The following is a 228,718-nucleotide window of genomic DNA, read 5'->3' on the forward strand; positions in this document are numbered from 1 at the left end:
CAAATTGGCAAACCTCAAACTTTCGCTGGATACTTATCTATGTTCATATGATAAATACATATACTTTGAACAGGTTACTTTTCTGTGTATGTATACGTATGCAGACATTTCTACAAAATTGGAGTCTATGTTTTAATTGAAGTCAACAAGATAAAATATACATTTCCAGCAAAGAGTAACTTACAAGAACTGTTCCCTTTAGCTTGTAGATTTTAGATAACGAGGCAGCAATTTTACTACTTCAACCTTTAGTATTTGATTATTCATAAATAACTTGAAAAAATTAATAACTTACAAATTGTGAATTTTCTATAATCTGCTATAAATTATTTTTCATAATCGCAGGAATTATGCTATATTATTTTATAATATTAATACCATACTAATTGAGTGTTCAAAACAAAATTATAATGAATCACCAGTCCCTACACAGTATCGATATACAAAACTCTAAACACCAGCATCTTAAACCCAGAAAGAAGTCCATAAAAGAAACATGATTTATTGCATTTTGTCATTTAAAATCACAGGTATACTGCAGCAATCATCGATATCACTCCATACCATCGATCACGTCTGACAATAACAAAAGAACCGCCTATCGGCTCGAAAAAATCGACCAGTCCTAGAAACCTCAAAATTCTCAAGTATCATGTGTGATCACTGCAGGTATACTTTTCCCTCGATCACCTAATTAAAAAATAATCCTAACATGCGTACACGTTTTCAGAACGTACAAACCACTGCTGGAAGGGTCGGTTCCATCGGTTCCGCCGATTTCGCCAGTTCCGTATGGTTTGCACGCCAGTTACGAGAGGGACAGGCCCAGAATCCCCGAGCAATCGTGAGGCACTTTTTACGATTACTTTGGATAAGCTCCCCTTGCGGGGAGGTTTATGGGGCAGTCATGAAAATTCGGCCGTTTCACGAGACATCAGCTCGTTGACAACGAAGCGTTTACAATTTACAGAAGACCAACCAGTGATGGAGGTTGCTGCTCCTGGAGGCAAAGTTGCTGCAATGGAGGCTGCTGCAGCACTCAAAACTGCTGCGGGATTGAGACGGATGTCTCGAGTCAACAGTACCAAAAACCACCGCCTCCTAGTTATGGCTACGGTTATGGCTCCCATGGAATGATGGGATTCCCACCCATCAGCATGGGTAAGCAGCTCATTTGCAACAAATTTCATCAACCTGGACGCTGATACGCGACCCTCGACGCCAAATGGGGGATTCACGAAAGTTATCCCTGGGACCTTATTTCCACGGATAGGAAGCTGTGAAGCTTCCAACCCTCTTCTAATTACTTCCCACGCTTTGTTCTGAGCCATTACATTTACTATCTTCAAGGAGGGAATTGTGCTTTTTTCGTTTATCGGCTGCTTGGGGACATTCTATACGAGTTAGTGATCAAATTTTCGTCTTGGATAATACTTACTTTGTTAACTATATAATATTTTATGCTGTTTGGAATATTGTTTCCAAGTTTTCTAGAATTTTTATCGATACAATTTTCATTGAAGTTTGCATAGTTCTCCTGCAAATGAACAAGCACTATAGTTTAAGGGCACTAGTGACAATTAGGAATTAGGTGGAGTTAAGCCAGTGATAAGAAGATCCCCAGAAACTCCTTATGAATTTCTTCCCCTCCCTTCTTCCTCTTCTACAGTCCCCAATTCTACTTAGCACTTAATCAGTCCTCCTAGTCTCTAATCTACCATTTCTAATCCTCATTCTCTTACTCTCTAATCCAAATTCACAGTATATCATTCAGATATATAATTTCAATAGTTACTATTCCCAACAGAATTAAGCGCGTCCTAATATTTCTACCAAAAACACACTTCTCCTCCATATCAGTTTACAAAAATATATCGAAATCCAAGTATCACAAGTTAGTTATTCCCGCTTTCAGTGTTACCTTAACACTATTCTCTGTCTATGAATTCTCAAAAAGTATCGAAAGATTGTTTAGAACACCCTCTAAACCTAAGTGTACCGCCAAGTTTAAATTCCCCTAGGCACGAGCGCTGGATAAGAAAAATAAATGAATCCGCGAAAAGTGAGTATTACGGTTAGCCTGGGGTGGTCGCCATGGTCGCGCATAGATGTTCATCTAAATGAGCTTTTAGACAACCCCTTCGCACGTTATCCAGGATAACGAGATCCCGCCAATTACCGCGACACGCGTCTGGTCTGGTCAAAAATTGTGTCCCCCCGTTAAGAGTGGTAAATCGATTTATAATTTTGGGTCGATCGAGCCAACTAAAACCTATTAAAGCCGATAATCGATTATTCGGTCTACCGTAGTTGATCCTATTAGTTAAACCGTACCGATAACCGCGTGATCGTAGGTCGACGCGTGAACTTTTTTCCCCGCGACTTGCTCAATAATATCGGCGCTCGGGAGAAAAGGGCGATAAAGTATTTATAGCGGGTGACACCGGTCGAAAAGCAGCACGAGCTTTGCGGAAGTTGCACACGCCTTTGAACTTTTCTATTATCAGACTCTACGATGCCAGATAGAGTGCCATGTACACGCCAGCCAGAAAAGAAGCTACCTATGTGTTTCGGGGGTGACTGCAAGGAGTCCTCCGTAGATCTGAACGAAAAGAACGGCACGAAATGCGAGAACGATGTAAGCGAGTCGATGCCGAGGCAATCAGAGCGATAGGGGATCCATAGAGATGGAGGCGACCGATGGAAAGTGCTCGAACGCGTTCGTACGGAGACAGAGGTTCCAAAACAGTCGCCGATACTGTCAAACTTTGGGGGAAGTGCAGCTGGTTGCCTCGATGCGAGACGATGAATAAAAAAAAGGATCGATATGTATTTTACTCAGAGCGATGGAAGTAACAAATAAAGAAATTGTTTTGGCTGATCTATTTGGAGGCGTGTGATTATTTATGAAGGATAAGAGGGTATTTTCTTATTGTTCCTGAGTGCATATGAGTATTGCCAATCGCAAGTGCAGTAGTTTTTCAAATGTGAGTTTATCGACTGTCTACAGTTTCAGATAGTTAATTTTTTAAATATTCGAATATTCAAATACTCAAATTTGAATTTAATATACTGCACCTTTGCTTCAAATATGACACCACTAAAAAAAGAACGCTTACGAATATTTGCTTTATATTAAACTGCTTTTATGATCGTAATTTATAAAACACGTTTCTTGAATTGTGTCACTTTTGAAGCGAAGGTGCGATATATTTTTCAAAGCAGTAAGGACATAAATCAACCTAAATCTTAAAATTTCATAAGCTGTTGGCCTCTAAAAGTAGATATTGACATATGTGTCTTGACGAATTCTACAAACTGGCAGACTCTCATTAAAAACTAACTATCACACTCGTGAAGCTTCCTCCATAAGTAATAGTGCCTCCATTTATTATTCAATATTAAACATTACTTCCCATTTAACGTTTACCAAGTACTATAGCAATACTTAGAATGTACATAGCAATTACTTCACCTAGACAAAAAAGCCGTATCACTCGACCTCCCTCATTCAACCCATCACATTCACATGCACGAGCCCCATAAAAATTTACAGACCATCCTCAACTACATCGTCCGATACGCGTAACAGCAAACTTCACTACCGAGAAATTTTTAATGACGCAAATATTCTTGTAAAGGATAACGACGATGTAAAACTGCCACACCGTACGGTTATCGTAAACCAGTAAGCGGGTGGTAAGGGTACGTTAGAGGTTAAAGAACGCGAGCGAAAGGGGAAAAGGAAATGGTCGAACTTTTCTGGCCAGCAGAAAAAGAACGAAGATATCCGCGAGGTAATCGCGTCTTCAGACAGCGGGACGCAAGAAGCCACGAGATACGGGTTCCTCGTTAACGAATCCAGAATTAATCATGGCGCAGTGTCATTTATTTAGACCCTCTCGGAGCAAGTTGAGGGGCAATTCATACAGGAGGCTATTCATCAAGCCGAAAGATCCTCCTATCGAGTTGGAGGTAAATTGAAACTGGGCCGAACTACATCGGGCGCTGGTACAACGTCTACCAAGAGCCTTCTGAATGCAAGTGGTCCCTCTTCAACCGTCCTCGGTTCCCATCTACTCGCATAAAGAGCGGGGTACAAAAACCAGCGAGGAATCGTGTCCAAGCCCGAAACAGGCTTAATACGTCGGCGTAAGACCGCGTTTAGTGGGTAGACGCAGGCAAGGAGGAGTGCGTGAGCGTTGGAAGGGTCGCGGTGAGGGTGGCGTTGAATGCGGAGCGCACGCGCTACGGGAACAGCGGTTTCGGGCCACGCGGCGGCACCAGTCGCTCCTCTCAAACCGCGAAACACGTCCCGGCGCCCTCCAGGCCGACGATCGTCAGTGCAGCTCTCTCTTTTCTCTCTTCCCTTTTTTACTCTTCCTGTGTCTACGACGTGTCAGCTGGATGATCAGCTGAATACAGTAAGTGCGTAAGAACCTGAAGAAGCCCACCTCAACCCTCTGGGTACCAGGATCCCTTTCTACTCTTTGGACACCCCAGCGAAGGATCGTAGAGCAAGGAGGATAAGAACAAAGACTCTGATCCTGACGATCCTGACGTTCCTGACCTGTTTGGCAAGATTCAGCGAGCCTTCATGAAACTGCTCTACAGCTAAAAGACTGAAAAAGAGCATGCTGCCAGCGGATGTGCCAAGGTTTCCTCTAGATATATTCCTCGATCGAGAGATTCTCGTGGAGAACGATCCTCGGTTCGACTTCTTCGTCTTCTGAAGCACTCGTCTTCCGTGGAGCTTGATGGAAGTTGAAGTTGCTTGCGAACGGTTTCCGGCGAAACGTGGAGCCTGGCCCGCGAGAGGAAGTGGCGAGAAGGTCGTTAGAGAAAGGTTCCTCTCACGCTTCGATTAAGTGCCGCGATGGATTAAGTGCTGTTAGCTCTTCCGAGTGAACCGAGTAACCTTGAGTAATCGAAGCCTCCGCGACAGGCGGTTAGTATCCTCCCGTTAATTACGGGCAAATTGAACGGCATCGAGATTGCGCTACTTAGCGACGATCTTAAGGTTGGCCAGCCTTCGGCCGTTTTAAATATCTTCGTTCGTTAATTCGGCTGCGGTGAGATTAGCTCGAAGGCAGGAGTTCGCGTTATCTCGGAGGATAAACGATTCTGGAAAGCGCGCACGTTTGTTCGTTAAGGATTAATCGCTAACGAGCTGGCACGACTGTCTTCCAGCTGCTGCTGTTGGTTCCACCTCGAATAAATCCAACTTTAGAACAACCTTAGAACAAATCTTCTAGTTTCTTAATCGTTCTTCTGAAGTAATTCTTCTGAAATCCAACGGCACTCGAATCTTTGTCGCTTCGAACGAACGTCGACAGCCTATGTCCCGTTGTTAAAAGTTTTCCACTCACCCTGCGATCCTCGCTCGTTACGGTCGCTTCCGTCCCGGGGCATAGCGTTTGTCCCGGAGGGGAAACCGATAAATGGATTAAAGGTTCTTCGATTGCCGGAACTCCCTTCGGAACGTCCCGTCAGCGAGGTCGAATTCAAGTTCGCCGATTTCGATCGACCGAGATCGATACGAATCGTTTGTTGACAGAAGGTCCAGGCTCCCTCGCGACGGTCCAGGTCGTCGAGGGAGGAGGAATCAGCTTCCTCCAACCCCGAGAGGGTAAACGTTGCCATCGTATCCGGGGATCCTATTTACCCCGAGGAATCCCGAGTGCGCGGCTAAAATTGCTTCCCCAGGAGCTTTACGTCAATTATGCCTCGAAGTCTGGTGGCGTGGAAAAGCGCGCAAAAGCGTCGCTCGAGAGGAGCTCTCGCGGGCACTCGGTCGAAAGCCGACACGAGCGTTTCGAGTTTCCAGGCTGAATCTTGTCGACGGATAATCCTCTGGACTTCCCTCTGTCGTTTCCGCTAACCAACCCAGCGATTCCTCAGACGTCTTTCCATCCCCTTCGATCGTCGGCTCGAGAGCGCGCCCGTATCGTGATGTTCGACGTTGTTCAGGGTCGGGGGAGGGGGTGAACGCTCGCGACGCGTCAGGGGAGGAACAGGAAGAGGGCAACTCGCCGGAGGAGACTGTGAAAGAAGCGAGGGGAACGGAAGAGACTGTCGAGAGGAAAGTTCGCGGCGAGAATCGATTTTGAGGAAAGTTGCTCCTCGCATCCCGCAGGAACAGTGGATTTCTACGGTCGTTCGTGAACACAGTGCACACGACTCGACTCCTGGTGTCATCTCGCGCGGGTTACGTGCCGGGAGCAAAGCATGGTCCGCCGTGGACTTCGCGCGTTAACCGAGGACCATTCGACGCAGGTGACTACAGTGCAACGTGTTCTCGGTGCTAAGTAAATACCTCCCTAAATTGGACGCAAGGGCTGCTGGGCGCAGACTAGCCTCAGGACTGAATTATTTTCGGGCTTAATGGCGCGGCCTTAATTGAACCCCGCGATGCGATAAATCTGACGCGGAAGTAGCTCTGGAGACAAACGGAGCTCGAGTGGGGAACAGTGGCCACGGGATTTGGATGCCAGGTAACGTTTAACGAGTTTCTTTCTTTTTCATGCCCTTCCCCTCCGTTCTCTGGCGAGGATTTTTATTCGCGACGCGTACTCGACTGTTCGTGCAATCGGTTCAGCTGCCTCGCGTGATTATTGTCGCTTAGAGGATCACGCGAATAATCCAGGGGAGCTTTCAACTACTCGCGTGTCGTTAGCTCTGCAGCCGTGGCAATGCCAAGCGATTGCCTTTGAATGGTTTGAGCTTCTTTTTTTTTTTAGACAATAGATAGGGGCGCTGTAGCAATCGCGCTGAAGTATTCGGCGCAGTCTTCTGTAATGGTGAAGCTGAAGTATGTGGAGTGTTTTGTCGCTACGAGCTTATTGCTCCCTTTACCGGTTTCTGGAATTTATTTGGAGCTGGAGTTTCCCTGGCGTGTACCAGCGTGGTTGCCTTTGAGGGAAAAGTGAACTATTCGCGTGGGAATTGACCTCGGGAAGATATGGAGATTAGATATCGAAGCAGTATTTGCGCTGCGTTTAGTTGATGAGTATTTAATACGCTGCACGGAATTGGGAATCTTTAGAAATCGTCTGATTAAATTTTCAAGCTGATTGAGTATTTATCTACGATTCTGATATAACCTGTACTCACAGTGGTACAAGCAGCAGTTATATTATGTAAAATATTTAAACTTTGATGTTGTTTGATATATGAAAGTCACATAAATCCGTCAAAATTTTGAAGGATTTCAATTTTTTATTTTATGTAGGTATTATCTCTAATGATTGAGAGTAATCACCTCTCTTGTTAATCATTGATACAGTGCAGTGCCGGCTATGTTGTTCATACGTATTTACTAATAATGTGTAATGGAGTACGTACGAAGAATGAGAACACGAGGTGAAGTGAAAAAGTACCATTAATAATTTTTTGTTAGCGCAATAAATACAAATAGGAATGAAGTCTCTTAATCACCCTTGCAACAGACACGTCATCAGGTTAAATGCAAATACAACATATCAGAGCATAAAATATCTGTAATATGACCATTTATTACGTAACCGTGATCCTTCATCGCAATATTAACTTTTGTGCATATCCAGATCAAATTAACTCTAAGTTGAATTTGAATCTTTTCTGTTCTATCATAACAGTTTAAGTTACATACAATTTCTTAATTTTTAGTAGTAGTACTCAAAATACAATTCTTCTACAAAAATGTATCGTACAGTGCTTTATACAATGCATTGAATCATACTTAAAAGCTTCATAAAATTAAAAACTCTTCCTATAAATTTCTCACATTCTGTAAGTTCTGTAAACTGTAAACTAATAAACTAAGAACCTGTACTAACAAAACTCTCTACTATAGACTATTAACGAGTCTTCTCTTCATATACAAAGCAAATCACGTACCACAGAAACTCCCTCAAAACTGAAAAGTCATCGTTAATTCATACCTCGTGCTTCCATCATTCACCTGACCATTCTTTTTCCTATGTTTCCTCCAAAAAAAGGATGTAGTGTGACCCATGTATCAAAAATCGTGTTGCTTGCAACGAAACTGACTATGACGTCAAAGGTTGTCAACGTCTCGCCACGTACTTGTCACGAGTCAAAATTATTCTGGTGGGAAAAATTCTGCGCATGATTCAATCTCCCCTGTGTTCCACGTTGCATTATGGACTGAATAGCTGGTTCCTATCGATGTTAGGGCACGAAGACGAAATTGAACACCAGCGTTATAAATTGGGCGCGAGTGCAACGCGAAGTCGAACAAGAGACCGAATAGGGGTTGTCTCTTGCGTTCCAAACCTGCGAGTACTCTCAAGTACTTTCACGATGATGGCATCGATAACGAAGCAGTGGAGAAAAACGTTTTCGTGGTTCCATTAAAAAGGGGATCGGGTTAATATCCTGAGAGCACGACCAATCGGGTTAAGTGTGTCTCGAGCCCCGTCAAAAGTTTTCGTTCGACAACGTATTAAGGCTCGTACAAAACAAACGAAATCGTGGGTATAACTGCTTTTATTCGTAGTATTAGTCCAATTAGAATTAGTGAGACCGATCGTGCAAAAAATCTTTCTGGATTAATTATTATTGCGTGTTTTGGATGGAGATGTTTTAGAGTGTAACAGGATCGAGCGTCTACTTTAAAAAAAATACTTTGCGCAGATTACTCCCTGTAAGTCAATGAAGAATTTTTGTCGTCCCTGCTTTTACTTCCTAGAGTAATAAAAAATGAGGTCCCTTGAGGACAGACTTGATCTTTGAGACGAGAAAATCACGGGGAGCCAGGTTTGACGAATATGAAGGATGCTTAATCACGACAGTGTTCTTTTTCGGCTAAAAATCACTTCGCAGATAAAATGCAGGGATTTTTTATCGAAAAAATTTGGTAAAAAATCTCGTTCAAACATACACTTGTGTATCGACATATAAGCGGTATAAAGTTAATATTAATATGTGTAGATATGTACATGTGTTAAATCTATCTACCTGTGATTTTTTTTTAATTTACGAGACCGAGTTCATGATAAAGCAATTTTACTTCTCGTCAATGGAAGACTTGAGTTAGATCATAGAAACTAATTTCATTCTATATCAGAAGAAAACTATTTTGAGGGTAATAGCATAATCCATTGTGCTATATTAATATTGTGTAACGTTTTCATGTGAAGTCTCACGCGTGCTCGTATGTTATTAGAAACTCACGATAAATTTCTGTCAGAACGTAATTCTCGAACTCACAAACAGATACTCGAAAGCTCTCAGCATCTCCTGGCCGAGAAATTTTCAATCGGACGCAGGCAAGATTAGCTGGTGCCGATGTTTCGTCGTCCCGTAGATCCAAAGCTTATGTGTACAAGGTTCTCGTGGCCTGTTCGACGACCGATAAACCATAATGCGTGCGTCTACGGGCCACAATACAGCTATATCGTCAAGAGGGAATAGAAATTTCGCTCGTGGGAAATTTATATTACTTGGAGAGTAGTCGCTTCGCCCGTTTAATAATCTAGTGGCAGATTCGAGAGCTTCTCCTAAGAGTTTCCTATTAAAATACTCTTAACACTTTGACTGTCATACTAAATTCATTAAAAATACGAGACCGAGCGCCATAATTCGAATTTTAAATACACTTGCTTTTCTTCTTGCCTTGGAGGTCCTCCTTTATTATAAATTAAAAGGACTGTAGTTGGGAGGCAAGACAACATAAGTTATAACTATATTTTTATTTTTGTGGTATTGATAGTTAACATTCCGAATTTTAGTTCTTCAGTGTGGACTTAAGTTGTATTATATTCTCACTGTTTTCGAAAAAAGTAAAAAAAATGAATTCTAATAGGTATTGCCTTTTTGTTGTCATAGTCCCTTCAAATCTCATTAACATCATTTATGATCCTATGAATTATACTATAATACTATCACTGCCACCATGGACCAGATGTTAATAAGATCTCTACGCGAATAAAAGGAAGCAAAGAAGTTCCCATTAAACTTCAAACAAACAGAAGAATTGTCTTCATTTTCGTAAGCAGGTTGAAATTCAAAAGATTGCAATCATCTTCAAAAGTATTAACTTCGCCTCGACTAAAACTTTGTTGCCCTGCAGTTTTAATGAAAATTGGTATACGATTTGAAACTTTTAACATCGAAGCAACTTCTTCCATTGCATTCGCATAGCTCTGCGCCCTTCTGTTTCCACGCTACGAATTTCAGCTGGCGTAACCCGCTCGCAATGTCACTGTCAATTAACTGCGCGTAATTGGGGATAATTGCCATTAACAAACGTTGCATAGTGATCGCGTAACGACGCGAGCTTCATTGGACGCAGGGGTAATACGTGCAACAGATATTTGGCGATTAGACCTAATTGAGTCACAGAACAAATGGATCTCCAGGGCGTAAAGATTTTCTTAAGAACGACAACTATTCGTTTGAAATTCAAGGGGACGTTAGAAGGATTAACGAGGATATTAAGGAGCGTGCAGTAACGTGGCGATAATTCATAAGTCTGCCGCGACTTGTACGACTGGTAATTAACGAAATCATGCCATTCATTTCGCCAAGCGACGACAGCGGAAACATTTACTTCCGAATGCTTCGCCCGATTTATCATTTAGTCGATCCGACTGGGGCAAGGCAGTGAGAAATGCGGATACCCATCTGCGCGAGAAGTGTAGTTAGTGACTGACGTTCAATAGTTACTCTTGCGAGATTCCGAGCAATTCAATCGTCACTGAGTGTCGAACACTTTGGTAATTATTTGGAGCTTGAAATTGCCAGAAGTTGCGAAAACCTGGAGGAATTTAGTGATGTTAATAAATGTAGTAATTTGGAAAGTTTTGAAATATTCGACTGTGAATAGCGCGTAATATTAATCAAAATTCGAGGCCTTTGAATAGTTAAATCTTTAGATATAACTTTGATATGCCCTTTATGTGTATTATTCTTATTATATCATGTAATGCGGTCAGCGTTTCGTGAAAGGTAGAAGCTTTGAACTTTGAAGACCCCTTGAACAGGATTTCTAGGATTCTTGCAAAAATTTCAGAAACCTTAAGATGGTCAAGATTTACGAGGCTTTCAAGGTTTCTCAGACCTCATAAATTTTCCAAATTTTTAGTTTTGAATGACATTCGAAGTAGACTGTAATTTTAGATAGGATTTTGAAATATAATTTTTGATCAAATGAAAATGTAATATCTACTTTATGTTCCTAATATTTTTTGAGGTCAATTCAATCTTTGTAAATACGATAGTACATATTCAGATGAATTATATGAATAAAATAATAGTGGGAAGGTAATTCCGTTCTTTTACTACTTTCATTACTTCCGTATGCATTTTATTTCTGAGCTCGCTTTTCCCGAAAGACATACTTTTCCGAGTTGCCTCATTTTCAACACACTCATGCAGAATAATCACACGCATGCACACAAATATTCTAAATATCTCGAAGCAACTCTTAATCCATCACTACGTTACTGTTCCTCCCGTCCACCCTCTCCACAAAAAGAAGAACCAAACACAAAATGCCCATCCACTAAAACGTCTCTATAATATAGAAAAATATGAATATACGTCTGACAATCTTACAGAGAGCCAATAAATAATATCAAATCTGCGTTTACTTTATCGACATTTGCGTATCATTATTCTACCATCCGCGAGCGAACATATTTCCTCCGTATTCTAGAAACGAACGCCAAAAAGAAGATCGACCCCAAATCCCAGCGTTTGCTAAAACAGAATGGGAAACGGAAGCGTAGGCGAGGCGAGAGCTACATAGAGAAAGAGAAGAAGCTCGCTGGGCCAGTGACACTGCTTAACTTCCGGCCAGTGTGGAGCACCGGCCAATCAGCCGTAATCTTTCAATTGGTTCCAGTGTAACGTTGCCTCTCGTGGATCCCTCGCTGCCCGCAACGCTCCCTTTAACGACCAGTAATCAACCAGTTCTTGGCGGGCAGCACAACAACTGGGATTCCTCGTAACGAATGATCAACGAGCTTCGTATTACACTATCGTGAAATTTCACGCTCGGCAGGCTGGCAGCCCCGTGTCGTTTCATTCGATATATCAATCGAGCGGCTGGGACTGGCGTAAAAGAATCAATTACTCGCTCGCGGTTTCGTCAGTCCACAACAACGCGGCAATTGGTTTTCGGCGAGGGACACGAGAGAGAGACTGAACCAGGGAATCTCCTGCGCGTTCTGGTACAGTGGTTCACCTATTAATCGGGAAACGTGTATCGATTTCGAGTACGTTTCACGCGAAATGTTTACGACGAGTAACTCGAGGGTCTGCAAACCAGGCGGGCCAGGTTCGCTCGTGGGTCCTGGAGCTTTTAACGCGAGCTTTGGGGGCTGGGGTTACACGAGGCTGCCTCGGGTGCGTTGCGAACAAAATATGTACAAGGAAACCGAACGAGAAACGCTGCCTCCTATTCTTTGGCATTCTCGTAAACATCCCTCTTTATCCTCTCGAGTTGCCTGGCGAATTTCCCGCCGACGTTGAATTCTCGAATAATTTATCTGTCCATGGGGTCGTAGCAAGCGTTTCGTTGGGTGAAAGAGGCAGACAAGGGGCCGCCATCGCGGTACAGTATCGATAAGGTTCAAAGGGAAACGCTCGCTTAATTGAATTCGCTTCCGATCCACGCGGAAGTCTCGACGTCTTTGGAAACGTAAATCGAGAGATCAACGCAGAGGAGAAAAACACGGGAGACGCAACGAAGCTTTTTTCCTCCCTTCGACTTGGACGAAACTACCTTGTCTGGGGTGATCTCAGTGTAGTATCTTTCGAGACGTTGCTAAGCCTCGGCTTAGAAAGGACAAACGAACCAGCCACGGTCGTCATTTTCGTGGTGACTGGCTCGCTGGGAGGGGGTGAACTCGGAAGCTACTGGAGTCATCCAGCTGCGCGAAATCATGGGACGCCTTTCTATTTTATCAGGGATTAACGGTGGGTCGCGCGAAAGGGGCGATTAAGCGTGTTTATTCGATGGATACTAGTCGATCGGAGCATGGACAGAGAAGATTAGGCTGGCGAAATTGACGAGAAAATATACGAATTGTTCGTGTGTTTTTTGGAAAGTAATAAAATAGATTTATTGTAACTAGAACTAGTTTTATGGCTCTGTGATACTCTGGGAAGCTTTTCAGAGATAGTCTTTCAAGCGGACTATTATTCTCTTTTTGGAACTTTATACAGATTTATCTACTGCCAGAAAGTAATTATGAAAATAACTAATGTGCTTTTAGTAGAATATCGAAGACTCAGAAACGCAAATATATACAAAAAGTTGTTTGAAAAAATAAAAACGGTGATTGGGACAGAAAAGATCTGAATAACGTATACCTTAAATTTAAATATCTCTAATGGAAGTGTAATAAATTACGTTATATAAGCACAGACTATGAAAGTGCTCAATATGAAAATGGAAAATCGTGATATACGATCGAGAAGAAAATTTGATCATTTTTAACTTTATTCGAATATATTCGAACACGAATAAGAGTTGAAAAAACTTCAATCACTGAAAATAATGACATTCAACTGATATTTGAAATACATAACTATTTAAATAATTACTTATGGCGTTATTAAAATGGTTTCATTTACTCCACTCTATATTATACACTATACTTATACATATAAGTTTAAAAAAAAGGTTACTCACTTTCAAGAAGTACAGCACTCGCTAAATTGAAATGTGCCTGTCGATATTGTCGCAGATAAAAGCAATTTTCTCTTTCAGTGACGGAGGTGACTCGCTTCCTTCGATCGTCCAACACGGTCGGAAAATTGTTATTATCCTCGCGTTTCACTAATACACCAATTCACAAAAACGTCAATGAAAGTTTTCAAACGAAACGTATCGTACAATTCCTCCACAGAAATATTTTCCAGCATACAGATATGGCGTAATAGCATCACTTCCGCCAACGTGACGTATGCGACGTGCACGTTCACAATACCTTCGCTTCAATAGTAAGCCGACGTCGCTGAACTATGCAAAAGAAATCCATATCACCTAAGAATCGCGGCAGCGGTCGTAGAAGGGACTGAAGAATATTTTCGTCTTCCTTCAAATTTATAACACTGACCTCTACTTACAAATCCCACCTCTGGGTCGAATGGAGGTAATATGCACGAGAGTAAATGTTCAAACCAAAAACACGCCTTTATCTCGAACTATATCGATTTTTCGACCTAGGTTTGTTGAGCACGATAATACAATTCAGCAAGTACTATACATGCCTTTAAAGTTGGTAACCGTTTTTCTTTTTTCCAGCACTGACCCTCGCAGTCAACGAAATAAAAACTTCCAGGTAGATCTGGAAGCAGAAGAGAGATGAGAATTCTCGAGGCAGAAAACGCGCTTAAAATCTGACGGGCCAGGGGAGACATAAATTTCACAATAAATTCCACGACTATTCGTACTACAAACAGGGGACAGCGACAGTGACCCAACATTTTATGGCGCTTCTTTCGGTTTGATAGAATGTCTTCAACTTTGTCACGTTAAATCGAACGCCCCAAGCGACCGTAATATGGTTATTTTGATGTGACCTAAGCTTTCGTATTCTTACTGTAGAATTCTATTAATATTTTGTTTTATCTCTCTGGAGAGATCTGAATTCGAATAATATTCGAAGGAATTTCATACTTTTCACCATGAATTGAATAAAAAGTAGTCGCTACAAAGATCGTATCTACGGTACATTATATTTAAGTATGCATTGCGCACGAATTTGGCGTCCAACTGACTGTTTGCTGTCGATGTCTCGCCTCCTCCTCGATCCTAATTTTTATCTTTCTAAGCGAGCATCGATACGATCTCGTCTACAAACGTCTCGCGCGAGTGGAATGGGAATTAGGTTGCTACGCGCACCATCTTCTCTCCTACTTCCTTCTCCTTCGAAATAGCAATGCGCGCCAAATACGTTGGTATTGTTCGTTCTTTAGGAACGACACGCTATACGAATACCACCTCATTTCTGTACTGAAATTTTCATGGAATCTGTTTGCTTGATTACGTATCTATTTGTTTACGGAGACAAAATGGGAGTACACGACAAGTCTGAAACGTACGTATCTATGTAGTGAAAAAATATAGAGATGCTCTGTCGAACTGATTCGTGTTTGTGAAGAAGCTTGTGTAAAGAAGAATAAGGAATTACTTTGCTGAATATATAGACGGATGAATTTGGGCTATTGAATAGCTAATGACTTTCATGATTTTTAGAATCTCTAAGGTTTTCAAGATTTTTAAGATCTTCTAGACTTTCCTGATTTCTAAAATTTCTTAAGATTAGTTCCTAGGATTTCTTAGATTTTTAAGTTTTTTAAGATTTCTAGAATTTTTAAGATTTTAAGATTTCTAAGATGTTTAAGATTTCTCGTATTTCTAAGATTTGTCAGATTTCCAAGATTTCTAAAAATTCTTGAGATATCTAGGATTTGTAAAATATTCAACATTTCTACGGTTTCGAAAATACTCAATATTTTTAGGATTTCTAGTATTACTTTGATTTCTAAGATTCTCCAGATTTTCAAGATTTCTAGTATTACTTAGATTTCTAAGATTCTCCAGATTTTCAAGATTTCTAAACTTTCTTAAGATATCTAGTTTCTAAGATTTCTAAAATTTTCCAAATTTGCCAGATTTTCAATATCTCAAAGACATATAATTGTAAGATTTTTAATTCGTAGCTACTCAATTCTTATCTCACGGTCTGCCTCATATTAACCATGTCTCGTATTTGAAATAACTCTTACTCCAAAGTTAGCAAGCACAAAATAGTTGGCGAGAAAACTAGACAGCTGTAAGATAAACGATGGAACATGTACCAAGCGTTAGACTGTCTCGTTTGATTTGAAGTTAACAGTACCTAACAAGTGTAACGAATCCAAGTTTAATAAGGCACGTTACATCGATAAAAGGGTCTTCAGAAAGTTTAAACTAGACTTGCATCTTGGCAAGTATCGCGAGAAAATCAAGTTCCGAGGCAACCTGCACAACTTCCCAGTTCCAAGTGGCATTCATTGAAAGTAAAGAGCTATCTAATCCGTGGCAGCGATTTATTAAAAGGCGCGCTTGCTAGTCAGCAAATTTCTTAATAAACGAATGTTGCGTACGGCTCGCGCCACCGAGACACGCGACTCTCGCGGAGCACTCGTTAAATATTTTTCCTGAGCTGGCCACGACCACGTTTCCCACGACCTCCGGCGGCCGAGCGAGGGGGAAGAAGGTCGTTTATAAAAAGCATGCTTTCTAATGCGTATAAGTCATTACGTACACGCTTCACGGTTACGAGTACCGAGTCGTGCATGTTTGCAATAAACCTGCGACGAAAGTGTTACTACATCTTCGATGAAGGAAAAATCAAATTTTCATGGATTACTGAGAGGTATTTTAGCGAAGAATTTGAATACTTGCGAAATAGTCACCTGAAATTAATGATTTAGGGTTGAAATTGAGATCAGATGAATCATCCTCTAATTTGTCTTAATTATTAACAATTTGTTACTTTTTGCAGTGACGTATCGATTATATGATAGATTAAATGTACTCAAGCCTGTATACATATCTAATGTTCCACAACTTGGTTCTTACTCTCTCCAAGTAGAGATAACATCACTTTGCAGTAGTAACAGACAGCATTAGTCAGACACTCGGGAGTTCTCGCTTGGTAAATTCATACCTGGGATTCCCTGAATCTTGATCAGATACGTGACTGAAAATCGATCATTTGTCTTCAACGAAGTCTGCTGCAGCGAAATGTAAACTTCAAATTTAAATCTCGCGAACTGGAGCCTAGAATAAATTTGTCTACTACATCCTACTTTTAATTTTTTGTACTGCTTTCTATATCCTTTATGTAGTACAGAAGTTTCCTCGTATTTCTGTTTCCTCGAACAGGCCACCCATAATTAATCGGCTTGCCTTCCCATTGCTTCGGGTAATCAAGTTTTAACACTTTCATTCCACGTCAGCACATGTGTTGTCCAGTCTACTTGATTTGTAGCAAGTAATCCCAGCTTTCTGGAATATAACGGCAGTAAAAAGCTCTGGCTGGCCCCCTGTCGGTTCCAATAAGCGGATTATCAATCTCGAGAATGTCTTCGACGCTCGTGGGGGACTTTCTCGCGCAGAGAGAAGGCTCCTTCGTGCGCTGCCAATAACGTTCTCCATTTTACACCTGCCTGGTGATCGATTAATTTCATCGACGCGCCTCGGGCCACGTGATCCACCGCGTTTTTATCGATTTTCGGTCGTGGATTCATTAACAGTTTGGCCGTAAAAAATTTCTTGAGTGCTTTCCGCTGCAGCGCAGACCGAGGCTCGAGAAGCCTGATTCATGCAAGCAGATATCCTAAATTGAAAGGACCTTAAAGTAGATTCAGAGTATCCTGGATTTGCATATATTGAAATATTTATGGAGACGTTGAGGGAAAGTTAAGTGGAATAAAAATCTTGCGTGACAAGATGTTCAATTCACTTTTTGTTTTATAATAATAATGCTTTATAGTTCGCAGTAGGACTATTTTTAAATAAAATTAGAGTGGATACTCTGACTACATATTAGTGAGAGAGTGTTGACCTGTACGTTTAGTATATTTGAAGGTCCTCAAGAACTTCAGAAATGTCTCTGATTGTAAAATAATAGACCAAGTCTTCACTGTGATTCTAATTAAATTTGTACTCGCTAGATTTGTCTCACAACCATCTCAAATTTTCAAACTTTCAACAAACTTAAACCATAGAAAATAGGACAAAGCGTATTAAATTCTTTTACTTCTATCGTAGCTCGTAGCTCTTCAATAAACCAGTAAAATAACACCATTTCCTTATGCTGCGATACAACGTGTGCACGTGTGAACTTTAAAGTCCTGCTACTCAACCCAGAGGCACATTGAACAAAATATCCCAGGACATTTTTTATTTCATATGAGCTCCTTTACCATGCCCATAAATATGTCAATGCGGGAGACACTCTAGAAGAGCCTGCGTCAAGCAATATTCTCAACGTCTTACGACAGAAGAGCAGCGGAAAATAAATCTCGAGAGTTTGTAGTCAAGTGTCGTTTATCGATCGCCGTGGATCTCGTTCATCCGTAACGATCAAGTTCAACGGTGACCTTCTTCGTGGCTTGTGACAACGATACTCTGGCCTCGGTGGGACGATGGACGTCGGAAGGTTGCGCGGTCGATGACGACGATAATAACTAATGAACGATGGATGCCTGTAAACAGCCGAGCGTTTAAGAACAGATTTTAAATAGGATGTACGCCAACAACTATGGCAAAAAAGAAAGTTCAGTATCGCGTGTCTGGTTGTACACTGAATCCCTTCCTACTACGATAGGGGATCCTGCTACAGCGCTGCATCGACGGCGCTGTGGCTGACTTTAGACGCACCTGCTCTCCTTGCATTTCTTGGAGATACGTATGAACCCCAAAACCAGAGTATATAAAGTCCATTCTTTTTAAGAAATGAGCCTTTACGTTTTATGTGCAAGTAAATTTTCACTTTTTTTGGCGATAAAAGTCATTACTTTAGAAGACGTTTATTTCTTATATAGCGATGTAAAAATTGAGTGTATATCCTGCTTCGAACTAAACAGTTTAAAGAAATACTGTTATTTTCTGGCTCTAGTGTAGATTAAGTTCTTAAATATTTTTTAAATTTCTCAATATTGGAATTAATATTGGAATTAAAACTTTAAGTTAGGTTTTATGTCTTGTTGTGTTTGAAACTGATGAATGAAATGTTGAAGTCAAGAAGTTAGAATTCAAGCAATTAGAAAGTTAAGAAATTGAAGTTTTAAGAAATTTAAAATGCTATTACTTTTTTAACATCAAATATTGCAATTTTGTTTCCTAAGCTGTTCTTAAGATTCTCCCGAAAATATGAAATTCCAGCGTGGCAGAGAACACGGTAATCTCTTGAAACAACAAATAAAAGAACACTGATATCAAAATCAGGTTAAAACGCCCAGTCGATTCTTTTGTTATCTACTACGGGAATTGTTTCTACCCTGTGGTATGAAAAATCGCTTCTGTAACGCAGCAGGTGATGGATTCCAGGATCGTGCAGTGGCTCGATATTCCACAGGAATTTGGATACACCAGTAAATGAAAATAGTTGGCGCGCAGTAACTGTTGTGCTCAGCCTCATTTGGTTTAAGCTCGCGCGGACAATTACGTTTTAATTAAAATTATCCCACGTTCTAGCGGCAGCAGCGTTTTGCAGTTGGATAGTTACGAAAATTGCTGACAATACAAACGAGGAATTATCCCCGTGACAATGGAAACGAAGATTTATCAGTGTGGCTAATATCATTGGCGCGTGGCTTTTAGTTGGATCTCCCAATACAATTTAGCACGCTCGAATACGCTCTCAGTATGCTCAGTTTAATTCCAGCATTCATCTTACCGCGAAATCGTATCACGTTGTTAGATCTACTTAAAATAAGGAGATTCCAGAAGTTACCAATATTATTTGTTAATATTTTCTGGGTAGATGCGCTACAGTTGGAAGCACGATATAGAAGCATCGCTCTGTGCAGCACGCCAATCCAATTAAATTCGTCGAAATAAAAATAGACGAGAAAGATCCTGTTTCCTTTTTTCGACCGAGCCTGGAATCGATTATCGGCAAATTGGTCCGCACTTGCTCACGACTTCTGGTCACGCTCCATCTACTCTCGATCTATGCTCGACGACGCGCGAATTCTCTGTCCCTCTGAATCTATCAAACGCTAGCTTGAGACACAACACATATCCTGAATTCTAATTGAATATTTTTTCTCTGATTTAAATGAGGAACTCAGCAAAAGACTGGTACATACACTAATGCTGTGTATGTATTCGCAAAAAACAAATTTCAGAAAAATAATTTTCTCTTGAGATTAGTATTACCTGTTTTGTAATTATTTTAACTCGTAAATGAATTGAAGTGCATGTTATTTGATATCTTTTGTCATATTGTATTTTGAATAAATTAATGAAAATTTATATCAAAGTGGCAATTAGATATTATTCGTATCTTATGTGAAGTTCCTTAAAAAGCACTGACCCTAATACTTGCTAAGGATCTTCTCATGGGACACTACTAGTACCCTTTTTCCATCGAATCTCTCACTGATCAACGAGCAATCGTTCATCGTTAAAATAATAGCCCACATGAAATACGTTGATAAAATATTTCCCTACCTTCCCTAGTGCCGCGGAATCTCACAAAGATTTTGATTTCCAAGATTTTGGCAAAGGTAGCAAAGTCATCCACATATGCCCGTCATATGTCTTCCCTTTCATTTCTATGTCTCCATCGTTGAAAAACACTTTACCCGCGATTTCGCATGATGCAGCAGTCTTTCCCGCGGATGAAAATAAAATTGGTGAAATCGTTTGAATCGATACCTACGACGTTGGTGCAGGCGACTCGCCAAGTATCGAGTCGTACATATATTATAAGTTACGCAAGTTCCATGAATAAGTACTCGACGAACCAGTAATGTCGTTTGTCCAGTCGTCGAGGATTAGTGAAATACTGGTCCCAAAGGCTGCCTGGTCGCGAAGAATTAGATCATATCAGAATTAAATCAGTGAGAACAAAGTAGTTCATGAACCACTAAAACTTTTTTAATTACTACTTTTTATGAATTCTAAATATTTAAAAAAAAAAAAAACAGAATTGATCATAACCGACTTATTGTTCACAATCTAAGTTATTTATTTTAAAAATGTATCATTAAGAATTTGTAAAATGTTCAAGGTATTCACTGTCCAATGAAGGAGAGGAAATACATGTAAAGGAATTATTCCCCAGAAATGTCCAAAGCACCATTTTTTCAAAAACAAAAATCACTGAAACGACAACTAACTTCAAAGTAATATTACGAAAAATGTATAAAAAAAAAAAATGAATCCAAGTTACAAATCAATGATGAAATTTTTACCAAGAGACATACAAAGATGAATCCTACTCCAAAAGCTAAAAAGAATAAAATGATCGGAAATGTTAAATAATTTGGTTTCTCTTATAGCCAGATAACCATTCTAGAACACTGTGGGGTGCAAAGGAGCAGGAACAGAGAAGAGGGGGTAATAAGCGCGATCGAAGGAAGCGGAAGTTGGCCCGCAGGTTGCAGCTGTAGCATTTTCGCGCGGGACGGGCTGCTGGAAATGCTGGCTCGCTTCCAGCCTCCACTCGCGCGCGCATACGGGGTCAGGTGACGCATTTGCATTCATAGTTGCCGCAGTAATTGTTACAAATTATTCGTGGCAGCGCTTGCGAAGGTCCAGACAACGCGTGTGCCACAGTTTAGCTTCCACAGAGACATTCCTGTTCCCCGATTCACATTTTGACGATCGTCGTTTTCCCAACCAATTTATCTGCCACCTCGAGCTTCGACTTCGGCTCCATATCGATTAAACGGCCACGCAGAGCGTACCTACACCACTTTACCTCTCCACCGAGAGAAATCACCCTGGCTCGTCTTCCTATTTAAAGAAGATCCCCGAGATATTTTGGAGAATTTCCGACCTGTCGAGGCGTTTGGATTTAACGGAGAGTTCACTAGGTGGCTCCATGCTTATAATTTGTTCGATTCTTCGGAGAGATCGGAGGAATCGTTTAGAGCTTGGATTGGAATAATCGACTATTGGAATTTCAAATTTCATGTCTGCCGTTTGGACGTAAGAGGGTCGAGGATTTCTTTTATCGGGCGAAAAGTGTGATGCAAGGCACAGCGACTGTGGACCTGGCGCTCCTATTGTGCTGGATGTGCATGTTCTATTTTCTCAGAGTAAATTCGCTCGTATTTACTGAATCTCCTAAATCTACTCCGTGGTTAACAAATCTGTGGCACAATTTTCTTAAATCGTGTCTATAATTATTTTTGGAATAGATGTTAGGAAACTTAGAGTAATTCTATCCCCGAAAAGTAAAGAAAAAACGTGAATGTTTTCGAGAAGGTTGAATATACTATTATAAAAGAAATAAAATCTCCGAAAATTAAACGTAGAATATGAATTATTTTAAGGAAATTCAGTATTATATAAAAGAAGCCACGAATAATTGAGACCCGGATAATCGAGGCACTATCGTAGCTGCAGCGTCAGTCAGAATTACAAAATCCCACCTTATCACTCAAGATCCCTTGAGTCTAGATTCTCATTCCCACACCAAATTTTCCAAAAAAATATTTCTAAAGTAGCTTTTTAATGACATTAAAATTCATCTAAAATCGAAGATTTTGGCTCTGGATCGGCGTTCACGCACGTGACCGCGGCCTATCAAGGCCTTAAACCGACGTCGATACGTAAAGGTACTCTGACAATGTCCCATTGAGGCGTGTAACGCGATCAAATAACGAGCATGTATCGTATTCACCGCCTATGGTATGTCACGTGTATACACGCGTAATTGAGCACAGGAATAACGAAAAATGACGTAAAACGATTCGAAGGAGAAATGTAGGCGGGCTCAGGCGATCCAGGCTAAGGATGCGCGATTACGCTCGAATAAAATCGAGGACCAACATTTTCGATTCGAGGGATGAGTGCTTTGGATTGTGTCGACCCTTGCATGGGAAGGGTTTGTGGTTATCCCTCTTCTATTTCCACCTGATTTCGTGGGATGACGGTATATAAACCTCTCTATTGTTACGTGTAAAATAATTGACACGGATGTTCAATTATTTTGGAAGATTTGAATAGTTAAAATAACACGATATTCATGTATGATTCACGGTACGTGGACGTGTCGTCATAAAGATAATTATGCTCTCAGTCAATTAAAAATGTACTATTTCACTTCTATATTCAGGAAACTGATAAATGTCTCACAAAATTATGAATAATTTCAGCTAAAAAATAATGAGAACTATGTGCTATAGCCAATAAAATCTGCACATTCTTTTATCAGAAATTCATTAAGAATTTGAGGAAAATATGGTCAGAAATCGTTGTTGAAATTGCGCTGACCTACATATGGATCATAGGATTATGAACATGATAAAACTGTTTGATGCTAAATTTGACCTCATTATTGATTATCATAAATAAAAATAATACAAATGTTTTGGTCACACAGGATTACAATATTTCAAGATAAAATATCCTTTATATATAAAGGAATCCACGTCCAAGAGGCAATGTACACTAGCGATATTTTGACGCACGATCTCATTGCGATCATATGTTTATTTTTGCTTTCCCAATTACAAATAACGAAGACAGACATACGATCGCAACGAGACTGTGCGTCAAAATATCGCTCGTGTGGATCGGGCCTAAGGGCCAATACACAGGAACGATATTTTTATGTGCGATCTCGCTGCGTTCATGTTTTTCTTTGTTGTCCCAATTGCAAATAACGAAGCCAAATATATGATCGAAACGAGATCCTGCGTTAAAATATCGCTCGTATGTATCTGGGCTAATAGTGAAAACATAGCAGGTGATACTTCCGAGCAACGCTAATGCAAAAACAGTTGAATATCAGCGTGTGACTTTTCAAACCCTGATTTGATTTGAGAAAACCCGCCATCCCTTGGGAGAACGTTTCTCTTCGAAGGATATCGGAGGAAACAGAAGGATCAGAGGTCGGCGCTGGAAAGACGGCACTAAAATACGACAGATCGAGTGGCGGACGCGTCAGGCGTTCGCCGAAAAATCGTCCCAGCTGTCCAGGTTTTTCAGAGCGTGACGGCAATCACTCTGCGTCGTCGATAAATTCGTTTCGTTGCAGCTCGTAATTACATTTGTCCAGCAACAACGACATTCCTCGTTTGTTCCCCCTTCCCTTTTTCCCCCTTTTTTCGACCAGTCGCCAACGATGAAATTATACTTCGCTCGAAGAAAAAGTTACACGATTACGCAGCGAGTTGAAGTCACTAACTTGTTCACTGCGCGGAATAAGGTAGTTAAAAGACGATAAAAAAACGCTCGTTCCTCGGATGCTAATATAACCGAGGGGAGATCTGTGCGCGGCCAGTTCCTATAACTCCCTCGAACATTGTTTATCGCATTAATATTCACAGGACTGTCGGCGTGCACACTCCACCCAGCGATTTACGAGCCGCACCCCTGCCAACTTTTTCACCAACGATTTCCGCGGATCATCGATATTTTAATAGAAGAAAGTATCGCTCTGCTGCGGGTGTATTTATATAACGATAAAGTACAGTAGTTTTGGGGGATCGGGGAGAAATATGGTAACTTGTTTATTTGGAACATGCATATAAAACGATATATTATGAATTTGACCTGTATCGAACCCTTAATAACGTTAGAAATTGATGATGCTATTGTTTATCTCGTAAAGCTCTGCAGCCTGTGTATGACTGCACGTTAAACATTCTACGACAGAATTATTTACAAATCATAATTGAAGAAGTCATTTATAAGGGATGGTCCTAATTTATGGATGACGAAGATATTCTATACATTTTTTATTTTCTTCAAAATTAATTACCTCCTGTTTAATAAGTCATAACTGTGATTCAATATTTAAAGAATCATTTGTAATCGAGAGATACAACTGCATATTATTACAACACGTTTGTTTTACTGCACACCATTTTTACGAGTGGTAGAATTTTCTCAGTCCGGACGTGCGCTGTTTACGACAGCAACAATAACAGCGACAATTTTAATATTTTTGAAGGTATGGCACATGACAGTGCTTACAAAACGTACTTTAGCATGCAAGTTACAAATAAACAATACCAATTGAAATTTATAACCCATGTACACCATCGAATACCATACATTACCGTGGTGCTATCATTTTTATCATTCGAGCGGGAGTTGTATTATCAAAAATAAAATTCTAATATTATTATTAACGAAAAAAGTCTGATAGAAGTACATTTCGATATTTATTCATCTCTTAACTTCTCTTTCAAGAATGATGTGATTATCAACCAATCAAATTATGTCCTTTTCATTAGAACAAATTAACACCTGCAAGCGCAGCGGGAACAATGGAAAACCGCGGGATTAAGGTTTCAAATTTTCCAATGCGAAACCCGAACGTGAAATAATTAAAACCAATATAAAAATTTTTCCACGTCGACCATCGGATGTCGTTGAGGCGGTTGCAGAGCGATATGGACGGGAACGTACAGAAGAGAGGTGTAATTGAATTTTCGGGGCTCGCGAGTTTAACGTTTAATTCGCAGCCGCGCGAGATAGTTTCCTCTCGCCAGCCGCGCAGTTCCAATTCCAGTGGATACGGGGGTGTATGTAGTTAGCTAGAAGTCAGTCTGTTTCGCTCGATTTCACGTTCGACACCTACGCCTCAGACTCGATTCCTCCTGCAGTCAGTCTCTGCCGCCCGAGATCTCGCAGACGTGGATCGATCTCTTTCCGTTCCATCAATTCTTACTTCTATTCTTTTACCCTTAGTTTTCCTACATCCACCCACTGTCACTGTGAACACTCTGAAATTAAATTCCTATTTTCCAGGCCCTGTTCGCGGTTAAAACGATAGGTCAGCGCGTTATTAAAGTTGAATTAACGATTAGGAAAAGTTGTTAGTTGTTCAGTTATTTATAGAGTTTGAGTTTGAAATTCGAAAAAAGCAAAATTACTTTAGGTATATGTTTGCTTCATAAATTATCCAATTTAAAAGTATAGAAAATTCTTAATTTTTAGAAGTTTCTAAATTTTCAAATCCCTAGATTTTCAAGTCTTCAGATATTCAAATAATCAAATATTCTTCTACTGTTTAGTATTTAAAGACTGTTAACTTTATTGCTTCCCCAGCACCATAAAAATGTATATAAACCAAGGACAGGATTATATTCTTCGATTAGTGAACTCTGACACAATAAAAGTATCACACAAAAATTGTAGGGGTCACGTTACACATCATGCAAATTTTCACCTCTAATCGCGAACCTTTTAGCGCTTTGGCACTAACGAATAAAATCAAGATACGTATTCTGGCAAACAGGGTCATGGCACTTTGATGGCTGATGTTTACCGAATTCTCGCCGTGTGTCCGATCACTCAGGCGTCTATTTGCGCTACAAAAAATGTTTACGTTGAGCAGTAAAATTGGCGATCCGTCGAGGGCGATCCGATAGCTCGATTACAACAATTTTGTTAACGCCAATGTAAACGTATCGATCAACCTCGTCGCGAAATCAGGACTTATGGGTAGGCTTATGTAACTGGGGTCCCAAGAGCGAAAGCTCTCTTGGTTGGCCTGAAGCAGAGTTAAGAGCAACGTCAGGAACAAGTGGCATTATGTATCGACCATAAAACAGAGTGAAGTAACTACTTTAGGGACTTCCAGAGAATTTCAAGTTTCTACATTTACAGATCGCTTTTGGAAACATAGTTCACGAGCTCTTGAACCCTGCCGACCGTTACTTTCAAAAATCCTTCGAAGAGCAACTTCTGCAGGGCTAATTTATGACTTGATAAATCCTTTTTCAACCCTTGTACACTGTCAGCTCAATCTGACTCAAAACTTAATGTTTCTTTCGAACCTTTTCTTTATAATAATTCAATTTATACAGTAGGTATGCAATTCGCTGAATCTGAGTAGATATGTACAATTATATTAAACTTGAGTGTTTTGACGATAAAGTTAAGAATTTTACAAAACGTGGAATTGATCAGCTAAATAATATAAAAAAATATAGATCAGTAACGAACGTGTTAATACATTTAGATATATTAATATTCCAACGTGATCTTACCAAAAATATTTGTGACAGTATATAATAAACAAAACTTATATCAAATATAGTGCATATACCTACAATACCTATATCAACAACAACCTTATAACGATATACTATAGGTACTGTATCCCTATGTGATAGTTATTTGAATAGTGTACAAGGCTTAAGAGACAAGATCCTCGGGAGGATCCCATTCTCTGGATCACACGACCAATCCCCCAATTGATCGATCTCTTCTGTCCTAGATCCCTCGCGCGGAAAGTGCTCGGTTAGAGTCAATGGCGAGAATCGAGATTTGATCGTTCGAGTGATCGAGGTGACGCTGAACGGATAAGAAAGACGAGCGAGAAGAGCGCAAGTGACGGTGGGTTTCGCTTCTAATGGAGAGAGTAACCCTCTTTTTCACGGCAGAGCTGGCCTGCACTCCCGATACAAGGGTGATCGATCACGGTTATCCTCTAAATCTATAAAAGCGATAAAAGATCGCGTTCGCCGGAGAATAAATCGCACTAGTCGAAAAAGAAAAACCAAAGAGAAAAGAACAGGGATTTCTAGCGTTTCCTGGTGAGCACACACGCTGACATTACAGGCATTGCAGAATACCAATAGACGGAGCAGTGATATGTAAAGTGACATGGTGACAAAGATGGGCAAAATATTATGTATAGAAAAATTTTGCAAAACTTTGGAAAAATTATAAAAATTAATGCAACAGTGCTTTGATGTTTTATAAAAAGAGGACCGAAACTTTACATTGAAACCATTAACTTGGATTAATGAAAAATTTTAAAGTACGAAGAAAAAAATTCTGAGACTGTTTTGAACTTACTTTGGAACAACCTTGAGACACTTTGCTATCACTTTGAGATAACTGTGAAACACTTTAGGACTACTTTGGGACAACTCTGTGACATTAAAAAAAAAAGATAATTCATGTTATTTAAACCTTCGAATTACCGAATAGAGAGATATATTATTTTCTACTCGAATCATTATTTGAGCAATATTTTGGTTAGATGTTACACATGTTTATTCGGTGAATTGGAAGCTGTTAGTTTGTGCAAACTGGCCCGCTGCCGAGCGATTCGAACGCTAATGGGCTCGCGCACCGACAACGAGCCGCAATATCGTCGCGGGCCACGCACAGTAGCGTTCCATGCTCGCGTCCAGGCTAATGGCGTGCCTCTGACACGCGAACAAGGTTATCGCGACTCTCTGGAAACCTTGGCGAAATGCACCAACTGTTTGGGTTAATCCTCCCCCTGGGAGAGGTGAGGTTATTTAACGCTTTGCCAACCCACTGAATTAACCCCGACTTGTTGACCACTATCTGGCGGCTGTGTTGCCTTCGGTTTTGGGAAGGAATTATATGATGCGCTGTGAATCTTGAGATAGCGAAATGACGAGCAGAATTGACAAGGTGTTAGTAACACTAGAGAGACAAAAATTTACTTTTCACAGAGTTCACCACAGATGTTATGATGTTCTTGGTGCTTGCTCTCTTGACAAAATTCTATAGGGTACTTGTTCTTCTAGTACTACAATCTTTTTCATGTACAGATGTGATGTCTCTTGAAAGTTCACCAACTTTTTTGAAAAGTTGTAGAGGGGTTGTTTGGATCCATTCGGTTCGTCTAGTTTAAAAGGGTTGAGTTACTTCGATGGATGGATACTTTAACATATAGTTACGTGTGACAATTATTTTTAGTTGATAGTTGAATTAAGATTATTGATGTGGGCCCAACATCAACGAATTTAGAACTCTGAACATTTAAAAGCTGGAGAATTTGAAAGGAATCATTAGACATTATAGACATTAACAGTAATAAAGTGTGAGTAATAAAGGGTAAAGTTAACAGAAGGTGGCAAGAGTGTTCACTACACATAAAAGAATCATATCAGTAAACACTGGCGCCAGAACAATCTTCAGAGTGCCTGTGAGGCGTGTTCGGAATACAAAGGGTTAATTCTCCCAACTCGTACCAAACATTCCGCCAACAGTGTTCTGTACACAGGAAAAAGGCTCCCTTTTGAATTCCAGTCAATTGTTTAAGCTTAATAAAGCTTCGTAACACGGCAGCACGTTCCAGCCGGGCGAAAAATAAGTGTAATGGAAGGAAGAATAGTTCCAATAGAGCGGTTGCTATGAAATATCGAGGGTCGGGAATAAACGAGGCTGATTTGCTTTCGGCATAAAAGAGCCGTTAAGGTTGTTCGATACGCGGCTGAGGTGCAAGGTTTATCGGCCCTGACACGCGTTACGACAACGTACGCGACGCCGACGGCTACGGTGACGCAGAAGGGGTGTGAACGAGACAAAATCCGAAGCCATGTATGAGAGCTACGTTACATCCCACCATCGATCGCAGCACGATCGAAACCGCTTTGATCAAGCAGCGGTAAACATTCTCCCAGGTCACGGATGAAAGCCGATCCTGTTTCCACGCTCCGGTCTGGCCACGAAATCACACAACCCCCTGCAACCACCGCCCGCCTCTTTATCACACTTTTCCCTGCTAAATATAGCGACGGTGTATCGTACACATCGGCAAAAAGTTGCTAAAGCGTCTGCATCGATGGCAGGCTCGAACGTACGTTCTTGCGAAGCGATGGGCAACCCCCAGTCATTGCGCATCAACCCCTTCGTGCCTACTGTATCGCGTTCGATTCCAGTCTCAGATAATTTATGTTATTAAAGTACCAACTGTGTGTTTTGCTTTCGTAGATTATTTTTTATTACTCCTGCGTACGGCTGGTTCGTTTCACGCTGGCCATGCAACTTGTAAATACATCGATAATTTCATAAAGTATGAAGGCGTGGCGTGTGAAGTGTGGTCAGAAAGAATTTTTCTAAGAGTACAGTATTTACTCGATAGACATAGACTTCAAGGTATTTTTCTCAAATTTTCAAACTTTCAAGGAAGCTAAATGACTCAATGATCGATCATGTCCTGGTACTTGGATACTATTTCTAACTTTATTTAATTTTAAGTTTAAATTCTAATGTAGGTACCTAATAAAAAATAATTGAAAATAGCAAATAGTAGTATCATAAAATAGTACATTTATGTGTCAGGACATGTATATTTAGGTTATCAACTTTCTGGATTATACGATATTGTAAGTGTTCGAATATTAGGTCATTTACTTGCCATATACCCTCAAGAGAAAATACTATCCTATTCTACAAACTACAAACGCACTAAAAAATGAGTCTATCACTTTTCGACCAGTTTCCTCGCAATACGTTCAGATCAACTCATACGTATGATACTTCATTTCGCTCTCACCAATCACACGAATTACACTACACACCAATAAAACTCAGCTCCAGCAAACGTATCATCCAGTTTATTACAAACAAAATGCACTCAAAGAATAAGTCTCCCCAAGTTATTTTTCTTCTTAACGTCAACGTACCCTCACTTGTCCAAAACTCTCGTTTCAGATCCTCAGCAGCGGAGCACGCTCACAGCCCCAGTAATCGTTCCTCAGGAGGCATCCTTCTTCGACGTTAGTCCGCTCGGAGGATCAGAAGCAAGAAGAAAATGAGAGGGCAGACGGAAATCGGTCGGAGGAAAGGCATCGTCGACGGTTCGTCGACCTGATGCGTGGGTGCTGGGACTGAGGGGACGCGAGGCTCGGCACGGGGCGTTCTTCGCACGAAAAATGAACGAAAGCGCGGTCTACTTGCTCGGATCGGACGAAGAGGTAAACGTGCCGAGTAAACACTTGAACAGGAGCTTCTACAGCACCAGTTACCCAGGGCAGAACAATAGCTACGACGACCTGTGGAATCTAGCGACCGACAGGGCCGGTCTAGCGATACTTCTGTTCCTCTTCTCAGTGGCCACCGTGTTCGGTAACATGCTAGTGATTCTGGCAGTCGTCAGAGAGAGATACCTTCACACAGCGACGAATTACTTCGTGACGTCGCTGGCATTCGCGGACTGTCTGGTCGGTCTAGTGGTGATGCCATTCAGCGCGATCTACGAGGTGCTGGAGAACCGCTGGCTGTTCACCACCGACTGGTGCGACGTCTGGAGATCATTAGACGTTCTCTTCTCGACGGCGTCGATCCTCAATCTCTGCGTGATCAGCCTGGATCGTTACTGGGCGATCACGGACCCGTTCACTTACCCCAGCAGAATGAGCAGGAGACGGGCCACCATTTTGATCGCCATCGTCTGGATCTGCTCCAGCGCGATCTCGTTCCCCGCCATCGCTTGGTGGAGGGCGGTGAGGACAGAGGAGGTCCCAGAGGACAAGTGTCCGTTCACCGAACACCTGGGCTATCTGATCTTCTCCTCGACCATCAGCTTCTACGTGCCCTTGTTCGTCATGGTCTTTACGTACTACAAGATCTACAGAGCGGCCGTGATCCAGACGAGGAGCCTGAAGCTCGGCACCAAGCAAGTTATAATGGCCTCCGGCGAACTCGAACTCACGCTGAGGATACATCGAGGGGGCGGAACGAACACCGACGCCAGGCATCTGTTTCGCACCGCCTCGAGCACGCCCGAGGATCTACAGGATCTCGAGGAGCCCCTGACGGCCATGCACAATAACTGTCTAACCAGGGTGCCCTCCGCGAGGATCAATAAACAGCACCTGGGTAAGAACTTCTCCCTGTCGCGTAAACTGGCCAAGTTCGCCAAGGAGAAAAAGGCGGCTAAGACCCTCGGGATCGTCATGGGGGTCTTTATCGTTTGCTGGCTGCCCTTTTTCGTGGTCAACCTGTGGTCGGGCTTCTGCTCCCAATGCATCTGGCAGGAGGAGATCGTGTTCGCCGCTGTCACGTGGCTCGGTTGGATCAACAGTGGGATGAATCCGGTTATATACGCCTGCTGGAGCAGAGACTTTCGAAGGTGAGTACTAATCGCTTCTGGGAAACTTCTGTTCAAATTCCGTTCTCCATGGACTGTTCAAGGGGGAACTTCCTGTTGAGATTTCTTGGTTCTTGAAAAAGTCGTAATTAAAGTTGAGAACTGTTTCTTCGCGTTTTTGTTACCAGAAACTAAAGTTGCTACTTGTTGCCTGTTTCCGTTCAGAGCTATATATGAAAGAAACATAAGAAACACTCGCCACGTCATTGTAGTCAGAATAGAGGTTCTTATTTACGTCTTCAATGTGAAGACGTAACGTTAAGGAATCGTGTCACGGAACTATCATCGATTTCTAAATGTTGTTAGGAAGTTTTCGCGATGGAACACTTTTGGCGAAATGTTAGGAAGCTTAACGATGAGGAAACCTGTTAGAGGAAACTGCTACCAATTTTGGCAAAGGTCTATGAACGAAGAAGGCTTCCGCTGGAAGATGAGCCGGATTCCTCGTTAACTAACAGGGCTAGTCTAGTGTCTAGATACTGCAGGCACTTCTCCATGCAACACTACCGTTAATGGTATCGTAAACACGGAAAACTATCGTGGAACGTGACGGAATAATGACTGAGCGTATGAACCGTTAAGGGGATCGCGTAAATGCGTCTGACTAGTTAGGAAGTTGAATCACTCGGTGGAAATTTCCTTACGGTAGGGAGAGTGAGGAATGGCTCCAGAAGTAGAGAAAAAATTGGTCGAATTTTTAAGTTATAGGTGCTGGGGAAATATGAGCAAATTGTTATGCAGACAGATATATATTACTGCTGTCGGAGATTCGTGATAAGTGAAAGAAGAGGAGTTTAGATATCACTGTGAGTTGCGGTTTATGAATAGAGACTCTTGTGGGTGGAAGCTACTAAAAATGTACAATGTCTCAGTGATGAATAGTGGTGGTCAGGATGGACTTTAATATCGCTACTCTTTTATGTATGCTGGTATAATTTGGATTCTGGGTATTAGCTGTGAATTGTTAGGATCACTCTACTTCAATGTTTACGATAAAGGATACGCAAAGAATATAGCTACTTCAATAGAATTGAAGAATTTGAATATTTAAAAATTTGAAATTTTAAATAAATATTTAAAAATTTGAAAATTTGAAAGTTGAAAGATGTTTAAAAATTTGAAGAATTGAAAAATTAAAAAATAGAACTTTCGTTCGACCAGTGCCATGATCTACCTTCCGAAATCTGAATCGATATCAATAATAGTAGGTACTTCTAATTTTTGGAACGAAGTATAACTCTACGTTCTAAAGATCAATTTCCACAAGCACATAAAGCAGAAACAGATTTCCAGAAAAGGAAGCATCCACTTGAAAAGACTATATAAATCCACGAATAGCTGTCTCCAATCGAACAAGAAGCTTCCTCTCTATGCTACCAACCAGAGAGCCTTATTACTTTTGTTTCGACGCGTTCAACTAGCAGCGACAAATCATTGTCGAGCTTCCGTCGCCTCGGTCGGCCGAGTTTCGCGAATGGATGCACCGAATAATCGTCGGCGGAGGTAGAAGAGAAAGCGGAAGGCATGTAAATAACGCGATTTAATTACGCGTTGATGCACGCGTCCACGAAGTCAGAGGAGCAAAGTGGAACGTGAAAACTCCGACGGGAATGAATTTATGTTATTCTAACGAGTTTCGTTGTCCCTTTAATTAAACCCCAGTTATCGTAGAGCGCACGTAGGTGTCCGGACTTGGACGTTTTAAATTCTTCTATCTGGGCCAATGGAACCTTATCGCAAGATCGATCTAGCCCGACTCGTTTCATCAATCTCGGACTCTCTAGCGCCGAGGGGAGATGGGACACCTACCAACTGATTTTTCAGAAAGTCCTCTCGCCCTGAAAGCGAGTGGCAGACAGCGGCCTCGACAAGCCCAGGGGCAGGCTGCTGGAATGCTCGGTGAAAAATGACGACAACGTTCGCCGATAAATAACCGCGATACCTATATACTGGGAAAAGTAGAAAGCCTAAGTGAAACAGACGAAAGTCTCGGTAAAAATTGGGGAGAAGAAGAAATGGAGTACGAGGAATAACAAGGACATTAACTCGATGGCCCGTATACGATGTGTTTGTCTCAATCTTGTGTTCGTACGTTACTGAAAAAGCACTTTCCAACTTTCCCTATGACTTCACGAACTGTGACCTGCCGCCGACCTCTGGTTGCAAACGCGCAGCCATTGGCGAGACGATGGGTGCAAAAGGGGTAGAACGTTTTCACAATAAATAAATAGTTGATGTTAACTGTTATTGTTAATTATATTGCGTGGTCCTAATTGATAGGTTGCTGGAGTGGTCTCTTCTATGGCGACCCTGATTGAGTTTGTTGTTAGCGTTGTGAACCTGATACTATAAATAATAGAAGGCAGTACTGAAGGACGGTCGATCATATTTTTTGAATATTTCATTACATGAATACGTCATTATAGAACTGTGATCTATGATTTCATTGGTTAATTTTATCTTTCTATCCCCTGATTCTTAATATAGTTTAAGAATGATGCTATTCGATTTTTCTATTTCATTCTACTTTACATTCTACGTTACATTCTACTTTAAACGCATAAAACTAATTCAGAATGGAGAAAGCCTCATCTATGTAGAATTCTTCTCAATATCAAGGTTTTGATTTCTCTCTAACAGCAATAAAATTTTTAACAATAGACGTTCACGTTTAATAGCCTTTCAAACAGTCTGAATATTAGGTACTAAAGTTCCTCACACCAACTATGATCCAGCCAGTGCACGTAATTGCCCTTTCCTCGAGCTGTTCCTTTAGCCAAGTGCTCCCCATACATGGCATCATATCGAGTAGCTCAAGTCAAATTTTCATGAACATATTCGACGAGCAAACGGTAAATAAAACTTACGGCTACAGTGACGAAAAAACCAGAATGGACAGAGCAGTGGCAGACGCAACGAAAGATACGTACGATAAAAAGCAACGAATATATCGACGATAAGATGCAGGGGGAACGTTTATGCGGGATCGAGACGAAATTTATGGATGAAACATTCGTGCCTTGGATGCTACGGTTGGCGGAATGACTGGGAGCGACGCGAAGCTTCGAGAACAGTTTACGCGGAACATCAATTCTTCCGCGGGGGAAGGAATCGGCGTAGCGCAATAATCTGGCAGGTTCTTGGAACTGACGTCGTTGCGAATTTTGCGCGTCGCGGAGAAACGCTGCATTCGATAATACAGAGGAAGACGTCGATGGTCTCTTAACGGGCGAACAATTCCCGGATAAATGGAACGTCGAGGTGTGCGAGAACTTCTATGCAAATAGTCGTCGCTGTGTAAATTAATCGTGCACAAAGGTCTGAAAGGCCTCAACCATACTCCCTTCGTTAAGAAGATCCGTGCAGCTTCGCATCCGTGTATCGCGGTAATGCGTTCGAAAACGAGTTACGTTCGATAGGCGTAGATGTTGATGAATGAGAATAATAGATAATGGGTAATTAAGAACGCTTAGAGAATTGCGATTGGTTAAGTGTCTTACAAGAAGAGTCTATGAGCGTGGAAATCGTGTTAGAATAAGACTGGGTATAATTTGTAGTAAGGTAAATGTCCCAACACCTGGACGCTTAAGATGCCATACGGTACAGTAAATAGACAATTACATTCCGAAGTGTTGCAAGAATTTATGTTTTTCATATTTGTACGATATGTACTATCCCAATAGTTATATGGAATTCTCCAAGTAGGTCTTCTTCAAAAAATATATGTAGGTATACGTGATGTTATAACCACAGTGTTTATGCACAACATTGCCTATATTTTTAATAAAACTTTAGAGTGAAATTTTTCGAGAACAAAAGTTCGTTTTAATGAACGGTATGAGACTCTTAATACGCTATGTCTATACTACAAATTATACCCAGTCTTATCTTGAAAGCGATTTCCATGCCCGTGGGCTCTCCTTGTTAGTGCGTTTAAACCAAGCGAGCAAATGCTTGTTCTTACCCCATTTCGATAAAATTCCAGTAACATGAGCATTCTTTCATGCAGTTGTCAATTTTAATAATAATTGAATTTTACTGAAAGTGGAGGAAGGACGAGTATTCTTTTGCAATGGTATGCTCTGTTGCACGTTGGTATTAAAGCTCCAAAATTCTGTTTCCTTCCTTATCAGTAAATTGAATCCTAAACAATTACAGAATGTCATGAAAAGCCTGCATTCAATTTCGAATTAAATTTCTATTACCACTGCATCGATACGATCTAATTATTTGCTGGTGCAGTGGAGTGCACCTTGAGTCAGGGGAAATATACAGAGTGATTCAGAATTACAGGATAATCGAGATGCCGTGTCGGCGGTATGAGACGAGGAAACAATTTTTTTTAAGTTTACATCACTACGAAGTGATTGATACGTCGTCTCATATTGAGGAAATTCAAAAATTTAGAGATTAAAGTAAGCAAAATGTGGACCTTCTGTATCACCTTGTACATTTTTGTGAATCAGAGTAAACCTCCTCTGACTCAAGGTTTCTCAACGGGAGCGATATAGTCCCTTAGGCGACGAAGAGAAAAAGAACACGTGAATAAAACAAAGAAAGAGATGACCGATGTTGAAAAGGTTGAGAAACTTTGCTTTAACTCTTTTAGTTCCTTTCACCAAAATTTTTCGAGAATCCATCGAAGATACTTCGTACTAAATGATTTGAAATTTCTGAATACTAAATTTCTTCACATCCTGGTTATTTGGTTAGATATTTTTCAAAGAATACATGCACTTGTGACAGCTTCCTTAACGTACACATGTTCAATCAACGTATACGTCAATCAATGTGTGTTTCGTGACAAAAAGAAGTTGAAAAAACGTGAACTACATTTGAAATTTGAAAGCATATTTCAAGTCAAGTAATATAATACGTTTACATTGGTCATATTGCCCTGAAACACTTGCATTCAAGCCACTTGAATTCAAGTAACTTGATTAGTCTGAACGTACCTAGACAAAATAGAAACTTGAAAAGATGTTTCAAGTCAAGTAAAATAATAGGTTCACATTGGTCAAGTTGCTTCAAATCATTTACACTCAAGCTGCTTGAGTTTCAGTAACTTGACTAAGCTAAACAAGGCTTCACAATTTTAGAAAGTATCGAGGAGAAATTGCGCGGCTAGAACTGTAGGAAGACTACACTGTAGTATCTCGAAATTCTCTGGTCCATTGAACGCTGATCCCCGATAGCAGTGAGCCAATACGCTTTCTGTATGAACTATCGACCAAATACTACTTATCTACAACGAGACGCATAATGGGATGATCGTCCCTTAAATTACGCTCGTAAATACGCGTGCACGTGCGCGAATTTCCCTCTGTGAAGCCAATTCCGTGATACCGTTCGGATCGATCTCAAGACTTTCTTCTTTCTGTTCCGTGCAACGGAACTCTACTCGACGCGTCGCCTATAATTGCAAAACGGGACGTAATAGATTCAAGACTCACCCTGTCACGCGAACCACTCCGCAGCGAGTCAAGGCTTCGAACGGGAACCAATTTTCTTCGATTTCTCTCCTCTCCACCTGCGACACAGAGAAGGTCAGAAATAATAGAGAGTTGGCCATTGACACTTAGACCATACAATATAATTATGGACATGGCTTCAGATAACTTCCTTTAGGCAAAGGTAGAATCATCTACGCAACGTGACACATGGGCAAGATATATAAGCCATGCTAGTATGACATATCTACAATTTCGAAAGAGTGACACACCAATATTCTGAACATGTTCAACTGGTTTACTGTTCAACATCAATGAGAATGTGAAAATGTTTAAATTTCAGAAAACATATTGAATTGATTAAATATGAAATATGTTATATTCTGGAAATTATAATTTCGCAAAATCTATTGAAAGTTTAATTCAGATCTTGATAATGTTCAATTTGTAATTATTTCCTTACCATTTATTTCAGTTCAGAAAAAGTAATAAGAGCAATACATAAATGTCTAGAGAAAAACTATTTATTCATAATTACTGATTGTAAAATAAAATACTTTCCCACCATTACCAACAATTATTCCAAAACTAGTTTCACACAAGCTGCTCGTAGCTTCACGTGGATTTCGAGGGTCGGTAGCGTCCAGTAGCGTCTAAGCGTCTGATGTGTCAGTCATTTTGAATGATTATCTTTTGCTCAGTATAACATCACACTTGGGCAGTTATCTTTGCTTAGCCGAGCTCGTGGATTTTCTGTATACGTACTACACACAGACCGTGTCCAGTAGTACACATGGTTCTATGCGTTGACAGAAGCAACGCTCGGCGAACCGAACGCGTTCAATCCGTTCGGTTGCAACAGGGATTATAAACGTGGGCAGAGGCCCAGACTCGACCAGACTCGGCCAGACTCGGTCAGAGCCATTCGCGGCCGAAAGCAGCCGCATTTTCATCCGTTTTGCATTTCTGCGCGCGCTGTACTGGTCACATAAATCACCGTGCACGCGAAAACGCGGGGCAACGTGAACGTCACGTGGAATAAAGGGCGGAACAACGAACGGTAAATTACTTTTCTGGCAGCGCGGTTTAAGGACGACCGTCTGCCGGCCAACGTCGTCCCGACTCTTCTTTCGACATCATTTTTCCACGGCACTGTGCCGCTAGAACTTTTATCTACGTCCGTTTTAGTAAAATACGCGAGACCCGAGTTACAGACTGTGATCGTGCTCCGAGCTCGTTGCGAGTAACGAAGTGGCTTCTTCGCGATGGTCCTTTTTATGCTGAGGGCTTCAAAGGATATGGGACGAGAACTAAGGAGCGAGTCTACAGGGTGTCCCACATAAGGTGGCGGAGCCGAAAAGGGGAGATTCCTGGGGTGATTCTAAACACCCTTTTCCTTTGCAAAAATGTTCTCTGAAGCTTTGTTAACGAGTTATTAACGAAAAACATCGACCAATCAGAGAGCACGAATAGCGAGCGCTCGGCCGACCAGCGACAGGTCACAAGCTACGCGGAGCGTCTGCTACTCACCGTGCTCGAGGCTTGTACAAGAAACTGAAGACTTTTACACGTTATTGCCAAATTCCTCCTAAAGTATTGGATGGAAAATTATGAAAAAAATTAGGGACACGCTAACTATCGCGACACATATTGTGGAATTTTTTCAGATTTTTAAATTATTAGCCAAGTTGTAGAAAAATAAAAGACAATGTTAGTGTAGATTTCTCATAAACTATTGGACAAAAAATTATGAAAAAAATTAGGAACACCTTAGCTATCGCAACAAATGTTGTGGAATTTTCTCAGATTTTTAAATTAATTAACAAAATTGTAAAACATAAAAAACGAGAGACAAGAAGGATACTGACCAATTTTGTTAAAACTATTTGTGGAAAAATTATAACAAAAAATGCTGCAACATGTTAGCTATCGCGACAAATATTTTAGAATTTTTCCAGATTTTTAAAATAATTAACAAAGTTGTAAAACATAAAAAACGAGGAAAAAGAGTTTCAAAATGCCGATTTAATAAAGTAATGCTATAGTAAAAAAATAAAAAGCAATGTTTTTGTAGTTCCTACGGATTGTACGTTATTTTACTGTGTATCAAAACATTGAAAACTGTACAATAATACTTATTTCATAATGAATGAACGAAAATTGGAAGTATTAGTTGCTGTAATCGGTAAAAAGTACGGAAACATTGATTTTTATTTTTTTAGTTATGACGGACCAAGGAAAAACATGTTTAAATAAATTGAGATTAATAATATGACTCTAGTAATACGAGTAATTACTATCGGTAAAACTCACCCATTCGGAGAGGAATTCACCTGCTGCTTGAACACTTGCTCCATTAGGTCGTTGTGCCGATCCCGATCATTGGGGGATGATGGCCAGGTAGCGCTGATCGCAGGTATCCAAGACCACAAAAAGACACCTTGCATTTACAACATTATGCGGTCACTAACAATAATCACTTCACTAACCGAGCACTTGACCTTTTAATGACCTTTTAAACGACAATCGACTATTTTGAAACGTTCTGCGGGATTCCATAAATAAAAACAAGATGTTACACACTTCAGCGGCGAAATTACGATCGATACTAACGATTTTTTCCGAAGTCTCTTTCCTCGTGCCCTCGTATCCCTCCAGCGCGACTTCTCGGGGTGTAGCTTCGTCGAAATAGTCGAATTTGATTTGTTAGTTGACACCAACGAGGTTGGATCTTCTTCGGTTACTTTTTTTAGTGGAGGTGGTAGTCTCTTCTTCGGGTCGAAAAAGTCACAAGGAAATTCATGGGGAAAAACGAAGGCCGTAACGAGTGTCTCGCAGATGTGGCCGTTTATGATCACAGGTATTGCCCAGCAAGTTCGTAGGAGCCATCGATACCCGAGACTGGAGACTGCAAGGGTCGCGTCGCGTTTACCATGGAAGTCCTTTTAATGCATTCGGACGGATGAAATATGGAATTGCCCGTTGTTAAAACGCCAGTTGGGGAAAGCTTCTGAACGTTAAACATTTGGTCAACGGATGTCTCGGATAGACAGACAAACTCGTCGATGAGGAGAAAATACGGCAATTGTATTCTCATTCTTGCATGCATTTTATTACGGCACACACACAGTGATCATCCGATGTTTGTTTCTCTCTTCCCCAATTTTGGTAAACCTTTTCGACCTATAGGGGAGGCTTACCCATGTATTAAAGATTTGACGGATCTTTTACATACACGTAAATGCATTTAGGTACATGTAAACTCAGGACCTTCTTTATAAACCACTTGGAAATTAAATTCAATACAATGGCAATACTTTTTTTCCTTCGGAATATTTCAACGAATATCTGTTTATTTTTTCGATTTTGTTTCATAAAAATATTTTGAAAGATAGCAGGGCAAACAATAAGAATAAATGTACGGTCACTACATGTGCAGCGTAATAAAAAGCAAGGCTCGGTCGCAAGACGCAGACTCGGAAATAGTTAAAGGGATTCGAATACAATTGATGTATTTAACCCCCGATGTAGTGACGAATTAGTCTCTGCCAGACATTCGTTGACCAAATGTTTAAGGGCAAAAGAGTTTCCCCAACTCGCTTTTTAACAACGGGCAATTCCATATTTCATCCATCCGAATGCATCGAAAGGTCTTCCATGGTAAGCGCGACGCAACCCTCGCGGCCTTCGGTCTCGGGTACCGATGGCTCCTTCGAACTAGGCAAGGCAATACCTGTGATCATAAACGGCCACATCTGCGAGACACTCGTTACGGTCTCCTATGCTAATCCGATATGCCTTTGCTTTTCCCCATGAATTTGCTTGTGACTTTTTCGACTCGAAGGAGAGACTACCACCTCCACTAAAAAAAGTAACCGAGGAAGATCCAACCTTGTTGGTGTCAGCTAGCAAATCAAATTCGAGTATTTTGACGAAGCTACACCCTGAGAAGTCGTGCTGGAGGGATGCGAGGGCACAAGGAAAGAAACTTCGGAAAAAATCGTTAGTATCGATCGTAATTTCGCCGCTGAAGTGTGTAACATCTTGTTTTTATTTACGGAATGCCGCAGAATGTTTCAAAGTAATCGGTTGTCGGTCATTAAAAGGTTAAGTGCTCGTTTAGTGAAGTGATCAGTGTTAGTGACCGCGAAGTATTGTAAATGCAAAGTGGTTTCTCGTGCTGTTGTACCTGCGATCAACGCTACCTGGGCATCATCCCTCAGTGATCGGGATTGGCACAGTGACCCAATGGAGCAAGTGTTCAGGCAGCAGGTGAATTCTTCTCCGAATGGGTGAGTTTTACCGATAGTAATTGCTCATATTACTATAGTCATATTATTAATCTCAATTCATTTAAACGTTTTTTGCTTTGGTCCGTCGTAATTAAAAAAATAAAAATCAATGTTTCCATACTTTTTACCGATTACAGCAACTAATACGTCCAATTTTTGTTCATTCATTGTGAAATAAATATTCTTGTAGAGTTTTCAATGTTTTAATACACAGTAAAATAACGTACAATCCGTAGGATCTACGAAAACATTGCTTTTTATTTTTTTTACTATGGTATTACTTTACTAAATCAGCATTTTAAAATTCTTTCTTCTCGTTTTTTATTTTTTACAACTTAGATAATTAATTTAAAAATTTGAAAAAATTCTATAATATATGTCTCAATAGTTAACGTGGTCTTAATTTTTTTCATAATTTTTCATCCAATACTTTAGAAGAAATTGAGCATTGACGTAAACATTTTGAGTTTCTTGTACAAGCCTCGAGCACGGTGAATAGCAGACGCTCCGCGTAGCTTGTGCCCTGTCGCTGGTCGGCCGAGCGCTCGCTATCCGCGCTTTCTGATTGGTCGATGTTTTTCGTTAATAACTCGTTAACAAAACTTCAGAGAACATTTTTGTAAAGGAAAAGGTTGTTTAGAATCACCTCAGGAATCTCCCCTTTTCGGCTCCGCCACCTTATGTGGGACACCCTGTATAGAGGCGAGGTGGCAATCTAGTGAGGTAATACGAGCGCGGACTGGACTTCTACCTACATATTGCTTTTTCCTCTTTTGACTGCACTTTGGGGAATTCATAAAGAGACTGCATATCGGTCATTTGCTCTTATAATGACATAATTTATGAAATAATTGTTCTTGAGTTATTAGTATAACACTATTATATACTTAATTTTAGTCGTTATTTTTGTACGAGTATTATTTGAAGCAGAACTTATTCGAAAGGAATTTACTCGACTAAAACGTTATTTATTCAAGCTATGTATGTTCAATTATGGTTGGAAAATCAGACGTAAGACAAGACGAATCGCACAGGTTGTGGAAGCCATTGAGGTAGCCACAGCTAGTTGCTGTACAGTGGAAACGTTAAGGATATTTGTTACGTGCAAAGTAACAACATTGCTTTAATGCTGCGCTGCGTGGAATGGCGGCTTACAGAGTTAACATAGGATGAGTTTACGATAAAAAAGTTTCCTTGGTTTACGAGATCGTGAAATGATCTTAAGTAGCTGGTCATTGTTTTATGTGCATGGCTACAGGCATGAAGTTTTATGCGCTCATTGAAATCGAGATGAAGGAATCAGCGACAAATGTGTAATTACGTAAACGTAGTAGTCATTACCATTATTTCTGTCTAAATGTAGCCCATTTCGTACATAGAAGAATTTACATGTTCTAAAGTATGTGCTATTCAAGACCCTGCCACTGGATCCTAATGCAAAGTTTAATTCGCAAACACTTTGCGACGTGATAAGCTTCTGCTGCTTTCACTGGAGACTTGGAGTTCTCTGAACCTCAGAATCCTATGACTATGTAAATCACTTACAAGTTGAAATATGTTATCTCTTTGTGACCAAGGTAGATTATGAAAACCAAAATTAAATCAAGTTCATATGAAAAATTGTCTACAAACTGAATCGCTTGAAAAATTATTAACTATAGTACTTGAAATTCTAATCATTAAGTATGGTAATAGATTGCGAATCTTTACGTATTTATGTACAGTTTTCATATGACATGCCAAACTTTACAAAATATCGAAAGTTCTATACAGTGAAATAAATTCTTAATTAGGTTCCACTTCTCCAATTGTGTTTATGAAAATAGAAATTTGTATAAGCAATCTAGTAATAAATGAAGTATAGTACTCGAAATTCTATCGTTACTTTTCCAACAATACGTGAGTTAACATTTGCCCAACTGGTTCTCCATGACTCGACAGGGCCATTCACGGGACGCTGTTGGCATTAATTGCGTGCTAATCGAGCAAAGCAGATTTAAGCACCGTTTCGGTATGCGAGTCTAGCTCGATTAACTTGATACTGCTCTCGATTTGACCGCGCTTTATTCGCCGCAGCCCACGGTGCTGTGTACAGATTGTGCTCTGTATCGTTTCGTCCCATCGGAAATCGGATCAAAAGCGTACAATATAATGGTTGCGCGCCATTGACTTTACGTGAAAAAGGTCGGCTCGCTAGGTGGAACCTATGCAATCGTCGTACAAGGAACTCGTAAAATTTTTAATAATTCCTTTAGTGACATGAAAGCCTGGCGAGAATGTATTCTGGCAGAAAATCTGCTATTCTCCGGCGAATGTCGTATTCTACACGTGGACAAAGAGACGGAGAAATAAAAGTTCCAAGATAGTCTTTTCAGACGTGGATTAAGACGACGTTATCCTTCGAGATTACGCCACTCGCAAAATTTGCCCCTTTCTTCCGCGTGGACGTTGAACCTTGCTTTCTGACGCTAAGGACATTGAAATTCATGATTTTCTAACGTAGTAATTAAATCGTGTTAGAGTATAATGGTATTGTAACATAATATTTTCTCGCTGCACGCTCGTGGCTAGAACTTATCAAGTACTCGAATCACTCAGGACTAATGAGTTTGGCTTTCTCCATTAATCAGAACTGATCTCGGAAATGTCTCCTTTCTGAAGAATAATATGATTTATATCATCGTAACTTTTGCAATTTATGTCAGCATAATTTATGTAATTCATATCAATGAATCATATGTATATATTTAATTTATGCTTTGCCATTTGTGGCTCAGCTCCCAGGGATCCTCTACCTCCGCGATTATTTTCTAGTTCTTTCTTCTTATGTCGTTCTCAGTAATCCCTTATTGTTTTTACTTTCTTTCTTCCTCTTTCTTTGTAGACTTCACTTCTTAATTCCTTCCATCTTCTCAGTTATCCCTAATCCCTAATATTTGATCCTTTCTCATTTCTAACGTGAGTTCTTAATGACTTCCTAATCTCTTCCGTATCACTTCCTAGACTTTATCTGTTTCCTAATTCCTTTACTCTCTCTTCCTAATCCCAGATCCTACTAATTCAATAAACTTCAATTTTACAAATCCTCTGTCATAATAACCACCTACATGCAGTCCATAATACACTCTCCCGTATGACGAAAAGAATAACCCCTATCAGAGGGTAAAGAATTCACTTCGAATAACCCTTCCACGAACTTTTTTAATCCCAACACTCGTGCAGCGTTTCCCTGGAGCATTTTGAACAATAAAACCTCTCAAGCAAGATCCTCAAGTAACAATGGATCCAGCATAGGCAAAATAGCGATCCAAACCGAAGGTACAGTAACACTTTATCGATTTCCTCTTGACTCGTATCGGCAACTAGGTTCCACGATCCACGCGCGTACATATTTTTACAGAGGGATTCGTTCTCATCGTCGTTGCTCGGCTGAATGGGCGTTCGAAGAATAATTTCAATTCGCGACGAGAAACCACTAAGGGGACCAAAGGCGAAGTGGGGCAAAAGACCAACCAGGACGAGGGTATAATTTCGGTGGGCGCTTGGAGGTTGGATGAAGGATACACGCGGGATTGTGAATCGACTTTAAACGGGGATTCTCTGGGGACCCTTGTCCCAGAAAACAGATAAATGTGGGAGATACGTGTGTCTCCGTGCATACATATAAACGTATAAATGGTGTTTTTCATGGTGAGCAGATGGGAGAGAATCGGTGCTCCAAGGTTGCCGAATAGGGACGAGGCTCTTTAGCAAATTACTTTTATTTCTTCTCGCGAAATGAGCTCCACCGAGTTCGAAGCACCCGGCCAGGATCTTCCGCTGGCTTTTCTACTCGTTTCCTGCAAAGACACTGGGTCGAGCTGAGAAAAATTCCTCGTTTTAAATACTTCCCTCAATTTCGCGCCGGTTTCTTTATGAACGAGGATTTCTCTCGCTGTCAACGCCTCCCACTCCACCCGCGAATTCGTTTACCTTTGAATAAACAGTAACGGCTCATTTTGTTGCTGGTCTACTGAGATAACGAAAATTTAAGTTCATTAAATTCGTTTCGGAAGTAAAACTAATGAGTCGGATTTAACTGTTTTAGATTATTTATAACACTATTAATTTACCTTTAAGTTTATTATTTATGTATTATACGCGAGCTGTTCGGGTTTTATCGTATTACCTCTATTATAATATTAATACGAAATCACTTAGAATATAACGATAGACAATTAGGACAGGAGCATCGTGTAGCTTATTAAAAATTCTATAAGAAGTGGAAAGATGAAATTACTTCTGCATGTTCCGCGCAAGCTATTTACTCGGCGATGCTGATTTAGCAATTCAATCGCCTTTTTCTTTCCAAGATGCCGCAATCTTGTATCCTACTTGGGATTTCATCGCGCCTCTCGAGGAGTTTCAATTAAAAGTATAATCTCGCAAAGCTGTTGTTACCGCAGAAAAGAAAATACCAAAGGTCTTGCGTCGTGTAAACTCTAGAACTCGCATTCAGTTCTTTCTAAGGCTACTCTTGTGAAAAAACTCTCATCAAAGTTGAAACCAATTTTTGAGGAACGTTGATCGCAAAAATTTCTAGCTGCAAAATCTCTGCACAAATTTCTAAATATATTCAAGGGAATAGAAAATGAAGAGGTCTACAGTTTTGCGTCATTTCGAAAATTGTGTTCACAGAAACTAGCTTTCATAGGTTTAATTTAGAAAATTAGAGGCAACTTACTCTCACAGGTAGAAACTAGTTACACAGTTTTTATCTTTTTATTTCGCTTTTTGACATATGTAATTACATTCTGTACTAAATATAATCCACTCAGCAATGAGTTTTGTAGATCTTTTGACAACAACAGTTGTAAAATGTGTAACTACAAATAATTTAGCTCGAAAAACGCAGGCTATCTAATGATATGATTTGTATTTTCGTTCGCTAGTTCTATACTGTTTTTACCACTAAAACTATCCCATCCGTAATAGGTTACAATCCTAATTAACACGTTTAATGCCATGTCACCTATGGATGAAGATTTTTATTTATTTATTCACTTGTTGAAAAATCTTTAATATACAGAAATATATAAATGACGAATGCATTGTAGAATCGTAAGACATTACATCTAAAACAAATAAAAAAATAACAAAAATCGAGAGATTTGCCACAGCTCTTCACATAACAAAATATTCTGATCAAGTAATTAAATTGACCATAAGCAGTCCTATAAAATTTTTACATCATTGTAAGTAACACGAAAATATCTACACAATTATAAATAATATTACCAAAAATTTCTAGCAACAGCTCACTAAAAGAAGAAAAACACTGTCGAATGAATACAAAAATGAATTACATACAAATAACTTTTCGTCAAGTTAGATTTACTGCCAAAATCCCAGAATTTTTCGTGCCTTTAGCATGGCAGTCAACATATCAATACAAATCCTCATCCTCGAACCATCACAGTCAGCGCTTAAGAACAGCCTTACAGGCAAGAGATAATGAAACGAAGTCGCTCCTCCCCATTACACTCAGCCCATCCACCTTGTTAACCCGAGTTCGAAAGAGTACGAGTCATTTCATCCCCAATCGATGCAAGAGCTCGATGGCTGTAGGCGCGACGGTGTGTTGAAACCCGAATCGCGTGCAGCGGAACGAGCGTCACGGTGTTAGTGGACAGCGAGGGTAACAGTTAGGAGGGCAACCAATCGGCCAGTCCGAACGTGTAGCAATCCCACGTGCGACTATCACGCTTCACGGGTGTTTGCCGTGCGCGGGTAAATGCAAAATCGATAGTCTCGTGCTCTGTTCGTGGTGCACAGGGACAGGAGGATCGCCTTCGAGGTCGAAAACTGAGCAGCCTCGGGGTGGCCACTGGCGAACGGTTATTAATAACGAATCGATCGTGCTCGAAAGTAGTCGCGGGGGCTCGATGGAAAGGCAGACCGTTTTAAAAGGAACGCTGGCTCGTTCGGGCCTTTCACCGATGAAAGAGTGGAAAGGGCTCGTCTCTGAAGGACTCGCGATCAGGTCATTTGTCGCGCCAGTAAATCCCAAGTAGCCCTTTCGATTCGTATTTCTGAACCAATTGGATCGTCCCCTTGATTAATCTCTGGTGACGTCGTGCCGTGAATCGCGGCCTGGCCCGATAGCCTCAGCCAGTTCGCACAGTCGTGATAAACATCGGCGGATATTCAGTGTTATCCGATCGAACGGTCAGTTGGGGAATTTTGAATAGACGATTTCGGTTATACGTATGCATGTATTCGAGTGCAGCGATTCAGAAATCACGGATGGGAGCCACGAACACGGTCGTCGATAATTAGGCAAAGCAAACAGCTACTTCGAATCCATTAGCTGGCTGTACGCAGGAATTACACACAGGACTGGTAGGGAGTGTCGTGTGCATCGTTGATACACGCTACTTGCGCAGAGAGCGGCTCGTAACTATTAACGATCTACCCGAATCGAGTCTGGTATCTGTACCCCGATAAATTCCGCGATAAATGAAAACGGCGGTAAATCCATCGATAAATTTGCCAGGTGAATGTTGCTCGTTTCGGTCGGGGAAATAGTTGCGTGAAGATAATTGCGCCTCGCGATTGTTTCACTTCTGAAACAGTGATTCTACCATGGATTCTCTCGTTAATACTTCCCTTTCCAAAACGAGCCGCTCGCGTTGATAATTGCGAAGTTCCTCCGGTTGGTCGATTAAAAGTTTCCTCGAATCTTTGGCGAGAAAATGCAACTCCGCGCCTCGCTGGAATTGGGTCAATAGTTTTAAAGTACGTTTCCTTAGCAAGAAACCGCCGGGTTTCGCTTTCTCCTTATCTTTTTGCTCGCATAGGCCACCTTAACTTTCCCGAGTAAACTTTACGCTTGCTTATCGTATGCGTGTCCCTTTCACTCTTCTATATGAAGCCTTCCCTCTTTGTACCGCTTCCCCGAGTTCCTTATAGCTGTTCTTATGGCTCATCTTAGACCCTATCTCCCATCTGCATATCCCCGTTTGTTTCTCGGCTTCAATCTCTTTGGCCTGCTTTTAACCCTTAGTTGGCATGGCGGGGTCGCAGCCCTTGTATTACCTCAATTTTTTATATTTTGTATAACGTGGCAGTACCTATACCTACAAGTAATTTAGAGGGACTCATAAACTTGAAAATACTGAGTTTTGTATAGGTACTAGTACTGCTCGTAGTGTCACTACATACATAGTAACGTTATGATGCAATGGATTCACTGTATGTATCGACGAAAGAGTGAGGAGATTAATTGAGCAAGTGACTTGAGGCAATCTACTGAGGGGGTTGAAAAATAAAAGAATAGGAAGTAAGTCAGACAAAGCTGTTATTTCTTACAATCATAGAGCAAGGGCAGAGTCTGGCCGACTAATAACGGATTTACTCTACTTACTGAGTGTCTGACCCTATACAGAGCATATGCTACTTACGTCCCGTTAGTAAAGTAATTAATTTTGCAAGCGACTTGAGGCAATGCATTAAGGGGGTTGAAAAATAAGAGGATAGAAAGTAAGTCAGGCAAAGCTATTATTTCTTACAATCAGAGAACAAGGACAGCACTTGGCTTACTAGAAACGTATTTACTCTACTTACTGCGTGTCTGACCCTATAGTATACATAGAGCATATGCTCCTACGTCTGAACAGTAAAGACATTAATTTGGCAAGTGACTCGAAGCAATATATTAAGGAGGTTAAAAAATAAGAGGGTACGAAGTTTGTCAGATAAAACTATCGTTTCTTACACTGAGAGAACAGGTCAAGTATCTGGCCAACTAATATCGGACTTACTCTACTTACTATGTGTCTGACCCTCTATAGGGGGTTATGCTACCTACGCCTGGTAATAAAAAAATTAATTTGACAAGTGATGTGCGACAATCCACTCAGAGGGTTGAAAAATAAACAGGAACAGCGAACGGCTGACTAATAACGGGTTTACTCTACTTAATATGTGTCTAGTCATATATAGGGGTTATGCTACTTACGCCTGATTTGAAATGGGAAGTGTATCCCTATAGTTTACCTTACACCCCATTACTTCCACAGTTTATACCGCCATCTGTGGAGTCAAACTTTTTAACAAAACAGTTTTCAACAACAACAGCTGGTTCACCTCACAATCCACAAGTTTCGCTAAAATATTCCTTAGTTTAGAATAGTGTAATACACATGCAAGCAGAATTCTGATTCCCAACTTCAGAAGGACACTACCACTTAAAACTCAAAATGAACAGAAATAACAAAACTATGTATCGTAAGTTTCTATACTCAACAGACTTCAACAAAAAGGAAGATTTGCTTGGTGCATTAAGGAAGTATCGTCTCGAAGAACAATCAAGTCACTTTGTTACACTCACTTCCTCCTGCATCGCATTACAGGAGACCAAATAAAGTTCGATAACTCGTTTTCCTCCAAACATCGTAAATAATACAACAAACGGGGCGACCATGAATTATGTTCCGTAGGAACACGATCCGAGCTTATCGTGTTACAGAAAATCTGAAATAAAGTTCTCCTTCGCCGACTACCTCTACCGAAGGACTAAATGGAGAAACGATGCCTGGGCTGATCCACTTAGAGTTTTTCGGCTGCACGTTCCAACAGTCTGTTCCAAAAAACAGTAAATTCCACGCATTCGGCAAAATATTTCTCGCATGTAAAACGCTGCCAGTGACTGCGCCGCTATTTTAACTTGGATTCAACGTATTCCAGGTCATTTACACTGCAGAATTAAATTTACCAAGCACTAGTTCTACGTGAATTTTCGCTACGCAAATTTAATTGAAGGTTTATATCTCTGTTTGCCAACAGACATTTTTGGCAAAATCGTAGAACCCAGCAGAGTGGAAAAGACTCATTCTTTTTCCCAGCACACGGTGTTCCAAAAACATTGTTACAGGGTTTACAGTCCCATTCGTTACAAGAAACAAAAGAATCTTGTTAGCAAGTAGTACATAGTATCCTACAAATTACTGTGCATCGCGACGTACAATTTCACTGCACGATGTCCAAAAACTTACTGTCTGCTAGAAGGTGATACTTTACAGCATAGTCTCCCGAAAGTTACTGTGCACTACAATGTAGCACCTGACTGCATTGCGTTTTAGTATTTCGCTTGTGAAGGAACTGTTATCTGATTACACAAACATTGAGTGTAATGCAACGCAGTTTTTATAAAGATTGATTAAAACTACTACTTGTCTCATTACTTGCTTCTCTACATTCTTCAGTAAATTTTCCATATATTCCAAAACGTGAAAACTTAAACACAATTAGCTTAGGTGATAGATATGTATCTACCACTCAAACTTTCTGAAACTTCATTTCCAAACACCTGTTCACTAACAATAAAATTTCTTTTGAATTGGTCGGGACGATCAGTAGAGTTCGTGCCCACGCTTCTGGAACGTCCAATACATTATCCTCACGTAAACTTTCTTTGTCATCGGAATGAGATTCAGTGGTATGAAGTAAGAAAAATTCGGAAGAGTGTCTTCTGCAACGCCCGACTAGGTGAATTACGGCTGGAAGTCGTACATTAAAGTAAATTACGGAGGGCGGCGTGGCAAGTGACCCGAAAAAGGCGAAGAAAGAATAAGGAAAGTGCGGATAGAGGCATGGAATGAAGGCAGATCGGGTTCTGTTAACAACCTCTTTGTTATCGCGTGAAAAGTCGAATTTGCATTCGCTGTGGCCGCTCCCGAGATCTCGCTGGTTATCTTGAGGAAATTCTTCTGGGTCAGGGAATTTTCTGACCATGCTTGCCTCCTTTGCCACGATAAAGGAGCAAAGTCTATCGCGGTATGATGACCTACATCCTTCTCTTGTGAGTATCTCTGTTAAACATGCAAATTTCACCACGTGTACCAGACCCACGAAGTCATTGATGCCGCGCTGACAATCAGGCATTATCTGCATGCAACACGTGTCAGTAGCAAACTATCGACAGTTCAATTTTCGGAAAAGATTTCTTAATAAGTGAATCCCACCTCCAGATCGAGAATACTGCATCTGTGATAATATTCAATTGATTGGTGCGTCGGAGGCTACAGTATTCTTAAATACAAAAAGGAAGCTTAGATTCTCGAATACCTATGTTATTTTTCAAATTTGTTTTTAAGTATTCAAAGTTTTCAAATTATCAATTTGTTCAGCATTTGGAATTTCAAATGAACGACATCTTCAATATTCAAATTTTCATGTTATTAATATTCACAAATTAATATTCATATTTTCGAATGGTCAGGTCTTTAAATCATTAACATCTCATAAATTATTGATCACATGTCCCATCTACAAACCAGAAAAAGGCTCGAGCATTGATCGACCAACTATTACGCGCTTCACAAATAAAATTTACATCTTCATTACGAAATCGCGAAAACACTTCTCACACATAATCCTTGCTGTGACCTCATCCACCGCCCTCAGAATTCCCATGCCCACGCGATCCAATTCCGTCATTCTCCGAGTCATTGAACTCGAACTAGATTTTCATTCGTCATCGCCAAGAGGAGGCGACGCAGAGCCACGGTCAGCAGTCGCCAAGGTCCCTCGACACGACGTCGGGACGTCGGGCGCCAAGGCGTCTGCGAATTTTTAGAGAAAGCAGTAGGGGAAAGAAGGCTAGTGGTATCGCGGTACGATGGGTCAGCCCGACTCACTCTACGTGACAGACGTCGGTCTATAAATCGAGTTAACTCACAGCGCCCATCGCGACACAGTGTTCCAAAACGGCGACTTAACACGAAAAATTATGTTCCACCTTCAAGGTGTATAAATTCTTGAGATCAAGTTCATAAACTACAATCTCATGGTAGAATTTTGACCAATATGTACCAACTCGATAAATTTTGCGTTAAAAACTAAGGTAACTGTACTACAAAATTGGGTACTCTTAAGTACATCTAATCAAAATGGTCATATTTTTTTTACTTTTTTATTACGAAAATAAAGTGAGTACCTTCCTCAAAAAATTCATAAAGCACGTAATAATTAAATGTTATTAACACCAGTGTTTGCTAGAAGGAGAAACACGAACAAATAAACAACAATTTTAAAGACTGTGCAAATTAGAAATGTCTGTGTAAGAACTGCTCTACGTAAACAATTTTTAATGATAAATAGGGTTTCAAATAAAGATCCTCGAAACTTTACAAACTTAATGACACGAAAGATTAAATAATCGAAGATGGTCCAAATTTTGATTCTTTCGCGGCCAAACAGCTATTTCTGGGTACTCCGCGACGCCTCCTTCCTTCTTCCTTACCCATTTCGCGACTCCCCATACGCTCGTCTCTCGGCTCTTCTCGCCACGTGTTGCGGCTTTTGACGTCAGATTCTGACGTCGCCGAGCACGTCGCAGTGCTTGCTGTGATACCACGACTCCAAGGAATTGAACGCCGCGTGCATCTGCGAGCCAGCTCTTGGCTCAGCTTGCGTGACGGCCCATTGTGTTGAGCAGATAATTATGACCGCGGTGTCACGGCTCGATTAATATCGATTGCAAGGGAGCACCCCACGATTACGTTATGGTACGCGTTACCAAGATCGGCTCTACTGACATTAGGATGAACGATGGACAGTGAACAGATTACAGAGGGTTACGTTACCGAAAAACGAACGAGATTGCTCTCGTCGCCAACAATTTGCCATCCATTAACTCTTTTGTTCAAATCGATGACTGCGCGTTTGAAAAGCAACCATCGTTTCTGTAGGGAGACAGAACCTACAGTTCAAATTACCTCTCGGTTCGTTTGTCCCATTGCAAATCCATTGTGATGGGTTGTAGATGAACCTGCAGATTAGTCACACCACTACTGAGTTCGATAATCTTTGGATATGCTGTTAAGTTTTTCATTCTGAACTTTTTCAGGTACATATAATAGGCGGTTGGTCTTAGTTTCCGAGATATTTACAGAAAATTGTTGTTACTTCTGCATTGAATTGTGGTTATATGTACACGTCTGTGACAGCGTACCTGTCACTGAGTGACAACCAGTATTACAAGGGGTGGACTGTTTAGCTATGACTATCAAACTCCAGTATTGCTTTCGAAACCACTACTTAGTGGAATAAGTTGACCCAGTGGACAAGTTCAAAAAAGGAAAATTCCCCAGACAACCCAATACCCTATAAGGATCCAGTGGATCTAAGTTGACCTAATGAACAAAAGTAACTTAAATCTAACTATTTTGCATTCTATGTTTTGAGGATAGCTGTGTTACCTTTTTCCAGTGAGTCAACTTAGATCAACTAGGTCTTTATTAGGTGTTGGGTCGTCTGAGGGATTTTGTTTCTGTACTTGTCCAGTTGGTCAACTTAGACTCACTGGGTCCTTATAAGGTGTTGAATCGCCTGAGATTTTTTTTGGACTTATGAACTAGGTCAACTTATTCACACCATCCCGATTTCGATTTTTATAACTTTAAAAGTAAGATCGACCGTATGTTATAAGAAAATGTTGTTCAAGATCTGGTCGTCTATAATCTATAATATAGAGGAGAATGTGGTAATTGCGAACACCTAAGCAAACATTGAAATAAAACGAAACCTGAGTAAGAAATAAGTTTATTTATGATTTATAATTATAGTTAAACTATTCATTTGTAAGCTATAGTATTCAATATCGATAGAATTTTAAAATAAAATACACTTTTAATAGAATAACAAAATCTTTCATTCGGTAATTACTCGATTGTTGTAGGGTAATCATGAACATTATTATTACATTTAATTACATTTAATTATCGCAGAGCTCGCATATAAACTCTTTAGAAGTGCTTTCACCACCACTGCAATTTCTATGTACCCACAAATTACAATTATAACACATGGTCCAATCTTCAATTGGTAGGTTATTGTACTTTTCATTCCTTCATTTTGTACTTCGTTTCTGTTTTTCTTGAAAAAATCCACGGCATCAGAAAACAATTAAACATATTCTTAAAATCCGCAAAAGAATACATTGACCTACGTCTTGGAGTAATAGCGAACGTTCGTGTTTGCCCCATCCAATCCATTCTTGATTACCCCACGATTTAATAACAATAAAACATAATTTATTTTAAAAGTCCGAAACATGAAATCTAGTTGAATCATGTTCATTACGACTTACATAAATCTGAATTGTATCGCCCCCCTACAGAAGCTACACGAAAACTTAACACATCGAAAAGTGGTATGAAAAGTGACGAAAAGTTCCAATTGTATTTACCTTGACCTGTGTGTCCTGCTTTTCTCTGCCACTGGCACTGAACGTGTTCAGACCTTTTCGGTTAGAACAGATCTGCTTTCTTTATCTAACAAACCGAAATAGTTGCGTTCGCGATTATCCCACGTTCGTATTTACCCCACTGTCCCCTGTCCAAAATCATCAAAATCGGCGGTGGTGTAACTAATCTGCAGGTTCACTTTGATTTACTAGACTCATTTTTGCCACCACGTCTCCGATAAAGCCCGTGTCGAATTAGCAGACTCGGTGTTTTCTTTCACCTCCGCTTTCGAGCATCGAGATTAAGCGCTTGACGCTGGTCGTTTGAACTCGTCGAGCGTCGTCGCGAATGCATTTCCGAGTGCATAACGATCGGCCGTCGACATCGGCCCGTAATAAACTTTTTAACGCGGACCCCTCCGGGGAATTGGCGCGCGTTTCGACGATTCGACGAATTCGCGCACCGTCGCCGGGCGAAATTCATTGTGACGCCGCTGTTGCTCGACCATCGATTTCCGGTTTGGTATGTCGCGCACGCTGGCCCGATTGCCTGCCGGCAGAAATGCATTCGGCGCACGTTTCGCCGTCATTAGAACGTAAACTCCGAAAGCTCATTTACGAGCGTCAGCCCAATCAGAGGAGAATCTTCCGCTTGCCCGTACCAACTTCTCTCGCCCCACTACCCTGTCCCACGGTTATGGACCGTCCCGGACAAACACTTTGTTCCTACACTCTCGTCTCTACCAAAGATACGCTATCAACTTCCTTTTATGTTGCATTGTGGAAGATGTTCGATGAAATGGAGGAAGGGGGCATTTATTGGGGATTGGTTATAGAACCTGAGACAATGAAAAGGGATCGTGTGGAGTACTGTTTAGAAGCACGTATTTCATTACAGAATTTATGTTTTTAGTTTAATGAACGTCTTTCAGGTGTTATTAATAAATGTTCATATCTAAAAGAAGTTTCTTCGAGTTTGGGTAATTAGAACTTCTTCACAAGAATTTAAGTATTAGGTTTAAAAGATTATGTAAAAATATATTGGGAGACCAGGTGAGTAATTCGAAATCAATTTGTCTGGTATGTGGTGTTTTGTACTGAATAAATTAGTATTGAATAGAAGTAGTCACTTGCATCAGTTGAACAAATATTTGGTCTTATTTTCTTGAATTAATATTGTTAAAATTGTTATTAGTCAGGCAATACGTGAAATCATGCATTATGATTTGTGAACGATGAAAATGCCACTAAAGTTTATTTTCAGTGACTATATGTAACATGGACTGCAGTAATGTAGACCCCGAAACCGGACATAAGATTTTATGACCCTAAAGTTCAGAAACCCAAGTTATAAACCTCTAGTTTAGATAGAGTTATAAATTTCTAGTATGAACCTCTAGTTTCGACGTTACACGTTGTTACAACTGCTGTATGTGGAACATTTACTTCAACCCTTTGTGGTTTAATTTTTTTTTACTAAACTACCTTCTCTATTTTAATCAGTACTGCCTATAAACTAATCTCGACACAGAACTTCAAGAGAAAATTTAAAACACACAATAAGTTCACATTTTTAACATTCAAAAACCAACATGAGCATATTTCTCAAAAAAGCAGTCAATATTCTGATTTTGTGATATTTAACATTTTGACTGGGTGACACTTCTATATGGCTATAAATAACATCAATTTTCAAAAATCTGAAGTATACCAACAAAAATTTCAGTAAAAGTTCTTAGAAAAAGAGGAGTAAATTAGAGATATGAGGAATAAAAGTGAATTAGAAGCAATATTACTTCAAATGAAACATCACCACTCACATAATAAAATGTTTACTAATATAAACATAGCCAAGCACTCAAATTGTTAAATCATTACTTTCGCTGCAGCAGTGTGCAAACAAAGTAAACCCTGCAATGTGTAACATTTAGAGAATACTGAATCAGCTGACGCAGACAATGGTTGCTATTCCATAAGCGTTCTGAGCCTGTATTTCAACTTTGTGAGTAAATACCCCCCATTTCTGTTAACATGAAGCATCCAAATACACTGTACCTTCTATAGAGCAACGTGAATACACAGGTTTCGTTAGCGGAGCGCAGTGTCTGCAGATGTCCGTTTTTGGGAAGAAATTTTGTATGTGGCCTGAGTCGTCCTGCGCACTGACAACGACGAAAGCGTCCTTGGCTGATTAGTCGAGGTTAAGGTCGTTAACGGGATACTTAAACCGGATCATAGCAGACCAACGACGCAACGAATCAGCCACACGAAGAAGGGCCAGGAGAAGGGAAAGCGCAAGACATAACTTTAATCAGGATTTCCAGAGACGTGGGGAAACACAGAACTTTCTCAGAGACCTTGTACGCTAACCCTAGCTTACCAATCCAACAGGACACGGAACTGACGACGTACAAGTCCTACGTTATCTCAATCTCTGACCTCTTCGACATTTATCCCCTTTTCATAGCCGAAGAAAAAACGATCAGTCCAAGGTATCGTAAGGAATGTTAAGATTAAGGAAGACAGTTTTTTCAGTGCACCCTTTATGGTCCCCCACAAAAACCTTACTTCTTCGGCCAATGGCTATTGTTCGAGGTCTTGCATGCGACAAATAAGAAGAAAAGCGAAAGACAAGGCATCCCTTCGCCGATGACGCCGATTTTTCGCGGACGTGGCGACTTCTTGCGGAACTTCCGAGTCCCTCGAAATTTATTCCAGAAACTTTTACATGACAAAGGGGACGAGGAATTTTTCCATAATTACGCGATGAAGAGAGCTAGACGAATTCGCAATTTTTCCGAGGAATTTGAAATGCAGAGCGTCTCGCGAGGGTGCGACGGGTCTGCAACGTTATACTCCGCGTTTAAGGAATCAAGTACCGCGCTAAATTTTCTGCGAAACACGTTTCGCGCGGTTCAAGCGCTGATAATAAACTACCGCGCTGCAGGATATGGATTTCATCTCGAGTGTAATATCAACGTGGAATCTCTGCGCGATGTTCGCTTAAATTTCATAAGTACAAAGTCCCGCTTTGATTTAATTCGCTCTAGAGGGGGGGATCCACTTGTTGTGAATTTCAAACGATCCCTTTCCATTTCCCTCGGTATTGGGAAGCGACTGAAAAACAGGGTCAAATGATTGAAAAACATGTCTGAATAATGCAATCTATCTGTGGAGAGATCGTTGATACGCCGCCTTCGAGGAGCTTCATCGATTGATCCAGGCAAAACTGGAACGAATAATGACGAGCATCGAGTGTCTTTGAAATATTCCCTCATCTATGTGGAGATAGAACAGACAGACTGTATACCAACCAGAAGTTCTTAACGAGTCGTAATAGGGCTATTGGGATTTGAGAGGGATCTTTTAAACGGTGCATTCGGGAAGAGAAACCAAGTCTCAAAGAGTTAATTAGGAAAGTTCTGAATGAATTCCATTAATACGCTCAGGTTTTGCGTATCGACGGATGAGAAGGGCTCTTGGAGACGTTGACTTTCAAATTCGAGGGATTTAGTTATACTTCCCTTATGATATCGACGACTTGAGGGAGTTCCCCTTCAGGAAAGTTCAAATCTGCTTAGGCCCCAGATTGGGCAATAAACTTGGAAGTGTCTTTATTCATCAGTAGTTTATATTTAAGGAAATGAAAAAAGTGTGAGTAGATATTCCTTTCAAGTTTCAAGTCGTTAGGATTTTTTATATTTCTCAGTTTTTATTCTTGCTTTCAAGGTAGAGATATTACCTAAATAATTGAACTTTTCTGTTCCAAGAATTAGAACCAGGAAACTGGAGACAATAGGAAAACCTCGTAAATTTGAATATTTAAAGATTTTAATATTCGAAAATTTGAAGATTTGTAGATTTAAACATCTGTACATTTGAAGATTTAAATCTCTGAAAATTTGAACTTTTTATATATATTTTATATAACCTTAACAATTTTAAATTATCTAAATCTTAAAATTAAATTACCTGCAAAATAAGTACAGTACAAATTTTCAAAGTAACATTAAATAATTCTCGTCTCACAACATTCTACACATATAATACCCCTTTAAGAAACGAACCATACTTTTAGAACATTCTGATCATTATCCACATGTCTTTCAACGATCTAGCACGACCAAGTTGGACCATTATAAGGAATCAGCTAAAAGAATCTTCACAAGGTGTCTATTGCAAGCGTGTGAACGCATCTGTCCTTTATCGTGCGCGAGAAACGGCACAAAAATCGGTGTGTCCTCTCGTCGACGTTTCAATGAGACTACAGAAAGAAAGAAAAGAAGAAAGACGACGGAGACGAGAAGGGACGACAGACGAACTTCGAGAGGAATCTGGCAACGCGAATATAAAGTTATTGACTAGCGAGAACCGAATTTGTATTCAACTTTAACAAGATTTTCGCGAGCCGAATGAATTTTCATGAATAATCTGCAATTCCGTAATGGTGATCGCCCGAAGATCTCGATGAATAAATAAATGAATGATCTGAAATTTCTGCTTGCATTTACATTTATGCGTTTTCAACAATTTGTACCTACAAATATCGAACGCTGATCATATGTTCTTAAAATAATACTGCTTTTAAAACAATATTATCTAGTAATCTATTTTATCATATTATAATAGTTTCTCATATCCAACTTGATTATGCAACGAAAACGAGACAAACATCGGACAATTTCTGCGTTGTTTTAGACAATCCATTATCCCTCGTCGCCTTTACGACTTCATTTTGTTGTACCATAAGCAGTGACAATGGTAACGCTATTAAAGGGGAAACGTTAAATGATGTATCGCGTAAAGTAGATCCCAGGAAATGACCAGTGAAATCGTCTGAGGGTACCTTGTGTATTGCGTATTCATCGTTCCGTGGTTAAAAAATGTATTCTGGGGAAACAAAGAAGCTGAGGTGGTGATATCAGGTTTCTTTGTGGCGAGAGGAAGCGTGCCTTAATGGTGATAGAATCGAAGCGCAGAGGAACGACGCCGGTGATATTATAGTAAGCTAACGAGGTTTGTTAAGCTCAACGAAATTGCGGTCGCCTGAAAATGCTTCGGCTCAGGCGGTTGGCGGTTTATGAGTTTCCATGACAAAGAGTTCCAAGTAATAATACATATAGGTATTAAGAACTATAGCTCCTTTAAGGTGATATTTTCAATAGAAGATCCGATCTCGAGAGGGTTCTTGGAAATATTTTTCGAGGAAGCAAGTTTTTCAAGTTTTTGTAGTAATGTATAGATTTATATATTGGACATATAGTCTGGGATTTTCTTTTTAGTATATGAGTTAAGACTGAAACTAAAGACTCAATTTAGAGAAAATGACGATACCTTTGAAAGCTTACTAATCTTTTGAAAATAGAGATTTTTGAAATTTTTATTTGATTATGAAGTGGACAATGATCACGTTTCTTTAGATTAATATTTATTCAGATTTGCTTTTTTGTTAAGTCACACTCGCCCCAAGGATGCTTAAGTATCTCAATCTGAACATCTCATTTAAATACTAATTAATTATAATATTATCTTACTCATAGCATAACATTAATATCCAAGATAATAGCGAAATGCAAATTGCATTAAACGTTTCAAACCTCTGCGCTTTCTACTGTGAGAAAAGAAATTTCGAAATTCCTGTTACAATCTTCTAAGAAAAACATCAAGTTAATTGAAAAGGTCCAATATTTTAGTTTGGATTCTCCGTATCGATAAGATCGTTCACTTCCACCATGGCGAAAGAATTACTCATAAGTGGCGTAACAAAGAAACGATCGCGTAGGTGGCCCGTATCTCAATAGCAATTTCGCGTCCTTCTCGGTTACGATATGCTAATGGCGCGCTTGACTTAACGCGCCGCGGCATAAGTCGATTCGTAGGTTAATTGAATCCACGAAGGATCGGGAGAAATTGGAATTCCGTTGAAGGATAAAAACGAACGAAAGGGAAAGGAAAGAGAAAGGAAAAAGCAATCACGCCTCCCGATCGCTTCTGGTTGATTTTTTAGACTGTAATTCGTTAGATTGTTATTCGAGATAGACGTCTTTATGACTCGACTGAGTTCTATACAGATCCTACTGTCTGAAGCCAGTGAAGAAAATGACGTTCCTTTTACGATACGTAATAAATCGTTTTCGCCCGGGATCACTGGCCCCTTCGATCACGAATCCAAGGAGAATGAGTCAGTTTGACCGTGAATAAGCCAGCGAACGACCGTACGAAGACCATTTTTCGAGTTGGAAAAGCGTAGGACGAAATTAAGTATCAAGGACACTTCTCTGAAGGATTTCTTAGCTTTTCTCTGAGGGCTAGTCGTCCTTTAGGACGCTGATGCGTCGACTAATAGAGTTGCCCGAAGGGTGAACGAGGGAAAAGTAAAAACCTTCCCACTCCTATAGTGTTTACGATTTGACCATAAAAATATACGTAGGGAGCATACAATAGCAACTAAAATACCGTACTTTACTTTACCACGCACCACTCCCCATTCGAGTGGAGTGTTACAGGCTGCACGCCCCCGCATAAAAATGAAATTGTATTACACCATGTTTCTAGGCGTATTACACATACGTGCAGTTGCTCACGAATTCAGTCACGTGTATCCAAATCATTAGCTAATTGTACAAACTATGGTGGAGAATTTTTATTTTTCCATTCACTTAATTCTTGATTGTTCTATTTGAGTCTCCTCTAGCTGTCTCTACTTTAGTAAAGTTAGTTTCCCAAAGGTACAATTCCATTACAATGTTAATATATAAAATTAATAATATAAACTGTACAGGCTTTCAAGAAAAACAGTCCCATGTTTATGGTATTTTTGTAAAATTTGGAATGAATTTAAAAATTCTTAAAGTATGTATCTCTTCATCCTCCTCTTTCTGTCTTCATCTACTACTTCATCTACTCTTTCTTTTTAATGTTAACGAGTAACTAGAGTGCTCTAGCTTTCAAAAATCCCGATGTGCAGACCTCTGCTAGAGAACGAGTCCACTCGCAAGAGCAGTGTAACTGAAGCGGTTGGCAAAATGTTAAGGTTGACAAGCATACTTGAAAGTCATTTTATTAAACTCGCATGCGTGAGGTTCGCGCGACACACACCCAACGGCACGCCACCATATAAATCGCTAGAGTATCGTCCACGTCCTTGACACAAATCGGTCCAAATAACCGTCTGTTTCGAGGAAAGGTTACGGCCCACCTAACTCGCACCCGTTCAACCGCAGACCAATATCTGTCTATAATTCATAAAGCGAAAGCCGATAATCTATGGCAAAGGAATACTCAGTTGATCAAAGAACATTCTTTCGCTGACAACGATGGATCCGTCAATTTCTGAGCGGTCAGCTGCCTCCAGACATTCTCACTGTTGACAGACGCTGATAAATGTATACTTGGCCATGCGTGTACGAATTCTACGCGAAATTTCAATGTTTGTGGTATTGGAGTCGGCTAGCCTTTGCTCACTGAGCATTTTCAACACAGGACAAAGGACACAAGCATCATTGTCAATGTTTATATGAAACCTTCCGTTTCAGTTAGTTCTGATCATACAATTATAAATACATTAACACTTTAATCAATCGCATAAAAGGGAAAAACATGTAGGTTTAATCTTGCGCTTAATCATTAAATATCGTATATTTGTATTAGGTCATTCATGAAGCTCACAAGGTTTTAATTGTGCCTTAATTTTAAAAGGAAAATTTTCCTTTTTTAACTATCCTATACCTGTTTGTAACCTAAATGTTTACTCGGTATCTAAGAAATTAAAAACTGAAAATATAATTCTACAAAATAACAGTAATTTTAACTTTTCATTTAAAAAGGGCAGTATCGGATTATTCGACTCTGCCACTTAAAACAACAGTTCCACATATATCAATCTATAAATTACAGAGAAGAATATTCCCCAATAATTACGTGGTTAAAATGAAACGAAAATTGGTACTCCAACATGACCAACATCAGAACCAAATAGCCACAACAAAGAGCTCGTGTCTGATGCCAACATTACGAAGTGCTCACCGTGCGCTTAAAGATACGATTCACTATTTAACAGCGACGTTAGGTCGTCTGGTCTTTCATTGCTCATAAAGCAAGCTCGTTTGCAAGCTAACGCGTAAATCGCTTGTTGAAGTTCACGGCCAGCCTTCTAGTATCGCCCTCGGATAGAGGATGATCTCCAGTATAAGAAACAACAATCCACTTGCAAATCCAATGACCATCAGAAGGAAGGCTGGAACAAACTGCTGCAGGTGAAGCTGCGACTTGTACTCCTGCTCCACCTCAATAGCGAACATATTAATTCGCGTTTGCTTTGCGATAGCGAGATCAATCATGAAGTCGAACAACCCATAAGAAACGAACTGATTAATCTTCGTGTCGATGTAATGTAGGTAGGGGAAACCTCTCCAAGTAGCTAATGCAATGGGAAAACTGCATATCACGTCCGTGGTGAGCGTGTAGGCGTGTGCAGTCTCGATAGCATCGCTTCTCGAAGAGTTCAGCACAGCTACTAAAGCGAACGAGGTGTTCGTCCCATCTAGTAGATCATTAAATTGCTTAATATATTCCTGCTGATCGAAGGTCACGAATTTGTCGCGAACTTTTTCAATAATCGTATCCGTCTGCTCGAACTCCTTAAAAAGATTCACCAACGCTGTCGTGCCACCAATTTCAAACGACGCCATCAACTCCTTCATGGTTTCAACCTTAAGGTCCGACACGTTGATCAGCTGGTCCGCCAGCGAGTCGACGTAAAACTGTGCAAGAAACAGCCCAGAGATGCTCCAGGCGATGAAATGGATTTTACCAGAAAGCTTCGTAGGTCGTCGCGCGATGGACACCCCAATGATAAGAGCAAAAATATCTAGCCAGGAGACGTCACGTATCAAAAGAATCTTAATGATGCCACCCATGAGCAGGGCTCCACCTATGGCAGCCCACACGTACGTCTGGAAGGGTTGAATCAATCCTTTCAATGACACATTGGGCACTTTCGGCACCACCCAAACCACTTTCAATGTGTCGTAGGAGGTAGAATAGCTAACGTCCTCGTTGGACTGCTCCAGAATGCAGCCAATCACCAAGTCAGCCCCATGGTTATCATCGTCGTACAAAACCATCTTCACCTGCTCCACGTAGCTAGTGTTCTCGCTCCACTCGACCCTCTGCCGATCGATTTGCAACCCTTTGATCAGCTCCTCGGTCAAGGTCCCCTCGAACCCCATCATATACTCTGACTCGTTCGACATGATTACGTACGGGGGCTGCTCGAAATAAGACACCGTAAGGATGCAGTCGTTCAGCTTCGGCACCACGATGCGCTCCAGATTCCTCCACGCGTCCCTGTCGCATTTGTCCAAGATCACAGGCGGAGTCGGGGCGCAGGACTTGTTGGACTCGAACTCGAGGCTACCAGCGACGAGCACCGAATCGTGGACTCGGGCCAGGACCACCAATATGGAAATCCTCCGCGTCCACATCGATCGCGCCAGGACGTCTGCGTCCGATAGAAAACTTTCTTCGTCGTCGAACTTGGTCAAAAGTACTGTCACGTAGAGGCAGCCCCTGTCGCAAGGGTCCAGCAAGTAGAAACTTTCTTTGACGCTGCTGCCGTTCGACATCAGGACGATTGCACTTGTGGCGATGTCGAACTGCATCGGGAAGTCCGTGTCTGGTGAATGAGTGAAGAACGCGAAGCGATCTCTCACTCGAACTATCAGCAACTGCGCTATATCGTCGATGCCTTGGTTGTCGTCGAGGACTAAAAGAACCGATCGAGATGGATTGCTGATGTACTTGATTAAGAAGCTCTCGATGCAAGGTACCATCTCTAAGAACTGGTCTCGCCGAGTCTGGTAGTCCCTCGCGATTTCTGTTATCAACCTTCGATCACCATCTGTTTGTTCTAACTGGTATGTCTGAACGTAGTCTGAAGGAACGACGATGGAGGAGGTAGAGTGCGTCAATGCACATATGAAAGCGGCTCGGAATAAGCTGCACAAGTGGAATCTGGAGAGCGACATTTCTACGAAGCTTCTGCGAAGAGGTCCCTGCGACTGTTCTTCGATAAAACCGAACCACGGCGATAGAGCTCACGAGCTCGCTGGTGGACATGGCTACCCTTCGATTGGACGATGACGAGTGCGATAATCAAGGACTCGGTGTCCTTTGACAGATTGATATCACGCAAATGGTCGTGTACTTGTTACATGCTCCCGCCACGCTGTCTGAAGATAACGAATTCCCATCAGTGACTATCCGTGGAATATCGTTTTGTTCTAGGATTCCAATCTATCTTCGATCAGCTGGCCATTGACGTTCCACGTACGATGAACTGGCCTAGTCACTTGTTCCCCTCGCAGCTCTGAATAACTCCGTTTTTTTTGGGCAGTGGAACATAAAATTTCCCTCCGATTTGCGATTGTCGCATGTTAGGTTTACACTGCAATGGCCCCTATGCAAATACTTGCACTGCGCGCACGATATTCGAAACAGCGCTCCAGTCATGCGATCTTGACGTTAAAACCGTGCGTCACGGCGTGACCAACTTTCGAGCACGGCTTTACAGTATCTTGCCGAAGGTCGCTTTATTGGGTGTGCATTTTCTCGGGTGAGCGGTTCGAAATGGGGAGCGAGGCGACTCGATCTTCGTTACGGGTTCGAGCGTGCAATCGAGATGAATTTATCTTCGCTTTCTGAATATTTTTTGAGAGAGTCTACACGCGTATGTAAACAATTGATATTTGGTCTTTCAAGAGCCAGGTTTCTAGTATACACTTGGGGTAAAAAAGAAATGACATTATACAGGTATTTTATACTTGGACATTTGAGAAGGTATTCATATTGGAGGGATGTTTTAATCCCTTAACGCTCAGTATATCAAGGTAGGATCATTCAGAGACCCTAATATTAATTCCTTAACAGGATTGAACTGAAGTTTTTATATTTCGATTATTCGACTTCCAATTTCTGATATAAAGGTTTACGTACAATTTTTTCGTAATCATGTAACAAGTATCAATCACTTTCACAGGGGTGAGCAGTAACGAGGAACATCACTATGATGCTTCAAAAAATAGATACCTACTTCAAGTTTGGAATTCTTTTGTATAGATAATTACTGCATGAAAAGTGTAGTGTTTTTTGGAATACATAAATGTAAGTTTTAGCTTTATTTTTCAATTTTATAAAAATAGGTGTAAGTATAAAGATAGGTATTACTAAATGACGAAGTTATTCGCTGTTCCCGAAACTCCTGCAGGTAGAACATTGATTCCTAGCTGCCGCAGTTAATAAGAACTGGGACGTCTAAAATGAAATACTTTTCTTAGTTCAAAAACTACAAACTCTCTAACTAGTAGCTGTCGAGTTTTCGAAAATTTTGAATGACAAAACAATGATTTTTACTTCAAAAAATATGAAGAGTATTGTATGCTACCTCGTAGATAACAGTTTCTAGTTTATAAATCAACAAAAGTCTTTTATTTCAGACCTCTTTATTCTTGTCTAGTATGACAGCGAACAATTGATGTTCTACCCAAAGAGAATATCGAATAACTCCGTCATTTTGTAATATTTTTATTCTCAAGAAATTGAAAAATAAAACTAATACCTACATTTGTATTGTCCCAAAAGAGCTCAATTTTTCATCCACTAGTTACATCTGAAAAAATGTCTAAAAACGATGCTTACTATTTGACGCTCCAGGGTGATGTCCTGTCTTCAGGGGATAAAGTGATTTTTTGCGAACTATGTGTAGAAAAATGATGATATAGAACCTTCTGAAATTTTCTCGCATAGATTTTTCTATAGTTGAAGTGCAGAGAATTACAGTAGAGAAACCACAATAGAGGATTTAACAAGATTTCTTTTCCTCCTTTTCAGAGCTTTCGTGAGAATTCTGTGCGGCTGCTGTCCCAGACGGATGAGGCGGCGATATCAGCCAGCGTTCAGATGTAAACCGAGTCAAGTGAGTATAGAATATTCGCGTGTTTTATGTGAAATATTGCCCACAAAATCTTTGAGAGACTCTTCTCTCCCGTACATATTCTGAATTTAAGAAGAATCCTTTCGCTCAAATCGTATCAATTACGACAGAATCACGTCTTGAATAGATAGTTCTTTTCTATTGAAAGAACACAGAGGAAGGCCACGTTCGAACCTACACGGCGTCGACACTATTGTTCGAATTTGTAAGTTATGACACGATCATTGAGACTCTTTCAAACTCTCCCAGTATCTTCTATGGAATATTAGCTTTTATCCAAGGTAATATCCACTAAAGAAGTAAATTTCCTTCGATTAGATGGCACGAGAATTTAGTAGCCCTTTCTTCTTCTCTCCGATAGAATAAATCTATCGAGCTGCGATAGAAGTATTCCCGATTTCATATCTGCTCGTCCCGCAGCTGAATCAACTGTATAGATAGTAATCAGTAAATCAATGTAGAGTGGAGATATTTTTTGCAGACCGATGTCAATGACTTCCCACTATCTGGTTAATATCAATTCTCCACCATGTGACATGACTTGATACAATAAATCACAGACCTGTGTCAAGCGCTAACGTAGAAATAACGAACTGTCCCGAAAGATAGTGTCATTATCCAGTTCACTGTCGAGTCTCAATTTCACATCTCCCCTACAAATAACGACTCAGTTTCACTATGAAAGCGAAACGGGTGAAAATTAAGGACAGCACGTCACGTTTCGTTTTGGAAGTTATCACGGAGTTTAAGGCGAACATTTAAGAAAGCAACAGGCAAAAGGGAACGTCGAAAGTTCTGACTTGTCGCGAGGAGAATCGCAGAATTTATTCGACGTATGCGAAGGGAAGTCACCGAGCCAAACGCAAGGCGGTCAAGGCAACGCGATCGTGTCAAGTCGCGATCACGTTGAGCAAAGCTTGAAAGCCAGCCAAGGAGATGAAATTTATTATCCCGATTGCTAAAGTTTTCAACTTGAGCGTTCTCTGCGGCTAGACCACTCCTGATCTGCGCGGATAACACTGCTCTCGGTTAACCTTTAAGTTATTTGGAACGTATCTGCGTTCCACTTCGAACCTCTAACCAACTAATTCCTTCTTTCTCTCGGGAACGAACTGCTATCGTTTTGGAAGCCATCCCAGCAACTATAGTTTGGCCCATCTAGGCTTGTTTAAATATTATTAGGTTGTTCCATAAGCTTCTAGACGTCTGAGGGTGGATCAAATGCATGAGAGAATAGCTTCAATGGTTCTTTAATCATTATCCTTTGAAACTGTACTTCAACGTATGAAATTTATTCAGAAGAGAATTAGAGAGTCTCTCTGAAAATTTGTCTAGCGTTTGATTTACAGTAAATTTTCTATTAACTCGGTATATTAATACTTCTGATTACTCGGTAAAATAACACATTCACAGTTCTGTTTCCTATAAAGTACATTCAGTCTTAAAGATACTAAATTAAAAGCCACTTCTTTTAAAAAGCAACAAAAAATATATCTATACGCACGAACCTTTTAGATTTAGAAAGCATCGAATCTTAATCACAAGCGATGAAAGCATAACATTAATAATGGAACAACCTAGTGGATCGACAAGTGAAATACTGAAATTTCATACGAAGACTCAAGGGAATGGAGTCATCGAACGAGAAATGTGAAGTTGTTCAAAATATTGGTTTCGTTCCCTTTGAAAAACTTTATCGATTCATATGACTGGATATGCTTGCACGGTGGCCCTGCTGCGAGCGTAAAACTTTTCATATATTAGAAGAGAAAAGTTGAAACTTAGAGGTACAGCCAGGCTACGATTCGATAAGGAAAGGAAGATACTGTCTGCTCGAGTTCTACACGCAAATCTAATTTGCATGAATTAGATTTGATGTTTGCGTTCGATCTGCATGTAATTTCATCTCGCGTCGCGTAACACCCTCGCAGGTAAATTTGAATAAATACTTGACGCGCGTGTAGACGTTCCAGTAGGTACCTATGAAACAGGCTTAGTAAGCATTTCCTTGGAAGGAATGTTGGGGAAAGTTCTGTAACATGGACAATGTAGGCTTAAATTGGATAACAGGATTGGAAATGAGGAATGTGTAAGTATAAAAACTTAGTAGCAAAGGAAGAAATAAGCAACTAGGGAGAATTTTTCTGCTTTTTGTAAATATTTCTTGCAGTCAAGAATATTACTACTGTAAATTCAGTTATTCTGAGTTCAATTTACTTGTAAGGTTTAATTACTTTTACGAACCTAAAGAATATTAATACCACACCTAAGACGATAGATAACAGGTAATTACACAATCATCTCCAGCGCCGTGGACTAACTTTCCACCGCATAAAGCAGTCAGAAGCAACCTCGAAAAAGCTCAGGACATCCTCTACTCGTTGCAAATAGGGATATGTATCTCGAAGACCGTCTCGTCTCGAGCGAACTGCAGACTATAATGCAAAGGGTAATCTGCCATGTTGCTCACCGCACCCAGTGTATTACTATTTTTTCAGAGATTCGCATCAGGAAGATACTACTCCGCGTACTCGCTCCACCACGTGCGAAGCAGCCGAGAGAGTTCGTGTGAGCAAACCTACATTTAACGATGGGATACCGTCGCGACGTGGATACCGTCGATCGTTGGACGCTTCTTCGAAATCCTCCTCGATTCCCTACTGTCCCTCTATCCAGCCCAGAGCATCGTTTAACCCCCGAGAGAACCCCTGTCCCCGGTATATTCGCCTGGAAAACATTTAGTATCGACGAAGGACTCTCACCATCCCGTATTGCGTAGCATTCGGTACGTTGATTAGCGAATGGATCTATCGATCATTGACACGCACACACATGCTGCCGCACCTGCACCACCAGCACGAGATGAGTGCACGGGTTTGATATGCCTAGGTCGCTTACTAGAAGGGATATAAAGTGGTCGTAAAATTTAATGCAGCGAGGAAGTCAAGCGAACGTTCTTCTGATAATAAGAACTCTAGACTTAGAAGTGTTTTTATAATTATCTGTCGCATACATTGTAAATAGAATGTTAGAAATTACGATAATGCCTAGCTTTTATTGAAATTGTAGTATAGGATCAACGAATTTCTTTTCGCTTGAAATTTATTTATTAATTCATGAACATAAGTCTTGTTCTATGTATATTTCAGCATTGTAAAAAAATAACAGAAACTGTTCTAGAGTAATTAATTCATATTTGTTCATTTAACAAGAAAATAACAATTAAAATAAAATAGGAAATAAAAATAATAGAAACCTTTCTAGCGTAATTAATTCATATTTGTTCATTTAACAAGAAAATAATAATTTCTATATACAAAACAACTGGAAAAGTGCTTTTTCTGCATAATTTACGAATCGAAGCAGATCTAGTTCATCAAAGTTAATTTTGATAGAGAACAGTTATGTTAATCGTACCTAATTTTCTCAAGAGGTAGGTAAATTCACAAAGTGGTTCCAAACGTTTTGATTAACTAAATGTCTCCAACGTCTCCGTGTCAATTGGTCACAATACTTAACAACTTAAGTTATGACCGTGCTGTATCCCTTCTAGCAAGTATACACGCACCACTTTCTACTTCTCTGTGTCTCCAGTTCTCCGTTGCACTTCTAATTATTGCAGTCCCTCTTGAACCAACAATTCGTTTTCTGGATAATTACGCGATCCTGCATACGAGTTATTTCGTGTAGCTCGATAGGCGTCCAGAGCACGAAAGATGGAAAAATCACGTTCGAAGAGGTCGATTGGAAGACGAAACGGTTTTCCAATTTCAATCGAACGAGGACGAATCAGAGGCATCATTCTTCGGATAAGAATCTCGAAATCGGTGTCGAGGGAATGTCGCGGGGCAAGCCGATCAAATCGATGGAACACCGATAAAGAGCCGAAATATTGCCGCACCCTTGTCGGCGTTCTCACCCTTGATACAGGAAAAAAATATCGTCGGAAAAAGAGACAACAGAGCACGCGGGGGAGTAACATATAGCTGGTAAACAACAGGGAGGTAGCGTTTCCTGACTCGACAGAACATAACTTACTCCTCTCGAGACTAATATACATACATATCCTCCCACGCGCTTATATTCGATTGCGAAAGGGGAGATGCAAATGGTGAATAATTAACAATTGTAGCAGGTTCGAAAGAATGGGCACAGATTCGTCCCATTTAATTCATCATCCAATTTTGCGCGGCGTATTATCATCCCACGGCAGTCCACGCGTCAACAATTCGAAATCAGTCATCTAATTCGCTCAAGTTTCGCGAACGCTATCATCCATTTATCACCCGTTGATGGTGAATTAAATTAACGCGTGGAGTAATGTAATCAATTGGCCTGGATTCGTGGGTGAAAGAGGCCAGTAGACGGGCTGATTATAATCTCGTGCAATATTCGTTAACGTACATGCATATGTATGCGCGATAAAAAATTGAAAGCTAATTACAAGTGGCGTTTTCATACGTATATCTGCGGTTGCAGTGCAAAACAGTACGAGTCAGGTACTTTTATTTCTGAGATATTGATGGCCCGAATTCTGAACCTTGATTTTGTATTATGGCCTCATTTTTCACTATATTCTCATTTGTAAAGAAAAAGCTCCTTTAATTCAACAGCTTTTTCTTAAAAATACATATTCCATCTTGTAGATTTTAATTAAGGCATATATTCAAATTTTTTGAAGATATGCCTCAAATGTATGCCTTATAATCACAGATGTGTAGTCCTCAAGATTGGCTATTCTAGATATAATTCATTAGCTTCTATTTTCCATTTCGATGGTATGCGTGAAAGCGCGAAAAAGTACAGTGATGAGTTCTCATTCAAAGCATGACGCACTAAAAGGGTTCAGACTGAACTTTTCTTGAATTATCATCGGTCAATTTTTTGATCCGATCGACGTTCAACGGAGGGTGGAATTGTCCTTTCGAGCGGAAAGTAATCCATCATGGCCATAAACTATTTTAAGCTTCGAACACATCTGTTATCAGCGTCAGACGTCCCGGTGTTTCGTGCAGATCATAACCAGCTTTACGATTCATTTTCGCTTTTATTTCACGCAGGAGCGTCAAATATCCTTCTCTTAACCAACTTCATGGAGGAACATCCATTCACCGAGTCTTGTCATATTTACCAAAACATTTTTGTGCATCTTGCTGCCCCTAACTCTCGCTGAAAGTTTCATTAAATTGGAATAAATCGAGGCTGTTAGTTGTCTTATGGTACATGGAATTGTCAAAATACCGATTCTCCTCAAGAAATTTGATTCTTCTTTACTGTCGAACCAGCTGTACCGTCCAAGCAGATTCTAAGCAGCTAGGCTACTCAAAATGCTAATTCAATGGAAAGGAGATTTAAATCTGTGCAATTCAGATGTGCGAGCCACCCCTATCGTCGAGCACTCACCGAAATAAGATTCCTATTCCGAAAAATTAGTTCTACCCGACCTCTGTGCCCTATGCATTCGAGCTAACTTGAACTTTGACTTTTGGAGTATTCCAGATCACCCCATCGACTGTCGTGCCACCAGTGTGTACGGTTACACGATAATAAATGTTACTTTACATGACCGTAAATGATGATAGAAGACTTTCTAAGGGAGATTATTAGGAGATATGAGGTGTTGTAAAATGAACGCAGGAAAAGGTGAAAACAGCATATTTTAAAGTCGAAATACTGTAGAAGAATTTTCAACGAATAAAGTGTTGCAGTCAAAGCGTTAATTTTTTGATTGCGGTATGTTTCGAATGAAAGCTTTGTACTCTTTCATAATTTCGGGTTCACTGTTAAAACCAAAGGATAGTAATGACACAAGATAACTGGTATCTAGAGCGTATGAATAATTTTTATGAGTAGATTTCTACCTTTTCATACGACACGCATATATTGTACATGTATTACAAAAGTGACGCAACTCAGAAAAGTATGTTTTTGAAGAGAAGTAGAAAATTATTTATAAGTTTAGAAGAAAATGATTTATTAAATATATAATACTGACGTAAAGTGTAGTTTTACTTAATGAGAGTTATCTTACTTGAATAATTAGTCTAAAACATAGTTATGTGTTACTTGCACTAAATGATTTTCTCGTTTAAATAATTTCTAAGTTACATCTGTAGAGTTCTTTGAATAAATTCTATAATTTTGGTTTTTAATAGTAAACTTTTTATCATGAATAGAGGTATATTTACCAAATTGATTTATAGCTCTAATTCAACAGTCACATTTTTTGAATTGTGTCATTTTCGAAGTACGTGTGCGATATATATCTCTTTTAAAATTAGTGGCTTCGTTATAAACTACTGGTAGAAAACAGTCTCTGTTCCTGCCCCTCGTAATTCCTTTTCGCAGTACAATACATTGTGTTCAGTAAATTTCGCTTTGGAACGTGAATAAATAAAGAAACAAACAAAAACAGGAGAGGTTAAGCTAGTTGCAACAGAGGACACGAATCGAGCTAGAGCCAAGGGAGTCGTTCTCGAAAACAAGAAAGCCGATAGTCCTCTGGCGCGGTTTAACCGTGAAATTGGTGCATCGCTGGCCAACGAATCAACACGATTCCCTGCAGAAGCTTTACAACTTGTCGAGGGAACGTGACACGGCTATGCCATTTCTCATGGACGCGTGTCGCGAGGCCAGCACTCATTCCGAGGATGGACAGGTAGCAGAACGAACTGCAAATGCCACTATGAAACTCTCCAAAAAAAATGAATATGAATTACGAGCGCTACTGTCGTCCTGGGATATGTAATTCGACCATCGTTCGTTTGTCTATGTCTAGGTCTCTACGATATTTATTTTCGAGACAAGAAATTGAAACAGGCAAATATCAGTTTTTTCTTGATTTGAGATTTCTTCTAAACAAACATAATGGTTAAAATATGATATTGTGTACTCACATTAGTTGTTGCGACCTCATCTGCAGCAAAGCAAATATGTACCTCATATTTATGAAAATCCCTCTAAGTTCCTCTTAACATAAAGTAATGAGAAGAAGTCAGCCTTCCATTTTCTTGTTTCTTCTGTTTAAACCTGTGTGATAAAAACATTGTGCATTACATTCTGAATATTTTTCCATTTAAATAACATATATTCTGTAACAAAATGGAATATCAAAATATTATATAAATAATTAAATTCAGAATACTAAAATTGTGCGTAGTAACAGAGTTAACGCGAGAAATTCTCAAAGCCAAACTACGGTCACCCAGCTTACTATTATTAAATTCTACTTATCTTGAAACATATTTCTTATATTTTCATGAAGCATTCCAAGAGTTACAAAATCACAAAATCTGTGCAATTAATATCATTCAGATTAATATAATACAATTTTTCTCTTTTCGAAAATAAGACTAGAATCTTTGGCATACGTACAGCAATATTCTAGAAACATTGAAATGCTTTTTTCAAAGACATAGGATATAGATAAGAAGACCTGTGACTAGAATGGTTCTGCTGCACGAGATTGCACGAGTTACCTAGTTACCAATTAATGGAAAGAGGCGAAGTATTGGTCGATCAGGATGTCGGACCCTTACAATCAGGATTTGTCGGACACTGTTGGGAGCTGACCCAGATACTCCTGGTTTCGTTAATCCGCCAGAGGATGAGCATCAAACTATAAAACCAGTGGAGAAGTCAAGAAGAAACAGGAAATCCGATCCGGTCGAGCCTCTGGGGAATTCGGTGCTTGATAGGATAAACGAGGAAAGTTGTGTGTTTGTCGCGCTGACCCTTCCTTACGAGATCGAACCGATGAAACAGTACCTACTGCGAAACAGAGTTTCGTATCGAGATCCTTGTTGTTTCCCAATTCGAGACAGACTGCGGTCTACTCGACCAAGGTTCTTCGTTATTTGAAGAAGGAGAAGAGTTTACTTGGGAAATGGTGTAGTTAACTCCTTTCAACGAATGCATCGAGTTGGACCTATCGAACTGTCACTCAGTTTATGATATTAATCCAAAGCTCGTGATATTAGTCCAAACTTCGACACGCTATTTGCGGTGACAATTTCTCCATGGTTCTCAGCTTCGTCGACTATGGAATCATTCGGCCACGGGCACGAGAAGTCGATAATCGTTTCATGATGATTTTCCCCCGAATTTAACGCAAGGCAAAAGGCTGCCCAAAGCATTGAAGAGTCTTGATAAAGATTAAACCGCGTGTGAAGAAAGCAGAGGAAGGAGGCAGTGAATTCTTGAAAATCGAGTTGCCAGACTTGGAAACTTTTGAACGTTAGGCAGATGCGCAAGAATGGTTGATTGAATTTTCTTTGGAAACTTGTTGCAGTTTTCATACAGATTTCGTACAATGCAAAGCCTTCTATGATCCAAGTTTTCACGCTGATACTTTATAGCTACCTTTATTGAGGTATTCCTATTGAAAGACTTAATTATAAAGAAAATTTAATACGATTAAAGGAAATGTGAATACGATCTAACAATAACTGACTACATATTTGAACGATCTATTTATCTGTGCTATCTTATCTTCCACGTGTCAGATACGAACCAGTTCGCAACACTTCACAATAGCATTTTACACAAAGGAAAAACATTAAATTCGAAAACTACATAGAATTCTATATATATCCTACCACAATAAAACCACATTTTCGGCATGAATCGAATCGCGTGGTCTCATCTGGAACATTTTCGACACACTATCAGATCGTATCAGATTCACCCCGATGGGTTACAAACCGAAACATCACTGTACTTTCAACAAAAATAGAGAAACCGTGTCTAGTACAAACCCGCGGGCGTAAAAAAAAGAACGATGAAGAGATAGAGTGGCGCGGGTTGATAAAAGAAGGAGGCCGGATTACGAGAAGGTAAGCACTGCTAGGAAGAATGTCTGTAATATCGTTCGCTGCACGACCCCAGCCGATGCAAGATAATTCGTCCTAATGCACGAAAAGCATTAACCGACACGCCCGCTGCGACCCCGTTTCATTTCATTCTTCATTCTTTCTCCCTGTACCATACAGCTGGAAACCAATTTCACTTGTTCCAGGGAATCTAGACCGATGATCTAAGAGATTTTCGTGGCAACAAAAACGCGCGATCTCTCGATTCACGAGTCGATCGAGGAAGTCCAATTCTGACTCAACCTGACCGATCTCTCCAGCAAACGGCAAGCTACAAAATAAGGGATTCCATAACGATTTAGTGTTAAGTCGATATTCGGGGCGAGTGAATGATCGTCGGCTTACATCTCCTCACCTTTTTGTCGAGCTTACGTGGAATTATTCGGTGCTGGGGGACGGTAAATTATGCGCGATGATAAACGTGAAATCGATGCGACGCGTATTTATTACACCGAGTACACGTGGGTAATTTACAGCGGAGAAAACTGTGTTAAGAGTGGTGTATATTCAGCGAGTAGTCACGCGGAACGCGATAAACCCTCTCAGTTATTGAAACGGATCATCGGTACGCCTTTAAAGTTTCCCACTGTGGTCGTTTTTCGTCGAACTGGATTGTATTTCGTTTCAAGGTTTCTCACGGATGAAACTTCAGACACCCGGAGGCAAGACTATAGGTAACACTCGTTTTTAGTTTGGTTCTCTATAGAACTCACAAGGAATATCACTTTAGCGTCACCTTTTGATTTTGGTGTAACTTGGTATACGAGTAAGTCATCGAAAACTATTAGCCGAGTATGCTTTTAGTTACTGCTTTCATATTTAGGGGCTGAAAACCAACTTCAAAATTGGGGTAGAAAATATATGTTCGTAAGTATCTCGAATTTCGTTTACGTTGTTTTATTGCTTATAAAAACCATTTTTTTTTCTGCCTGCATTAGTTTTCGACGTATTTACGAAAGTGTATTTTCTAGGCCAACTTTGAGAGTGCTTTTCACCCCACTAAACATGAATATCAGCATCTAAAAGGATACATATCCAATCTTTTTCATTACACTACTTATATACCTTTCATCAAAATCAGAAGGTGACGTTAAAGTGATGTCCCTTGTGAGATGTAGAGAAAGACGTTGCAAACTTGGGGACGCAAAAGATGAGTAACCTGCCAAGTGATGTGGGTTTTGAATAAAAGAAGTGTAACGTAGCATGGTACTCAAGCACTACGCTATAAAATGCATTTATGTTTATAGAAAGAATAATTTATTTATTATACGACTAAAAAACCATTAGTGTACAAATATATATGAAAGATAATATCATCAAAAGAGATATTGATATATATAAAATAGTCATAAATATCTGTAGTGGATTTGTAGTAAATAATGAGAAATTTCTAGTGATAACAACAGATTCACCATATCGAAATTGTTTTATGCGTCCTACCTGATTGAAAATTTAGAGAAAATTTGGAAACATATTTGAAAATTTGAAACTGCTGAAAGCAACATAAAAGCAACTTTTAGTACATTATAATACAATTTGACTCCGATTAAAATTAAAATAAACTGTAAATTGAATTCTGTGCGTGTTTGCATGTTCCGCCTACTCTGTGAATATATGTGTATACATTTGAATTGTAGGCAGCCTAGTGTTAGATCGTACGTACTGGTGGTGTACGTCTCTAGCAGCAGACCATTTTCGCGGTTACAATACAGCGCATTGAATAGCGCGAGCGGTTTGTTGTTGGGATAGGAATGACGTTCAATGCAACTCGATCGAAGGTGCGTTTGGGCAACGAGGCATAGGCGCATAAAAGGACGAGCTCCTTGAATCTCGATTTCGCCAACTACGAACAGTATTCGTGTATGTACTCGAATCGCGTTCGTCGACCGAAAGCGGTGAAATTAGCTAATTAACGCGCGGATCGATGATGGGGACGCGCTCGAATGGGACACCGTTCAATTTCGCTCATCCAGAAAAGTAAGATCAGTAGAGCAAAGGAATTTAATTAAAGTCGAACACTGCTGACCCCGATAATTCTGGACCGCTGACGAAGCGTAGACTAAAATTCGCGAATAATAGAGAAACACAATTAAAAGGAACGTTCTACTTTCGAGCAATTTTATCAGGGATAGTGTGGCTGAAATGCAGAGGCAGACTGCTCGGAATTTGAACAAATTCGGCGAAATTTTCTACGAGAGGGAAACGAAGCGCACGCTTGAAAATTTCGCGACATGCTAATTAATACTTGGAGTAGTTCGAGTAGCCTAGAATCGTACCGTCTGGAAGGTACGAAGTACAAAGGGAGGGAAAGTAGGTCGTACTTCAGAAATTATTCTATCGAAATTCTCTATCAATCCTGGGAACTTGCTGAAAGCCGCTTTTAATTATAAATTACGTAATTATATTCAATCAATAATAAACGAAGCACTAGTCCACGTTCAACTTCAATATACTTTTTCAAAACCACCAATTTACCCTCTCTATTTTCTTTCCCCAATCTATTTGTAATTTCTTTATACTACTATTTAATTTACTATCTTATACCAAAGGGTCCTCACCGTTCCATGGATACAAGCAGGTGTCTGTAGATTATCCCGCAGAAATACATCCAACTCTGAGGGGAACAAATTGCTTGTCTCCCTTGAAACTTAATTTATCAGAGTTAATCACATCAGGCGATATAGCAGCCCCGAGGGCCAAACCTCGCCTTCGGAGCATTTACTCGCCTTTGTAAATAATGTACATACTTCAATCCGTATCTCTCTGTCCACGTAACAAAGATTTTGGCAATAACTTTTATTACAATTATCTCTAATTCAATGTACATAAAAGCGCACCAAGTATGAAATAAGCCTCAGCCACGGCAACTATTATTTGGAAAATGCGATCCTTTTGATTACAGTACGTTTCCGGAGTGAGTGGCGGCGGGCAGGCGAGCAGCGTCAGCTACAGTAGCGTCAGCCAAAGCAGCGACGGCGGCGTCGGGACGGGCCTGGCCAGCGGTGGGATCTGACGTCACACGGGGGCCCGAACTGGGCCTCGTCGAGAACGGGCGATTCGTTTTCGGGACACGTGATTGTAGGCCCACCGCCTGCGAGGACGAAACGGATGGCTTCGCTGCGCCAGGAAGGCGCAAGCCGCTGAGGGTTGGAACTCGCCCGAAGTGAACGACGATCGCTCACTGGCCCCCGTCAGCTATCGCGAGAGACGCATCTCCTATCCTACCCTGTCGTCGTCGAGTTTACGTGACGAGAAGTGGACCACGAGCGAGCCACGCAACTTTATTCATTGTATATACAGAAGCAAATTGCGAGGCCTGATGTGAAGAAACGAGACTGTGGTTGCGATTTCTTCTAATTATAGAATCGATACGGTTGATTGTGATTACCGTCGAAACATGAGGTTTTTAATTCGATGTAGCAGTGCTTATGATATTGGAGATACTTTATGAAGTGCTGAGGAACTTCGTCGTTTCTACTTTTATATTTCTTTTATTGGAAATATTTTATTGGAAAAAAGAGAGTTTTTGGTTTTTCGAGAGAGAAGAATAGTAAGATATTTAAGTAAAGAATTAGTTTATTTAGCGAAGGGACTGTTTCGTAAAGTACATCTAGGAAGCATCTTTTACTTAAAAGCACATATTTCTGTGTTTTTATTCTACTCTCAAGGGAAGAATAGCTAATTATGATTGTCCATCTTTCTAAAGATGAAGTTTACTCTGCAGAGACACAATTTTATCAGTAGAGACTATAAAAGCGCAGACGACGAAAGTTCCTTAATAAAACTTAAAAAAATAATGATTTCCATGATTGCTTCAGACTGTGAAAATATCATGTGGCAGCATGACAAACAGAGGAGTGTCAGTTCCAAGCTAAACAAAATTATAGAGACACCTACTTATAGGTACACCTAAGTTCTCTCTCAGAAATAAATTAAAAAAGAGAGTGAACGAATAAGCAAAGCAAAGCAGTAACAACCTCCGTCCCCCTGGAGGAAAAGCATACGCACATGTAAAACCAGTGGCAGGGACATCCTCTGTATCACTAATCCGGGGTGAGCAGCGTAACCATAATCGGGTACCTCTGTAATAGAATGAATTATCTAAGTAAAAGAAATTGCAATCACAATCACGGTTTTTCCTTGCATCAGACCTCGTAGCCCCCTCGCCTTTTCTACCTCCGACGATTTAGCGAAATCGAATTGCGGAGAAAAACCAGCGCCGTGAATCGAGCTGAAATAGATCGTTACCGTTTTTACGTTATCGGATATGTACCTTCGACGCTTCGTCGTAGCCTTAGCGAATTTCCACAGAGGGAAGATCGATCAAACATCGACGAGCCGCGATCGACACGGATCGAAAGGATCACGGCTAGTCAGTTTCCATATATGTACCATTTTCTCACATTGGTGCGCCGTTGAATGGCATTGCGTGCGTTTGGTGTCGCTTAGAAGACTGACAATCCAAATTCCGACTGTAATTTAACGTGGAACTAGTAATTCGACGCGTATCGAACGCTCAGACCGTCGTTTTCGTTCGTTGACGCGTTAACGAATTATCGAATTTCGGGTAGTCGACGGTAAACGAAGGGAATGAAACGAGGCAAAATTGAAGGGGGAACAGGTGAACGTATTGTTTACCAGATCTTACAGCTTTTCCATTACGCCACGTGATCGGCTGCTGTCGATCGGCGAAGGAAAAACAACAAAATCCGCGCAACGAGTCTCGCGAGGGAAACAGTTCTCTTGCTAAGAGACTGATTTTCGGTGAAATTCACGTAATACAGTAGCCGTAAATATGCGATGGTAGGCAAAAATAATTTACAGTAGAGTTTCCCGTATTACGAGACAGACGAAACTGATCGCATAAAAGAATTTTCGGATGATAGAAATATTTTGTTAACATCATTTTTTGTCCAAAATGAAATACTTGGTATTTATACTTAGCTTTTTGCTGATATTTATTACAATCAAGATAGTATCCTAATATTTTTTAATGGAGTTGTACAGGCTTGATACTATGAACACGGTAACGAAGGTAGCACATATTCTAGATATATAAATACCACATACATCTAACAAGAAAATGCAAGGTTGTTAAGAAAGCATACTGTGCAAGATAACAAAACATTCGTATAATGGAACGTTCACATATTAAGATATGCTGATAATGGAGGCTCGGATATGGGAAACTCTGCTGTACTTCGAAAAGCTCGAATGGAACCAAAAAATAAAATTTCAGAGAGAAGTTCTGGTTTCCCAGATAATCAGGATAATCTACCCTCGAATTTTAGCTAGCACTCCCCCACAATATTTTCAATATCCACTATCTCGACAGCGCAGAAAACTGGTATTTTACATTTCGTGATTTCGTAAACATTCGAGATTTACTTTTCGAGGTTGAATCGCGTATTTACGGTACACTCCGTCTTCTCAAATGTACGTTCATCGTGTCACGTCAGTTACTCGACAAATACGAGGCCTTATAGAGGCAGGCTGTCACGGAGAAAGATTCCATGTGACACGTATTGTTCACGGTGAAAACATTTTCAAAGGAATATTCTCGAACGCAAAAGAAAGAAGACAGTATTAGAGGTATCCGTTATCATTTGGTCAGACAAATTCTGAGGAATGAAACTGATCGCCGAGTAGTTCTTTGTTTATTTACTGCGAGTTTAACGTAGCGTGAAATAAGTATCAAGGCTATTGTAACTTAACCGTGATGGATAAGCCGACGAGACTGTTATAATCGCGACGATATTTAATGAAGTATGGCTACTGGGGATATTACACCACACTGTCTACTATGGCAGATAACAGTTTCGCCGTGTTGAATATGCCGAATTAAGCGAAGAAGTATATTATATACGTTTTAAAAGTGACACAACTCAAAAAACACAATTTTTCTAAGTATTTAAGATTATGAAGTAGTTTGGTAAATACACATCTATTTACCGTAAAAATTGTACTAATTGAACTTCGAAATTGTGGTCTATTCAAAGAACTTTTCTAATATAAACTACAAATTGTTTGAATAATGTTAATAATATCATTCGTTGCCAATAACGAGTAACTATTTCTCAAATGAAACTGTTCGAATAAGATAACCTATTTACGTTAGTCATTTCTATACTTTCTGTCGATATTACTTATTGCTTTATAAAACGTTTTGTGCTAATCTCATACTTTTTGGTTCTTCTTAAAAAACATATTTTTGGGACGTGTCACTTTCAAAATGAATGTGCGAAATGTGTACCTACGCGTGTAATCGTCGAGTTCAGTTAAAAGTCGATCCCCCGAATTGTGTTCCAACGAATGCCTCCGACGTCGTTCGAGATTTGAGTGTCACTTGACGCGTGTCGCTAATCCTCGAAACAATTATACCTAATTGTATCGTAATAGACAATCTGTATTCGAGAAAATAAACAAACTCATGCTCGTTTACCTTTGACAATGGATATTTTTGCAAAACAATTATTTGTTTTATAAGAATCGTTCCAAATGGCCGCCCATCACTGTACATAAATCATTACCATGTACGTACTTGTAAATATTAAACAATCTGTGACTAAATGAAATGTTTACACATGCGAGAAATTGCAAGGGAGCACTTATTTAAGCCGACTGTGTACAATAACGAGCGCAGCATAATTCAGCATCGATTTCATACATCGTCGCGATAAAACCAACGCTACGTGAAAAACTGTGGAGAACGATTTGATTCACTTGAGAATCACTGTTAGCGAACGATTTTTCACGACATTCGCACGTTGTTTGGTTCCCCTAATCCGATTGCGCTAATTTTTCGCGTGTAACAGTTCCAACAGGCCAATTGTAAAAATTCATGTATCCACTTTAGTTAAAATGGTGGAAAACGGTTGACTTACCCAGAATTTGCAAATAACGGACACCGCTTTTAATCGTTTTATCTCAGAAATCCCGCTGCCTTCCGTGCGAAATCCAGTATGTTCTGTTTTACTGTACGCTTCCACGTAAATAAAACACTTTTTCTCGCATAATAACTCGCGTCTTTCTATTTTTTTACGTACAATCGTTGCAAATTCGTATACGTGACACGAAAGCGGCTAGTAAACTAAACGCGGCGTTTAAAAAGTTCGTTAGCGTTATAACTCTTGCGCGTGATTGGTTGACGTCTTAACAAATCTAGTCATTGTAGATACTGTGAATTTCTTAGCACTCGAAATTGAAAAATAGTTTGTATAAAAAAGTGTATTAAGAAAAAACGAACGAACGAAATATAGATTTATCATTTGTGGCTTAGTTGAAACGGGGTTAATAAAAATGAAGTAATCGTTACTATTCACAACTTCCGGAATGGGAACGCCATAGTTGTTTCTGGAAGCAAAGGGCGCTTGTTACGAACAAAACGTTCTATTTCACTTCAATACTACTTGAACTGTTTCCGCTGACTTTGGTAATACTAAGTGGAAGAATATACTGTTTCTCTGAAGAGGCAAGTGAAATTTTGTTCTCATTAACATGTTTTCGGTTGAAAATTATTGTTCATATAGGGTACTTTTGTGTGTTTATAAACGTTTCTTATAATCTAACGATTCGATGCTATGTTTAACATTGTATTTAAACCGGTGGCGTTATGGCGCATACAACAGGCAGTAAAAATGACAGCGTGTAAAATTCACATATTGTAATACACAGGAAATTCAGAATATTTCCTCGATCTGTATATACTATATAAATACTATGAAAAAATAGAAACCTTATAATTTTAATTTTTAAAAAGTAGATAGCACTCGAGCGTAAAAGTTATCATACTGCGTGTACAAGAGCTACATTGTCGAGACCACTTAAGTACCTTCGAAGAAAATGTGTCTATCGATATTCTGTCCTTTATAATAAAAGACGAATGAAAGCAAACGTTGTATACTTTTAATCCACAATTTCCCTTGGATTGAATTAAACGTATCTAGCATCTTTTAATGAAATTAAACACACAATACAGACAGTTAGTCAATAAAACTAACAAGTTTATTTGCTTATACATTCTGAATACAGTATAACTTTTTCATTAACTAAGATCTTTAGTATGAACTATTTCTTTTTGTATAGTTTCACATTATAGAAATTTGAAGGTTCTAATGAACATACTCTTGTCTCTGATACTGTATTTTATCACAGTAGTATATATATACATTACAAAGTTTGTACTTCGTACGATGCACAAAAAAATGATACAAAATGCACTATTATTAAATATTGGTAGTCTTTCTTTAAATATTTGCAGTGGCTTCGTGTAAATTACAATAGGTAGGACAGTTTCAAATACAGGCAATATTCTAGTCTATTACTGTAAAAATTGATAATCAAACAATAGCTATTTTTTAAATAACTTTTTAATTCATTTTGTCATATCTGTTGACTATAGACGCAATTATATTATACATTCAATATAATAAACACGATCTCGTCAGAATAATTTAAAAGAAAAGTTAATGTATGTGATATCCTGTTCTCTTTGGTGCGTATCGGTTGCTTCTGTACATAACAGTAGTTGGCGGGAAATGCGCTGATGTAAAACTAGTTACAGTAAATTTATAAATCAGATGCAAACAAGTTTACCATCTAATATAACTTTTGTACTCCTCATTTATACTAAATCTTTTAATAGTTTCATATCCTAGGATTATTGAAAAACTAAAACAGGCAGATTGCACAAGACGAGCGGATAATCCTTTTGTAAACATCTGCAACCGCTCTTCGACCCAAAGAACTTTGAAGGCGCTGAACATACTATCTAATCTCTGAACTTGTAATCGCGCTCGTACAATGTCTAATGGATTTGTAATGATTGTAGTAGTAAATCCTCCTAATGTACCAGCAAGAGCTTGAATGAAAAGGTGGGAAAACCATTCTGGGAGTATTCGAATGAGTTCCTCTATAACATATAAAAAGGAAATTGTTATTTTAAATTAATTTTTTTTCTATTCTGTTTACTTCAAGGTAATTACCTTGGTAAGATATGTACAAGCCCCACCAAAGAGCACTATTGGGTACATAAGCACATAATGACGCAACATATCCCCGATAAAAACCTCTATACCCATCTCTTTCATAAATTAATCTCACAATATCAGCTGAAATTTGGGTACGAGTTTTCCCAGGTTCAAGGGTCAAACCCAATGGATTCATTCCCATCTGTAAGTGACACACAATTGAAAATATAAACATAGATTAATCATTCTTTATACACACTTACTTTATCTGCATAGTATTTGCCATGCTTGGTATTATTGATCCCAAGAACCATTAAGTGCTGACTTAAAACATCAAAAGGAACTACTATAGTTTGTCCTACTAAACTAGCAGCACCACCAGCAATTAATGCTTTAACTCGTGAATCTATTTGACCTATAACATGATCTTGTCCAAGTATATGACGCACACCTTCATACGTCGATACATAAAATACACCAGATACAATTTGTATAGAACTTATCCAAAATCCTCTATAAAGACCTGCTACACCTTCAACTTTGTATATTTTTTTGCAAGCATCTATTAGTCCTACATAAAAATAATAATAACAAATTGTTCTTAATAAAATTAAATAATCTTAAGCTTTAATAGGACATACAACAAACAAACTTACCACTGTACATGTGATTGTGTCTTTGAATTTGCAACCGAGTTTTGATTACTGTTAAAGGATATAAGCAACAGCGCACTGAGAACGAGGACAACATGCTCAATGGAAAAAACTTTGTTTTGTCCATCATGTCCCATTCGATGGTACGAATAAATGGTGGTGCCTCTACCGCAGTCATCTCCAGGATTTATATTGCAGCTAGGTCTAAGATTATTGTAGTAATCATACAGTATAGTTTGTGGAAGTTTTTGTTCAACCTGATGCTGCATATCTCATTGATCTTTTCTGGGAATTAATACCCAAATATTTCACGGAACTGATAAAAAGAAAGATATTAGTAACATTAGATAATTTTAAAAGATTATTTATAAAAATAGTATTCAATGACGTACGTATTAGATCTGCTGTGGAAAGATACATAGATTGATGATCTTTCACACGTTGCAATAATAGAACAAATGCGTTTTTGACACAACACGAATCTTCTTCTACGTACATAAGTGTACGTACAAATTTTGTACTATCGACGATGATATATTCAAGATAACAAGAAATTCATCCATTTGAACATTTCGATCGGTTTTAATACAATACTGTTATTCATTGAATACTGTTGATTCTATGTAAAAACAGCGTGACACTGTAGCGGGATATTTTTACAAATTAGGTACAGACACCACGAAGGTCACTGCCAGCGGAATTGTATAAAAGATTCACTACCGCAAGCCTGTCTAAAAATCGTTGAGATACGATATAATACACGTGATGCAATACACGATCCACAATGATATACTTCGTCTGGCGTGTGCAAAGTGTCCATCGGCAGTTGAGGCAATGATAAGACCTATTCACAGTATTATCATAAATGTAGCACAATAAAATTATTTTCTACATTGCACGTGGCACTAAACAACTAACGTTTAATATAGTAACACAAAACTGTGACCGTTTTATTTAAGAATGAAACGACGAGGTAGCAGAAGCTATGAAAATGTGGTCTAAATTTTTATGAGATTCATACTTATGTTATCAAGGAAAATTCTTTAGTCAGTGGCGCAATCTATAAATCAGCCAATGAAACTTGATCCTAGCTTTCGTATTAAACCGAGAGATGGTGTTTGCAGTATTTGTTCAATTACGGTAGTCTGTTTTGCCCACTCGTGTGAAGTTAGATTGCTAATTTACATTTATTAACATACGTTTCATAATTTTTCGTAAGAAATTACACGCGGTAGATGTTCTTGCAACATATTGTAATCTTTAAATCGATAAGATTCATTCGAAAACATTTGTAGGAATTGTAATTTGAATTGCAAAAAGAAATTGAAACGCAAGTGTATTGATGATTATTGTTTAAAACGAGGTATCAAAAAATATATTGAATCAAATCGTACCTCACATCATCCGATGGCAACTTATCAATCATCACAAACTACCCTGAATGTTCACTATGTTACCTCTCAAGAAGGGCGCAAATTCAAACTCATTGTCTGCATAAATATTGAATCCTCTAATAAAAAATTAATTTCACTATGTAAATCGAATGTAGTTATAGTTGTGTTATCACAGAATATAAGCACGCTAAAATAAGTCCCTCTAATGACTACAACATAAATTTAAAAAAAAAATTAAAATTGATTAAAAATGATTAAAGATTAAAAGTAATAACAATTACCTTATTCACAATTTTTTATACTTTTTTTCATAGTATAGTTCTTTCTGTATATTCGAAATCAGAAGAGTTTTAAGTAACATTTTATTTGTAGGGAAGAAATTTGAATTATTTGGCCAAGAATCGTCTATACATGCAACTCAAGGGGCAGGGTATCGGAGCAAGGAAAGCGATTCGCAAGATTAGCAGAGAACCCTGACGCGGAGAGGAATCCTCGTAGGTGTTCTCGAAGTACGAAGCTTTAGAGGATGAGAAAAGGTCACCAATGATTTTGAAGCTCCGCCTACCAAACAGGGGTTGGAAGCAACCCCCAGTCGGGGTAGCTCGCGCAGGCCTGATTTCTATATCACGTTGGGGGCGTAGACGTACCGTAGACACAACCCCCGATGCATACATCCTGTCTTTTCATTGTACACTGAGATCAAATCACTCGTCTCAGTCCTATCTTTGATCTTGGCAGTGTAGCAACGTGACCTCAAAAATACGAGCGGCAGCTCGTGTATTCTATTCGGTTTGTCGATAATCTGATCTGTGACGTTTCGCGAAACGTGGTGACGAACATTCTAAAAAACAAGGGTGATAAGGATGAATCAGGATCAAGAGGTACCCGCAACAGCAACGGACTTGGCTAGATTGGTGAGTCGAAGTAATCAAATTTATCATTTTTTTTTTTTATTGTGTGTCTTCTTGTCGAGAATCTACCGGCAAACTAAGCTATGCTACTCTATGCTATTGTATGTATGCATATTATACACGTATATTGTATCGGAGTAAATATTTTTAAACTTAGCATAGCATAGCTTATCTTAGCTTGCCAATGGATGCCCAGCTTAATTCTTAGCTGAAGTGAGTGGAACCATTATCGATTCATTCATATTTCACATAAAGAAATCAACAAAGTATCTGATAATAATAAAGTAGTGAATAAAGATGAAGCTGAAAGAATAAAATAAGTAGTCTTTATTCTTTTCAGTTAAATAATTTTCTGTCTGGAGAATTTCCAAGTGTATTCACATACAGGCTGTGAAACAGTTACCACTGAAACACAAAATAATCTAGACAAATTAGTCTGAGTGTTAGTTAGGCTGAGTGTTACCTGCCTAATCGAGCATATAAGTAGAGTGAACAAATTCAAATAAATATTAGTAAAACTAGATTCGAATTCAGTACCTAATACACATATATAGTAAAAAAATTGGGCTGCAACATAATATTGTCATAAATAAAAATATAAGGTAGGACACACGTTGCGCTGAAAGCTAAAATACCCTCTGAGTATAGCATCACATATTCTGAGCGTTAATTCATTAAAAAAGCTACCCCAATTTTATCCAAGGAAAATTGAGACAACTAAATGTTCCTAGAATTCCAAGCACTTTACCTGTATCCGTCGTCAATGTCCAAAATTAGCACTTTCTGGCATCCCCCTCGGACACTCAACAATACAATGGAGTCATAATCGTGGAGAGCAAGCGTAGTCATCGAAGTTGGTGAACATATAATACAGTATCTGCGCGATGATCCTCGAGTGTGGAATTGCCATGGCACGCGCCACCACGCTCCGATGGATCGTCCCACGGGTGCCACCCCTTTTGTGCCCTCTAAACACGTAATTGTCGCCACCATTCAACCCCCCTGGTCCCCTGTTTGGGGCACAGGACATCCATCCTGCACGCGGACCGACCACCGTGACTACGATGCACGAGAGCCGTGGGTGGTCGACGAACACCCTCGTCAAGGACGAAGGGAGACGACACTATTCGCTCGCGGAAACACTTGATTTATGTTTGTTGATTCTAAAAATCACTCGATTCCCACACACCCGCCCCGTTGCGCCAGCCGCGTTAATTGACTCCCATGTCTGGGAGCATATGTTGCCTCTCGAGGTTCCCATGATTAAGAGCCCCTCCATGGTCGATGGGACGAGTCCAACACCATGTAAATTTACCTGGGACGATTCGATGCTCGTGTGTGACGAAGCCACGACGGGTCTGTCGATCTATTGTCAAATAAAAAATTCTGAAAGTGTAGCCACTGTTTCTTTTCTTTGTCGAAGGAAAAAGGCTCTTCGGGGTGCAACGGGAGCAATTAGCAGATAGATCTTTGCCACTAACACATTATTGCAATCGCGAGCCGTACTGTCATCCCGCATTGTTCGCATTATGACCTTCGAAGTCGTCATTGTCTTCGCACCCTAAGCCAAGACAGCGCCGGAAAGAAAAAAGGGACAGGCTTTCTCCGACGAAGTGGCAACGCCTTCTGCTTCTCCTAATTGATAAAATTGGAGGATGTCTCTTTGTCGAAATTGGACGATCGTTAATGAAAAGATCGTGTTCTTGCTCGCTCTCGAAACGCGTTACTAAAATTCGGTGGCGGTGAAAGTGACAGCAGGACGATGTTTAGACGACGTTTAAATCCTTGAAAATCGACGAGACTCGGCCAGATAGAAAGGGGATTCTGTTTAGTACGTGTTGTCTGCTCGATGACTTTATTATAAACCGAACCGAAGTGCGCAATTACGAGGGTGGTGTACGAACGGAATTGGGGTGACGACCCCAGTCAGCATCATCAGGAACGATGGGGCGTTCCCCCCCGATTCATGGGTATCTCGTTTTCACTAGGTACAAACGTACTCGTTCGTTTGCTCCTGCATGACACGCGTACCCCGAACGATCCACTTACGAACTCGTCTTTTACACGGAAACGCGTTCTCGATGGGAAAGGTCAGGAGGAATACAGGGAGTCAGACAGAGAGACGGGGGAAGAAAGTTAAACGGCACGCGACCATGTTTGCGCGTTTTCCTTTCGAGTCATTGCTTCGCGAATGCACTCGATTAACTTCTGATCGGCGGGATTACAATTCGAAGATACAAAAGGTATGCTGACTTTTGTATTGCAATGCCAAGGGGATAGCTGGGTGGAAACTTTATTCGTGAATTCTTTGAAGCCTTTAGGTATATTCTCATCAGCATAGTTATAAATTGAGTGGTGATTAAGAAAATGTATAAAAAAACTGAGATGATGAGCCATAGACAAAGCCATAGACAAACTTTTAGTAAAACCTGAACATATTGTATCTATAACAATACAGAATAATATAATTTTTATTAGTGTTTTCACGAATAGTCCAGAAAAGATTAAAACATGAATTATGTTTTCTAATAAAAGGTTGATTTATTATTAAAGAAATCAACAATGTTTTCTAATTATCTTCATAGCAACAGTAGTGTAACGATCGCTTAATCATTCGTATAATTTAGCAAAGTATGCAACAGTGAGGATTAATATTTCAGCTACAACTTTTGATACACACAGAATTATGCAATACATTTTTTATCTCTTATTTAACGCTGTCATACCACCAAATACTTCCTCATATCGGGTTGGCGGGATTAAAGATTGAACGTAATATCGGGGAATGTAATTAAAATTGATATTAGAGGGCACAGCCTCTGGATTATGAGTGCTGAGCCATCACGGCGACTAATTATGAATGACTATTAATTGCAATCAAAGAAGCATTTAGGGTCGAAGCAATGAACGTAAGACCGAACCGTAAAGTTACGAAAAAGGAAGTTGATTACGTCTCCATAAACGATAATATCCTGTTGAATTAAATATAAAAAGATGAGCAGTAACTTGGGAGCAAACTGTTTACACTTACTATACGAAATACCATCTGCGTTTGTATACTTGCATAAAAATTAATTTGAAAGAATCTAAAAGAGCACTTGTCGAATCTATCATTAAAGAAATTTTAAAGATATGTTATTTCATCTTTATTAATAAAATATTGTTTACGTCTAAACAAATTCTAAAAATTCACAAATCCTCAAACTATGTTATATAATACTGAGTATATTTTAGAACTAATATAGCATCGCATAAGTATAAAGGTAGATATTGCCTAAGAATTGATAAAGCTGCCTTAAAGAAGTAAATTAAATCTTTCCTCATTTTATTCACCAACAACTAAATTTGACGTGTGTCAAACAAAACGTAATAAGCCTTATCAAAAACAAAGCAGCATGGTTTTTTACGTTTTAAAGTGTAAGCGATCGGCAGAGATCGCAGTAGAACTTCATAAGCGAAAGGCAGACGACGACACGACGTTATTGGAATTTCCAAAACCGGTAACCGGCTTTACCACTAGATTGCTCCGCAAGGAGGAAACCATCCAATCGTTCACCGGATGTCCTCCTTGCCTCCTCTCGCACGCTGTCTCTCCTCTCCTTTCTCATTGTACCAGCTACGTTGCTTTCCTTAAAATCCCTTTCCTCGCTACCTTTTCCTCTTCCAAATCGCTACATTCCTACCCTTTCTAGGATTTTACATTAGCCCCGATTGTCTTCGTCTTTTTTTTTTCATCGGGTAGAATGCTCGCGACCGAACAGAGAGCTCTCGCTCCCTACGATACTGAAAAAGTTTCCACGGGTAGCCGACGGTCCTTGATGGAATCGATTTCCTACATCGCAGAAATTAAAACGTGGCATGTTGAATTCGTACAATAGAAAGGTGAAAATTAAATTCTTTTCTTGGAAAATTATAAATCATTTCTTTACTCGCTCCAAACTGAAAGTTACCATGTAGGTTTTATGAAAATATACTATCATGCTAAGTAGATGTTACAGTGATAAAATTATGTAAAAATGAAGTAACAGAAGAGAATATGTGTAAATGAAAATTGATGGTGGTTTTGTAGTTAAAGTAAAAATTAAATAGTCTACAGTTCACTTATTGTAGCTTTCAATGTAATTCTTACTATAAATCTTTAGCTTGAAACTGCTAAAGTATGATTTTAATACGTGCATGTATTTTTTTCAGCCCAGTGAAGAATTCAGCAGGCTGGACGAACCTCTTCAAACAGTTGCAACAAGTTACTGTGCTACTAATTATTCGGTGACACAAACTAGTAACGAGGAAAAATTACATCCTGGTAAGTAGATTGTAAGAAACAAAGGAACAACGTTAATACTAAGTATCAGGCCATTCCAAGAATATTGTCATTTTTAATTATTATTCTATTTAAAAAAAAAATAGTGCTTAACCATCAACATACTCATTATTATGTGTGTTTTAACTCAGAAATATAAAATTCTTACTGTGTTTAGCTAAAATATTAGAAAGACAAGAAATGACATTAGAGAGTTTCTTCATTGAATTCTCCATGTTTGCATCACTACACAGACTACTTACTATTTCCACAATTTTGAAAAATGCATATGTGTAGCAAGTGGCCCTGATAAATTCATGTTAACTGACGACAAATGAGCCTGAAATACTTATATCACTATAAGATACGAACGTTCATTAAGCAAGCACTGTATTCGCGGAATGACTTGATATCTAATCGAGTGAAAAAGACTGGACCTGACTCTCAGTACAATATCTTCTCGTTATAGCCTTGTGGCCAGATTCGTCATAATTTCAAATTAGTTCTAGTGAAAAAATTCTATTCGCTAGCTCTAACACTCACAACCTCCTATTATGGATTTCCCACCCCATGGACATGTGTTGACCTCGAAAATATGTCCCGCTCTATAAACTAGCCAGTGTCAGTGAGCAGTGTGTCTATACTGAGAAAACGCTATTTATATTTCTATCGACCTGAAATTATTCGCCACTGGAGGAGTTACGAGATCGAGAAAAAAGTCTCCGCGACGAAGGGCGATTCGTTCAGAGCAGCATCCCCCGACTGATGATTTCCAAGCTCTTTGATACAACGTTGCTCGGGAACATCGAGTTTTCGAACGTAACACGAAGCCTCGGTTTCGTCTCCGTGTAAACACGTACACGCGACGTTTGTGCATGGAGGAGAGTATACACAGGGAGAAGGCGCAGCGCGTCTTGAAGCACGTGCAGGATGTACGCGAACTATGGATGTACAAGGGAGCAAAGAGCGAACCACCCCCTGAAGAGAGGCTGTCACTGGCAGGCAGGCAGTCGAGTCAATATCTTTATATAGTCGCCTCAAGGACGATATTATTTTCTACGGGTCGGGTTGCAATTACGTTTCCAGTCGCATTAGAAAGTCTGAAACTTTTGAACAAATTGACGCAATTCATCAACACAGCCCAATCTGAAATGGCAATTGATTTATCTGATAGAAAAGTTCTGTCGAATTTCTATGCGCTGTATGATTGAAACTAGAAAAGATTATCGGTTTGTCTAGTAATTTATTGAGGAAAACGAATGTCGGTCGATTTGTCTCCGCCTTGGCAACTTTGTTTAGCCTTGACCCAGAAATCCAACGGAACGAAGCGAAGCCTCAGGACGAATTCAATAAGCAACGTATTATCGCCGCAAAGAGCCCCATGGGGTAGTTGGAGCTGGTTGTACCCCCATAGGATTCGTAACCACCCTACCGGCGTCTGGGTTCAGTGATTGACACTTTATATCTAACATTGGCATGCCATGGTGTGAACCGCCAGTCAGGATGGACCGCCTCCACCTAACTCAATCACTGCCTATAATGCTGCAATTTCTCTATCGTAATCACGTTACGCCCCACCACCCTCTCCATCCACTTTTAGGCGACGATTCGTCGTGAAGAAATATTGAAACGTCGACGCGGTCGTCACAAACCAGAAAACCTTCTACCTTTTTCTCGCTTTCGTTACAATGACAATCTTTTTTCGCGCAAGAACGTTTTATTAACGCAAAAAACGTGGTGATCTAATGGACATCGTCGAAGACGTAAGTAATACTTTGTGAAATTAGACGCAATAACTTTTTGCGTATTCGGATAATTTGAAATCTAGTTTAAAGGTTGGAAACATGAAAAGATTAACAAGACATTTTGATCGTTTCTTAATGATGTTTTTTAATCGATGGGTACAAAAATATACTATTATTAGCCTTATTTCTTTTCAGAGAGTATGAGGTTCCTATTAGAGAAATTTGACTCGTTATTGTTTCGACTCGTAATCGAATGCATTATCGTTCATCAATTACGAAGCCGAGTAAATTCGTTTCGTCAGACGGCATTCTGGCCAGGAAGAAAACGAGTTTATTGACAAGTGGCTACCCGTAGCGAATTCTAGAGGACCATTAAACGGACCCCACCGTAGCATAGATATTTCTGTCGCAAAATTGTGTATACGCGGCCGCCTCGAAGGGGTTGCTTCTGTTACTGATTCATCCCCCTACTTTTTGCCTTTGTTCCTTCTGTCCCTCTTCTTACATCGTAGAATCTCATTATACTCTGAATATCACGTCTCACCCTCGCATAATTACTCAGAAATCATTCTACGCGCCAGAGAATGTACAGTTAACGCGTTGGAGGTCTTGTTGCTATTCGTTTACATGAAAATCGATGGATTTTCCACAATGAAGTAAAAAAGTTGCCTGTTATTATAAATATAAAAATAGTTTTGGGTAAACGGACAAGAATGACTTTGTCATTTCCTCGACAACGTTGTATGCCATAAAATAAAATATCACTGCGATGGAAAATACGATCATTTTTAATATTCAAATATTTACGTAATATCGATCACGGAAAATACCTGCTTTTCAGCTATCTCTGAAGTCTGTGAAGTAACTGTACACGAGGCGTTAATTTCGATGTGGGTTGATTATCTCCGAGTAAGCATTAATCACTGTATAATAAATACGGATTCGTTGCCTACTGACTAATTTCTTGCTTGGCACATTGTTTAACGCTAAAATAAAGGGAGAAATGAGATAATAGTGAATGCAGATAACAATATGAAATGATGAAATTATTACTGTCTAATCTACACTTAGAATTTGTTTCTGGGTCACTTCTGGTATTTCTTATCAATTCGATTGCACGCAAGGGATTCTTCCATAGAAAAGAAGCGATAAGTGACGACATAAAAGTTAGTTACGCAACGATATAAATATGATATAAGTTATCATATATCGTATCTTAGTTAATACATTAATTAATAGGTCATTTTTTTAAAACTACAATTATAATATTTTCAAAGGCGATAATGTAGAGCAATATAAATTTAATTTCAGAGAACGAAGTGTACTCTACGCAGGAATACAGACAAGAATCTTGGTTGCAAGATGGTAAGTACTGTTTGTTATAAATAATATTATTTATGTTAATAATAAATAGGATTTATTCCAAGAGAAGTTCCGTATAAACGAGTTTGAAGGCAACACAACCAGCTGCCCGGATAGCTCAGTCGGTAGAGCATCAGACTTTTAATCTGAGGGTCCAGGGTTCGAGTCCCTGTTCGGGCGGGTTATTTTTTAGCTTCTTTTTTACATTTTTCTGCATTAATTTTACTAAATACCGAGTACAAAGAGTAACTTTAGTTAAATTATTTTTTTTTTCTACTAAAATCGTATTCCTACACATTCCATTAACTTGATTGCATTACTGTAACAACGATGCGATACTTTAAAGCAGTCAACTTCCATTCCAATTACCTTTTAACGAATCTATAGCAACCTTTGAGGAAACTAAAAGTATAAAATAAAATTCACTTACCTGGAAAAGCAGCTTTTATTTCTTCTTTATTTAATTGTAAAGTTAACAACGGAAGTTTCGTAAATCTTTCTCGAGAATGATTAGTTGCTGCGTAGTCAGCAGTACGAAACATTAATTTCAATTACTCGGGTGAAGTGTAATGTAATGTAATAAGTGAGGGAATATTCAAAACTGGACCATGAAAAATTTATGAACATCATTTATAATCACAGTTATAGTCGGAGATTACAGTATTTACTTCCTACTTTATGGCAAAATAAATTTTATTAAAATTATCTCTACGTTTCATTGAATGAGATTATTTATCAGCTACATAAGTTTTATTATTAATCAGTGTTATGTTAAATTATGTTACAGGTAGCAGCTGCGAGACAGAGGATGGCGAGCAGTACGTGCCACAGTTTCATCGGCTGTCAAGTTAGTTCACAACATTTTTTATAACATTCTATATATCTATTTCGTAGACTTAAAATTAGTTTCACCCGTTAAATATTATTTCAATTTGCTCTCAAGAAACCTTTCGCGACATCTACAAATTCCTGACTATCGCGTTCCGATAACTCGAAGGAAGCGAATCCTCGTAGTGACGGAAACTACACGGAAATGTATCGTGTATGCAATTTAATCTCAATTTGGAAAGAACTCGGATACAATTTGCGCGATCAGGAAGCCAGCTATTTATAATTGTTTCCTCGCGTTTTGATAAGTCCTAAATATCAAGCATTGAGTGCAAAAGTTGATTAAGCCACATTTAGTGGAGTTAGTTCGTTGTTGCTTTCATTGTTTTATGTTTAATTGCAACTTTCCACTTGTAAATGTTTCTATCAAGTTTTCCACAATAATTCTAATCCTCAGCAAAACATTTTCTAATTAATCATTTCATACATAAGTATTTCCTCCATTGCAATAGCCTTTATAGAAACTCCAATAATTTAATTTATAATAATATAAATTAATATTATTCATAGCTGTGTAAACAAGTCTTCGATCCAATCCAGTTTTTATTTTTTTCAATTTTAACTAATTATGACACAAATAATTTTTCACGAAATCCTGCCGATTTTTAGTTACCCAAACAATCGTAACGCACAAGAACTCTGCAATCACGATTCATCTGTCTTCGAATCTCCCTCGATTATAAAAAGGCAAGGCATATTTAACGTGAAGGCTGAAGACTTCTTAGAACTCGCTACTGTTTCTCTCTACCGACAGCGAAATTTTTTCGACGCGGCGTAAGCAATATCGCGACTTTATTAAAAAAAAGCAATAAATCGCCAGGGGCTGGTGTTTTTAAAGCGGCAAGAAAGAATCAACAGAAGACTCCCGTCGATTATCGATATCGCATTACACGGGGAAGCACTTTATATCAAGTCCGAAAGCTCTCCCCCTCTCTTCCTCGAACCTCGATTGATTAACGTTTCTGCTCGACGGCCGATCGACGAGCAACGTTTTAATATACTGCGAAGCATCTGCTCCCGCAAACTTTCCTGTACGCGGGACTCTAGCGAAATTTTTGCGAAACTGCTCGAATGATTTGAAAAATCGGGCAAATATTTCGCCGCGCCTTGACTAGACGAGCAAACGGCCAGAGGATACGACGGGTAATGTCTATATGCTCACTTACACACGAGCGTTCCTTTAAACGTGTATGCGGTAACTCAAATAAGGGAATTTCACGAAGATAATGGACGATCTAAAAGTGCAACAAAATGCTACCTCGAAAATGAACCTCGATTATCAAAACACTGGTTAATGAAACAATTGATTATCGGAATATTTTAATTAGAAATTGAAGGGGAGTGGAAGTTAACAATGGAAGTTGAAGAAAATTGATAAATTTGTATTCGACGGTTTTTGATTCCGTTTAATATTAATGTTAATTAAACATGGCTGATATTACTAGATATGTAGTTCAAATTCGACTGTATCACCCGCGTTTCGTTTCAATCCACCTGGTCTCCCTTCTCTTGACTATCAATAAGGTAAATTTCACGCGTAATTCGAACATTACACGGTTGTAATGCACCGTATCGCGATACATTGTCAAATTTACTCTTCACCCGTTAATTTTATTCGCTGTTGCGAGAGCAATCAACTCGTTTGTGTACGTAATACTAGCGTAAACATTCGGAACGAACCCTGTTCGAGGTAAATACGTTCATCAGCGAACCCAGATTTACCAATAAACTTTTATTCTGGCATTGTTTGCCGGATGTTGTGTTGTGTATGATATATAGCAATGTAAGCTGGGGAAAAAAGGGACATTGTACGTTTCTCAACAGAAGATAGAGTAATGGAAAATCGATTTAATCGCGTCGTTGACGAGCAAACTCCAATATCGTAACTGTGATGACGAGCTAATGGTAAGTCGCAATGGACAAATTTTGCGTAACACGTGTCAACTTAACGAAATTGAGAGCAATGTTTGAAGGCTCGAATTTATAGGATTACAGAGGCAGGTTACACAATCGGTATGATCATTTTGGCCGTCGAATCGGTGGTTCTCCCATAGCGAGCAAACTTCCGATGTTTGCAAATACAATGATCGCCGGAGGCCACTGACTTATGCTTCCCACGGCCAGAGTCTGTTTGATTTATCGGGGGCGCACCCTCGGCCACGCAAAATCGTCGACAGCCCCATTAGAAGTGAGCACACCCCCACTTGTGCCGCTGCAACGATGCGCCTTTGCTTCCGCTTAGACACTCGCCCTTCCTCACCCCTGCTGATTTTTGCTCGAAGAAACGATCTTCGACTGCGCTCGATGGAACGTACTGATACGCGAGGGACGCTTGTTCGATCGTTAAACTCGCTCGTGAGGATACTTTGGGGGTCTCGTGACATCTTTAGGGTATCGTGGATTAGCTCGATTTGTGCCATTTTAAATGCTGGATACGATTATTGTGTGAAATATTCGTGAACTGCTTGGAAAAATTATTCTTTGCGCAGAGATTTTCCTAGCGTATCTTATTATTATGTATCTGAACGTGATTCTTTAATAATAATCACGAGGAAGTAAAAAAAGAAATAAATGAATATACTGTAGCATAATGAAAAGCATCCATTAAAATGAAAAAAGTGTATGAAAAAGAAAAGAAAGTAGATATACTAATAGATAGAGGGCGAGGTATAGCTCTGTGTATGTTGTTATTAACTTAACCTGGAATTTAACCTAATTAAATTATAAACAAATTAATTTAACTCATCTACTACTGTATTTACGTGTAACTTATCATTATTCGCAATGAATAGATCTTTTTGGATCAATGTGAAGGATGTTTCGTGTTACGCGTTAGCCCGTCTTCTTCGCTTTACAGGTTAATTTATACTGCAAGAAAAACTATTTAAAAAGGGAGACTGCAACTTCCATATTTTAGTCTTCCTTTTGCCTATTTTGTTTTGAACTGGAAATCATAAAACATGTTTTGTTTATCAGTTCGATGGAAATTTCATTTTCGATAAGTATTGTGTACCATTGGTGGTGTTTTCTATTCTTGAAAAACATGTATCAATTTTTCCTCAGACGCCAGTGTAAAGCAAGAATCTGCGAACTGTAGGAAAATTAGCGACGTCAATTATGCACAGTATCAAGCATCAGTTAATCCACATGGTCAGAACAATACCTTCCTCGACCTGGAGCCAGACAATCGTGCAAACTGTTTCGGGTAAGAGACTATCAGAATTATCACCAAATCATTAATCATAAATCGTGAATGTATACTGAAACTATCTTAACTTATCTATTAGTCATAAATGATGACTCATGATAATTGAGAAATATACATCAAATAATTGTAAATTTACTTTTATGAAAACCGAAATTAACTATAAAGTGATAGAGTTCCATTAATTATATCTAACTTTTTAATTATATATGTTATTTATTTCACACATTTGCCACTTTTCTCTACTATTTCTTAATGAAATATGAAGTAATAAGTTATATTACGTCGCCAATATACATTGAACAATTCTCTCTACGTTAAGTGTTGATAGTCCCAGTACCAAAAAGAAAACAAAGATCATTTGCATATACATTCCCCAAAAACAGGAAACTCAGTTCGCGAGCCAGCGAAGCCACAAAGAACATCGCTGTGAAAGAGGAACCAGCAGACAGAGGGTACGGTGAACCAATTCCAGTGACAACCGTTCCCACCTCGACAGCCCAGGACACCCAGAACAGTAAGACACAAATGATCTTCCATATTAATTAGCAGTATCATCCATCGAATCACTCGACAAAATAGTGTTCTTAGCTGTGACGACAAATCGAGGTTTCTCATTCGATGGTTCCCTCTTCTTAAACGCACGCACCGTGACAAATCTCTTGACAATGAATCCACGTGGCACGCTGCGACCCCATAGATCCCATAAATAACTGGAGCACAGGGATGAGTCCTCTTGGTGCTTCGTCCATTAATCGAGCTCCAGCTCGATCTCTTCTTCCGGTTTCTGTTCCTAGGATGGCTCAGTGTTTCAAAGTCCATGTCAGCCTTGTCCCGGTATCTCTAGCGTAGCTGTTCCCTCCACGACGATGTAATATATTTCTAGCAACGTTATAATGCAAAATTCTGTCGGTAAACCAGGCAACGTTGCTGGCGCAGTGGACCCGCTCACGCGTGACTAAGTACACGTAAGTGAATAATTGAACAATGCTTTCAACTCGAAAGCTGCAGAGTACGCTACGCGGAATCCAGCAAAAGCTGCTAAACGAAGGAAAGAACGTGGAATTCTCTCCCTGGGGAGGCAACAAGTCGACTGGCTTTCTCGTGAACAAAGATGCCAGTTAAAATTCCGCGTTGTCGGGGAAACAGTGTTTTCTAGAAATAATATCGCTGGGTTCAATACACTACACTGTGTCTTAACCCCTTGTCTTATAATAATGAGTCACACTTATATGAAGATTGATGTAGGTATATAGGACGTTCTTCATTATTTTTGCTGATATCAAAAAATTTGCCAGGACAAATTTGTTCGGTTCAAAGCTAAGAATTTTATGCTCCATGTTTTTTTCTCTCAAGGTAATTTTTTTCTGGGTTTTAAAGGTCATCGTCATTTTTTGCATATTATCATGCAGTTTTTATGGTGAAGTATTATAGTGCACATCAAAACGAATTGACATTACAGCCTTTAAATAACCTTTAATGAAAAAAAATCACACTGCAACGCCAGAGAACATGAAGGAAAGTATTTGATATGTTTGCAATACTATTCCTTCGTCAATGATTGTCTGTACAAGCAAAACTTTTACTGTGCCCGAAAATGTTTCGAAGCTGATGGATACTATTTTGAACATTTATTGTAAAGTAAATTTAAAATAATTAAAATCATAATTAAATAATAAAATTTCTTACTTACAGAAAACTAAAAATGTAAAATTTTTCAGTTAACATGGAACTAGCATGATTTTTTTCATTAAAGATTATTTAAAGGTCATAGTGTCATAGTTTATTGAATTCTTCTTAATGTGCACTATGGTATTGCATCATAAAAAATACATGTTAATGTGCAAAACTCGGAAAAAATGACTTTGAGAGAAAAGTCAATGGATCGTAATATTCTTAGCTTTCAATCAAACAAATTTATCTCGGTGTATTTTGTCGTGTCAGCAAAAATAACGAAGATATTAGAATGTGCAAGATGAAAGAAACACCCTGTATATTGTACTGACATCAATTATTTTTTGAATGCTAAAGTAATCTTTGTGATTGCGTGAATACAGCGCAATGGAAGAGACATTGAAAAATTCTTCAATTATTGATTTATTCGTTTACTTTTAGAATTCTTAGGGGAGGAATTGAATTGAAGTAAGAAGAAAATGACTCAATTGTTTTTCTTAAACAGCTTTATCGAATATGTCGTATTATATAAATTTTTAAATATTATTTTATGGAGCCTTTGTATTTCTTAGTAATGTTCGTTATATATCTCTGCTAATGATATTTAAATTAAAGAAGAATTGAATTTTCACGTGCCCTTATTCTCGACATGAAGAATAATTAACTTTCTAATTTTCGTTTCTAACTTGAAGTTTGTCGAAATTACCTTGACCCGCATTTGGATCATAAGACCATGAACCTATTAAGTAAATTTTGACGCGTGCAAATGTAGAGTATAAAAATACAATAAGGAGTTAATGACTGCAAGTCGTTTCAGATAAAGTTTTCAAACGATCAATGAAAACTGTCTTGATACTATTTCCCAGGGTATCTCTAGATCACCTAAACGCCATTACCTAATGGAGTTCGATGCGAAGGTAGACGTGGGCCGGTCTATCAGTAAAAGGTAGAGTCAGCGAAGGGTTTGCAAGCTCATGCTTTGTAATCAGGCCGATTAGCCTTCCTTTATTCACGCACGTACACCAAACAAATCCTTTAGGAACTCGGTTGCTATATTCGCTGGCCGACACTGTACGCCGCGCGTATACCCATTTACTTCCAAGTCACCCGGGAATTACGCTTCTACTTCTCTTCGCGTAATTCCTCCCTACCATTAAGCCGTTTCAATTATTTACACGCAGTTTAGATTAATAATAGGATTGTACCTATCACAGTTATCGATGCCTGGCAACTAGTACCATCTAAGTAGCCCGATCAATTTCCTCGCAATAAAACATTCGAAACACGACCTCTGGCTTTTCACCGTCTCTTTCCTCCTTCGAACCGCCCACGTCTAACTTGGAATAAACAAAATGTTTCCCAAGACAGAGATCGAAGATTCGAAATGAACAGGTAATACGCAATCAAGCGCGTGTTGAGCACGTCCGCATCGGCAGTCCGTTAAATCGACGAACCGTCGACCGATGTATCGGGTGGAATAGTAATAACCTGTTAATGGCTACAGATTGGTTGGCATCCTGCTAATTAATAGCAGCACGAGGATCACGAGGATTAGGGGCCAAGTTCCATTCGACTCGACACGGAGTTCGCCGTGTGGGTACCCTCAACACGCGAATTCCTTCACGTACCCGCTAAACGAAGCGTACACAACGATTGCACGCCGTTAATTACACGCGATAACTCAGTTAACATGACCGTGGCTCGATCCGATGTGAAACGTTGTTCGGTGAATTTTTAGGAAGAGAAACGGAGCGTTTCTGCGCGTCAGGTGGATGGAAAATGGGCCTTGCATTATTAAATAGCTTCAACTCCGGAATTCGGGGATCAGGCAGACAGAGACAGAGGGATGGGGGTGCGGCGTGCTGGAGAAAATAAGAAAGAGGGAGATGGGACGAGGGAAAGAGAAAGAGGAAAGAACGGAGCTGTTCGTCTGAGAGTGGACGAGCGTAGGCCGTCCTCTTTCCCGTGCAACCCTTCTGCGCACCGCCCCTGACCAGTTCTGGCTTCAACCCTTTTCCTGCTCGCTACATCGCCACCGGTTTCATCAGCTCGCGATTAATTTTAATCTAAAACTACCCGCAAAGCCTCTAGCCCCGCTTGCAGGTTGAGGTCGACCCCTTTCACCCCCCTTTCGAGAGAGTGCCAGATTGGCCCGCAGCTTTTAACCCCCACCCCAGTGTGCCTGTCTGTCTCGTCTATACGAGGTCGGGATCCGAACGTTTGCCAACAAGGCAAAGGAAGATAAAGCTAACATGCCGACACGATTAACTTCGCCAACTCTTCCTGTTGATTTTCCTCAACCGTTGAGATTTTCTGCTAATATGGGTACGAGGAGCGGGAGGGAGTAGTGGATTTAACGTGAGGATGGTCGAATTTGCGGTAAAGGAACTATTTAGTATAGTTTCTTTATTTAAGTAAGCTATTGCCGCTAGTGATATCATTTTTTGAATCAATGTCCTGTTTCTTCTTAGCTTCGCTGTTGATACAACAAATAATAATATTATTGGGACTCTATAAGGTAAATAACCCAGTTACCAACCATGTCCTGGTACCTGGACACTAATCCCGATTTTATTTTATTTTTAGCTTGTATTCTTATATACGAACAACTCAAACTATTCTGTCCGCATCGACATTTTCTATATATTTCTCTCTTTCTTATTCAATGACTCCTGTGTAAGTATATCGATGCGACCAGATCCGCCTAGGCTGAGTGTACCTAATAAAAAACGAAAAAAAGAATATATTATAAAATAGTAGGTACATTCAATTACTAGAATGCAATTCAAGTGTCGGGACATGGATGTTCAGTTGTCCACCTACTGAACCATGTGATATCTTGAGCGTCCAGGTATTGATCATTAATAAAAAATAATTCATAGAAGCACGTAGAAAACTCGCAACTTTTTCCTAATTTCTGTATATTATCACCAGCCAAGTGTTAAATTTGCAACCCAAAACAGGCCCTTTCTACTCTGTAAACCCATTGCCAAATCAGTTGTTCATTACATTGTATAAGAGGTAACAAATTCTGTTTCATCTGCGTTCTCACCTTCGACGGACCAGCGGTATTTTAATCGAGGAAAGGAATGGACGCGGATCGCAACGAGTCGTCGCGTTTCGGCTCGATATCGGAAGAGGGTTCTCAATTTTTCAATATTCCCAGTACGCGACTTGGAACGTAACCGGATTACGGTTTGAGAATAGCTTTTTCGGCTCGGGGGACCGTGGAATCGGTGGGGATGGCGGTGGTAGCGCAACCCGAGAAGAGAGCACCCGATTAATATACATATCGCGCGAGCTCGACGCGATATTTCAGTAGCGGAGCCGCTATTCGCGAGCTCCGCCGAGCCGGCAACCCCGTGGGCTTTGAATATCAACCAATTTCCTGCCGATATTTGTGTGACGAGCACTTCACTGGCAACGGCGCGTGAGCGCAATCGCTAATACGTCGCGAGCGTTTCGTCCTTCTTCAGGATTCCTTGAACTGAACCTCTGTAGTCCCTTCAGATCACCCTTGTCCCTGTCAGGCATAATTCGGCTGGAAGAAATGCGCGATTTTGAATCAAACCATTTTCTTTTGTGTTTAACGTTTGTTTAGAAATTGCAGCCTCGTGCATTAATTAGTTCTGGAGTAACTGATGTAGGGCGAGACGAATTTAATTGTATTACGAGCTAAGTTCTATATGTATAATTAATAGAAGAAAACGTAGTTAGAGAAATTTTTAAGTAAATGTATAGGTATGATTGAATATATAATAATTCTTCTTACCTTCATTAGGAGTTGAGGATGAAAGTAATATTCCTTAATGAATGTAAAATAGTTATGTACTGTAACTGTAACTTACAAGTACTTTTGTTTCTTAAAAGATGTGAATATACAAGGTATATATACAAGGTATATATGCAAGGTGAATATACAGTAGATATCTATGATATACCTACTAATATGAAACAACACAAGAAGTGCCATAATTCTGGAGTATGTAAATCGAATGGCTATACTATTCCAAATTATTATTAACCCTCCGTCTGCAATCTGGGTCATTTACAACCCAGAATATTTTTATTTTTGAACTTTTCCTGTCTTCTGTAAAAAAAGCTAAAGGTAACATGCAGCTATGAAAACTATTGTTTTAGAAATTACAGACGGCATCAATAAAAATAATATCTTTCCACCAACGCACAGTAGTTTTCAATTTAAATTTCATAGCGCATTAATCAATTTTTTCCAGGCAACAATCTGGTGTACCAGCAACAGCAACAGCAGCAGTATAGAAACGAGACAAGAACCAGTAGATGTGGTTCGCCATTACCTAGCCGTCCAGCCAGCACGTCTTCCGCAGCGTCGCAATGGCAATCGACAGTAGCTTCGGCCGATGCTTTCTTTCCGCGACAGGAGAACTGGAGCTCCGAGGCGTACGGAAAAAGAAGCGCGACTCCCACGTGGACCGAGCTAGGAGTTCAATTAGACGCGAGGAACTCGTCGTGGGAGAGACAGGGCAGTTGTTACCAGAAGAAAGGGTCTCCGACCTCTTGGAACGCGGACTATGGCGGTAAGAGGCCATCCTCGGCGACGGGAATGTCGCCTTGGAGCGAAATGACTGTCGGCTATCAACAGCAACGTCGGGGCTCTCTTCAACTTTGGCAATTTTTGGTTACTCTCTTGGACGATCCTGCGAACGCTCCTTGCATCGCTTGGACTGGTCGTGGAATGGAGTTCAAGCTTATCGAACCGGAAGAGGTAAAGAATATTACTATTCAAAGTTGATGAATTTGAATTTATAGAGCACACGTCACTGGGGAAATCTTTTTCCAATTCTGCTGTAGGAAATATTTTCATATTTAAATACGTTCAGGGTACTAAATAATGCTACAAATTCAAATACTCAAATTTTCAAACTTTCAAATTTTGCAATTCTGAAAATTTCAAATCTTCAAATCTGCAATTTTTCAAACTTTCAAATTTTGCAATTCCAAAATTTTCAAATCTTCAAATCTGCAATTTTTCAAACTTTCAAATTTTGCAATTCTGAAATTTTCAAATCTTCAAATCTGCAATTTTTCAAACTTTCAAATTTTGCAATTCTGAAATTTTCAAATATTCAAACTTTCAAATTTTTAAATATTCAGACTTTTTCAATTTTGCTGTAGAAAATATTTCATATTTAAATATGTGCATGCCATTAAATAATGCTCCACCCAGTTAAAAACATTTCTCGGATTTTGTATCCCAATTGATAGGATCGAATTAGATGGAATTTACCCCTAACTGTTAATAATCTGTTAATACTCGCTAAAAAATTAACCTGATTGAAATATCGTAAATAATGTCATTGTTCTCTTGGTGTCAGGTGGCTCGCAGGTGGGGTGTTCAAAAAAATCGGCCAGCGATGAACTACGACAAATTGAGCAGGTCGTTGAGGTACTACTATGAAAAAGGAATAATGCAGAAAGTGGCGGGTGAAAGATATGTCTACAAGTTCGTCTGTGATCCGGAAGCATTGTTTAATATGGCGTATGGTTCCGGTGGGTCATCGAGTCTTTCTGGCGAAGCTCAAAACGGCGTTCGAAGTCAGTCTATGCCAGGAAAAATAACCAGCAATGAAGTTCATGACTTGGGGAAACACACTACCTCGACTGGATATGGCGATGCGGTTCTTGCTATGTATTCGAACACTGCTGCAGGTGAAATGACCAAGAGAAGTTTAAGAAAAGGAACTTGCTCAGCTTAGCAATTAAACGATTCCAATGCATGCTAACACAAGCCTATAGAATTGGAGTTCAAAATGTGGAACACGTTTGCCAAGTCAATTCATGCTCATAGTATCCCACTTTGGTTTCATTCAAAATTGTGAGTGTCAATGCTCACAAATACAACTCTTTCACTTTAAATAATTTCAAATCATGCAAAAACATTTAACAACGAACTGCTGCACATGCATTTGTAGTTTTCCTATCAATAGTCAAATGAGCTGTTAGCTAAAAAATTTATTAAAAAATATATTTTTTCTTTTTGAAAATAACAGTATACGGATCATCCAGCCTGCACCATCTGCACCAGTACCTCGGTGGCAACGACGGTTTCAAGACCCCGCCGAACAGGTACCACCCCCATTACTCGCACGAGTACAACGGCACCCACCATCATCCACCATCGAGCTATGCAGAGACCTTTCTGAACTACGGCCGCCTGTCGTCCCACGATGCTCCAGCCGAATCCAGAAGTCAAGAATTACCGAGGATCGCGTATAACCAGGAGGCAGACGGTATCAACAGGGAACGAGAGACATCATCGATTTTATACGACAGCGTGCAGAGAACACAATTACCGGCAGCTCCAGCGCTCTCACAGCCAACTCTGTTGGATGTTACCACCACCAGCTCGAAGATCGAGCAGGCATCGTACGCCTGCCTCGGCGTGAGAAGCTGCGTCTGTTAAATACCTCTCGATTTCATCGGAAGAAGTCAACGATCTCGAAAGGATCTCTACCAAAGAATCTCGCTAACCGTAGATCATGGCGTACTCGTACATGTTATACGAGCATAGGAAACTGATGTATAACGTGTATCAGTATTAGAAGGAACGTGCGATTCAAAATTGTGAACCGAGGGGACCTACGTTTATCCACGATCATGTTCTAGTTTGTTAAATATCGAAGATAGAGAATTAGACTTGATGATTAGGTCAACCTCGCTCGAAGAACTGCTCAACGTTGACAAACGCAGGTCTCAAACAACCACAGTTGAATCGCACGTACTACGAATCTTGTAAATAGCTTTCGGCAATAGAGCTCAAGTATGAGACACGTGATGAAAAGCTTATAATCAGGAAGGTCCGATCTTCCAAGCTTGTTACGTGGTCGCGTTCGGATAATTCGTCAGGATACGCTGTAATTTCTGTAAATATCAAATAAACCTTTATCGAAATGTATCAGCTTTGGTTATCGTTCTTTTAGCAGACGCAACTGGTCGTCATTATTAAATTTATCTTGTTATGTCAGCGGTGAGCAAGAAACGCGTGGCGAGCAAAATTTCTTCTTGGCGACTGACTGAATGAGAAATGCGCGGCGGTCGACGGTCATTAGCATACGCGATTACATATACTTCACCTAGACACACAATTCGGTTAACGAAAGCGTTTCGGTTTCCATAAAGAACGTAGATCCTTCTACAAGCGTATTAGCAGTCACTGACGTAAGACCAGCGACTGAAGTCGGCAGCGTATTTCGGGCTGTGACACACTGGACGTGTTTATATCGACCCCTCTCTTTCTATTCGGCTACCAGCTCGTCGATCGTCCCTCTTCTACTCACGCAAGTGTCTCGCTGGTGAATATCGGCGACTTAAGTCAGATCCCGATGTCTCCGCCACTGTCGGTTGTGCGGTCAGAATAGAAGAGACGGAGGTGTTGTTTTCTGTTTCTGTTGGGGCTGGATACAGTGGAACTAATAATCGAGGATATCAAATTTAAGGATAACCCTTGCGTACAGTACGTCGAGAGAGCTTAAAGTAATATCAAGAAAAGCAGAAATCTTTGGTGAGTTTTTATTAAAATAATAACATTCCAGAGTGTGCACTTGTACAAAGTTGCTATTTTATTTTAAGTAGCATACGGTTCAATCCACTGACTCGTATCGATTCCTCCCAGTTTCTATAATCCAGAAATTACGTCAACGATAAAGGCCTTCACAGGCCAACGCGAATTTTCCACTGCGGCAGTGAATTTGCACCAATATCAATTCATACGTATGTTTTCAGAATTCCGTGAATTCGCTGCCGCTGCGGAAAATTCAGGTTAGTCTCTGTGAGTCTTAAAATTGACTTCTATTGTTACACCCTCATCAAGTATCCTTCAGTCTTCTCCGTTTCGTCGTTCTTAGAGATTGACTATTACGGTTAATCGATCGCGCCAACTTACAATGCGATTCACGTTCTGAGAACACGTTACGTCCTTGAATCGAGTCTCCCAAAATCCATACTTCTACGAACAACTATGTATTACAATCTTCTGCTACGTAGAGGATAATGAAAAAACATTCTTCCAGCCATGGCGAAAAGCAAATCCTCGGAATCGGAAGAATCCACGATGGGCTTCAAGGACAAACAGAAGGCCTTGGACACCTTGAAAGCTTTAGATGGCCGTGACATCAGTTACCAGTATCATGTGATCACGAGTTTTGTCAGCAGAACTAAACGGACGCTACAAATCACTAGGGACGAGGAAAAACGTACTAATTTGCAGGAGGCTTTGAAAGTCTTCGAGGATTGGCTGACCGATTATAAGGAAAACAGTCGCGGTAAGGAGAACCTTGCCTACTTGCCGCTTGAAACTGTGAGAGGATTCAGGACTCTTGCCAGAAAATATGACGTTTTGGATGATGAGTTCTTTCGGTAATTATAAATTTACTTTCCTATTTTCGTCATATTACATAGGTTCATTAATTAAACTACTTTTCTAACTTCTCAGGGTGTATAAAAAGGAAAAGGGAGACTACAAATCTCTAAGGACAGTCAAGGTATCGGATAATAAAACCACTTGGGATATAGAAAGAAACCGAAGGTTAAAGCAGATAATCGACAAGGTCAAACATGAGCATATACAGTGGTACGAGACGGATGTGGGTGATTTCCGAGGTTTTCCGACCAAGGAGCACACTCAATGTATCATGTTGGCGTACAGTCCAGATCCGACGAAGGTGAAGAAACTTATAAGTGAAGTGGAAGAAAAGTTCGGACCTGAGAGCACTGAGGACATGGACGTCGACGAGGAGAGTCAGAAGGACAAGGGTGTGAAGAGGAACCATCAGAGTTCAACTAGCAGTGATAGTGAGGACGATGAACCACAGAAAAAAATGGCGAAGCGGACGAGCGAAGCAAAAAAGCCTGAGAAAGAGGAGAGTGGCCTCAGCTTCAAAGACAAAGAGAAAGCTTTGCAGAGCATTAAGTCGCTGGACGGCAGGGATGTAACGTATCAGTACCATGCTATCGCTGGCCTGGTGAAAAGGGCCGAAAGGGTGATCTCCTGCACAAAGGACGAGCAGAAGATCAAGAACATGAAAGAGGCCATCGAGGTCTTCGAAAATTGGATCACGGATTATAATGTAAACGGTCGCGCCAAAGAGAACTTCAATTATTTACCCCTCGACTTGGTGCAAGCTTTCAAACCCCTGGCGGATAGATATAAGATCGAGAATAATGGGTTTCTCAAGTGAGCGCAGTTTTTATCCTTTAATTATCGAGATAGATTCGATTCTATTATTTCTTTTTCTTTGATGCAGAGCGTATCGAGAAGTGGACGGAGACTATAAGAAGCTCAGAGCAGTTGAAATTCCAGACTCAACCATTACGTGGGACATAGAGAGAAATAAATGCCTCAAGTCGCTGGTGGAGAGTATCAAAGAAAAGGAAACCCAATGGTTTGAAACGGACGGCGAACTTGAGGGTTTGCCCAGTGAGGAGCACACGAAGTGCATAATGTGGGCTTTCAGTCACGATAGCAGCAAGCTAAAAAAACTTGTACCAACTTTAACTGAGAAGTTAAAATCTTAAGTTATGTTAATTAGTGAAATACACAATCCTGATTATACTAAGGTAGAGTCACTCAATGTTGAAATACAGATTTTCAAAAATCGCGAATTAAAACATTGAAACAATTATATGAGGAGACTGTGAAAATTTCAAAATTTTATTTGAAAGATTTGTAGGGTGCACATCCATATTTTCGTTCTCGTGCCTATTTCTGTTCCTTCGAGTTAAAATCATTTTTAAAAAAAGAATTTTTATTCCAAGCGTAACACTCTTTTTTCTACTCTTACATGTTAATAAGTAAACTCGAATACGAAAATTTCTTAGTTTATGTATAAAAGATCTTTTCTTATAAATGATTTCAATCTGAAGGCACAGAATTACGCAAAGCCACAGAAATATGATCAAGTACCCTATATTCGAAAAGTCCAAATGTTTAAAATTTGCAGACAAAAAAATGTAAAAAAATCATATCGAGGAAATAGTTTCAGAGCCTCTGAGTGACGCCACCTTATTCCGCTAAAGGTCAAACTCAGTCACCTCTTTTATCTACAATTCTATGTACAAAGACTACATACTTCAGTTACTTTGTTAAAACAAGCCTCAACGCTGACATCATCAATAAAAATAAGTTATTTTTCATTAAAAGAAACGTTTCGCGCAACCGTTCGAGCACGTTTTCCCAGCTTTCGTCGCGAGCTCTCGTGGCGCCATCTGGCGGGAAATTCGAAACGCGGTCGCCATACTCGTTTCAGCGTCGTGCCGGGGAATTCCAAGATGGCGCGAGCTGTCAAAGTTTTTCCTCCGCGGTACGCTCAATCGATAGTTTTTATTGGCGCTGTGCCGCTCGCGAGGGTGGGTGAACCTCGGGTCTGGTTTTGAGGTTAGGGTTAGTGACTCGGTGACACTGGGAAACGGCGGTTACGGGCTCCGGTGCGTGCGCGGTGACACGGCGGCTCCTCACCCTGTCGGGCTGTCTGCGAGACGGAACAAGGCGAGGCGAACGTCCATGCGAGCTCGGACGCTGGGCGACGACGGTTCGCGCGAACGTGACGAGATACGAGGGAATGGCACGCGCCCTCGGTCTGTTTATACCCTATGCACCGGGCAGGTCCTCTGGAACAACGGAATCTACATACCGCGTTAGGCCGTCTAAAAATAGCCGCCGCTTCCAACGAGGTTCGTAGACCCTCGCGTTCCTGGAACGCGCTCGCGGCGATCCACGATCACGATCCACGATCCACCCGTTCGAGTATGCGTCTCTCAGGATCGATCGCCGACGGATCCCGATGCAACACGTGACATAACGATCCGACGTGGTCGTACGTTCGTGCACGCGCCCGTGTGATTTTCTGGAGTCGCGGATAGTCGCGTGCGAGTTTAGGTGCGCGAGATCGGCCTCCTGGGAGCTGGACTCAGGACGATAGGCATCGAGATGCGGGCAGCGGCGTAGAAGAGGAGCCAGCCCCCCACCCGACCCTCTTGAACCACGCAAGTTCGAAGGATCGAACGGGAAGATGGACACGATGCAGCTGGGTTGTGGCCAGATAGTTCGCCTTACGATGGATAAGCCACAGGCTAAGTGAAAAGATGTCACAGACCGCTGATGCCGAGAGTGAAGCAGGCTCCATCTGCGACGAGGAACGCGTCAGGAAGCTGTTCCAAGCATGCGACGGCGACGGGGATGGGTTCATCGACAGGTGAGTTTTCAGCTACGTTCTTGTTGGCTTTCATTTTCTTTCTTAGTGAACCTGGGCTTTTCTGTGTACCACTGTTTTTTTAATACATTGACCGCCACGTTGGTCACATGTCACATGTGACTGCAGATTGTTTTGTGGATGACGCCACGGTGGTCGTCAGTGATCGGAGTGCTTGATTATTAAAATACTTTCGTCGCGCCCTGAACAAAAGAGGCGAATCTGCGTGGCGGTCAACGTATAAAATATTTGTTGTAAAGACGATCGAGGAATGAACACAGTGGAGTGTATGCATATTGAAAGAGTGCGTTTGTGTGTTGTCACAGTCGTATATAGTAATTACAACTTTGACGTGCATGGGGTGTTGAAGAGTAAAGGGAAGGAGGTAAAGAGTTTGGGGGCTCGTACAGAGTGTTTACTCGTTCTAGGTTCGTGGTTACTGTTGCTCAGTTTATGGTAGATAGTCATGTATGTAAGGTCGAGTCGTGTGCTGATAGGTTGCTTTAGTGTGGATGAAGATGTGAGTGACCGAGCGGTTCGTGTATGTGAATTAAAGTCATTGGTCTGAATTCTAAATATTTTTTATATTTTACGTGCTGTGAGTTTCTGATAAGCCATTATTAAAAGGAAGTAATTATTTAATCGGCTCGAGGCTTATAAGTACAGGTAATCTTCCCTGTGAAATATACTGTTATTAGGAAATTTATATGATCGAATTTCCAAGATGATTTACATTTCACATTGAAATTGCGGGCAGAATTAAAGGCAAGAGTTGGATCGCGTACATAAAACTCAAATTTTGCGTTTCATATTGCAATTGATTTAAGATACATTTTTTATTCCTCTCGTCTTCTTTCAAGCACCCCATATTTATTTAAACCAATTTATCACCTCCCCGCTCGCATCACATTTTACCTCCCCTGAAAAATAATCGCCGCGCACTCAGCCCGACAAACTGTCAACACGTTCGATAAACAGTTCCACGAAAACTCGATCGCAGCGCAGCTTTGATACACTGAAATGTTTACGCTCGACTCGCGCCCCTCAATAGCCGCAGAAAAGCTCGCGTCAACTCTCCCGTGAAAGTTAGAATAACAAATGTTGGAATTCGCTGGTGTCTAAAAGCACCGCGAGAAATTCTTGCCGCGTAAAGTAATTCAGGGCCAAGGGGTTGTACAACAAAGTTATTCGTCGCACGCGTTTAATTACTAGCCCGATTAATTAGACGGTCTGAATGCATGCCCCTGCGATACCGCAAGTTAACCGTGACGGTGGGGGAGGGATGGAGGATGAGTTTTTTACGCCTTTTCTTCTCACCCCACCACCGTCGAATGAATCAACTTGGAAGATAATGCAGGTAGTCGCGAGATGCGACGCAGTCACCGGTAGTTTTTCATTAAACGCATAACCGTTTCCCCGATATTCAACCTTTCCTCCCTCTCTCTCGCTCTCCTTCTCTCTCTCCCTCTCTCTCTCTCTCTCTCTCTCTCTTCCCCCCTCTCTCTCCATCCACATCCTGCGTTCTTTCATTCTTCGAGCCTGTACCGTTACTCCCTGCGCTGCGACCTACTCTATTCAGGCTTTTTTACGCGAAAATTAGCCGTCGATTCGAGGCTGCGACCCACCCCGGCATTCTTCCACTTTCGAAGCGAGCGAGTCGCTGCGGCAAAGCGCCGGATCGGCGCGCGCTCGCGACAAAAGCCCATCGACGCGGGGTTAGAAACCTCGTTCCAGATGTTTCGCTTCGTACCGTCGGATTCCCGCGCGCCAATTACCCCTCGGCGCGCGCGATACACGTCCTATTTCAAGGAAAGCGCGCCGTTTTATGAAAGCACCCGTTGTTTGCTTACTTCGACCTGCCCGGAAAGAGCTTATTGTGCTTTCAAAGCGAACCTAGGCGAAAAAGCGTGTGTTTGGTTTCGCCGGGGTGTCCGTTTCTCGCTGCGTTTCGTCCGCGCGCGAAGCTGGTCTATTTCGGAATTTTAGGTGGGAATCGATAGGTGGGCGATGGAATGCCAGGTCTACCGTGAGGAAGATTGAAATTTTCGGATTAGATCGCGGGAGTGACTTGATTAATCGATTTAATGGCGAATTCACGGTTGAAATACCCGGTTGATGTGCAGTAGTTTTAGGTTTTCGTGGTTGGTAGGAAGCTAGGATTTGTATTTTATTTAAAGTTGTAGTGTGTTTTTATTGTTGCTGGAGTATGGGGAATCGGGGTACCAAAGGTTGTGAGAAATTGTGAATTGAATTAATACTCGACTTCCTGTTGTATGTACTTAGGAAGTAAATAGCAGTTATAGTAAAGTAGTAATCATGTTATTCGATAAACTGTTTCATTTCTGTGTTTGAACTCGTCTTCACGATAATTTCCTGTCATTTTGCTAACCATTAATTCTTCCTTGTCCATGTTTTAAACTGTGTAGTTGAGACTCGTTTCATCAATAGTACCCTTCGAAGAAAATAAACTGATACGTGATCTAATTAACAAGTTCGTGACGAAGATACCATATTCGTGCAATCTCAGGCAATTTCCCATCTTCGGGCAGCGAATAAAGGCCTCTCGTAATTCGAAGCTCGATGGAACGGGTTGGAAATGGAAATAGAAAAGGAAAGAGAACGGAGTGAAAGGTTTTCGCGTCTTTCCGCGTAAAATTCGTCGTTCTCAGCTACCCTTGGAGAGATCGCTCCCAGTCTCGGAGAGCTTCTCACCCTTCAACTTATACTACTTCTAAATGCTTCCCCGAAACGTTTCTCCCCTTGTCTTGCCTCGCGATTGCCTCCGCTCCCCTTTCTGCCATGATATATCGTACAAATAGCCAATAGGAATACGAATTCCCAGAAAATTTTCCTTCTACCAACCCTCTTTCTTACTCTAGTCCTTGCTATGACATTCTTCAAGGTGGATCAGTTTCACGGATCGATAAGTTATGAGATCATTTCTAGGAAAGGGGAAAACTGCCTCATAAGGCAGCTTTTGTAAATTAATATTCTTGTTGGAGGCTGAGTGTCTTCTGTTTATGATGATTCAGTTAGTCATTTATTTTTTTTCAATTCAACAATTTTAAATATTCAAACATTCAAATAGGGGGTGGTCCCTTACCGCTGGATGGCACTTACAAATGGGTATTAGTTATACATATATTCAAAAATTCAAATGCACCGTGACTATACTGCAAAAGTGATCGAGGGGAATTTCCACTTTATTTTTGCAGTTTAGCCGCTTTCTGTATTTCAATTTTTAAAAGTACATATAATGTCTAGATATTAGGTGTTCGTCTGACACTAGAGGAACTTCTCCTATTTAAATTTTCAAATTTTTTAATTTACTTTACCTAGCTCTAATCACTTTATTGATATTAAATGTTCGTCTGACACTAGAGGAACTTCTCCTATTTAAATTTTCAAATTTTTTAGTTTACTTTACCTAGCTCTAATCACTTTATTGATATTAAATGTTCGTCTGACACTAGAGGAACTTCTCCTATTTAAATTTTCAAATTTTTTAATTTACTTTACCCAGCTCTAATCACTTTTCACGTGAAAACGCAAAAAACCATATGCAGTTTTGAATTCTTTTCACTCCTGATCCTTCCTTCTTTGTTGCTAGACCGACTTTGATTTAAACACCAGGAGGTACCTCCATCAGACGAAATTATCCGCGCGTTTCTCGGCTCATCGTGCAGCCGCACTCTGCAGCTTCATTATTCCTAACCTGGTGAAATTCTCATACCACGAGCCTCGCCTTGCATCTAGTTGCTTTCGCAAGTCACCCCCTATCGCCGACCTTTGCACCCTTTTCGAAACTCGTGTGCAGTACTTTGCGCGCAGCCAGCCGCAGGCCTGCGAGATTCCGCGGGAACGAAAGCAAAGGTTCAAAAGCATGTACTCCCTCTCTTGGTCTTCGACTCACTTTTACATCCCCTCCCCTTGCAACTTCTATTTACGGGCTGAGTCCCAAAGGGTAAATTGTGCATGATCCATACTCTAGAAATCCAGCTTAGAATAAACTTCCTAGCAGTCGGGACAAGTGATGTCTTCCGGACCCTCTCCAGTGATTCCTTTTTCGACGAGGGTTAACTCGTTCTTGTTTGCATTTTTGAGTCATTCACAAGTCAAAGCGATTAACTACATTTTTTGAACTTTTTCAAATTGTAACGTCAAAGCACTTGATTGTTTAATTTTTATATTTCAAATAAATGTAAATATAACTTTCTGTAAAGTTAATCGATTTGACAAATAAGTGGCTCATTTGATAGTGATGGTTCCTGGAAGAAGATATTCTTCCCAGTATTCTTAATAAGCATCCTCTAGAAAAGGAGTAGGGCATTGTTCTCTCTGCCACTCTCATTACACCTCCTATTTGTCCATTACATTTCCCCCACCTCTAATTAATCCCTCTTCCTCAGTACTATCTCCCGCATCTTGCATCGGTCCTCCCGTCACCATGTTATTATCCTCGAGATTCTATCGTCGTACCATTCTAATTGCCCGTTATGATTGTTGTTACATAGCATCCTCGAGGGACATTATACCAGGCCAATAAATCCACCTGCCCGTCTCTCTTTCCCTGCGCCCTGTCTCTCACCCCTTCTACTTTCTCCCTCGTCTAACGTTGCATTTACTTTCTCTCTTCCTTCCTCCTTTGTCGTTTCAAGCCTCTCGGATCCCTGGACCTCTCTTGCCTTTCTCTCCTCCGACTCCTCACCCCTTCACCCCGCCTGCGTCCCCTTGAATGGGGTGCGCCCGGCACGAAGGCAGTTCCATATAAATATCCACCCCCGCGCTCGCGATGCCGACGCACGTAGCCGACGACCGAGATCAAACGAGCCCGGGCCGTTCGTTGGAGCAGCAGCGAGAAAGGGTAAACCTCGTTCCCAAAAATGAAGTCGTCTACGAGACTGGGAAACGTGGATCGAGTGGCGAACGTTAATGGCGGATCGAAGGGTGCTCGTTCGCGTGACTGCCCGGTTTATCGCGCCATCGTTCGTCACGGATTTTAGGTCGGACGATAACAAAGTCACGAGCCGAATTGTTTGTTTGGTAATTGGACGAACACCGCCCCGAGGAAGCTGGGCTCCTTTCGAGCCCTCCACTGCATCGATCGGCGACTCTGACGCTGTTGAACTCCGCTTGCGGGGACTTTTAATGTGAATTAACGTGGGGTGCTTCGGTGTTACTGGAGATGGAGGACAGAGGGGGTTGGTGATAGATGCTTTTTGTTTAATAAAGTTAGGGAAGAAAAAACGTTTTGAGAATGCGAGTGACTTGAGCGAGAGGTGAATTTCGAGCGAGAGGGTAGTACATAAGTTTGTATAGAAAAGAGAAGTACAGTATTTATTTGGTATAAGTTCGTGGTTGTAATAGGGATATCGTGAGAATTGCTGAGAATATTGGTAATTGTTGAATATTTACAAATTTGAAATGTAAATATTTTTTGTTAATCAGATTTAAGTAGAAGAGAACCATATCTCTAGTACATCTATTTATTGAACGACACATATTTCTTCCATCTTCATCTTTCACTTTTTGTATAGTTGATCCAATCAGCAATTACGAATCATTTTATGCAAGCCAGCAATGCAGAATTCATTAATATTTTATATTTCTATTTATTCAGCTAATACTTGGAAAACGATATTCTATAATTACATATATCCTCACCATTGCTCGAGCTTCTTCACTAAATCCAATAGTGGCTCTACTCTGTTCCTATCAAAGTTTGTGGCTTCCATGGAGAACCTTCCTGTACATATTCCCCAAGACACTTGCAATTTCCCCAACTACCTCGAATTTCATAATCAACGATCTTCGAAAGCTGTTCGATAGGTAACGGCAGTGTACTTACCGCAAAGTCAGTAGTTTATCTTGTGACTCAGATTCAACACGACGCTCAAACATTCCTTCTGCTTTCTAATTCCATGTTGTATGATCAACCTCTCTCAGTCTTGAGTCAGAAAGGGTTAATATGATAAGCAATGTTTTCGAGAGTACTTCAGAATAAGAAGTATAGTCAACGTTTCGCTAACTTTCCAAATGAAAGTTCAAATTCTGAGACTGCCTTATGCGCTCTCGCCTAGTATCTAAATTACATGTATAGGATGTCCCATTTTAATTTCTCAAAGAAAATATTTTTTTTTTCTTTTGGATGAAAGTTGTATGGTTTCGAGGGGGACATATTGTGCTGTCACTTATTTGATCTTGCAACGACCTTGAGAAAGTCCACGAAAGTCAATTTAGAATTTTTAAAACAAAACGTTTTCAAAATATTGCCTACACGTAATTTTCGTATTAGCTATTACCGAAATATAAGCTCTCAAAGTTGCTATGACGCAAGTCATTGCAAGTTTAAATAAATGATTTTTGTCCAAACCATTTTTTCATATCCTTCGTATTTCTTATGGTATGTGCTCTGGGAAATTAAAATGGGACACCCTGTAGACACACTTGGAAAACCTGTGTAGATTTTATTCTCGAAGTATTTTTTGATTATCTGTCAACCTTTTGTTAGTTATTATATTCGTATTGAAAGTTGCGATCTTGACATACACTAACCCAGTTAAAGTAGATTTTTTGCAGACACTTAATGCTCGTAAGTTTCTGAGAGTACATTGAAAAAGTGTATGCTCTAAAATCCTTTGAACTTTGTTGGAGCGAACGTTTATGGGTCGCGGTTGGCAAACGTCACCCCAGGATATCGGAGCGTCCAAGATCTCTTGGGGTTGCATGAAGGGTGATCGTGTTTTATGGCAAGTGAGTCACACACCGCGACCCCTACGTTCGCTTCGCCTCTGCGATTACTTCGACGTTTTACGAAGAATCGACTGTGTTCGCAGACGCCCTCCTATCTCCTTTACAATAGAATTACATTCGTCCTGAGAAAAAAACATACCCTGGGTCTGCACATCCTCGCGAGTTCACCGAAGAAATTGAAAGAAAAGTTTTCCTTACCTGTAGTAGCTATTTATGCCAAATGCAGAGCATCGTTTATAAAATTGTCTGAGCCGGTTTTGCATATTTGGTTTCATTTCTTCATTCCTGCGAAACTTGATTCCATGTAATGACTCCTTTAGATTAAGCGAGATTTAGATTAATTTAATTTGCTGGTGAATTTAAATTTCAGGTGACTCAAGATCTTCAAAAAGTAAAAATCTTATATTAATTTTTGTGTAAGTGCACTTCCCGAAAGTTTTAAATAAGTTACAGATTTTGAAAACATACTTTACATTTAGATACTATTTCAACCAAAACTTCGATTTCTTCGCTCATTGAATGACCCTCGCGGTAACCCCAAATCTGTAAAAGATAATCTCGAACAGATACTAGGGAAAACAACTAAATCATCCCCATTGTGTTGCCATGTAATTCAACATCGATTCTCGTAGTTTCTCGATTTCGATTCCCATCGTTGTCCAAGGCAGATCGTCCGGCTCTTAAGCGATAATTAAGCGATGATCAGATAGCCGAGGATAATTTACGAAGTCGGAGATCAGCGGTGGATATTCCTTCTGACGCAGGAGAAACTCCTTCCGTTTTTTGCAATCGATTCCAACCCGTCCTAAGATCGTAAATATCTTCGACGGACACCGGTTGAAGTTGTAATCCTGTCGTTACTATAATTTAAAGATTCCCTCGACCCTTGACACTCGATTAACCGCGTGCAATACGCGATTCCCGCGGCTGGTGCAGCCTGCTCGTCCATCGCCTCACCTGCGCGGATATTCTTGACCTGCCTGAATGTCTGCACGCAACCTGGCATGCGAATTCATCGAGAAATCCATTCCGAAGGAATCTCGTAGATACCGATGCCAAGGCCGTCGACTTCCTCCCCGCGCAAAAGTAGATCGAAAGTGAGGAACGAGCGAAACAGTGGCTAACGGCACTTGGTCGTTGCCTTGGGAGTTGAGACTGTCGACGTTGTAAGTTTGAGATATAGGCTCCTGTGTTTGTGAGATATTAGTTAGGAATTCGAATGTGGTAGAGGATTAGTAGATCAGTGAGATAGGGTTTCGTTGGCTCTGGATGCCTGGATGCTTTGATTGCTACTGGGTAGGTAAATGCTCAAATCTTTATTGAAATTAGTGCAGTGTTCTAATTTTAGATAAGGCTATTTGTTATTCAATATTTTATTCAAGAGTTAATATTATTAGGTTTCATAAGGATGTTTCGTATAACATGGGGTATTAGAAGAGAAGATTCTCTGAAAAAGGGATTGAAAATTACCTATTTGAAATCTTGAAAATTATCGTAAATAAGAATCTACATATATGGACTGCTATGGTAATTTCACTTAAGTATTAAACAAGTAACCCTTTCTCCTCACTTGCAATCATAAAACAAAAGTTACATCGCGTGAAGCTCTATATCGACCTGCAGGGGATTAAGGATCAAAGTTCAAGGTTATTAAAGGCCGTTTTATGTTGGATGATCATCCGAACCTAATCTATACATGTATCTAGCGGAAATTGTACGAGAGAAACAATTCAAATATTCTTCGACTAATTGACCAATCAGTAACTATCGAGTTCCTCCTCGTACATCTCTCTATCGCTTTATAGAGTGTTGTGGTCTTGCTTCGTTTCCCGACTCTCTTTTTCCCCAGGATCCGAATCTACGACACGAGTCTCGTAACTTCGTTAGACGACCTTGCATGGTGGTTTAGGGATCTCGTCCATTCTGGTTCACTTCGATTCTCGCACAATAAATTTCGTAATTGCGCAGCGTCCAGTTATCATTATTTACGTCTACACGTCTGCTGCAGCAGCGATGCTCTCTCGCCTTCAGTACCTACCATTTCCCTCGTTTGGAATTTTCATCTCGACACGATAAATCTTGCATCTGTGATTCAGGAATGCGACTATTCTTCCTGTCCCATAGACAGAATTGCCTTTTCTGTGACGAATGACCGATGGTGCAACGCAACGAGGATCGATCGGTGCATTCTGATGCCAAGTTTTGTTAGGTTGAAATTGATGATCGAAGACAGAGGAGATGGCAATGGACAAGTACACTAGCTCATACAAGTATTTGGATACTTTCATATTATCGGAAATACATGATATCACTCCAAGTAAAATTCTTTAACACAGTTTTGGCTTTTCCTCTTCTCAGACGATTATTGTTAGAGTTTATCAATATGTATGAGTATAGCATTTGAAGATCACAGGGGAAAACCTTTATTATGAGCAATTTTCATAATGAGCTTACAGAGAAGTAACTTGGCGAGTCCATGTGAAACAGGGGAATAATTTGACAAGTCAACAAGGAACTCAAAGTTATTAGATAGTTTCTAACAATTTTATTGAAAAATGCTGGCTGCCCTTATTGCACGATCCGTTTGTATCACTTCCTAGGGTTCTGTTTCAAATTTTAAAATTGCTCTCTTGCAAAATGTAGAAAATATGACTTATCAAGTTCTTCCTCTGAGGTCTTCATTTGATATCAGTTAGTATAAATAAAGAAGTGTATTTCATGCATTTCCAATAATGTGAAAGTGTCCAAATATTTACAGACGGTAGTGTACATATGGGTGAGCCGAAGTTCTTCCTTTCTATAGATTCCACTTTAACAGTATTTAGTGATTTTGAGCTCTACTTTGTGACCTTAAGGATAACAAAGTTGAAAACTTCTGTGCTTAATATCGTAGGTACTTAATGTTGGTAACATTATATTTATCTCTTCAGGAATATTTCTTCGCTACGTACAACATAGATATTTCATGCATAATTCCTTTTTGCACAACTACGACGTGTTTCCATTTCACTAATTCTTCAAACATTCCTTTGTTCACCACCATATCTCTTTTACCTTGTACGAATATTACTATTCAATACTCGTAGGGGATTAAAATCGTCTCTTTCGAAGCAAAGGAATTCCAGCACGTCGAGTTCTCTCATCCTCCGTTAACAGGTTATAAAGAAAACTCGTGTGCACGATAAAGCATCGAACGCGCGACAGAGTTAAAAATCCCTCAAACAGACAACGACCATCGAGTCGTTAGCGCATCGAGTATCCGCCTGTTTCACCGTTAACGATCGAAATCGCGGGGGAAGGTTGTCCGACGAGCCGACAATTAACCTCGGTTCGGCTCCTCCATCGCGCCTGAAGGCTCCATCGAACGCAACGACTCTCGATTTCTGGTTGATTACTCGGAAATCGAAACCCCTTGAAAGTTCGCTAACAAAAAGATAGGCGGGAGAAGGAAGGAGATAACGGGGCGAATAGGAGGCGACGAGGAGCGAGGGAGGCGCGTGTACTCGCGAACGAGATGTACTCTCGGTGAAAACACGGCATTAGGTAATGTTTCGTTTCTCCCCCGTTTTTCCCTTTCACGGGGCGGAAGCTTCGCCACCTCTCGCTACCTTCCCTTTGCCTGCCGGTCCTTTTTGTTTTTAATGCCGGACCTATTGCAACGTATCCAACGGGAACAGCGAAGCGTCTGAAAAGGGAGGATTGCCCGAAGGAGACGCGGTCCTTTCATATAACGCGTGCCCGGTTGAAGGGCGTGTGTACGGACGAAATAGGGCGGAACGCGCTTAACACGAACTACCCCTGTCGCTTTTCACTCGACCAGCAATCCTTTTCCTCGGTATTTGTTCCGTTTTTTCTTTTTTCTTTTTTTTTTTTGAGGTTTCCTCGTCTCCTGTTCATCCTCTTCCTTCTTAGGCCCTGGCTGCATTTATCTCTCGATGCTTCCTCGATTCTTGAATGGTCAAAGAGGAGTCGGAGGAGGGTTTCAGCTTCGTGAAGATGAACTGGAGTTTCTGAGTCTTCCTTTGGAAGGTTGGTTATTGAGCAGTGCTCTATGATGGGTGACTGCAATGGATTGTTGCAGCTGCATTATGTTACACTCTTTTTTGATTACCCCGTGTTGGGATAATGGATTACCTAGGATATGGCGATAAGTGGTTTGAAAGTGGTCAGCTGAAGTGCGTGTAATTTCATCGGAATATGATCTGGGGGTCGAAGGCTGTGGATTATAGCCAGTGTTGCAACTTGCATCTAGAAGTATTTTCGAAATTACAATCAGTATAAATTGAGATGCTGCAATGGTTTCTGGATATAGTCACGTTTTTTGAGTCTACGCACACAACAATTAAGCAATTACTTTGGGAATTTGAAAAATTTGTAAACTTGCATGTTTGAAAATTTGAATATTTTAATATTCACCAACAGTAGATACTTACAAACAGAGCCAGGAAAGTCAAAACCTTTCATGTATCTTAACTCCATCATAAGCGCGACCTCTTAACCCCACATGTAGGAACACCAGCAAACACGAGCACCTGCCCTATAAAAGCATATTAACTTTAATATTCATTTCATAGCGGTCGTATTAAGTACTAAACATACTCTTTTAAAGAGATCGTAGTCGAATCTTTTTCAACAGACCAAGCTCCCAGATCCCCAAGAGGACGAGTAAAGCAGACATTGGTTCGGCGCGATGGAACGCGGCGAGTAGCGCTTATTGGCTCGGTTGGTGCATTGTGCGTCGCTTTTGTGTATTTTTGCTGCGCGGTGATATTCACCGACAGAGGAGAGCTTTCCGATATAAAAGGTTTGCACATAGCCATCGCAGCCTCGCGAAACTACGAGTTCGCGACGAGGTGCTCGTCGAAGGACGCCGGTGTAACGTCAGCCAGAGACTTCCACTTTCGCTCCCGAAAGGGGTTCGTTGTTCATCGTGAGTGCGTTGCATTGTGAAAACGATTTCACCCGTGGAAACGGCGTCGAAAGGCAAAACATTCCCGTTCGCGGCCCTTCAAGCCCTTTTTGCGCGCAGCCAACCAGTTCTTCGTCCTGTTCTCTCTTCCGCTTTCCCTCTGCGTCATTCGTTTCCTCCGCTTTCGTTGATGAGCGAGTTACGTGGACTAGGGTCACCTCTGTACCTTAAGGGGGCATACCTTCGGAAATCTACTGTCTGTAATTTTTAAGGTAAAAGCTTGAAATTGTGTATTTTTATAATATTTTTTATACTGAATTCAAATACGTTGAACTGAATTTTCTAGACAAATTTTTTTAAAGAAAACATTCTTTTTTTTGTTTTAAATTATCGAAGCGTGAAATCCATACCCTTAGTTTTTCAGTATTGTGAACATATACTGTAAAAAATTTCAACTTGAAAACTTTATTGATGTAAAAGTTATAACATTTATTGTATTACTGTATTACCTGAAATGCTTCTGCGGCATATCTGGATCTCTTCCTTCCTGTAAAATCTTTTTACAGAAAGAATGAGATATAAATAATGAATAAGATACGAATTTCTAACAAAACTATTGCTAATATATGATAGGCTAAGTAATGAAAATTTGCTTCATTATTGTGTACGATGTCTAATTCAAAATGCGAATGAAAGTTTGCACACAATGATATGATGCAAGTGTCCAAAAAATTTGTTTCCTTTAAGACAGCATGTTGAATCTTCAGTTGCATAAGCTATCAGTGAATATAAAATGAAAGATGCACCATAACAATATTAGACTCATTCCAAGATAGCGCAATGAAAATAAGCGAACAATTATTCAAAATTATACAAAATTACAATAGAAAACAAATACGCAGACATGAAAATAGAACTTTAGAACGTTATAAACGTGCCAGAAAAATTATTCGAGCAACACAATTCTCAAGAGAACAAGTTTAACAGGAAGAAGAGGGATCCATCATATCCCGCAGGAGCATTTGAGGTAATATAGTAATATAAAAAATGTTACAGCTTTTATAAAAATAAAGTTTTCATGCTGAAATTTGTCTGCATTATATGCTCAGAAAAAAATAAGGGTATGGATTTCACGTTTGGATGATTATTTAAAAAAAAATGTTTGTTTTTTGTTTAAAGAATTTGTTTAAAAAATGCAGTTCAACGTATTTGATTATTTGAATACAATGTAAAAAATGTTATAATATATATAATTTTAAAATTATGATATGATTTATGTACGGGAACGTGTGTTGTTGACGAAAAATGGACCTGAATGTTTAAGGCTGCAATCATGCACCATCCATTGACTACCGTCAACTATTATTGATCGTCATTGATCAACCACTAAAATTAATATTTACGGTCACGCTGCAATTACCAAATGATTGATGACATTAGAACCACCAATGTAGTTGCCAATCTGTTCTGATATTTCAATATCATTTTCAATTTTAATATTTCTATAATTTGATTAATAAATCAATTTGGCTAGGAGTCCATACCTCACCAATAATTGTACTCATCTTATTAATGTATTACTTTCATATCTTTGGATACTTTTGAGAATTTTGCCAGACAAACTTTTCTGAAGCAAATATATTTGATATTTTGAGATTGTTTTAGAAATTATAAACCTATTGCAAACGGGTGATGATAGTCGATGGTCGTAACGTGACCACAGCTACTACGTATCAAACAGTGTAAACACATACTTGTTATATATATAGCTATTTACTATTTAAGTAAATATTTATATTTATGTCAACGAAAAGAAAATATATAACGAATACAAGTAATGTTATTTGACAATTATTTGTATGATTTATTTATTAGATATAATTAAGGTATTGAATCTGTCATTTTTTCGTTTGAAATTGGTGGCTGTCGATCGGTGGTGATGGTTGAGCGTGATCACTTTCTATTCATTAAAACAATTGAGACGTTGCGGGTAATAAGGGCGAACTCAACAAATCCAAGTTTCGAGAGCGACGTTTTTTATTTATTTTCTATAAGGAAAAATAAAGTAAAAAGTATTTTCAAAATTGTTTAGTTCGCCCTTACTATCCGCAACGCCTCAATTATTTCATAATGAATAGGTATATAAAAAGTGTCAGCTTAAACAAACAATCTCTCTAGGTCTCTAGGCTTCTTGTGTAGCGATTCAGGGCATAGTATTCCTAGACAGTATTCCTAGAGTTAATTATTATGCAAGATCTAGTTCCTGTATTCAAGGTCACAGCAAAGTCATGCAAGGACGACTGATGATCGTGAGAGTTTCCATGAGAGATTTCAGATTAACTGGAAATTCCTCAGTTTTCTGGACGTGAAAATACATAACTGTTGCGTAAGTCACGTCACCTTTCACGTTCAATTGTGCGTCCTGCACTAAACAGCGATTTCACTTTCTGGCAGAGTGCAACATCTTCAGCAGAACGACCGAGGACACCACGATGCTTTTGCACAATGGTGCGAATAGAAATTGCACGATTCGTACGTTCGTTTCTATCTTCGAACAATGCAGAGAGAAAACAAGTAGATGCCAATGACATACACTGTCTCTTTTGTACATAGAGTAGGGTTCATTGCACTCAACAAACTTTACGTCCTCCGAATAACTGGGAAAAAAAAGTAATCGAGTATTCAGTACTTCCCTTAAAGCTGGAACAGATACGTCCGGTAATATAATCGAGTGGTGAGTAATTCAGTAACTTACTGTGTATGGACACTAAAAATTAATGTCGACTCGATTAAATTTTAATGTCCATATACAATATGTTACTAAATTACATCTCCATTTGACAAAATTACTGAATACGTCTGAATTAGCCTTTAAAGATTTAGATGTTAATCGATCTTCGCTGTCATTCTATATCCAATTGATGAAACTTTCCAATACCACGTTATAACAGAGGGAAAAGTATAGCTATCGGTAAAATTGTGATCCCTCATCCCTCACCCCAAAATTTTTTTAATTTCTCAACGTTTAGAGGTCCCCCGAGTCCAAAAATACCAAAAAATTGATGGTCAAATTCTATATATAGATGTATGTGTCTGCATGTGTACACATGTGTACACATGTATTACGTTGGCGTCTCTTTAGTTTCATATTTCTGTACTGCGTTAGCGGAATTTCATGAAATTTGGTATGGTGATATAGTATGGGTCATTAACGCTACTAAAATTTCAAAAAGTTTGATCCTGGGGGTTGGGAGGACGCGAGGGTACAGGTAAGCATATTTCAAAGGGGGTTGAAGTTACCTACAAAAAATGTTACTCCATGAAATTTTTCATCATGAAAAACTACCATTGCTAAAAAAAACGATAACAAATGCCAATGCACACGAGCGATATTTTGACGCACGATCTCGCTGCGGTCATATGTTCTCCGTTTTCCCAATTACAGACAGACATATGATCGCAACGAGATCGTGCGTCAAAATATCGCTCGAGTGCATCAGACCTAAATATTCAACAAAACGATTGCGATACTTTTCCAGTGTAGGGAAAGTATAGCAACCACGTCGACAACTTTTCCACGGAGCAAATCAATTCGTCGTCCTAGGCAGCTCGTTTCGAGCGTCCTTTCCATTCACCCGACCCCTGCGCGACGTTCTCGTTCGAGCGAAACTGCAGCCTGGCCAAGGCAGCAAAGTCTCTAATTTCGCTAGGATACTCGCGACGGTCGGTCAGCGGAGGAGCGAGGCAGCGAGGAAGAGGGATCCTCGGCAGGTACGACGACCTGCGAACGTATTTAAAATAAAGCCGCGCGCCAGCCGTAAAACCGCACACGGGACGTCGAGTGACACGCATCGCGGTGGATTAAGTCGCGTCCGTTTCACGCTCGCGAGCATCGTCTCCTCTTGCTCCGCTCTTCTTTCTTTTTTTTCCCTTCTCCGTCGCGTCGGCGGAACCGCGGTGAAACGCGGGACGTGTGCACCCGACCGCTGCAGTGGCACTCGTTGCATCGCTTCGGTCGGACCTTAAACCGCGCGCGATCACGCCTCATCGGCCCGACCGAATTCGCGGGAACGACCCACGGATGGAGTCGTTGAAACCATGGGAGTCGAGGACCTTGGAGAGGCTGTCTCTCCGGAAGCTTAGGCGAAAGATCGCGCGGTGGTACGTAGGCGAATTTGCAATTGTTGAAAGGGTTCTCGATATTTCAGTCGTTCCAGAAGGTGAACTGATTTTTATCAAATTTGTGACTTTATTGATGAGGTACTTAGGTGGTCAGCTGTATAAGAATGGAAAGATTTGACTGTATGATTGGGTTTTAGGATAATGGTAAATTTTTTATATTTGTACAGGTTGTATCAAGTGGAAGACAAGAGGTCCTATAACATAGTGTCTGATCTCCATCTATTTTGTAATAATAATGAGTTAAAGTTAGTATACTTATATGTTGAACTAATCATCATAGGATTCTGAAATTTTACAGATATATTGAGGAGCAGAAATTGAGCCAAGATGTCTGAATACATTTTATTGTATATCTTATGGTTTAACTTTTATAAAGTTTTGAAAATCCGAGATCCATTTCCTATAGACATCTCGAATTTTTACAACATCTTGAATTTAATAGCATCTCGAAATGAAGGATCGGACAGTATGTTATACAACATTTTGTGTTCCATTTGAGCTCCCCTACCATCCCTTAGAATATTTCAAAATATACTTGTTACACCCTGTATAAAGTTTTTACATGCTATAGAAAAGATCGTAAAATTGTGTGTGACAACTAAATAAAATTTAGTATCTACTTGTATTTCTGAAGTCATTCTGAGGAATTTTAAGATCTTAGTTAGGAATGTATATAGTATCCGAGAAATAAAATTGATTGCCATAAGTGTAATTCTAGAACACATTACTTATCCATTACTTAGATTTCATTGCTTTTTATTTTATGATGTTGATTAGTCTGGCATCTGAGAGAGTCATGTTTTAGAAGTTAAGTACCCATATATTATGACTTTAATACAGTACATGCAAATTTTAGAATACGTATGTACATTTTCTAGCTATACTTATCTAAACTCTCTAGAATTAATACAAATTTCTAGATCATCTATTTGCCATACTTACAAGCCACAAAGTTCCCTAAGATGTTAAGTTACCAATATCCCACCTTCTACGACTGTACTATATTTTTTACCTTTATACGATAGAGAAGTATGTAAGATATCACTCTAGTTTCATTCATGCTCCAAAATTGTTTCCATAAACCCTCGGTTCGTAAATCTTCACAACTACTTCAGATACACCACGTCTAAATGGAAGTCAATGAACGATGCCCTGATATCTTCCCCCGCTCTTTCCCCGCGATAAAAGTCGAGTCTCGGAGGTTACATGTTCGGAGGTCAACCAAGTGCGAATCGGGAATACTGACACCGTGCTATCGATTTTGCGCGCCAGCGGAACCTAGCGACGTCGATTATTGTTTCATCGTTCGAGACGAGATCCCTTCGCATCCTGTCCAATTAGTTTCACGATCAATAGCGTCTAAGGGACGAAGATACGCTTCAGACTCGCGAAACTGCGATCCTGAACGAAGGGTAAACGACAGCGACGATCTTGGCTCGGGAAGCGCATCTGGATTATCGAAATCGCAGTAAACAGAGCTGGCGTCACGAGGACACGTGTTTTTATGATCGCGAACGAAACTCGTGGATTAAGTCGTTAAGCGAGACGTAACAGGTACATGTTGTTAACCTAAATCCGCTTTCATGAGGCCTAAGAAATGAAGAAACGAGCTTCTTGAACCAACCCACTCGCTGTTAACGCGAATATTCGGTGGCTCCTGAGATCTCGAGTACTGCTACTCGTGTTAACACTTTCTGTGCTTCCTCTTGTTGCTGTTTTTTTTTATTCAGACGAAAACTACTTGAGGAGATATCTTCAGGGTGAATGGTAGCCTTAACTCTTTCATGCCAAATGAGTGTGGACTACTTTTTTCATTTGGATTTCTACTTGTGGTCATTTGTTAGGAGCAAGATGTTTTTTGAGATAAATCAAAGAAGGATGACTGAAGAATGTTTGGATTCTGACGAATTTGTGATAGGATCTTGGGATGTCGAAGACCTGATAAAAATGAATGAGCTTAAACACTCCTGGTGGCAGGCGATGACTGATGACCATCTTGGGTCTCCCAGCTATCGAGTGTTATAGGATTATTTACAGGAAAAGAGAATGTATGTAGAATGCAAGTGGCTCGATGCTGTATTGTTAAAGAATGAGAATATTGTTCTTGGAGGATCTGGTCACAGAATGGGAAAGGCTATCTCTTTTGGTAAGAGGACAACCCAGAACCGTCGTTTAGGAACGTTTCCTACATTTTCCTAGGATTTTATAACATACTGAGTACTATTTATTCAATTTCAACCTGTTCTCTGTTACATTCCCTGGAAAATCTTGCCACACTTTGTATGGGAATCTTGATTTTGTGAGAAGAAATATTTTTAGTTAATACTATTTATATACATTTTGAGCTTCACCAGGAACAAATGTATTTATTATCCAATTTTTATAAGTTCAAATACTTGTCTCTACATCAATAGCCAAGGTTAACTACGAATAATGGTAATTTTTCACTACATCTGCTTTAAGTTATAAAAGTGTGAACTTATATTTAACACATCGTTAAACTTTATACACATAACATTGATTTAAAATTCTCCATATTTCAAGTTTCTTTTTCATATCAACATCTCCATAGCAAATAAAACGAGTCCCCAACAAATTGTTGGAGAAATCGTTGGAAATATGCTCCACGTTCTCACGTGTTTTCAATGAAAAGAAAATTCCATTAAAAGGGATGTGGTCGATGTGTTCCACGGTTTGCTGGTAAAATGGCATGGGCAGGGATCGGGAATGGCGAGGTGCGAGGGGTTGAAAAACCGAAGCCAAGCATATTAAAATAATAACGCGTTTACATTTCGCGGTGCAGTGAAATTCCATTGGCTTGCATTTCACGGCACGCGCGTTCACGTTTCACGCGTGCCTGGACAAACACAGAGACAGTCGGGGAATTAGATGAACCCGCGTTATCTGATCGGCGTGGTCCCTCTTCGTGTCCCACGCCCCCGCGCTGTGACGCAAAAACGGGGAAAAGTTTCGCGAGGACGACAGCAAAGTTTCCTCGCTTAAGTTCCAGACTCTTCCTTCTACGTCGAATGGTCCAGTATTCTTCTCTCTGTTCTTTTGTACACGCTATCTTTGAGGCTCTTTGTGCGGTCCTTCCGACAGAAAATATTTGAAACTTTTTTTAAGACACATAGAGTATATTTTCTAAATCTCTTTTCATTTAATGCAATTATATTCAAGTCTTGTGTATTATTAATTAAATTTTATTTGACGAAAGATGTGCTTACCCTGTCTTGTTTCATAAGTAAAGGAAAGGAATCAAGGTTTACGTTGGTTATCAAAATAAGGTTTCAAGTTTTTAGACTTTGATCCGCGATTGCTCCCTGCCGACAAAAGACGACGTAATTTAGAGAATCCCTCTTAACGATTTTCTTCGAATGTCCGCGTCGGTTTTGCAGCCAGTGAATCTTTAATTCGTCCGTATCGATCGAGACTATACGTGTCCATCTTCAGCCTGATTCTCGAACGTCTGAGCGTTTGATATTTCAATCGATGCCCGTCGATACTTACTCATGTCATCGAGGAAAATTAAGAGAGTCCGTGTCCAGGGAACCACACAGACGGTTTATTGTCTGGTCGATTTTAATTAAGTCGTATAAAGCAAGACGTGTCTCGATTCTTCTTTCGTCACCATTTCTCGTGTTTTTTAATCTGGAAAACGTCCGCGATATCGAGTACCCCTGCTTGCTATCTTCGGTTGATGAATTATTCAAGGAATAAATTATTCATGTCTGTATCCGTTGTTGCAACTTGTTGTTTTGTTAGGATGCGTTATCGCGTAAGAAAACAGGTGATTGCAGACACTGCGACGCATGGGTCAATGATCATATCTATATGTAGAGAGAGAGGTCAAAGTACGTTGCGAATATTTTGAAAAGTAGAACTGTGTTGTTGAGAGTTGGCAATGTTCAAGTATTCAAATTTTCAAGTTGTTCAAGGTATTTTCAAACTTTCAAGAGATCAAATTTTTCAAGGTTCTCAATTTTAAAAAATTCAAGTTTTGTATGTTCATATCTCGTGATTTATTACCCACATACGTTAAGAATGATAAAAGGTCATTAAAAGCTGCACGTTGCATTTTGAAAGCTCCACCCGAATGCAAAAAATATTAACTGTATGCAAACTATCCCTTCTGTTGAATTTACCCTGTACATAGTCGGCCAGAAATATTGTTTACAATTATTATCACAAGTGCATTGTCAATTTTGACCACCCGTGCACCATTTCAATCAATCCAATTAACTGTACAAGCGACATATTTGCATTACCGCCGCAGAGTATTTGTTGACCAATTGCACGCTCAGCTAAAAAATATTTCGCGTTACTACCCTCCATCCTGTCGCTCGATTTAATCAAGCGTGTGCAGTCCAGCTTGTCAGCAATGGCGTAAAATATTTTTCAGTCTACTGTGCAGCGTGATGAGTATAATCATAGCAGACGTGGGGTCACGAGGGACAGAGACGAGCGACGATTACGTAATTCCGTAATTCCCTGGACCTCGCGTGAGACTATTCTTCTATTTTAAATTTCAGCCAGGATCTGCTGACGGTATGCAGAGAACTGAACCTCGAGAATTCGGTGGAGGAGTTGATGAGGGAATTAGGAGCGGACGAGCACGGTCGCATTTCCTATCAAGAGTTCCTCAGGCGTCGGCTGGCTCTGCGACCGGAAATCGAGGCTCTCAGGTCCGGCAAGCACCGAACTAGTCCGCATCACACTCACACGCCGGAATATTTACCCACCAGCAGCGATAACAGCCTCGGTAAGCTCTCTGGACCTAACGATTCACTTCGTCGACAGCAGCCACTTTCGAGCATCGAATTTCCCACTAAGAAATCCTTCACTGTCTGCCTATCGTAGAGGAGAATCTTTCACTGTCTCTTTATCGCGAAAAGTTTTGCTCTATTTTTTCCAACTTTTTTCTTTTTCTATCCAATTTTCCTAGATAGCACACGATATCGTGAAGATGTCCATTTCATGCCTGAGCGTCTTACGACATAATTTGGATGTCTTGAAAATATCCAACAGCGTACGTCTTAAAGACTTGCGAAATTTACGCCCATAAGATGTCTTAAAGTCACACTACATGGACGTGTCAAAGATGTCTATTTTTTGTCTGAACGTTTTATACATATAATTTGGGCATCTTTAAGACCTGCCCTAATTTGTAACATCAGACGTTTCGGAGACGTCTTTTGGATATTTTTAGGACTTTACTGAATATCTTTAAGACGTCTCTGTGCTATATAAGCTGGGATGTTCAGCTATTGAATAACTTGTACAGGAGATAATTCTGTCACATTTAGTAACTCTTAATAATTGGAGTATAGTTACAGATATTTCTTGCCTGTTCAGGAACCGTATCGGGCCGACATGAGAGTTGGGAGTTTGATAGCGGAGCAAGGGACCTCTCTCCGGAACCTCACACCCTTCAGAAGCTAGTGGAAGCTGCCGCAGGAGGCACTGGGAATATGTTGGACTTGGCGAATAAGGTAAGTCTTAGATTATCATGATATATGTTTTCTTGGTATGTGTTCAATTTTTAATATTAGAGGATTTATAAGTACGAAGGACCACATTTCTGAGATGGATCTACACGTCTATTTCTTGTCAAAACTGAAGTCATGAGAATAATATTAATTTTCTTTCAAATCAAATTTGGAGAACTTTCATTGATATACAGAAATATTTTACATATCTGCAGTGGTCATTCTTACATTTCCTCACCAACTCACAGAGCATTTTGACCTGAAAGTTTAATGCACAGTCTTGCTGACTTAAGAAAATGTAGAAGATAAAGAACATATACTGAGGAAACTCTGCAATATACATACAGAGTGTTCAACAAGGGTGGGACCAAACTTATGCCACGTGTTACTCAGGTCAAATAGGTGAAAAAAGTAATGAAAAAATTATAAAAAATTATATCTTTCTAATAAAGCATTTTCAGACATAAGTTCACATGAACTTTTCTCACGTATTTGACCTTAGTAGCACGCAGTATAGGTTTTGTCCCAAACTTTTGAGACATCCTGTATAATACAGAGTTTTCTTCGCTAATCTCGACAGTGGTCGAACGAATCTGAAAAGTAAGCCAACCTACTGTAAAATTAGAACACTGTTTCATTGTACTCGTGAATGCTAATTTCTTGCCTGAGTCGTGTTGCGTTGAATAAACGAGACAAGCGCCTATGCGGGAAGACAAGGTTTCAAAGGGATTCGCGTTATAGAGTCGTGGCGCAGCGTGAAACTGCCAAGTGAAAATTGCCCCTCATAGACCGGCCACTTGCTCCTTTTAGTCTTCTCCTCACGCCCACGTGTCCTTATTCTTAGCCACTCGGTGGATACCTCTTTATCTCGATTCCACGGATGGACAATTTCTTTGGTAGCTATAATTAGCGTCCCGGTTGGTTGAACTGATTGTTTTGTGGCTGAAAACCACTCGTTCCTTCGGGATAAGACGCTCGGAATACCGTGAATCGTTAAAAACGTCCCACTTACAGATAAATCGATATCCTCAACGACCTCGCCCCCATTGTTTGTCCCCTGGGTTACAGCACCCTCGTAGATTTTGTGTTTGGAGTCTGGCAGGTTGATCAGCCCTTTTCTGACTTTATTCTGTTAATGAGAGGATGAGATCTACTTATTATATTAAAGTAGAATGCAGTTTCTATTTTGGTCCGCTTGTAATGGAATAAAATAATTTTTTGGCGTCGCTTCAAGTTTCAAGAAATTTTAATAGTGTCTGTCTGGTCACTGACTTTATCTACTTTAAAGTAAAAGAACTCCATTTGCAGGAATTCTACATCATACTTTGATATGTGTACTCCTAAATTTGTTGATAAACGAAGCCTAATGTCATACAATTTTATTCTCCATCTTCCATGTATTTCTTTCTGTAGAATTTATAATGACTTTAGAATAATATCTACCCTATGGAAGATATCGAATGCAGACTAAATAGTTGGAAAGGGGCGACCTATTTTCGCAGGCTTAGCTTCGAATAAATTTCACTACATTCTTTCGCGACCTGAAACGCATTCGAGCAAGATGAGAGGGATTTTCGAGTCGTGATCGCGAACTGGGGGTGAAAGGGAAATAAAAGTCGGTCGAATTCCAAAGCGGCAAAGAATTATCGCAGGAAAGAGGCGAGGAAAAGAAAGAGAAGAAAACCACGAAGTATGGCACACGGCATTTATTACCTATAAATAACCATTATTACGTAGTGCATTACCGTGCCGAAAAAGCAGCAAAGCAAGGGCGAAGCTTCAGATGGCTGCGGGGCTGCGAGACCCGAGGCGAAGTTCGTACTCTGGCAAGCATCAGAGACCTCCGTTTGGCTCGCCGATTAAATGAAACTAAAATTCGCATAGCCAGCGGCCACTGGTCGCTTGTGTGCTCGCTAATGACTAGTTGGACTTTTGAGGATTCCGAGGGACAGTTAGCGTTTGGTTCAGCTGAGTTCTTTCACCCTTGAAGATCCAGTTTGCTGCGAAAGCTTGAGAGATGAAAATGAGACATCAGCTCAGAAGCTACAGGTTTTATTGTTAGACACACCAGTAGTGGGCAAAAGAAACTTTACAATTTTACTTTAAGGTAAATGTTGCAGTAACTAAACAGTAACGCTAATTTTATTTAATTTTAAGTTTAAGTTTTAATATAAAGTAGGTGACTCCAATTTCACCATGCTAATGTTGTATAAATTAAAGCGTATAATATTTGTAAATGCATATGTAGTGAAGGTATTGAATGTTTCATAAAGCTTAGTGTCTTATCTAACATATACCATAAATTATTATCCATGAAAGAGGTTTTAATTATAGTTTAGAACAAAATACTAAAAGGCTGTATTGGAAAACTTTGCTAACTTAGTCTAAGAGAATTTATTTTCAGAGCTTACTAGTCAGACTGAAAGAATTGTCTGCCCTAGTACCAAAATTGCATACAAAAGAAGTCTTATTAAACAGAAAGCTTTGTGTAAGTCATCTTGAACTCCTGGTGATCAAGTCGTGTTTTAAACAAATGTTTATTATTCACTTTTTGTTGAAACGCTGTAAAACAAAGTTCATTGTCTCTACAAATTTTACACTAATATTATTTTTCGATTTTAATTATGATCTAATTTAAGAATACTGGCGAAATTGGGGTCACCTACTTTATTTAATAAAAAACAAAAAAGGTATCATAAAATGGTATACTTAGCTATTGGGATGCAATTCAAGTATCAGGACATGCATCTTTAGGTTGCCCACTTACTAGGACACTTGTCTTCTTAAGCAACCGAATATTGAAACATTTCCCTCACTCTCTTCTAGCCCAGTTAAACAAAAAACATTCTCCACAAAAATCTCAAACCCTTCTCTCATTTTCCCAGAATACTCAAATGCTTCACACCACAGAAGCTTCTTCATCAAACCGCTCTCTCTCCACTCGGCGAAAGTAAACGATCGTATCACGACCAAGCACCGCGGAGCCCTTTACCTTTCGGAAAAGCGAGCTGGTATCGTCCAAAAGTCACGCAGTAGCGGGGTCTCAGCGGGGCGACAGGAAGCCTTGAAGAGCAGCTGCGGCCCGTGTAGCCCGCGAAAGTAGAAATTCAAACGACTCGTTCGAATTACCTTCCTTACTATCCGCTATCTTCTCTGCCGCGAATTTGCATGATCACGCGCGCAAGAGTCGGCTCCTTCGAGCCAGATAATCATCTGTCTCCTCTTCCCGCGCGGGCCAAACCGCGGCGAGAGGTGAGAAGAAGGGCTGGGCGAATTTCCATCGACTTTTCGCGCGCGCTGCTCTGCAACCTGTCGGGAACGATCTCACGGACGTTAACCTGCCGAGCCACCGGAATTTCCATGGAAATGGAACACGGTGCAGCGGGAGGTGTCGACGGTGCTGGGCAAACGTAGCGTTGTCGTTAATTCTCCTCGCTATCTGGCAGAAATCAGGCAGCGCGGGGCGGAAACGCGTAACGGCGCGATCGAAGTCGCGGCGGAAATTAATTCGCGCGCGTGGCGCCAGCGAGACCCCATCGTGCTCGTTGAACATTTTCATCCCGATCGTGGAGCGAATGGTGAAGCGATATGGTGGCGAAGACACGGGATAATCGGGTATTTGCATAATGTAGGCTTCTGTATGCATCGTTGAAATTAGTGAACGAATTCGTTGCTTCGCGGGCGTAATAAGGCGCAGGAGGCAGATTGGGGACGATTTGGGTGAAGGCAAAGGTGTGTTTCTTGACTTTAGCGTGGTAGGTAATTTTGCGGGATTTATGTCTGTGGTTTGGTGTAGCAGCCAATGTACTTGTACGAGAAGCTGTAGTGCAGTTGTTCTAGTTTGGAAACGCGTCGTTAGGCTAAGGATATTTATGCAGATTCATAGTTTTTAGGATTAATTAAAGAAATTTAGTTTATTCTTTAAATATTATAACGTATATTTTTCCTACTTCGTGATATTTGTAGATTTTTCTGTAGATATCTTTTACATACATTAAAATGCTATGGAAATGCATAAAAGTCTGCAGTCTAGCCAGTGCATACAATTTAATGAGGATACACAATTCTGATCAGTACCAACTTTATCATCGTTAGACTAGACTTTTATGCACTTCAGGAAATTTTAAATGTGGAAATATTATAGAACGTATACATAATACATTTTACATAGTATATAAAAATATCTAAAATATAAAATATATAATACAAATTATACATAATACTAGTAGAGTAAAAAGAATTTTTCTTTAGGTTCCATTTCGTTAACTGTATTTAAGAAAATGTGAATTTACATAAATCTGTAATTCAATTATCATCATCCAATTCTAACGCTCAGTTCCTTGCACTCAACGAGGACATTTCTTTTGAATGCGCCAAGTAATATTCCAGTTTCTTAGATTTTTTTATACCAAGCTCGACCAAGTCCCATCGTAATCTTTTCTGGCCTCAGAAGCAATCCTTCGCAGCCTCGAATCTATATTTCGCGTGTTCCCAGCCTGCAGCAGGTCGAAACTCGCGGTCAACTACGAAATGCACTTTACGGCTGCGGCGGTAACGGTAACAAACGACTTTAGAGGTCGTAGCTTCCAGCGCGCTTTAACTCCCGACTAAATCTCGGAGTTCGTCTCGTTCTAACGCGCAGTCTGCAAGAAAGTTCTCGCGACTAGGAAGCCACATCGCGGAATCGATCTTGGCAGAATCATATCCTCGAGGTTGGTTGGTAATCGACGGTGTTACTCCCTCGCCTCTATTTCCGATTCATCCGCAAAAATCTTCGATGCTGAGACCCTCACGGCTGACCCACTTCCTGTGTCGCAACGGCCTCTCTTATCGTAGCGTGTTCTGGAGGACGTACTTACTTGGAACCAGGGCTTGAAAAGGTTCCAAAAATAAATTAAGGGCTGTTATATAAAGGTTCTAAGTGAAACAGTCATGGAGAATCGAAACGATGTCATAACTGTTAAGGGTGAAAACGGGTCTTCTCGGTATCTATTCTGAAACGTTTCTGAAATGGTTCCTTATCAGTTTTATATTATTTCTAAAACTGTTCTACATAGGTCTTATCGGACTCATCCACACCAGTTTCTACTACTCAGTGCCTCAAATTCACTCCAAGACTCTTGAAGCAAAGATCCCACCCATTTGCATATTAATATCTTTCCTCCGTGGAACCATAACCAAAATCAATATCCACTAGAATCATTTTCCTCCACAACAGTTATAGCATCATTTCAATTCTTTATTCCCCGATTCAAGAACCAGAACCTCTATTGTAACCATTTTCAACCCCTTGGGAATCGCGAGCTGGTTGCAGGCTCCTGGACAGATTTCATCGAAGGGTGGAACTATGCGAATTTTTTGGTTCGCCGAGGCACTTACGTGACCACGTGACTCGAGATAAACCGAACATGGCTTATTAGAGATACGACGGATTGAATTGAGCAGCACGATTATGGTGTGCTGCGCGGCCGTTATCGTGGCCGCGCGATGCAGGTCGCGGGCAAGGATTCGACCAGGAACAATAGCTTATCGAACGTGTAATCTTATATCGTGCGGGTATCGTCCCAGGCTAGCTGATAACTTTTACGATACGCTATTCGGGTCGGATCGATCGATAACTCTTCCCAGGAAAACGTCCTCCGTTGTCGTGACATGGGGAGGAAACCTTGCTGTATCGTTCTTGTCTCATCTAGACAATTGTTTCGGTGGTTGCCTGTGCATGCTTGAGTCCACTATCGGAACTATATATTCGCTTTTTTCTTATCGTCGTCGCTTGAAATTGTAACATGCCTTACGCGTAGAGGGTCGTCCACTTGACCTCGCGCTTCTCATATCGTAGTTCGTGGTATTTTATGATGTTTGTCTTGTACTATGAGAAACATTTGTCTTGTACTATGAGAATATGAGTTTTCTCTTATAATCCAAGTGCAGATAGTATTTTTGGTAGAATTTCAATTTCTGTATTTAATCTTATCTGTTTTAAGGTTTATCTGTTGTTGTTACAGTTCCACTCCTTTTCCATGAAATTTCAAAGATAAAGATTCGAAGGAAAGTCTGGGAAATGTGTAATTTTGTTTGTGTCATTTTTTTTATTCGCAGCATTCAAGCCTCCCAAGAGGTTTATCTGCTGTACATTATACATATAAAAATACAAATTGTTCCAAATTTATACATTCAATTCACATTTCTTAAGAAATGACAAAATACAGAAAAACGTCGTAATATTAGGTTTGACAAGTAGCGATGTTATACTGGTTGATTCGTATATTCTGAGTTTTTTCAGTTGTTCGCGAAGACCAATTCTTTGAGAACTATAGCGCAGACAATACCAAACCACCTAATCAATATTCTGACTATCACAACCACATGGTCAGCCGGGATCGTCTATTAATGCAACCCGTGCAAGGGATGCAGCAAGATTGTAATTGCTTGTGTCATTAAGATTTAAATATTTGATACGTGAAATTTCAAGTATTTGAATTCTATTTAAAAATTGAAAAGTAACGATAACTTGAGCTCAAAATCCTAACCATTTGAAGGTTCAAATACTTTTATCCATGTATCTTAAAGAATTTACAGATTCTATTAAACATTCGTTCATTCTATTCAATAAACAAACTTCATTCTATTAAACATTGAATTCGGTCATTCCTTCAGTGCTCTGAACTTACGCAAAAGCTGCTAATCCAAGGGTTACCGAATCTCATCCGTCCGCTACCTTGGGTGACTTTTCTAATCCAGCCTCGATTTTCCAGCTTGCGGGAAATTAATTTGCAACGTTTCCACGTTGAGCCCTGACCATTATCGATCTGCAGGGAAGTTGAAGCACGTGGAAGACTGTAATCCCAGTCTACGACGCGGGCCATCGCGCAGCCAGTAATTGCCAATAAAAATCTGTCTCGTTTCATCGGAACAGACATCCAATATCGCGTACGAGACGTTTCCTGCGAGCGGGAGGAGCCGATGCTTTGCCTGGCCGATGTTTTTCTAGGGCAGAATGATCGTTACTTTCTATCGCGACGGTCCGCCTTTCTTCCCCGGATATTTACTTCCGGCCTGTCTTCTGCCTCGAGAATTTCGTCCCTGTCGGCGTCTGCGAGCCTCGGAGCGAATTCTTCGGCCAGGCTGAGCAAGACGCAATAAAGCCTGCATGCACGTTGCGCGTGGCCACACCGATACGTCAGCACACGAGTACTCGACATCCTCGCAATTAACTGGGATCTTATTTCTGTATTAACGCCTCGTAACTGCCATTTATCGAACGATTTCTGACCGTACAATTTGGCTTTAAAGACGCTGTACACGTAGTCCATCTTTTATGTTCTACATTCAGCCACAACTCTGCGCATTTTCTTTTCCTATTTGAATGCAAACGTAGAAAGCGAGATCAAGGTCGTTGGAAAGTTAGTCTGTGTTGCTTGTGTAAAGATGAGGAAGGCTCGAAGCACGAATAGACTTTTGCCTTGAACTGTTTGAACAAGAGGAATTTAAATCTACTATTCTTGTACAGTTTTCTAAGATCCTCATCGTTTCTCGTTGGTTTTCACTCGGTGGACTAGCGCGTTAATTGAGAAATTAGCGAAGTTAATTAAGAAGCCATACCCCGTCGGCTTGACCCCCTAATTGCAACACAGTCACTGCCTGCGCGTTTACCATTCCTCCCTCTGCCGTCCTTTTCTCCTCTACTTTTATCCATTCCGCGCGCTGAATTCCTGCTATCGCTCAAAGTTTTTCCTCGATTCCTCGACGAATCGCATAGTTTAAAAAAGTTTCCAGTTTTCTCTCATCCCTTGCCTCGTCTGACGTGGAAATCGATATTGCGGCATTGTCTGGTTTTAGAAATTTTAAGAGGCTTTTCTCGTGAAGATAATGACAGTTGTTCTCTGTGCTTTTACATTTTACAAAATTTCCTTTGCTGGATTACAGAAATCTTTTTAAGTCTGAGAGTTGCTTTCTAAAATTTTGTTATTCCTGTTTTTCCTATTCATTTCGAAATTCGAAATCTCTTCAAATTAGAATATTCTACAATTAAATACAAAGATGTAAATGGTACTCTGTTCTAAATTATGGAACCTGATAAGGTCCCATAGGAAAATAGAAGAAAACGTAAAATTCTGGTTCGAGAAACGATCGATAAATATGAAATCTGGTCCCCAAGAAAAAGTTCACCATTTTTCCTATCACGTTTATCACTTCAACTCGTCGAGCTGCATCTTAAATAATTTCCTCCATTTGTGTATCTGTAAATGCCAGAGTGTTTAGTGTTTTTATTTAAATAGCCCATAAATTCCAGCAACTCCTCTCGCACGGAAAGTCACAGATGCTCGTCTTTGAATCAACAGCTGCTTTTCGAAAGCAACTGCGTACCGTTACACTGGTTCGCGTATTATGGCTAGACAAATATTACGCGCTGGCGAACAGGTGTGGCCCGAGAGAGTTGCACGCGCGCGCGCCATTAAAGGACAGTTCCCGCTCGCGCGACAACGCGCCGACGATTGAGTAATTTTTCTAAAACGCCAACTAGTTTGTACTTTACACTCGTCCCCTCTCGGAGCTCCTCGCAATTAAACAGCCTCGCGAAATTCCTCGAGGCTCCTCTCTGCCCATAGAATCCTCGGTCGCAATCTCGCCGCGTTCCTCAGTAATTATGTCAGGTACAAGTTCCACGTCGTTTGACTTTAAACGGCGATCACTCTCCGTCTGTTAATGGAATCGTTTCGACGCAATCGCGCCCCTATTCCTGTAATCGAACAGAGTCATTAGTCGGCAGCCCAGTGATTTTCACACTTCCTGCCAATAAATAACGCCCTACCGATACCAGGGTCGTGCAATAAACACAGCCTCCACGCGACTTTGTATCGATAAGGAGACTCGCGAACGCTTCTCCGCCGATCATAAATTGTCCCGCAGCTGAATCGGAGTCGCGTAACGCGTATAAATCAAGACGCGCTCGCAGAATGAACCTATGGAGGATCCTCGTACCACGTACGAGTGCATTGTTGGGAGGGCTGCTGAGGAGAAATGGTTAATGTTGGAGTGCTTATATTTGGACCTTTCACTCTGGGTTATGGACACAGGTGGGAGAATTTTGCTGATCCACTAATCACCGTCGTCTTATTTGACCCAAATGCACAGCGAATATTCAGAAATATAATAGGGTCTTTGACTACAGAGGAGAGGGAATTTAAAGGGTGAGTTATACTTAAAGAGGTAGTTAAAGAGTACTTAAAGAGGGGGTTGTTAAAAGTGTAAACTCATCTGAAATTTCACAAATTGAGTGGCATCATTCAGTAACGATCAGGCTATAGAGAACAGTGTTTATTATAGTTACTATCCGGATCCAGAGTCATAAAATCTCGACGTAGTCTATACAGGAGTATAGAGTGTTGTATAGTGTTGTACAACAGGTGTCAGAAATTTTAAACGGTGATTCGTTTCAGAGTTAATAGGCGTTGCAAAAACGTCTAGAATTTCCGTGAAATGTGTCTAACTTGGGACTTATTCTATTTCCGGTCTGCAGTAGCCAGGTCAGAGATAGCGAAATTAGTAGAGTAAGACTTGAGTCAGACACATTTCACTCGTATAATGTTTTAGGTCTTTTTTCAACAATTAAATCGCAATCGGAACTTGAAATGTAATTTCTTCTTATTTTAGCTTGTAAAATCACATCTTAATATTTCTGCATCCTGTCGTCGGATACTCTGTATAAGACCAGTGGCTTCTTAGATTACGTCCATGGCAATAAATTATAGCTTTCTATGAAGGCCTAAGATAAATGACCCAATAACCAACCATATCCTGGTATTGAACTTCAGCGCTAATTTTATTTAATTTTAAGTTTAAATTCCAATATATTTAATTTGATGCGTATGATATATACGCGGTTGTACATCAAATTAATGTTGTACAACTAGTTAGTTTTTAAACAAAACTTTGTTATAACTATAAGAAGACGCTTGGTTGATGGTTCCTCAATAGAGTTCGAAAGAGATCTAACGTCGTTGCGTAAAACTTCAGCAAAGCTGCACTATAGTTAAAAACTATTAGTTGAAGACGTTGTAGGCAGATTGGCTAAAAAAACCTTCTATTGGTGGAGTCATAACAAGAATAGACGGTGACAATAATAATATATGCAGTTAGAAATTTTTACGGTGAAGGAGAAAGTGAACTAACAGATTTCTGGACATCATTACAGAACTTGCGCTTTCTAAAACTTGTTCCCTCAACATCTAGGGTGCAGTTGTCCAACAATCCTGTACTCTTGTCTAAATTTATGGCCACTTAGAAAGCCTTTGACTCTGACAACACGCTAAGCTAACAATAGCTAGGATGTGACAAATCTCGTACACGACATAATTAAAAACAAAAAATAGTATTACACAATAGTGTACTCAGCTAATGGGACATCATAATTCAAATATTGCGACATACATTTTTAGGTTGTTCACATTCTACAACACTTGACAATCCTAAGTATTCGGGTACTGAAACATTTACGTTATAATTAACACTTAATCAACCGAATGGGGTGATCTCCCATTACCTGTGACACTCGCGATTAGCTAAGTGTTACCAAATAAATTCTCAAACTCAGTCTCATTACCCTTAATTTTCTTCTTATTTCGACGTTGAAAATCATCCCTCAAATTTCCTCTCTCCTAACCAACCACCCTCTGCATCCTAACATTCCCATTTTCCTAGTCCCCCTAAAATGTGATTGAAGAAAAGCTCAGCCGATTTCTTCGAACGCGGAATTCTTTTCACGCGGCGTGCTCGAATCGCGTTCCACGCGATGCAGCAGGAGCAACCGTATTACTGGTATCAGCCACGCGATATTTGCTGCCGGTCTAGCGTGTCAGGGAGCAGCGTCATCGCGCTTCGGAGCGAGCGAGAGAGGATCGGAGCTTTCGATGCAGCGAGCCGCGAGATCGGCGCCGCTCGGCGCCGCTCGGACGCCCTCGGCCGCCACTTGGCGAAATGCGCCAGGGGTGTGGGTGAATCGGTGGCTCAGTCCGTCAGCGAGCGTTACAGCCGGCGTAGCGGTCGCCTCGTCGTTCCGAACCGATCTCTCGAGCGCACCACCGGTGTATCGCGGCTCGTCGCGCGCCTGGCGGAGCGTTCGCGCCTCGCGTGACCGCGGATTCCGCGACGAGAACGGAGGACGTAACGCGCGACGATCGGTAGACCGAGCACCTGTCCAACGTGTGGTGAAACAGTATCCTTTCTGTCCTGTCGTCGAGGTTGGACAGTGGAAACCGTGGAAGGGTGGAAATCGTTGCGACGCAATAGCTGGTAGGCCAAGCAAAGCGTTCTCCACTGTTCAGGATTCGGTTCGCCGTACCTGGGGAAGCGATCGATCGATGGATCGCAGGATGACGTCGCGTGACTCGCGATACTATTCCTCGCGACGATCGAGGATTGCAGGGACGATTGAAATTGGCGCAGACTGGTTCGCGTGTATGTAGGGCACAGGGAAGACGACCGACTTGTCGCGGGGACAATCGATGTAAAAGCAATTACGAGGACGATGTGGATTGCGCTGCAGCGTATACCGCAGCTCGCTGTCTTTCGTGTTTTCTCTCGGGGTCGCGTCCCTCTTCGCTTTCTGAAGCGTGTAGCCTCGTCGTTACTCCCTGTTTGCGCGAAATTCTTTCTCCGATAATAGGAGATCCTCGCCGATTGGCCCTTGTAAATGCACCGACGATGTAAGCTGTCTTTTCGCTCCTCTGCTTCGTCTCGGCTCCACTCCACAGGCAATTTATTGGCATATCGCTGATTCTCCCGCGGCAGTTTGATTGGACGCTGTTCGATATTATCAGTTTGCTGGTACGTCGACGATCGGTGTTCGATATCGCTGGTTTGTCGTAGCGTGTAAGCTATTAGCACGGTCACGCCCGTGAGCCGTGAAAAACGAGGCAGTCGCTCGACCGTTCCGTGGAACTTGTTCCCTTCGAGTTCGTTAATTATTGTACGCGAATGGGTGCATAAATTGAAAATAATAATAGGATGCTCTCTGGAGGTGTCCTTCTTATCATGGTGATAAGCTCTATTGGAGAGCTGTATAAGAAAAGCGGGACTTCGTCGTGTAAATCTTTCCTAGTTTCGAGTTGAGGCTAAGCAAGAAAGTAATGCTGCGTGAGTATAAATAATTGGACAGTCTTTAGTACTGAAATGGGTAGAGATAGTCGAAATGACTGGTAGGACTTATTAGGTCATATGAAGAGTTAATGAATTCTAAAGTAATTTTGGAACGAAATCTGTGGATGAAAATAGTAGGTATTTATAAATTGAGATGAAACGATTCTATTTATGCAACTTCGAGAATCAATTATTCATTCGTTCATAATCTACGTATTCAGCATAGGAGAAACAGAAATCCATTTTCACACATATCAATTTCATTATTTCTGACTACTATCCATCTTTCTTATTTATTATTTCTTTATTCTTCTCGCAAGAGGCAATCTAATGCTCCTAAAAAGCACACCCTGGCGCGTTTTTATTCGAACCATGCCGCAGTCGGATTAAGAACACACTCAGAGCATGCCCCACTAAATCTAATATTGCCACCAGATATTGACCCTAGACATTTCGCAGAGCCAAGACCGACAAACTCTAAAGCACTCTGCGGAAATCTCGCTTCGTCTAAGGAGTTTCCACAGGCACCATAAAAATTCAAGCGAATACGCGAACCTGGAAACAGGACGCGTTGCATCCGCGCTCTCCTATCAACGCCCATTCGTTAGATCGTTCGCGAGCATAACCTTGCAATACGAAGAATGCAGCGTACGAGTTCCCATTTAACACATTCACTACCACCATTTAAGGAAAAAGTCGTTACCACAACTCACATTTCAAATTTTACCTTGATCTCCATCACAGATACATGTGTCGCTAATTATGAAAGTGATCAAAGTCAAAAAACCAGGGAAGCTGAATTTATCACTTATTTCGTACTGTAAATCGAAGCAACACAAAATAAGTCATAAATTCAATTTTTTAAATTATTGACTTAGACTACATTCATAAATATCAGCACACATACATTATCGACTGAAAGCATAGGACACACCCACGCAGTTAACAAATCAGTACAAATTACTTTACTTGCTAGAAGTTGAATACATAACAAGAAAGACATAACAATAAAAACGTTAGTCCCCATTAGATAACAGAATAGAGAGTCATAAAAAGTCAGCTAGTCCCATACTTTTGACCGATAGCCAGCAGTGTATGTGACGCTGGGTCCCAGACAGCACTTACAGTATCGTTTGTGTGCGACACGTGGCGGTGAACGTGTTAAAAATCTGTGACTGCAACACTACCACCGACTGGAGCGCATCCACGCACACGTTACTCATCCCCTCGTACGTCTCCCCTGGTGCGCGAACTTCGCTGGCTCTCCTCCAAAAAGCTGCAGTCCATGGCGGGCGCACTTTAGGGAAACAATACGATTCATTTAATTTCCATTAAATCCGCGTCCCGCTGTCCGAGGAGTCCGCGACGCCCAGTCAGTCCGCGTCCGCCTCACGCTCCGTCTGGCTAGAGCAACGCCGCGACTACTGCCGCATCTTGGCCCGAATCGCCGAAAAATCGAGCTCCCGAGAGCAACCGGCTGGCTCGCTAACCCGAATCCGTTTATCTCCGATTCGTTGCCCTTCGCTCTTCGAGAGACTCGCCGGTGGCGAACGTGAGGGGAATCCTTCTGAGGAAATCGAGGACGCGCTAGGTGATGGACTGGGAATTACTACCCCGATTTGCATCGTTATTACTGTCTGGGGAGGCGAAATGGATTAGTCGAAAGTTGTGTTGTTAAGAATGCAGCTATTTTGGTGGTTACAAGGTAACACTGGCTTTGAATCGATCGTGAAAATTGGCGGAGATGTACAAGGTGTTCGGGGGGTACAAAGGGGTGCTGGTATTGGGTGAAAATTGAGTCGAAGGTGTAGGAAAATTGAATTTGAATCATGAATTATAGTTCAGTGTAATTTCGTGGGAACGCTAGATTCTTTTAGCCTCAGTGTACATCGGATGAGAGGAACTTACGTAGTCTGATCACTGACTTTATCTACTGTAAAATAGAAGAGAACTTAATCTTAGGAATATTGAGTTTCCAGCTGTCGCACAAACTTTTGAATATTGAACTTAAACACTGTGTAGAATAGTACATTTTTTCGGAATTTTATGAAAAGAAAATAACTCAGGTATAATATCTTCTAAGTTACAAGTTCGAGAACCCTCTCTAATATTTCTGGAATCAACCATCAAGTCACCGAAAATTCGCAAATTTTTATATTATTTCTATATAATTTCTATATATAATTTCTATATATAGAAATATTATTTCTATATAATAAAAATTATATAAATTTTTATATAATTTCCATATTATCGACTTAACTTTTTATGTAGAATCGTCACCCTCCATCATGTCGTAGCCTAAGGTATACGTGACAGCTAATGTTTACCACGTGTTGCCGGGGATGCGCGACGCGTTTGCATGCGACCTGAACGACCGATGGCCGCACTTATCTAATCGTTCCCTCAGTCGAGCGTGTCAGGTCTGCGTAAATCAACGACGCACCGTTTTCTTAGTGGACATTTGCGAGATTGACTATCGACTGAATTGGGTCGCTTTTATGTATCATACATGATACGTTTTAGAATGTTAGAACATTATTTCTTCGGTGTAGACCATTTGCACACTAACGAGTTTATAGCGATAGCTTAATTTACATTTGTCGTAGTCCACCTTAATTTTGACGAGGATGTCAGTGACAATGTACGCAGATAACACTTTCACGCTTCAAATAAATTCAATTTATATTGAATACAGTGAGGAATATATAGGGTGGACCACGAAACGTGATCATCTTAGATTGTCTTGTTGTTTAAGATGATTGTACCACATTTTTTGTCAACCCTTTTTCTCAGAGGATTCAATGTCTCCTTCAGTTTTTTACAAGTAAATGTATAATTTTTTTACATCCTTCTTTCAAGCACAAGCATAACAAATGTCTTTTTCTTCATCTGAACCAAAGAAGCATTAAAAAAATATCATTTACCTTAATCGAAAGAATATTCGAAATTGTGACCACTAGCTGCAAGACAGAATAAACTCATGTAATCGGTTAAGAAATCACTGCTTGATCTGCAATGTTCTGTCGCATATCTTCTGGCGTTGTTGGAGGTCCTTAAGAATTCTGGAAAAAAAGGGTTGACAAAAAATTTGGTACAATCATTTTAAAGCTCTCCTTGAACCATGTTAGGCATAAAAATTTCCGATCGAACAGCTACCAGCAGAATAATCTAAGCTGATCACGTTTCGTGGTTCACCCTCTATAATAGGAACATAACAAGGCAGTACCATATTTAATTTTCGCTCGGGTAATCGCGTTTTTTGCTCGTTGGATCACCCAGAGGTGGTTCATTTAGCGACTAGAGTATCTGAAAGAATTCCATTGCATTCTAGGTTACGTTATTCACCAAGTTTAAACGATCCTTCCACGCAATGCCCTCTCGACCATAACGTTGCCTTCCACGGCTGACTTTAGCGCACCTGTACACTGGTTCTGCGTGTCTAACAACGCCTGAATATTCAGACCGCCGCGAGACGTTATCCTACTTGCCTCGTTCTTTGTTTCCAGCCTTGCATATTCATTCAAGGTATTAGCGTAATCACCAACCTGCTCCATTCATCATTCTCGCCTAACCTCCTCTCTCAATTTTTCCACCCGCGTTTCTCTTCGCCGCATCTCTCTGCCCTCTGCAACGCTGTGCCCCTCGCCTCGTCCTTTTGTTCCTCTCGGCCGAGCAAGAAGAAAAATCGTCGGGCGCATTCCGGGGCAACAATTTCAGGGATCGGTAACGAGTTTAACGAACTGACTTCCTCGCGAAGCATCCCTTCCGCGTTCCTGCTGTTCTAGCTGGATCAGCACGCTACCCACCCCAGCCGTTTCTCGCGGAGAAAAACTCCTCGGTTGGATGAATCGCGATCTTGGACAGGGGGGGATTGAGCGGTCGAAACACCTTTTTACAGGAACAGATTGACCGTTCATCACGTATTCTGTAATTAAGCGTACGAGTGCCTCGGATGAGTACTGGGTGATTCAGAGCTGGCGGCCTGAGTGGGCTGGTAAGGGACGATGGAAGAAGTACTTTGAGAGTACTACAATGGGATACTAAAAGCTGTTTGAAAAGTAAGACAGGGAAATATATAGAATTACATTTTTTGGAATGATTTCTTTTTATTTTGCTGAATTTTAAGTTGAAATTGAGAGATACAGTTATTTATTTATTCGATGAAAGATTCATTTTTTACAGTTAATAGTACTGTTAAAGTTAGTAATTACTGAAATAACTTATTGTAGAAACTTTTTTGGCGTAATTACTAATATTATTCATTAAAAAATGGTTTACATGTCAGGATAGTAGCTTACAAATAAAATATAACTTGGTATAAGGTTATTATTATTTAATTGATCTAAAAATTAATTATCTAAATTTACTTAATTAATTATGTACATAATTATCATTACATAGGATCTGAATAGAATAGTATACATGCGTTTATTATTAATATTTTTTTGTTAACATTCTAGTAATACAAAGAATAATATTAACGAGACAAAGATTCTAATTCCATTTAAAATTACATCTAAAACATTAATAAAAAATAACAATCGTTAAGTAAAACAATTCGTAAAAATAGCTTTAGGTTTCTAAAAATTTCAAAAACTTTTATCCAAATATTTATTAATAAAAATATCATTAATTATGGTATTTTTAATAATACTGAATTCATAACTCAAAATTCGTTTCTTTGTGGGTTATCACATCAATGCAAAATAGGGTCCAGTTATCATGAGTCACCAGTAGCTTATGCGGCACGAAACATATTAACCATTGTAAGCACTGTAGGTTTGTGCGTATTCAGCCCCACCTCCTATTAAACAAGTAATGACAGTATTTTATACAAATTCTCCGGCATACTTTGTAAGTAAAGATAAAGCGGATAATGTTGGCGAGCTGTGGAATATCGTTTCGAAACGATGTAGATAAATGTTAACGCGCATAACTTGGTTTCTAGAAAATGCGGAATGGAGAAGCTAGATTGCACGCAGTCTGCTTCCTGCGTAAGTAGTGAGTGGTCAGTAGGCTCATTTACAATTTCTCTTTTCTTTTCAATTATAGGACTTCCATAAGTTTTATGTGCTTGCTTATAGGCAAAAACGTAGGCAGGATGTTCGACAGCATATATCAGAAATTTTAACAGATGATTCTATATATCAAAACAAAACGAAAATAAAAAGTAATGAACTTACATTTGTGACTTCATTTCGAAGTTACGTTCTATAAACTATGTCTGACGAGGAGTTATATTTTACTGTCACTGATACGTCTAACTTGGCTACTGCACGTCGGTAGTAGAATAAGTCCTAAGTCAGACATATTCACGCGAAGTTCTAGCGTTCTTGCAACAATTATTAAATTTTCGTTTTACTTTAACTAATAGAATCATACTTTGTAATTTCTGACATTTATTATCGAATACTGAAGTATACGTTCAAAATATTTTTTCACTGCTCCTCGACGCCTATTAAATATCCCATAACGCTGAATGGCCCCATTCGTGGACCACACACAGACCTCAATAAATAAAGATGCCGAAGTACTTAAACATACTTAATACCTAAGAATTTCAATTTCAACGCCTAAAAGCCTCGTCAACTGAAATTTTAAAATACAGAATCGTCTTCGGAAATTGTTTCCACGGATCTAAGAGTCTGCATCCTTTCGTTTCACTTTTCAATCAATTTCTACCGAGAACTCTCGTAAAAAAAAAAAAACGCTCTTCCGGTGGAACACCGCCGCAGAGTGCGCTAACACCAAGTGACATTTACGGTTTAACGGCGTTTCGTAAATCGCCGCGCGACGATTAACTCGTAAATTAATACGTGAAATTGCCCTGGCTTTCAGCTAGCGCGCTCCCTCCGCTCGGCCACCTCGGTAATGATCGTGAACAGACGTTTAATGGTATTATTACAAAGCGTCAAAAGGTGTGCGCCAGGCGTGTTTATACGGTGCGCGGAAAAAAAATTCAGTCGTAAAAGGGACAGGATAAGGGAGGAGGGATCGCATCGACACGCCGCGAGAAGCGCCGCGGACTCACCTCGCGTTTCTATGCTTTTAAACGAACTTTATTGCCCGTGATTGTAACCTGAATTACTCGACCGCGATAGAAGTTAACAGACGTCCACGCGGGAAAGTGTATGTAGAATACATAGTTCTCGGTGGTTCTCTCGTGCTTCGGTCGTGATTATTAACCTACGGTGATACTCTAAGCCTGGAAATTGAAAATGAAACATTTGAGAGAGGAATTCTCGCAGGGTCTATTAAAATTCTTTCTTTGGAGATATGCAGTTCGTAGAAAATTATCGTCTATTTCATACAGCTTTGCAGTCCTTTTTTAATGCCAAGTCTAATTATTTGCTATATTTATTGGTTTCTAGTTTTTACTCTGTTGGCGAACGTGGGACTATGAAAAAGTAAAGATACCTACATAGTGATGAGTTTCCAGTTAAAACTTGTCGTATCCTAAGGATTAACGCTTGATTTATGAGTTCATAAATTTAGCTCGTAACTCGTATACTTGGTATGATACATAGCTAATATTTGCCCTGACTTCTATAGACCCTCTATAAACCCCAGAGAGTATACTCCAAGATATACTGGTTCTGTAGAGCTTAAATTAGATCCACAAGATTTCCTGTATAAGTGAAATGTAGCTAATACATGTTCTACTTTGAAGTCTATCTACCGCGTTATCGCGTCGATGACTCTAATTTTTTAACCACGTGAAAGATCTAATACACCGCTCGTTACGTCAGGAAAATTCGTGGTATAAAACCAACGGTACAAAGCAACTCTCTCAGCTCGAACCACTGAACAAAATTTCCTTTTCTGTGCTGGAGGTTGCGTAAACAAAGCCCCATTGTGTTATCGCGGCCGCATCAGTGACAGCTGCAGGGTGCAGGTCCAATCGGTCCCCGAAGGGTTAATAAACGCGGAGTTTTCAGTTACTCGTGGATCCCCGTGCAACAACTGGCGCCAGCGAATTTAGCCTCGCCTGGCTTTGCGCGTGCGTTGACGCGCGTGTGCTAATTACTCGTACGATATCCACCCACGCGGTCTATTGCACCCGCGGTTCGCTAGCACCCTGACCTACGATCCCTCGCGCATGAATCACCCGCCAATTGTGGCGGGTATTTCGACGCTGTGAAAAGAATCACAGAAACTACAATAAAGTCTCTCGTATCTGAGCTAACAGGAAAACATATGGATTTTTTATTTCTTTAAATTATATGCAGAGTGGTCTATTTAAATAAGACCACCTAAATATCTTATCCAATTGTGATGGTACAAGAAATATTTTTTGAATGGTATCAGGGGACCAATATACCGCAGAGAATGTTTTTTTTTGAAAGTCATTTCTTCTAAATTTTAAGATACCTTTTAAATTGCGTATAGAATACTTGTTGTATAATTACAATTGAAGGAGATGTGTATGTGGACTCATTTAAGTGGACATCTCTGTATACTAGATGGACCAGCTAAATATCCCCTAAATATTTTTACTTTTGTGTGAAAGAATTTCTCAGGACAAAGTTGCAGTATTTCAAAGAGTTTTAATATACTAATTATAATAAATATAATTTAATATAAATAGTATAATGGCAGAAAGAACTTTTTCCCAAGGTTAGATTTTAACAGAACTTCGAAGTGTAGGGTAATTATCAGAACGTATTTCCTGACTAATATTCTGATCTCCTTTCGCTGGCAGTTTCCGCGACAGAGTGCACAATGCTTTCCCCTCTCCGGCCCGACAAATCTCCTTAGTTATTATCTCCTCATCTGAGCTCTGTTTATAAACGCATCTCAGACAGCCTAGCGATCCTCAAGGAAACGAGCAAACTCATCTATGAAATAGATGAATGGGTGGCTTTATACTAACAAGAACTTGTTAACTTTCAGATAACGTACTGTTTTACATTCATGTTCAGAGTCAGCGGACTGAGGGTCACTTTTACTCAGCGTTCGCCATCTGAGGGTTAAAACTCGTTTACAAAATTTATCGATATTTTCTTAAATGGATACGTATACTTCTTTCTAAAATATTTAAAACCGAAAATACTTGAGCTTTCCCAAAGATTCACGCGGCACAATGAAAATACTGTTATCAAAAACGACTCAAAGACCACCCATCGTCCACACAAGACAGCAATTACTCATTATCCTCGGCCTATCGAAGCAGCACTTCCTACGTTTAAGGCTCGCGGCTAATTAATAATCAAGATAGAAATCTGATCGCGTCAACGCGTGAGTCAACGCGACAAATTTGCAGCGGCCATGCGTAGCGATCGTGGCGAGGAAAGAAAGAGAAAGGGCGGCGGCGATAAAAGGGGGAAAGGGTGGCTGTTGTGCGTCAGCATAATGTAAATGTCCCCGGATACGCAGCGACGATAGGCGACGATAAGCTAATCCATTGAAGTAACGCGCAGCTGTTAAAACTCGTTGCCCTTAAAACGCCTCGTTCGCTTTCACTCTTTACTCGTTAACCGTTTTTCACGGTGTTTGGACGCCGCTGTGCCTTAATGGATCAAGGGGCCGCGCAAGGGACCGAGGCGTTCGCTGTTTGATCTAGGCAATGTGCTGTGAGCGATCTGCCTTTCAGTCCTGGCGCACGGGCTACATTTTGCGCGACGAAGGCTTTCGTCCACTCGCAAGGCCGCAAAAAAGTAACGACGTCGATATTTCGTGGCGGTCATTCGCCTGGCTCCATGCGCTTTCTCCGCGACGCGATTAATAAGGACTACTCGACCGTGTAGACGAAAAGGAAAACGATCTTGGTTGCGATCTTGTCGGCGTGTATCGTTTCCAGCGCGATCGAACGCTGTCGATAGTCGCGACGGGATTTTCTGCATAGTTGACAGCTGGAAATTGATATGGAAATGTGAGCGCAATTTCTCTTTGGTCTCGCGGGTTATTGATTGTGCGGTCGGTGCCGCTGTTTGGTCTTCTTTGAATTAAATAGAAAATAGTTTTTTCGCCAGACTCTCGACATTTATTTCATGTCGGATTAAAGGAAAAATACTGGTGAATTTGTGTGGGAAATTTTTTATTTTATTAGCGATCTAAAGATAGATATAATTTGGCTTAAAGATGTATGAAATAGAGGAGAGACTGGGATCGAAAGTAACAGAAGTCAGAATTAATATGTTAAATAATTCAAAATCTATCGCAGGTTTTATCGCAAATTTTGTATATACGATGCAAAATTAAAATTAATTGAAACACACATATCCATGTGTATTTTAACAGTATCCATTTAAGAGCATGACAAACATTTTTGTTGTAAGTGTAATAGTTTCTGCATAATTGTCGTTCAAGGTCAAATTGTTACTTTTGACCCCAGTCTCCCTTATTTAGTGAATTTAATCTGACACGCTCACTCACATCTTCAACGCAGAACTACTAAGCTACCCTTTCGTATATTCACCTTGCGAGCACATCTCGTTATAAGCTCATTGTCAGTGGGTTTTAAAACCGTAATGAAGAAATATTGTACACTCGGCAATCCTCACCATTGCCTTTTTACTGCGAATTGGGATTAACTTTCGGAATATCAACGAAACTCAGCAATCGTTTCCATATCTGCGCGATATTCTCAATGGTAATCGTTTCCTTGCCGCTTTGATCGCACTGACCCCGCATAAAAACTAATTGCAGCTGGTATTAAGGGCCTCGTTACGTCCAGGTCGAGATCCCTTGCCCTTTCCGCAGCGTTCATAATTGCTGGTCGAGCAATTAATTTATTTCACGGCGCGGTTGCACCGCTCGTTTCGCGACGCGTCCTTTACGGACCCGCGATGTCTCGCTGAGAATCGATAGACTCCTGCTAGAGCAATTACGCGCCTCGGATCAAGTTTACGCCAGATATGGCAATGGGAGTCCTCTCACGTCCATTAAAGTGGGATAACTCACGTTAACCTATGGATCGTGACAATTTGTCGATAACTACCGTAGAAATTCCTTCTCCTATAAGATCGGTTTCTTCCAACCGCTATTTCCTTTCGCGCTGGCCCTCTCTATTTTATGGATTACCACTTATGTTAGTCGAGTAGCGGGGTACACGATTAAATAGCGTCTATTTACTCTGAGAGCGTTTGAGAATTTCATCGACCTCGTTTCTGATCATTCTTAAGCTGCGTCCTTATTGAAGCAATAGGGAGAGACTTTATGTTGAGGTTCCATGTGTCTTGAATTAGTTGCCAAATGTTTCTCATGGTTGCTTCGCCTTAAGGTCAAGTATTCAATTATAAATTGAAAATTAAAACAACATCTAAATACTTCCCCTGGTTATACTGCTATAATATGGATAAAATATTGCTGTAGTATAGTTTCTACAGTTTGGTTTATGTTGAACACTGTTTGGAACACGCACGACGATAACAGATAACAAGAAATTCCTCATTGTCGATTCAGTGAAGACACAGATTTAAGATGGGTCTACATTATATGTTGTATAATAAAGTTATATAACTTTTTAGAAAACAAAAAAGAGACATGTGTATGACATCTCCCTTTTTTGTGTTCTAAAAAGTGTTCTTTTTTATATGTAACATGTAGTGTAGACCCACCTTTAAACCGCAGGTATATAAGTATAAAAACTTTTAATTTGAACCAGGTTTGCTAAATTTCGATAAAAGTGAGATAAACGTTAATTATTTTTTCTATTAACCCTTTTAGTTATCGAGGACCCTTTTAGATATCTCGCCACTATAATGTTGCTTGGTCGACGCTATCGACGAGATATCTCGCGTCACAACTTTCGTTATTCGGTGCTATGGTCGAGACATTTTGTTTTGCAGTGCTATGGACGAGATATTATTGGATACCCGCAAATATTAAAATGCACAAGTTTAGACTTAAACTAAATAATGTATTTCAACTAGTACAACAGTTAAAAATGACGATAACCAAGGAGACGTGTAATCGAGAGAAGCTTTGAGTACCAAAAATCGTCATCTTACAATTTTCCGAGTTCTTATATACTAATAATTTAGATGGTGAGATGAGAACTTTAACCCTTGGTTTAGTCACTATAGTTTGGACTTTAATTAGAAAATATGTACAAATAGAATTTTCAGTTGTTTTGACTATAATTTCCTATCGTAGTTGATCTTTATGATTCAGAACTGTATAATCTTAAATGGTTTTCCACGAAATATCTTATCGTGTTTGTCATGTGTGATTCAGGACTAAGATTAGTCATCCAACAATATTTCGTTTCATAATTTCTATTTTGCGGTGCTATGAATGAAATATTTTGTGCCTATTTTTCAATGTCCATCCTTCAGTGTCTATCTTCTTTAAAATTTCATCTCCTAAATCAAAATACACGAGATATTTCATTCGTGAGACAGAAAAACAGAAATTGCGACGCGAGATATATCCATAGCACTAAATAACGAAAGTTGGGACGCGAAATATCTCGTCCATAACGTCGATCAAGCAACATTATGGTGACGAGATATCTCGTCCATAGTTTTGTACAAGCGACACTGCGGCAGCGAAATATCTCGTCTATTCTAACAAAAGAGTTAATCGTGCTTTGGTTTCTATGACAGTGGATTTGTTGTAATGGAGTTACTGCTTAATCTTTTGTAAAATCTGTCGGCGTTTTCAAATAAATACACAGTGTAGAGATTTATACGCAGTGTCTCGTTCGCGAAAACATCTCTAGTGAAATTAGATGGGAATCCTGGCGCCATCCCTTTCAATTGTGTTTGAACGATAAACGCACGCTCGAAGAACTTTACGCGGCTGTTGCTCCACGAATTTACCACCGACGAAACTGTTCTCTCGGCGACGCAAAACCCGGAAGTACGAGTACGATATCCAGTCGGTGTGAAAAATGATGCGAGCGTATTCCTCTAAGGAACTTGCATTAAACAAAATGGTATGCACTTGCAGCGGTTCTCAATTCATCTGAGTCGGACTTATGGCGAAGATAATGAGAGTTGAATTTGGGATCCTATGCAGAATCGATTCTTAACTCGTTTAACAGCTCTTTAAAGAAAAGTACTGAAGTATTCTCTCAGATTTAGTGTTATTTAGTAAACGTTGCTTCAAGTAGAAAGGGTAAGCAATGGTAGAAAAGTTGTAAGCAATAGTAGGAAAATAGCTCATTATAATAGAATTTGATCTTCTTTAATTCCATTAAAAAAATCCAAATTCATAAAATTTTGGCGATATTAGTCTCAGGTCTAAATAGGTTAAGTAAGGTACCGTGGAGGACTCAGTTGTTGATCAGAACCCTATTCTTGATCAGTTTAGTATTTAAATACATATATGAAATTTATTTTGATAAAAGTTTGTTCCTAAAAAGTGGTAAATAATTGTTATCTATTCTGATATTTATATGTAAAATTTAATAGCTGGTAACGAAACATAATTTGAGTGAACAGCCATTATTCCTATTACATATTTTACTTTAAGAACTAAATTATGATTTAATTACTATCATTTTCGTACCTTTTTCAATCAAAAAATGAAGATGATATATGGATTTATATGAATAACAAATAAGTTTTTGAATTTGATGAGTCTTTTCGTGAATATGTTAGGAAAACCATGCTTCTTACTTTTAAGTGATCAGAAACTGGATATTTAATGATACTTTCTTTTGCTTTATATGAGAAAAATGGTCATACAGATCCTGCAAATGTCTTGCAAGTAGATTCAAGTAGGGTAGATTTTTGTAGGATCTGTTATACATCTTTGTAAAATTCACAAAGGTGCTTGACTACAGTAAGAGCAGGTTCGTTAAATCTACAAAATCGGTTCTGCAGAATTTTATCAAACTCAGACCTCTTAGAGTACTTTTATAAATTCTGTAAGAGACTTTAGCAACTTCAGCTTAATATTTTTCCTACTATATGTGCGAAACATGTAACATTGCATTATACTTGTGGATATCCAGCTTAATGCAATATCCTTTGCACATAGGGCTTCATTTATATTTCTTAGTTATTAGTATGAAGCTTTTTTCTTCCTCTCTCGAGTTCCCAAAGAAAGACGAAAAATACAGGAATATCACGCATGGTTTACGTTATTATTCTCAAAGGAAGACAGCGTAATCGGATCACGCGACGGCTGCCGCTTAGACGCCGAAACGCATCGTTGAAAAGCTAACGAACAGCCGTGGGGAGAACATCGAAGGCCAACGTTGACCGGGCCACTAATGACAGGTTAACGAGCAGCCGGAATGCCGCGCTCGTTAAACACGTTGAAAATGTAAAAAAAAATCCCTCAACCGACAAATCTCACGCCATTAAGCGTTCAGCACCGGTGCTCGAGCTTTTCCACGATTTCGACATCGGAATCACTGTCGGCTGCTCGCTGAAGAACGAGCGAACGGTGGCACGTGCCAAAGCGGAAAAACTCCCCAGCTATCGTACGAATTATAATTAGTGACTGCGATTTTCTCGTTTCACGCTCTAAATTGGAATCTCGTCCAGAGGGAACATTTTTCGCGCTTTAAGTTCACGCGAGCACCGTAATCGCCCGATATTATTTACGCCCCTTATTACGCTATCTTTTCCTCGTACTCCTTTGAAACCTCTCTGCGCCTCATCCAATCTGCGATGATCAATTACCCAACGACTCGCTCGAACCGTTAATCCAGTCAAGACGTAGAGGAAACCCAGCTCGATTGCTCTACCGTTCGCTGCGATATCGTTCCACATCCTCGCCAGTGACTCCCTGGACGCGTTACATCGCGGAACTATCCGTGACGAAGGATCACGATTCGCGAGAAAGAATTCGAAGTTTCTCTTCTGTTTCTGCGAAGACAGAACAAAGTAGAGTGAAGGACCTTAGAGAAGGGATATTGTCGTTCGCGCAGGTGAAATGATCATCTGAATCGTTGATATAGAGGAAGTGTGCAAGGTGTAAAGGACACGAAGAACGATATTGACCACGTTCGCGGGACGACATGAAAGACACGGTCGTGCAGAAGAATTGAGAAGCAGCAGAGACAAGGTGGCGGGATTCACGGTGGCCGTGAACAATGGCTCCGCGGAGCCAGCGTACTACGCGGATCGCTTGCATCGGCAGAGAGTGCAGGCGCAGCACCAGCAACACTGTCAACAACCGAGCAGGTTCTCGGTGCAGCAGAGTCGCGTGTCTGCCTCGGGCAAGGAGATCCTCGAGACGCCGCGCAGGGACGATCTGGTGTACGTCCATTGCGCCACCACCGAGGAAGAAGACGGCGAAGAGGAAGATGAAGAGCCGAGAGGATTGACTAGGTCCAGATCGTGGCTCTGCTGTCCTGGTGATCGCAGCTCCGACAGAACCGTCCCCATACAGGTCGAGGCTGATCATAGGGACAAGCAGCAGGAGTCTGTAAGTTTTGGGGTGATTGTAGGCTTCTGTGGGGGATTAGTGGTTTTGGGGAATTCTGGTGTGCGGGAGATTTCAGTCAGATTTAGGTGCAAATGTTTTGTGAGTTGGCAGACTGATAAGTCGATGTCTTTTTTTTACTCTGTCTCATTTTTTTGGGATGATACGAAGGTGTGAACATTTCCAAATATTCAAATATTCAAATATTCAAATTATTTACCAGTACCTGAATTTTCAAATACATATTCTTGCGAATATTATGTTTTCGAATATTGAAATAATTTAATTTTTGAAAATAAAATTAGGACTACAGGATATAAATTTGTCTTAATATGAGGCGTTGAGAGTAGTAAAGACGATCTTCATAATTTCAAAAATACTTTTTATTTTATTTACTCTTATAGAATATGAATAAAAAGTGTTTTTACTTTATGAGATTCTAACGTCAGGATTAATTGCTTTAAAATTGATTCGTTCTAAAAGAGTGAGTCTTCCTTCGTTAATTAATTACGACTCCATTTACGAACTCAATCATCTTCATAATCCACCTAGCTGAGGTTGTTTCAAATTTTCATTTAATCTTAACGAGCAAGCAATGAAACTTCCTCGATCTTACTGTACTGAGTTGATATTTCAAATTTACGTGGAAGCCTCAATTTCAACTTTAATTTTCGGTTTAGCTTTCCTCGTCATAAATATTGATCAAATTACGAATATTCTTATGTTTGTTCAGCGTGTACATTGAACCTCAATTGCGTCCCAATAGGGGCCAAGTTAAAATTGCCTCAACTTCATCAATCTTTATTAAGTTTCTTCAAATATAGACGTACTGGGTTATAGCTCATTCATCATCATCGAGAATTCTATTTTAGAGTAAGGCAATATAATTGCAACATACAGGGGGTTATTAAATTATTGTTATTAACTCATGAATATATAAAGTATTTTACGTTTTACGTGATATTATGATTTCTAAAATAGTTGTTACATAGAAAAAGATGTTATATTTTATTTGTATTCTCAGCTACATTTTTTTCAATTTTCAACTGAGAATTTCAAAGTAATCCTAATTGAAGACCACGAGGGAAGAACTTGATAAGTCCATTTTTGTCGATTTTTTGTTTTTCAAATCATTCTAGTAACAAGAAGGTTGTTCTCTTATAGAGGGTGCAGCATGTATACGTTTTAATATTTTAAAAGGTAGCTAGGTATCTCAATTGGAGCACAAAGTCTCTGTGTATCAGAGCTGAAAAAATGAAAATCTTGGTTACGTCTAAGATCTACGTATTTTCATAATGGCTGTACAGGAAAATAACTTAACAAGTCCATGTGAAGCACAATCATAATTTATTATATCAACAAAGAACTCAGAATTACTAAATACTTAGTTTCTAATAATTTTATTGAAGAACCTTGACTTCATTAATTGTTCTCTAGCATCCTGTTTTAAATTTTAAAATCACTCTTCTATAAAACTTAGAAAATGTGACTTATCAAGCTCTTCCCTTATAGTCTTCAATTAATTACCTACTGTAATTATAACATTTACAACTAAACGCCTCTGTATTCACACAATTTTCAAGTTTCTTTTATCGTTGATTAGGGAGTATAGAAACAGAAACAAAGGAGCCCACATTCGTGGAAGCACCCCTAAACGCATTAACAAAACGCCTAGGAAGCCTCCGGCAGGCGCGAGGGACTCGATGACAGGGCTCCGTAATTTTTGTCGTCGATTCAAAAGCAGGACTGGCAGACAGGACCAGCCCTCCCAGGAACAGGACGATGTTTCTGTCCTTCCGGTTCTTTCTCCATCACCCTCACCCTCCCTCTGCGTCTCCGTATTCATTCCGAAGCGTCTCGTTCATTTTTTATCTTCCTCGACTTCTCTGGTCCTCCACTCGTCGCGTTTAGATTATCTTCCTCTCGTTCTCCCTCCCGTTCCCTCGTTCGTTCTCCCTCCTTCTCTCACGTTCGCTAGACTCGTCTCTCTCGCCCCCTTTATCCGTCTCTCCGCGAGCTTATGCAGAATCGACTGCCACCCGTTAAACTTTCATCCGGCAGAAATAGAGCCGCCGCGGACGAGCGAGCAGGCCAGCCACCGCGCGATCGATTCCACGCAGGAATCTCGAATGAGGTTCGGCCCGTTCCCCGTAATTTCGTTTGCCCTCTTCCGACACTTCCGACTGTCCGTCAGCCTGTCCATATCTTTCCAGAGACGACGGTTGACAGTCGACCGAGGATCTATCGCGCCTGTGTCATTACTAATTATCCCCTCTCGTTGAGTGTCTCGTTAACGGCATTGAGACGCGTTCGCTGGATGGAACGGATCGATTCGGTGGAATTGATTCACGCCTCCATAAGCGTGGAGCATTGATTACGCCTGTGGTTGTAAAACGAAATAACACAGGTCGCGTATACACTGTCGGCTGAAAGAATGGGGCAACACCTATACAGGGTGTTGGAGAAAAGGGTTTAGGACTTTAAGAGTTTATACAGGGTGATTTTTTCGTTAGTGGTCTCAAAAGCGCTGCTGCTGCTTACACATCGTAACAGAGACCTGTCTCTCTACTTGATAAGCTATTCAGTGTGTTATGAGTAGATTCAAATAGGTAAATGTTTGTAGGATCTGTTATAGATCTTTATACAGGACGATTTTTTCGCTAATGGACCCAAAAGCGCTGCTGCTGCCTACACATTGTAACAGAGACCTGTCTCTCTACTTGATAAGCTATTCAGTGTGTTATGAGTAGATTCAAATAGGTAAATGTCTGTAGGATCTGTTATAGATCTTTATACAGCACGTTTTTTCGCTAATGGACTCAAAAGCGCTGCTGCTGCCTACACATTGTAACAGAGACCTGTCTCTCTATCTGATAAGCTATTCAGTGTCTTATAAGTAGATACAAATAGGGTAAATGTCTGTAGGATTTGTTATAGATCTTTATACAGGACGATTTTTTCACTAATGGACTCAAAAGCGCTGCCACCGCCTACACGTCGTAACAGAGACTTGTCTCTCTACCTGATAAGCTAGCTATTCAATGTGTCATCGACGACGATGGCTACTATTATGCTTGTTGTCTAATAATCTTGTATTAATATCTTTGAATGTGCTTCTAAATCAATTCCTCTATCTATGCTTAATGCGCGGAGAAACTCATTCAGAGTATCGAATACTCCTAGATAATAAAATTTTTTGTCAATTTTTTGTCGAGATTTATGTATATAAATTGGATTTTAATTGGAAATTATGTATATAAAAATTGGATATTTTTTACTCCTTTCGGTGAATACTATAAGCCCTTAAAGTCTTGAATCCCCTTTCTTTAACACCCTTATAGTTAGTAAAAGTGTACAAGTTATTTGCTGGAAATTTAATATGTAACAAAAGATATAATAATGGAAAACCCACTGTATTAAATTTAGATTAAGACTGAAGGAATTACTCCACATTCGACAATAAAATAGAAAATAATAAGAAGTCAGGTGGTCCTATACTTTTAGATTTCAAAAATATTTTTGATATTTGTGTACTTCGGAAATATTGACGTTCAAAGTTTTGAATCACATGAATCAGTTTTAAGCTATTAATTGCTGCAGAAATTCAGAGAGTTTGCCTGGAACATGTCTGACTTAGGACTTATTCTACTGCCGGCGTACACTAGCCAGTCAGAAACAGTGGTCAGTACAATAAGTCGTCAAACATTTCAGATGTATCTTTAATAATTGATTAATAACTCGAACATGGAGCCTTAAACACTCGTCTTATCTTAGAATCTTGTAGAATCATCCCTTCAAATTTCTATAATCCTATATGGACCCATCCCAGGTCTGCGTTACGTAATTACATCCCTGTCTCACTGCAACAAGAACTTTGTCTCGGGTCAACGACACGACCGACGCGAAATCTATTTTCGAAAATTTCATTGTACCTGCCGAATTAGTTGCGAGGGTGGGACGTCGCTGAGAAAGGGAACGGCACTTCACAGGCAACGTCCTCGCGCAGAATAGACGCATCTGCGGGCTACCTCTTTTGTCCCGACGGCCACAAAAGGACCGTTTCAAACGGTGTGCTCGCCCCTTAGCCTGGTTCGCCTTCGTCCAATGATCCCTTGCCTCGCAACGAGTAAAGTTGCTCTTCCCTTTTTACTGTAGAACAAAGGAGAGGGGAAAAAGGGTCACGTCGGGCTGGTCAAGGAATTCACGGATCTTGAAAGAGACACCTACTTGACCCCTTTAACGGATTAAGGCGGATTTCATTTTCATCGGGGCTGCCTCATTAGAAACCATCCCTGGTGATCTTGTTATGGTCTTATTGAACCGAGCTGTCAACGAAGCGACGACGCTAGCTTTCGTATCGTTGGTCGTTGAACCGGTTGGGCGTTTTATGGTTTTCTTCGTTATTAGAAACAGAATTTATTTAAGCTGTTCTACTTTGGATCGTGCATTTGTTTCGTTCGAAATTATGTTGGTTACTTGTCTTGTACGTGACTTGAGAGAGACAATGATTTTAGCAACGACTGGGAGTGTATTGTTAGCGTAGACTTATTAATAAGAATGATTAAGATTATAGAGTTAGATCGACCTAACTAGGGCGTTCAGAATTTTCTCCTGTTCTCATTCATATTCAATTATTTCAAAGGACCAGCTTTTTGCGTAGAAACGCAGCTGTCCAGATTCGTTGAGCCATCGTGCGATTGACTTTCATGCTCCACCTTTGAAAGAGACTTTTTCGCAGGACCAGTTTGATCGGTGGGATTTACGCGCGCGCGTAAGAAATACGAAGACAGCTGTTGCTTTTACAACTTGGAGGGTGCGTTGACTCGCGATGATAACTTCGAATCGATCACTTTGAAGCAACTCTGGATTTTAGAGTGAAAGACGATGTGCCATTTTGTTCTTACGATAGAAACATAGCTTTTCTCGGTAATTATTGCAACAGTCTAACACGTACAGCATACAACTATATCTCCAGTTTTAAGGCAACATGACCTATGTCACATTTTCAAAAAATTCTAGCTAAGGCCTTAATTGAAATTTAGAACATAGAATTTATAGTTTTAAAAAGAAGAAAGGCATTCAAACAATTCTTTTACTTAAATATAAGTTAAACAGTAACACGAATTTAAAATAGAAAAAATTATTCTTTATTCGTTATTTACACAGTGTATACACAAAACACTCAGATTCTGTTTGACCCAGGGTCGACCGCCCAAGACTCAAACGCCAATATCTCGAAGATAGAAACATGTTACTTAAGTCATTTTGCCTTACAATCACAGGTATAGTCGACGATGAAATATAGTGATTCCAGTAAAACAGCAGGGTATCAATCCTTCACACTTCAACACTCGGCGTTGCAGTAGCCAATTGTTCGGTTCGCGGGTAATCGGTATACTCGCGACACTCGTTTTGCCACTCGCCAACTTAATCTTGAGTGGCTGTTTCAAAAGCCGGGTGGACCTCGTCAGTGAAATGTTACAGTGAGTTCGTACGATGACTCTAGTTGCGGTGAAATTCAGACGGCTCTGACTTCTTGTCGAAGAATCGAATGTGTCTCTTCGAAGATTCGAATGTATCTCCTTTTTTTTCCCGGAGTCCGTTCTTCATCACCCTACATCCCCAAAACGCGCGACTTTTTAGGGCGTCACCGAATTTGCACGACGAAACAAATCGGCATTGATTGGCCTTTGGCCCAAAGAAGTAAGATCTTCCTAGTCACCCTGACGGGGGCAAAGGAACCGCCCCCGATTTCCTCGCGATGAAGGTGGAGGAGACCTCGCCTTCATGTCGAAGGCCGCGAAGATTGGGGAGGAAGAACGAACCCCGGAATAGCGTGGCTCGAGCGGGCCCACGCGCGTATTTTCCGAATATTTTTATGGCCGTATTGTCCCGCTAGTCAGCTCCGATCCTACGAGTCCGAAAAGGATGAGCTGGCGAAGGCACCGATTGCGGGGCAATACGGCCTTCGATGGTTATTAGGGAGGAACACTCCGCTCGAAGAAAGCACGAAATTACTTTATTCGGCCAGATGTGGATTTTTAGAAATATGAATGAATACACAAGGTATTTACAAGAAACTCGGATTCCCACATCTGGCAGCAATAAACGCGATTGCCTCTTCGAACGGAACACCAATTGAGAATCCAGGACGAATGAACACATTTTCCCCGATTTCTGCCAATTTGGAGTCCCAAAAAATAACAAAAGGAATAACCTCAATTATTAGAAGTGTGAAGGTTCGATAACCTGCTGCTTCACTGAAGTCACTATATGTATCTCGTCATCAGCTATACACATCAGTATACAAGACATTCGACAAGGTATTAAACGTTAAAACACGAGGAAAGAAGAATATAATCCCAAGAATCAGCAGGGATAGTGACAAACTTCTAAACTTTTAAGAAAAGGATACATACTGTACGTGGTGTATCAGATTCCCTGTTTCTATAAAGCCAGCACGTGAATGCAGCTTCAAAGCCATTCGATGCACGTGCACCGTAAACCAGCGATAACTTTATTATCGTTTCTACGCGTGCTTGGTCCAACAAGCCAGTAATAAAATCGAGGAGGACCTATATTATATCACGGATGAAAGAGTGAGTGGCTTTTGCCTGCTACTCAGGACATAACGGGTTAACGCGAGGGGACATTCTTGAGGCTTTCAGGATGCCGTCTTTATTCGAACATCCGTTCCATTCGACTCGTCTTCCCTTCGACTCGACAGCTACTGGGGAAGTGTTCCGATTGCCCAGTACCCCTTAAGAAGCTTCCGGTCTTCAGCAAAGGCGAAAAGATTCAAGGATGCGACGTCTTTCACAAAAGGAAGAGACTGTTACTTCGACTGTGTTGCTCGAATCCAATGATCAAAGGGTCTAAGCAGTCAACTGGAATTATTATAGTACTGGTGGGAGAGGATCAACTCTAGTTTTGGTTTCGCCTGTCAGAATATGAAATTTGAAGAATACTTAATCCTTTGAAAGCCACGTCTGTGTATTAAGCTTCGTTCAGATTAGTCAATTTATTTGAATTTAAGTCACTTGTATTCATGTAGCTTGATGGGAAGTTTGTGTTCACACGAGACAAGGTACTTGAATTCAAGTTATCACACAAAAATAATAAAAATGGCGTCGAAAGAACTGATGTGTGCTGGTTATTTCGTTATAAATTTTTCAGATAAAACATGCATTTTTGATAGCTACCTTGACGTTCATATATTTGTCGATTTGCTTGAAATTCGCCCTGCTTAGTACAGTACGCATCAATCAACCTGTATTTCAAGGCAAGGAAAAGTTGAAAGAACGTCAACTTCACTTGTAAGGATATCTCAAGTCAAGTAAAATAACACGTTCACATTGGTCAAATTGACCCAAATCACTTACATTCAAGCTACACGAATTCGAGTAACTTGACTAATCTGAACAAAGCTTTAATGCTGGACGTACTTTTATTTTTTCATGTGTTATAAAATGTACATATCTACGTAGCATACATTATACTATAGTTCTGTTTGAGACATTAAGTGCAACAGTGGACTAAGCTACATTAATTCCGACATTGAGTTAGTAGCATTGATTTATCACAAAGAAACCCTATATTTCAGGTCATCAATTTTTTCGAGTAATGGGACGAGTCCGTTGTTGCTGTCAATGCTTCATTTATGAGAATTTTTTCTAATACTTCTGTACTAGTATTGTAAATTCTGTTATGTGGAAATAGGAAATTAATGTTACTTTTCGGTAGTCAAATCTAGGATCATCCCCCTCGTCTCATAGTACCATTAAGAAAATTTCTTCACAAGTATGCGGAAAGGAATTGTTCTTTAAGAATTATTCATACCTAATTAAAGTTTCAATATAAGTTTATACAATTTTAATATTCCTCTTTTTCATAGTGCAGCTAAAATTTTAAATTTGTGTTTATCAGCCAGAGGAACAATACCGCTCATAAGTATCCGAATAGTGTCACATATTGAGAAAAATATAGTGTGCTTTGTAGTAACTGATGTATATTCTTTACATTTGTTTCGTATTTCTATTATACCATAAAATTAAGTATATAATAATTACAATAATTACAGTAATTATATTTTTAACAGTAATTAATAGTGCTTAGACTATAAACATTCGTTCTTTAGCAGTAATTAGGCTTAGACTAATCTAAGCCTCAGCAATACATATTGATCGCTACCAATAAATCTGTAATTTTTCAGACTGCTAAAACCATTCTAATACTTATAAGCGGTACTGTGTATCAGGATTCTTTCTGCGAGTAGCTCAACATCATTTTCTTCTTCAAAGGTTCCTCTTCCCGACACACTTTGAGACGCCCTGTTTTCCCTGTCGTTCCATCGCGAATTTCGCCGAACTTCCCAGGTTTATCCAGCTCCGAAGTAATTTCGTGTATCGAAGACAAGACTGGACTCCCGGTTCTGTTTGAACAGTGGGAGACAGCGTATCGAGTGTACGACCGTCGAGAAAGTCGATGTCCCACTCCAGCCGCCCTTGTCGCCCTTTACACCACTTTACCGCAATTTCCGGTATCGCTTTACGAGACGCACAGTGTCTGCTGGCCACGAAACGTCTCCTCGAGGAGAAATTCGGTCGAATTCGTTCCCGTCGAGGGCGCTTGCGTGAAAGACGCGCAGGGAAGGGTACTCGAAGCCTGTCCAACCTGTCTTCAGTAATCGCGACGTGACTCATTCCAGAGAATTTGCGTGTTGTTTTGCCGATACAAGACGTTATGCAACGAACCCGATCCATTTTCAGGTAACCGCGATAACACCGTGACGATATCATCGGGTTTTTATCGATACGATTTCTTGACGGACGAATTATGATCCTGCTTGAGCTTTTAGCGCGTGCAACAGAGCAGGGCAGTATCTGCGAAATGGACGTGTTGAGTCGTCCGAAATGGAATAGAGGTGATTATGGCGCGATTAATGATTATGACGCTTTTATGACCGAGTAATGTGTACGTATGTCGTCCAATTTGCTGGATAAGTGGAGTTTTTCCTTCGTTTTTGCGACTCTGTACGTATGAAATAGGTAGTATGGTGTAGAATTTATGTGTACCGGTTTGAAGAAATTTATACTGTTATTATCGACATAATATCATTGCTGTATCAGAGGATACACTCTCTAGTTATGAATTATTTTTTATGGTCGTAACTTGATTTACATACTGTGGTTATTTAAATTCTAAATGAATGTAATAATAATAATAATAATTATTCTTAACTGACGAAGCAGGATTACATGCACTAAAACTTTCTTTCGTAAATCATAAAACTGAACTACATACAGACGATCATTAAAAGAAACAGCTCCAATTAGTGATAATTAATTACTGTGTTCATTAGAAGTTTATTTGTATAAAACCAGGTTGTCATTAAAAGATGTCAAAATGTCTAAAAGTCTAATTCTAAACTACATATTTCAATTTATTTAGTTCACTGTGATTCTTTCTATCTCTATTTAATACGATTCTCTTAAGATTTCTTTTCCAAGACTTGACAAATCTTTCACTCGCGATCAAGTCGAACAACAAAACATCGCAATCGAATATCACAAAATATCTGTAACAATATTTATTTTACGCGTACACTCTTTGACACATAATATAGATTAGTTTACAAGCTAGTTGTAGGTTGACAAAGTATTATATAAACGACATCTAAAAACAGCTAATGGACGAAACAAATCAATCGAATGCAGAGTCTGTTAACTAACATGAACATACGGCTAAGACAATAGTGTTTACCAAAAAGCGATCAGTGTCTCTCTTCAGCCAACAAGATTTTCTTATCGATGTACATGACGTGCTCAATTTGAATTTTTCAAGAATGTCTGGGCAGTTGACATTGCCATTTAATACTTTAAATGCGAACAGTATATCCAACGTAAACGTAAATATATAAAACATCTGTTTTCTAGAGACTAAAGGATGAGTAGGGTTATTATCAATGTGTAATCGTGGATTGCATATTGTATGAAATCATAAAATCATTTTATTCGTGACGCTACTGTTATCGTATTACGCATTTACCGTCAAGACACGCGTTAACCGATGGACAAGGGATATGATGAATGGCTTGGAAGAGGACCACTTGTATCTCGACCGATACTGCGAGGATCAAGGTTTCTTCGGGCCGCACGTAGGTACTGGTTCCTTGCCGCAAGTGCCGACGTTGCAGCGAGGAGCTGCCATCACGCAGGGCCTACCATCTGGACAAGGCGGCGCATCCTTGCAGCTTTTCCCTGGCAAGTGGATGTAGTCGTCCGTCTGCGCCATGGACGTCGCGAAGAGCACCGCCAGGATAAGCGTCAACGTCACCAGGAACTTCATCTTTTCAGAGGATTCTGTAACAGACGCGATAATACGTAAATAATCACTGGATTATTTTCCAGAGGAGAGTGACTAAACGTGTACCGTGATTTGTCTTGCGCTGACTTCGTAGTGTAAAGTCCTCTATTTATATCGTAAAGCTGTGTTTATGTAATTGATCTGGAGTTTGATAGTGGAAGGATAATGACTGAATGATAGGTAATGGATAGATAATTGTTGGCGATAAGCTATGTTTTTTTTTAAAAGTAGTTGACTGACTATTTCGGGTTACTTAATTCTCTTTTTCTATGTAATAGTCGTATCGTGTTTCGTAAGTACGTGTTGATAGTTTGAAGCTTGAAATTGGTGTAATGGTTACTGGTGATTGGCATTTTTTGACTTATGGTGTTTTCTTGAGACTTTGTATAGACTTTGTTATATATACATATAGTCATACTGTGAATGCAACAAACGTTTATCTTATAATTAGAAGAAATGTGTGGGGAACGTGGTCTCAAATGTTTACAAAGAGAACTTTAACCAACAAAGTAGAAGTTTGTTTCTTGTGAACCTATACATTCAATCTACTAGAATAGATTAAACTTATAATTGGTTCTATAGTAACTTTGTGCAGCTCGTTGAATTAGGATTGCTTATGTGATAACAGTTCACGATTTCATAAAGCGGTAGACAACATTTTTAGGTGTTAATTGCTCGCGTCATTAGTGGCAACCGCAACTAAAGTTCTTCATGCATTAGCTAAACAGAAATTCAAGATCCTAATATACTGTATACAGCTAATATTTCAATTTCACATTCCCAAATGTAAAAGGATTAGAACTTTTTTTAATATTCGTTTACTTGATCACTCGATTTACTATCAAACAGACATTCAATATTAATTCCTAATTTAACACTAGATTTACGGGACACGTCATTTTGACTCATTTCAATTTGCGCGGAATAAATGTAATGTATAATGTTAAGTGTTATAAATTTTGTATAAATATATAATATCACATCGTTTCATTTATCAGTTAATAGCGTATAATTGTTGTATTTAAATAACATGAATTGTTTTTTAAAGATATGCGGTGGAGTTCACGTGTCAATTTGACGCGTGTCCACAGACATAGGTATATAAGAAATGCCATGAACCTAGTATTAATGAAAAATAAATTAAACAAATTTTGATACAAAATATGAAGAGCTCTTCTATATTCACTAATGATTACCAGGCTGCAGATGTTTATACAAATTCTTATTTTCATACATAAAATTAGAGAAATGGAACTAATTAAAAGCTTGCTCTGCTCTTCAAATATAAAGTGTATTTATCTATCGATAATTTCTACATATTTTCATATTGTAAAGATTCTGCATTCTTTTTACATACTGAAATTTCCTATGAATATTAAAAATCCACAGTCCAGTGGTTAACATAGTAACAAAAAGTCCATTTAAAAAAAAAAAGACAAAACAGCGACCAGTCTAAAACCATGACGCTTCATGGATCCACTGCTATACAGTTTCACACTTCCCCGAACCCCTCATTTCAGCCGCTCGACGCGATAACGAAAAACGTTGATCTCATTTTTATAACTTGCAATTTTCTCCGCCGCCAAGCACACGCCGCGTCGAGGAAATCAGAAGCACGTCGAACTACTTTACCTGCGGTTCTCAGGTTCTCGAAGGGACTCGCTGTCGTCACGACACAGCCACGGCCGCCTCTCGAATGACACTTTGTAATTACGTCTCGCGATTCTTATACGCGCTCCCGATTTCTTTCTCCGTTCCTCCTGTTCTCGCGTTCTATCGCGTGGCCAGGAATCATTAGCGATTCGTCGTCTCGTAACGTCCGTCACGCGCGGTTGCCTCCGCGAAGGACACTCCGCGGAACACGATGACGCTGTAAATACGCGCGCGCGTATCCGTGCCTGCGCTTATTTTTCTCGCGTTTCTCGCGTTCACGCTTGAAATCCCGCGAATACGACGAAATTAATGAGGACCGCCGGTAATAAGGAAGAGGACGATCGTCTGGAGGCAACATGGCTCCCATTTACGGGAACGCTGGAAACGGCTGCCTCCCTGGCGACAATTAGGAATGGTCGTGACCAAACGACACTGTCTGCGGGAGGACTCAAATTCAGTTTCGATTCGAACGTTTCTGTTGGTCTATTCGAGGCAGTGTCAAGGTTCATGGAGTTAGGAAGTGGTGGCTTAGAATTGAGGGGAGTGTAGGGAGAGTGTTGCGACTTTTTAGAATTTAGTTGCTTTTTTGGGTAGTGAGACATAGTGGGACGTAGTGAACACAGTGAAAAGGGAATGGTCGAGTGTAGAGGCAAGGTCAATCTATGTACAGTTAGTGATATGTTAATGTAATATACCTATATTACCGGTCACAAGTATTTCATCACTTATCACATGTGGGTTCAATGGAAGATGAAGACAGTAGATGCACAATATGGTTAATTTTTTCTTGTCTATCTCAAATTAGCATACTTTTTTTTAAATGCCTGTTCCATTAAACGTGTGATCAAATACTTTTGAGTGGTGTATGTTAAAGACTCATTGATAATGTTTATTTGGAATTCCAATCTTAATATGGTACAAAGTAGTTGTACAATCGTTGATGTCTATGCTAGCTTGTAGAGGACCTGAGACAGACGAAATGAAAGATTTTTTAAGACTTAAATATTTACAAATTTGAATATTTGAAAATTCGATTGCTTGAGAGTTTGAATCTTTGACTATTTGAAAATTGAATAATTTGAATATTTGAAAGCATGTGCGTTTGAAAGTTTTAACATTAACAAATTTGAAGATCGAAGCCGCTCACATTAAACCTATATACACAAGTGGTTCTCTGAATTTGACAGCCTGTAACCCTATAAGGACTTCTTTTCCGCAACGCCATGAGTCGCATCCCGTGATCGCCACGTGCTCCCTCCCCAAGCACTTAACACAAAATATTTGAGATCATCACCGCATACATCAAGGACACCAGTCCAAAATAATCAGACTCGACATTTAAACCTTCTATACATATATCCGTCTCGCAATCTCCTCTCCCATTCAATGTCCCCTGAAAGCAGCAGAACCTGCAGGCCGAGTCACCTTATCCGTCCATCTCGCAGATCCTTGATCAGTAGCCACGTTGCGTCATAGTGCATCTAAAAAGCAGCGGCGGTGAATCAGACTGCTCGAAACGGCAGAAAAACGCGCGAATCATCAGATCCCAGGGGCGATGAATTTTTATCTCGCCCGTGGCTTTTCCACCAATTTCGCTGATTGTAGGCTGTCAGCGTCGAGTTGAACGGCACCGGCGCAAGTGGAAGCAGAGGCTCGACGGCGAGAAGGAGGGCGACCGTCGGCGCGTAATAGCGATTAAATCTGTCTGTCGTCTGTCAGGCTATCGATCAGCGTTCGAACGATTTCGTGTTGCAGCTCCACGCGGCTGCACTCTCGTCGCTGCGGTCCGAGGTGGCGGAGCTGAATTCGAGGCTGGTGACGGCGACTCGGGCCAGGGAGGCAGCGGAGGCGGCTCTGGTCAGAGCGGAGGTGCAGGCCGCCAGAGCTGAACAGAGGGCCGAGCAGCAGGCAGCCAGGCACGAGGAGAGGCTCACCGAGTTGCATTCCGTGATCGCCGAGCTCGGCAGGCAGCTCGAAAGGCATCGCGCGACTGTGATTGCCGAGGAGGATGAGTCTGGTAAGAGGGAAGACTTCGTCTGGCAAGTCTGTTGGAGGTAGAGCTGAGGGAGCTAGTAGCATTTGCTAACCCCTTCGCCTGTAGGTGACAGAAAATTGTAATTTTCTTTTGTAATGTTTTCGCCTTCGCTGCCGATCTGAAATGGGAGACTATCTCAAACTGCCAGCCACAGAGCTTCCATTGAGCGAACGTAGATCCCTCACGCGATGGCGCGTGATCGGTTACTTGAGAAAAATTTTGATCATGAGTTATCGCGTAATCGGCAGCGAATGTATTGTAAAAAGTGCACGAGTCAGACTCGTCCGAGTGTGGCAAGGGATTGAAGAAGGGTCCTAGTTGCTCCCCTTTCTTTCTTTCTTTTCAAGTTTTTGGATATCAAATCTTTAATTTACTAATTTTTAAAGTCTTCTTATTGTTACTCATTTGCTGTAATATGGACACAACGTGAAATTTTGCATAATTTTGAATGACTAGTATAGACTAGTATAGAATAGTTCTTGTACTAAAAGGAGGGTGGTATCTAGTTTTCTTAAAAATCGTAACTTTTTAGTTATGACACTGTTGCAACTATATGGGTAATATGTTTCAGTTTCCCAAATTCCAGGTCTTGGAAATCCTGTATTCGAATTCTGTATAATCATACCTTGCCATGATTAGGGATATCCAAAGACCCTAGGACACCCAAAGGTCAAGGATGTCCAAAAAGAAAAGGGATAGAAAAGAATCCAAAAATTGTAACCCATTTTCAGTTAACAGAAGTCCCACCATATTATTTAACTTTCAATTTCCAAGCGTCACCTTTCTCAAAAAATGGCAATCCTAAAAAATACCAAATAGTCGTCACAGTATCATACATATTCATGATTAGGTATCCCATTAGTAAACGCGTTAACTTTTTTCTTCTACTTCCTCTTTTTTCATCTCCCTCGCTCACCTCCAGCCTCTCGACACTCTCGACCCTCTCGACCCATCCCTCTAGCATCTAACAACTTTCAGAAATAGAGACGAGCAGGGACGCGGAGGGCTCGATCACGAACCCAGTGGAGGAGAGCGAAGCTGGCGGCGACATCCAGGGCGACGGGGATCGCACTCTAGGAGATGCCGATTCCAGCTGTTGCGAGGACATCGAGCCACGAATTACCGAGGTATTTCCAAGTGTCTCTAACTCGTCCAAGAAACCGTCTGCTCTTTCATCTCGCGTCTATTCCACTGTGCCTGGCCAATCGCGAACTTTTGCAATCGTAGGCTGTCAGACCGCGCGTGCAGTTATTAAAGTTTCTTTCGATGCACTTCCGACCAAGTAATTTAATCGAAGGAAAACTATGGTCGGTTCAGCTAGTGGCAATATACGCCCGCAGCAGGTGCGGGACTCGGCAAGTTTCCAATTTGCTACTTTTCACGGAATCGAGTTACGAGAATCGAATACGACAAGCGCTCGTTGCTCAGCAGGCACAGTGGGGATTTATTCCGAACAAATGGAACTTCTCGCTGATATGTTTGTTCGTGGTCGACAGAATGGCAGGGAGCAATTGGACAGTCCAGCGGCGCTACCGACCCCAGAACCAGCGCAGCAGGCAGCCTCGTGCCAAAGCGTGGCCGTGGCTGCGTTGCAGGAAGAGGTGACAGCCCTTCGTGCCGAGATCGCGACCTTGCAGGCGCAGCTCGCCAATTTTAAGAATCAGGCTAGTAGTCAGAGGCAACAGGCTGACTGCGAGTCGCCGCGCAGGGAGCCAAGGGTGGGTGGCAGTCGTGTTTATCTGGCCTTTCTTGCGCTTCGAGGCGTTCATTTAAAATAAAGGGTGGAACCGTTTTCTCTCCTTGGAAAATCGAAACTACGCTTCGCTTTCAAGCGAGATCGTTTCTTTCTTGTCGAATGTCGACCAAATTTTTTGCATCGTTGCTCCGAGCGCTGGCCAGCCTTTGATCAACCGACACTTTCGCGAAAATGTTTGTCAACCCTTCTGATGTAATGTTTCCCCGTGGCTCTTTGATTTTCGCAGACAAGAGGCAACACCAGCTCGCCGGAACCTTTGAGCGCACCTTGCTCGCCACTCTTGCCGCCCCTGCAGACGCCGCCGACAAAGAGCGTAACGAGGGAGGAAGCTCCGGTTCTTAAAATGGCCGAGAGGGTGAGACTCAGGAGGACGGACGAGAGGCACATCACAGGACCCGATATTACCAACTTGGGGGTACGTTATCGTTGCTGTTGTCCACGCATTTCGCTGGAATTCAAGCAGGTTTCACCCACCCTTGCTGTACTTCCAAAAGCCCCAGGTCTTCTCTTCTGTTCGCGTCGTGAAAATGATACCACGTTGAAAGTTGTAGTCGTCACATCGAAATTGACAGTGAAATATTGCTGTATTAAATTTATAATAGCTGTTAATTGATACCTTGTTCGCTGAACTACACATATTTATATAGCATTTTACGATTTATTTATCAAATTATACTTCTTTGTCAAAAATATTTGACATACATACAATTGTATTATTTACTACATATTTAGAGAATTTATACACAAACTGTTAACTCTGTAACTCATTGACTGTAGGATGCTTACAGATACATTTCGCTGTAAAATTAAATTAAAAATTAAAGGATCACCAAGTTTGGACCAAAAAATTGTCGATCTGTGAGTTGCTGTCACTTTGTAAAAATGTCTTATACTAGCAAAAGTATGCTTATTTTAAAAAACAAAATTCTACTTTTTCATACTTGTAATGATTCGTTTTTCCTACAAATATTTTCCAAGTTCAAATACCTGTAGGGAGCTTAATAAATTTTCTTCGCGATTTGTTTTACAGTGAAATTAGAGAAGCCTCTCCTTTCCAACAAGCGCTCAAAAAGTGATACACAATCTTTTTTTGCCGAGTTATCATGCTTTAACTCAAAAGTATGCTGTACAGTAATTCCAAGATCAACAAAATCGTCAATCTTTAAGCTACTGAGAACACGCGAAGTGTATATTGTGAACACACTATAATCTATGAATCGTTTTGCGCGACAAAGACATAATACGAGACAATCTACTATTTTAATTTACTTGTGACTCGCAGGTATGCTCAACGATGGTAGCAGAACACCTAGTTTCGGACCTCCTGGAGCACTCGAACCTCCAAGAATTGAACGGGTCCGAGAAGCAGTTCGAAGTGGAGACAGAGAGGCTGAATAGCAGACTGGAGCACGCTCGGGCGAATAACGCGGTCCTAGCACTCACTCTGCACGAGAGCAAAGCGCAGTGCGATAGGTATTTACGCCCTTTTTACTGTCGCAGAGTGGCGAAGTGCACGGCGGGTGTGCAACGTGATACGGTGAACCTCCTTTTTCTCTCTTTCAGACTGAGCCTTCTAGTTGGGAAGTACGAATCGAACGCGACCGCGCTGCGCCTGGCACTTTCCTATAGCGATCGCGCGATAGAGGCCTACGACGTTCTAGTGGCGTTACTGGAGAGCGAGATCGCTTTGTCGACCGAGAGGAACAGCATTACGATCGATAACAGAAGGGCGGCTGAACACGTAGCGTATCACGTTTTGAATAAGCTGGAGAACGAGTGCATGAACAGCCTGAACTCGCCGTGGGACGATAGTATAGTCTTGTCGGATGAGTGAGTGTACGCGATGCCTTGATGTGGTCGCGGTAACATTGACATTCTATTAGGCTAAGGTCTGCTGCGATTAGTCAACGCGTTTAAATAACATGATAGTGAATCATGTGCAATGTGTATGGTTCTTCTTCACTGTAGACTCGCTTCTAAGAACATCTTATGGTAAAGGCACACTGGTAAAAATAATTCAAATAATTCCCCTAAATGATTTAAAGGTGCCACAAATATTACAGCATAAGTAGAGTCCATGATGAGGGAGGACTGTATTCCTATAGAATAGGGTTTCTTAACCTTTTTTGACTTATGGCTCTCCTCTGAATATCGACCATCTCTATGGCCTCCTTCCCTCTTTTTTCTCTATTCCTGATTTGTTTGTCCCCGTCTTCCTTTTTTCCACGTGGCCTCGAAAATTTGTCATATAAGCTCCATTAAGAAATCCTGATGTAGGAATGTACATAAATTTATTAACTATATGCACATTGTAAACGTTCATCGAGAAAACTGTAATTCTCACACGTGTACCTTCAGATCTGAAGTGACGTGGTGCGTCGAAGATGAGCAGAGGCTCAGAAGACACATCAGCAGGCTGAAGGGGGAACGTGCGATGGTCAGATCTACTGCAGTAGAATTAGAAAGCGTGCACGCGGAACCTTTAAACTCGAAGAATACAATCTCCCTTGCGGAAGCTAGAAAATTGGATTTAGAAACGGCCGTATTGATGCAGGCTCGTACCTTTATATTATCTTTTGCTCCATACGATAGATTATATCACTTATGAATGGTTATGATCGTGCAGGAATTGATGGCCATGCGGGAAGATAAGGCAGAGTTACGTGCACGAGTTTTCCTCCTGGAGAAGGAACGAGCTACCATAGAATTAAAATTAAACGCACGTGACACGCAAATAGCGGCACAGCACGCTGCCATTGAACATCTCCAGGGTCAGCTTAACGATACAGAGGCCATGCTGGCAATGGCTACAAATAAGGTAGATAGAGATGAGATTGTAAATTGATTCTTTTGGATTGAATGCAAATTTGACGTGAATAATCAGGATCGAGGCTTGAGCGACAACGAGAGCGAAGGAATGGAATCTGAACTGATAGAGGCTTTAGGTCGGGAAGCTAGGCTGAAGGAACGTTTGCAGGAACTGGTTTCCACACTGGAGAAAGTTAACAAGAATTCAGAGTTGAGGCATCAGCAGTCCGCTGAGCTCGTGAACGATTTAAAAAGAGCTAATGGGTAATTGAGTTTTGAATGAAAAAGGCTAAATCAGAAGTTAATCTGATAAGAATTTTTCAATTCTATATTGTTTTTAGAGCCCTGGTACAAACTTTAGAGAAATCAAAGAAGAAATATCAATCCAGGTTAAAGAAATTGGAACAGCAAATGTTAGGGATGGTAGAAAGGCATGCTGCACAGGTATGAGTAATTATAAATGTAACATAATTCAAAGAATATTAAAAATAACTTTCAAGACTGTTCATTTGGGAATTCATAATCTAATTTATTACATTCTTCACATTCTTATTTCTTTACATAGGTACATTGTTCTGTATCATTCTTCTCTCACTGTTTCAACTATGCTTTGCACACATTGCTGACACTAACAGGATTCCAAAAAATGTTTCTTAAGCACTATTTCAGTCTCTTGTTGCATATATAGTTTCAGTCAGGTTGACTGCTTTTCCATTGCACGTAATCTTTCCTCAACTGCCTTTTCTATTTGCCTTTTCTTATACGTTTTATAAAAGTTAACCTCTCCAACGTGCCAATGTATCATTGTGAACTCCAAAGCAGCACCAGCAATAAAAAATATTGGCAAGAGACGAAATTCTCCAAGAAACTTTAGAGGCATATTGTGATGAAATATTCTCACTTGTCTCCTTATACGATAAAATAGCGTATTTGCCATTCTTTTTACACCGTATTATACCAGTTACCACTTCTTCCTTCTTGTGACTGCCATTTTATTTTTCAACGTCATAACTGCGCAAGCGTTTGCGCAGTGCGCAGTCGCTATACAGGGACTAACATATAAGTACGTACTCTTTCAGTTTAATAGCCCAACATTTGTATATTAATTTGTAGGTAAAATCATTGAAACAACGGATAGCGCTGTTAGAAGAGGAATCAGCAGGATACAAAACGAGTTTACCGCTTCAGTCACAGAGTTCTGGCGCAAGTGAAACGTCCTTATGACAATTCAACGACTAATGAAAATCATTTAACAGTGGCTCAACGAGTATTTTTACTGTTTCCTGTCGTTGCACAACGACTGAAACAAAGATGAAAATTTACGTATTTTTCTACACGCGGATAGTTGGCCAGGAAATAATGCTTAATTATTCGCTTTTGTAATTATATTAAAATATGACGTGTAGTGGCTATCCTAACGGATTCAAGTTTCAGCCTAGGCTTATGCAAACGCGCTGCCGCTGATGCATCAATGCAAGCAAACTATTTAAGAAAGTCCTCCAAGTATACTGTGAAATAATATTGTTACTTAATATTATATGTCATTCATAGAACGTGATATACACCTTGTAAATATGTATATTTCAAGCATTAAAGAAAAGCGTGATACATGTAAACTATGATTAAATAAATTGTGCTTTTTAAATTTGATTTTGTGACATAGAATCCAGATTGTAGGTGTGTAATTAAAAGAAAACATGTAATTAATATGTTCCCATATGACCTTTAATTTCATTTCTTTAATGCCTCTTTTATTTTCTCAATTACAACAATGAGGTGAGTAATAAAAATTAACAAGAATTATTTAAAGTCTTTAATGTCTACAAAACCCAATTTATTACATTTTATAGATTATTCTATTGTACATTTTATGTATTGTTCTCTGCTAAGTTTTTTTGTTATACATTTCTTGTATTGTTCTTCTCTGCTAATTTCATTTGTACTGCTGCCTCTATACGTTCCTCTAAATCATCCAGTGGTTTATATATAACATGCACAGTTTGTGAACCAACCATCGAGATAGCTGTAGCAGCAATAATAAATGCAATGAAACGAGGCCATGATACACCGTAAGGCATTGGGTACACTTTTTTACTGCTACAACTATGAAGAACTTCTTTCTTGGTCTCTAGTAGCTTCAGCTTCCAGTTGGCGCAATCTTTCTTCAGCTTTTGTGTCCACGATGTGTTCTTTTATTTCGTTAAAAAGGGTTGTATCTCCAAGCGGTGTGTTGATTAGTGCAACCTCTATCATAAAACCAACGCAATAAAAGAATGTAGGTAATATTATGTAGTGTTGAATCTTCCAACCCTTTGGAAAATTACTTAGTAATTCTGCGAAAAGTGTCTTTGCCATTAATTAACATTAACGAATCTAGGTACCACCACTTCGTACTTATTTTGGTACTCGTACAACATAGTACAACTAATATAAACCACCATGTTACTTTTGTCCATAGACTGATAATAATAGTTTATAGATAAGTAACTACTCCGGTTTACTGGGACACTAGTGTAGCGACACTAGTGACATGTGTAAGAAGTAAAGCGAAAGCTTTCAGTATAATTGGAACAGGCATTTTCAATCTTAAATATTTTCTCGCCTTCTGTATTTACGGGTAGTGCCTCTAAAAATCATATAAAATCAACGTTGAGATGTAGGACAGACCAAAAAAACTTTATTTTTTGCGCTCTCTACCGCAGATCAGATTACAGGGTCACAGCATGTATACAGGATAGACCGGATACTTCATAGATTTTCGTGACTCATGTTCTGAAATACCGACTTCTTGATACCCCACTGGTTTATGAGCGCTCTCTGCGATTCGAACGGTAAGAAAAATCCCAACAAAAATACTCTTAGAAACAGTGTCCAGCTCACCATTCTCTATTACCTTCACTGTATACTACACCCATTTAACATACCCAACATTGCGTTATTCTATAAACTACCCTAGAATACATTTCTTTGCACCACGCAAAACGGCTCGAAACTACACTACATTCTTCTACGGTTTTTTACATAACTAAACATTACACAAACACTAATTTCATCACTACAAATTACTACAATTCGACCCCACACTAGTTCACACTCCGAATTCCATAGTACTCCACACTACACAACGCTATTCCACCCTCCTTCACACTACCCCAAAATACTCCACACTCCCCAATGCTACACCCAACTACTCCACATTTCTCCACACTACTTCATACTATTCAAAACTTCACCACTTTGCTACGTCCTTCTCTACACTCCTGCACACTAATCCATATTTCCTCAAACTTCCTTCCACTAGTCCATACTTATCCACACTACTCACATCATTACTGCATCCTTCTCCACACTGATCCATTCTATTAAATATGTTTCTATACCCCCTAATATTACAGCAATAATTCTAACGAGCAATACAATACTCCTTTTCGATTTTTGCCCCTCAGAAACTTGCAACTAAGCAGTGGCGCCACGTATCGGCGAAGGTTCGAACTAACATTAGAAATTATATTTCTAGTTCCGACATTCGCTGCTAGATGGCGCCACTTGTTAATTCCCAAAATTTTCTAAAAATGCTCCCCACGAAAATGGGAATTGACAAGTGGCGCCATCTAGCGGTGAGGACCCCGAACTAAAAATAAAATTTCTAATTTTAGTTCCGACTTTCACCGCTAGATGGCACCACTTGTAAATTCCGAAAATGCTCCCCGCGAAAATGGGAATTGACAAGTGGCGCCATCTAGCGGTGGACACATGGAACTAAAAATAAAATTTCTAATTTTAGTTCCGACTTTCACCGCTAGATGGCGCCACTTGTAAATTCCGAAAATGCTCCCCACGAAAATGGGAATTGACAAGTGGCGCCATCTAGCGGTGGACACATGGAACTAAAAATAAAATTTCTAATTTTAGTTCCGACTTTCACCGCTAGATGGCGCCACTTGTAAATTCCGAAAATGCTCCCCGCGAAAATGGGAATTGACAAGTGGCGCCATCTAGCGGTGAGGACCCCGAACTAAAAATAAAATTTCTAATTTTCGTTCCGACTTTCACCGCTAGATGGCGCCACTTGTAAATTCCGAAAATGCTCCCCGCGAAAATGGGAATTGACAAGTGGCGCCATCTAGCGGTGGACACATGGAACTAAAAATAAAATTTCTAATTTTAGTTCCGACTTTCACCGCTAGATGGCGCCACTTGTAAATTCCGAAAATGCTCCCCACGAAAATGGGAATTGACAAGTGGCGCCATCTAGCGGTGAGGACCCCGAACTAAAAATAAAATTTCTAATTTTAGTTCCGACTTTCACCGCTAGATGGCGCCACTTGTAAATTCCGAAAATGCTCCCCGCGAAAATGGGAATTGACAAGTGGCGCCATCTAGCGGTGAAAGTCGGAACTAAAAATAAAATTTCTAATTTTAGTTCCGACTTTCACCGCTAGATGGCGCCACTTGTAAATTCCGAAAATGTTCCCCACGAAAATGGGAATTGACACGTGGCGCCATCTAGCGGTGAGGACCCCGAACTAAAAATAAAATTTCTAATTTTAGTTCCGACTTTCACCGCTAGATGGCGCCACTTGTAAATTCCGAAAATGCTCCCCACGAAAGTGGGAATTGACAAGTGGCGCCATCTAGCGGTGAGGACCCAGAACTAAAAATAAAATTTCTTGTTTTAGTTCCGACTTTCACCGCTAGATGGCGCCACTTGTCAATTCCTATTTTTGCATGGAACAATTTTAGAAATTTTTGGGAATTGACAAGTGGCGTCATCTAGCGGTGACAGTCTTAACTAAAAACAAAATTTCTTGTTTTAGTTCCTGTTTTCACTGCTAGATGGCGCCAGGTTGTAATTTCTCTTGGAGCGAAGAGGAGAAAAAGACCTCTTTTATAGAAGCGTGAATACGCTTAAAGTTTAATTGTAATTATTAGTATCGAATTGAAGTTAAGTGAAGTATTGAGGAGTGTAAAAACGTGTGGAGTAATATGGATGTGTGGAGTAGTATAGATGTGTAGAGTAGTATGGATGTACGGAGTAGTACGTGTATAGGGAGTACTATGGGGAAGTGTGGAATAGTGTGGAATGTTGTAGAATGGTGTGGAATGGTGTGGAATAGTATGGAGCAGTCTGTTATATGGTAGTCTTGCTACTGCTATTATCTTATATTTATTGACAACTTACAGTCATTAGTTCGGACGAAGTCAACCCACGTTTCACCATTGGGAGATTGCTTTTTTGGTGATCCATAGAGAGATAGATGGAATCATAGTTCCATCAATCTCCCTTTACAAAAATCTTAACATCTAAGCTTAAAACTAGCAAGTCAACGACATGACTGATAGACAAGTGTAAAAAGTAGGTATATTAATTGGAGTCCATTGAATCCATTCCTTAATGGTAATGAAAAGAGAAACATTGAGGTCTGGGATGTGGCAGGGTACATACAAAATAGAGGAAACAGAGGAGAGAGGCAAGTTACATGCAAAATAGAGGCAACAGAAGAAATAAATTTAAAATGTGTGCAAAGTTGCCGATAGTCCAAGATGACCAGTGATGGAGCTGCCCGCAGACCAAGGGAGTCCAGGCGTTCAGTGCTCCAAGGTGCTCCATGTCCTAGAAGTCCCTCCAATGGGTCCCGAGAACCCATTTGCACCCTCCGAAGGACCCGCGACGAGTGAAATTCTCGTGCTTCTGCAAGGGCATTTATAGTCTCTCGGTGGACATGAGGAACCAATCAGAGAAGTTCTTCTGATGGTTAGGAATTTCGAGATTAATCTAGTGAACAATATTTCGCAAAAAATTGATATTTTAAAATAATCATCTCAGTAATAATTTCTGCTACACATATTGTTAATAACAATGGCACACAGTGTGCACTTGAACAAATTATTGGTATTTATAATTATTAGTTAATGAGTATGGAAATTATTAAGTCTCTGTACATTATTCTCCGTTCGATTAATTTCACAATTCTTGAAAATTTCTTAATATTTGTCTAATTAACAATTATAAATGTTAATAACTTGCACCAGTCACTGCTTGCGATTGTTATTAATAATCAATTGTTGTTGCGGTGATTATTTAATGGGAAGTATTAATTCTTTTGCAAATATTTTTCGTTTGATTAGCCTCTTGCAAATTTTTTAATATTTCGTTAATAAATAATTACAGATGTTAATAACTTGTCTCAGCGACGAGATATCGTCGGTGGTAGTTTATGACCAAAATTTACGAAAATATATATTCTGTTTTAGTTCCTACCGCTGTTATCGCTGTAATTCTATTCTCGACTGAGTCGATCACGTTGAACGTGACTTGCAAATAAAAAAAAGGATTTGTAAATTCTTCAAATGCAAGAGAAGAATTTAGAAGGAATGATAGATCTGTCCTAATAAATTTTTTAAATTTCTGAACGACAAAATATCTATATCTTTAATATTCAGTACTGTTTAGTTACTCTTGCTCTTGTGATAACTGTAATGCCGATTGTCGACATGGCACTAAATTTGAATTAGTTTTTCTGTACACACTTTTATATAATAACTTTTCTATAGTCATTTTCTACATGAGATAACTTGTTTAGGAAACTGACCTTATGCTTTGGAAGTTTTCCTTTGTAATAATCACTCTTATTTGTTCAGTCTCATACCTTCTTTAGTTCTCACGTTCAAAATATAAAATCAAGTGACAGTTTAGAAAAAATCTCTATTTTTTCTGATACAGCAAATTCACCGAATTCTATTAAATTGCAATTAAGATAGTAATACAGGTACAGTATCATACCAGCAGCTGATCGTCGCCTATTACTCTGATTTCGATACTTTCACACACTTTCAGTCCCATCCGTTGTTACACTCGATGTCCCACAACATACAAACCTCAGATTATCGAAATTAATATCAAGAACGTATTAAAAATATATCATGCGCTATACCGAATTCCGCGGGAAGATTATGTTTAAATTGTATCCTCCTCGAACACTGAGTCTCAAACTATATGGAGTATGGAAACGGCTCGAGACCAGTTACAGTAACTAAGCATTCAAACAATTAATTATTTAAAACAATTGAATACTATCAACTACCCATATCAAGACCCGAAACAGGAGAAGACTTCGAATCCAATTTCCTCGTGAAACTTTGATCTCCACGTTCCACGCGTTCAATATACAATTACACGTAGTATACGTCAACTATATGCAAAATTTTAGTCAAATCGATGACCCAAACTTCGTGCACATCCACAACCATGATTACTCTACGCGAAAACAAACCCCCTTGTGTCCACCCCCATTACCCTAGCACTCGCAGACACCTGTTCATCATTTCAGACCAAAAATTGCCGAAATACACAGACATACACACACCCATAGATGTATAGTACAGAATTTAATTCTCTGTTCCTTGACACTTTTAGACTTAGCGGACCTGAAAACATCAAGAAATATAACAAATCGAGAGGGGAAAAAATTAGATCCATATCAATACTTTCACCTTGTTGCTGCATAATCACAATCGGTTAACTAAAAACCAAAACGATCCCAGTCCCTCCATCGTCCTTAGCGCGAAAAAGCTTGCAGCCTATTTAACACGGGCAAATACCGTTAGGTGGCCCGGAGAGCAGGCAGGCGCCTAGCGCAATCAATAAGCTCGCAGAACGCGGCGGTGCCTCGTGCGTGGCAGCTCCAGCGGAGCTTTCAGTCGGCGGTACAGTCGCGTCGAAAGCTCACGAAGCTCGGCTCTGCTCGTTCGCTCGCGCGCGTCCTGCCGCGTCGCACCGGGATCGGTCGCAAAGGTACACGGGGTGGTGGAGTCGTGGCAGGGACAAAATGGCGGCGGTGATACCAAACAAATGACATTGCGCGGAAAGCTGAGCTCGCTGGTTCGCCGCTGCCCACGCTGTCCGATGGGGATCGCCTCACCCGAAGCGGGCCGTTCGCAAGCTCGCCGAGTCGCGCTGCTCCGCGCCTAGGACGCTTGCTCCTCTCCGTGGCCGCCTGCGACGCGCGAGGACAGTTCACGGGAGGCTCGTAAGGGGCGAGTGCTAGTGCACTGGGAATCGGGGGCCGCGGTGGGTTCGAGGAGACCGCGCGATGCCAGTCTGAGAGGGAAAACGCGGAAGAAGGCTTTGTGCTCCGTTTGGTCGCGTGCCTGACCGAGGAAGCGTGAAGGATTTCGATTATCGATTGGAGATCCTCGGGGCCAGGCCAGCGCCGATAACGCGGTCTAATGGTATTAGAGGGTCGCGTGTGCTCGTTCATTCGCTGAGATCGCGCTGACTCGCTGCCGGCGGACTTCTCGATGGCTTGACGAACATTCCAACTGCCACACACGCAGAGCCGCGGCGATCATGCATTTGCACTTCGAGAGGAACAGCAATGCCAAGTGCGACTGCAACATCTTGTCACTCAGTTGGATGGGCAAAGTGCCGGACGAGTCGCCGGAGGTAGGTGATCTCATCGTAGCAAGGTTAGCGCGGCTGTGTTATTGGGACTGCAGTAGTAGTACACTAGCGATAAGCTAGTGGAAGTGATGGGCGATTTTTCATACAGCCTATGTCGTGGGAGTTTCAAACATGATTGAGATAAGGAAGAAGGATATTAGTGGTAATTGGAATGGTTGGTCGGGACGTAAGCTTGATAGATCATAAAGATCTCTAGTCTTCAAACGAAACGAATAGGTGTTTTTTATTTTAGATATATAGGTATTCAAGCTTTTTAACCTTAATTCTGTTTTATGAACTTGGATCTCATTGAACATAATCTCAATCTTGAATTTCCTGAAGCACAAGACTCTTAGGCAAAAAGAATTCTGATTGCTCAGAAATTTGATTTAAGAGAAAAAGAAATCTGTAGAAATATATTGACTCAATACATCAAGACGAGATGAAGGACACTCCACTGCCCACGTACAGGCGCTAAAAACACGGGACTTTCCATCCTACTATGTCCCAAAGAGTTAAATAAAGTTTCTTTAATCCCCATCTTGTGGACTTCAATTAACTCCCAAACTCAATTTTCCGAAAATGCGACTCACGTGTCGTTCGGCTTTATAGCCCCTGAGATATGCGGCCGTGGCAGTCGAAGGCTGACAATGCTAAACCGATAATACTCGTTACGACGCCGTAATGCCACGTTCACGGCAAATCACAGACGCAAAATGACGTAAGCGCCAACATGCGGTGATCCGCTCGCTTTTTCCGCTTCTTATTCAGTGAATTTTTAGCTCGCCGCGGCAGCCGCCAGTTATTTTCGAATTGCAGACGGTCCACGGGCGAAACGCAGCTGGAATTGTCCGTTTTCGCGGTGGCCGCGTGTCATCCAGCCGCGATGGCAATAACATGCACGGAAACGTCGAACGAACGATGGCATTTGCGCGTTACGTTCTGCATTTAACTGGCGAGATGAAAAGCGAGATGGGAACTGCGCGCTCGCGAGCCTCGAATTCGTCGGTTCGCGCTTAAAATACGACGCCTTCCGCGGGGACCTTAAGAGATTAACGCGCGGGAGGAACTTGAAGGCGATATTTGGCCGAAGAGGAAAACAGATACCGCGCAGAGGAAATATTGGGTCAATTTGCGGCACCCCGTGTGAACCGGCTAAACTGTCATTTTCCTGTGACTGGCGTTGAACAGACCATGAAATTAACACTTGACTGCGTTCATCCGGTATTGAATACGGTTTGGCACAGATGCGCAAATTGCCGCGTACTGATTCGTATCTGAAGCGTTGCGTTTTTCGTTCAGGTATCGTTGAAAAAGGAACCCGCCCCAATTCAATTTCCTTTCTTCGTAATGGATGGCTGGGAAAACCAGGAGTCTTTATTTGGAAGATTATTGCTAACTCTAGAGTGGTAGAGAGATTGAATGATCAAGAATTCGCGAAAAACACAGACAACAAGGTGTAAAACATGTTAGATTATTGTTAACTCTGGAGTGGTAGGAAGATTGAATGATCAAGAATTCGCGAAAAACACAGATAACATGGCGCGAAACAGTAGTAGATATCTATTTATAAACACCAACTATATGTAGGTCTAGATATCGAGTATTCTATGTATTTATTGTTTCTTGGTTAGTATTGTAGTAATTAATTAGAAATTACGGAGAAGCTTACAGGGGTGAGTTCTCACCCGAGATGCATCGTAGCTGAAGAGTTAAATTAATTTCTTTATGTTCTGATGCTATCGTGGATCTTCCTCTAGAGATAGTATTGTTAGGGAGAAGAAAGGTTGAAGAAGGTAATCGATATTTTAACTAAAGACTTACGAAGACATGACTAATTTATCTGGCTACGTAAACAAATTCTTTGTTAACTGTTTTTTCCTGTTTCTCTTCCACAATAAGCTTCGATTGCCATGACTTTTCCCGTGTGGCAAGGCCAATCGGCTTTGCCAAATATGTATGCACGTGTACGTACACTGTATGCATATACAATTTTTGCTGAGTCTGCTTTGCCGCGTGGTAAAAACCGGGGCAGTGGTAACGTGCCATCGGGAAGAAAATAAGGGAAAATGGTCGACAAGGATCTCTCCATGTAACTAAACAAACTTCATAGCTTCTTTCGAAAAGTGTGAACATGCACATGTCATATATGCACATATGTACATACAATTCTTGCCAGGTGACCTAGCGTGAGCAAAAGCTGCAATACTGGAGACACGCCTTAGTGTTTTATGTTTTTCCACATAAAACAGTGGAAAAAATATCAGTGTTAATTATGAAACAGCTTATAAAGTAATCCAATTAAGAACGTTAGACATACAATTATATTTATTCACTATTATGTTTGTGGCATCCCTGCTATGTTGTTAATGATAGATGTGCTTCGTTATCTAAATATGATTATTTACATTTTGTTATCATATTTAAACAGTGCCAATATTAATAAAACTTTCAATGTTTATAATTTGAGGAAACTACATTTGCTAATCTCTGTTTGCATGACATTTTTTCATCGGATCAATTGATAGAGTATGCTGATAAGGCAAATAATGAGGTTCGTCGAGAAGGGCAAATATTTTAAAAGCGCTTTATATGCATTATTAGCGAAGCGTTTCAGTAAAATCGATTTACATGATAAATTTCAGCGATCTCTGTATTTCAGCTTTAGTGTTCTTGAGAGATTTAGTAGATATAATATTTAAAAATGCCAGAAGTGATTTTACACAGTTTACCAGACGTAGATATTTTCGTAACACTTTGAAACAGTTGTTACTACTCCAAATATTATAAAGAAAATTTAATTCGGTTTGAAACAAGAAACAAAGTAGTTTTTTTAATCATAAAACCAACATTACTTTAAGCTTCTTCTTACTGAAACCATACCTACGATTCTTTTTCACAGTTGAAATACATGTTACACAAATCTTAAATTCCTCGAAAATTATTTCTACGAAAAATCGCTCCGTTTAGCAGAGCATACTCTACTATTTCAGATTACATAGATTCCACCGAAACTCGCAAAATTCCAAGAACGTGTCTCTTAAAATCTTCATAATAAGATGTTAAACATCTTCAGCCAAACCAACCTCCATATTTCTGGCCAGTATTATACATTCCAAGGGATCAAGTTTCGAAATATTTCTTCATTACCCTCAACAACAAAAATTCCAAAATATTTGATTTGGAAGTAAACTACAGAGAGATGCCTCAAGTGCAGTAATTCTAATTTTAAATAAAGCTATTTTTAACTATCGTATTATCTATGCCGCTCTTCTCATTCGTGGTGATATACACTAATGTGTTAGAAAAGATAACAGAATTAAAATAATTTAAAATGTAGATTAAATAAAACTTAAAACTGTATAAACAAATATTGTGATAGTAAGATATATACATTATACAATTTAGTTTTCAATTGCATTTAATAGGTGGGCTTTTAGTATACATCTTTTTAACGTTATATTAATTTTGTTTTGTATCAGATATATTTTTTCGTTACTTTTCCAGAGTTTCCTAAAATTGATAAAAATCATTTGAAAACATTAGAACGTAACATACTTACAATAAAAAATACATATCTTATAACCACTTAATAATTTCCTGGACTTTCGAATGGATTCTCGAAATGTATATAAATTCTATACACCATACAGCTAAAGCATTCTAACGTACACCTATACTACCATGCATAAGTATTTGAACATTTTCACATTATTGGCAATGCATGAACTACACTTTTCTATTCATACTAATTGATATTAAACAGACATTATTCTCAATTTAAATTTGTATACCTATACAATAACCATCCGAAATAAGGTCAGTAGCCAAAACACCAAAGAATTTTACTTGAAGTGTACTTATACATTTCCAATGCCCTAAAAGTATTGAAATACTCATGCACGTTAGCGTCCACGCTTGCAACAGAATCTAAAAAGAATGTTTGAAAATAGTACATGTCCCCATACTCAGAAACAAACTCGTACACAAAAATGCACCTTCGTCCGCGCTGCTAATTCCAGTGTGAAGCACCCGCAACAAAACCACCCGCCGTCATGACCGTGTTCCTTTTTCAGCGCGTCTAACTCGTCGCAAAAGCTGCAAGCGCGAAAAGAAAGTCGCGAAGACACGGATCGGGGCCAGTGTCGTCCTGGGATTAATTATCGAAGTTGCCTCGTTAGCTCGTCGCGTTCTAACTCCCGCAGAACCCGTGCACGCAATATTTCAGGATGAGAGACCTACGGGGGTGGCGTGTCTTCTAAACAGTGGCGAGCGCGTCGCGCCAAACACAAAGCGAGTTCCTCTTCGTTCCGCGGGCATGAAAGAGCGTCAGACTCGCGACTCAGCCAGGACCCTCGCCGCCTCGCGATCTTGGTTAATAATACCGGGGAGAGTTTCGAGGCCGCGTCAAAGCGGGGTGAAGATTGGAATCCGCGCGGTTGCGAGGGACGAGGCTGGCGGAGGAGGCTCAGCGCGTCGCGAGGGCGAGGAAAAATTCGGGAGGGTGGCGAGGGAGTGGCCGCGTGGCTTGGCCCGTCTCGCTGGAGATGAAGTTCGTGCCTGGTGTCGCGATTAGATCTTTTCACGGCCCGACCAAACAATGCTGCTGGGGCTTTCTTCCCGCGGCTTTGTCGAGCTGCACTCACGGCCGCGCATAAGTGCCGCGGAATGACACTGGAACGTCTGTGCTCCTCGGACCCGGAAGGACGAGGACAGGTGACGTTCCTTCGGGGGAACGAGACGTTTATTGATTCCCAGTGGCCTTGCTGATGATACACTTTATGGGAAGCGTGCCTTGGCGCCTTGGGGTACGCTCCCTGAGTAATTGGGTTTCCCTTCTTTTTGGGAGGAGCTTGGGAACAGGAACGTTTTCTTTGATTTTAGAGATTTCTCCTTGTTGCTTCTGTTCTATAGGTGCGTCTTACGTTGTCAGACTTACGGGGTTGTCTGCTTGGAATACTCGGGGATCTTTGAGGAACTCGTGCAAGCTTTACTTGGGAGTGAAACAAGCTTTTCTCGGTTTGTCGCCAGAGGAATGTACATGAACGTTCCTTCGTGAGATACATAGATAGGGTGGTATGTATAGGGAGACAAATCGATGTGAGATTCAGTTACAGTTTTGTCTCACAGTCAACTACGAAAATTGTAATGCTGAATTCAATGGAGTTTCGTCGCTGAGGTGGCCTATGGGGTTGAATTAAGGTTTTGTGAGACTCATGGCTAGGCAACTACATACTATATACTAAAATATTTTCTATTTCTTGAGAGGATTTTATAAAGGGCAACTATTTTCAATTCTTCTGCCAAAGTAAGCTTCATAGCTTCGCAGTAAACGTGACTTTTAAAGACAATCATTAGTAAATCAAAAATAATATTTTTCCAAGATTTAAGTATTTGCAAAAATTTGTTTTAGTATATACGAAAATGAGACTCAGGATTATATCCCTTCTAGTTCCCACTCCCTTAATCCAAGCCTAGTGACCTACCCTTAATTAAACAGATAGTGTGAATTTAGCTGTAGTTGTGGTGTATACAAGTTCGATTGATCAGAGTCAAGCTAGCTCCGAACTTATACATTCATGCTTAAACAGGATTAATTCGATCAGCAAAGTTCGGTGCGCAGCAGGACGCAATCGATCAGAATTCATTACGCTTACTGTGTTCCTTGATCGACGAATTCGTCGTGCTCAACGATTAGTTCAGCGTCCGGATGTAATCGTTGATTAACGATTCGGTGGAATCGTTTCGTGCACCAGTTGCAGTCTGACGAAAAGTTGTCCACGACAAGATGGCTCTATTACTGGTAAAATAATTGGATTACATGATGACACGGGCTGTCGTTGGAATTCGATCAACGGCTTGTCAGTATTTCCATTCTCCATTTCCTGGCCTAGAATGGTCCTAATCGATAAAAATTGATCTGACTTGTGTTTTTTATAGTGTACCACACATTGCTTTATGTTTTACTACAATTAAATTAAATAAAATTATTGACGAATGTATCTATCATTTCTGTCTACCTTGAATTCATTTCTCATCATTTTTTCTCTTCCTTTCTTTCTCTCTTTATTATTCTCATTTATCTTTTACCTTTTACTACTATATTAATATTCTTCTTATCTCCGCCTATTCTAATTACCGTTTAATAATTTCTCTTTCATTATTTTTACTCTTGGGATCATCCTCTTATTAGCCCCATTTCTGCCACGAGTCCTCTTGTAACTCTGCTATTTAGTTATCCCTTATTACTCAGTCATTAAGAATTTTTTTATCTTCCTTTCTATTCGCAGCAAAACGATCCCCCAGCTCTATTAAGGCTATTTCATCGAATTGATGTTATTTTAGCTATTTCAGAACGTGTGCTTCGTAATCGCACTGATGATAGGCATTTTACTAGGACGCTTGAATGGTATTAAAACCTGCAGAAATTTACAGTGCCACCCCTTCCGTCGAAAAGTCCTTGTATATAAATGGTAACTCGTTAAGATAGACGAATGTGAATTGGATAACAGTCTCTAATTTATACCACCCATTTTAGCTTAACTAGAATCGAAAGTTGTATTTCCAATCCTTTTTAAACTCCAACGAATATGGAACTAGAAAATGATCATGTTTCCTTTTGATAATTTCAAATATACATTTTTACTGTTATGTCCGATATTACTAATAATTCAAGTAAAAAGGGAACAGAAATTTAATTATGAATTATCGTTTAACCATACAGTGGTGTTCTTAACTAGAAACCAAGTTATGTGTCCAATAACACTCTAGTGAGCTTTATATGATCCTCATCCTTCTTAAAGTATAGATTAGAAATGATTTAGAAACAAGCATTTCAATTTTATAGTCGCGTCCATAGAACGAGCTTAGCCCGTCGTAAAGAGAAAAATGCTCGCAAACGGAGCTATCCTTTCCATGAAAAATGGTTAACTCTAACTTCGCTGTGTAAACGTCCGAGTCTAATGACTCCAAAGTAACGAATGCTCCACTTTGATTTTATCGAACGTGGAAAAGGCAGCGAAGAAAAAAACAATGGTAATCAACTGGGTGAAACGAAGTTTCCTTTTTTTTCTGAAAACCATGCTTTAATTTTTCTACACCATTTTCTGGTATCGTGATCAAACGTAACGCTGCTAATAAATCAAAAACTTTGTGCAACTCCTCGAGCTGCTTTCCTGTGGCCCGTATAATACATTACACTGCAAGGAGCTGAATTCGTTCCGGGAGGATTATATTCATCTCACCGTCATTACAGGGCAACGTCAACGATACCACATTTAAATTTTACCGAGAAAATAATGGCAAACAGAATGGAGTTCTTTTAGATGGAATAAATAATTATTTGACCAAACTCGATTCAATTTCCCAAGATATTTCCCTAGACGAAACATTTTTCGCGGTATAATTCCTTCACATATTCTATGAATTTTAATAATTTATGTTTCTGAATAATTTGTAATTTAAATAGATTAAAACCAGTTGGAAAATTTATGGATAATTCTGTGGTAGATTCCTTTGGAGTACCTCGATAAGTAGTGTTTGCTAGTCCTAGCTTACTTGAGGCTTATCTTTACCCCCTAGACCAACAAGAATCACTGTCTGTGGTTACTATGTTGTTCCACTATCGAGCAGAACTATCCTATAAGCTGAAGTGTAACTATATTCTAATGCTTAAATACATAAGCAAGCATGTGGCACTGATTCTACATATCTGCATGCAGAAAATCATATAAGCACAGAAACTGATGTATCAAAACTACTTGCTTGTGATCTGCTTCATGTACCAAGAAACACTTTTCATAGTTTTTTTTCATAAAATTCTGAGAATTCTGTTTATAATTTACAATCGCTAGAAAGTTCTTTTTGGTAAGATATAACGATCAATTTTATAAATAACTTGCAAGATTGATTGGAACTAAATTGAATTCTTACTGTGGCTTACGGAATAATTTAAATGCTTAACTCCGCGATGTTATTAAGCTTTCACTAGCAGAACTCGAATCTGAGGAGGCAGCATTCGGCTAAGGATTTGCGGAACCCCGGAAAATTACTTAAATTGGAAACACGATTTGTTCCACGTCGCCAGTGATGGATGAAATTCGAATTGACAATCACTTTCGGAACATGTTTTGATTCGTAATGCAATGTGGACGTAAAACTACGAGTTGCTCTCGAGGCTATCGAAAGTTTGACGATCCGATTCATTTTGAGGATCCATCAAGACAAACGGGTCTATTGTTCTCTAGGTTAAGCCACCGACACTCTTTGTTCTTCAAAGTAGCTACTTTCTGAGCGGATAGGTTCTCGTTCTGACTGGAACGGGAATTTTACGCGAACAATTTCACACGTTTAATCGGAGAAAACAATCGACCTAGAAGTGGAAAAAGTTACGAAATTATAACAATATAAATATGTTTCATTGTACAAATTTTTATTTAAAAAATAATATGAAGTATGCGTCTAAAAATTTGTGAAAATAATTGTGTCAGTCATTTACAGTTTATGAAGAAATTAATTATAACGCCCATGTTAAATAATTAACACTGTGTCTAATTACTTGTATACAGTTTAAATTGGTAATATTCTGTTACTGTAAAAATTAAAGAATTAAAAATTAAAGCAGTAAAGATGAACCTGTTTCTCAAAGATTTTTGAATATTATTTAAGATACGCGAAAATATTTTAAGATCAGTTTTAGATTAATGAGTAGATTTAGCGTGTCAGCTCTGAAATATATAACTATTAGCTTCTTAATATTATAAAATGTTTAAATATTACATTTAATTCTTTGCATTCGAAGCACTCTTCCTAAATTCAGACAATATTCAACGTGTCTCTCATTTACATATGTATAAAAAGATGAAACATTCAGTTGAACATCGAGTGGTCGGGCAGTTGTACGAGACATGGGATTTTTCTCTACTGAAAAATAAAATATGTCGGGTTTCTCGGTTAGTCGGATATTTTGGAAACTACGGCGACGATTCAAGCGGCTTTAGTTCATCCTAGCCATTAAAGGGATATCGAATATCCGATAGAGTTCCCACCTCGACGGAGAGCAACGAGTTTCCTCGCAAGTGTACGATACCAGAGAGAAAAGCGTTGGAGGGCTGCAGGAGTCTGTGCAATCTTATTCCAGTAGAGCTCTGTGAAATAGAAGCTACTGAGAACATTGTTTTATTTATGCTTACAGCAATTGTTACGCGTGGAGTAGAAACACTTTCACAAAGGCAAATTGCTTCGTAATAAGTGATGCAGCCAGAAAACAAGCGATCCTACATGAAAATCTTAAGTTAATGTGTAAGGCCCGATGCACACGATCGATATAACACACGATCTCGTTACGATCATATGTCTGTCTTTGCTGTTTGTAATTGGAGAAAAAAAAAAGAAAAGTATACGATCACAAAAAAATAAATAATTAAAATAAATTTTTCAAATGGATTTTCGTCTTCGAGATACTTAATCAAAAAGGCTACACGACTACTCAAAGTATGAATACACTAAGTCGATGATCTCGTAAAGTTTACAGCTTTTATATTAGTTAAATGTTATTATGGAAAAGTGCGTTGAAGTTTCTGAAAAGAAGAGTAGTACTCCATTTCTTCGCTCCATTTATTGCATGCACTCAAAAACATGTTAATATTTAAACATATGTACTTGACGTTTGTACGATCCGCTTTGGAACAAAGGGCTGGTATGTACGGCTTTTCCATCTGATAATGCAAAGACTAAAAAATCCTTTGTTCTCGTCACGCGATCTCGACGTGAAGAGCTTACCGTTAATTGCCGAGTCAACTTACTGTTCTCAAGTGAGATGTATATATCTAAAGTAGACAGAACAAATTGGGGATGAAGGGTCCAGTCAATCGACAAGAAGGACGCCAGCTACAAAAGATGCGCCTTTACGAACACAAAGAGCCACTGCTTCACGTTCATAAAACGGTTTGCATTATCCTTCGATGCGATAGTCTGTCCTACATTATCATTATGAATTATTCACGTTTCCAGATTTGCGTTTTGGAGACTCAGAGTGGCTACATTTCCACGACTGGAATTAGAAATGAGAAATACTGTAGGGCTTAGATTAACCATATTTGAAACTGGAACCTACTTTCGATGACTAATCTCTTTATTTTCTGTGGATTATTACTTAATCGTGGTTTTAATTTTAGCCACGATTCTAGTGTATTTTTATCGTTAGTGTAGTGAGTAATCGAAAACGAAAGCAGCAAAAACTGTGATTACAAATTTCTTAAGAGTGTATTTAAAAGAGTTTGCAGTATTAAATCTTTGTGGTATTCAATTATTCTGATAAAATAAAAAGAAAGAAAAACAGCATGCAAAACTCAATTTTAAAAGAAATGAACTTGAGTTTTTCTGCTTCTCGGGTATCTAAAGAAATATTGTAGGTAATCGACTCGTTTAATCCAACTTCCACTATAGTACAGTATAAAATTCTACACTTTGAGCTACATTCAGAAAATAATATCCAAATAAGATTTGCGTTGGAATCACAAACAAACTAATATTTCAAAACGATTAACCAGCAACAGTCTTTTCAAAATAAATCTATACCTCCTCAATTCTCACAAAAAAGTCGCGCCTTAATTATTTACCTTATCACTTGAGGACCTCACTTACACCTCAGAAAATGAAACAAAAAATGATGTTACGCAGAAAGTAGCAGATAATTTAGCGTGTTAAAGAATACCTACTACCTATACACCCTTAGCGCGAGCGTCGCGTTTGCCACTGGCGGAACGAAAGTGAACAAGGCGCAGAGTTAATTCGAAGACCAGGCCGTTTTCCTTTTCACGATTGAACACCGCTGAAAAGATGCAGGGCCTTTTATGCTCATTGTACGGAGGAGAAGGTTGAGCAGAGCGACGAGTGAATAGTTGGCAACGCTACTGCCAGTCGAAATCTGCCACCACCTTGCCGCTTATTTTTCTAAGGGTTCGCGAGCCGGCTGGAGTAATTACGTCTACATATGTATGACAGGGCCGAGAATGAAACCCTTCTAACATTGAAGCCCTCGCCACCTGACGCAGCCGCGCTTAAGTGGAAGAGTTACGTGCCGACGAATAGTAATACCAACCTATGTGATTAGATGGAGTACCTGCGCCAGAGAGCCAGTCTTAACAGCGAACCTGCAAGTCGAAACTGACCGAACTCGAATTTATGGAGCTCTAGGAAACTGTTATCGCGCCAGGCTGGCTGATCGATCGTGAAAACTATTCACCCTCGTTTTCTGAACGGTGACCCACCAAAGGAGACGGATGTTATCGAATATTGAGCGCAGAGTATAACATAAATTGTAACATCAAATTTTAACGACTTCGATGAACTCATTCTGCCCGTGGTTTTTCATTTGTGACTTTAGATTTTTCGATTTTCTTTTTTACTGTATTTTTTTTTCTTGTTTAATTTTGATGCTTCACTGTCAGATTTGTCGGGTTTGAAAAATATACAGGGTAGAAGGCAGTTCCGCACAGTGACCATAGAAGTGGTGCTTGAAGTAACGCAGGTGCACATCTCTCCATAACCCTAACTGTAGTGTCGACGGGTGCGAAAATCAATGCGCATTGAAGTACCTTCTTTGTTTGAATGCTCGACGCGCGCGACGGTGTGCAAGCGGGAGGGTTGCGCTTCGGGTTGAAGTAAAAGATAACCACGTTTCTGTTTGAATGATGAAAATTCTGAGTTTTGCGAAAAATAAAACGAGTTTTATTAACTGAAAGTAATTTCTGTTTTTAATTGAAAATGTAAAACAGTGTAGCAAAGTGGAATGCGACTTCATGAGAGTACAATGATAATCTGTGAAGAAGTCCCTTCTTTTCTAGGATCGTTTTATCACCTCGTTTGGAAATGCAAGTGAAATTTTAATTAAATGAAACGTGTCCCTCGATTTTCTGACGCGTGAAAAGATTCGTTGGTACAGGCTCTGCATGAGATTTGACTTTCAAATTCTTATTAAAGAACGGGTTATACAGTTGAAATCCAAGCAAATGTATGCTACAAAATTCACGAGATTTTTAGGGTCAAAGTGATATATGCCTTGTGTTATGAACGCTTCGTTTATTATACTGAAAGAGCCATAAGGATATCGCTCAACCGCAGGAGCCGACTTTATGACAAGACCATGACTTCACTATTTTTAAAGTTCACAATTTATATTTACTTTATCTCTGGTACTTCACTGCAGAACTCGTTTAGGCTCAAAAAGCTTTACAGTTTACAATTGCTGCTGCGAAAATGTTAGATCGCATTAGAAGTAGATAAAACTTATTTTAACCCTTAACTGATACAGTTCCACTAGTATAATGTGATACGATTGCTGCTATTTCGTTATCAAAAATGATTAATAATAGTGAGCAGAGAATTCACGATTTTTCAGTTTATTATCATCTATAAGTAATTCATTGATACTTTACACACCTAATATTAAAAACAAGGTAATACAAACGCTGTGACCCTACCAATTAAGTGTTAAAGAGTAAATAATGAATAAAATATAACACGGAAGCACATGTCAATCATAAAAAGCGTGAGCAGAAACATACAAGAGAGAGAGCTACTACTTCACTTATGCATTTGCATTTTGTAGTCAAGTGGTCAGACATCGTTGAGCTGTGTCCACATTGTAAAGAAACTCACGTAGAAGCTTACGTGTCGTAGACATCAATCGAGCCCTACTACAGTGAGGCTAGGGCAAGTAGAAGTCCACTTGTCCCTAGTCAGACACTGTGTATGAAGCTCAGTCTACAATAGGTACACGCATGAAATAGAAGCTGACCCATTTATAGTCAGACAAAGCGAGATTAATAAGTAGATAGGCATATGTATGCAATAAGATAGTTTAACAAATTTTATTATAAAATTATAATTTATTAATAACTATAATTATAATTTATTAATAACTTACGTTATTGTACTATATTTATTTTCACTTTTCATAAAGAAATTATCTTCTTGTTTTTATTATTAGAATTATCACTGAAATACTTAATTATATAATATTAAATATCTTAATTACAAAATATCTCAGTTTTAGTTAACAAAAGATTACTTAAATGCTTCTAAATGCGAAAGATCGAAATAATTCTAACATTGTTACTATATATTATACCCTAATGTTTTTCAATAAACACAGAGGAAACTAACAGCTTGTCCCTTTCATTTACCAGGACGAAGGATGGAAACTAGACCGTACAAATTACTATCAAGAGGGATGGCTGGCCACTGGTAACGCCCGTGGCCTCGTGGGGGTGACTTTTACCACGTCCCACTGTCGAACGAGGGCCACGGAACTTCCGCTGAGGGCAAATTACAACCTTCGTGGACATCGTAGTGAAGTAAGAGACGTTTTCTTTGCTTGCGCATCACATTCTTGTTTCTCTTCTAAACTTCACTCTCTTCAGAAGCTATCACAGAAAATGTGCACTTTAATCAATGACATATTAACAAATAACTGTAATAATATTGCCTGCGTTAGTATGCATGATAAAATAAGGGAAACTGTCAGCGAATTGAGAATAACAGTGGAACACTTGCTTAAACTGAATATGAATAAACGGGTTACTGTTGGGTTTCCTATTATTCTGACCAACGCGTGCGAATTTTGCCCTTAATTACGTTGTATATTCCGTTGCTCCCGTGAGAAACGATCCATACATAGATGTACGAGCACATTGAATTAAGCTGCGACTTAATATACCTTCTATGAAAGTGTGCTTCACATTTCCGATTATTTCACAGCAACGAGCGAAACAAAGACTGGCATAAGGGAAATGCGTAAACAGGTATTTCAAGATTAAATGGTTAAACTATGTCGCTATATTGTATGAACAAGGAATTAAGGTTACTACTACTTGTCAACATCTTTTGTGCTCCTATTTTCGCGTGTATACCACTAAACTCGAAACTTTCTTAATTCTACAACTTTTCATTCATAAGCAACGCGTTAACTGTTGAAAATAGGAATTCCTAATTTCTAATCCCTGACTTTACATTAACTAAGAAATAATTACACAAAAACGTAAAATTTCAACTGTCGTTCACTTTGTATTAAACTTATCTATATTTCATATACTCGTGTAGGATATAACCAATGTAGACCTCTATGAACTCTATGCACAAATCTTCAATACTCGACCCATTCTTTCGTGGTCCACGTGAGTCAGAATCGATAACCACCGACACAAATTGACCGGTTCAGAGCGTTCGAATATATCATAATACAATAATAAATCGTAACTGTTGAGGGTGGCAGGGCGAGGGAGCGTCGTATCGCAGCTTCACAGCCACTGCCGGGGCCTAATTTTACGGCTGACTCTCGAGCCCTCGATACCCTGGCGTCGTCGATGTTGCACGTTGACAGGTACGGCAGCGATACGAGTACCAGGCAATTTTCAATCGGCGACCCATTTCGCGGCAGCGCGGAACGAAGCCTACGTGAAGTTATCGAACACATCCAGGGAACGTCGGCGTATAGTGTACGCTATCTGGCAGAAGCCAGTCCATGACAGCCTATTACATGACGCGGGCGCGTTAAATCGAGAAAGAAATTGGATGGGTGCGAGCCACCGATAACCCACGATGGATAATATTTTGACTGCGTTCCGAACATTTTTGGCTCCTCGTCTGATATATTGGGAACGACTCGGCTGACGTCCACTATTCAGTGTTCCTTTACTGTGAGTTGGGAGAGATTAGGAAGTCTGTCGCGTCTGTTCTATTCTCTTGAATATTTCTGTGGTTATAAGGCAAAACGATTTAAGTTGTTTTTGTTTTCAGGATATTGGTGTTTCATGTTTTTAACTTCGATACTGTCTTGTGGACTTGTACCTTCTTGAGCCCTTACTTCTGGTGAAGCAATTCTTTTAATGCCCTTTTTTCTTACTAGAAGTATAGATTCTATATTCTAGATGTCAATTTAGGACTTAACTCGAATTTTCTGAAAATGTGATATAGGTCGTTTTGCCTTATAACTACAGATTTAACGACAAAATTTGGATCGTCTTAAACACTTTGGCTGCCATGTCACTCGTTTATGGATTGCAAATTTTACGCAATTGATATTAGAATTATAAAGAAAATTTGTAATAAAAATTGTGGAAATATATTGAAACCATTTTTTTTTGAAGACTTAAATTCATTTTGCATACACTAAAACTCTTAGTGATTTTATGGGAATACTTAAAGTGTCAAATTTTGCAGAATTCTAAATTTTCGATTTTGGACATTTTTATTCAATTTTCGACATTTCAGTAGTATAAATAGATGCAGGAATTATATTTGCCAGAGGTGTTTGAAATTTCTCATTAAACGTGCAAAGTTATCAATTTATAGAGATTCCTTACTCAAAGTAAATTAAATGCTGTTTCAAGCAGGCCTAAAACATGACCAAAATCTGTTCTTCGCATACGTCAACTAAATTCCATTTAAATGCAAGGAAATTGGTATTTAAAGCAGTTGGAGATAACTTGGTTGAAGAATTCGAATAAGTTATTTGAAAAGTTACTGCAGATATCAAAGTTTTCGTGTATAAATCGCGTGTCTCGTAGTGGCACAGATTTTAGAGAAAAAACTCGATAAACGGCTACATCCGTCGGCTCTATTTCACACACTTTCGTGCAAGTTTCCGTCGAGAGTAAACTGAGGGCAAGCAGTGCTGGATCCTTTGTCGAGGGACGCAATCGATATTAAGCCGAGGGCTGTTTTAACGAACCGCAACTCCTCTGGCTGCCGTGCGACTTCGTAAAATATTTCACAAGATCTGTAGCGGACAAATATGCAAATATTACTCCCATTTGCTTTCACGATATTAATATTTCTACCTTCAAGTTCGTGAATCTTCATTTTTCGAGTCATCATCGTTCCCCTTCTTTACAAGTTATTACTTCATATTTCATCCTCCTCTTTCCATATTCCTACATTGAGCAAACACCTTATCATGTCTACAGAGAGTTCATAAATCGAAGCAATAGGTACTACTTCAAGCAATATTTCGTAATATTTCACAATATTTATTTTAGTACCATTAATATCCCAATCTACATTCTCTGTGTTATTCTATTCTTTGCGTATAAATAAGTTTCTCCATGATGTTATATCTCAATTGATTCGTGGACCGAATTATTAATCGTTTTTTGATACGTATGTACTGAATACGACGAGGGTGTTTAAAAAACGTTCGAGTTAACAGGTTAAATAACACCATATATTCTTAATTTCAAAGGAGTATTAGAGGTAGTAGTAAAGGTTACTACATAAGGGGAGCATTAACGTGGCGACACGTGTGCGTACGCACTTCGCTTTCATTCCTCCTCATCGTTTTTCATTCGAACACGCCTTTCTCGTTTGAAACTTCGACGTGTCGCTCTACAGGTTCGAGGAAAAAGGACCGTAACTGTCTCGCAGATTTACTCCCCGAGGGAGTCAAACAATTGAAGCTTTTGGTCTGGCGAAGTTTCCGGTGGCTAAACGCTGCGCCGTTAATGCAATGGAATATTTCGTCATCTTTGAACGCTCTCAGCATGGTTATTAAGTCGCTGAAGACTATTTAGAGGAAAGAATTCTGTCCCTGCCAGTTCTACGTGATGTTTCTGCAATAAGATCCCTTCACTTTGTGCAGCGCAATATAGCATTCTGTGCTAATGTGAAATCGATAACATGGTTCTTATAAATTTGGCCTGCCAATGAAACTTGCATTATTACTGCAATTATTAATTTTCAAAATTTATGGCTCGACGGTTTTACCGCGCTAGTTATGTAGAGTTTGATAAATCAAAGATAAATGTGAACGTATATGAAAAAACTGAGATAAGTATAAATGCGAACTAATAATTTATTTAATAGATTAGAGTGGAGTTTAATGTTATCGTTAAGTGAATCTTTAAATTTGAGGATAATATATCAAAGCACGTGTTCGTGCGTGAGTTGCGTGCCTCTATTGCGTTCTGAATCGTTGACTTCGTAACACTTCCGTAATCTTTCATTATCATCAAATACTTTTCGTACAGTGGAGAAAGTAAAGTATAAGTTGATAAAAATAAAGTACAGTTGATAAAAATAAGGAACAGTTTCAAGCTATTAATTATTTTGTTAAAGAAATAAATCTACTGGCGAACCTAGATTAACACAATATACTGCCAAAAGCTGCTGCCCATTTACAGTTTTCTTGGGTCTTCTGGGATCACACGATACTAAGCAAGAGTTAGGTGAATAATATAGACAAATTTTCCATGGATATCGCTATTAGAGTATAACGAGAAAACTTGCGAAAAGTACGACGATATAATCCTCCCCGACACCTGATCTCGACTTTAATTATCTCGAAACTAAAAGCTGTAAATTTCTCGCAAGGCGAAGTTAGCAGAGGGATCACCAGTTCGCATGCGAGGAGGACCCTTGCGAAACGACGACACCATTGTTTACACAAATTTCAGCTTTTTCCGTGAACAATGGCAAAGCCTAGAACGTGTCTTTTGCGTTCACTTCGGCTCACATTTCAGAGTTTAAGGGTAGCCGACGTGGTATCGATCTGGCACGCAGTGCTGTTTTAAGACAGTGGCTCTCAACCCCATCCCCAAGGTATTCCAATTTCGAACTCTTTTGATTGAAGTGGCTCCTTTCCCTCTTCTCGCGCAGACACGAGGCATCTGAGCGTACACCGTTTAACGTAATTTTTCCTTTGTCGCGCGAAATTAGTTCAACAACCGTAAAGTAGATTCCATTACGCGTAAGTTTGTTTCCATTACAGGTTCAAGTTTATTTCCTATAGAACTAGTTCCACTTAAGTGTGCAAAATTTATGAACTATGTTCGCACTGACGAAGTGTTTCTGACATAAATTAAGAAGTTAAAAGATGAGTTGAAAGAGTTAAACGAGTCACAAATCTTGTAAATGATGTGTCTCCTTGCAGGCAAATATAAACCAAATTAATTACCAGAGGACTAATTTTATAAAAGGGTTATATCTTTTTATCTACTTTTCTGTAACTAAAAATACTTCTATAAATTTATTAAAAGTTATTTATAATCAGTTCCTAGTAGATATTCCATATTTATAAAATTTCGTACAACCCTCTATCTTATATTTTAATTTAAAGTACGTTTCTCATACAATTTTATGTATTAAAATAAAAACTTCAAGATTACTTCAAGATTTCGATAGAACTCACTACTACGTGTCCTTAGGATACAAACGTTCAAAGGTTGCATAGGCCTCAGTATCGACTAGGATGCAGTATCCTCGTGCCGTTGATGGCCTACAAGTTTCGCAGCGACAATGTATCTTAAACAGACAATCCCTGTTGTTCCCAGACATTGACAGTTCATCAAGGTGCCGCTCATTAAGACACGTTCCAAACTCCGCCCCGCTGATACGAGCGCAGGGCTAATTTTGGAACACGTTATCATTTCCAGGGCCAGCACAGTTACCGTAATATGATCGTAATAGTAACGACTGATCGATCATAGGAAATTGGAATTTGACCTAACTGCATTGAAAAAAGGCACGATTGCAATCATATTATTCTTCGAGGTTCAACACGTTCAGGCGACCTATCGTAGCCATAAGTTCCTATTTTCAGTTATTTCTGTTCTAGGCCGTACCAACTACGGTTTGAACGTTCACGAATCAATAGCACGATTACACGTGCAGGTTCTACCGTCGTTCATTAGCTCGCCGAGCAAATTTCGCTTTTCTCTGCCACTAATTTTGTAGAGGAATCCATTATTACCATTGTTCCCTCTACCTCTTTTTCGTAATCAAAAATCTATATGCCGATTGCCATTTCATATGGATTCCATGTTTTGCATATAGATTCTGCGAATTCGACGATCAATGTGGTCAATTCCTGTGGCTCACAAAAACTGAACTCTGTATGTACTTGCCATGCATTCTCGTCATTCGTACAATAATAAATGTTAGAATGACATAGTATTGCCAATGCCGAGTCAATTTATTTATAAACTATTTGGAAATCGAATAAATGACAGATAGTAATGCAGGTAGTTCACTTGCCAAATCAATCTATCAATTGGTACTGTTCTTATTCGTTATTATTTGTACATTGCTTCGGATCAAGAAACTCAATTTGTATTTTCATGATTAGTGTTTTACCCATTCGCCTCATTTGACGAGCTGAATTTCATCACGTCGTTGCGAGGTTATAAACTCAAATGACGACCGCAGCTTGCACTGTGCACGCACAGAATAAATAAATTCCAAGTTTGAGAGTATTGTTCAGAGCTCAGAAATGGGCCCTGAAACAAACCAAATCTCAATTACTTTTAGGGCCCATCTCCTTAGCTCTAAACAGTGGGTTATGAAGCATTTAAATCTTAGGTGAGTGAGTTAAGAAGGAAATGATGCTTTACTAAGATCTGCTAGAACACCTTGAGAATTCTGAGTAATGGCTCTTAAATTTCAACGCCTTGAATTTGTTCTTTACTATATTATGTACCTCGTACTGTCCTTCCACTTTGTTTCTCATATTATTTCAACCAGCATTTATTTTTTAAGATACTATTAACAGTGCGAGTCTTAATTCATAAAACGTGGAACACGACATTGAAAACTGTAAATTGTGTTAATCCGTAGGGATTGGAAGTTGAAACACCCGAGTCTGTACCTGGACTTGCTAATTCCAAATTAAAATGATAACTGTATGGAATATTAAAGGGACGACGCAGAAATCCGAAGGCGAGTGTCCCGACTGACGAACTCAATCAGAAATGCATCGTCCCTGAGTAATTGATTGTAGGGGCGTTGGGCAAACGTGGGTGAATAATTGGCCAAGGGTTGTGAATTTATTTACGGGTAGGAGTACAGTGCCTCAATGAAGATGCTGTATTTAAACCCTCCTGCCACTTAGAGTCTCACGAATGGTCCCTTTCTACCAAATACCTATTACTTAAATTGTCCAAAAAAGGTCACTTTCCCAAAGAATCTTAATAAATTACTTTCTACCCTCAAGTTTCCTAGAAACCAAGAAATTTAAATCAGACCTAAAAAAAAGCACGATATATATCATCACAGAAACAGAGAAACACTTCACGTTCTTAACCCACGTTTCATAATTCATTTCTCCGCACTCCAAACCCTCTCAAACGTCTAAACTTTCGTTCCCACGTCACAGGGATGTTCAACTTCCAGCGTTAAACAGAGAAAAAGTGTAAAAAATCGTTTCGTTTTCGCTTAACGAAGCAATCAGCCCCGGCGCCGTTTCTGCTAACGAATCAATTTACTGTTGGCAACGGAACTCATATTTCAAGGCTCATATACCAGTTGATTTATTTCAAATAGAGACGCGATAATGGGGGCAAGAGCGTTCGTCGATCGCAAATAAATCCATCGTCCGACATAACTTGACCCGGCGCAAGGTTGTATCTGGACCAGCGGAGACGTAAATGCCGCGACGGGATATATCACGCAACATGGAAATCGAGCCAAAAAGGGAAGCGGGATCTCCTCTCCGGGGTGCATGGCGCATAGACTCACCTTGACACTGAAAGGACCGTCAGCGTGGAAAGGAGCATCATTGATTTACGAAACGGGGCTCGCTGAGAAACATTACACCACTTGCCGCAGCTTTTACTGCAATGCATTAGTAGTTCGAGCTGTTACGTGACAGACGCTTTTCACTGCCAGAAGAGGAGAAAGAAACGGACGTGACGCGATGCGTGCCACGCTGTCGGGACGCGCAGTGGCTCGCGGTGGGCCAGTGTTTTTCCTCCGTTTTCCCCCAGGGCGATAAGGCGTCTTGGCTGTTAATTGATGGCACGGCGCGTGCTGGTTAACTAACTTCGAACGAAAAACGCGAGCAACCGCTGGTAATTACGCGGCTGAGCGAGCGGGAGACGGCTGAGGCAGGAGCCATCGCGGGGAAAGAAATGAGACGCGAAGATAACCGGCCGTACGGTGTGTGCTCAAAGGATTATGCAACACAGATCTGAGCGAAATCCTCGGGTATTCGTATGCAGCGACCTGAGCGGCAACTGCCAACGGAGCCCTTCGCGAACGCGAAAATTAAACCAGGTTATTTGCAGCTTGCAAATATTACAGCGAAATATAAGCGTAATGAAATGGAATTTCGTACATGCGTGTAGTCGCCGAGTATTATCGCGCCTGCATTATGATCTAATCCGAAGTCGCGCCTTGTAAGCCTGAAGTACCAATGTAAATATTAGTGCAAAAACTTGGGGGGAAGTTTCAGTCTCACTTATACAGGGTGTCCCAGGACTGGTGGTACAAGTGGAAAGTTTAGAGGAAAGAAAGATATAAAAGGAATATGTTCCTTGTTTCGATCCATTTTTTCTTGAGGATAATTTGTGCAAAGTCAATTCCACCAACTTTATTCAAATTTTTGTACAGGATTGGTATGTGTACATTACCATTTTCATGTTATTGGAAACTCATGAAATATCTACACTTTTTTCTTTATACAAACTGGTATCAAATGTTATTCTCATCAGTATTTCTGTACCTCAGAGCCAGAGTAATCCAAGTTCTTTTTTGTTATTTTTCAGGAAAACAAATGCGATTACCTATTTATTAATATAGTTTATAACATTAAATTTCCTTCACTTACAACGTAACTTAACTAAATTTCTATTATTTTAATGAAACGAAGAGACAGCAATAACATTTTTTAAAACGCTTAATTTTGAAAAAAATGAACTTAGATTACTCTGGCTCTGAGATTCAGATTTGTAAACTTTGTGCATATAATCGTCTAAGATGAGATCTGTAGCCAAAACTATATTATAGAATTTTATTTGGTGTATTATTACATACTGCAATAATGTGGAAGTATCCAAATACTTATGTACGGTCATGTATGTATGTATATGCATAAACATACTGATTCAATCAGTCCTGCTAATTTAACCTGACAGCTTTTTGGCAGTCTCTTTGTTCTTATTTATTGAAACAAGGCTAAAATTGTCAATAAACTGCCATGTTGATTTTGTACAAATTTTCCTCAAGAAAAATTGTTAATGCTCCTTCTCTTTCTTTCTTTGCTTTAAATTGAAAAGCCAGTGATTTTACATGAAAAAAATAAGTCAAAAATATAGAGTAAACTTTTCTGATACCGTACTTCGTTTTCGAGAAAATTGAGTTTGAATTATGATCCGATGCAAGCGTACGGAAATACAGCTTTGGGTGCTTGAAGGGTATACGAGGTAAGAGGAACACTCTCGGTCTGACCACTGCCTTTACGTTAAGCCTCGTTCAGATTAGTCAAGTTACTTTATTTAATTCAAGTCACTTGTATTCATGTATCAAGTCAAGTTACTTGAATTTAAATGGATTGAATTCAAAAGTAACTTGAATTCAATTTATTACACAAAAATAACAAAAATGGCATTGAAAGATGTGATGCGTGCTGGTTATTTGGTTATGAATTTTTTAAATAAAACATACACTTTTGACAGCTACCTTGACGTTCACATGTTTACCGATTTGCTTGAAATTTTCCCTGCATAGTACAGTACCCATCAATCAATACATATTTCAAGGCAAGGAAAAATTGAAAGAACGTCAACTTCACTTGAAGCTTGAAAGAATATCTCGAGTCAAGTAAAATAACACATTTACATTGGTCAAGTTACCTCAAATCATTTGCATTCGAGCCAGTTGAATTCAAATAACTTGGCTAATCTGAACAAGGCTTCACGATACGCTAGAAGCATTCCCCGTTTACCCCACATGCCTAAAGCTGTAGTTCGATACACTTGTACTCGGTCAAAGTTCAAAGCAAATTTTCTTGAAAACAAGCGTGGTATTAAAAATTTTTATTCCACATTTTCGTCTCATTTTTTCATGTAGAATCACTCTTTTTCTACTTATACCATCAGTACTAGGACACCCAGAATATAATCATGAGTAGCATAGTTATAAAATGTATATTTCTTTTTTAAGACACTGTACTTTCTTCGATTACTGAACAGGAAAGTTGATCTAGTAATCGATTATTAATAGAAACCACGAACTGTTTGTCTAAATTATTCTTTTATTCCCACTGATCTTTTAGTCAGCACAATTCTTGACCAAAGATGCCTACTGAATACCATACTTTTAACCGCATATTTAAGAACGATCAAAGGGGAATTAATTCATTTTCCTCATAACTGAATACTATTTAGACTTTGTCGTCTCCCGCGAATCCTATTACTATATTCTTTCTGCGAATGAATTCGTCTTTGCCAGTTAGAAGGGTAATCATTCGTAACAACTTGAAAAGAATGTAATAAAAAATCCAAGGTGGCTCGCGACATTTATACACGCGTTCTACTGAGTCTCTTCGAAAAGAGCCGTTTCTCCATTAAAAGTGTTCCGTCTCGTCCTCGTGCGATTAGTCGAGTAATCTGGCCGGTATTGTGTTCTCGCTGAACGGTGTGCACCTTTTCGCGAGAAACGAAGGGGTGGGGCACGAGGAAAAAAAAAAAAGAAAGGAGCGGAAGAAAGGAAAGAGAAAACGGATGGAAACGCACGAACAAAAGGTGTGCGGAACTCCTCTGCACGGGAGTATTTTTCACGTCCACCTGTTCAATGAGAAAAATATATACGTTGCTGGACAAGATGGCCTTCCGTCGATGTTTGAACACAATGCACAGCGAGCGGCGTGCACGACGAAACGCAATGCCAGAAAATGAAAGCACGATAATTGTACACGCGTCCTAGATCGAGAGATCCGCTAGAAAGCAAATAAAGATCGCGGTCCTGGACGATTTTCAGGAGGCAGACGCGCGCGCTGCGAGACAATTTGCGTTCGAAATTATCTCGAAGTCGGTTGTCACGGTTTCAATAGTGTGTTCTAGTTTTATTTCACCGTGCTGTACATTTGACTTCAGAGCAAGCTCTGTTGGAAATTTAATCAACGTTTATTCCGATGCGCGTCGTGTTTTTCAGAATATCTGGAATTATGAAATAATCACCTTAATTACGCGAATTCACTTCTTTCCCTTTTACGACTATTCGCGTGCTGGGATAATAAATTTCCACTCTAAATTATTTCGATCATTATTCCTATCTCCTATGGGACAGAAGTCATTAATATTTTAATCAGGACAAGGACTTCGTAACGACCCTGTATCGTTTTAATAATTTGTTAGCATATGCAAACAACTATAACATGGAAACAGTGTGTATGTTATGTGATAGCAATGATTTCAAACAATCGCGAGCTTTGCATATCTTGTTCTTATTATTTATCGTAGATTATTATTTAATTTTTCGTTACGTCTGTATACCTCATGGTATAATAGTGTCTGGAGTAGAAAAATTCCTATAAATCCCACCCAGATGGAGACCCATGTTCTTTCGAAGAAGAAATTCACGACAGCTTCAAATATATCGGTCGCTCCAGACGTTTCCCACAATCTCGCATTCTACACGGTTTCGGTGCCACGAGAGAATTCGAGGCAACCATAGCTCCTTATCGATCAGCACCTTTATTCCATCTCCTTGGTCCCTCGATTTTTCTCGGCCAGTCATGTTTTGACAATGTATAAGGTACTTTCCATATTCCCTGTTCGCAAGATTTGATTATGCTTACGACTGTTATACACTCGACCCTGTCCCACATGTCCCCACTTAGCTAAAGGAAAACTGTTTTTTACGCGTTGACAAGAAATATTATAAATACGTTAGGTGTAGAAATTAATTCGATGCCATCACATTAAATCAATTATAATCATCTTTTTTTTCGTGAAGGTAATTTGGAAATTACCTGAAAGGTGGAACAAAGTCATTGAAAGTAATGGAGAATATTTTGGACATTGAACTTTGTATCTTTTTTTTTTATAAATACATGGTAAATTTACTTAAAGAGGGCACCGAAGTAATTTCTACATCTTTTTTAGTATTTAATATGGCATTTTATTCTTCAGTTTATAGCGTCTGTGGATATAATAAAATTATTCTTTTTAATAACTATTCTTCATCCTTGAGATAGACGACCCTGGGGACAGAGGAGAAAGATCAAGTCTTAAATCTCTGAGGGATTGGTCTATAATCCCCTTTCCCTTGTCCCCTCTCTCTAATCTCGAATAGAGAGTAGAAGTTAGATATACACAGTTTCCTTTCTCCCTAGTTTTTGCTTTTTAGTCCTTAGAAGGGAATGGGAACAAACGCGTAAGGGAAGTCAGTACCTCCAGTGAGTAGTTGTGAATAAGGGGTAGTTTTTCACTATGCTCTCACCCCTTCTCTAACCTTCTATATATTCGAAACTAGGGTCTCTAGTCACCAACCTTTTTTCTCTTCAACTCCTCTTTTCTTTCTACTTTTTCTTCATCCGTGAAAGTCGAATTGTATTGTTTTTCTGATGGACTACGTAAGGCATTTCGCTACAAGTTGAGGAGAATTCAAGGGATGATTTTAAATATTAAACTAAGACAAAAATCAAGAATACAGAAATTGCGGTTGAGTTCTCGTTATTTACTTATATGCATATAAAAGTTAACGAGTCAAAGGTTATCGAGTCAAACTCCACTATTAACGAGTCAAAGGTTATAGAGTCTCACATTTGTGTGAAGCATGATAATGTAAATAATGCTTTCTTTAAACACTTTCCAAATAGTGCACGACGTCTTTAAGACGTCTTACGAATATTTTTCAAGACGTCCTAAAGACGTGCTAATTTGTAACATCGGTCGCCTCAAAGACGTCTTTTAGACATTTTTAGGACTTTACTGGATGTCTTTAAGACGTTTCTAAGACGTCTCTATACTATATGGGTTATAATTAACAAACGTAGACTCAACAGTAATTTTGTTCTTCTCAATTTTTGTCTTACTTTGACATTTGGAATCACTCTCAAAATTTTCCCTCAACATGTAACCAAAGCCCCTGAATGTGAATTGCAAACTACATGTGTAGAATATCGTTTTTTCGTTACAGCCCGTATAAATCTGCGCGAGGAGATAAGCCCATGGAATGCCAAAGCGGATAGCGATGGGAAATTTCCGTACAGTGAAAAGCGTTCTGCGAAACCATCAATAACTCTCACCTAAAGCTTGTGCTCTTCCATGCTGACGCGCCTAGTTACAGCGTCGCATAGTGCGGGGTTCGGTATGGTGTACACAGAGGGATCGAAATATCTTCTTGTCACACGTGTCACGTAGAACAGATCCTCTTTCTTACTTTTTCGCGATTGGTGTGGCGACTCTCCCTTCCTAGGAATCTCTTATCAACCCTCTGTTGTCTCTTTTTGAAGCCAGAACATCGATTGAACGAGTACGTCGAAAGCAATTAATCTAGGAGCCCTATTTATAGACTACGGTGTCTTCATAAGTGTCTTTGCGTTAATTATTCTCTCCTTGAGAAATTAAATTAGAAAGGAATATTGAGCTGGAAATTTTTCTCAATTACAAATAGCACTAAAGTTCAATTAATTCGATTATATTATTTGGGTGCGAGTGATTAAGGGAATTGTCACGCTCAACCACTATCAGGTCACCACCGATCGACGGCCACCGACCAAATTACAAACGCAGAAACGACAGGTTCAATATAGTAATTATATTTGAGAAATAATAATGTTACTTTCAAATTACTTGCTATAAGCTATTTTTTACATATAATTACTATATTGAATCTGTAATTTCAATGTTTGAAATTTGGTTCGTGGCTGACGATCGGTGGTTATGGTTGAGCATGACTGCTCCCTGAAACTATTTTTGAGCATGGAATAACTTAATACCGATAAGAATAGTAATTTTTACGTTCGAGGAGTAAGACAGGTATGGGAACGTCAATTTAGAAACCAGTTTTCCTTAATAAGGTAGCATTTACGAGATAAAGAACGTTCGCTTGTTGAAATGATGTAGGTAAATGGTAAAATTGAACGCGAACCTACGAGCAGCTAGGCTGATCGATCGATGCCCAGTAATACGCCTTCATGACGGTGCAATGACATGTCGTTAAAGATAGCTTAAGCATAGACCTGGATTTATTGTTTGGCGGGAGATATCCGTGCTGTGCTTTCTGATGGATGACGTGCAAGTCTACTATTTATCTTTTATCGATGAACATCCAAAAGTATCCTGTCTTTAATATTCATGTGCCTTAGAAATATCTGCATCTCAAAATAGTTACATTGCTACTACAGCCCTCTAAAGCTTTTCATCGTTATTATTTAAAATCTTTGAAAATTCATATATTTCTTAACTTCGTCGAGATTAAAATTTAGCTGGTGTCTACTTCAGACGAGAAATGAACAGAGGTGGAAAGAGAAAGGAGTTGAAATCTAATTATGACGATTGAGTCACGACGTAAAAGGGTGAACGAAGTTAGGGGCGCAGTTAAATAAGATGAGTCGAGCAAAACAAAAGATTCATGGTACAATTTAAATAACTTGAAAATAATATTTAAGAAATTCTCGTTTCTATAAAGAAGCTAAACGATCTAAAGTAATTACATAGAACTGAAGCATTTATTTCCGTTTGAATTACCGACGACCGTGAATTAAGAAGCCATGGTAGCGAAGAATGAGACTGAGTTAAAATCTCTTAGAGCCATACTGAAACGCGGGTCGTCTTTGATCTTGCGAGTGTAATATACTTTCTCGTTGAAAAGATGAGCAGACGAACGGACACAAGCAACAAAAGATGTCTGTTCCTAAGATATCTGTGAGATCAAAAGACAGATTTCGTTTGCGTCCGACATATCAGACTTCCAGCTAAATTACTTTAATTAAGAAGCTACTGAGTACCTGCTATAGAATTATTATAATATTAATTTCAAGGAACGTAGTATCTACTACAATTGCACTATTTCAATATCGACAGATTGTCCCTTAAAAGCTAATCTACAGCAAATACTATTCAGTTCTCGACACAAAGTTACTTCGACTTTGTCTTCACCATACATCATTGAAAATGTCTACAATACCAAACTAAAAGAGACTGTTTAAGAACTCACAGTTGTCAGTTGTTAGGACTCACGTGTTGTTAGTCTTCCCACAGAATGTCCACTAATGTAGACATCAAAGCATGTCAAGAGTGACTATATCTTGAAAACGTTCCTACTTTGCTTTTCCTTGGAAAAAGTATTCACAACTATCGATGATAAACTCAACAGAGCTTGAATAATGTTGCAAAAATGATTTACTTAAAATAACTTTACCCTAAATGAATTTCCAACTAGTCAGGAATGTTACAAAGAAAATTAAGTACTTTAGTGTCCAAAGTTGTGCCTTAATCTGCCTTCCCTTGACGCTGTGCCCTCGCTCGTTAACTTTTCCCCTTCCAAGATTTGATTCCCACTTGAAGTTGAAGTTCACCAAGAGGTCCATGTTTTCACCAATGACCTTTTACACCCCCCTATACACGGTAATACCTAGCACGAATTCACCGCCTTTACAGTCGACGACAATTGGATATGGCGATTCCAATAAAACAGCAAGGTATCGGTCCCCCACACTTTTAACAATTGGTGTTGCAATGGCCAACTGGGGACACAGGTAGAAACCAATGTATTTTTTCCTGATTCCTTGCAATTCGGGGCCCCAGAGTTAGCAATTAAGATAAACAAGCTTTCATTTTATAAGATTGATTATTCCACAATTTATTATCATCAGTACAGCATTAATAATTAATTAGATATTACAAATAGTAAAGAACATAATGCAGAAAAGAAATTTGATACTTCAGTGAAGTAGAATGATGAATTTTAGCAATTTTTATATAAATAAATACTATGTAATTAATTGACAAAGCTGTATTGCTGATAACGCCCTTTTTATAATTGCTGGGGCTCCGAATTGGTAAGAGTTAGGAAAAAATATGTTGGCTCGTACGTGGGTCCTCAGTTTGTTACCACAATGTCGACTGTTAGAAGTGTAATAGACCAATACTCTGTTATTTTATTGCGATCGCTCTATCCCGTCGTCGGCTATAACTTACAAGGAACATCACTTTAGTGTCATCTTTCGGTTTTTATGAAATTTGGTGTACGAGTAGTCGAAAAATATTCGACATGTATTTTTTTAGCTGCTGATATTCATATTTAGGAGATGAAAACAACCCCCAAAGTTGGGGTGGAAAATACATTTTCGTAAATATCTCGAAAACTAATGCTGGTATTAAAAATGGTAAATGTACAAGACGCATGTTTTTTTAATAAGGAATAAGGTAACAAAAATAAAATTCCTGATGTTTACGAAAATGTATTTTTCACTCCAATTTTAGGGCGGTTTTCATCCCCTAATTATAAATATCAGCAGCTAAAAAATACGTGTCTAATATTTTTCGATGCTCTTCTTGTATATTAAGTTTCATAAATATCAGAACATAACACTGAAGTGATGTTTCTTGTCAGGTTAATAACATGTGTTTTTGAAAAGGGAGGAAAATTCGGATAGTGGTACTAGTGACCATCTCGAATCACCATGAGGCAGATATATGATGTGTTAATTAGCTAATGAGGCCAGAGAAAACTCTGGATTTTCCGTCACTTAAGAGGGTTTAGAGCTCTTTTAATAATGAATATAATTACGGAAATAAACTATTAAAAGCAGATAAAATCATATACTCATATAATGTATATCCTCAGATATAGCTACGAAATTACGTCCACATCGTAAATCCACGTCTGCAAATACTGAAGCATTCTTAACCACCGAGTCAAATGTACAAGCTCGACACGTTTCATTCGAAGTGTTCCCTACGTGCTTAAAAAAGGTAGTCTCTACAAGCTTGTCACAACTCATATAGCACCAAAGTACACGCATGGTGTCCAAAGCTGTCGCTTAAAGCATGTTACACTATGAATAACGTCCTACATCAACCCAGACCTTGATGCATGCAATGTAACGTGTAATAAACTAGGTTCTGAACTCAATATAAAAAACTGAGAAGACAGGATCTCGAGAAAGAATGGATAACGTGATTTATTATCGACATTCCTGAAGCTTTCCTGACTTGGGTTCTTGAAATTAAAACTAGAACAGACTTTCGGAAGTAAAACGTGACTTTCTAGACAGTCTGTTATTCTAACTTTAAGTTTCTGCCTTCAAGTCAAAAGACTAAAATTTTTAATATCGTTAATTACAACTTATTGGTAACGTCTGTTGAAATTTCATTTTCTATTAGTTCACGACAATCAATTTTATTTTTGCAGGTGATACTAGTGAAATGGAACGAGCCTTATCAGAAGCTAGCCTCGTGCGACAGTTCCGGCGTGATCTTCGTGTGGATCAAGTACGAAGGAAGATGGAGCATAGAATTGATCAACGACAGAAGTACTCCAGTCACGCATTTCTCTTGGTCCCACGATGGTCGAATGGCACTCATATGTTACAGGGTAATTTTATCTATCAGATCTATAAATCAGTTCGACAAATGTGCGTTATGGTCTATAATATATTCAATCGCTCAATCGTGCTTCGTCACTTGTTGCTGTTTGTTTTACTGTGCCACAATTTTTGAGGTAGGAAAACATGAATTTGTTTTCCTTGTAGGACGGTTTCGTATTGGTTGGCAGCGTCGCTGGCCAAAGGTACTGGTCGTCGATGCTAAACGACAAAGCTACGATTACCTGTGGCATTTGGACACCGGATGACCAGCAGGTAATTCGGGAATATCATTAAAAGTTAATATTAGGTTGCTGCACAGTTAGTACTAGTTGCCTGGAAGTTTGTGAAATAAGAGTGAAGCTAGTCTGATGAGAGTATTTACACTGAAAAAAGAATATTGAATAATGAAAGTGGCTTACTTTGTGAATGCAGATGTTAAAAATATTTGAAAATCAACTTTGCTTTTCTGAAGAGAAAATTTGTAAAATATTAAAGTCATCAGTTTATACTAAAATATCAGGTAATAATTTGTTTCTCATAAGTTACAGGTTAAAAGTTTCAATAAAAATTGATAAAGTGTTAATTTCATTACAATAATGGCAATTTTATGAAATAAAAGGTAAAATACACGAATGAAATTAAAAAGAAAGTTGCTCCTAAAATAGTTTTACTATGAAGCTATTGTGTTCCTAATGAATGTAAATAAAATTTAAAGTTTAATAGACGAGGGACATTAAAGCTTAATAAATTCAGAACATTAGATCCTAAAAGTAGAATGGCAGGGTTACAGGACACACGCTGTCCCTTAACTTTAATGCTCATTAATTAACCTAATCAACAGCAAAGTACACCCGTATTAGCGAGAATATACGTCATCTGACGCAACCCTCATTTTCATTAACCCTCATCTGCCTCTTTAAACCATACGTCACAGGCGAAACGCGATAGGTCGTCGTCTGTTTGGAATCTCGAAGCACTAGAGTTATTACGGCGTAGTATTACACTCCATCATAGTTGTCAGAGCTCAATTACATAGTGAAAACTTTCTTCATAGCAATGAAAGGTTCGCCCCATCTACACTGACATAGATAGACATTTATGTTTACAGATTTCTCGTTTATTTCTCGTAGCATTAAAAACGAGTCAAGATTTAGTTAAACAAATGCAAACGATAAGCATACAGAAATAAATAAGTTATAATACAAAACGTGTGTAAAATATATTTCTCAGGGATTTTGTTAAACTCTAGTTTCTGTTTGTCACTACTTTCTTTTTAATTTGAAGGTGTTATATAGCCTACGAATTTCGTGTCATCCTTTTATACTCGCCCTGTATTTACGTATCCACTGTAATACAAAATACTTCAAAGGCGACAAGAGTCAAACAGGTGTCTTGATTGTTTCCTGTACTACGCGTTATAGACGTCGGGATCTGGCTTTAGAATTTCATCTTTTGGACATTATGTCTTTCATTGATAAATAGAGGTTTACAAAACTGAGAATGTTATAGACTACTACACAATTACAATCACTATAATATGAATCTACATTTAAAGCAACATAGTGGACAAATACTATTCATATCCATGTAAATTGCTATAGTCACCATCAACGACATTTACAGGAATGGAAACTAATAATTGTATCATTAAATGATAACATAGTTTCAGTTTAATCCAAAGAAATATTACGTTACGAAATAGAAACATGGAATCACTGTGCAGCAATAAACTTATTAATTAGTGTATCTGCTGTCCAACCAATACAATATTAATGTCAATATCATAGGTATATTTTGGGACAACAGCGGGGCAATTAATAGTAATGGATGTTCACGGAGCTATGGTATCAGAGGTACAACTAGCAGCTGGTGTCACTTCGATGGCTTGGAGCGCGGAGAAATTTACGATGGAAGAAGGAGACGACGATATAACGAATGACAGATCTCACAGAGGTACTATAACGTTCTGTAACTCCCTATAAACTAGCACCTTTTATACATTTTACGTGCTTGCCATTAGCGTCAATGTATCTCAGTGCATTAAACGAGAATCTAAAACCGATATAATGTGCATTTTTGTTTGCACTGAAAGACGAACGCGTTGTATATTGCATTTTTAACCGAACTGACACTTGAACTCCTATAAACTATAACGACTCACGGCGAGAAAGAGTTAAAATTCTGAAGCTTTGTCTTTCAATAACTTTCTAATAAACTACAGAAATAAAATAGTATTATTTCAAATTTTAATTTCTCCCATTAATTTAATTTCACTCAAGACTTATTAGCTCACAGTTGTTTAATTAATAATAATTCCAAAACACCCTGTAGAAGCAGTTCTACTCTCAGGCATCCCCAGCGCGTCAAAGATTAAATTGAGAATCACGCCCCCTGAAGATCATGGAAGGAATCCTCGCAATTTCCGTGCTCCTTATCGATAATTTCCCAGCGAAGTTCGTTCCCGCGATTCATTATCGTCGATCCTGAAATAGCATCCGATCTGAACAATTAAACAGCGCGACTTACGTGTTTACAGACGATCGGAACTACGTGCTGGCCGTTTGCCTCGCCGACGGGACCATCGTCATGCTGCGATCGTTCGACGACGTGTCGCCAATCACGATACGTACGAATCTGAAGGCGCCGTTGCACGCGGAATGGAGTAATTCTAGAAAACTATTAGCGATCGCTGGAACGAAGGAGCCAGATAGCCCGCAGACTGGCCCCCACGAGTACACGAACCTGTTAAAGTTTTACTCGGTCACTGGTACCCTCGTGTACACCGTGGCGATACCGTACACGCAAGTACGTACCTTTTTGGAGCGAACTCTAGTCGATACGAGCGACATTCTGATCGTAATGCACTTTATTTTTCCCATTTTGTCGATATTAGTGCCCCGTGTCGGCGCTCACGTGGGGGCACAACGACAGGAGGCTTTTCGTCGCGACTGGGCCACGTGTGCACGCGGCATGGGTGTCAAGGTAACGCGAGCTCCTTTTCCTTTAACTATTTTTACTTTGCTACCCCCTTATCGGGCTGAACTATCTGAGGCAACTACGTTTTACAGGCGGGTCGCTTCGTTGCAGTTGTTATCGCGTTTAGCCGTGAGGGCGGCTTTGACGAAAGAATGCAGCGTGCAGCAACTTCCGCTGCCGCCGAGATTGAGGGCGTCTGTCGCTGCGCTTTTCGCTAGTACAATAAGGTATAGGGTTTACATTTTTTATATTAATGCTTTGATAATGGAACACTCTCGTCTGCAGAAGTATTTCGTGTGTAAATGGTAATGAAAGTTAGGGTACGAACACACTATTGTCACGTCACGTGAAATCATGTTATATGTATATTATAAGAAATTTGTTTTGCAGCAAAGTGGGTTTAAAACAAGGGATAAACCACATGGAAAAAACCAAATTATGGATTTGTTATCATATATGGCGTGATTTTACGTTACATATTATAGCGAATTTGTTTCATATTATAGCAAAATAGGTCTAACTATTCTCTTGTCTTTCCCTTGTGAGACAAGGGAAAACCTCTGCTCAGATTTGCTATAGTATGTATCATAAGTTTACGTTACATATTATAGCAAATTTGTTTCATATTATAAATAAATATGATTAAAATAAAAGAAAAATCTCGGCTCACATTATGTATTTAATATACATAATATGTAATGTGAGCTCACATGACGTGATAGTAATATGTTCTCACTATGAAAGATTATTTGAATCGTGGCATGGTGCATTCTGTATGCAGTTGATGGTATTACGTGAAGAAATGGGAGTTTGACCTATATAGGCAGCTGCTGAGGGGTTAAGTGAACATGAGTTATTTAATCGACAGTTCATCAATTTTAAAGTTTCATGGGCCGACTTCTACAGTCGATACCATTTGTGGCTTTGGGTACAAGTTATGTCCAAGAGAAATTTTATCCCAAACTTGCAGGTAGCTTCTTCAGAGATCAAATGATACTGATACTGACATGTACTCGATACTTCAGATATATATAGTCTGATCGTGCTCATGTCAGAAATTATTGATGACCAACTGAAGATCTTTAATTAGTTAACCGAATAATATTAATGAAACGTTGGAGTAAAATTCTTGTTCGACATGGCTTGCATCTGAAAGCTTCAAACGTTGAACACCAGGTGATTTGTTAATTTTCGAAGATTGAATTTTTGTGTGAGACTTTCTCAATGTGCTTTTAGGTGCTCGGTGCCAGAACCAAAAGAACTGAGGCGTTTTGTATCCCGTCCTCCTCCAGGAGGAGGAAGATTGCATTGCACCATGCTGAGACACGCCATCGAGCCAGTGCCATGTTACACGTTATATCTAGAGTACTTGGGAGGGTTAGTGCCTCTTTTGAAAGGTAGAAGAACTAGCAAAATTAGGCCGGAGTTCGTGATATTCGATCCACAAAGTCAGGACACTCTTCAAGTCGTCGAGGATACGTTACAATGTCCGTCGTTCAGTGACGGATCCGACACGGAAAGGGACACAGCCGACTTGTGTGGGTCACCCAGGAACAAGAGGAAGAATAGGAGGAAAAAGGAAGAGAAGATCAACGAAGAAAACGACGATCTCACTTACGTAGACACTTTGCCAGAGGTAGAAGATTGCTTTGACATAGACGAGGTGCAAGACAGACTTAACACGGAAAAAACGATTTGTTTATACCTATTTGATATTCTCAATAATACAAATGAAATTAAAACTACAAAGCTATCAGAGACAGATAAAAACTATTACTGTCTACAAATTTCAAAAATCGGCTCAATCTGTACATAGTTTCTAATTTCATTAAATAACCAATTTGAATGCTTTATGGGATGTTAGAACTGCCTTATACCTCCCCTATGCTTTCTTATTGGCGTGGCTTTAAAACGTTTCCTATGTACGAAATAAGAATGCACATTGCACTTCGTCGATATAAGAAATTGCGTGATACAGCAAGATTTTACGAGTCCTTTGAGCCTTAGGGTATAACAAAGTCACTCGCGTGACCAACAGTGTCACAAGACGTATCTGTTTGCAGCACGCGAGGCTGGTCGAAGTAACGTCCAATATCTGGGGCACGAAATTCAAGTTTCATGGGCTGGCGGATTCAGTGCCCGCCAACCTGGGCCAGGTTACTTATCGCACGTCTCTGCTGCATTTGCAACCGCGACAAATGACTCTGGTGATGACGGAACTACGCGACGACGTACCAGCAGGTATGTTTCGTAATCTATTAACTTTGACGAAAGTTGTGAGATTGATTGCGAAGTAAGTGAAACATATTTGCAAACACAAGTATTTATGATTAATTTACTAAGAGGAATGTCAACGATTTTTTAATTCTACTGTGTTCCATTCAGAAATTTCATATTTACTTGAAGTATTTGCCGAGTTATTAGTTGCTGAGAAAACGCATAAGATAGGCGTAAAATGTGTCTGACTCGGGACTGATTCTACTTCGCTGTGTCTGACTTGAATACGGCGCATTGGTAGTAGAATAAGTTCGAGTCAGACACAAACATAATTTCGACCTTCTCGATTTTTGTCTTATTTTGACATATTTAATCACCCCTTCAAATTTCTGACATCTGTTGTCGAACACCTTTTATACATAAATATTGAAAACCACCTATAAAATTCAAATAGTGAAATCTTACAACATTATTAATCGTAATTTGTAATTATTTTCTGTTCCCAGGTCCAGACCCAACATTCAACCCAAATTTGTTCTCCGAAGACGAGGAGGAACCGTACCAGGAGCTTCAATGCGCTACAAGAAGCACTTCAGAAGCGCAGGCCCCTCCGATCGCGCCGATGACTCCTCGCAACGCCCGGCTGAACTCTAATCGTCCAAAATCTCAAATTTCCAATCAATTTATGACCAGCGAAGCCATGCCACCCACCCTATCAAGAGTCGACAACTACGAGAGCGAGTTACCCTACGTGGACCTGCAGGAAATGGGAAATTTGTACGAGAACCTGAGAACCGCCTCCCCGAACACTTATCGAATACCACCGAGACACAATCCGCCAAGATGTTGCGACGTGCCAGCCCTTCAGTCGCCGAAAAACGCAGTCGCGCCCACCCAGACCATTATCGCGACTTCGAACACGGGACCCGATTACTCCAACAATATTCAAAGAATGAAATCTGCGCTGGCTGATCAGCAGACTGGCATAGTCACGAAGAAAGAACTGGAGAATAATAAATTTAATCAGATATCTCAGGATGATAAAACCGTACTGACCTCCTGTGCCTCAACCATCATTCCTACGTCCATGCATAACGGTCAGACCTCGAATGCAGAGGCGTCGAGCAGCCGTGGGTGCTCTCAGGGTGCCATCGTGAATGGCTTAGACAACAGCAACGGCTGTTCCCAGTCCCAGACAATATTCTTCAACGGTCTGAACAGCATGGCGTGCTCGAGCAACGTGAGCAGCATCCAGGGTAAAAACAATCACAACAGCAGCTCAACGAGTTCCAACCAGACGTCTTCGATGAGCTCGTACTCCCAGCACAGCCAAACGAACGGTTCCTTCAGCAAGAATGGCATCCATCTAACCAGTAATCATTCGCCAGCGTGCTCTTATCAGTTCCCAGAGAACATCGATCAGTGTATAGGACAATCTTGCTCGCATTGCACTTTGAAGCTCAAGGACACGAAACCTCACGAATCTTGCGGGAAGACGAACGCCAGTCACTCAAGTGCTTATGTTTCTAATACTAGCAGAGCTAACGAAATGCGTTTCATCGACGAGGAAGCTCGCGGCGAGGCGGAGGCGATGGAACACTCGCGAGCTGTTCACAGAACTCCTACAGTTGTCAGTATTGGACCACTTTGCTTGAACGATTCCATTGTCAGAAGTTGTAGTGTCGGTTACTTGGACATGGTCGACGCCCAATTAGTCCCCTGCGATGTTGCGCTGAGAATGCTCAGAAAAGACGCGCCTAATAAAAGGTTGGTTCTAGTATCGAGGAAGACCAAGAGGAAAAAGAAGAACAAAGCTCAGCACGAGATCGCGCAGCAAACCTCCAAGTCGCCAAGGCTTCGAAACTGTGGAAAGTCCAAGAGTTTGGATTCCAGTGATATATTTCCCACTAATGAACAGATAGCCTCGCCGCCCAAATTGCCAGAGCATGTGGAAGAAGTAACTGGAGGTTCTAACTTCGAAGCGACTGAGGAGAAAATTAACGAATCTTTAGAGGAATCGCCAGAAATCGTTGAGGTGTCAGTTCAGTGCTCGAAGAACGCCATAAGCGTCAATGCAGTTAATCCTGTCGTCAAACTGAGTCGGTTAGAAAACTGTAATTCGCCTGTGAAGTAAGTGTATGACAGTGCTACGTTAACTAATTTATTATTATCAGAAATTTTTAGTAAAAGTATTATTTATTGCTAAAAGTAATCTAAAGTGACTGTGATTTATTTCACAGGGAGTCTAGTCTAAGTGGTTCGCTAGCGTCATCCTTAGATGGTCTCGCTGCAAGACTTCGAGACTTTGATGAAAGTCACTCTCTGCCACCACCATCGCCCCGTCCATCGTCCAGGTGAACTATATTCCTCTATGAGGAACAATCGATAACTCAGCTTTTCATTAACGAATAAAATCCTTTTCAGATTACCCAGAAGTTCTCCCAGTAGTCCTGCCCCTTCGAAGAAAGGCAAAAGGCCAGCGTCAGCGTCGCCAATTAGGAGAAGACTTTTGTCGAGTCCTTTGTTAAGTAGAAAAACGCGTAAGAGTCGGGGTGAAAGCTCAGACGAGGAAGGATTGCTTCAGGACGATTCGTTAACAAGTTACAAAGATCTCGAAACGTTCCAAAAGGCACAGCTACGCCAAAAGGTGAGAGCTGCCAATATTTCTGAATATCAATGAATATTTTTTCTGTAGAAAATTTATGTCAACCAATGGTGTGGTTAAATTGCAGCTAAAGCAGAAGGGGGTAGGAATATCTGGTCACAAAACAGAGTCAGTGAGACGAGAGCTTGTGATGCACAACAAGGCGCCTATGTGGAACGAGTCTAGCCAAGTGTATCAACTTGACTTCGGTGGTAGAGTAACTCAAGAGAGCGCGAAGAACTTTCAAATAGAATTCAAGGGTCGACAGGTGAAAATAGGATTTTTTAATGCATAACTGTATTTTATATCGTCAAGTGACCATGTGTTTTCCACTTTCCTGCTAGGTGATGCAATTTGGGAGGATAGATGGGAACGCCTACACGTTAGATTTCCAATATCCCTTCAGCGCTTTACAAGCATTTGCCGTTGCTTTGGCCAACGTTACTCAACGGCTCAAATGAATGCTAGTCATCGATACTTTATTTGATACAAGTATGAAACTAGAATACTTATTTAATTGTATATTAAGTTATTAATTTTTGATTGGGTAGAAGAGACTTTGTGTTCGAAACAATTTGATTTAAAACTTCTATTGAGTACACATGTACTTAAAAAAGATACAATTTATGAATATATGTTACAAACACTATTATTACGTATATTCGTATCATATTGATTAATGTGTCAAAGATTTCACAGGTTACAGAATTAACACTTTTGCTTGATTTATGCACTCAGAAATTGTTTGAAGTATTACGTCATTATGGATATTAACCGCAGTTTACGTAATTAAAATTTGATTGCACAATTTTGTTTACTCATGATATCTGTGAAACATTATATAAACATGATAACGTTTGTAGTATCGTTTAAGTTGTCCACAAACCGTATTTTCCTTAAGTGCACATGTACTCAACTTGAAGTGAAACTCTCGAAAAGAAAGTCCAGAATAAAAAGTTTGCGACTTTTACACTCAACACTTATTTTCAAACGAAAAATCGACCTTCGTTCTATCGCATCCACTACTAATTTTCTTAATTTTTAGGTTTGCATTAAATTTGGGAAACGAGTACCCGAAATACTACCCGGAATGTATGTTGTACTTAAACCGAGATATTCGTCCAAAAAAGAAAAAAGAAGAAGAAGAAAAGAAGAACGAGAAATCTTAGGGAAAAGTAAAGAGCTGTAACAATACGCTACACATAGAATTACAAAAACTGAAAGACACCGTTAAATACAAGCTTCTAAACATATAATAGAGCCACATGTCTTTCGATGATTAAAACTAGTGACGGTCTAGAGTAAGACTTCAAAACTAAAACGAGCGACCGTCGAGGCAGCCGTCGCTACGATAGACATTTTTCACGCACGAAAATTCGAGCCGAGAACACATGGCCTTGCGTGTAGAGCGATAAACGAACCTTCTTCGAGGCCTTACGCGAGCCTCTCACGGAGAATCGGGAACGCCTTCAAGAGCTAACACGTTTCGAACTTCGATGGCGCTAAAAAAATTGTCAGTTCGCGGATCTTTAGCGGGAACCAGTTGCTAGCGATTTGAATTTGAGCGGAACCGAAAGATTTTGTGGCAATGAGAACCGTGCAATACAGATTTCGTTGAATGCTTCTTCGTCGTACCGTCCAAAATATTTCGTTTCTCCCAACTTCGAGTGCTCATTTTTGTATAGTTTATGCGACACGTTGGAGTCTAGTAATGCTGTTGAAAGTTTCACCTCGTTCATTTTTGCGGTCCGCCGGGTGTATTCGAATTTTATATACAATATATATTGACGGACTCGCACATCCGCGCGAGCGTTTCATGTTGTTCGATTAAATGTTTCTTAACGGATATTAAATAAAAGAAAAAAAAAAAAAGAAATTAACGATTACGCTAAATGGATAACGTATAAACGTCCGGCCTGTGTTCGTCCTCGTCGATGCAGGACAGACGAACGGGGGTGGGTGGGAGGTTGGGGATAAAGGGAGGGAAAACGACGTCATATTAGCGCTAAGGGAGAAAAAGTATTCGCCTGTATGCTAATGTGTGCACGCATTAAATTAACTGTCGTCTGTACTTAACCCATGGTCGTTGTATTTCATTCGCCTAAATGTAAGTAATGCGAAAGATCGACTTCAGGCCTATGCGAGACGTGCTTAATGGATACTTTTTCATCGAGCCCGAACTTCGAGGATGGGGCACCCTAAAACGATGATGGGACGAAGCTAGAAAAGTGATTCTAACTTTTGTTGCCGTGTAGGTGTGCACAGGTCGACAGTGTTGCTGCGTTTGTGAATGAACATTGAAATTGTGCAAATGCTTCTTCAAGAATATGCAAAGGAACAGATGACCCTAGAGACACTTGATATCTTGTACAATTTGCAATTTTCCTTTCTTTCGTTAGAAATATACACTTCGTTTCGGTAATCAGTAATCGTGCGATTGTTTGCAAACGCTTTGTTGCAAAGATGTTCTAGAGTCAGTCTATTTCCGAGGAAATTTACAGTCACTGTTCAGGCCGCCCCATACTCACGAGTTAGCGATTATCTATAAGTATTTACGCCACGTATGTATTGACAGTAATCGTCAGTATACAAAGACCATACGATCGTTTTCATTTCTAGACAATGTTATAATCCTGAATTATCTATCACTAGCTGCAGGTAGCACGTATTTACATATATCACCAGTGCTGAATCATCCTTTCGTTTACACACCGCTGCATAACTGACAAACTCATGGGGGATGATGTATCACACACAAGGGTGAACATTGAGAATGTAATGGAGATCTGAATAAAGAAGAATGCATCTTTGACGTGTCAGTATTGATTGCTTGAATCATGTGATCATGCTTCCACTCTTCTCAAGGGTCACCGTTAGAATTCCCCATGAGTTCGCATGTTTGTCGAACTAAAGCATTTTATATGAGACCCTCACATCAGAATTTCCTTCATCAGCGCGATACGTCTAAGGAATCATTTTAAAAAAATCAAATCAAAATAAAAAAAAATAGTTACGATGAAAGTTCCATAAGGATTAACTTTTCATACTTGCACTGAATTTTGATATGGAAGAATCAATGTCATCTTTTTATTTTTAATATGTGTACCATTCTGTTACATCTGCCGAACAAAACGAGCTTATGTCACGCGAGACGCTACGCTGATCACGAGTAATTTATCACTCACTACTCTCCTGGGGCTCTTTCAAACTTATATTAAGACGTTGGCCATGTAAATGAACTCGACGTAAAAGACCATCCTTATCGTACTACATACTTGTTTACCCTAGAACTCCATGATCCTCCGTTTATTTGTATAACTCTGCAAACATTTCTTTTCCGATAAACGAATAGAAACGCACGTGTTGCAAAAATAAGAATTGTCTGCGATATAATTCACAGCATGACTTCGAACAGTTAGTTATTTTCATTTCACTTTTAGATCATCACGACGCATTTCGTTGGAAATGAGTAGAGTATGTACACGTGTTAATCAGACACGAATATTTGTTGAAATTAGCGTGCAAAAATTGTCTGTAGTTATCGTCCAAAGTTATTCGATACTGTTACTGTACAGCAAGTGTTATTTTAACATATAGATTCAAGTACATATTTGTAGCTACGCGCGCCAATCGTGACTGAGTCCCATAATGTTCGGCCTAGCTCAACTCAAACTGTACTGAATGGAAAATATAGTGAGTTTCTTAAAGTTGTAAAGGTGAAAAGAAAAAGGGGTATTGAAGCAAATTTTATGTAGGTTTTAAATAGCTTACAGGTTTTCCTCATTACTGTAGACTCATGGCTTATCGACGAGTTTATAGCGAAGGACACATTTCTAAGATTAATTAACACAGTCCTTTCTTCTCTTACCAGAAACTGAGTGGCAGTGTATTTAAGCAAAACCCCTTCGTATTAAATAATTTTGAAATATAGAGAACATAGCCAAGAACATATAATTAACGAGTTTTAGCTATGCATTGAGAATTATATA

General features: G+C 39.9%; 11 protein-coding genes and 1 non-coding gene across 14 annotated transcripts; 7 read left to right on the forward strand and 5 right to left on the reverse strand.

The window, feature by feature from the left end:
• Positions 1-6,252: 6,252 nt before the first annotated feature.
• Dop1r2 (dopamine receptor 2) lies at positions 6,253-78,422 on the forward strand. 2 transcript variants are annotated; one of them, XM_076383997.1, is made up of 4 exons: positions 6,253-6,494; positions 30,128-31,547; positions 66,425-66,509; positions 78,300-78,422. In XM_076383997.1, the coding sequence occupies exons 2-4, from the start codon at positions 30,349-30,351 to the stop codon at positions 78,408-78,410; spliced, it is 1,395 nt and encodes a 464-aa protein (XP_076240112.1). In that variant the 5' UTR covers positions 6,253-6,494; positions 30,128-30,348; the 3' UTR covers positions 78,411-78,422. The 2 variants fall into 2 exon arrangements, with proteins under 2 accessions (XP_076240112.1, XP_076240113.1); XM_076383998.1 differs by lacking the exon at positions 78,300-78,422 and adding an exon at positions 69,026-69,251.
• LOC143184121 (uncharacterized) lies at positions 62,674-64,563 on the reverse strand. Its single transcript, XM_076386135.1, has one exon. It carries the CDS (start codon positions 64,561-64,563, stop codon positions 62,674-62,676), a length of 1,890 nt encoding a protein of 629 aa, XP_076242250.1.
• Positions 78,423-83,372: 4,950 nt separating the features above from the next.
• LOC143182780 (solute carrier family 25 member 44) lies at positions 83,373-85,329 on the reverse strand. Its single transcript, XM_076384000.1, has 4 exons — positions 85,023-85,329; positions 84,630-84,937; positions 84,382-84,568; positions 83,373-84,308 (listed from the first exon to the last, which is right to left on the reverse strand). The coding sequence occupies exons 1-4, from the start codon at positions 85,195-85,197 to the stop codon at positions 83,989-83,991; spliced, it is 990 nt and encodes a 329-aa protein (XP_076240115.1). The 5' UTR covers positions 85,198-85,329; the 3' UTR covers positions 83,373-83,988.
• A 1,904-nt stretch (positions 85,330-87,233) lies between these two features.
• On the forward strand, positions 87,234-106,940 carry Ets96b (Ets96B). The gene is made up of 10 exons (XM_076386203.1): positions 87,234-87,327; positions 91,516-91,627; positions 94,681-94,734; positions 95,519-95,578; positions 98,683-98,824; positions 99,093-99,098; positions 99,211-99,341; positions 104,734-105,242; positions 105,853-106,186; positions 106,528-106,940. Exons 1-10 carry the CDS (start codon positions 87,277-87,279, stop codon positions 106,938-106,940), a joined length of 1,812 nt encoding a protein of 603 aa, XP_076242318.1. The 5' UTR covers positions 87,234-87,276.
• On the forward strand, positions 94,839-94,911 carry Trnak-uuu (transfer RNA lysine (anticodon UUU)). The gene has a single exon. It is a non-coding gene; the product is annotated as a tRNA-Lys (tRNA).
• Positions 106,941-107,809: 869 nt separating the features above from the next.
• On the forward strand, positions 107,810-110,678 carry Ude (Uracil-DNA degrading factor). Its single transcript, XM_076386204.1, has 4 exons — positions 107,810-108,038; positions 108,547-108,892; positions 108,969-109,709; positions 109,780-110,678. Exons 2-4 carry the CDS (start codon positions 108,549-108,551, stop codon positions 110,048-110,050), a joined length of 1,356 nt encoding a protein of 451 aa, XP_076242319.1. The 5' UTR covers positions 107,810-108,038; positions 108,547-108,548; the 3' UTR covers positions 110,051-110,678.
• Positions 110,679-111,472: 794 nt separating this feature from the next.
• Positions 111,473-179,789, forward strand: LOC143184164 (colorectal mutant cancer protein). Of its 2 annotated transcripts, none has more exons than XM_076386201.1 (14): positions 111,473-111,726; positions 132,100-132,329; positions 132,923-133,059; positions 173,296-173,557; positions 174,554-174,702; positions 175,072-175,293; positions 175,558-175,746; positions 176,614-176,804; positions 176,895-177,161; positions 177,690-177,885; positions 177,958-178,149; positions 178,216-178,403; positions 178,481-178,583; positions 179,253-179,789. In XM_076386201.1, exons 1-14 carry the CDS (start codon positions 111,617-111,619, stop codon positions 179,361-179,363), a joined length of 2,547 nt encoding a protein of 848 aa, XP_076242316.1. In that variant the 5' UTR covers positions 111,473-111,616; the 3' UTR covers positions 179,364-179,789. The 2 variants fall into 2 exon arrangements, with proteins under 2 accessions (XP_076242316.1, XP_076242317.1); XM_076386202.1 differs by having other exon boundaries at positions 175,072-175,239.
• LOC143184122 (uncharacterized) lies at positions 143,580-159,170 on the forward strand. The gene is made up of 4 exons (XM_076386136.1): positions 143,580-143,584; positions 143,651-143,731; positions 143,780-144,348; positions 158,877-159,170. Exons 1-4 carry the CDS (start codon positions 143,580-143,582, stop codon positions 159,032-159,034), a joined length of 813 nt encoding a protein of 270 aa, XP_076242251.1. The 3' UTR covers positions 159,035-159,170.
• On the reverse strand, positions 169,097-171,625 carry LOC143184169 (uncharacterized). Its single transcript, XM_076386206.1, has 2 exons — positions 171,520-171,625; positions 169,097-169,883 (listed from the first exon to the last, which is right to left on the reverse strand). The coding sequence occupies exon 2, from the start codon at positions 169,867-169,869 to the stop codon at positions 169,657-169,659; it is 213 nt and encodes a 70-aa protein (XP_076242321.1). The 5' UTR covers positions 169,870-169,883; positions 171,520-171,625; the 3' UTR covers positions 169,097-169,656.
• Positions 178,627-179,148, reverse strand: LOC143184168 (ubiquinol-cytochrome c reductase complex assembly factor 5-like). Its single transcript, XM_076386205.1, has one exon. It carries the CDS (start codon positions 179,074-179,076, stop codon positions 178,834-178,836), a length of 243 nt encoding a protein of 80 aa, XP_076242320.1. The 5' UTR covers positions 179,077-179,148; the 3' UTR covers positions 178,627-178,833.
• Positions 179,790-179,937: 148 nt separating the features above from the next.
• On the reverse strand, positions 179,938-180,217 carry Sloth2 (ubiquinol-cytochrome c reductase complex assembly factor 6 sloth 2). Its single transcript, XM_076386207.1, has one exon. The coding sequence runs from the start codon at positions 180,215-180,217 to the stop codon at positions 180,038-180,040; it is 180 nt and encodes a 59-aa protein (XP_076242322.1). The 3' UTR covers positions 179,938-180,037.
• A 6,138-nt stretch (positions 180,218-186,355) lies between these two features.
• On the forward strand, positions 186,356-225,915 carry Tusp (WD40 superfamily protein Tusp). Its single transcript, XM_076384244.1, has 16 exons — positions 186,356-186,585; positions 199,773-199,940; positions 216,718-216,900; positions 217,058-217,165; positions 218,680-218,845; positions 219,429-219,697; positions 219,786-219,874; positions 219,961-220,095; positions 221,105-221,504; positions 221,932-222,109; positions 222,592-224,215; positions 224,326-224,439; positions 224,510-224,732; positions 224,818-224,997; positions 225,074-225,221; positions 225,775-225,915. The coding sequence occupies exons 1-15, from the start codon at positions 186,490-186,492 to the stop codon at positions 225,188-225,190; spliced, it is 4,050 nt and encodes a 1,349-aa protein (XP_076240359.1). The 5' UTR covers positions 186,356-186,489; the 3' UTR covers positions 225,191-225,221; positions 225,775-225,915.
• The last annotated feature ends 2,803 nt before the right edge of the window (positions 225,916-228,718 follow it).

The sequence above is a fragment of the Calliopsis andreniformis genome, chromosome 9 (genome assembly GCF_051401765.1).
Source record: "Calliopsis andreniformis isolate RMS-2024a chromosome 9, iyCalAndr_principal, whole genome shotgun sequence".
Classification (NCBI taxonomy): Eukaryota; Metazoa; Arthropoda; class Insecta; order Hymenoptera; family Andrenidae; genus Calliopsis; species Calliopsis andreniformis.

What these genes read in the sequence shown, in the direction of transcription:
- Dop1r2 (XM_076383997.1), top strand. Translation starts at nt 30,349, where the DNA reads ATGAACGAAAGCGCGGTCTACTTGCTCGGATCGGACGAAGAGGTAAAC. An exon ending in TGGAGCAGAGACTTTCGAAG is followed by an intron (nt 31,548 to 66,424) that starts GTGAGTACTAAT and finishes CCTCCTTTTCAG; the next exon opens with AGCTTTCGTGAGAATTCTGT. An exon ending in TCAGATGTAAACCGAGTCAA is followed by an intron (nt 66,510 to 78,299) that starts GTGAGTATAGAA and finishes TTTTGATTACAG; the next exon opens with TACGTTTCCGGAGTGAGTGG.
- LOC143184121 (XM_076386135.1), bottom strand. Translation starts at nt 64,563, where the DNA reads ATGTCGCTCTCCAGATTCCACTTGTGCAGCTTATTCCGAGCCGCTTTC.
- LOC143182780 (XM_076384000.1), bottom strand. Translation starts at nt 85,197, where the DNA reads ATGACTGCGGTAGAGGCACCACCATTTATTCGTACCATCGAATGGGAC. An exon ending in ACACAATCACATGTACAGTG is followed by an intron (nt 84,938 to 85,022) that starts GTAAGTTTGTTT and finishes ATTTTTATGTAG; the next exon opens with GACTAATAGATGCTTGCAAA. An exon ending in GCAAATACTATGCAGATAAA is followed by an intron (nt 84,569 to 84,629) that starts GTAAGTGTGTAT and finishes TGTCACTTACAG; the next exon opens with ATGGGAATGAATCCATTGGG.
- Ets96b (XM_076386203.1), top strand. Translation starts at nt 87,277, where the DNA reads ATGAATCAGGATCAAGAGGTACCCGCAACAGCAACGGACTTGGCTAGA. An exon ending in CGAGGAAAAATTACATCCTG is followed by an intron (nt 91,628 to 94,680) that starts GTAAGTAGATTG and finishes ATTTAATTTCAG; the next exon opens with AGAACGAAGTGTACTCTACG. An exon ending in ACAGTTTCATCGGCTGTCAA is followed by an intron (nt 95,579 to 98,682) that starts GTTAGTTCACAA and finishes ATTTTTCCTCAG; the next exon opens with ACGCCAGTGTAAAGCAAGAA.
- Ude (XM_076386204.1), top strand. Translation starts at nt 108,549, where the DNA reads ATGGCGAAAAGCAAATCCTCGGAATCGGAAGAATCCACGATGGGCTTC. An exon ending in TTGGATGATGAGTTCTTTCG is followed by an intron (nt 108,893 to 108,968) that starts GTAATTATAAAT and finishes CTAACTTCTCAG; the next exon opens with GGTGTATAAAAAGGAAAAGG. An exon ending in GAGAATAATGGGTTTCTCAA is followed by an intron (nt 109,710 to 109,779) that starts GTGAGCGCAGTT and finishes TCTTTGATGCAG; the next exon opens with AGCGTATCGAGAAGTGGACG.
- LOC143184164 (XM_076386201.1), top strand. Translation starts at nt 111,617, where the DNA reads ATGTCACAGACCGCTGATGCCGAGAGTGAAGCAGGCTCCATCTGCGAC. An exon ending in TGCCGAGGAGGATGAGTCTG is followed by an intron (nt 173,558 to 174,553) that starts GTAAGAGGGAAG and finishes AACAACTTTCAG; the next exon opens with AAATAGAGACGAGCAGGGAC. An exon ending in CCGATATTACCAACTTGGGG is followed by an intron (nt 175,747 to 176,613) that starts GTACGTTATCGT and finishes TGTGACTCGCAG; the next exon opens with GTATGCTCAACGATGGTAGC.
- LOC143184122 (XM_076386136.1), top strand. An exon ending in CTCCTAACCAACCACCCTCT is followed by an intron (nt 143,732 to 143,779) that starts GCATCCTAACAT and finishes ATGTGATTGAAG; the next exon opens with AAAAGCTCAGCCGATTTCTT. An exon ending in TCGTTGCGACGCAATAGCTG is followed by an intron (nt 144,349 to 158,876) that starts GTAGGCCAAGCA and finishes CATCCTCGCCAG; the next exon opens with TGACTCCCTGGACGCGTTAC.
- LOC143184169 (XM_076386206.1), bottom strand. Translation starts at nt 169,869, where the DNA reads ATGAAGTTCCTGGTGACGTTGACGCTTATCCTGGCGGTGCTCTTCGCG.
- LOC143184168 (XM_076386205.1), bottom strand. Translation starts at nt 179,076, where the DNA reads ATGGCAAATACGCTATTTTATCGTATAAGGAGACAAGTGAGAATATTT.
- Sloth2 (XM_076386207.1), bottom strand. Translation starts at nt 180,217, where the DNA reads ATGCCTTACGGTGTATCATGGCCTCGTTTCATTGCATTTATTATTGCT.
- Tusp (XM_076384244.1), top strand. Translation starts at nt 186,490, where the DNA reads ATGCATTTGCACTTCGAGAGGAACAGCAATGCCAAGTGCGACTGCAAC. An exon ending in TGGCGATACCGTACACGCAA is followed by an intron (nt 219,698 to 219,785) that starts GTACGTACCTTT and finishes TGTCGATATTAG; the next exon opens with TGCCCCGTGTCGGCGCTCAC. An exon ending in TAGAATTCAAGGGTCGACAG is followed by an intron (nt 224,998 to 225,073) that starts GTGAAAATAGGA and finishes CTTTCCTGCTAG; the next exon opens with GTGATGCAATTTGGGAGGAT.